Genomic DNA, 269,017 nt, shown 5'->3' with positions numbered 1-269,017 from the left:
AATAAGTAATTGGAATAATCTCTTCAGGAGCTTGTGTACATGATATACTTACTATTTAGAGGATAAGCCACAACGGTTGCCTAATTGGTGTGCCCAATGTTCCCAATGTGGTGTGATCCCAATCCGTATGACCATTGTGGAAGTATATATATTAAGTAGAGAAGTCAAATCATATTATGTTACAAGACTCCAAGTACATTTTATAATATCAGAATTTTTTCATAGCCCAACACTTATTTCAGATATTTCAATCTAAAAGGAAAAACTAAAGAATTTTAGATATTATCTTACTGTGTAAGAACAATTTGCACACAATTCAAGAAATCAACTAGGCTAACAAATCTTGTACACGGTCTAATCTTAAAGGAAAGAAAAGGCATGGAATGTGTATCATCTTGGTTTTTTCTTTGATTGCAAATTAGTTTTAGCTTCACTGTATCTCGTCACGTTTTTCTAAATATAGCATCAATTCACTATTTCTGCAGCTAGGTACCTATGTTCTGTTGGTTGGTTTATTTAGGCTTATATCTAAAGCTGTATACTCTTGTATTATGTTTTGTTTATATTTGTATATGTGGTCTGAAAGGAAGTATTTTTCAGGACTCGCGTTTCCTCCTCTGTACTTCTACAATGGAGGAGTCAAAGAGTTTCTTGCTACAATAAAGCAACATGTTTTTATTGTGAGGTTGGTTGTTGTTAATAGACGTTATATTTATCTGTTCTGATCTTGGTTTCTCCATCGCAAGTTAAAAATAGATAGAAGTCCATATATTGGAACTTGGAATTAAATTTTTATCCAAAAGGAAAGGTTTATGTGGAACTTCAATTCAGAATGAAGTAATCTTAATGCTTATGCAAGGGTGTGTTGTGTGCGCATAAGATCGAGATATCTTTGTGCTTAGTTTGTAGTACTGGTATACCATTTTGCACATAAGTGGTGTTCCAACTGTAGGTTTATTCCACCATAGTTCGAATTTTTATTCTGTTTAACATTTCCAGGTCAGCTGATGATGCAAATGTATTTCTGGTGAATGATTTTCAAAATCCTCTCCAGGTATGCATTGTTTGAGCTAATGAAACCTCTCCTTCAAGATGAATGTCAGTTTATATTACCATATACTTCGTACCAACAAATTTTTTTCTGCATGCACTTAGCACACGACAATTATTATAAGGCAGTCATTTTTCGTTAGTTGATAGATACATAATATTTTTGTGCTGCAAAATTGTCCTGCATCACAATGGAACATCTATTTCCCTCTCTGTGGAGGAATAATGATCCGACTTATATTAAAATGATGGAAGTGTAATAAAAGAATTTCTTAAATGCATATCATGCTTTCATTAAACATTAACCGGCTTGCCCACTTCCTAGTCTCTCCTATCATCTATTTCCAGTAACACTGTTTTGTTGACATAATAACATGATTTTCTTCATATGTTTTATGGCTTAACCTCATAATAATGTGAAGTCTGACCAAACTGAAAGGTAGAATTGTTCTGCTCTTTGTGTCTTGTCAACTATGGTCTTCTTGATGATGCTGCCAAGCTGGAAACTGCAATGTTTTCTTATGATTTATTGGTTTCTTCAGAGAACTCTATCATCTTTGGAGTTGCCTAGGGCTCTTTCTGTTGCAAGTGGACAATCTACATCTGTCTCAGTTGGCGAGACCTCTTCAGATGAAAACCAGGAGAGAACAAGTGGGGATGTTTATGAAGGAAGTATAAGCAGTTCTCAATACAATGAGAGGCAAAGACAAAGGGTTCATGATCCTGCACGAGATCTTTCAATTCAAGTGTTGGAGAAGTTCTCTCTTGTGACCAAATTTGCTCGGGAAACAACTTCACAACTCTTCCGTGATAATCATAGTAATGGATATGGTGCTATAGAAAGGAGAAGTAATAACCTGTCCCCCATTGATTATCCTCAGAAGGCATCTAATGATTCAAACAAAGTCCCTGATAAAAGTCCTGTTCCCCCAGATTCACTGGAGGTAATTCTTCTATTCTATCAAGTTAATTAATGCAATTTGGGAAAAATTGTCGCAATCAATGTGTTGTCAAGTCGTAAATGGACTCAAATGAATTTTTCTGGCTTGGTGTTCAATAGAAGTTCACAGTTAAAATGGGGTTTTAAGATGTTTAGTCTAGCATACAATGTCTTTCTAATTATCATGCCCAGTGTAATCACTATCTTTTTTCAACTCGGCAGTTTGATAAAGTATCACTGGTATGGGGAAAACCACGGCAGGCACCTTTGGGCTCTGATGAGGTAATGGATTTTCTGTTAGAAGATAAGTTCTGTGCTAACTTTATGATACCATATCTATTAGCCATACATCTCTGGGAGGTATGATGTGAGTTAGTTTCCTGAAATTGATTGCAAGTCTTGCAGATTTATGATGGTCCTGCATAAATTTACTAGAGTTGGTTTCACTAGTAATATATGTGATGTGTTCTACTTTTTGGAATTCCATGATGTGCTGCATATTGTATTTTTTAAAAGTCTATTGATGCCACATTGACAATTTTAACCTGGGTATCAGCTTCCCATTACTTATGAGATTTGGTTTGAATGAACCTTAAAGCCAGACCTGAACCAATTGGAGGTTCGGATCACGTTTTCGGATTAGAACCAATGCAGTATCTATCAAAATTAAATAAACCAGGCCCATGTGAAATTGGTTGTTTCCATTTTTGCAGATTTGCTCGTGCAACTTTTGTTGTGAATATCTAAAATGTCCCATTGATTCCATGCCTTTGGGCTATTTCTGCTAGAAATTTGTGCATATTTTCATATTGCTTTGTGTAAGTTTCACTTATTTTTGCAGTGGAAAACCTTCTTGGATTATGAAGGGAGGATCATGGACTCAGAAGCTTTACGAAAGAGAATATTTTATGGGGGAGTTGAGCATGAATTACGGAAAGAGGTTCGTATACTGTTGTATGTTGGGTATTATGAGCTAAGTGATTTTTTTTAATATGCATTTTCTTATTAGTATTCTTAATTATGATGTAGGTCTGGCCGTTCTTGTTGGGATACCATGCATATGATTCAACAGAGGCTGAGAGGGAATACCTTAGGGCCTTTAAGAAGTCAGAGTTTGAGACCATAAAGAAGCAATGGCAGGTATGTAATAGCGTTATTGTAATTTTATCCACTGACGCACTCTGTCTATCTCTCTCTCCCTCTCTCATGCACAAACATCACTTCTTTCATGAGTAGCTTGAGTAGGTGGCGTAACATACGTATTTGTATTTTCCTCTGCAGAGTATCTCCCCAGAGCAGGCCAAACGATTTACAAAATTCAGGGAGAGAAAAGGCCTGATTGAGAAAGATGTGGTATCATGAAACTTGCAGAATTTATTTTGATCTTTCATATTCACTTGTGAATTAACAATACAGATTTTAAGTCTAACTGTTAACTGTGTTCTAATTTTCTTAAGGTAAGGACTGACAGATCTCTCTCCTTCTATGACGGTGACGATAATCCAAATGTGAACCTGTTACGTGATATACTGTTAACATACTCATTTTACAACTTTGATCTTGGTTACTGTCAGGTGATTACTTCTTGTGCCCAGTGGATTCTTGCTGCAGTTGGCTGCATAGAATTTCTTTACATTTATGCAAATCACAATAAGCTGAAGTAAAATACCGTTGTACAATGTTATCATCAAAATGTGGTTTGGATAGTTCATGATATATTGTGTTGATCATCTTCCTGTCTCTTGTGGTCATGTTTTAAATAATGAACTCCTAATTTTAGTTGTCATAATATGTTACTTCATAGCCCAGTTCAATCAGAGCTGCTGTGTTCCTTGTATTCATTATATATATCTTTCTTTTGTCTTGCAGGGCATGAGTGATCTTCTGTCCCCAATATTGTTTGTAATGGAGGATGAGTCAGACACATTTTGGTGTTTTGTTTCACTGATGGAGCGTCTTGGGCCCAATTTTAACCGGGACCAAAATGGCATGCACTCTCAACTTTTTGCAATAACTAAGGTCTCTCTCTCTCTCTCTCTCTCTCTCTCTCTCTCTCTCTCTCTCTCTCTCTCTCTCTCTCGTGTACATGCCATCATGTTATCTGATGGAAACATTGGATAGCACAACAAGCAATCTGCATAAATTGTGTAGCAAAACTTTGATGCCAGTTATTAGACGTGAAGATTTGGTGGCGTGGTCATCTATTTACCTTACATTTGTTTTGCCAGGCAGCAATAGTAGTTCTGTGTTCCTAATTAATTCTAAATCATTGTTGTTGCAGTTGGTGGAGTTGTTAGACATTCCGCTGCACAATCACTTTACACAGCGTGACTGCTTGAATTACTTCTTTTGTTTCCGCTGGGTTCTAATACAATTTAAAAGGTCTGGTTCCTTGATCTACTAGTTGATTATTTAGTGTTCCGCATTCTGTTTAATCAATGTACATATGTGTATGTATATGCTTGGGGGGGTTACTGTATAGTTGATTATTACTACACAATGTTACTGTATTTTACTTTTGCTCCCTGTTTCCTAATAGAGTTTCATCACATATCTTTAGGGAGTTTGAATTCGACAAAACAATGCGGTTGTGGGAGGTATTGTGGGCACATTATCCGTCTGAGCACCTGCACCTGTATGTGTGTGTTGCGATATTGAAGCGACACCGTAGTAAGATAATCGGGGAGCAGATGGACTTTGACACTCTATTGAAGTTCATTAATGAGCTGAGTGGTCATATAGATCTTGATGCAGTTGTGAGGGATGCGGAGGCTCTGTGTATATGTGCTGGTGAGAATGGTGCTGCTTGCATTCCACCTGGAACTCCACCCTCATTGCCTGTTGATGATTATGGTTTATTATTGTATCCTCAACAGGAACTAGACGACGTATTGTAAATGAATGTATTCCCAATTCCCATTCCCCCATTCCCATTCCAGGGAGGAAAGGATTGGATTTATCAACTTTAAACTTGGACATAGAAATCAAACTATTGCTTTAGACAATTTGCTTATTTTTCGTATTTGTCGTTTTACCTGCATCAGTGATTTTTACAATATATCATGTCAATTCTTATGATACAATCATCAATTGGCCAAATTTTTATTATTTATTTTTAATTCAGTCCCGGATTTACTTGTGATTTGTTGTGCGTATTACTATTGAGTCAAGTCAACTGTGAAGTTTTGTATCATACGACTACAAGTCGAGTTGAAAAGTTGATTCATTAGTTGAGAGAAATCAAAGCTCGCAGACCTCGAACTCCTTTTTAATTTCATCCATGTGATGTGTGGGTAATTGAACTCTACCGAGCCTGCCTGCCTGGGGTACACCGTACATGTTAGGCGTATGATTTTGCCGAAGAAAAATAGGTGGCTGTTCTGTTTGATTCAGATTTTGTGCGAAGATCTGCCTCGTTAATATTTTGTTTGCATTTTCAAAAGAAAGAAAAGGAAAAGAAAGAGGGATCGATTATGAGTCGTCAGAGTGCATCCTGAGAAAAACAAGCACTAGATACTTAAGCTAGCTCGATATATATATATATAAAACTAACGTTTAACTAATAATTATAAATAGCAGCTTCTACTCCCAAGTATACAAGTGCTCTTATTTAATTAAATTATGATGAGGAGATGAGGAGATGAGGAGGGTCGGGCAGCTTCAATTAATATATCACCAACCTAGATGATGATCAGCACACGCTAATGGCAAAACTGATTCCATGTCAGCCGCAGTAGCAGCAGCAGACGATCCAAATGCTTCAAAGAAAAGAAAAGAATCCAAATAGGAGGAAGAGGAGGCGGCGTCGGCAGCAATGAAATCGTGATCAAACAGAAATGTTGCGTTCAAGTTTGTAGGCAGGTACTGCAGGCAGTCGTGGTGCGATGTGAATATTGGAGATTCTACCATGTCATTAATGTCATAGTAGTAACAGCTGGCACTAGAAGTAAGGTTTGATCCGTTTGGTTCCTGGCGATGATCATGATCATGATCAAAGTCAGTGGCGTCTTTCTTCTGAATTTGATCATGATCATCATCAGTACGATCAGTACAGGTGGTGGTGGTGGTGCAGCTGCTGATTCTGTTCTTTTTCTTCTTATGAGTGACGATCTTGTTCAAATGGCTACTTTTTCTTTTGGGTGCAGCTGGGCAGCTCATCTTGTTCAAATGGGTATTCCAGTAGTTCTTCACTTCATTATCCGTTCGACCAGGAAGCCTCCCAGCAATCAGTGACCATCTACAAATATATATATATAGGTAATTTAGTACGTAGGTCAATTAATTGTTGTGATGATGATTAAAGATTAAAGAGATTAAAGATTAAATATAACTGACCGATTGCCAAGAAGCTTATGCATTCGGATAATGAGGTCTTGCTCCTCTTGGGACATGTGTCCACGTTTTATGTTGGGTCTCAGGTAATTCTTCCATCTCAGCCTACAGCTCTTTCCACTCCTCATCAGACCTGCATGCATATCATATATTTTATATATGCATATGTATGTGCATGTGTTTAATTGTTTGTGTTTGTGTGACTATGAGAAATGAATTGATTGGCAAGTAAGTAAGTAAGAGCAAGTACCTGATCGCTGGGACACAGTGGCCCAATTGCCTTCACCATGAGTTTCCACGTATTTTTTGAGAATCAAGTCCTCCTCTGGCGTCCACAAGTTCTTCTTGGGCGCCTGTGCATTTCCATTTGCTGCAGCTGGTTTCCATGTCACAACTGATGATGATGATGATGATGATGATGATCTTTTCTTGTCCATGACCTCGCTACCTACCTACCTCTATATGAAATAATAAATTTCTAAGTTAAAGAATGAAGACGTGAATGGGGTCTTTATATATACGAAAGGTAGGAGGATCTACAGCATGGTGTGCATGGGGGCCCTTATTTAATTTTATTCATCGATCAATAAACTCCTAGCTACTTTAGCTTTTTTCTTGAGTCTTGAGTCTTGACAACCCCACGACTCTCCTGTTAAAGCAAATCTGCTTCCCACTATGGCTGCTTCAAATTTTGCCAAATAAAATTCAAACACGTATTCACTTAATGCGTATCACTGTTCTACGACTTGTTGTACTTGCATGCAGAAGATGATATATTGTATATACACTCACTCCCTAACAACTTATCACATTCATCACATCCTCGATCACCACTTTATCAATATCTTTAAGCTTTGCCCACGTGGGTTTGCTTTGATTAATTACCCTTACCCTTTTGCTTGTCTCATCATTAATTTTTGGACTGAATCTAATTAAGCATTGAAATGTATAATCTGCAGAGGAGAGGACTGTGTTTGTCTCCACCGTAATCATGAAAATAAAGAGTTGGAATCTTTCATTATCACTTCAATTAATTTAAGAAGAAAACAATGCTATATGTCCTCAGTGCTCAGTGCTCAGTGCTCACACATGAAAAGAAAATATAAATTCCGATCAACTCAATGCCAGGCTTGCAGCCCCTAGAGAACAAGTGGGACATACTTAGTATGAAGTTCTATGAAGTGATGAGAAAGGCCCCACTCTCTCTCTCTACGGAGGAGGAGGAGGAGGGACATCTTTAAACGAGTGCCAACTTTTGCGAGAAAAATGTGGTGTCGATCTTTGTTTTTTTCTATTCTGATTTGCTTGCAGTTATGTGCTAATAATGCAGCTAGAATTGGAAGGGGAGTGGGGGGGGCGGGCCCATGAAAGCAGAGGCAGAATGACAACATGACCATTCGTCTCTCAGAAAAGCACATGCTCTCAACTCAACTCAACTCTTCCCTTATTATTATTTGCTTTCCAGGCTAGCTAGCTATATTTGTAATTATTTCTCCTTTTTCAGTTCCTTGCATTCCGTACTATTTCATTGTATTTTTGGTAACAATCATGTTTCTCATCATCATTAAATAGGATGACTGGGAGCTAGCAGGGTTTCTGGCTTCAGATTTCCAAAAGCTGTTTAATGTTTTTACCACATTGGTGAATTTATTTTTATAAAAAAAATTGCATATTTGGATGTAATTTGTCTCGCATATGCAAGTTTCTTTTCCTTTCATTTCTTGGTTTAGAAACTAAAGGGTGTTTGGGAACACTTATTTTGCTCCCTCTCTCAGCTGCAATACCTGTAATTAAACTAGCAGGACATACATATAGGAAAATCTCAGAGTTGAAATTTGAAATTGAATCAGAGGAAAACAGATAATAAGTTGATCGTGTTCCTAGACATTGCTAATAAAGATATACATATAGATATAGTCAGGCAGTACATGTACAGCACAATTATATGAGTACTTAAAGCGCAGTTTGATGGGAGTTTGGTCCTACAACATTCTGAAAGGGCTGCATTATATTCTCTCTGACACCATTTTTTTTGGCTTTCCCATTCATTATCAGCTTGGAAAGTTCTCCACCATTTCTTGTCTTTTTGCATATAGAAAATGACAAGTTTGTGTGGACTACAATCCATAGTTTGGGTAAAATCATCAAAATTTGGTGGATTTCCTTTATGGAGGGCCAAAGCTGCTATCAAATCTCTCTCTCTCTCTCTCTCTCAAAAGAATGGAATGCATATTTTCATTTGTCGTAGAAATTAAGCTGAAAAGCTATATACATTAGGTTGAATAATCATAATAAGCAATAATTTTTCTTTATGATTTCTGCAGTGCGAATGCTAACTTCATGTTCAACGACCCCTCTAAGCCGTGCCGCACAGCACAGATTGCTAACAATTAATGTAAAGATCATGAGTAGACTTTTAGATTTATAAAACCCTGAAAAGAGTTGCACGATTTCAAGTTTTTGTTGATGCAAGCGAAGCCAGGCCAGCCATGCACAGATTTCGAAGTCACTTTTAAGCTGGCATTATATATATGCATGTTGAGGTTTTATCTAGATTACGATTCCTTTGAGTTGAGAACATCCACTCCACTCCACCCATTATTTGCACAATGATTTTCACCTTTTTCTGTTTTTCTCTTTACTTTCCTGCACAAATCAAATCACGCATAAATGTGATTTTTACCACTGCCAAGCGAAAGCAAAGCTCTCCAATATGAATATTCTGTTCTACCATCAAAATCCAAAACCCCACCTCCTCTTGGAGAGAGACTTTAATGCAAGAAAAATATAGCACTTTTTCTCTCCTGTCAATAGCGCAACGACACAAATGATTATTTTTTTCAGATGTCATTGCATTATTGGTCAAAAATAATAAAATAGTAATATTCTAGTTACAAGTTACAACAAAAATTTTCTTCTCTCCCGAGCCTGGTTGCCCTGCAAAATGAGTTTTTTTGGCCAATCCAACAGCCAAAGTTTCCTCTTACAGCTATTTACCCCATTACATGGCTTTCAAAAAAAAGTGTAACTTTTTGGTCACATATCCCCCCTATATGCAATGGAGTATCTTTCTTGGATTGAATGGATTCTTTCTTTTCAGAATGAGAATCGTGCTTGATTAATTAAAGCCCTACGTAGCAATGAAAGTAGGGCTGAAATTCTTGACTTGACTTCATGCCATTAGAGGTACCGGTTTGTCTCCTAATAATTCATGGTAATTTAGTCCCTACCCCAACCCCAACCACCTCTTTGACTAATCAATGAATTCATTTTCTTCAACGGAAAACAAGCTGTAAAAGCAGCAATTCAAGCGTCATTAGACTATAACTCAGTTAATTGAGCTTTTTCACCTTCATTTATGTAGACAGAGATCGAGACACCCAATGAATATTTGTTTAAACCCCTATAAAACCCCACCCCAAATCCTTTGTACTTTTAGAAAGGAAAAAAAAAAGGTTGGGCTGCTTTCAGTATATACGAGTGAAAGGGTTTGCCAATAAAAGCTTACTCAACGTTGGACTATGATTGTTTCGTACAATTAAGTGGACCCAAAAAAGCAATGAGGGTGGCAAAATTCTATAGTGATGGTGTCATATATGGACCATTCATGTGAACTTTCATATTAGCCACATAATAATTTTATTAAATGTAAGTGAAGTTACTCATCATGTGAATAATATAAAGGTCTACATTTATAGTACATATATGACACCATCATCATAGAACGACTAGTTATTCTAAATCAAGCAAGCATAGTTGTGGGTTGTACAGGCCCAAACAAATATTTATCTGTTCTCCTCTCGCGTGTCATGCAATTTTGGGCTTAAAGGTTGAAATTTCATTTTTTGGGCCACAAATTTAAATCCATTCAAGTAAATGGGCCTATTGGGTACTGTTAAAAACAACCCAAATTTTGGACTAGAAAATTACTGCATCCTTTTAACAGTTGTTTTTTATTTTTTTTGGGGTGTAAAAGTAAAAGCGAGTCTCCTAACATTAACACACATTGTTTTCAGATAATGGTGAAATGGCTGCAGGACAAAATCTGATCTTGGGTTCCATACCATTAACAAGCATTTAGCATGTGGAAAATTAATGTTGATGTAGAATTAATTATGTTCCATTAATTCCAATAATATTTGTAGACTCAAACTAAAGCAAGCTGAGTGAGGGAGGGTACGTACGTAGGGACTAAAAAAGTTCCATAAATAATATGTTAATGCCCCCTTGTTTTACTGTTTGCCCCGTCAGAGTCAGACAGTCACAGCTGCAATCAAGAGATTCAAGCGGAAGAGGACTCCTCCAGTTTCAAATTTCAACGGTGTTGAATGAAATTAGGGTAATGAATGATGCTGACAGACAGAAACTATATGACCAGTGGTTTGGTCGTCCACCTCCTTATTTTTGGTTTCTATCTCCCACCCGACAAACACAAGACATATTTACTTTTAAGCAAGGAAACCAAACCATTTTATTTTCAAGGAAATCGCGTAAGAAAGATTAAAGGAAGCTGCCCAGGCCTCACATTTTTTGCTTTACTTACTACTTAAAAGTGATTATTAAAAGTGAGGGAGGGAAGGGAAGCGTGTGGTTTGGGAGGCTATCAGATATCAGTATCAATCAGTCAGTAAAGTCAAGTCTAGTGTGTGTGAACTTAATATTGCTCATTTAAACCGACAATGAGGACTCAAAGTCCAATTCCCAATTCCCAATTCCCAATTCCAAACAGAGAAAATGCTTTCTGAAGCAGCTGCCTGCAGCAAAATCAAAAGCACTAAGTCAAGTGGACCCTTCCTTGTGCTGAAGTTTAATAATCAACTTAATGACTTGATAAACCAACACCTGTTTGCTATTTACTACCACCGACGTCTGCTCTTTTTCTTGACGACAAACAAATCATGTCCATTTTTCTTTCGGCTTTTGCCATCATTTCGCAGTTTTAATTCGACATGAATGAAACGTAATTAAACAGTTAAAAGTGCAAGTCCAACCAACCAAGACCATCATATCCAGGAATATATATATATATATATATGCTTGAGTTTAGTTGGATTTACTCCTAAAAAATTGCGATTTGTTTATTTTTTATTAGCAAAAGCAACTCATCATTTTCATCCTATTTTGACTTTGAGTAAATAATTTCATCAGCAATCGGTTTGTAATTCAAGTCCTGCGTGTGAATCGAACAAGCCTGTTCCGTTTCATCACCCAACTTCATACGTGTATTGCAATCAAAATCTATAAAGAATGAGATATATTGGGAGGGAGGATTTATGGCCAATAGGGTGAGAGAGAATCAAAATCTCACACTCTGTGTCACACGCTTGCTCATCTTTGATGGAAACTTTGGTCCCGCAACGGCAACACCACAATTCAAAGTCATCATGAGACAAGCAAAATCCGAATACAGCAAAATATATACTTTGTCCCTTTGTCCCACACCCACACTCACTCTCTCTATCTAGTCTCTACTTTTCCAAATTCTTTCTATAGTCATTTCCGTGCTAATTAACCAACGTTCATTACAAAACCTGGATACATGTTTGCATAATTTGATATGATTAGCAACGTGTTGCATATATTGTAGCATTAATTTGTTTTTATTTTTGGTAATTAGATGTTAATTTAAACAAATTGTAGCATGAATATTAATATTCCTGCGTAAACATATGCATTTCTTTAATCGAAACATTCAAATTTGTGAGATTATGCAAGAACATCAACGTCCACCTCATACGCGTGAAATATGTCCAAGGAGGACAGGATTTTAGATTTATTCCAGTAGAGAGAGGGGACCTCTTTGAGGGACAAAGTCTGAAATGTTCTCCTTCACTAGCTTAGCCCCTCCTAGCTAGGGGACCTCTCCTCTCCACCGAAAAAAAATAAAAATATCACCACCATGCCCGCCATTCAATCTTTTACAGCTTTAGTGGAGGACATTTCTGTTCCACTCTTCACCGTTGAAACATTAAAACGAGTTGGATGAGATTTAGTCCAATTGACTGCGAGCTTTTACAGTTTGGGGTTCAATTCAGCCGTCAATGTTGATGAGTTCATTAATCCGACGGTTATTAACAACTTTCTCATTATACAGTGCAATTGACTTGATTCAATCAGTCACAGTCTTAACCTAGTGAATTGGACCATTGGACACATGGGTTTGAACCAGCATTATGTATCTAGGGTTGGGCTGGACAGATATAATCTGGATGCATGCATGATGCATGAGACTAATTAATAAATCTGCGAGCGGGCAGCTAAATTGAAAATGAAGTAGTGCTTTGTTGGAATGTGGGGTGGCACCCTCACACCACCCCACCATGTTTCAAATCCTTGCCTGGTTGCCTCAATGCCTCGTGCGGGTGGCTTGGTCCAGGGTCTCGTGGGCTTGCCGGCAATCACGTGAAACCCCCGCGAGGACTGTGCTTTTTCTTTCAATAATGCTGTTGAAGCCGGGACCGAGAGTGAGAGTGTGACTTGACTCAAAGGAGGCAATTTTTCTATGTTGGTTTGTTGGAGCTTTGTGTGCCATATAATGTAAGCTTCAAAAACAACCATACATATACAAAAAATAAAGATTTAAAAAAAAAAAACACCCATAAAGCCTAAACATTACCAAAACAAAGCACATAGGGAACATATGTCTCGTCCATTTTTGTACCAACATTTTATATATATTTTATTGTAATTTGTTTATCTCCTTGGTTGTTGTTTGTTGTTTGTTTTGCATCTCAGGGATTCTCTCCCAACCATGTCACTCCATCGCTATCACTCACTATAATATCACAAAAGGAAACGTATGCAAATTTTTAACAAAAGAGAAACTGTCCAATCAATTTGATTGTTTAATTTTAATTTAGATGATCTTGTCTTGTGGCCCTAAACTCATCCTGTATCAGAGAAGTCAGTATATGTTTATGCGACTCAAATTGAACTGACGCATACTTAACACACACTTAACGTGTCAATGTGATCAACTTCAGTTTTGCATGAGTTCTTGTCTGTGTTGAGTGGACTGGACCCACCTGACTCCATAGGTTGACTATAGTATAATTGTATGGTATAACTTGTCAATATGTTATAATATATCATAAAAATTGAAAATTTTAATTCAATTATCAAGACGTGAACGAGTTATATTATATATTTTTTAATATTATAAAATAAAGGTGATAATTTTTTCACTCTCTTTTTATTTATTTACATTTATTTTTTATTATTAAAAAAAAAGTATAAATAAATAAAAGAGAAATGGGAACTTATAATTTTCAACAAATAACTTGTTATAAATTTGATGCGGTTGTCTAAAAGCGGTGGTCTTGATACGCGTGAGGAGCTTAGCTCCCTAAATAGTAAATGGTATAGATAAAGTGTTGGGGGTTCAGAAAGCAATGAGGGGTGAGTTGCAGGAACAGCAGGGGCAAGTGGGTCTGCTAAAAGTGGAGCATTGACACGGACAGCCTTAGCCAATGTCCCCAGCACTGTTGTCCCATGCCCGCCCATTCCGGCCTCTTCTTCACCACCCCCTTGTCCCATCCCATGTCCCCCCACCTATTTCACTCTCTCTTACTCTCTATTATTTATTTAAATAAAATAAAACCTTCTCCTGCTCTCATGTTACGTACATATACATATAAATATTACAGCAAGAAACCCAGATCCCTTAAATCCCAAACTCTGTGTCTCTCTCTCTTTCCCTTTCCCTTTCTCTTTCTCATTCACACAAAGTCATCATCATCTTGTATATTTTATTGGGTAATCTTTTGTTTGTTCTTGTTGGATTTAGTTTTAGATGGAGCTTCAACTGGGTCTCGCTCTTCCAAGCAATCCAATCAAAGGCTTCGACTTAAATAACTTTGGTTACGAAGCTAAGGAAGTAGCAGCTGTTTCCAAACCTATTCATTATGAAAACAAGAAACGCAGCTTTGACCAAGCTTTTGACGAACACAACAATAACACTAGTCGTTCCACTGCAGCCGTGCCTCGAACGCTGCCTTTGTTCCTTTGGAACAACAACCAACCAAACCACCACGATAACGACGACGACCCTGATAAGCACCAAGACAACAACTCCCGCTTTACCATTGTCATCAAGTACTTTTCTCTCTTTTACACCAAAATTTTGATTTTTATACAAAAGATAGTTTAAACTACTCTAATCTATGAGAACATAGATTCAAAACTTGAATGCGAAGGGATGAGCTCACTATCCTAGCCCACTTATTTAATTCACCCTATTTTGTGTTGATTTTTCTTCTTAACTAATCAGTTTCTTCATCATAAGTATTTACCCATGAATTAATAAGTATACTAAAATGATCTGATAAAATGTTATTTGGTTTGGCCATAGAAATGATGGAGATGGTTTGGTAGGGTGGCCTCCAATTAAGTCATGGAGAAAGGAGGCTTGCTTCCACAACCACAACCATGGTCATGGTCATCGAACGGTGGGGAATGGCTCTGGTGGCGGTGGCAGAGGATCATCAAACCACCACCACTCTACATTCGTTAAGGTGAAGATGGAAGGAGTGGGAATAGCAAGAAAGATCGACTTAAGCCTCCATCACTCTTTCCGAACACTCGCAGACACCTTGATGGACATGTTTGACAAATGTAAGTTTTAAAGTACGTGCGAGTGACAAATGTTTGATATATATATATATATATATATACTCCTTTGTTCTATTTTGGTTTTAACAATTGTGTCTGGATTGATCTGGAACAGGTCAGATGGATTCAAACAATTATAAACTCACTTACCAAGACAGAGAGGGAGACTGGCTTCTTGCTCAAGATGTTCCTTGGAGGTATATAATTAATAAATCCATCATTTTTGGACACGTTGCCTAATAATGTTCAAGAAAGTAATCAAACAATATTATTGATCAGATTAGGCCTCATGGTATCTTGTGTTCTTCCCTCTTAACTCATTTTTCAATTTTGGTTCTGCAGAACTTTCATCAGATCGGTGCAACGTCTCAAATTGGTTAAGAAGAGTGATTAATGCATGCATGGGTCATCAAAATTTGACTGTTCTGCTCCGTAGACCCCAACAGGCTTCTTTCTTTCACATGATTTTTTGAATGACCAAGACTGCGCTGTGTAAAATATAGAGATTAATCACTTGTATAACTTATGGATCACCTTAATTTTCCCCGCAGTAGAAGAAACATGTTTTATTATAGCACTTCAAATCTAATTTGGGATAAAATAAAATAAAATCTAGTTTTGGACTTGGTTGGGCTCTGACTATGTCAAGCAGTACCTGATCTGATGGGCTAACAGCTACTCCTAAACTGGGCTAATGTTCTAATGTCAAGCATTTGCTGCATTCGACCCACCTTGTAATGTTTTTGCCAAAACCACCATGTAATGTTGTGTGTGTTTGCAACAATGCCTTCACTTCACATGCATTTCATAAATAAATATTCAAATTTTTTTGGCGTTCTTTTTAATATGAATTAGCATCGTCTTATATAAGTGAGTGAGAAAAAGAGAATCCAACCAAATACCTCAAGTAATGAAGTAAATATTATTAACTACTTAGCATATTTTTATATATAGAAGTCCTAACATAAATATGAAACCGAAAGCAAAGTTATCTTTTCTTTTTTTAAATGAGGCAAGGGGGATAAACCCCAAGAGACCAACAACTACACAATACTAATCAAACGGGGCTTCACAACCCCAAAAATGCAAAGTTGTCTTTCAATTCAAATTGTTTTTATTTTTATTTTTAATATAATTCACTTTTCTTAATTTAAAAAACCGAACACTAAACTCTCTAAACTATTAAGAGTTATTTAGTTATGTTTAATTAAATAAAATTGCTCTGAGTCCCAGTCAAGTAGGATTTCTAGTTTGTGGGAGTTGTGGTTGCGGTTGTTCACCATAGTTTGAAGCATTCCGTTGTTTTAGTTTAGTTCAACAAAATCTGCATAAGTTGAGTTAGTGTTTAATGTGTAGCCTAGATTATTTATATTTAAGTTGTAATCTTGTTTCATTCAGTAATGAGTATTTTCGGTTTTCAAGCTTTCAGTTTCTCTTCTGAGTTTCAACATCTGGTATTAGAGCCCCTTTACTAGGGCCTAATCAAAATACAAAGCAGCAAGATTAAATGGCGTCTAAAGGCAATGGTTTCGTGCAACTAACAATCCCTCGCTTTGATGGTTATTATGACCATTGTAGGATTTTGATAAAACGCTTCTAATTGTGGTGAACAACCTCAACCACAACTTCTACAAACTAAGAATCCTACCTGATTTGGACTCTGAGTAGCTTTATTTAATTAAAACTTAATTAAACATAACTAAATAACTCTTAACATAAACATATCATAATCCTAACTTAATACTCACCCTCCTTTGCAATTTGTAAAACCGACATTTCGTTTGTAGCAAAGAAGGGACGGGGTCGTTTTAAATAAGGGTAAATAGGTGATTTGGCACGCAAGTCCATTCATCCAGATCCAGCGTGGATACCAATAGGATATACGAAAATAGCCACGTCGGTCGATGACTCCAAAGTCATACGTTAACTCATAACCTGCCACTATCACGATTCACGAGTGGCGACCTTATCTCATCACCGATTCACCTACACTCAAACATATTCTGCTCTGAACAACCCAATAAATATGTGCCACCCGGCTCCCGACTCCAATTCCTAACACGTGTCTGCCCACCGCGAGTTGTAATTGCAAACTGTACGATGTTGCAGCTGTAGGCGATCGCTGTTCTCATGTTTTCCGAAGGCTCTGAGGTTCCACAGTTCCACTTCCTCCGGCTTCGGGTCTTCACCACTTCGTCGCACGTGACCAGCCGTGCTCCGAGATTGCCTCCGAGCTTCTCTTCCTCTCTCTCGTTCCCTAAATCTCTCTCAATCTCTACAATATCTCTCTCTCTGCCTCCGAGATTCTCCGCTTCTCTTTCTCTCTTGGCGGCAATGTGTGCGCGGCCAAGTAACATTCCTCTCAGGCTCTGCAACTAACATTCCTCTCAGCCTCTGCAACTTCAACAAGGTCAAGCTTTTATTTTGTAAGTGTCGTATTTATCATTTTTCTGTGTTTTTTTTTAATTTAAAAAATTAACTATTAATTATCTTCCTCATAGCAAGGTGGTTTCTTTGTTGATTGATTACTTACCTCGTGAAGGTGGGTCCTTGTTTGAATGTTGTTGGTTTTCGTTTGACTCTTTAGCATTTAGCAAGAGAAAATGATTGCCTAAAATTTCACATATTCAATGTTCTTCACATAAGTCATAGTATGTACAGTATAGAATTTGAAATTAGTCACAGTTCGTTTCGTTCAATTTGTTTTTGAGTGAGTGGGTTTCATTCAATTTGTTTTTGGTGCTATATTGTGCTAACTGTCATGAATAATGGTTAAAGAGGCAACCACCAAACTTAGTGTTTCAGTAACCATATTAGGCTTCACATCCAAACCTTAGAGCAATACTGCAGGGTGTCAACTTTTTTCTTTTTTCTTTTGGTCCTACAAAGTATGTTGCTTGCATAGATATTGTCAGGCATTCCACTTAGCCTTAATTGATTTTAATTACCTTGTAATATCTTTCAAAATCTGCGGTTATAATTCCCACAGAAAGGAAAGAAGATCAAGGATTTGATTGGAATCAAGTCTGTAAAATGGGCCGAATAAAATTACACCCATGTTCTCTTTCTTCTATTCCCCATCTTTTGATAAAAACAGCTCGAAAATAAATTCCAAAACCCTTCTCAAATCTCAATTTTTGGCTCCTTTGAAAGCTGGTGTGTTGTCTTAAACATCAACGCCGTCAAGTAAGTTTGTACAACAAGTTCTAATTGATTATGTAATGGTTCTATGCGTCTGCTGCCTTCTCGATGCCTTCTCTACTTTCTACAAAATCTGTTTAGATTCTGCATAGTTATTTGAGGAATAAGACCAAAAACAAGAATTCTTCGGCAACTATTTTGTTGGGAACTTTGGATCCTCATCTAGGCTTGACCGGCCTGGTTTTGTCGTGCAATTTCTTTTGGTCCTGTTCTCTTGCATTTCTTCTGTCTTATATATCGTATATTGGAGGAAGAAGACAATGTTAAATGCTATAATATTTAACTTCATCGCTGTCTTTGTTATATATAACTTTGATATGTTGTTTTCTATGCAACTTTGTACATTTGACTAGAAATTATTATTGGTGGTGCTAGGGTGGCAAGCAACTAATTAATAATGCATCAGATAATGATTTGCGGCTTGCCTTGCATGAAATAAATAATCATAAAAGGTCCAATTCAAGAAGTCAAAGACACAATTCTTTTGTGTACATAAGATCAGACTATAAGGGCACAGTTCTTTATCCTAGAATTAATCTTTGGAATAGAAATTTATAGAAATTTGTCCATATCTGGAAAAACAGAAATGCTCGTTTACTTGTGTTTGAGTGAGTATATGATTAAATTGAAGTTTGATTGAGGATATGCTCCTTCCCGTTCTGGCATTCATCAAAATCTGGGTTGTAATAGTATTCATTGAACTTTTATGCAAAGTGAGTTATCGCCTTATATATCATGAAGGCTGTTATTGTAGTAGCTAATCTACATATTAATTTTATGCAGGTGACCAAGGTTGTTAGAGCAATGTTTATGTTGGTAGTTGAATTGGGACAAACATGTTAAGTACTGCCCATCTTGATAATTATATTTCAAGGTATGGCAATACGATCTCTCCGCCCTACTCACAGACGAACACCACCTAAGTTCTTTTGTCTCATTCTGTTGATAGTTGTGCCTACATGTATATTTGGAATCTACACAAATTACCCAAAAATTTCGTACTTCTTTAGGCCACTTTGGGACAAGCCCCCAACCCCTTTCATACGCCTGCCACACTACTATGCTGAAAATGTAACCATGGACCATCTTTGCCGCCTTCATGGCTGGTCCCTACGTGCTGAACCCCGCCGTGTTTTCGATGGCATCATCTTTAGCAATGAGTTAGACATGCTCGATATTAGGTGGCATGAGCTTTATCCATATGTCACAAAATTGGTAATACTTGAGGCAAATACCACTTTCACTGGCATCCCGAAGCCTCTTTTCTTTGCTTCAAATCGGAGCAGATTTGCCTTTGCTGAGGAAAAAGTCGTCCACGATATCTTTCCTGGCATAGTTGTACCCCGTGGATCGCGTACGGACCCCTTTGAACTTGAGAAAAAGCAACGTATAGCTATGAATGCTTTACTTCGGCATGCGGGGATTTCCTATGGTGATGTACTGATAATGTCAGATACTGATGAGATCCCAAGCCCACATACTGTGAAATTACTGCAATGGTGTGATGGGATTCCATCTACAATGCATCTTGAGCTGAAGCACTACATGTATTCATTTGAGTTCCCAGTGGACTATAGTAGCTGGCGGGCTACATCCCACATCTACGGACCACGTACCTTTTATCAGCACTCTCGACAAACAAATTATTTATTTTCTGATGCAGGATGGCATTGTAGTTTTTGCTTTCGGCATATTGAAGACTTTGTGTTTAAGATGACTGCTTATAGCCATGCGGACCGTGTGAAGCGGAGAGAGTTTCTGAATTATGCAAGAATTCAAAAGCTCATTTGTCGAGGAGATGATCTTTTTGATATGTTACCTGAAGAGTACTCATTCAAGGAGTTGATTAAGAAGATGGGACCAATACCTCGTTCGACTTCTGCAGTTCATCTTCCTGCTTACTTGATAAAGAATGTAGACAAGTTTAGGTTCCTTCTCCCCGGAGGCTGTATAAGGCCACAGGATTGAAGGTTTTGTAGGTAAGGAAAGCAATTTTTGCTGATTTTAGCTTTTGATGTGCACAGGAAACTAGCTAGCTAGTATTACAATAGTGGTGGCCTATGAAAGCTGAGAAAGATTTATGGTGATCCAAAACGAAATATGACTTAGAAAAATTGAGAATGTTTTCACTTTCCAAACGAACGAATCAAATCCACACTGAACTACTGAATTGATGGGAAATCGAATATTTCCTTTTTATCCATCCCTTACATGTTGGCTTTATTATTACTTCAGACGTCTGAAAGTGGGATTCTTGAGACAGCTTTTTCCTAGGAAAGGTGAAATGAAATATGAACTGTCTTCTACGAGGAATTTTGTATTCACCATTTTAAGGTTTCCGATTCATTTACTGGATTTTATACATAACGGTTCTTATTCGCTATGACCACTAAAGTTAATGAAGGCAGGCTCTCTAATGAGAGACAAGTAAAGTACATGAAACCTTAAATTATACTAAAAAAAATAGTAAAGGAACCCCTATTTAGCAAAAGTTGTGTGAAAGCGAAATTCTTACCCACCCACATTGTAATGAGTTTTTTTCTGTTTTGAAAATGCAAATATTCTGAACTACCATAACATACGAAAAGATGATCAAACGAGTGAGTACATTGTCGAGGATCGAACTCAAGTTAAAGTGACTGCAATTTATTTAGGAATCATTCCTCAAAATTTTGTATTTGGTTTTTGTTTTCGAGGTTAAATAGGTGTTCCCAAAACTCAAGCGCTGAAGTGCGTTTTGGACCACCATCTTTTTAATTAATATTATTTATTATCATCAAGGTGGCTAAATTAGTTTCGACTTTTGTGCAACCCTAGATAATCTACTTGGCATCAATTTTTAATGCAATTGGATTGGTATTTGGAAATTGGGAGGGCTCGCATTTGTGCACTTCTACTTTTGATGATGCCACTGTGCCACAACTCCAAACGAGTTTAGAGACATCATGGTATTCAGCGTTTTGAACTTGTCTTTTTAACTAAAACGATTATATCATGCTTTCAGAAATTAACATCGAAACAAAGAATCACATTTCCAAATGTGAGAATTTGAAGATAAATAAAAATAAGAAAAAATAAAAACAATGGCATCCAAATAAATAAATTATTTAATAGCATTAATCTAATAAAATAAAATAAATAATTTGATTTAATACTAAGGCGCATTTTGTTAATGAGAAATAAAGCTGGGAGATGACATGGAAAGTAATTTTCCCTTAAATCCGTTTCGTGAATTAAACGGAGTGTAACTGCGGAGACAAAATAAGTAACAAATACAGCAAAGCACTTTGTTTTCTTGGTTTGACATGATTTGAAGGAGTTACCCAATTCCCACCCACTCTTTATCAACCAAATGCAGCAAACAAAACGTGTAAAAGCACAAAAGCAACCTCCTCATTGTCTATTGCTGGAAGAAAACAATACAATATACGAGTGCTGTAGCCTGTACCACCCATGGATCGAAGCATCCAAGAAAATTCCATCGAAAGTGACATTTGTCAGGACAAATGCTGCGACTCAGTCTTCTGTAGGAATACTCACGAGTACTATTAATTAACGTATAAAGCTTGAGTGGTTGATAAATATGATATTTTATGGATCTAAATATGTGAGTTGATTCTAAATATACATTCATATAAGTAAAGATTCAAAATTCCTAGATATCTATCCAGTCCAATTCCTATTTAACATTAAGAAAGTTCTTTAATGCACATACACCATAAATTTTATAATCGTTCTCAAATTTATAGTTATGTAATATCACACAATAGTTAATTTGTTCATTATGTTGGAATTTAACAATTTTAGTACTTAATTTATAATTTGTTCATTGTGCTATCAATTGCTTATAATTTTCAAATTATTGCATTTATATAGTTTTGACAGTTGTAAATTTATAAGAATTGACTTCCTAATTATTCTTTAACATTAGACATAAATTTAGTCAAGTTGGCTAGAGTTGATATGCTCTCCACTTTCTATCCAATTTCGAATCCTCCTCCTCCCGTATTTTAGATTAGTTTAAAGTTGAATATCGATTATATTATTAAAAAATTTATTTCTTTAACAAATTCAGATTATAAATAGTAATAATAAGAGTGGTAATAGAATAAAGTCAAAAGTATTATAAAAATGAAAAATTAAATCAAAGCGTCCCACTTTATAAACCGTGGAGGGGTACGCATGTGATATGAACCCTCCTTTTCTCTAGATAAATACAAAGTGATCTGATTAGAACCGTTTAAAATGTCTTTCGTCAGAACGAATTGACGGGTGGTTGTTATCCCACGTGAAAATGACTTGATAATAATATATCTCGTGCTACGATATATATTATCTTCTCGATCAAAGTGAAACGATAAATTGAATCTTTAAGACTTTTCTTATTCATCACTTTATTCTTTAGCTAGCATTTCAGTCCAGCACGCATTCATATGCATACTTTTCCTTTTTAAATTAAAAAAATGGGTGCATACGTTTGTGTTTTTACAGGGGCAGACGTAGCGTAAGCTACTTGAGCCTAAATTGGAATGTCCTTTTATGTGTATTAGATTGCCTTACTGTAATTTAGATTATCGATTGTATAAGTAAAAAAGTGACATATATTCGAAGTCTTACCTCAATTTGATTAAAATGAAGCAATGTACATTATATGCAAAAATGGGTATATTGGATATTTCCATATTAATCTCTTTTGCAAGGACATAATCCACCCACAAAGATGTCTTCCTAGATTTTGAACATATTCATTCACTCATTAATATATAATTATAGTCACTAATTTGAGAAAAGAACATATAGGTACATTCACATAATTAAAATAGAAATAGCAGAAAATACGAATCTTTGGAATCCATTAAATACACTTCCTTTTGTGTGTATGTACTTTTTTCTTTCTTTCTGTGTGGTAGTTTTTATTGCTCTACTTATTCCTTCCTTCCTTTAAAAGAAGATAGTAAATGATGACAGATCATATGCATCAAATGGCAAATAGTAACCAACTACCCTAACAACTTTCACCGAAAATTAGAGGTAAAGGGAAAACTTGGTTTGATTGTGGTTGCTCATATTTCAAGAGGAGAGGCATGTCATTTCCTGTAATAAATGCAATTTTATGGAGATCCCCCTACACTTACTTGCTTGCCGACAAATTATAAAATGATACGGTACTATCACGTCAGCGTTTAGTACTCTCACTCAAACATGGCCATATTTGAATAAGAGTACTATACGCTGACGTGGTAATACCATATCATTCTATAATTTCTCGCTCGTATGTATCTTTTAACTCACCAAAATTATTTTATCCCTTAAAATATTATTATTAGTTTCTTAACATTTTGGCAAGACTTTACTACGGTTTCCCCATATATATATATACAGTCTTGATCTCTTGGACCCCTGTAGTCCAAGAGATTTATGGTCACTCACCGTTGGATGTAAATTCAACGGTAATAATCATTTATGTCATATTGCATTTATATAGATCATTTTGAACTATTGGATTAATATCCAACGGTGGGTGACCATAAATCTCTTAGACTACAGGGGTCCAAGAGATCAAGACTGTATATATATATATATATATATATATCATTCTATAATTTCTCGCTCGTATGTATCTTTTAACTCACCAAAATTATTTTATCCCTTAAAATATTATTATTAGTTTCTTAACATTTTGGCAAGACTTTACTACGGTTTCCATATATATATATATATAAAATTCATTATTATTATTATTATTTTATTCCATAATTCGATGCATGTCCACACATGCATGCACCTGCGTTCCCCCGAAAAACAAAAGACATATAACATATGTGTTTTTTTAATCTAAAGAAATATTGCACGCTACACATAATTGTCTTGCACCGGCTATTTAAAGCAGTACGAGTCCTCATGCAACTTTGACGAGCTTGACTAAAGGGTTTTTGAAACAAACGGTGTAATATTTTAATTTAATTAATCTAAATTATAAAGAGGAGATTCGAATTCATGTGCAAATCTGCTATAGCTAACTTAACTAAGTCAATGTTCGCGACTAAAATGTTTTTTGGTATATAAAAAAAAAAAAATCATGATTTAGTGGTTTGGTTGGACATGTTAATTAACTTGATAACGTAATGTTTGTTTAGCACTTTGATTTCTTATTATTTTTATTTTGCCATGAAATTAGTAATACGGATTTAAGATATGTAATAATTGACACGGATTTAAGAAATGTAACAATTTACCCGTCTTAAATCAACAAAAGGTCTGAATATAACTCTTAAATTAATGACAATTTATCATCTTCCAAAATACGTAACTCATAACACATTTATATTCTTTCTTATTCTCGTAAGTAAAGCGTAAACTATTTCTTACCAAACTTTCAAAAAGTAAAAGTATATTGAATTATATTTGTACGTTCTTTCTAATAGGCACACCTGTATTTTTACGTCCCTCCTCATTCTTTCTATTTCTTTTTCAATTAATCTGGTGAAAATTGAGTTGGGGGACATATTTGGTGGGGAATTGGTCTAGGGGAAATATCTTGTGGGGCTCGGTAGGGAAGATCTCGTGGTGTAATTTGGATGAATTTGGATGTTTGACATATGTAAATAAAAAAACTCAAAAGAAGGCAACTGACTTTTGTTATGTTTTTATGGTGGTGGAAATGATGGATATGGGTATAAAGTGGTGGTGGGAGTGGTGTCTGGTGTGAGTGATGGGGACTGAATTTTAAGTGATAATTTTACTCCTAAATTTATAGAAAATTTAACGAATCTGACGGAAGGCCAACATTGCTAATGAAAGTTGAGTTTGGGAACTACACCAGTTATTTTGCAAATTCAGAAACCAAAATGCAAATTGAGTCTAAATTCAAAGACTATGACAACTAAAAAAACCTATATATTTATATAACTTTTATGAGCAGACATATATAATTTTTTTTAAAGCTATATGCTCACTACATGGGAAGCATAAAGCAAGTATACTTTCGAAAAGTAAAAGTTTATTAATGGGAGCTGATTTTATCATTTTTTTTTTTGGGTCTACTTACACTCCCTTTATTGTTATAATAAAAAATATTAAAAAATAAAAGGGAGTGTAAATAGATAAAATGAAAGTAAAAAAATTAGCACCAAAATTATATATTATATAATTTTTATGAGCAAATAAATATGAGCCACTTTTTTAATCAATTGATTTCGAATCGATACTAAAATTTGAGAAACATCATAATATAGTAGGAGAAGTTATGAATATGTGTATATATTTTCCTGTTATATGCTAACTACATGAGAAGCATCAAGAAAGTATATTATCAAGGGATGGGCATTACAACTGTAACAATATTTTGCGGTATACGAATACCAACTTACAGATTAGCGAAGCCATTTTAACGTTAGTATTAATAAAATTGTGATTTCATAATAATTTAGAAATTTACAACAACTAAAGGCCGCGCAAATCCAGCCGAAAATAACTCCAAATCTAGCGATACACGTACCCTATAAGCACAGGTACTTATCACCCATATAAGGATGATATTGGCTGATTTATAAGCACGCGTGCTTATCATACCGCTTATCATTGTAATACATCTCATATCGTTCTCGCCCACGCTATTTAATTTGTCTGCTACCATCTACCTCTCTCTCTCCTCTAAATCCCTAATCCTCTTCTTCTTCTCCGTATAAATACTTGAGCTCCACAACTCCAAAATAAAGAAAGCTAGAGAGAGAAACTAGAGCGAGAAAGCTTTCAAACCTTCCGATCTGAGCCATCGATATCATTAAGGTACCTGCTTTTCCTTCTCATTTTTCTATCTGATTTTGTTCCGTCTTGATTTTTTTTAATAAATATTTTTTGTTATTTAATTTTTCAAACTGAAACTATATATATATTGTTTAATTTTTGCACGCAATATAGGAATTTTTGTGTCGCAGTATTGTCGAAATTGAGGCAAGAGGGTTTAGATCTTTGACTTAATTAGGCTTGGCAGGGAGTCAGGGCGGAGATGTCCTCGCTTAGCAGAGAGCTCGTGTTTCTCATACTTCAGTTTCTGGATGAAGAAAAATTTAAAGACAGTGTTCACAAGTATGCTCAATTATGTTTTAATTTTGCAGGTTGTTGTAATTCAGTTTAATTTGTTTCAATTTTTATTTAATTATGCTGTGATTGTGGATGTGGAGGTTGGAGCAAGAGTCGGGGTTTTTCTTTAACATGAGGTATTTCGACGACATGGTGACAAATGGGGAGTGGGAGGAGGTGGAGAAGTATTTGTCCGGTTTCACAAAGGTTGATGATAATAGATACTCTATGAAGATCTTCTTTGAAATTCGAAAGCAGAAGTACCTTGAAGCTTTAGACAAGTAGGTTTTCTTAACTTTTTTTAAATTTAATATATGGTATTATGTTTAATCGTTGTTGATGAGCTTACTCCGTTGAAATTTATTTGCCCCGTTTGTTTAACAAGTAAATAAATGATTATTGTAGGCGGGATCGAGCAAAAGCTGTGGACATTTTAGTTAAGGACTTGAAAGTGTTTGCAGCATTTAATGAGGAACTTTTTAAGGAAATTACACAGCTGTTGACTTTGGATAACTTCAGGTGAGGACAAATTGTCTTGTACTATTGTTGTTATAAATGGCTGGCTCGCATTTCTGTAATATTTATGACGTTACTTGTTTTTTTGGTATGCATTACTTTTCAGGGATAATGAACAGTTATCTAAATATGGTGATACAAAGTCTGCAAGGAGCATAATGCTTGCTGAACTGAAAAAGTTAATAGAGGCGAACCCGTTGTTTCGTGATAAACTTCAATTTCCTACCCTGAAGAACTCAAGATTGCGGACTCTTATTAATCAGAGGTCCTTGAGAAGCTCCTGCCTCGTGTGTCTGAAACTCTATATTTTTCCTTACTTTAATTGTAAGATATATAGTTTCCTAACTTTTGTGTCATTACAACTGCAGTTTAAACTGGCAGCATCAGCTTTGTAAGAATCCGAGGCCTAACCCTGACATAAAGACCCTATTCGTAGACCACAGTTGCGGACAACCAAATGGTGCCAGGGCTCCATCCCCTGTCACTAATCACTTAATGGGGGCGGTCCCTAAGACAGGGGGTTTCCCACCATTGGGTGCTCACGGGGTAAGTAGAGCAGAAAAAAATATAGTTTTGTTGGAAGTCAAACTGTCTATAAGTTGAAGTTTGACTGTGGGTGTGTATGTATGTAGCCCTTTCAGCCCGCACCAGCTGCTCTTCCAACATCCCTTGCGGGATGGATGGCAAATCCATCACCTGTGCCTCATCCCTCGGCTTCTGCTGGGCCTATTGGTTTGGCCGCAGCTAACAATGCAGGTATTGTGGTGTTACCTTTTAATGGGTTTCAAATTTTCAAAATGCATTATGTGAAAACTTTGATGAGAAGCCTTGTCCATTATTGTGGTTGTCCTAAATTGTACAAGATACACCGTATATGTCAAGAAAATGCATTACACATTTAACTTGCACGTTCCTTTTTCATCTTTTGTCCATAGTTTATTTTGTCCTTTTCATCCTTAGATTGTGTGTGATGTTCCCTTTGTACCTCCTATGAAAATATTTATGACGAAAAGGTGACGCACTATGGTCAACAAATTGTGAGAGCATGGAAGTTTATGGACAATTTATTAGGTTTAGCTTGTATTGTTATTTTTTCTGAAATGCTTTATGACATGCTCGCTTTATTCTATTTCCATTTAACACATGCTTTCTGCTTGTTATTTTCTTATTACTCTTTATGTATTTACTTGTCTTGATAGCAGCCATGCTAAAGCGGCCTAGAACTCCTCCTACCAATAACCCAACTATGGACTATCAAACAGCAGATTCTGAACATGTGCTGAAGAGATCAAGACCTTTCGGAATAACTGATGAAGTATAAATCTATTTGTTAATTTTCGCATATTCTGATTTACCTGCTGGAAGTATGAGTTTATTACTAAATTATAAGTTTTCCGCTCTTTTGATGTACATTCATTTGACCATGTGATATTAAAATTGTTTCAGTTGGACCCAACCAAAAAAAAAAAAAAACCAGTTATTGCAAAATAGTTTTTTTTTCTTTAACAAATTGTTTCTTAAAAGGTAGGTAACAAAAAGGGTGCTTCGTATTTTTGGTGAGGCATTGATTAAGCAATTGTGTCTTATCAGTTCCTTTTTTAACAGGGAACATTCTGTTTTTGTTGGAATTTAGAAATTTTGGTTAGCTGGACGAATTTTTGGATTTAAATAGAATGCAATTTAAGCATTAATAACATCTCGAGTCAGTACTGCTCTGTTTTATAGCCTATCATAATTAATAGTAAAGTATATGGTTGTTAATCTGATGGAATTGGTCCTGCATTACATGACTTGTGACGTGAATTGTTTGACTTGTTGCCAAAAATCCGTATCCTGGCTTTATTTTAAAGAAAGATTTCAAGTTTCAACTTCTTAGTTTATGTAATTGTTCTCTATTAACTTAATTTCTAACAGGCCAATAATCTGCCAGTAAATATGCTGCCTGTTGCGTTTCCTAACCAGAGCCATGGTCAGAGTTCCTACTCTTCTGATGACTTGCCCAGGTCTGTTGTTATGACTTTAAGTCCAGGTTCAGCTGTCAAGAGTATGGATTTCCACCCAGTGCAACAAATTATACTTCTTGGTAAGCTCCTACTTGTGGAGAGAGCTGTTCTCCAATTCAACACAATTTAAATTATTGTTTTTTTATCTCACTTTTTATTTCATTTTTTAACTGTTGGATTATAGCTGTTATGTTCCCCTGCAAGTAATAAGCTATATTATCATTTCAGTCGGAACAAACATGGGTGATGTCATGATATATGAGCTACCAAGCCATGAAAAGATTGCTATTAAGAACTTCAAAGTCTGGGATCTTGGAGCATGTTCAGTGCCTCTGAAGGTTTGGCTTTTGATTCTCTAATAATTGGAAATGGAGTATAATATGGATGCATTTCAGAAGAGTCATTATTTGTCATTATTATGAAAGAACATTCCCCTTTTCATTGTCCAATAGGCATCTTTGGCCAGTGACTATACAGCAACAATCAACCGCGTGATGTGGAGCCCTGATGGGACACTTTTTGGTAAGCATAGGTGTCCTTGTTTGTTTAGTGTCTATTTAATTTTATTCTCATATTGTGAATTAGACACCTGCTAGTTCATCACAAGAAAGTATTATCAAGAAATAGGAAATGAATCTTAAGCTGGTTATGATCAATCAGGTTTCTACTGCAGGTGTTGCATACTCTAAGCACATCGTGCACATATACTCCTATCAGGGTGGTGATGATATACGAAATCACCTAGAGGTTTGTTCCATTAACCCATCCCTTCGAAGATAGTTATCTTGTTATTTTATTTTGCTTTTTTTTTTTAATAAAAAAAATCTCCTACATATGTTCCTATTCTCGCTAGATGTCTCATGTTTCTGTATGGGGGTAAATTGACTTAAGTATTGCTGTGGTTGTCCTCTTGTTTTCAGATCGAGGCTCATGTTGGAAGTGTAAATGATCTTGCTTTCTCATATCCCAACAAACAGCTGTGTGTTGTCACGTGTGGGGAGGATAGGGTCATTAAGGTTTGATCTATGACTTAACTAATTCTAAAGTAATTGTGCAGGTTCAAGTTCAATGTCAGTTATGATTTTTCAATATTCTGCAGGTGTGGGATGCAGTCACTGGGACTAAGCACTATACTTTTGAGGGCCATGAAGCACCTGTATATTCGGTGTGTCCACATCACAAGGAGAATATCCAGGTAATATCTGTTTCATTTTATCATGTTGATAACCTGGAATGCAAAATGAAGCTTTTTGGTTATTTTGTCCCTACCCCCTCCCCTTTCTAGAAGAGGTATTGTTTCGAGCATCCACAATGGACTTCCTGAACCACCTCCTTAGACAAATTTTAGGGAGGAATTGTAAGGAATTGGAAAAATACAACTCCAACCATGCTCCCTATCCACCTCCTAAAATAGGGAGACCTCTAGGAGCTCCTAAATCTGAGGAGAGAGAAAGGGCTCCTAGTGGCTCCCTGTAATTTAATGCCGCTTTGTTTTACGCATATTTTAAACTTTTAATTAATACTAACTATTTTTTTAATATTATTTTTTTATAGAGATTGACCAATTATATTAAATCAAAAAATAATTATAGTATTTATGACTCCCTAAACTAGGGAGTATGATTGGAGTTCACGATTGTAGGGAGTATAGCTATATTTAACTAGATTGGAGTTCACGATTGTAGGGAGTATAGCTATATTTAACTAAAAAAGAGGGAGTATAGCTATATCTAACTAAAAAATAGAGAGCACGATTGTAGATGCTTTTATAAAAATAAAATGACAAGTAACAAGTTTCTATTCTTTTTTCTGTGCATAAATTAAATGGAGAATGTGGAACAGTTATTACATAAGAGCTGGTTATTTCATTCAAAGATTTGAAAATGAATGGAACTCAACTCTGCTATATTTTTGGACACCACTTTCCCATATTTATTCTTTGGGATGTCCACAACATGGTAAAAGCTACTCAAGACGTTTAGAAGTATGGATTGTTAAGTTCGAATTAAAATTTTTTCTACAGATTGGTGAATTGCTCCATATTACTCTTACTTTCACCAGATGGGGGAATAAGAAACTAATTCATAAAGTACATAGAAAAAAACAAATATTTGGGGGGCTCTCAACATAAAAAAAAAAAATCCTATGCAGTTTTAGGTATTAGTAACTTTAATTTGATGTTTAATAGATTATACAATTATATAGTACTAACAATTTCTGATTTACTACTATTTCCTTTTCAGTTTATTTTCTCAACAGCTACTGATGGAAAAATAAAGGCATGGTTGTATGATACTGTGGGCTCAAGAGTTGACTATGATGCACCAGGCCATTCTTCTACCACCATGGCATACAGTGCTGATGGAACAAGGTTGGCATATTTTCTGCACCCTTTACAAAGTCATTCTTCTTTTAGTGATGTGATATTTTTTATTTCTTTTATGTGTGATATTATCATGGACATCTTTGTATCATCTCTGAACAACATAGGTTGTTCTCATGTGGGACAAATAAAGAAGGTGATTCATACTTGGTGGAGTGGAATGAAAGTGAAGGAGCTGTAAAGCGTACCTATCATGGTCTTGCAAAGCGAACTGTTGGGGTTGTGCAGTTTGATACTACTAAGAATCGGTTCTTGGCGGCTGGTGATGAGTTCACGGTCAAATTTTGGGACATGGACAACGTCAACCTTTTGATAAGTACTGATGCAGATGGTGGATTGCCGGTAGGCACTACAACTTGTTTATTTTTCTCAATATAACTGTTCCTCCCATATAATCATCACGATCTTATAAACCCGCAGGCTTCTCCAACTATTAGATTTAACAAGGAAGGAATACTGTTAGCCGCATCAACGAATGACAATGGTATTAAAATTCTGGCAAATTCTGATGGAATTAGGTTGCTAAGAACTGTGGAAAGTCGTACATTTGATGCTTCAAGAGCTGCTTCTGCAGCTGCTGTGAAGGTAAAGTTTCAACTTTTCCATATCTTGTTAAACTTAAAACTCATTAGCTAAATGCAGCATTAATATGCAGCCCCCGCCACTAGGAACATTTGGGTCTTCCAGCATAGTTGGAACAAGCATTGGAGAGCGAGCTGCTCCAGTGGTAGCCATGGTTGGACTGGTGAGTTTCATGATCTCTCTCATATTACCATCATCAACATAACTTATGTGTTAATGATCCGATCAAAATGTATGTGATTATGCATATGAGATGTGTTTGAATCCATTATTTTTTTCCACTAGTAAAAAAGGGTGTTGTGATATTCAATGGTTTAACCTTTTCTTTTTGGAGTTTTTGTAGAACAGTGATAGTCGAAGTTTGGTTGACGTGAAACCTAGAATTGCCGATGAGTCGGGAGAAAAATCCAGGATCTGGAAACTGACTGAAATCAATGAACCATCACAATGCCGGTCACTGAGGCTCCCTGATAGTTTAACAGCAACGAGGGTATTGATTCTCTTTTGTCCTAAATTGTTAAAACTTATAATTTTTAAATACTTTTTCCCATACCTTAGCTCTTTATGAACTGTGCGAATTTCCTGCAATATTTCATGTGTGCGTAATTACCCCTTATTTTACTTTCTTGAAGCACATTCTTATCTCTATTCTTGTTGCATGATTAGCCAGTGATTGTTCATCTGAGATAAACCTGTTTGTTAGCATAGTTTTTACAACTTTGTTTGACCTTGCAAAGAAAATAAATACTTTTTCAAAAGATGGGCCATGCAAACCCTATATGGTCTTATACTTTATATGCATACTTATATAACGTGCTTGAGCATTCTAACACTGTGAGACATCCTGTAGAACTTTTTTTCTGCTTGTGGAAATGGATGTTTGACCCACTTGTGCCAGTGTTAAATTGTGATACAGGAGTCCGGATTATTTATCTGTAAATTTTTAGGTTTATATTTTATGCTTTGTTCTGTTTTCTTTTCTTTGTGCATGATGCATGCTACACCTTGTAGATAAAGAGCAATGTTGTGGAAAAACCTCATCCTATTTATTTAGAGTACATTGATTATGTTGTGCTGTAATTTTCAGTGAGTTACTTTTTTAAGCATATGACTTGTACTCAAATCAAAATTAATTTTGCGGAAAGATTTGTGATTTCCTTTAAAGACATTTCAGTACAAACACAACATGGTGAACCTATGTAATATATGCATTTGATGTTTGTTCCTTTTAAAACATTTTCATGAGAACCATGCATGTTTTAATGTCAAGCTCTGAGTATTGATAATTATTTCAGGTTTCTAGATTAATTTATACAAATTCAGGACTTGCCGTATTGGCATTATCATCTAATGCTGTACACAAGCTCTGGAAATGGCAAAGAAACGAACGAAACACGACTAAGGTATTAGAATTCCTAACAGAGATGGTTGCATTTTTGTAACTTTTTATGTATCCTTAAGCTTGCCATTTACTAAAATGTTTATTTCTTGTAGGCCACAGCTAGTACTGTACCCCAATTGTGGCAACCTGCAAGTGGAATATTGATGACCAATGATATAAGCGATACAAACCCTGAAGATGCTGTTCCATGCTTTGCACTTTCAAAGAATGACTCATATGTTATGTCAGCTTCAGGGGGGAAAATATCCCTTTTCAATATGATGACATTTAAGGTAGGTTGTTTCCTCTGAAAATTTCTCTCATTCGATACATCTAGTGTACTGGTTGATTAATTTAAGATAAGATACTGAATATGCATCGTCTATGAAACTTTTGAAGTGCCATGCATAAGACAAACATAAAAAGACAGTGGTGCTTCTGTACCGTCCTTCAAAATGCTTACTCCACCATCTACTTTGCATACACCTATCGAAAATCAGGGAAAAAAAAAAAAAAAATCATATTTTTCAATCTACCCACCAATATTTTCTAAAATACCCTTAAAACCTAATTATATTCATTTTTGCTCAGTTTGTTTCTGTTTTGTGTTATTTGTTTAAAACTATGTCATTTTAGGTAAATCTATGGAAGGTAATTATACAGAAGGATAAATGGTAATTAACAATATTTTTTAGAAAGGGGTTGGGATGAGCATATTTTGGTTTGGTAATAGAAGCACTCACGATGAAACTGTCAGTGTTCTATTTGCTTTCAATCGGATGTAGTTAACTTTCTTTGGGTGGCATGAAAATTGAAGTTATTTCTACGTTGTTATAATCATTCTTATGCTTCCTTTATTGTAAAAAATGAAAACCCCCCCAAAAAGGGCCAAAAATTTAAAAAAAAAAAAAAAGAAAAAAAAAAAAGAAAAGAAGAAGAAGAAAAGAAAAGACAAGACAATGAAAACACTCATTGTTTTATATTGTTGTGATATTGTTATGCCTTTTGAATTGCAGACAATGACAACATTCATGCCCCCACCACCAGCTGCAACATATCTGGCGTTTCATCCTCAAGACAATAATATCATTGCCATAGGAATGGAAGATTCTTCCATCCAAATTTACAATGTTCGGGTTGATGAGGTCTCTGTTCACTGAACTTAAATTTGTCAGTTTGTGATGATATCTGGAATATGGGATTGCTTACAATCTGGATGCTCCTCTCACAGGTTAAAACCAAGCTAAAGGGACATCAAAAAAGAATAACAGGCCTTGCCTTTTCTCATGTTCTTAATGTGCTCGTGTCATCGGGCGCTGATTCCCAGGTATGAATGTGCGAATCTATATCTGTGCATGTCGCTGTGCCTTTTAAGGCTTTAAGCAATGAACTCGTGACTAACAGAAGTAACTTATCACAAGTAGCCAAGCCAAAACGGATCAATGTAGTATCCAGATAGTTTATAGTTCAACTTCATAGCAAACTGATTCCCTGGTTGCATTTGATGATTTACGTTGAAATCATTTCATTTAACCGTAAGTGGAGAATGCTTTTCTGAAATGCATTTCTCTAGAATTGTGGTTTACTTATTCACTTAGGTGTTGATTCCCTCAGGCCTCTACAAAAAGCTGTTGGTTTTAGACTCTCTTGCTTGTAACCAATATAGTCTTTCTGTTTCTGTCCTTGAACTTCATGCAAGAGACGCTTCAATAGTTTGACTAGGTGTTGGTGCTGGAGTTGTTAAGTCATCAATGCTTTTATTTTTCTTCGCTGCAGTTGTGTGTTTGGAACACAGATGGATGGGAGAAGCAGGCCAGTAAATTTCTTCAGATTCCAAGTGGGCGAGCTGCTGCTCCTCTTGCAGATACCCGAGTTCAGTTTCACTTAGATCAGACACTTTTGCTGGCAGTTCATGAAACACAGATAGCCATATACGAAGCACCAAAATTAGAATGCCTCAAGCAGGTGCAATGGTTTATTTTTTGCTCAAATTTATTTTTTAAATTAAAAAAAAATCCTGTCAGTTCAGATTAACACAGCCAGCATTAAAATAGATATTATTGCATGGGCCTTGATCATTTCATGCATACAACACTGGCATAAGCTTGTATCTAGTAAGAGCGCAAGCAAGCATTAAGATAAATGTTTCGGTGATTGTAACGTTCTAATGTGTTTAATTGTTTGCTTTTACTTTGTTGTTTGGGTTTACATAGTGCTACTTACATCTGTGGAACTATGTTTCTCATGTAGTGGGTTCCTCGAGAAGCTAGTGGTCCAATCACACATGCTACGTATTCCTGTGATAGCCAGTCAATTTATGTTAGCTTTGAAGATGGAAGTGTGGGGGTTCTGACTGCTTCTACACTTAGATTGAGATGCCGAATACTACCTACTGCTTATTTACCTCCAAATCCAAGGTATGTTTTTTTGTAAGCAAAGTGAAGATAATAAATTTTTTTTCCTAGGATATTTGCGGTCTTTCTGTGTTTGTAAATAACATATCTAACAATAAACGTTTTAGCAGCTTTGTGCATCCTCTCGTTGTTGCAGCACATCCATCTGAACCCAATCAGTTTGCATTAGGACTTACAGATGGTGGAGTGCATGTACTTGAGCCTTTAGAATCAGAAGGAAGATGGGGCACTTCCCCTCCGATTGAGAATGGTGCTGGGCCGAGCACCACTTCTGGAGCAGCTGGTTCAGATCAACCCCAAAGGTGACAATTCCATGTGCACGGCTCCCAATGGGGATCTTGAGTGTATCTCTTCTGTGTGATCCCTTTTCCTGGTCTCACCATATTTTATTTATTTGTTGAGGGGGAAGTTGCAGATTTAGGTATTTATAGTTTTAGGATACTCAGTAGAATTCGATAACCCAGTAGAATTCGTTATAGTGGCATTTTAAGGTGAGGCAATTTCCCCTCATTTAGGATAATTGGAGAAGTGATGGAACTATAGTGTAAGTTTTGAAGACGACGCAGCACTACCGGGCAAAAGGTCGAGATCAGACAATGAGCGAATTCAGCAAAATATTTTAGTTGCTTTGGTTGGTTCGTGTCTAGACCATTTTATCCCTTTTTTCTTCTAAAGTTATTATCTTAGAAATTAATTTAATTGTGAATCAGACATGATTACTCATTTGTTTTCTCTACTCGAGTTAATTTTCAGGTGTTAATAAGAAATCAGCTTTTTGCTCTGTGCTTTTGTCCTTTCGTTAATGTTGTGTCTTGCCACGCAACTCAAAGAGTTAAGAAAAAAGAAAACAAGTATAAGTTTAAATGACCCAAATGATGGGCATAACCACTGGTAGATTATTCTAAAGTGGAAAAAGAAAAGAAAAACTGGGTTGATCATTTATTGGTGCATCATATGAATAAATGGATCTCTTGCATTCTCTTCCTCTTCGCACACCATTCTTTTTAGATGGAGAATCACTCATAACGAGCCACCAAAGATTATAGAAATAATGGATAACTGAATCACCAAAGATTATCAAATGAGCAAGATGTTGAAAGAATTTGAATCCTTAGTATGGGTTTTTGTCCTAGCACCTAATTTTGAAAACCTAGAGTTGTTGTTCCTTGTTGATTAGCTTCAGTAGATTCTCGACCGAGTGGGTTGACAAAAAATTAGACTCATACATACCCGTCATAATGAAAAATAATAAGAAGATATGAACAAGTTGATTTGAAAACTTCAAAGAATGACTAGTTTTCAAAATCTTAGAGTGCTGCTAAACGAATCCTAAAATTAACTGAGTACACCCTATGATCTAATTACATCCTAATATTTTAATTAAAATATAAAATTAATTAAGTACACATTATTTAATTACCAAAAATACCCTTGGTACACCTTAATACACTCAATCACACAATACCCTAATACCAATCATAAACCAAATATCTCTTTTTACATGAATTTGTACCCTATGTTTAGATTTATAAATATGTTGAATTTACATACACAAACATTGAACTTATTATTTGATTTCACAAGTTATATGAAAGAAATTTCAGGGGTCCTCAACATATTATTTGGATCTAAACCAGAAAAGCTATAAAGGCATTTCCGATGTTTGTAGCAAGTCTGCAGCATATCCACATGGTCATGGATATCTTCAAATCATCAATATTAAACAACCCCAAAACTGCTCCCTTTGAAGAACAAATTAAAACCAATTTCCAGTGGAATGTTACAAAACATTATGGCCGGTGAAGAACAAATCAAGACAGTATAACCCATTTGATAATAAAATCAAAATGAGATGTATCAATATCTAACGACCACCGCGCCAGTATAATGGTACGATGACGGCGTTGCTGTAATGGTAGAGAAGTGTATGCGACGACAGTGTTAGTGAGATGGTGGGGGAGATGATGTTATGAAGGAGGTGTTGCTATGTCCAGTGGAGGAGATGACGACGGTGTTTCATAATTCAATATATTCTTTTTCGTCATTTTATATTAGGGTAAATTAGTAATTCAATAAATAGTTTGGTAGTATGGTGTACTTAGTTAATTTTAGGGTTCGTTTAGCAGCACTCAAATCTTAAGATGGAGAAGACTAGACAGCGTATTCAACTCCTATCTTTAATGTGACTTTTTATTATTTAAAATATATGAGATGTTAGTTTTTTGTCCTATTTGTTTTTAATTAGATGGCGAAAAAAATAAACTACCCATTTTCTCTTTCTTATTATCCAATGACGTGTGTGGGAAGGGTAGGGTTCCCTAAACCCTAAACCCTAACCCTTTTGTATGGTTTAAAACTATGCTCTCTCTCTCTCTCTCTCTCTCTCTCTCTCTCTCTCTCTCTCTCTCTCTCTATATACAAAACGCTCTCCCTCTCTCTCTACAGAACGCACAATGTAATTATAAATTAAATTTGCAGCACGGCATATCTGCAATTACGTTTCTCTCTCCCTCTTTCATTTGACCAAATCCCTAAAACTAACTCTTCACGCCAAGCGCTGCTGCGACTCGTCGCAAACTCCCAGTTTTAGTGGACAAAAGAATGAGCACAACCTTTCAATCTGTCCAACTCAAGGTAAAAACCACAAACTATTTTCTACACTAACACTAGCATGCATCAAAATTGCACCCTTCTAAACTTTTTTTTTGTTTTCCATCCATATAACCTGTTCAAAAATTTTGCATATTTTTTTGGTGCGTTTTCTTAATGTTGTTATCGGTCGCTATTATTTGATTTTTAAAAAATAAATTTTCTGATATCTCTATAATTCTAAGGATGATGAGTCGGGAAAGAGAAGGAAAATAATCAAGGATGATGATCACAAGGTGGTGGAGGACCGAATCAGTGAGTTGCCATATGAGGTTATTGTTAGCATAGTGTCACTCTTGCCGCTAAAGGAAGCAGTAGCTACAAGTATCCTTTCTAGGAGATGGCGGTCTGTCTGGTCATCTACTACGACTCTCAATTTAGAGACTGTTAATTTTGAAGACCTTGAAACCGTAAACTATTTCTGTCAACTTGACTATGATAAACGAGACCAAGAAGAAGGCCAGAAATACGTCAATTGGGTGAATCACGTGCTGGAGCAGCATAGCGGCCAAAGCATTGAACGATTCAGGGTTATCTTTTTCCTAGATAACGAATTTTCAAGTTCCATTGATAAATGGGTTCAATTTGCAATGGAAAAGAGAGTTCAAACACTTGAGTTGGACTTATTGACAACTGGGGGCGGTTGGCACGACGATGACTATACATTTCCCTACAAACTGTTGGGTATGGAAAAGGAAGAATTTGCTTCCAATGGCATTCCAAGTCTAGGTTCTGGTGGATATTACAATAATATTGGTTTCAAGTCCCTCAAAGTTATTCATTTTCGACATGTTGGCGTGACCGGGGAAGTTGTTGAGTTCTTCTTGTCCAATTGTCCACTTCTTGAGCGGTTGTCTCTAGATGTTGCCAAAAATTTAGTTAATTTAAGAGTTGTCGGTCCCTCGATCGCATTGAAATATTTGGAGATAAAATATTGTCAACGACTTAGAAACATTGAGATTTGTGACTCAAACATTGTTTCATTTATTTATTGTGGATCATTGATACCTTTGCATCTCAAGAATGTACCGCTGCTTGTTGATGTAACCTATTACAAGTGGAAGGCTTATGCTGAATTCACAAGGATTGTGTTCAGCCAATTTTCGCCTTGTCTTTCTCATATAGAGATTCTGAAGCTAGATATCAGAGAAGCGGTTAGTATATATATATATGTAGTATTATATGTGATGACTCGGTTTTCTTTTCTTCCTTTTTTTGTAATTTATTCTTTTCCTTACTTGTGATTTGGTTTGGTGGATTTCAGGTCTACAATCAAAATCATGTACTTCCCATACTAGCAAATCTAAGGCATTTGCAATTATTAGTTGATGCAGACTACCATTGGTCCCTTGGTCGCTTAGCTTCTTTCATGAAGGCATCTCCTTACATGCAGAGACTTGTTTTGGGGGTATGCATACATAATTATTCATAGATAGATTGACTGATTACAAATACAACTTGATAGACAATTGTATATTGTGCATTCATATCTTGAGTGTTTTCGTTCATTATTTCTCTTCATTTTATTACCAATTGCCAATATTTCTGAAGAAAGAAAAGCATAAAACGGAGATGGATTTGAAGTAAACTAAAGTGTTGTTTCTTTGGTGCGGTGCAGTTGAATATGAAAACATCCAATAAGAAGATAGCAAAAATAGAGAAAGCTGCCGAATGCCCCCATTACTACCTCAAGGAAGTAGAAATATCAGGGTATCGTGGTTACAAATGTTGTGTTAAACATGTCATGTACTTGAAAAAGAATGTTGTTGCATTGGAGAAGATTGTTATAAATCCTGTCCGGTTTTGGTGTGCACCTTCTGGATACGAGATCAATGTCCTAAAAGTCGATGAGGAACAGAATGCAAGAGATCATGCTATCCAATACCTTAAACAAAAAATGCCTTCTACCATAGAATATGTATGCCTCTAGCTAGTATTAAGCGCAAGTGCAAGTGCTTAATAATATATCTAGGGTTTTTATTTATATCAACAATTACACTTTGATTGATCTATGTTTACTGATTGCTTGTGCAAACAAGCTCAAATTGAGTACGCATATTTTATGTTCTTTCCTTTGGATTAATTGATTATGGTTTTGTGTTTTGATTAGTTAATTTAGTAATGAAAGTTCCATCATTTAATTTTTTTCAAAGTTATGTCAAACTTTTACACAATAACCTCATGATCTAAGGATCTAAGGATCTCGGATCGGCCACTGCCAACTCAGGACTGCCTCTGACCAAAACTGATTTGGGAGTTGCATTCCTTTCATCATGCTTCATGTCATTTCAGCGATTGTGCGGTTTTTCCGCTCTGCGACTCCCTTTTGATGTGGGGAATGCCTAACCGTAAGCCGTCTTTTTATGCCTTCTTTGCTGCAGTAATTCATGTAGTGATTGCTAATAAATTGAACTCCACGATCCGTTCTTAAAGTCTTCAATTTCCTGCCACTTTCTCTTTCAACATGTGATAAGAATCTTAAGAAAACAAAACAAAAAAGCTTATGATTTGTGATCAAGGAAATACAGCCACATCATTCGAGTATAATCATGAACAAATAATAGAAAATATCTCCCGTTATTGAGTGAAGGGGTCCTTGTAGGCCCCAACGAGTGTTTCTCTTCCATGTTCCTGGTCGAAGCTGCAGATTTAGGATACTTGAATAATTAACCCGTTATAGTGGCATTTGAAGGTGATTTAGGATAATTGGACAAGTGATGGAACTATAATGTCAGTTTCGAAGGTAACGTAAGCAGCAGCACTGGCCAAAAGGTCGAGATCAGACAATGATGGAATTCAGCAATAGATTTTAGTTGCTTTGGTTGGTTTCGTTTCTGGACTGTTTTATTTTATCTTAGAAATTAATTTAACTATTGTGACTCTTTGGTTAATTTTAATGTGTTAATAAGAAATCAGCTTTTTGCATCAATGCATATGCTTTCTCCTTTCGTTCGTTAATGTAGTGTCAATGTGTCATGCCAAGCAGCTCAGAGAATTTCATTCGGAACGAAAGTGGGTTATTTCCCAATAGTGACTCTTGCAATTCAAATTATCTACAATATAATGAACGAAAAGAAAATAAGTGTTTAGTTTAATGATCCAAAACATGGTTGCAAACAATTGGTACATAATCCTCCAGCAAAAAATAATAATTTGAAATTACTCGTCGTTGCTTATGAGGTTAATGACCCTGTTGTTCTCTAGGCCGACTTCATCAATCGTCAACTCTTCATTATCGACTTTATTCAAGCCAATGACGAAGTCATATGATTCTGGCGTAGCGATTTTCAATTCAGCCAATCGTTGAGCCAACCGTTGTCTCAAAATGGAGAATTTGTCGCTAGGATAAACATTAATGATGTATTGATTTTTCCTTCCTATTGCGACCTTCACCGCTATCTTATGTTCTTCCTTTACATTGCCCACTACTTTTTCTGATGCATCATCTGTATGGTTGGCTGCTAAAGCTGATACATTCGTCTGATTGACTGCTGCTGATGATGATGCAACATTTGATTCTTGGGCTGGAACCATTTGATTTGCCGCTGAGCATTCGCCGACTATGACATTTTGGTTGATGTCCTCTGCGCCAACAATGGTTCCTTGCTGGATAATAATATCCACCCAATTTTCGCTTGTGCGAAAATCCAGGAATGGGCAACAGTTCTGCTCCAATTCCCTTCCGTTAAAAAGTACTGTTACACGGTGTGAATTTTGTACTTGCAACACTTTTCTCAACTGTTGTGTAAGTGTGAACACGTTGTCCAAAACGCCAACCACTTCAGTAAAATGAGTAGACTGACGATCCATTAACGAACAAGCCATAACTTTCACTTCAACAGTTTGAGTTTGAGAACCATCGCTGATCAAGAAAGCAATAATCAAGAACAGTAGTCAATTTCATGTCAACGATGATCAATAAAGCACATAGGTATTAAAAGAGAGGATCAACTGAATATAAATTCAAGAATTAATTACCCAGAACTAAGAATATATGCAATTTGCTCGTCTGTGACTTCAGCTGCCTCTGAATTGTCAAGAACACGACCACCCCTAAAGAAAATTTAATTGTCAATGGCATCGGGAAAAATCAAGAAAGCAAGTATGTATTAAAAGAGGAAAAGATTCTATAACATTTGAGGATTCATTACTTGGAATCAAGATGAATATCAGTCTCCTCTTTGGACACCGCGGCCGCCTCTGGATTGTCAAGATCACCGCTATTGAAGAAGATGGAACTGTTAATGTCATCCGGAAATCAAGAAAGGACATAGAGACGACGATTAAATAAATAATTAATAAAATATAAAAGAACTAGTTACCTGGAACCAAGAAGACAACCAATCTCTTCATCTGGCACCGTGGCTACCTCCGGATAAGGTAAAACTACAAAAACTCCTTTCTCCAAAGTTTCAAGACCTATATGCTCATCTTCTCCAACTACCAGAAACAACTTCTGTCGGTCAGAGGCAATGCCAGAATCTTTTTCAATCTTACACTTGACGTCCTTCACTCTCTGCATGTCACCGCAATAGTCCATATTGTAGCATTCGTAGTATTTGTAATCTTCATATATGAAAACCACAGGGAACTTCATGCCGTGGAGGTGGAGATGGACGTGTAAAGTTTCAATGGCTTAACAATTCAAGGGTGGAATTCTTGCCGAGGTGTCAATCTTCTGATATGTATGTTTCTCTTTAATATTAAGGTGTTTATATAGATGTACAAATTTAAGTTAACAATAGGAAAGAAATCCTAATTACAATATGAGTATTAAAAAAAGGTAAGTATTTACAAACAAAGAAAAGGTAAGTACTTACAAAAGAAAGGGTTAGTATTACAAATAAAAAATAAAAAAATAAAAAAGGAAATAAAATATTATGGCCGCCAGAGCTATGATATGAATGTGTGGTTTGGGGGGGGGGGGGATATTTCCTTCTCTGTTTAAACTAGCCTTTTGTCACGCATATATGCCAATTGGTTTTCTTTTTTATTTTATTTTTAAAATTAAGAAAAGAAAATATGGATAATTATGTTTCATAAAAGTAGGACCTATTATCTAATTTTGTTTTTAATTTTAATATTTTTAATATTTAAAAAATATAAATTTACCATATTATCCTCATTTAATTAATAATTTTAATTCTTAATGTTTGAATTAACTAAGAGCATTTTCTAATATTTTGAATGTTTCACTATTCTTTGTCTTTTGCTTTATATATATAGAAGAACAAACGTTGTGTTTTTAGGTTTGTAGTTAACGAAAAAGTCAGCCTTTGGGAAAAAAGATTATATCAAGTTGTTTTCGTATACAATTTGCTTATAACTTATTTTTCTTGGTTACATAATTTTTTTTTTGAATCTTATAGGTTTACAATGGTTCGTTTGCACTGTTTGTTGTTCTCATACATATTGCCTCTTTGCTCAATCCCCTTCTTCAGGAAAATCGTTGGCATGGTCATGATTTGGAAACCTTCTCACTCTCAGATGCGCATCCAAAGGAAAGTTTCTGAACCATTAAGACTGAATGAAATCGTTACATGATCCAAAATCAGCTGGACACAATTATTACTATACTCGAAATGTTGAGTGCCCTTCTTTTAGTTCCGTCTTCGACCAAATTTTGTTTGTCGTCTAGAGTTGGCAGGAGAAGATTGCTTTGAAGAAGGTACAGGCAACAGCGTTCCCCCTTTGATGCCATCTGAATCCGTCATGTCCTTGAGTGTTTTTTGGGCTTCAATGTAGACTGTAAGATCTCTAATCTGTGACCACCATCATTTAAACTTGTTAAGAAACCAGCAACTTCTAAATATAGTGGCTAACAAGCAGAAACTCGTAACAGAAATACCTGTTCTTCCAGATCAAGTATCCTCTCCTCTCTTAACCTCAGTGATGCAGCTTCCCTAAAGGGAGGATATAAAAACCAAAGAATTCAGTGCTGCTAATAATCACAGACTTGCCTCTATACCATATCCTATTGATCTAGCACTGGCTCATGGGTCCTGAAATGATCACTATCCTTGGTTGTGTAGGAGAGGAGACAGGGTGGGAAGAAAGAAAAAAAACAGAAGTTTTGGCACATACTAAATGGCTCTCCATATTCTGCCTTCAAATTTTGAACAACCCCTTATCACCCTCATGGTCCTATTCGAAGTGTTAGTATCTAAACAAGGGGAGAATTGACATCTATCAATGAAGGAGAGAAAACAATATGTACCTCTCTTCAATTTCCTTCAACTTTCCACGCTGGGTTTCTTGGCCCTTGATGAGATTACGGTTGATCTAAGAAACAAACACAAAAATAGGCACAATAAATTAAAATAAACTGTCAGAAAAAAGAAGAAGATTTCACACAAACACGGTACACCTATGCCAAACTCCAAAATACAGAGGAGCACATTACAAACTCACATCTTCAACAACATTTCTTTCCTCAAGACATTTCTCCAGTTTCGCTTGAAAATCCTGCATCTTGGAATTTACAGCTTTTTCCACTGCTTCTAACATTGAACTTTCCTTTTTAGTTTTGGCCTCCATAAGTAGAGTTTCATAATACTGAAGTTCAAGAAACAGAAAAGGATATCACTTGATCAAGAACCAATTAGGTGGAGGGAAAAATAAGAACACAAAGCAGAGGTCAAACGTGAATTTGGTGACAGCCTACTTGTCTTTGAGTTTCAAGCTGACTTGCAAGAAGTCGGTTATACTCGTCTACAATCTGTTGTAGCACAACATCTAAAGATCAGTTATGTGAATAAGAAATCGAAAATAATGGATAGCACTAGGTAGAAAAAAAGTAAAAAAAATTCTTAAAATATATACATACTGTTTCAACTTTGCTGCTATAGAGGGTTCCACTAATTCCAGAATCATCACTGCATTCACACCTGTCACAATCCCCTTCCACTGACATACATTGAGAATCCAAATCAGTTATTAGCTTGCCATCAATTTTTGATTGGTTCAGGCGGTGAACATAAGCATCACCAACGTAATCCCAAATCTGCTGCCTGTTCAACTCAAGAGAATAGCAATGCTGTGTATCCTTCCAGTGCTTAACAGCATGGCCTTCTGTATATCTTTTTGAAGAAAAAATAATATCAATAATTTTCTGTCTGGACAAAATTTTATTAAGACAACGCCATAGCTCATCAAGTAAATGATGCGTAGGCTATATTGTTTTCTTGCTTTGGAGACAGAAATAACCAAAGATATTAGAAGAAAAAAGAGTGTATCATGTTTACCTTCCACATCCCACAAAACCACATATTAAGCAAACCCAGGGATTCACAGATATTCCACAAACAGAGCAAGCTGGCTTTTCATCCTGCTGCTGACAAAATCGGCAAACCTAGTGGCACACAAATACTAAGTCAGCAACTTTCTTCTATATAGCTGGATTCTCAAACTTTGCTCGAGTCCTAATACATATCAGAGTTACAAAGGGCCCAACGCCAACTCAAGGAAAACTCAAGCTCAAATTGATAAACCCAAGACCACAATTGTTACATAGAAATATTTCATAATAATCCACATAAGAACTTTTAAATAATTAAATTACAAATATTGCAGTACATGCAAGTAACAATAGATATCAGTAGTGCAGTCAACAATGCTCTCAACCAAGATCTCTAATAAACTTAAACACATAAGACAAAATTTTGGAACAGAAAACCAACTCACCTGACAAGATAAATAAGTCCATTTTGAAATGCATGGACATTGAAATGAATGGTCACAAAGTGTACTCGCTATTCCACTAGTGTCTGCATCCAATCTCTCTGACATTGAAACAACAGTCAAACCAAAATAATATAAATACTGGGCACGAGAATATTATACCTCTGAAAAAAATAAATAGAAGAACCCCCGTCCCACCAAAGAAAATTGTGACTCACCCAGGCAAACTGGGCAAGTAGGTAATTCAATACATCCCTCTGGAGGAGTCACAGCTATTTCATCTGAATCTGTGTAGTCCACAGAAAGCAGAAACAGAATGTGGCACAACTCGGCCTGAAAAAAATAAAACAAAGAAAATCGCACACATATGCTCAAGATGTATATACATCATCCATGAATATAAATGACAATAAGAAAAGCTCATTACCTCTCGAGGCGAATAGTTCTTCCCATTTAAAGTGTGATAAAATCCGTCGGCGGTCATCTGATTCTTCAGCTCAACTAAAACACTGTACCGATCTTCCATCCCATCATTCCTAATCCAATTAAGCAAATACTAAATTAGACTTTGTTTGATCACTAAGGAAACAAAAACATAGATAAAATGGAACTTGAATTTCAAACAAAGATATTCACTGAACTGATACATAGACCATTTTTTTTCCCTTTAGTTCAAAGCATTGCTTTTTTAGATTTTCAGCTCAAGTTTATCTTTTAAATTTGATTTCTTATATTCATGAAAATTATCAATGTAAGCCCGGCAAAACTCTGTGGCTCAATTGAAGTAAAACCCTATATAAATTTTTCTTTAAAATAAAATTATAAAAAACAAATTTTGCTATTTCCTCAATTTCGTCACAAACCCAGTTCAGGGTTTTGATCAACAAACCATCCCACAACTTCCGAATTGAAAGATTCAAAATTTCTTAATTTCTCGGTAAACAAAGAAATTCTAGAATGGTACCTGATGAAGACGAGTTGGAGGACATGGTCGATTCGGGACCCACAGAAGCGGATGAAGTCGTCGAAGGAGAGGTAGTTGGGAACAGCAATGACGAAGAGGCGAGTGGATCGAGAGGTAGGGCTGTTCGGCAGCGACGAGTGTCCTATGCTTCGGAACAGGTGAGCTATGCCTCTTCGCTCGCTGAATTTGGGGATGATGTTAGGGTTTGATTCCGTAGCGCAGGTGATCTTGGAAGTTGTGATGGTGGTGAACTCGGCGTCTTCGAGGCTGAGAGGGTGGTTGGTGTCCACTGAGTGGACTCGGAGGAAGAACATTGTGGTTGTTTGAGTCGACTCGGTTGGGGAAGAGAGAATAGAAATGACAATTTGAGAGGCAAAGCTATTTATAAGCCAAATGCGACCGAAGCTGGTATTCGCGGGAACATGCGCCTTCTCCTTTCCGACGGTGTATAATATTTACAATTGTTTTTTATTTATTTATCAGGAGGTTCAATTTTATAATTACATTTCAGCCCATTTATCTCAGGAAATTTAAATTTCTTGCTAGCAAAAAGAAAAAAAATTATAATAATTGAAAAGTGAAAACTATTTTTGGTCCGTGTTTATATATTCTATTCTCACCAATTTACAATGTGACTAATGAAAATATATGACCGTCAAATTCGAACTTTTTCCTTTTCTTTAGAAGAAAAATAATTTAAAGTGCACAAGGTAATTGAGATAAAATTAACATTTAGTAATTTTTTTATACAAGAAAAATATAGTGGGAATTAAAAATTCAGGAGCCGAATATAAGGACGACTTAAATTATAAGTCCTTGCAACATTTAATAAACTTTAAATAAATAAAAAATATGTAAACCACAAATAATTGATGTGATTGTCCACCTCCCATGTAAAGTGGTATGAAAATGTGATAAGAGTATCATTGTTCTAAATTATATATAAAATAATGAATATTTATTGAATAACCATATAGATTTACATTGACAAAATTGCTATGATTGATGGCCACCGTTACTGAAATTCACATACATTGCATGGAGAAAGAGTCCACGAAGTTCAAAACGTCAAACGCCATCTATCTTTTGCAATGAATTAGCCCGTAAGCACAAGGTTTTAGATTACGCGCTTTTATCCTTTCGCAGCACAGCGAAAAGTGAAAGAAGACAAGACTGCCTTGGTCTCTGGTTTTTGCAGCACAGCTCCGTGAGCCGTGAGCCGTGACCCTTTCCAATCTACTGCAATTCCGATCGTACGGACGCGATCTGCACCGTCTACGACGTTGACCCAAGTCCGCAGATCTCTCGTTTCATCCTCTACAGTCTCGATCCACTCCTGCACAGCCCTGAACAAAGCATAGGTAATCAACAAAAACAAACCCCTTTTTCCTCTTGCCTTTTGAATCCTATCATCAATGGCACCCAGCACAATTCGCAAGGCAATTGGGGCTGTCAAGGACCAAACCAGCATCAGCCTAGCCAAAGTGGCCGGGAACATAGCCCCGGACCTCGAAGTTCTAGTCGTTAAGGCCACGACCCACGATGAAGACCCAGCTGACGACAAGTACATAAGGGAGATCATCAACTTGACCTCCTACTCGCGTGGATATGTCACTGCGGCTGTGGCAACTATATCTAAGCGTTTGAACAAAACCCATGATTGGATTGTGGCTCTCAAGGCTCTTATGCTTGTTCACAGAATTTTGGTTGATGGGCACCCTTCGTTTGAGGAGGAGATTGTGTATGCAACTCGTAGAGGCATGCGGGTTTTGAACTTGTCTGATTTTAGAGACGAAGCGCATTCGAATGCTTGGGATCATGCCGGGTTTCTAAGGTTTTATGCGATGTATCTTGATGAGAAGGTGGAGTTTGAGGTTTATGAGAGGAAATCGGGAGGCACAGAGGGCGGTAGATTGGATCAGGAGAGAGATTATCGAGAGGAAAGGAAAGAATTTGATTATGGAAATGACGTGAGTGATCAGTCATTGGAGAGAGAGCAGAAAAGAGAGACCAAGTCTAGTACGCCAATAAGGGAAATGAGGCCTGAGAGAGTACTGGGGAGGTTGAATGACTTGTTGAGGGTTCTTGATCGAATTTTGGCTTGTAGGCCTGCAGGTGCGGCTAAGAGTAGTAGGTTGGTGATTGTTGCGCTTTACCAAGTTTTGAAGGAGAGTTTTAGGCTATATGTTGCGATATGCGAGGCATTGGGGGTGTTGTTGGATAGGTTTACTGAGATGGAGTATGCGGATTGTGTTAAGGCTTTTGATGTTTATGTTAATGCGGCAAAGATGATTGATGAGCTTGTGGGGTTTTATGGTTGGTGTAAGGACACGGGGATTGCCCGGTCGTCTGAGTACCCGGAGGTTCAGAGAATAACTGATAAGCTTTTGAGCTCACTTGAAGGGTTCTTGAAGGAGAAGACAAACAGGCCAAAGAGTATGGAGGAGAAGGGTCAGGTTGATTGTGAGCCAAAGCAGGATATGAATTATGAGGTGATGAAGGCTCTTCCTCCGCCGGAGAATTACACTCCTCCTCCCCCGCCACCCGAAGCCCAGCCTAAGGCTTCACATCCTCAACCTGTGGCAGAGGACTTGGTCAATTTGAGGGATGATGGAGTTAGTGCTGATGAGCAAGGAAACAAATTGGCTTTGGCTTTGTTCTCTGGACCTCCTACTACTACTAATACAAATGGATCCTGGGAAGCATTCCCATCAGATGGAGAGCCTCAAGTGACCTCAGCTTGGCAGACACCAGCTGCTGAGAGTGGTAAAGCAGACTGGGAATTGGCATTGGTTGAGACAGCTAGTAATCTGTCAAAGCAGAAGGCTGATTTGGCTGGTGGTTTTGATCCATTGTTATTGAATGGCATGTATGATCAGGGAGCAGTGAGGCAACACGTGAGCACCTCACAACTGAGTAGTGGGAGTGCAAGTAGTGTGGCAATGCCCGGGGCAGGCAAGGGTGTTACGCCATTGCTGGCTCTGCCTGCCCCAGACGGGACAGTGCAAGCAGTGGGGCAGCAAGATCCGTTTGCCGCCTCCCTCGCAGTGCCACCTCCTTCATATGTTCAGATAGCAGAGATGGAGAGGAAGCAATATTTGCTTTCACAGGAACAACTGCTTTGGCAGCAATATGGAAGAGATGGGATGCAAGGGCAACTGGGTTTGGCCAAGATTTCTTCTGGCGGCTCTGGCTATTATGGCCCACCTCAGCCAGGAGGGTACTACTATGCGCCCTATTGAAATCGGATGCCTTCTTGTCTTGACCAGTTTGTTCCTCCCATAATGCAAATACCTTTCGACTGTTTGGATAAAGCTTTTGATGCTGCAGAATCCAGATGCTTGTTATGCTACCTCTTTCATTTTGGAAAATTTTCTGTACTTACCTTATGTAATTTGTCATTTTGCTGCACTTACTTGCAGTCATGCACTGTAATGTAGTAGATGACATACAAAGTTTGATATTATATAATTAGCAAATTTTGATCTTTAAATAAAATCAATTATCCTATTGTAATTTGTAATGGTCGGAATGTCACAATTTGTTTAGGGTTAAGGGACCAAAATTTTCAATCAAAGAACAACTTAAGTAAAACCCAAGAAGTTCAAAAGCGAATACAAGCTCTAAATTTTTGTTTGACATTGGCCTATTGGTGCATTTTCATTTCCTGTTGCAATACATCCTTTAGCAAATGCATAAACCCCAGCGAGTCACTCACGCACACACTCGCCTAAACCTCAACCTCGCGCCAAATCAGTCCCAGACCCCCACCACCCAACCCCCCCTCCACCTGGACATGCATCAAAACGTCGTCGTGTTGGACAACGGCGGCGGCCTAATCAAAGCCGGACTCGGCGGCGAGCGCGACCCCTCAGCCATAATCCCCAACTGCGTCTACCGCCCACTCTCCTCCAAGAAATGGGTGCATCCTTCACCCACCGAGCCCATGGACCTCACCTCCGCCGCGGTCCGGCGGCCCATCGACCGCGGCTACCTAATCAACCCGGATCTCCAGCGCGAGATCTGGGCCAACCTCTTCTCCTCCCTTCTCCGGGTCAACCCGGCCCAATCGTCCCTTCTCCTGACGGAACCCCTCTTCACCCTCCCCTCCATCCAACGCGCCACCGACGAGCTCGTCTTCGAGGACTTCAACTTCTCGTCGTTCTACGTGGCCCACTCTCCCTCCCTGGCCCACCTCTACGAGGCCAGCCAGCGGACCTTTAAGGCCCAATGCAGCCTCGTCGTTGACTGCGGCTTCTCTTTCACTCACGCCGTCCCTGTTTTCCAAAACTTCCCCATCAACTACGCCGCTAAGCGAATCGACTTGGGCGGCAAGGCCTTGACCAATTACCTCAAAGAGCTTGTATCTTACCGCTCTGTCAATGTCATGGACGAGACCTTCCTCATCGACGACGTTAAGGAGAAGCTCTGCTTTGTTTCCTTAGACGTTGCTCGTGACCTCCAGATCGCAAAGTTCGTGAATTTATTTTAATATTGTTTCTATTTTCTTGTTCTATTTTTCCTGGAATTTGGTTTAATGTCATTTCTGGGTTTTGTTTGTTTGTGTTTTTTTGGGCTTGAAATGGGTGTTCAGGAAACAAGGGAATGACAATGCTTTCAGGTGCACGTATGTGTTGCCTGATGGTGTTACGCATACAAAAGGGTTCGTTAAGAACCCAGAAGAGGCGCAGAGATACTTGGCTTTGGGAGACGGTGACACACTTGAAGAAGTGCAGCAAAAGATGGATGTGGATCAGATGGAAGTTACAAACAAGCTGGAGGATCGAAAGAAGATTGATTTAACCAAGAATGTAATCTTTCTCCCATATATTTGAGCTAATTTAGTAACTGGTTGTGTTTGTTCTACTTCTGAGTGGTGTTTGTTGTTTTTTGGGCAGGAATTTGACTTGACAAATGAAAGATTCCTTGTGCCGGAGATGATCTTCCATCCTGCTGATTTGGGTTTGTCTTATATTCTGGTTTCAAAGTACACTTTTGGGGTTTTAGTTTGATTCTTGAAACAAATACGATATATGATTCTTTGTTGTTGAATGAAACATTACAGTATCCTTTTGTGGTTCATGTTGGCTAGGGGTTATTACTTCTGCAAGTTGTTGCTTGATTCATGTAGAGCATAACGATGGAAATATGTCATTAGCTGTTTCTGTAGAATATGATACTGTGTGGTATAATAGGAGGTTTTTAGAAATTCTATAACTTGTGTGAACATTTATGTGATTTGGTAATGATTTTGCTCATTCCTTTGGGAACTCTATGATTTCTTACAAAGCAAAAGCACTAACTTGGACCTGTTTTGCAGGAATGAATCAGGCTGGGCTAGCGGAGTGCATAGTTCGAGCTGTCAGTTCCTGCCATCCTCATCTTCAGCCTGTACTCTATGAAAAGTGACCTTCCAAACTCTGCATTTTACTTGAAAGAAAAAAAAATTATTGTCAGTACTCACCTGCGTGTGTTTGGCCAGCATTATTTTAACCGGCGGAAGCACACTATTTCCTCGACTTTCTGATAGACTGTATGTACTGATCTCTTTTCCGTTCAGTTGTGCAGTGTCAGACTTAATACTAAATCATCCTTAAGTTTGTTTTGATATTTTGCAGAGAGAAAGAGCTGCGGCCTCTTGTTCCTGATGACTATCAAGTGAACATAACTCCTCAACAAGAGTAACTTTCCTCCTGATCTGTATTACTCTGTTTAAGCATGCCTACTTCCAGTTTTATTAAAATGGTCCATGTTTTTCCAGCCCCATACTAGGTGTTTGGCGAGGAGGATCTCTTTTAGCATCAAGTCCTGATTTTGAAGCAATGCGTGTCACCAAGGCTGAATATGAGGAGCTTGGATCTGCTCGATGTCGCAGGAGATTCTGTTAATCTTGAAGGGTATGTTATCTGAATGATCAAATCCACCTTTTACAGTAATTTACATATCATGCTGTTTGGTTGAGAAGACGAGCAATGGAGTTAGATTCCAAGTAATTGTTGGACCACGTAACATTACCTTGTAAATTTCTATAGCACCTTTGTGGAAGCGAATGGTCCGTGAGGGATAATGCAGCTGCCTATGCATGTCACTTTTGTTGTCAACACTGAAGAAAAAGTAGGTAGAAGCAGGCTTGGCAGCTTGGTTATGAGAACTGAAACCTGATTGTCCGTCCTTGTCATGCTCATGAGCGTGCTAAAATGAAATGCTACATACATTCTGCCTTCCCCGACGTCTTTTTTTATTATTTTTAATAGATGTACGGGGGAATATTGAGGTTCGATCCCTTTGCTATAGAATCCTGCCTAGACAATCCAGAAAAGCTATTATTTATGTGGAATGGGCAAACTCAAGAAAAAGACATAAAAATATTAAGATTTATAATTTTGATCCGGAAGAGTTCAGGAGATGGTGACTCCTCGGCCATTGTAAGCTACATTGCAGTGTCTTCTAAATCAAGACCTATCTGATTCAAGCTTTGCCTCCAGCATGGACACGCTGAACGCCTTGGTTTGTTCATGTTTGAGATACCTTGGTTGTTCTTGTAGAAGAAAGATACTTGTTCTAACATGTTACCTGCGACATATTTATCTTGAATCGTCTTTTAAACATAAAAATAATGCATCCCTACACTTGTATAAAATTGCTCTCTAATACGTAGGATATTTTATTAACAAGTTCATGTTGATGTTTGTTCGACTTTCTTCTGTAGCTACAATATCAACTTACAATCCAAGTTTTCGGATGAAATCCAAAATTGTTTATTGTTACTCATCAACCAAACAGCCCCAACCCTGAATAAGTAACAATCCAAGTTTTCGGATGAAATCCAAAATTGTTTATTGTTACTCATCAACCAAACAGCCCCAGCCCTGAATAAGTAACAATCCAAGTTTATTGCTTATTGAAGACGGGCCACTTCTTTTCTTGGGCCAGAGAAGCAACAAAACCAAACAAGCCCATAGCCCATCCAAATCGACAAACTGAGATCTGAGACAATCGTATTCATAAGCCCTTGGGAGTAACAAAAACCCAAAGCCCAAACAGAGCACCGAAAACCCGCCAACTGTCTCTCTCTAAGGCTCCAAGCCCTAATCTAATCCCCGACGCCAAGAAGCTTTGATTCGATTCGACGAGATCATCTACGATCGCAATCACCGATACGTTAGTGACGTTTGGGTTTGAGGCCTTTGCGAAGATCGCGTTCAAACACACTCGACGGATCTGACGCCTTTGCGATGATCGTGTTCGATCGGTTGGGCCGGTTGTTTCAGTAATTCGATCCAATTTGGATTCGAAGACGATCATCGATGGGGAGGTCGCTGGTTTTGCCCGTGGATGAACGATTTCAGGGTCGCGGTGTTTCCGATGGTGTAAATTACAACCTTGACGGTGTAACGTTAGGGTTTGTTGTTGGGCAGATCATATGTGGCTGATGTGCCTGATCTGGTGGAGCCTGAGTGCGCTTCGGAATTGATTCAAGCGACTCTCTCCTTTTTTGAGACAGATTGACTCACAGATGTTCATATCTTTACCTTCTCGATCTTCATATGCAGGTTAATTTCTTCACGCCTTATACTTTTAAGAAAAATGAAAATAAAATTACTAATAATAAATGATTATGATAATAGTTTTATTTATTTATATGGTGGTGATATATATAATGAAAATAATCATGAACATGGTTATCGCCATTGGAGGCGTTGAATGACTGTTTATTTGTGATGGAAGGCATTGAATTACTGTTTATTTGTTGAAGCATTTCCACCTCATAAGAAGAGTGTCTATTGTTGAAAATCTTTCTGCACATCATTATCAAAGAAGAGTTTTAGATTACAAGCTGTGAAACCTTTAAGGTTTATTTGGACCGTTACACATTTTGCATTGTGAAAATAGTGATTTATTTAATACGGTTTTGTAATACAAGTATATGCTGTTTCTAAGGTAAATTAAGATTCACACGAGTGGCTGATAGGGAAAATTTGCTGCCCTATAAAACGCAATGGTTAAGTTATATTTTTCTGTTTTATGCTTTGGTGCTGATCAGTGGTCCCACCGACCATTAACAAACAAATTTGATGCTATGGTTTGAACCTTAATTGGAACTTCTGTTGTCAAAAATTAAAATCGTCATCAAGGTTGGCCGCCTCCCTCGTTCAAGCAAGAAAGGATCTCCGATTAGTTAGTGGCAGGAATTATTTTCATAACTTTTACACCTGGGGAAAAAGAAAAAGTTAAAGTTAAAGGCCCATAATATTTGTATAATTTAACCAACCTAATGCCATGATATTAGATAGAGAAAATTTAGCCTTTGTTCATGTGTTTAAATTCGTTTATTTTGTTCTGTTCTTGAAGAGGAGGCAACCTCGGGAAGGCAGGACAGGGGCCTCGCAGGACCAATGTTAAGTGAGACAAAGTTGTAAAACTTGCAAGGTGAACTCATGAAAGATCTACATAAGGTACATATGGACGCTAGGACACTTTCTGGAAACATAATTCTGTGAACAAACCTATATTGTTCCTATAAATTAAGTCATGCAGCCACTCGTGTGGCTGGGGGCCAGTATGTTGCACTATAAAATACAACCATAGTTATAATTCTGTTTTATGCTTGTTAGTTGCATGCTCGATGCTGATCAGTTGTGCCACAGGCGATTAAGAAACAAATGCAACTGCTGCAATCTTATTGTTAACTTCTGTGTATGGATAGTTAATGTGGGGCAATAGTTATATCAAGGTTACATAATTTGGGTCAATGCTGGGTGTGGTTGTCTCCCATCTGTGGTTGTTTCAGTGATGATTTGCATTGTTATGAATGTAGTGTTATCTTGTATGTTTGTCTTTGTTCCAAAAAAATCAGGTGCTTGGGTTGCACCTTGGACAACTATGGGTCTTGTTGCTGTTTCCAAAATATTTAAAAGAAATCTGTGCACATTGATGTTTAGCCTTTGTGAAACTGAATTTATCAGGTCTAGAGGCACATTTTCAAATCATCATGTGTATTATATTTTCAAAGCCTAGGCACATTTTCGTAATCATCATGTATATATTATAACATATTGTGAGAGTTCACTCTGTTGTCCTCAATATTTTGTTCAGGTGGGCAGTAGTGTGACCACAATCAAAGTGTGGAGTTCTACAATACGAAGTAGCTGCTGCTCAGGATATTTTTACTGGGTCCTTGTGTTTTGGGCAAAGGCTCCAATTTCCTGATAGGTGTTGTTCCCTGATGAATGCAGCTCTTAAATTTAACGGAGCTTGAACTCGAAGTGGGTTGATATTTCAAGTTGGGTTTTCTCGTTCACTTATATATTTCTATAGATAGGACTCCTGCAGCAATCCTTAAACTTGTTTCCGGCCTTTTTTTTTTTTTTTTTCCCCTGTATGTCAATAGTAGCTAATGCAGAATCATTCTATAGCGAGGGCTTCAGCTAAGGGCCCTCATTACAGAATTCTTTTGCTAATGCAAAACGGATGTAAGGTGTCATCATAAGTTACGTCAGTAACAAAAGTCGTCTTTGTACAGAGTTGATAGCAACCGTCCTGCTGATTAAATTCGGCCCAATATCTGAAGCTCAAGAGCCAATAAGACAGCCCAGAAATGACTACGGTAGCCCAACCAAACGCTGCATGGCGAAAACATAGGCCCAATGATGAATTGAACCCCAAATAAAAGCCCGGTAACGAATAATAAAGAATGATGGCCTAACTTAATAAAACAATGAATAGTTCGGCCCATATAAAAGCCTAAGTAATGAATACTTAGTCTCAAAAAGAATGTATGGACCAACGAAAGCCCAATAATGAATATTTGGGCCCAGTGTTCAAAATGATTGCATAACTAAAGCCCAATAATGGACCCAATAACGAATAATTCTGCCTGAAGAAAAGCCCAGTAACTAAAATTGGGCCCAAAAATGTCGGCCCAACTAAAAGCCCAATAATGAATATTTTGGCCCATTGTCCAAAATGATGGCCCAACTAAAGCCCAACAATGAATAATTGGGCTCAAGAATGGAAATTCCGGCCCAAAAAAGCCCAACAACGAATAATTCCTCCCAAAGAAAAGCCCAATAACGAATACTTGGGCTAAAAATAATATTTCGGCCCGACTAAAAGCCCAACAATGAATACTTGGGCCCAGTAATGAAATGAAGGCCCAAAGAAAAGCCTAATAACAAATAATTCGGCCCAATGAAAAGCCCAATAACGAATAATTGAGCCCAGTATAGAAATGATGACCCCGCTAGAGCCCAATAACGAATAATTGGGCCCAGTATCCAAAATGATGGCCCAGCTAGATCCCAATAAAGAAAACGTCGGCCCTACTGATAGCCACAAAATGGTTGACCAGAAAAATGTACAAAGCCCTAATATGAGAGACACTTTTTAGATATTCTCCTGTCAAAATGAAGAAATAACATCATTACACATTCCTACTACACAAACATTATATACTTTGATATGGATCTCTCTTGACAATTTCTACATTTACAACATTTTCCAGTAATGTTTTCTACCCAAACTACATAGCTGCAGTTGCAATCCAGCAGATCCAATTTCAAAACCAAAAATTTCTCTCAATCGATTGCTGGCTAAGAATATGACCATTCTTGAAGTTGGCCAGGTATCACTTTCATGTCCTCGTAACGTCAAATTGCTTTTGGCCCATGAATCTAGTAAGAGCTGTGGATTGTTTTTATCGATCGAAAGTCTGCCATTTCTTACCGTAAAATACGGAGAAAATGACTAAGTTGTACCACGTGACCAGGCCTAGTCCTTCATTCGGAGAATGGTTGCGAGTCCATGCATAGATGCACCAATTTTCTTTGATATTGCCCATAATATTCACTGACTGCAACAACATCTTCATTCTCAGGGCCCAACCCAGGCAAGTGAAGCAGCTTGTCCTTGATTGAAGAACTAGATTCATCATCTGAGTTCCCTAAATCAGAGATGAAGTTGGCATGAATTTCTCGGCAAGCAAGGATGAACATAGCTGCTGTGTCCGGTTGTTGGGCTTCACGAAGTGCTGCCAATGCCTCTTGCAGCGCACCAGCTGCAACATACAAAATCAGAGCCCTGCCAATGGATCATTTAGTGCAAGTCAGATGAGAAAAAAAAAAAAAAAAAAAAATTTATAAAATACTTTTTAACAATTTCCATTTTAAAAACCTTAATGAGCAAAATAATGATACCTCCATATGTTGTGTTCAGCGCGAAGGACATGCGAAGCCCATCTTAGTAACACCCTGGAAGAACATTATACACACAATTCAGCTACCATAACCATAGTGAAAGAAAATTAGAATTGTACAAATGAAAATCAGGGGACTAGAAATGGATCTGTTTAGCCAAAAAACAAGCAGCAAACGTGGGGATGAGTTTATATGTCACCAAATGGCGATACATTATGAACTTATGATATATAAATAAATGAAGAAATAAAAACCCACGTTTAGGCTACCGGGCCAGCAATAAGCAGCAAGCTAATCAACTAAAAAGTATATAGAGAAAAAAAAAAAAAAACTGGTAGGGGACCTCAGAAATGGTGAATAGAAAGTAAACAACCTTGCATAGTCAGATCCTTTTAAATGAGAAGCAGCTAAAGTTGCAGCATCTGTCCAACACCCAGCATCTTGTAGCTGCATAAGAGATGTCATGGTAATTGGTGGTAATATAAGATAATGCAAACCAATACAAGTCGGATCAGATTCTACAGGCAGAAAAGCTAGAATAAAGAAGATTAGTGTGATTACTTGACACAAAACCTGCGAAGTTGTATGAATTTAAACTGAAAACAAAGGCCACACTTAGATAACTAGGTTTACAGAACTTTTTTAAAGTAGAACCTAACCTGAGAACAAGCTTCTTGATACCTTCCTACAGCACAAAGAAGATGAGTCCCAGATAATGACCTGTCAGTCCTGACCATGTTGGCTGCAACCACCTAAATGACATAAGAGTAAGTATACAAAATGCTGAGACACTTAAACCACTTTATTCCAGTCACAAATGCATTTTGGTGTCATGAGCTGATCTAAGTAAGCACTCACCTTAACTGCAAGTTCAAGGAGAGACTTTGACACAGCAGAAGAAAGAGCAACAGCACGTAAAGCATTTGCAGAGAAGTAATTGCTCTCAGGAGGGGTGGAAAGCAGTAAACTAACTGCGGATTCTAAGTTCCCAACCGAGACAAGCCTAAATTATCAAGAACACAAAGTAAATCATCAGAAGTAAACCAAGAACCCCAAGACGCAAAGTCTGGCATTCTTTTTAACAAGCCTACAATTTTAAATGTACAAGTAACTGGGCAACTTCGGCATTTAGCATGTTGCCAAAGAAAGACAATAGGAAGGATGGAACTCAGCAAAAATAGCTTCCCAGTTCTATGCTTTCAAACATATGGAGTTTTACCAACCAAATAAAATATTCACCCAATAGCAATTAAACCAGAAGGCATTAAGTCATGCTTAAGCTTATCCAGTAAATATGTGGGCAGTACATCTAAACCATGAGAACGATATGAAACACTCACTCGTGTACACGATTTTGAATAGCCTCTTCTCCCTCCAGCTTCTCATGCCAAGGAATACGTTCACTAGCATTTGCCCACAAGTCTTCTTGTTCAAAAGCCATTAACCTGAGCTGACCTTGGTTCTGCTTACCATAGAAGTGGATAAATTATAGAAACGTTACAAAGCTTTTATGAAGGAAAATTACCTACAACAATAGTTTAGAATTGAAGTGCACAAGGTATAGGAGAAATGTTAGGTAACATAGCAACCTAGCTTAACACATTGTTTACAAAATTTGAGAGTAATGAGATCCTCAAAAATAGCTTACCATTGCATCTTTCTTTTCTGTTCCAGACACTGACTTTCCTTTTGATGTTATCCTACTAAGCATAGATGCATCATCAAGCTCTGGAACTGATGCTGACACAGGAGCTTTTTGTGGAGACTTGTTTACTAACTTATTCATCAAATGGTTAAGAGCACGAGGCAGTTGCAGCCAGAAAAGGGCTTCTGAGGGTTCTCCAAAAATTGCAGCAGCAAAGGCAAATCTCACAGAACAACCATTGGTCACCACCTTTGCATATAATTTTGCCCTCTCATCATCCAGTATGCAGCCTTGAGCAATGTAACATTTATAAGTTAATAGTAAAAACACTAATAAAACGATACTCAAATGTGAGCTACTTAAAGAGGACCCACCTTCTTTACGATAAGGTTCTAAGACTTTAAGCAGCAATTCTGGTACCACAGGGTCACCAACAGGTGGTAAATCGATCATGTAACTGCGAAGATCCTCATTGGACTTAGGAGTTCCTGGAATTAGGTGAGGCCTCTTATCTAAAGTTGTACTGCTAGTATTAAACCAAGAGGGCTTGACACCTAATTGTAAGATCACCCGCAAAGCCTGTAATTTAAAAATAGGTTGTTACTCTAGTGTAGTCTTACTCTAATACAGACATGAACTTCCAGTTGTCAAAGGGCATTGATTGACAAATAATCAATAGAACTGGAACAGATTAAAATTGCTTCCATCAAATAAAAGGAAAATGGAAACATAGTTACCAGGGCATGTGGTATTGGAAGCAGTATAGGAGAACATAAGGGCATCGGACGGAACCTCTCTTTTATAGATCTGGGCTGGTGGGTATGCCCAAGTTTTTTGTCAATTCTGCATAAGAGTAAGACTATTAAAGCACAGAAATGGCTAACACCAACACAGGCCATCCCCTCCCCATTATGACTAAATAACTTGAGGCATAAAGAAATTACTCATAAAATCGAACAAAGTTTGACACATACATATTAATCTCGACAAGGCGAAAGCTACTATCAGCTCCAGCTATGCACAATAACAGGGGGTCGTTTTTGTCAGTTCGCAAAGGCAACCAATCAAGTTCCAACACTAGGGTTCCAGGAAATTGAGGCTGTAAAAGTGAATTGGCCAGTGGGTCTGGAGAATCCTGCAATTAAGACATGTAGATAGTTACTGAAAAATGACAAGAAAGATCAACTGAAAGTAAAGTTGCGACAAACAAAGCAAAGTATTTTACTTAACAAACATCAAATCTGGACTTGGATAAAAGAGGACTGAGTAAGCTAACGCTTAAAACTCAGTCACGTCCTATGAATATGGATACTAGAAAAGAACCCATTTAATAATACCAAATGTATATCATCCAACAGAATGTTCAGTAACATATGCTGATGAATTTCAAGAAATGTTTAGTTAGGAACTCAACAAGAGTCGGGAAGTGAGTGATACCTAAACACTCTGCTGAAGACTAAATCTTACAAGACAAAAACAAATAGTGCCATAAAAATCTCTTGGAATATTGTGTCTGCTGACTATCTTTACCTTTTTATTTATAAATAAATGAATATCGTTGCCTATAAAGTTCATCAATCATAACCTGAAGTGGCATCCCGTTTTCCTATCCAAGTGACATATATACATTTACTTGCTCCACTTGGGCAAATTATGATTCAGTAGATTACTATATGTACTAAAAATAAACTCCAATGGTGGTTGACATGCATATGACAGCGGAAAGAATAATTGCCCATATAATATTTTTTTTTTTTTTCCAAACTTACAAGGTCAAATACGGAAAATGTATTGTCATAAAATAGTACAGCAACACGCCCCCTACTGCGGTCTCCAGGCACAACAGGTGAGAACTTAATTCGCCGGATACCCTCTCTATGAGTGTTAAATGAAGAAGAATGTCCAGTGGTTATATCCCACCAGCGAATATTTCCTGACCTGTCCCCCATAACCTGAAAATGATTCACAGAACAGAAATCTGAAATGATTGAGAAGATGATATAAAATACCAATTGGCAGAAATGAATACAAAAATATGTGATACATACTACATGAGGTAACCGGTAGGCCATGGCAGTAATTAGTCCATCAGATGAGACAAATGAAGAGGAAGGCCATTTTGGTCTAGAAACAAGCAAAGAAAAGCCACTATGAGAAAAACTTATCTACATGAAATATTAGTTTGTAAGAGGTCAAACAACTGATAATGATACTAATATTTAATTGTTGATGATTAAATAGACTCTGGATGAAACAACATGTTTGAAGATTTTAAGAAGCGAGAAAAATCCAAGTTCCAGATGCTCTAGAAATGGTCTAAAGGAAATAATGACAAATGAAAATCAGTACTTATAAAGCAGCAATTCTGTCATTCTCATTCAACCTGGTTATTATAGGACCAACTTGGCTGGAACCGAAAGTCAGTGTGTGGCTACAATAGGATACAGATTTGACAATCTATCCATTATATTAAAAAAGAAACACACCTGAAGTCACGAATCCTCCGCCCATGAACCTCAAAAACACCAAGAGCACCATTTGCCAGTGCAAATGCAAAGCTTTCAGAAGTGTCATCTTGGGATCCATCTGAGCTCTCTGCATTTCAAGCAAGAAAAAACTTTACTTCTGCTTCTTGAACAATTAAACAATCCAATAGAAAGAGAAGTAATTCATATAGACTGGCAGCTGGTATACAAATTAATATTATACAAGCTTATCAAGTAAACAAGCTCACTGGAATCAGATGATAACTTTGTTGGAGAGGATGTCCCATCTGATGCCACAGATGTCTGATCGTTGGAGGATGATGATGATTGCTTAGCAGGTCCATTTTGAACAGGTCGTGGAACCGTTGGAAGGGTCCATTCCAAAACCGTAAAAGGAAGAGCTAATGATCTAAGCTACACGAGATATAGAGTGTAATAAATACCACAATGCATACATATATACAACTGGGAAGAGTTGTGAGATGCATATAAAAAAGTGCGTATTTTTCCTGGTGGTTTGAAAATTGTAAAGTTTCTGTTTAGTGTAGTTGAAATAAATTGCTGGGAAATCCTTCCAATTGGAATATGATAAAACCAAAGAAAATAACAAATTTACCATAATAGGAGTCTTTGTCATTGCCCAAACCTCTACTGGTGCATCGCGAAGCAAAATAAGAAGGTACCTGGAAAGCATAAGCAAAAAAGTTACATTCTGTGGCTAGGGTAGTTAAAAAGAATAAAAAACCGATGTGGATGCAAGAAGTGCGAAGAAAAGGAGCATTAGTGTAGATATCCGATAGCTATATTGGGCCAAATAGGCCAATTCAGCCATACTGAGTCAACAAGGCCAATTCAGCCAAACCAAAACAGATATTGTTGATTTCTACTAAACATGTTTGCAGGAAATATTTGCCAAAAAAAATTTTCCTTCACATAATTCCACCACTTGGTACTTCTTGTGCGTCCTGAGGCTCTTGATTACACCTTTTGATGTCACATATGAAGACCATAAAATGCCCCTTTTTTAAACTAAATGAAATTTGAAACTGTTTCTTTTGTCTTCGTAAAAGAGTTGTAAATTTTGCCTCAAAACTTTGAAACACCCTCAATTTTTAATCTATGATCCAGTAGAGGAGTCAATTTAAGACATTAAGTCAACTAGGGGATAAGAAAGTACCAAGGTTCACTCTTAACCATTCAATATAAACAAAGATACCTTTTCAGCTGAAGTATCGATCATAAATTCGAGTAAACCCAAAAACATGACACAGGATATAGAAGATCTAACTAATAACCATAAATAAAGACATGAACCAAGGTATGAAGTCAACCTTCCAGAGGAAGAGGCCCTCAAAGCTCTTATTGGTGCACGTTCAGGCTTTTGCAAAACCCGAAATGGTCTATTAAGGCCACTTCTAACACAGGTTACAATGAGCCTGTTGATGAAACCTCCAGATTTTTCACTCACCTATATCAACAAAAGTAATGCTAGATATAACAAATCAACATGGATTGATGATACTTTATTTTTTTTTTTTTTTAAAGGGCAAAATTGTACTAATCAAAGATAATGCTGAGCATTAAATCACAATAACTAGTAGCAATCAAACAATTGACAACATTTGAATTCATCGTAACATACCTGACTATATGAAAATGAAACTAGTCTAGAATTTCCAAGCCATCGTAATCCCCTAACCGTACCATTATGAACAGAAAAGCTTGCAGCAACAGCATTGGCAGAAACATCAACCACATCAATTGTCCCACTTTGAGTTCCCAAAGCAACTAATGGAACGGCTACAACAGGATAGTTTCCCCCGCCTTCATACATAATCAACTTACATGGTATTATAATTTCTCCCAAAATGATGCTAACTCAAAACATTCTACAAAAAATATATATATAAAATCAACATATACAGTAGATTAGTGACAGGATGAACTAACGGCCCAAAGTAGCTGTTGAAGAAGGCGAAGGTACAGCTAGCATAGTCACTGCTGAAGAAAGAAGCTGAAGCTGTCCAACTAAGCTAATCTGCATCAGTAAGTTGGCTCTTTAAGCATGCAGAAATTTTATATTTGAACTTTGCACTCAATGGGATTGGCAGCATGGGATTTTGGCTTCTTACGACTATAACAGAACAAAAATAAAGAAAAGAAAAGACTGGTAATCTGGTATTGTGGTCCTGTTTCTACTGGAGTAACATTGCAGTGAATGGGAAATAAAGAAACATTTAGATGACCAAATTTACAGCTAGATATACAGAAAGTATATGAATACAAAACCAGTTCTGCTCTGAACCATATGCAACCACTAAAATACATATTCATCGGGCCTGTGTGTGTATGGGTGGGTGCGTCTGTCCTTTTGGGAGGACCTAAACAAGGTTGTGTAACCAATTAATACCAATATCTGTTTAATTAGACGGGGATGTGAGTAGGAATTGCATCTAGCTATCTAATTCACATCCATTGTTCAGGTTGCATTAAATTCTCTAGCCAGTATTAACCATGAAAAATTGAAAGTTGGAAGAATAGCAATAATCTAGAAACCAACCTTAAGTGATATATCCGCATGGCTGACAGTAGAATTTGAAGGTCGGCTTCTGCCTGTTTGTTTACTTGCTTCCATGTCAAGTCCTCCAGTAGCAGAAACTAGAATGTTGGTATTGGTCCCAGGAACTGGGACTTCACTGATATCCAAGTTTGTATCATCCTTTGGATTATCTTCAGCCCCTTCAGCAGTCAAGAGCCAGTCCCATATTTTTCCATCATCAGAAATGGAGATCAAATGTGTTTTAGAAACAAGAAGAGGTTCATCACAAAAATCAAAAGGATTATCAAAATCCACATCAGGGAAAGGAGAATGAGGTACATCAGAGTAAAGCTTGCTGACGTTTTGGAGGGTCGAATCTGATTGGGAGATGACGAGAGCAAGCAACAAAGGAGAAGGGACAGATGTGCCAATCGAGGGAATCAACTCTTCCATTGAACACATTATGTGCACCTGTTCTCGTCTGCGTAAATATAAAATGCATATTAAGAATAGTAGAGTTGATTGATTGCGATCTAAAAATTTCTTAAACTTCGTCATAAAATGGTTCAAATGCCAATAAATTCCAGTTCGATTTCACGCACAAGTAGAACCATCGAGCAGCTTAATTCAAAACCTAACTTTCTACAATTTGATCGAGAGGTTCAATCTTTCAGATATAGCATAACGTAACAAAAATCATCAACGGAAATTGAAAAGGCTGCAATCAATCAAACTTTTGGAGAACTCACTCTTTTCGGCGCCAAGTACTGAGCTTGCCATCAAGATGAGCGCAATAGAGGTACTCGTGATTGGGATCGGGCAACACGTCCAGAAACTTGCCGCAGCCGCGAGGTAATGTAGCCGAAAATAGGGGCGCTTCGTACTGCAAATCGAACACCACCAGCTCCCTCGGGAACGTCACGAACAGAATGTGCCTCCATTGCGGTGAGAAAGCGAGCCTCGCAGCATAAAGAGGGAAAGCCGCGGACGCTGACGACGAGTTCCCGGCGACTCCACCGGCCAAGTCTCTCTCCAGCTTCAGCAACTCGGAGCAGTCGGTCCGAATCTGAAGCTCCTTAATAACGACGTCGTCTTCGGTCTCGCCCAACACGGTGACCGAGAGCAGAAAGCCTTTGAGTCCAATGACGCAGAAATGGCGCGAATCGAAGGGATCGCGACGAATGCAGGAGAGAATCTCGGGTGCGGCATCGTATCTCCAGAAGCATCGGCCGGTGGAGCTGTTGTAGAGGGAGAGAGAGGAGAGTCCGGAGATGGAGGCGAGGAGGTAGGAGTCGGGTCGGGCCTGGACCCAGGCGAGGTCCTGGATGGCGAGTTTGGACGAGGAGGAGTCGGAGTCGAACCAGAGGACTGGGGACTTGAGGCGGAGGTCGAGCAGGGCGATGCGGCCCTGGCGGTCACCGGCGGCGAGCAGGAGGTGGGAGCTCGAGGGCTCGGTGGAGAGGAGGTCGCGGCGGAGAGGGAGAGGGGTCCACCGGACGGAGGTGACGAACGGGGAGAGAGATGACGTGGAGGAGGATGCTTGGGTGGGAGGGGGCATAGGGAGGGTGACGATGAGCTGCATTGAGCGAGCGTCGAGGACGGAAATGGAGCTGCCGGAGGGAAATGCGAGGAGGCCCGATGGGCTGAGGTCGGCCGATCCGAAGTTGTTGCGGCTGGGTGGGCCCGGCAGCATGCAGTCCCAGCAGTCCTGGACTGTAGAGGCCGTCGACGCTCTCGGACTTGACATGGCGTTGCAAGTGTTTTTTTGTCCGACTTTCTCCTACTGTTGCGATTACATAGACATTTTAGACACAGAGAGCAGAACGTTCAGTTTGATGTTTTCTTTTTCTTTCTCAATTGGCTTTGGTAGCTAAAATTAAGGTCAATGTAATGGAAATTCCAAGGTCTCTCTGTCTCTATGATCCATTTATTCTTTCCTTTTTAAAACAATTTAATTAATGGTAGTTGTAGATGCAAAATTCCCAGCTCATTGGCCCAACTTATTGCCTCCCACCATCTCTGCAACCTTGCGCATCGTGATGATGACGAAGGATTGCCCTGCCCCAAGCATTGGGTCATTGGCCCCTAATCATGCTTTCAAGGGGCTAAGATTGTTGGGCCAGCCCTAACATTTTTCAGTTTTTTTTTTTTTTTTTTTCAGTACAACAGTTGGAGCAGCAGATATTTATTGGATGTTTTGGAAAATTTTGAATCTTTAGTCACATGAGTAGAGGTGATGGAGCTCAACTATACTTACTAACTCGAGTTTGCGGAACATATGTGATATAATTTGTTATTTAGTTGGTCTATTCATATTTTGGAATTAAATTTGTACAATTCTAACAAATTGAAATGAGTTTACCCTTTTTAATATTAATATTGCTGGAAATGTGGGTTAGACTAGTGAGCTTTAAGGATGGTAGAAATCCTCGTTGGTTCCGGTCGTCATCGATTCCCATACTCTAATAGGGGTGAGATAAGGGGACCCCTGAATTTTAAAAATCCTCAATCATAGACAGGCCGATGATGATATTATTATTCTCATTTTCGAACCCAGCTTGACAACAAATATATTTTGATAAAAAGTAATTTATTTATTTTAAATATAATAAATTTATAATTTACTATAACAAATTGACAATTAACTTCTTATCAATTTATCTTTTGGCCGAGGATACAGTGATAGCAAGATTGTTTTTGGTTTTTATTACTTTGGCGCTGGGACATTGCTTCAAGTTCAATTAAAAACCATATATTTTTGTACACGGGGATACGGCTGTTACAATTTGATTTTGCATGAATAGGATTACAGTATAATGGGTTCAGATTATTTCTTTCTTGCATATGGCATTCAATTTAATTTTATGCACATGTATTTGTTTGTATCGATAAATATTTGTAATTGCTGGAACATATTCAGTTTTATTTTTTATTTTTATTTTTTGGGGGGGGGGGGGGGGGGGATATTCAGTTTTCTATATATGAGTTGGTTGTTTATAAATAAAATGGGGATTCGGGGCAGGTTTGGGGGACACTTCCTCAACAAAGATGGGGAAAGGGATTTCTCGAAAAAAATTTATCAGGGACGAGGGTGAAGATGGGGAGCAGGGACGGGAATGGTATTGTTATACCCGGCCCCGAACTAGCATGTTGTCATCCTTTGTGAGCTTGTCCTTTCTACCCAAATTTGAATCCCACACTCTGTAAATTACAAAGAGAGTCATGATAAATAGTGCGTAGTCCATAATAATCCAAAGTGGTTGGTACAATTCAATATTTCTTTAGTGAGGGTCTTATTTAAGGGCCCTAGATAAGGTGATATCTCTTAACTGTTGAATCAAAATAGTTGAGTCATTCTATAGTGAAGGTCTTATATATGGCCCTTATATGAGGTCATATTTCTTAACCGTTGGATCAATTTAACCAATTTGATCAAACGATTAAGAGATAGGGTCTCACTTAAGGGCCATATATAAGGCCATGACTATAGAATTCTTGCATATCTAATAATTAAGAGATATGACCTTACTATAGAATGACTATGGTGTAATTGAATTGAATTTGAGGCAGCGATGAAGTGGGCCTGGCCTGGTGAAGAGGATGATAACGATAACCTACTAACACCTAACCAACTCAACTTCAACTTCAACTTCAACTTTCTGTATGGCAACAATCAAAGGCTGAAACTTGAAAAAGACGAAGGTTATTCATTAGTAGTTTTTTGTGTTAAGCAGTTCAAGTAATATCATCACCACCACCTATGTCAATTCATTTGAAATTGAGGTCATCTGCTGTCAAGTGTTGGTACGTATTGACTACTTGCCCTAATTTATTTGATTGTGATATGTACTTTTGTTTTGTGCAAAAGATTCGATTGGATAGAACTTAAAATGTATGCAATGCAGTGTATTGAATGTGACGTGGGCGTATATTAATAGCAGCAGCAGACAGATATTGTTTACCTTTGATCATCAGTTTTCACCAGTCACCACTTTGCAACAAAAAAATATCAGACAGATGTATCATATATACCTTTCTTTCAGTAACTTTCACCAGCCAATGCCACCACCTCACCCACCCTAAAAAAAAAACCCTAATATAAGGTCTCAAAATGAAACTAATGCTTTGCTAAACAAGTCTGGATTGATCCAATCCAATTCAAAATCCAATCAATGGAAGCAAAGTATGAGGAGCTAATGATCAGTTAATGCTTTGCTCATCTTTGATCCTGCAATATGAGGTCTAGGACAAAGGCAAAACTGGCAAACATGCATACTTGTACTTAAAAGTGACAAGCACCTACCAAGTGCGTCATCAACAACACTAGTGCTTCTGAGTTTTGCAAGCGACTGCTCAGAATTGAAGATTGCAAGTTGGATTTGCTGGATCGAATCGATCACCTAAACAGCAAAAGGGTTCAAGGCCTAGTCTCTACTGCCTGGCTCCTACCTTTGGTTTGGTCCTTTCCCTTTTGTATTGTACAGCCATTTTCAAGGGCGGACAAGACATGAGCTTTTGGTGGGGAAGAGCAATGCACTGTCAGGGTGGTGTCAAAGCCAAGGCAAATGTTATAGACCGCTCAACAACAACAACAATAACAACAATAAATAACAAATAATAAATATTGATGCTTTTAGTTTAGCTAACACAGCTCAGCTGCCGTGTATTTATCTTCTTTTGTGGGAGCTGCTGCTGCACATTGTTATATTTATGACTTTATGATCTTACTCAATAAGATGTATGTGACAAGCTTCTTATGTATAGGTAGCTTCGAATGCGTCAACCAACCTCAACATAATTGTTCATGCCAATGCTTCCATCCAACCTCAACTAAACAATCTTTGATAAAAGGCTATTAAAATCCAAAACCCTAGTATCCAAATAAAAAGTGCCAAAAAGATTATGTCTCTACATTTTATTTAATCAGGAATTGTTTAGTTGTCAAATGTCATAAATCACAGTATATCGTTAATTGTATTGATTGCACGATGATGATTAATTCAATTATCTACAAAGAGGGACACACCATGCACCTACATTGCACATCCACATTAAGAAGGGGAAATACCATGTTATATGACAAATCTTGTAACATGTCATGATGTGCACTCTCCTAGTATTAGTAAAAGATAGGGTCTCAATTTTCCCTTATGTTTCTGTCTGCCCATACTAATGGGCCAATTGCTGAATGATATGGGCAGAGACAAATTTGCAGGCACAATTTGATACCCACCCCACAAACCACAATAAGCCCTCTTTTTCCCAAAGAGGGTGACCCCCAACACACAAAGAAAAGAAAAGATTGAACATCAAACTATGGTAAGCTTTTCTAAATTATTGGGGGAAGACAAAAGCATGGGAAAGCTACCCTTCCTCTCTCCCCATGTACTACTGCCCAGCAAAAACTGTCCCATTGCACAAACTTAGAGAATGAAGGTGGGGAAACAGAAACAGTGCAAAAGCACAACTGAAAAATGAAAACCCATCACTCCATGTAGAAGAGTCCTAGCACTAATTTGTCCTTCCAGAAAACCACGGCCAACGTATTTCTCTTCGTCTTCTTTGTGCCCAGGCTTCATAAGCTGCTGCTCTTCAAGTTCAAGATGCCTAGGCCAGGGCCAAGACCTTATGAGTGTGTGAGGCGAGCTTGGCACAGCGATAGACACCAACCCATGAGAGGTTCTATCATTCAGCAGATTTTCAGGTATTGGGTCCTCTTTGTCTCAACGGGTTTCTTGGTAAAGGTTTCTGCTTTTCACATTTTGCTGATTACCCATCACCTGTTTGATTAGGGTCGTCAGTGAGGTTCATGGCTCCGTAACTAAGAAGAACAAGGAATGGCAAGAAAAGCTACCTATGGTGGTTTTTAAAGCAGAGGAAATTATGTATTCCAAAGCCAATTCAGAGGTTTTTCTTTTTCCATTTCAGGGTTAGAGTTTATTCGCATTCACTGTTGGTTGTGCCTGTGCTCATTTTGCTTACTTCTATTGAAGGCTGAGTACATGAATCTTGAAACGCTATGGGACAGAGTAAATGACGCCGTTAACACAATTATCCGGCGAGATGAGGGCACTGAAACCGGAGAGCTTTTGCCGCCTTGTGTTGAAGGTACCGTTGACTTGATTTCTTTGCATTTTGTTGGATTGAACTCTGAAATTATGCTACTGGGTTGTTCTTATTTCAATGCATATTAGTTCAAGCTTAGTTTAGTTTGCAAGCAGAAATTGTGCAAAATCAATACACTAGAAGTGTGATTTTGTATGTGTGTTTTGGTTCTTCCTCTTTATGTTGTTCAGCTGCCCTTAATCTGGGTTGCATTCCAGTAAGAGCTTCAAGAAGCCAACGCCACAGTAATCCAAGGATTTACCTCACTTCAAGAGCACAAGAACCCCCTTCTGCTCCCACTAGGATTTTGGATAGAACTACTGATGAAAGACGCCCGCAGTTTTCTCAACACCACTCTGGCAATCAATTGAACTTTGCAAAAGCCTCAACTGGGAATTCTGCACATTCGGTCCCAGAATCTTACAGCCGCATCAACCAAAATACTAACCTCAATAGCTGTCGGAATGACCCCTTTTCACTTGAGAATCTTCCTGCTGGCCATAACCAGTTAACAACAATGTCAACCAACAACTCCTTGGACTTGGGTTCAGTGTATCCATTATATTATGGAACTCACTATCAATCCGAAGAGTGCCAGGTAGGTCCTCAGGTCCCAGAAAACACACATTCTAGGACTATATACGTTGGAAAACCAATTGTTACCTCGATTGCGGAGCCTACTAAGCACAACCTTTTCTCCTCACAAACTGCTGAAAATGTGTCACGCAGAATCACACAAGTAGAAGTCCATGATAAGCCACTAGAAATGGAATGTGATTTATCATTGAGGTTGGGTCCTGTCTTGCACCCATGTATTCAAAGAAGCTTGGCCAGTGAAACGGAAGATATTGGTTCAAGCAGTTCTCAAGATGGGGGAAAATTAAATGATTTGTCACCATCGATAAGTAAGGAAATCTGTTTCTTTCCCACAAAGACTGCTTGTGATCGCTTTGAGTCCACTTCAAGTTTGTGGAATTCAGAGGGTGAAGGTCGGAGTTTGGAGGCAACTGTAAGGAAGCGCAAGGCACCTTTTAGTAGCAATGAAGAGGATGGGAAATTTTGCGGGCAACCAGATGTCCTGCCCAACAGATTGACTGATCGAACTAAAGGGCCTGGTTTGTAGACACTCTTTTCCTTGTGTAGTATATATGCTTAAAAATCCAAGATCCCAATATATTATTGAATCCTCTTTTGAGAGAACTCTCTTCTTATGTAGCTCTGGTTGTGAAATGTCACAAGTTGATGTTACTTGCTAGTTGCATTCGTGGAAAGATGTGAGTTGTAAATGAAACCCGAGTTGGATTTATATTATATGATCAATGTCCTGGTAACATCAAATTTCCTGCTCATGTGACAGAAACTAGTGAGATCAGTCAACTTTAGATTAGTTAGACCTATTGAGTTGAGTGAAAATGAGAGAATTAAGTGTTGTAGGTAGAAGACATGAGAGCTTTGTGGTACTGTGCAAAGAAGGAAGCAAAGCAAATAGAAACTTCAAATTTTAGGACTTCACTACAATGAATTGGAGTCCTCTTTGAAAATTTGGCATTCCGCTCTGGGGCCTCCGAGTGGATGGCTTCTTTCCAAGAATTTGTTTACCCCAGAACCTAGAAAATTAATATTGAAAGTTGTAGGGAAATTATTGTTCATTGTTTGATTCAGATATTAGGTTAACAGTTCCTATAAGCTTTTAGATGATGAGTGCCTCTAATTTTGGGAATGGGCCCTATTCAGATCCAGTGTGTTATAGTTTCCAAGGGAAAACCTTTGCTGTTTTGCTTGGTGTCTGAGGGAGTATAGCTTTGTCAGATCAATATATGATATTGAGACCTGGGTTGTGAGCTTTTGAAGATCATTATCAATTTTTTGAAGGTTTGTGGAGAAGATCCTTTTGTGAGGGCTCGAATGGTGTAGGGGTTTCCCTTTGACACAATGTTGAATCCTCTTATATGAGAATTTTCAAAAGTTGTTACTTGCTAGTTGCATTTGTGGAAAGACGTCAATGAACTGTAAATGAGAAGCCGGAGTTGAAACATCAAATTTCCTGCATATCTGACAGAAACTGTTGAGATCAATCAACATTGCATTACTTGAGACTTGTTGAGGGCAGAAGACATTTTCGATCTCTGTAGTTTAAACAGAAACAATCGTTCCCCAATAGTTTAGTAACATTTGCATTTGGTCCAAAATTACTTTTCTTTGTCTAGTTAATTGAGAGAAATGATGCATCTCGTGACTCGTCGCATGGAAGGGTAAAAGTGTAATCTCATCAGGGCAAAGTACTGAAACTGATGAAGCAACAATTTATTGTGATTTGTTGAAGAAAAAAAGAAGTTAAAAAAAGGTAGAGCATTGATTGATGTATATATGATCATCAAACTACAAATTTAATTCAGTAACATTTTACTAGGAAGGAGGGACCAGTGCAAAGAATGAGAATTAAAGTGAGGACAGAAATGAGAATATTTGCAACAAATTAAAGCAGGTCGTTTGCCCGCGAAAACCTTCAACTCATTTGAACAAGTAACCCGGTTCAAAGTTCAAACCAAGCATTGGAATTATGCCCAGAAAAGAAAAACGCCATGTTCAAACTTCAAAGTTGAAACCCTTGCCAAGCAAGCGTGCATTACATTTCGTTTGGTCTTACAATCTACACACGTATCACTTTTATTCAAAATAATTGTACAATACAATACTGCGTTGATGCATAACATCATGTTATTGTAATGATAAATATGAATATGATCAAACTATACTAAATAAAAGGAACATAGTTTTAAATTAAATATAGGACAACGAATTTATTAAGAATGATTAAGGAAAGAAATGGCAACTAGTGTGGAGATGATGAAAGAGCCGAGAGTAGTTGGAGTGAGAGATGAAGCATAGGAGGGTGGTGGTGGTGGTGGAGGAGGAGAGGAGTTGTTGGCTGCTGATCCAACGGTGATGGTGACCTTTTGGCCTCGCTCGCAGTGATCACCAACAGTGCAGATGAAGTAAAGTGAATCAGTAGAATTGATTGCGATCCTCACTCCAGGGCCGAACACGATCCCTGGGTCAATGCAGTTATCGTATTCTTCTTTTGATGCCACTCCGCCCACGTTGTGGTCTCCAGTCCAATTGAATACTGCAGCATTAAGATAAACATTAACATTAACCAGTAATGATGACAAAATTAATAAGAACAAATTAAAGATATTCTATTTAGGTATTGATTAATTTGTCAGATTAAGCACTTTTGGGACCGCTTAGTAACCATTTATGTTCATAAGCGCTTTTATTTGAAGAAGGTTGAAATTTTAAAAAACACTTCAAGGGCTTCATGAAAATAGAGTTTGTAGCTATTTAAGCAGCACTCTCAAACAGAGAGAAAAACATAGCATGCTTGCTTACCAAGTCCATCTCCTATCTGAAACGTCTTTGAGGCAGCCCATTCGGAATAGAAAGAGGTGTTCGGGGGAACAGCCCAGCCGAAGCTGTCACCAACAACATAATCTTCTGCAGTTGCACCTTTCAAATTCAATAATGAAGGAAAAGCTACCGCCATAACCACGAAGCAAGCCATCACCATATTCATCTTGTTCATCATCCCCCTGCTGCGGCTGCCCATTTGCCCTTCTGAACTATGCTGGAGTAGAAGTGTGTTTGCAAATTGCAATGTGAATTAGATATGCCAAGTGTGTGTTGATGGTAGGAATTAGTTGGTGTTGGATATTTATAGGCTCGGGTCGATACTCATGTAATGAATACGTACACGACAATGAAACTTTTTTTTTTTTTTTTTTGGATAAGAAATCTTCAAAGGAGAACATGCATGTGCATTAATTCATGAATATTGAATCCAATAAAATAAAGCATCTTCTGTGCCGCGATTGATTGATCCATCACAAGATGAAAGATCAAAAGGAAGCCAAGTTTTACCATTTCTCTGAGAGTCAAGAGACGTACGAGTCAATTGCGTGATGCCCTTGGTATATCACATTTGAATTCAATTCAATTTTAGACCTCGTCTTCTCTTCTTTTTCTTCTTTTTCATTTTTAAATGAGAATATATTACCTATTGGCTGTCGAAATTTGTTTACCTTGTACAAAACTCACAATTATCTGCCGTAAAAGGAAAAAACCAAAAATTAAACAAACCTTTAAAGATTTATATATAGATAGTAAATAGATGCCAAGTTATTAACGAAGGATGAGTTTTAAAACTGCTCAAAGACTGCCAAAGATATTAACAACTAGCTCCGACATTATCAATCTCACGACTTCCGATCCTAAATATTTTTTTGCACCTTATATACTACAATTGTTTTGTTCCCACCATTGTTATATATATATACACACATGCCTCTCTTGATTTACATCTAAATCATCATTGTGCCCAAATGTATAACATAACATACATGTTTTCTTTATTTTATTTTATTTTCGCCATTGTTACGGCTCTCTTGATGTCCATCAAAGACAGATTTTCCTCATATGACATTGATGCGTGTGTATTATTATTGTCGATAAGATGGTAATAACAAAATGAACCGACATGTTATCAAGAATATTGATCCAAAATTCGGGTGTCTTGTATATATATAGGTTTTTTTTATATATATATATAATGTATTGTTTATATTTAGGCCTATTTACTACAACCCCTCCCAAAATTATGGTTCAGTCTCATTTTGTCCATGGAAGTTCAAGTGACCCATTTTGCCCCTTGACCAAGGTTAGTTGTTCCACATTTCCCGTACTTTTAACTTCATCCAAAAGTTTGTTAAAATTGTTGATGTGACATAGGTATTTTAGTAAAGAAAAAACTAGGGAGACCACATTGTGTACTAACTCTTTAATTAGAGGTGGCATACGAAAAATGTGGTCTCTCTAGCATAAACCTTTTAGTAAATACGTACATGTAGGTTATTTACTCACCAATATGGGTGATGTGGCAAATTGGAGCCCACCACCATCATAATCGGAACGACATGAGGGACTAGGCGGATGGGGAAGAGTGGGGATTAGGTAGGGTTTTTTTTTGTTCCAAGAAGTAAAATGAGACTTGACCATAGTTTTGGGGGCACTGCAACAAATAAGTCTTATATTTATGGAAAAAATACATAAAATCTCCCAAATTATAGGGTCATTTTCAAGTTCATACCAAACTTTAGAGACATTTACGAGTACATAATCAAACTCCCGGAAAACCTACAAATTGACCATCCGTTACACAAACCGTTAATGAATCTATTAAATGTCGATGTGGCAAATGTGACCCCAATTTTTGATGATGTGGATTCCATGTGGCCAAAATATATAATAAACAATTCTTCTGTTTTTTAAAATCTTTATTGTCAAACTTCGAATTCATTGACTGGGTTTGGGTTTAGGGCCGGTTTGTCTAAAGTTTAAACTGAGCATCACCAGGCCGAGCTCAACTGACAGGCCTGGGCTCAATTCATTTTATAAGTGTGGGTCTTTTAACATAAGTAAACCCATTAATGTGATCTGTGCAATCAAACATCCAAAAAGATTCCCAAAAAAAGAAGAAAAAAAACTTCCAACTGTCCCTGCATTGAATCTGCTATGGAAAGAAACAATGAATGAAAATGAACAAAAAGGATGAACACTTTCGACCAAAAAAACAAAAAACAAAAAGGATGAACACAACAAAATCTGCCAATTACAAGAACATATATGAGGCAGGACAGTACATCTTATTTAATTAGTAGCTCAAGAAGAAGGCTGCTATGGCACTGCAGAACAACAAGGCAGCGATATTAAGGGTGGGAGAAGAAGCGCTGTTCCCTTCCCACCAGTGATCATCATCTCCTCCAATTTTGATAGTCACCTTCTGTCCCAAACCACTGCAGTGATTGTCTACCGTGCATATGAAGTATCGGGTCAAGTTGGACGTCAGTGTAATTGGTACAGGGCTTGAATCATACAAAGCCAAAGGATTCGACTTTGTGCAGTTCCCGTAATTAGCCTCTGATACCTCAGCTACTGTGTGTGACCCAGTCCAGTTAAATACTGCAAAAACATCAAACAAAAAGTTTTGAGTTTAAATTTCACCAAAGACAGTTATTAGTTGATTAACCAAAAAAACTTAATAATATCAAAGATATAGACAAGGCAAATCTGGGTTAGGTCAGTTTACTAGGGCAATGAGCCGCCGGCTTCACCCATGAATCCCCTCCCCATAGTTGGGTTTTTGAAGTAAATAACAATTACCTATTGTGTCACCAATCTGAAAGCTCTTTTTGTTAGCCCAGGTTTTATAGGCTATAGACCCCGCTGGAGGAATGGTCCAGCCTAAATCGTCTCCAACGGTGTAATTATCAGCTGCGGCACCCTTCAACAGGGCCACCGCAACAACAAGAAGCAAGCAACCAACATGTAAGCCCATCTGATTAGCCATCTCTGTGCTGCTGTGTTCTGCTTTAGGTCGTCCCTGGCTCTCTACTTTTCTTCCCTTTTTGGAAATGTTTTGGTGTATGAATCATCTAATGTCGACTACTTATAAGATTGCTGGGATTGCTTTATTACAATTCCTTTTTCTCTGTTTTGTTGATTCAGAACTGTGCCAACCAAGTAAGTTCCTTGCTTTCAACATAGGCGACTGGTCGATGCCAACGTTAACTCATCATCATCTAGAAGGTTGACCATTGTCTATGCATCAACACGTTCCTTTCATTTCAACATGATTAACGCGTTGTTCTGGAAGCGAAGACCAAAACATTCGGTATTGTATAATTGTAATCTAGGATTAAATGACGCTCACTCAAGCCGTGATGGCAGAAAGCCATTGTGTGATTGGGATTTGGAACTCAAAATTCAACCCCTTTTTTGTTGTTGTTGTGGTTTTTGGTAGATTTAATTCAAACTAAAGCAACTACGTCTTATTTTTCCCAATTTAGGATATAGTAAACTCTGTTTCTGGTATGTCCGCTTTACAACAATGTGAAAGGTATATATGCGAAGTGACTAAATGGTAACCATGTCAAACGCAAAGGTATGGTCGTCATGACAAAATGATAACCAGGCCAAACTAGAGGTAGCAGGCTAGAGTGTGTTACTTTAGAAAATCTAACATGATATACAATTAACACTTCACACACGTCATCTTACAATCCTCGTTCATACAAAATAAGAGATAATTTTTATTTTTATTGTTAAACAATCGATATTTTAATTTAATTTAATCTAAATTACGAAAAGAGAAATTCAAACTCGGATGTAGAATGGGAGGCACGTTCACTTTAACTAATTTGGCTAAATCTATGTATGTTAAGATGATTTTTATGAAGTGCCAATTATTAATCAATCGATTCCTTATTTTTAAAGTTAAGGGCGATCAAATTTTATTGAATGATGCAAGGAAGTAACTATTACCAAAAAAAAAGAAAAAGGATCGTCCTAAAGGATTAAGCGAACTTTACTTCACATAAAAGTTCGCTCGTTGGTCCTTATTTAAAACATGAACAGTTAATATGCCCAAAATAAAGCAGAAAACTTTAAGCACAAGTTGACTGAGGTGCTGACATAAAAAGCTATTAGCTATGGTCATTTTCGATTTTGAAAATACGAGATGGAGACCCATATTTTTGTAGGTCTCTAGTCTGTCTAGGCCTACAATATGAAAACAAGTGGCTCTCTCTGGATTTTGGCATTTGTCATATTAGCTATATGTCTCTGTCTTAATTCAATAATGTGTCCTTTTGTCGTCCAAGGACTGGAAATAGTAATCTAATAATATGTGGTTTAAGCGGATTTGTCCTCTGTTTGACAGCTGAAGGGCTTGGAGCATTTAATAACTTTTGACATATTCTAATTTAATGAATTTTTCATGTCCTCATGCGTGACGAGACGAAGCTGATATTTTGCCATATCAACAGACTTGGAAGGAAATGGTCGGTCCATGGTCCACCAGGCTATCGCCATACATGCACGTAGCAAGTAGGACAGCTGCTGCGGCTGGCGTCAAACTTTGAATTTCTTATGGTAAACCAGACGGATGAATTGGTTGGAAGAGTTGGTAGAAAACTGAATTAAAAGTTTGAAAGCAAACCATCTAATTTGAATTTTCTTTTTGTCCACAATATTATTCATTAATGAAAAACAAATGAACGGAAGAAAACCTCCATAGCTGAAATGTCAAAACTCAAAATCAGCTTTATTATTATTATGCAAAAAAAGTGATCAATAATATAGTGTATAAAAACAACAATCACGCACGCCATCCCATATAGCGCTGCGCTGTCTAATAATTAATTTAAATGAATCACATCACACAAATTAACTATATACCGACACGCATCCATCTAAAACAACAAAGCCAAAGCAATGGAAAGGAAGGTCGCAGATAGGCCAGCAACCCTAAGAGATGTTGCTGCACTTGGCGGTGGTGGTGGAGGGCTAGCAGAACCTTCTGGTGTTGGTGATGATGGAGTGGTTGGGCTGCTGGGGTTGCCAGATGGAGGACTGGCGCCGCTGCCAGGAGTAGTGCCAGTACTCGGACCAGGTGCAGGAACAGTGGGCGGTGGTGGAGGAGGAGAACTAGTACTGGGAGCGGGTGCCGGAACAGCGGCCGGTGGTGAAGGTGAAGGAGGAGGAGAGCTAGTATTTGGTGCAGGAGCTGGAGCTGGAGATGAAGTTCCGGTGACATTGATGCTCAACTTTTGACCACCAGCACAATGGCCACCAAAGGTACAAATGTAATAATGCTCCCCTGAAGTGCTCAGTGTGAGATTTGCAGGGCCTTTAGTCTCCAATGAAATGGGACTCGTGGCACTGCAAGAATCATAATTTGCCTTTGCCACTTCAGCTACGTCATGATTTCCGGTGCTAAATTTGAACACTGTGTATGTACATAAATATATAAATGAGATTAGATCATCACATAAATTAAACAATTGAGTAATTAGCTGAGTTAATTATGCTTAGTGTTAATTACCAAGAACGTCGCCAACAGTGAAGGTCTTGTTTGAAGCCCAGGTAGAGTAAGTTCCAGGGGGAGCGACGACCCAACCCAACGCATCACCCACTTCATAAGTATTTGCTGCCCCCACCGAGTTCATTACCAAAGCCAGAGCCGCCATGGCTACAAAAAACGCCATGTTTGAGTTCTTTGCCATTGCTTTCGTGTTTTTGAAGGTCAGGTCGCCCCTGTTTTCTCTTGCTCTGTTTTTCTTTCCTCTGTTCTTCAACTTTACTAAAAGTTTTGGTTGTTATGGCAAGAACGGGGTAGGAGAGAATATCTTCGTCATCCTTTATATAGAGGAAGGCCTTGCGATGATCACAATTTATGGTAGTTTGGAGCCGTCGGATGGATGCCACGTTTGTTCTTCGGTCAGCATGATCGACGCTTCAGATGTGCTGATGGGGTAGGCTCAACTGGTCCAACTCTGCCGAGATATGGGACTTGTAGTGTGGACATTCAGATTTCCGCGTGAGAGGCTGAGAGCTCTCACCAAACAAAAGTATGACAACACCTTTAGGCGTTGACTAGTCATTGCTTTATATTAATTAAATTACCAAGTCTGGAAATTAGAGTTCATAATCGAAACAAGTGAGAAAAAGTAAAGGAACGACCACATTGACCATCTAGTAGTATAATTTTTTACCAAGGAAATTGCCAAACAAAATGATAAAAAAGGGTTTCATTACAATGAGGAACGTAGAATTTGTCAAACTTAGACAGTAGGCCAAACGTGGATTCGTTAAACCCTTCATTTCCATGTGAATTTGGCGACTCTTTCTGCGTTTGGATTCACATACAAAATTGCGTCAACTGACAATGGCGGCACCTTTTCTTTTCTCTGTATACCCCAAAAAAAAGGTGATTTGATATGTATGTATGATATGTACGTGAATAATTCTAAAATAATAATATATAAAATGGAATCGAACTCTTAACTTAATTCTAACACATTCTCGTCACTTGAACTAACCACAATGGCTTAAATACTTACAATCAAAACTGAGTTCTTCTTGTTATTCCTACAATTTATATCAAGTATATGTCTTAGACTTTCCTAACATACTTCTTGATCACTTATATTCTTGCAATGTTTTGCATCCTTTTAGAGGCATGTTATTACTCTGCTAGATCGTCTGTTTTAGATGGTTGGTTGCAGCACAAGTAAAAGAAAACCTACTTGCATCAAAATTGTTTGCTAATGACGACTTAAACAAAGTAATCAACAGTTGTAAAAACGATGAATCCAAGTGTGAATGATATTGAACAAGAAAGCCTTCATAATCGAGTTTCTGGTTGCTTGTGTTTATTCATATATATATTTTTTTTATTCCAACACATAAGTTACTGATATTTTGTTAATCTTGAAGACTTTGTTGCTTCAATTACCTAAAAAAAAATTCCATCTGTCATTTACTCAAAATTTTCAAACAATCGTCAGCAAGTTGGTTCTTTCTTATTATTCATCAGGAAGCAGTGGATTGTACTTTTCTTTCATAATTAAGATCATGATGATCCTAATTCATTGGAAGTTAAATTTCAGAAGTGCTCTGAACCTAGCTAGTAGCACAGTAAAATTTTACAGTTTCAACTTCTGGCTCTGACGATATATCGAAATATTTTTCTTTCTCATTCATTAGTTTAAGCGAAGGAGACCTTGCTCCAACCAGACCAAAGTCCAATCTTTTGTTTTTTTTTAATTTTATTAAACACCTAACTCCATGACTTTTTGGCACATAATCTGTTATTTTCATATATAGCCTAGACTTTGATTATGAGCGCTTTCGAGGAACTTTCCAAATTCACCGACTATATATGTCTGGAACAATTTTCTGCAATCCAATTTTGACTTTATGATATATAGCATTATTATATGGTTCCATTTTATATTAGCATCAAAGAATTTGAAGTATGCTTTTAAATTTTTTTTATTTTTTATACAAGCGATATTTAATTTTAATTTAATTTAGATTATGACGGAGAGGGGGACTTGAACTCAGGTGCAGAGTGGGGAGCACATATGCTTTAGCCACTTGGCTAAGTACATGTCTGAATTTGAAGTAAACAGAAAGAAAAGAAGGAAACGAAGTTGAAGAGTATAACTAAAAACAGGTAAATGGCTGCAATTATTCATATATATAACCACCAATGTAAACGAAGAGCAGCCATGATTATTACAAGTGTCAAAGATCAATGGAGGACAAGGCAAACAAATAGCTTTGTCCGAAATCCATGTACAAAAACTGAATGTTTATATAAATCAAATCAAACCAATGCAGCCTCAGGGTATATATGTACTGCAAATATAAAGAACTGAGGTAGGAGGACTTAATACAAGGGAACAACAAAAACACATGAACTAGCTATAGCTAGCTAGCGACTAATAATCAATAGAAGAAGAAAGCTGTCATGGAAATGAGCACGAAGGTGAAGTGTCCGCTGCCAATCTTGGAAGGGGCAGAGCTTGATGGAGCAGGAGCAGATCCCGGGCCACCGGTAGAGGTAGTAGGTGAGGAAGGTGCTACGGAACCAGAGGGGGAGGTGGCTGTGCTACTGGCTGTCACGTTAATGGCTAGTTTTTGTCCCAAGACGCAGTGGCGATCGTAGGTGGAGGTGAAGAAATGCTCACCACTGGTGTTGAGAAGGATGCTTACTGGACTCTTTGAATAAACAGCAATCGTATTGTTGGTTGTGCAGTTTTCATAAGCTGACTTGGTCACCACAGCTACATCTTGTGTGTCATTCGCAAAGTTGAAAACTGCAAAAGCAAGAAATTGAAACATTAATTGGATTATCAATTAAAAAGTCCTTAAAGTCACGGGTTTAAATTTTAATTAACAGAAAAGTAATTAATATTTCATATGTAGCAGAGTTTAGTGTGTTTTTACCTAGAGTGTCTCCCACGATGAAAGTTTTGCCATAAGCCCAAGTGGCATAAGCATATCCGCTGCCTGGTACAATCCAACCCAACTTATCACCAACGGTGTAAGTGACTGGTCCTCTGGGGGTTGGGGCAGGAGCTGGGACAGAAGGGCTAGGGTTTGGTCCAGGATTAGCAGTCACGTTGATGGCTAGCTTTTGTCCCAATTCACAGCGCTTGTCCTTGGTGCCAATGAAATAGTACTGTCCAACAGTCTCCAACTTGAAATAGGCCGGGCCAGCTGTCTGAACTGTGGCATTGGTGATATTGCAGGATTCAAAAGCCTCCTTGGTCACCCTGGCTACATCTTGTTCTCCGGTTGTGAAGTTGAACTCTAAAGTTGAGCAAACATATCTCATCAAACATCAATGAATTGAACATAACCCAATTGAAATATACTTCGTTACTTAATTCGGTCTAAAACTAATTAATTAATTATTTACCTAGAGTGTCTCCCACATAGAAAGTCTTGCCATAAGCCCATGTAGCATAAGCAAGTTCACCGCCTGGCGGGACAATCCATCCGAAATGATCACCAACGACGTAAGTCACGGCGCCTCTGGGTGCAGGGCTGGGTTTAGGTGCAGGGCTTGGAGTAGGGGATCCATGTTCTGCAGTCACGTTGATGGCTAGCTTTTGTCCCAATTCACAGCGCTTGTCCTTGGTGCCAATGAAATAGTACTCTCCAATGGTATCCAAAGTGAAATTGGCAGGACTAGTTGTTTTAAGTGTGAGGGGGTTTGTTGAATTGCACGTCTTGAAAGCTTCCTTTGTGACCCTGGCTACATCTTGGTCACCGTTTGTGAAGTTGAACACTGAAAATTGATCAAACACATAATCAATAAGACACGTATGGGCAATCTGCCTTACATTAATATTGCTAAAACAACTACTGTTGGCTTATATTTGTACATACCAAGAATGTCACCGACGGCGAATGTTTGCGTTTCAGCCCAGGCTTCATAAGCGTAGGCACCTCCGGGAGGGACCAGCCATCCAAATTTATCTCCAACCACATGGGTTTGCTGTGCTGCTGTGGAGTGGAGCAGAGCAACCACTGTTATGGCAAGAATGGCTATTGTAAGTTGTCTGCCCATGTTTCGTAACTTGTAAGTGCTGCTTTTCTTGTCTAGCTCTCTCTTGTTTGTATGTTAACGCGTCTGTTTCTGTGAAGAATGAGATTTCGGTTCCGGTCTTTTTTATAGAGGTGTTAGCAGGAAGAAATTATAGGGAAGCTTTGGTGATAATGACATTAACAAATTAATGTTAGCAAACGTTTCCCAATTTTATACTCGATCACATTTCATTCATGGAGGTCTAGAAACCTATGACCAATCTACAATTGACGTGGACCTAGTTGATTTAATCAAATAAAGACGTGCATATCTCAGGACAGAAAAGTCCTGCTTTGGTTAGGTCTGTTAGTGAACTTTATTTGCTACTTGTCTTGAAAGAAAGATAAAAATAAAAAAAATAAAAAAAAATCTCAAATCATAGACACCTTCCATTTGTATTTGTTAATTTTGTAGAAATAAAATACAGTGGGATAGTTGGATAAAACACTGTCATTTGTTTGTAAATGAAGTCTTATTTCATAAGCCCAGTCTGCAATATCATTTTAATTTTATTATGCAGCCTCTAGAGTGAGCTTGAAATGATCCAGCATTTTCAGCGTAACGCGTTTTCGACCATCAGTACCTTCTAAAAGACGAATAACTTTTGATTTGCCCTGCATATATATGTAGTTTTAGAACCTATCTACAATCAAATAGTCAAAATTTCTAAACTTTTTAATCTATTGCTTGGAGATTGCTCTACTCTATTCTACGAGACCAAATTTTTTTTCTTCTCTCACATTACTGCAGGCTGCATCCCTAAACAGAATGGCATATGTCATTGAGTTTGTATTGCCTACCAAGAATAACATGACTTTTGCCAAGGCATTGGAGATCCTCTAAGCCTTCTTTCTCTGACTTCTAATGATAACAGAAGTTTCATACAACTAATAGACCTTTTATTTTATTTAATTAACATGACCTGTTCACTTTAATCCTTCCATAATGAAGAATTATTAGTCTTGTATTACTGCATAATCTCTCCACTTCATGTTGACTGGCCAGGGCAGATCAGCTTCTTCTGTAAGACATATAATATATATATTTACAGAAACACAGACACCCTTGCTCATGAATTTGGTTGGTTCCTCTGCTATAGCTAAGGCATAACCAGTTGAAGAGGTAGTTTATAATATTACATTTCAGATGATCAAATGTTCAGTAGGTGAAGAAGGGTCCAAGTGTGGGTTGGTAAATTTTAAAACAATAGGAAAAGGATTTAAAAAGATTATAAATTTAAGAGAGTCAAGAAACATAGAATAGAAGAAGCATTGTCTTTCAATATTGTTAAGCAGTCATTATTCAACTAAATATGGATTGTGATTGCAAATTGTAATACTAAGTCAGCTTAAGAAAATTCATATACAACATCACATCTGGACTCCAGATCATCAACTCCCCAAATCAATCTTGGTCAGGGGAGAGGATATGCCTTGTGAATTTGTCTTTCACAAAGACCTTTCTAGAAATTGAATAGAAGAAGCATTAAACACACCCTCATTGATCATGTATAATTTCCCTCAGTCAAGCCTCTCCTCAGTCAGTCCTTTTTTCTATATAAAAAAGGCTTAATTAAATTAATTTCAAGATAAATGTCCCGACAACGCCTGTTGACATCAAAACCTAGTACGTTGATAATATATATTGGGTGACGTGAAGAACGCGTGACCGTTTGGCTGCATGAAGATGAAATGGTTGTTGAAAAGATATGGAGAAGGAAGGGGGAGACGTCTTGTAGAGGAGGGAAATAGAAGTTATGTAACTTTTAAAAGACCCACTAAACGTGACAATAATGTGCAATATTTGAATCTTTCATCGTTTGGTAGATCTTCATTGTCATGTATTTCGTGATCAAGGCCTCAAATTTCTTCTACTTCCTCGATCCGAACCTTCCTACTCTGACCCTTTTAATTTATTAATTGATTTGCCAAAGTCTTCCAACAAGGCGGCTTCACGGGCCCAATAATAAATTAAATGTGCATCCGTCCACATGATATATAGTATATACTACCTTGTTTGATAATTCTGTACACTATAATACTATATATAATATATTTAATTTGATGCCGCTGGAGTTTGTTATTATTTCTTACTTAATAAATAAAGGTTTTAACTTCCCTGTCGACTGTTTTGTTCATTTTTGTTTTCTTGTATTTTTTTTTTTTGGTCAAAATGTTTGTTTTCTTGTTTTGGGGGCCATAGAAGTTTGCATCAGCTTGAATTAATCTTAAATTGATTTCTTCCAACTCTGGTTTCAAAACTAATACATGTACTGCATCACCTTTCTCCAATACAATGAATGACGGTTTTGTAGAGGAGGGAAATAGAAGTTATGTAACTTTTAAAAGACCCACTAAACGTGACAATAATGTGCAATATTTGAATCTTTCATCGTTTGGTAGATCTTCATTGTCATGTATTTCGTGATCTCCGCCGTGGGTACCAAGGCCGTCAAGACCTTTCTTCATGTTTTCCGACGGACTTCGAAGCCACCCCTCCAGCTCAAAATTCTCCTTCTTTTCTCCACCAAATCGATCGAGTAAGGTATGGAACTATTTTTCGTGTTCTAGCTACGATCGATTTTAGCTCTAAGGGGTTCCCTTGAAATCTAACTTTACTATTCACTTTTTGGGGTATTGACTTGGGGTGTTTTACCTAGGGTAGGAGTTTGGAGTCTTGGTTCCGAGATTTTTCGGCCACCCGAAATCGCTTTGGACACAAGGCGGCTGTCACGGGCCCAATAATAAATTAAATGTCGCATCGCGCCGTCGGTCTACATGATATAGGATTATTGCGAATAGTATACTCCTCGCGAACCCCTTGTTTGATAATTCCGTTTCGGTACATGGTTCCCGCTCTATGAGAAACCTTCAGGGAAGCTCAGATTGGCCATCGGACATCGTGGACCCCACGGGCCCCGGGTCGGCCGATCTGACAGTTTATCGCTTAGCTGAGCGTCGGACCTTCCAAAACGGGTCCAAGTGTCTGAAAGGCATAGTGTGGGCATAGGAGTAACTTGGGATGAAATGCACGTATTTCTAGGAGCCGGGGGCAGGGTGTTTAATTTAAATTCTTTTTATCCAGCAAATTATTAATTTATTACTCTCGGATAATCAGGCACCAGTTGTCCAGCTAACCCATAGGAGGGACCGTCGAAGGGTCCAGCTAGCTCGGACCAGCTGTGAGTGACTTTTCTTTCTTAAAAAGATTTTATAATTATAATTTCTATTTGATCTTGAATAAGTGTTATAGCATGAATTTTATTGTGAAAATATCTTTATTTTTATAAAAATTAGCCAAGCAACAGATTTGAGGTTTTTGAGACAAAAATAGTAGTTTAGCTCAGATTTACTAGAGTACAGAGGATATCAGATTTTATCAGAGATAGTTATTTTAGACCACCATGTACCCACCCTCTATTTGGTGATTACCCAGAGTTGGACCGATGTCTACGGACATCCAGTCCGATTTCAGTTAGTCAGTGCACTTGACTTGCCTCACGAGTTTCGGGGACGCTCGACCGTGAGTGCCAGGATTTGCGGCTCGGCAGACTTGGTGTCCCGAGACCTGCCAGGATTGCGGCTCGGCTGACTCTGTGTCCCCGAGACCTGCCAGGATTGCGGATCAGGCTGACTACGGTCCCCTGCATCCTGCCAGAGCGACTCGAGCTGACTTGGTGTCATCGAGGACCTGCCGGCAGATCAGGCTGATCATAGTCCCCTGATTTCGCCAGTTTGCAGCTCGGGTAGCCTGTGTGACGCCCGAAACCTGCCAGGGAATTGACGGTTATCACAGGGGTACAATTAGGTGGCAGTTCTAAAGGATTCTTTTTAAAACTTTTTAATGCAGTTATTGTTTCACTCATTTTATCAGTATATTCGATACTCAAACATGTGTTATACTGATATATCTTTGTTTAGTATGTGAACATTTATATAGTTATGTTTATCTATGTTTAATTGAATGTCTCGAGTTTGATTATGATCAAATAGTAGCTTTTATATCCCTATGTTTTTCAAACGGGGGTTATTATATTCTAAATTGTTTTCACGAACAGTATTTTTGTCCACTCACAATTTTAACCTTGTTTTTCGCCCCCAGGCCGTAGAAGAACAAATGAAACCACTCGGGCCATCATCTCAGCCTCCGCCCTACCACCAAAGTGTAGGATCTCGTTGTAATTTCCTTGTAGTTCTGTAAATTTGTATAGAAATGCTCTGATATCCTGTTGAACATGAGAAACTGGAGTTGAGATCTGTTGATTGTGTTAATCTGGCAGTTGGTGTGTTATTTAAGATTGTTTGACAGGTGGAAGATTTTGGGTATGGTCAAAATACAGGGGAGACTCTGCCGAATTTTCGGCAGAAGTTTGAGAGAAATTTTAAAAAGGAATTGAAAAAGGAAAGGGTAAAAAGGTCATTCGTGCCCGACATTCGCCAGGTGTCGGACACGCACAGGAGTCGGCCCGGATTCCAAAGCGGAAATTGGGTCGGGTCCTGTCACCACTAATTAAGGAGTGTAACATTAATGATTCATCTCGTGTATGATTTAGACAATATTTATTTACATTCTATTGTCCGGACGTATATTATTTTATTAGTATCTACCATGAATTTTGCGATGAAGGCCAACAAATTTCCGTTTGTGTCAATAATCCTTTTTTAAACTTTATTCATTGAATTTTTCATATCGAGAGTCGTTCCCCTAGTATAGAATTTGAAAGTTGATAATAATCTTGTCTTGTCTTTATGTTGATTCTCTTCAAATAAAGTTGAATATACATAAGCAGTTTTATCAACTCCATGTATCACAAATTAATTTTGATACAAGACAAGGAAGGAAACAAACTTGAATTCTTGCATGTATGTAAAAGATTAAACTGTTGAAAATTACAGAATTATATAATCACGTAATTAACTTTATTTGGGCTTCAAGATCCATGGTTACATAATTGATTAATTATGTTCTTGTGCCCTGCATGATCTTTTGAGACACTAATTTGAGGGGGAAGGAGGACGTTGGACTTGGACTTGGAGAATCGGTTGAAGAGGGAGCGAAGTAAATGGCTAACTTCTGGCCTTTGGAGCAGTGGCCGGCCAAGGTGCTCGTGAAATAAAATGTATCGCTTGCAAGAAATTGAAGTGTCGCTGGTTCTTCGAATTCATATAAGGGGTTCGTGGTGTTACACGTGTCAAAATCTTCCTTGGTTACCACAGCCAAGTCATCTTCTCCGGCAGAAAAGTTAAACACTGCAAAAACAAACAACATATATATCACTAAATAATGAAGCAGCGAAATTTCGAATTTTACTTGTTCGGTTTTTTTAGGGCAAAGTTTTAACGTAAAGATTTCCTGTTTTTGTAACCATTCTTTCTGTCTTTCGATCAAATAAAATAAAGTAGCGAAATTCCAAGAAGAAAATAAAGAAATTGAAAATTTGGGTTGACCTAGAATATCTTTGACTACAAAGCTATGCTTGGCAGCCCAGGCAGCATAAGTGGCAGCGCCGCCCGGAGGAATAGTCCAACCCAAGTCGTCTCCGACGGTATACAATGCAGCTTCTGCTGTAGGCAGCATCATCATTGATGCTGCTACCGCTGCTATAACAAGGTGAACCGCATTATTCACAATAATATTATTCATGATGTTCTTGATTGTGTAGGAAATGATGTGGTGTGGTGTATCAATTTATAGAGGAGGACTTTTTGAATTATAGCAAGGGCCTGACATCTAGCAATTGCAAGCTGTGCAACGGAATTTTGTACCCATTGGTATTCATGGCGTCGATCTTAACTATGTCGAAAATGTTAAATATAACTTTTAAAAATGACAATTCCTAGACTTCGAATAAATCACCGATTGTTTTTATTTTATTCTTTTTTGTATTTTAAATTCAAAGGGAAACAAAGCCTTGCCCAACAGAAAAAAAGTTTTAATTATAGTTGTAGTTAGCATTTGGGGGACGATGAGAAACACGACAATAGAGTCGTAGAACAATTTGAAGAAAGTAAATAATGTTGGGAGAAGATTGTGATTTGTTGTGAGATATTTATACATCAGAAAATATATATATGCCAAGAGTTATTTATTTTTTTCAGAATCTTTTGACCTTTTTTTGGGTATGTTAATTATTAGATTTTCTAAGCCTTGCATTGCTTCACCAGGAATCTTAAACCCTTTCTTTTCCTTTCCTTTCTTGATGCTTAAGAATAAACGGCAACCAAGGAAAGTGAACCAAAATCCAATTTCATTTATGCCAATTTTAGATTTTCTTACCATTAATTCAATATTCAGGATTTTGAGCTTTCTTCCCATTTAAGTATCTCTTGAAACCAAAACAAATCACTCAAAGCGGTAATTAGTGCCCACAAAGCCCTTCATATTCTCTATATATATTTCTTACCTATCCAAAACATATTCGTCTTGAAAATTCATTTTTAATTTCTACAAAACCCATTAGTCTGATACCTCTTCTTCTATTTCTATCCTACTCTACAAGGATCTAAAGCAATTCTGATGGAGCAACATCGTGCATCCGTTCCAGTATGTATTTTTCTTTTATTTCTATTGTATTCGGTGGATACGTAAATATATATATTATTCTTTAGAGTTTTTGATTTAAATGGTCCTTGAATTTGTCCAAGTTGCATTTTGGTTATCGTATTATTCCTGATTATTTCAAATTTATGTGACAATTCCCTGCAGATTTGCACTATAAAAATGAATCTCCACTGTTGTGCAAAGTGTCCAATAAAATTGAAGGAAAAGTTGCAGAAACTCAATGGTAAATATATCTGTTTTCCACTGTTCATGATTTCATCATGCATGTGGCTCATTTATTTAGTTTATAATTTTTTTTCTTTATTTTATATTTTATAGGAGTGGAGGACATAAACATAGATCCAGAACAAGGATTATTGAAAGTTTCAGGTAACATAGACCCTATGGTTCTCACAAATATAGTCAAAAACATGGATAAAAAGGCAGAACTTTGGTCCTTCCAGAAAGAACCCTACAAAAACAATGTTAATATTGGTGCGTCTACTAAGTACAACATCCAAATTGGCGAAGATTGCTCTTGTGATGGTGATGAGGCTGAAAGCAGTTCTGATGATGAAAGCAAACGCAGTATTGTACCAAAGAAGCAACATGGAGTTCTCACTTGGGCCAAAAATGACAAGAAGAAGAAGAATGGGAAGGGATTTTCTGGCATGGGAATGGGCATGGGCATGCCTATGCCTCCTCAGCGTCGGCCACCTATGCTGCCATCTATGGGCATTCCGGCCCATAGGAGCTTTCATGGGATGCCAAGGCCAGGATACCGGCCACCAAACTCATATTATCAACCAACGTATCATAGACCGTCACCGTCACCATATGGTTACTACGGACAAATTCAGCCACCACCCTATTCTTGTTTTCAGTCAAGATCGCCACCGAAAGTTAACCCTATCATCCACTACACTAATTATGCGGACAACTATCGGTACCCCATGTAGACTGATCATATTGTTGATTGCCTAGCCCATATTTTTTTTAAATTGTTGTACATGGGTTTTGCTTTCTTGTTTGGATAAGTTCTTAATTTCTTTGTTTTGGCTCAAACATGAACTTTCTGACATTATGTTTTAAACATTTATGATCTCATAATCATTTATTTATATGTTAAAGTCCTGGTGTTTATTATTTTCTCATCGTTTGTGTTTGTGTGACTGCATGCAATTAGTAATTTTATGTTGATCCAATGTTATCTTTGAAATACACCAAAGACCTATCCTTCTTTTATAAAACCCCTCTGAGACAGAATTTACTCCTACATATACACATATTCGGATGTTATATATACTTAGTTGTACTTACTGCATGCATAATAAGGAGGTTTATTTATAAATTTTTACCGTCAATTTTCTCCAACTTCCTTGTTATGCTATAAAGCAGAGAATCGTCAGTTACATTCACCTTCACGTCAGATCAGACGAGTAGAATTGATACTAATTGAAAAAAATACTTTGATCATCTTATTCAAAAAGATTTAAATACTATAGCCGCGCAGCCATACTCTGACGGGTCTTTTTAAAAAAATGTAATTTTAATTTCTATTTTTAGAGTATAGCCGCTCGGCTATACTCCGCGGCTATACTCCTTGGTATGTTTTATCTGCTTATATGAACTTTTATTGTCCTCTGCTCTCTCATTAAATCCTTCATTTCATTCATTTGCTATCATTTTTTATTTTGGGCGGTTTTCAATTACACTTTTTTGCTCTTCTAAAATGTAAATTATGTTCCTTGATTGGCTGTCTACTCAAAATTTTCAAGCAAAGGTCTCATTTTGATCTGATGTTTTATTTCCAATCACTGTATCAAAAACCTGTGCATTTTTCATCTGAGGTTCTTGCAGTCGGTGGAGCAGTCATCTGACATGGTCGAGACCTCAACAGGCAACGTACTATTTCATTACTATTTTAGAGTTGCTTATAAATGAATGAACTATATCTGCAATTTGGAGTAGTGATTTAGGGAAAGAACACCAATGTGCTGGATAATAGATTTTTGTGGAGTTTGCTAATTAAGTCAATCATCAGTTCCCCTGTTTTCTGGTAGATGTTGGCTGAACGTTGTGGTTAATTATGATTGTTTCTATCAGCAGATGCAAATTACAACTGGAAGGTATCACACATTGCTAATCAGAAATTCATCATTGTACATCCATGATGACTTAATCAAGACCCCTTTTATAGCTGGTGAAGAACTTTGATACATGACTACATACGTCACACCGAATTAGTTAAAAGAAGTTTAGCACTATTAAATATTTAATTAATTAAGATTACATATCAAACTTTCCTGAACCCAACTTTCCTAGACAGCACAAATTTGAGGGGCAGGGATGCAGCAGGAGGAGCGTCAGCACTACTTGGACTTGGACTAGGGCTTGGACTTGCAGAGGGAGCAAAAGTAACGGCTACCTTTTGGCCTTGGGCACAGTGGCCAGCAAAGCTGCAGATGATATAAAATGTGTCTGCCGAAAGAAATTGAAAACTCGCTGGTTTCTGGAGTTGAAATAAGGGATCTGTGGAGTTGCAAATGTCAAAGTTCTCCTTGGTTACCAATGTCACGTCTTGTTCTCCTTGTGCAAACTTGAAGTCTGCATGCATCAATCATCATCATCATGTAATTAAATTAGCTAAATGGAAAAACTAAATAAATAAAAATGTAAATGGAGAGAATTGATTAATATTATTACCCAGAATGTCGTTTACTAGAAAGTTATACTAAGCCCATTCAACATAAGTGGCAGCGCCAGTCGGAGGGACAGTCCAACCCAAGTCGTCTCCTACAACATACTCTGCTGCTTCCGTCGTCTGTAACACCATTGATGCTGCTGCTGCTACTGCTACAGCAAAAACCACATTCCCATTATTCATGGAACTTTTCACCATCTTTCTCGTCCTTGTTCTTCGTGTATATATATATATATTATATGAAAACTAATGCCAGTTGATTAGGTCCGGAATGAAGTACACTGCATGCATTGCTTTCTGAAATTTATGCATATGTATATATAGAGAGGCAGATATACTTTGTTATGTTATGGGCATTGAGATCAAATTAAATTAAGCTAGAGGATATTGATTGATTGTACAAATATCTAAGTTTCAATTGCAATCTGACAAGCTGGGTATGTTATGGGTTCGATACTAATTATGTCGAAGAAAACGTAACTAAAGTTTTGCAATCCGACAAGCTGGGTAATAAGATTTTAACCTTTGTTTTGTTTGTAGTTAATTTAAATTCTACAAAACACTAACCTGCAGGCCTTGGCAACCTTGGCTGATTGTCCAACACAAAAAGCTTGACTTGGTTACATACAAGGGAACCAATGTCTCCCTTATTCACACACATAATTTGCACAAGTATTTTTCATTTATTTTTGCTAGTTTTTAGAAATTGAAACCACAAAAGTGACTTCACACTAGTATGTACAATTTTCAATTCCTTTGATACGATTTTTTGTCGTACAGCTTCCACGACATAAAATGGAAGCAGCCAAACTGATGCAAAACATAAAAAGTGCCCTCTGTTGCAATTGACATCTTCCTCGATTTTGAAATTGCTATATGTATAGGGCCCGTCTGGTAACGTTTTCGGAAAATGAAAATGATGAAACAAATTTTTTAGAATTCGAGATTGTGTCTGATATATTAATTGAAAAACATATCCAGAAAATAAAAACAGTGAAATTGAGTCTGGTAGTACAATTTAAGAATAATAATATGTAAATTATTTTTAAAGTATATTTTTGCTAATGTCTAATCTAAAAGAAATAATTAAAACAATAATAAAATTTTAATGTAAAAAAACCTAGACAAAGAATGTATAGCTTAATTGGAAAACTATTTTAGAAAATAAAAAACTATGAAAAGCAAAACAAAAATACAGTTAAATCTTTTACGAACATTCTAATTAATTTATAAAGTTAATAAATCAGAAAAAAAAAAAACAAAACGAAAGATCTATTTAAAAGAAAAAAAAACACAACCCCACTGCATCATTCTCTCTCTCTCTCTCTCTCTCTCTCTCTCTCTCTCTCTCACTGACCCAAAACCCCCTTCTCTGTCTGAGCTACATCCTCTCACTGTCTCACACTCCCTCCCTTACCCACAACCCCCGAGGGGCTCTAGCCTAGAGCCCTCCCCCACCCATCGCCCAAAACCCCCCACCTTCATTTCTTGGTACCCAAAGTCCCCCAAAAGCCATCCCGATAAAAAAATTAAAATAAAGTCCCCGAAGCCAAAGTATGACCCAGACCCAAAGTTGAATTCATGTTTTTTTGTGTGGTCATCTTGCTTTATTAACCTCATCCTCCCACGCAGAGAAGGTTTCAAACACAAAGTTGGCGGTGAGGACAGAGAGGAACAGATAGATGGTGGTGAGGACAGTGAGGAGCAGAAAGATTGCGGTGAGGACAGAGAGGAGCAGAGAGATGGCGTATCGCAGTGGTGGTGAGAGACTGAGACAAAGAGGTTGACGAGATAGCAGAGATGACGAGAAGAGAGAGAGCTTTCAGTTTTGAGTCGAGAGTGAAGTGAGATGAGAATTCATGTTTTCGTTTTCACAGAAAACAACAATTTGTTGTTTTCAACTTTTGTGCATAAGGTTTGGATCATTTTCAGAAGTCTATTTCTACGTTTTGCAAAAGCATAGCACCGAACGCGTTTTCGGTGAAAAACGGAAAATGAAAATGGACTCCCAAAACGATAACAAACGGGCCTAATTAAGCCATTCTTGAAAGCATGCAGTTTTAATGGCATAAAAAAAACCAAGAGTGGACTTAAAGAAAGTTCAAATGTTATTATTAGGGTTTCTGATCAGGCACTACATACATATAATAGTAGAAAGTGCGTCTAGTAGTTATTCATAAGGTCCTGTTGGCAAATACGAGCTAGCTAGCAAGGAATTATCTAGAGAGATTTGATCGTTGCAGGTATTATTTTCTTGAAGCCATATTCTTTCTTGGCAACAAATTTGACTGCGGCAGCATATTGTTCATCAGCATCATCAGCGCTCTGACTTTGACTTGGACTTGGAGCTGGACTTGGAGATGCAGTGGGAGCGAAGTAAAGGGCAATCTTTTGGCCTTTGGTGCAATGGCCGGCGAAGGTGCAGGTCAAATAGAACGTGCCCTCTTTTAGAAATTGAAATTCTCCTGGTTCTTTGAACACAACTAAGGGTTCCGCGGTGTTGCACGCATCAAAATCCTCCTTGGTCACCAAAGCCAAGTCTTGTTCTCCTACTGCAAAGTTAAAGGCTGTACAGTGCACAAACAAAACCATATAGATTAATTAGCGATATGCATGCCATGCCATGCCATGCCAACAACACTCCTAAAAACAAAAAGAACAAGTAATAAAAGGAAAAGTATAGCTCACCTAGAATGTCGTTTACTACCAAGCTATGCGCGGCAGCCCATGCAGCATACGTGGCGGCGCCACCCGGTGGAATGGTCCAACCAAGGTTGTCTCCTACTGTGTATTCTGCAGCGTCTGTTCCTTGTAGCATGAACACTGCAACTGCTATAGCAAGGATCATATTCATGGTTTTAGCCCCCATCTTAATTTCTTCAATATTTCTCCTACGTATGTCCTTGTGTTGTGTTCTCTGTGATGGAAGGAAGGAAGGAAGGAAGTTGGTTAGTAATTATGGTTGGGATGAAGTGAAGTCTGATTTTATAGAGGGGGGGACCTCTTGGATTTTAGGAAGCGGATGAACAAAACCCGACAAATTTCACAAAGCGATAAGTCAAAATACGCATTGTGTTTGACATCCCGAAATTGCAAGCTAATTAAGGAACATCAAACCATTAATTTATTGATACGCATAGTGATGGGTCGATATTAATTATGTCCAAACCTTAAATCATGATATATAATGAACTATATATACAAATGTGTTCATTTGTTTTTTGGAGTATAGAACACAAACCTGCAGGCCTTGGCGTGCATTTCTTGATTGCCTAAAAGGAAAAGCTCGCTTCGTAATTGATTAATGAATAGTTGTTTCTAGTAATTTGCCAGCATCTAATAATCTCACCGACAGAAGCTACAATCAACCAGCACAGCACTGATAAATGAATTGTACGTATTTATCATATAATCTTGTGGCAATAAGCTGGCTTTGAGTTATCTTGCTCTTGTTTTTGTAAAAGTTGGACTCATTTGTATTCCCCGCATATGGGTCCAAACCAATATTATATCGGAGATGTAAAATGTGATTAGTAGATCGTACAGACCTCTAATGCAAATAATTTTCGTTCATGTTGACTTTATGGGTTGATGATCTATCATCTATGCCCTTGGCACCTTTCCGCCCACAAAATTTCCGGACCATTTTGAATCAAACACGATCAACTATTCATGAGTAATCCTAGACCTGCCAGGATTGCGGATCAGGCTGACTATTCCTGCCAGAGCGTCGAGTTGACTTGGTGTCATCGAGGAATCTAGGCTGATAGTCCCCTGATTTCGCCATTACTGTGTTGCCAGGGAATTGAAATGACAGGGGTAATATGAATTCTGAGTTTCTTTATTAACAAATTAGTCATAGTTATAATCCTTGTTTGCACACATTAATGGTTTTTGTATGAAACTTTCGAGCTTGAATATGACTGATATAGAATGCCTTGAATTGACTATGCGTGATGTAGAAAGTAAAGTTTTATTTAGTTAAATTTCTTTTTTACAATATATTATATGAGAATTGCTTTGGAACGACAAGGTTAATTTTTCCGCACCACCAAGTAAGGTAGCGATGTAGAAAATCCTTTAAACCCTGAGAACTTGAGAATATGCTCTGATATCCTGTTGAACATAAGAAACTGGAGTTGTGACCTATTTGCTGGCGTAGTCTGGTTGTTGGTAGGATTTTGAAATTGTTTGACAGGTGGAAGACTTTGGGTATGGTCAAATTACAGGGGAGACTCTGCCGAATTTTCGGCAGAAGTCGGAAGAGAATTTAATTAAAGAAAGGTAAAAAGGTCATTTGTGTCCGACATTCACCAGGTGTCGGACACGCACAGGAGTCGACTCGGTTTTCAAAGCGAAAATTGGGTCGGGTCCTGTCAGTATTACTGTAGTATTCTATAATCACTCTAATCACTCCACCAGGACATGTTAGCTTCGAGTCTATCTATAGGTAATATAATTAATGTAAATGAATATCTTCTTGTAGAGGTTTGGCTTTGCGTTGTTTCTTAATCTTCCATTTTAATTTTCATTCCATAGGACCATAATTTTTGTAAAATTTGATGTCATGCTTCTTGTCCTATACGTAGTGCCAAATCCTTGTATTGGGTTTCGGATCATGATTTCATTATTTGGGTTTATGGATCACACCACATCCACATGCACATACAGTACATAGTGCCTCAAGTTATTCATAAGAAAATAGTTTTCCTCCTCTTGGCATATAGCCTACAGGAGGCAATCAATCAAAGGCAAAGCTAGCAACAAAGGAATTACATCATTACAGGCAGTAATTTCTTGAGCCCGTGTTGTTTTTTGGACACAAATTTGACCGCGGTAGCATGCTGTTGATCAGCCGCAGACAGAAATTGCAAGCTAGTTAAGGAAGCTAGCTGTCCTGTGTAATTGTAATTTTTTTACATTCGACAAAGAAAATAATCACAAAAACTGGACTTAAATATAAATATAAATTTATTATTGGGGCATATATGGATCACTCCACATGCTAAGCACAAAGTGCCTCTAGTTATTCATAAGATGACAATACTAGTACTCTTCTTGGCAACCTATTTATAGCGAGCAAGATATATTTAGAGGGACTTCATCGTTACAGGCATTAATTTCTTGAAGCCATACTCTTTCTTGGACACAAATTTGACCGCGGCAGCATCATCAGCACTTTGACTTGCAGCGGGACTTGGAGATGGAGATCCGCCTGAGGGAGCGAAGTAGAGGGCAATCTTTTGGCCTTTGGTGCAATGGCCGGCGAAGGTGCAGGTCAAATAATACATGCCCTCACTTTCAAATATAAAGTCCCCTGGTTCTTGGAACACAAACAACGGTTCGGCTGTGTTGCACGCATCAAAATCCTCCTTGGTTACTAAAGCCAAATCTTGTTCTCCAACCGCAAAGTTAAATGCTGCACAAACAACATATATGCATCTAGGTTAGCGAATTAATAATGCATACAAATATTAATGAGATAGAAAGTAATTAATTTACAATTTGGAAAGTTTCACAGAAGTATTGCTCACTTAGAATATCAGAAACTACCAAACTATGCTTGGCAGCCCATGAAGCGTAAGTGGCGGCGCCACCCGGAGGAATGGTCCAACCGAGCTCGTCACCTACTGTGTATTGTGCGGCTTCTGTTCCATGTAGCGTGAATACTGCCGCTGCTATAACAAGGACCAGCACATTGCTCACATTCATGCTTTTAGCCACCATATCTTTCTTCAATATTTCTCCTACGAGTCTCTGTGTTTGTGTTCTTGTGGAGGAAGGAAACAAGGAAGGAAGTTAGTTAGTAATATGGTCGGACTTGAAGTCTGAATTTATAGAGGGAGAGAGCTCTCGGATTTTAGGAAGCGGGTAGAGCGAGAGCCGCCAAATTTCACAACGAGACAAGTTATATCAGCATTGTGTATAGCCAGCTGTGTATGTATCCATGCTTTAATTAATTAATTGTGATGGGATGTCCCCAAAGAAAAAAAGAATTAATTAATTAATACGTAATATCTCGGAGGGTTGGGTACTGTCGATGTTAATTATGTTGACAAAGTAACGTAAAACGTTATAAATCTTGATAGCTAGCCAATCAACTTAATTTTGTGCTTATTGTGAAACACAAATGTACGTATTTTTTATGTTTAATATACGTGTTTTTTTTTAATAAAAATTTTAATAAAATACAAAAAATTTTACGTATTATACACAAAATACTCACATATTAGTGAATAATAAAAAATGTATTTAAATACTAATTATTCACTTAGCAAATAATAATTAAAACATAACTACTAATTAAAGTAATTAAACAAGAGAAATTCAGGTTAATGGGTATAGCCGCGCGGCTAAACTGTGAAAACAATTCTATTTATAGAGTACAGCCGCGTGGCTTTACTGTTGAAATAGTCTATTTACAGAGTATAGCCGTTCGGCTATACACTTTTGAAAAAACATGCCTCTTTAAAAAAATTTAAATAGTATAGCCTCCCGCTTATGCCACGGAGAAAAAAAATTCTATTTATGACTTATAGCCGGGTGGCTATACTGTTGAAATATTCTATTTGCAGAGTATAGCCACACGGCAATACCCTGAAAAATATTCTATTTATAGAATATAGCCGCCCGGCTCTACTGTTGAAATATTCTATTTACGGTGTATAGCCGCGTGGCTATACCGTGAAAAATTCTATTTATAGAGTATAGCCGCACGGATATACTGTTGAAATACTCTATTTACATAGTATAGCCGAGCGGCCATACGCTTTTATACGTTTTTAAAAAAAATTTAAATAGTATAGCCAGGCGGCTATACAGGGGTCGTTTTAATTTTGTTTTTACTAAATAGTATAGCCGAACGGCTATACGGGGAAAACAATTCTATTTATATAGTATAGCCGCGCGTGGTCTGCTTACAGAGTATAGCCGCGCGTGGTCTGCTTACAGAGTATAGCCGCTCGGCTATACTTCTTGGTATGCTTTATCTGCTTATATGAACTTTTATTGTGCTCTGCTCTCTCATTAAATCCTTCATTTCATTCATTTGCGATCATTTTTTATTTTGGGCGGTTTTCAATTACACTTTTTTGCTCTTCTAAAATGTAAATTATGTTCCTTGATTGGCTGTCTACTCAAAATTTTCAAGCAAAGGTCTCATTTTGATCTGATGTTTTATTTCCAATCACCGTATCAAAAACCTGTGCATTTTTCATCTGAGGTTCTTGCAGTCGGTGGAGCAGTCATCTGACATGGTCGAGACCTCAACAGGCAACGTACTATTTCATTACTATTTTAGAGTTGCTTATAAATGAATGAACTATATCTGCAATTTGGAGTAGTGATTTAGGGAAAGAACACCAATGTGCTGGATAATAGATTTTTGTGGAGTTTGCTAATTAAGTCAATCATCAGTTCCCCTGTTTTCTGGTAGATGTTGGCTGAACGTTGTGGTTAATTATGATTGTTTCTATCAGCAGATGCAAATTACAACTGGAAGGTATCACACATTGCTAATCAGAAATTCATCATTGTATGTATAGGGTAAATAATTTCTGTATCAGTGAGATTAAAATGTACCACCATGGCTGTTTTGTTATCTATTTTTCTGATATTTATAGTGTATCATCAGCTGTCATCGTAATAGTTGGACACAAATCCTCTCATGGACTACAAATCTCTGAAATCCAGTTAAACTAATGTGTCAAACTTTCTTGATTTTCATTTTTATATATAGGGGTATTTAGTAATTTATTTCAGTAGTACAAAATAGCAGATTAATTAAGATGATCATGATTGGCAGTCTCTAGAATAAAGCATGAAAGCACTGAACTCACATTGATGAACATAAAATAACAAATGAAAGCTTAAGGGCCGATCGAAAGAAGACTTGAGTAGTTGGACTCTAGCCTAGAAGAGGTAGAAAAGAGCAATGGCAATGGACATGAAAGTAGAAATAGCAGAAGCCAGAGACGAGGCTGAGGACGGAGGAGGTGCTGTTGTGGCTGCCCTAGTTGGTGGCGACGAAGAAGGAGTTGTGGCCTCAGAAGGAGGAGTCTCGGCTTGAGAAGAAGGAGAAGCAGAAGGAGAAGGAGAAGGAGTTTTGGGGGGTTCAGAATTAGGAGCAGGAGCAGTAGGAGTTGTGGGGGCTTCAGAATGAGGAGCAGGGGCAGGGGCAGAAGGGCCAGTGGCTATGACTTTGATGCTTAACTTTTGACCCTGGCTACAGTGAGCAGGGAAAGCACAGATGAAATAGTAATCGCCAGTTTGATTGAGGCTGTATTTGGCGGGTCCTTGGTTTTCAGGTGGGCTCAACAGATCGGTGTTGTTGCACGCATCAAAAGCTTCCTTTCCAAGTCTCGCTACGTCATGTCCTCCGGTAGTGAATTCGAACACTACAACAACAACAAAACAGAAACACAAACAAACTAATTAAGATCCTAAAATGTTAATAAGTTGGTGTCTCTCTTTGATATTTATATTTGAATTCCTATTGTAAATTACCTAGAATGTCGCCAACTTTGAAGGTGTGATTGGCAGCCCAGGAAGTATAAAATTCGGGAGCAAGAGTATTGGTCCAGCCAGAAGCGCCGCCTACGGTGTGTGTTTCAGCTTCTGCTCTTTCTATGATCAATGCCGCTGCTGCTGCTATAACAATTACAAAAACAGCAGCTCTCACATTATGACTAACTAGTTTAGACGCCATCCCTAATTATATATGGGATATGAGTGTTCACAGGTTGCCCCACCGCTATTTGGTATTTTTGTGCTTTGCCTTGCTTCTCTTACAATATATTACATGTTTATATAGATATAGGTGCAGAGAATGAGCCCTTGCATTTCATGCCCCATTTGGTTTAGTCAGATGTTGCAATAGGACAGTTGTATTCTATAATGGCATCAGCAGCAGGAACAGCACCATGTGCAGCAAAAGTCAATGACTGTAAACATGTTCCAATAGTCAACCAGAATCATATGCACAATGGGGTCGAATCACTTGGCAGCTTGGCATCTCAAGGAATATTGTGAATGGTGTTGGGGTAAATTTTAAATTTCACCACTTCATGTTATTTTAATGGAGATAGAGTGCAATACTAGTATTTCAAGTGTTAATAACAATTTTCTAAATTTACTGACAACAACTTTCATCTCATATCTCAGTGTGTCACTTGACAAGTTTCAATGGAGGGAGGATGAAGAATTACAATGATTTTTATTTTTATTTTTTAATGAAAGAAGTACAATGACCTTGAATTGGTAAATTATGTTAAATTTGGTTTATAGAATATCTCTGTCAGACCGATCAATAAGATTAATAGTTGCTTATATTATTAATATATATCTATTCTCCTTTTAAGTATATTAAAATTTAGAACTTCGATAAATGTACACCTTCTGTTAATTTGACTGTCTAATCTTTTATTAAATTGATGACGTAGCATACCATAAAAAAGAAAGGAAGCTTCTTATTGTTCCCTCCCCTGCCATGCCATGACTTATTCGTTGGTTGCCAACTTTGTATCTTTATGTCTTGAGTTTTTTTATTTAAGGCAAAAAAAGTATACGTATGTATATATATATATATATATATATATATACTGTCGTGGCAAGCAATACTGTTGAACGACTCGCCGTTTGTTAGAGGTCAAGAGTGAGAACAACAGACAATGGACGGAAGTTCTCCACGTAATCCGATTGACCGACATGATTTTGCGGCCAACTTTCAGTTTTGGTATCTCTAGTTTAAACTGCTCCATGTACTGTACGTATGGCCCTCCTTCACGTGGAGGGGTATTTTTGTCTACTCAAGCCAGCAACTTATTCATCTCTCTCTTCGCTATTTTTCACGTTACATGGTTCTTTCTTGGGAGATTCGTGTTTACCTTCATCATTGATCCTAAAATCAATTGTTTCAACATCTTGGAAAAAAAAAACATTTTTGTCTGCATATCTTAAACAGCTTTTCTATTCTTATTTATTTATAAATATGACGCCCCAAGAAGCCTTAAAAAAGTGGTTGGAAATCATGAGACGAGAGAGTAAATGGAACAAAAGGAGTTGTAGAAAAAGCAAAACTGATATACATTTCCTTTGATGGATAAACTTAATACGCAATATAGCTAGCTGCTACCATACAATTTTCGAATCAATGTTACGTTTATACTTTTGAAGGAGACGTGATCAACTCCGACTGCTGCTGCTGCCTGGTTTGCTCAATCATCATCTCAAAAACAGAAGAAATGCTGCCGCCATAGAGATTGGTAATATCAAGTATTGCGAGCGAGACCAGCCTCGAGCTCCAATATCCTGTAAAAGAAACAGAACAAAAAGAAACTAATGAATTCCTTTTGTTTGCACACTGCACACCAAAGTAATGGGATTCAATTTTATTCATTTTATTTGTTCAAACAAGCTTCTTTTATTTTCAGCAAGAATTCCAATTCATGCAAATCCAATCTCCAAGACATTAATTAGCATTCAGATTACTTAGTTCAAGGGAGGTAAGGAAACTTGTACCTTCGAAGATAAGCGCAACGAATCTGCAGATGATGATACAAGTCCATGAAACCCAATGTCATATGCAATGGTCCCATCAGGCTTGTACAGTCCAAAATTTCTCTCAGAAGTTGGCCCTGGTTTCAAGTTCTCATTAAATATGGCAAAAATATATGCCTTCACTACAGACTTTGGTCGGAGAGGGGTCCCTTTTTTCTTTGCTAGCCTTTTACGTAGATTATAATTATATGTCCTGGCATTATTTACTGTAGCTGCAGCTTCACTGTCATCTCCACGTGAAGCCCACCCTGTCTCTGTAATGATAACTTCCATCTTTTTGAATCCAGTATCTTCCAATGCTGCATAGGCTGCATCAATCTGAGCATCAAGCATGTTATCATAATGAAGGTCAGTCTTTGGATCAGAAATCCCCTGAGTTTTCTGGAAAAGAGCATAATTAATATCAATGTTCTCCGGATCACTCATGTAGGCAAGGAATGGGTAAGCATTTAAACAGAAAGGAGACCCGATTTCTGAGAAGAACTCCAAAAGTGGCTTCATGTATTGCTGTTTAACATTATCTCTGAATATACAGGAAGAGGGAGGGAAGGAATTAGCAAAAACAGCCTGTGAATGGGCAGTGGTAATCTGAACTACATCAGTTAATCCTAGCTCCTTTATTGCATTATAGATATTTTTAACTGCACCCAACAGAGCTCCCCACAATTCATAATCAGTCCCACCTAATACTTCATTGCCCACAGCAATCCCACGGATTCGTGTTTCAGGAAGGAATGCCTGCACATTTTCTTTAACCCAATCCATTGCATGGTCCTCATTGGCACTCATGTCTTTCAGGTATCCATTTGGAAGTCCTACCACTAAATCAAGCCCAGTCCCGCTAAAAGCCTTGAGAACACTGTGATCAGCATCATATATCCTGACATTCTTTATCTTTGCTGCTCTGAGAAGAGTAGCAACTTTATCAGGAGAAGGGATGTTATCTGCAATTCTTCCATAATTTATTCCATAGGCTCCAGTGAATGCTTGTACTGCCACAGAGGCTGGGAAAGAACACAAACAGCACCATCAACCATTTGTTCATGTGGTAATGAAAGACAATGGCAACATATTATGTGCCATATTTTACACTCAAATTAGCATAGCAATTATTCCAGTCAACCAACCACAGAGATTGGTAGAGAACCAGTTTGGGCTTAATTCCACCATAAAATAGGCTCTCCATCTTCTTTTTTTAATGGGAAGGGAGACAGATCTCTTCTGTTTATACAATTTCAAGGAAAGCACACCACTTCAAATGGAATCATTAAACTGAACATTTTGAATTTTCATGAAACCGTGTGATAAAACCCAATAACCATAAACAGTAGATTTTGTTTTATTTTTAATCTTCAAAGATTCTTATACATTGAAAAGACTGTAGTATCATCTGTACACTTTGAAAAGTAGGAGTAATCAACTGGAAAATTATATAAACCTGTATAATAAAGAAAACAGATTATTCTATTTGAGAAGAACAAAAAAGAAAGAGAAAAGACTACAGTATCTAGCGGAGAGTCACAGAAACTTCAGTCAAATCTCTTTCACTAAGGAAAAAAAACACACACACAACTTCAGATAACCAATGAAGGAGAAAGCCAATCAATCCTCACCTAAAAACAGATACAGAGAGATACCCAAATCTCAAGATTGACCAATGTTAATATGAAACTATCACAGAGCAATCAAAATCAATAACCACTGAAATATCTAAACCCAATTTCTTCAAGAAACCAACTACCCACTGTAAATAATCACACAGAATAGATATACACTGTTCTATAACCATCCAATTCAACAAATTCAAGCAGATAGCAGTAAAAACCATAAAAACCCAACTCCACAAATCAATTGAATAATAACAATCTGATCAAAGAAAAAAGAAAGGTACCAATTAGAGTGGAGAAGACCAAGAAGACGCGAAGAAACTGAGCAAAGAACCAGAAGCTCTTCATCATGGTCTCGGAATAAAAACTGACAACAAAGGTTTCAACTTTTGGCAAAGATCCCGATATGGGTTGGTGAGGAGGACCAAACAAAGAGCAAAACTGACAAATAAAAACAGTTCAAATTCAATGCAGTGCTTCTTCTTCCTCAGGCATGCCATAAGGCATTAATGACTAACACCCCTTTCAATCTGTCTCTTTCATTGACACTGCTCTCTTTCAAGTTGCCGACTCTGTGTCAGGCAAAGTGTGATTAAGAAGGAGAAGATTAACAAAACTGGGTTTTGGCTGTCGTTTTGTGTTGTGATGGATCAAAGGGAGTTGAGGTTTTGGGCGTTTGGCCGTTTTTATAGAGTTTTTCTGTGCCTTTACTTTACTGTTTATGCAAAGTTTGTGTGTGCGCCCACGGCTCTCGCTCTTATTGGTCGAAGTTCTTTTTTTATATATTTCTTTTCCACTTTGGACTTTCACTTTGCTTGGGCGGAATTTACTTGACCACTTTCTTTTTCTCAACTGCCAATAGGAGGATGCCATGTTTCAAACAACCTGGCTCATTTTTGTGCAGAACCTCACGCGCTTGCTTTTAGCAAAGTACTTACTAAACCACTACCCTCTCCTCCTTCCCTTCCTAAAACAACAACAACAACAACAACACCGACCTTGGTCGTCAGCACCCTGATCAGGGACAAAAAACAATCATAAACAATAATAAAAGTGGAAGCTTACTGAGAAAATAATTGAATCTAAACAAAATCAATCACCAATTTGATGAATTATTGTTTTGGTCAATGGGGTAGGTCTAGGAGTTGTTTGGCGTCTGGCAAACTAGTCCTTCGCTCTTTTATCAAAGGTTAAGTTAAAGCAGGCCATAGGGTAAACAATAGGAACCACACAATGAAATCAACAATGGGTTTTATCCTTCCAAATATAATGTTTGAGATATTGAGTTTCGTTTCTTTCTTTTTTGTCATTCGCTAGGAAGAGGTAAGGGGGAGTATTATATTGAGTTTTTTTTTTTCTTTTACATATCCCAAAAATAAAACACAGAAAAAGGATGTAGAGAGATTAAGCTAATTTGAACATGCTTGATAGCACTAATTTTTGTCATATTCCTCTCTTTTAGAATGCGCGTGGACAATTTTTGTCCCATTGAAACTCCTTGACCGTTCCTCTTGTCCTTCGGTCCGACATTGCTGCCTTCCAGTTACTTTGGTACGACTATCCTCCATACACGTGGGAAGAAAATGAAGAACATTATTTAGTTTCTGTATGACTCATATGATATGAGCATTGAAAAATTGAACACCATTTCTCAGAAAGGTTGAGAATTATAGAACCATTTTTCAGAAATGATGATGCAAATACTGTGAGGCCAAGATTGTGTTTTCTTAGAAATGAAGTATACAAGAAGCAAAGCAAACACACTGATCTGTGTGTGACCTACTTTGTAATTAGTATTCACTTTAACCTAAAAAGTAACTTTTCCATTCCATTAAACAAAATCTTTTTATTTATTTGCTGACTTGTCAAAACTCCTTTCCAAATTCATGTTTTTTGTTTTCTTTCTCTCAAAATTTTCATAGTGGGCATATAGAGATGGAAAAAAGAAGGAAGTTTTATCATGGAAGTTGAAGGATCACAATCTCCATGTATACTTCATATATGTCTTTACTTATTTCACAAGTTCAGACCAGAAAAAACTTATTTCACAAGTTCAGACAAAAAAAAAAAAACTTATTTCACAAGATAAGAGAAAAAAATTATATTGGGTTGCTCAAGTAAAATAAAATAAATGTCAGCTATAATGATTGGGCACAAAAATACAAATGCAAAATCCATGTATCAAACACTCAAAGTGTCATCTCTCAGTTAACTTTTTCCCATTATTGTTAAGTTTTCCTTACTTTCTTTTTTCTTTCTTTTGTTCCTCCTTCCTTATGAATCGATCATAGAGAGAAGAGGAAGAGTTAGAACAAGGAAGGCAAACTATGCAGTGAGCCTGGAAAACTGTAATGATGCCAATTTCCAAGTTATGCCTTAACTAGGTACTCGTTTTCCTTTAAAAAGGAAAATGTAATTATGCTCTGTTTTCAAGTTTTAAGACAATTAGAACCTGATTCCATATTCTTCTTCCACACAATTATTCCGCACATGCATTTGACTTGCATACTAGAAATGCAATACCGTATACGATCCAAAAATCGTTTCTATAATACGTTTTATGGGTATTTTCTTCTTAGGCCAATAAAAATTTTAAGTATGAGTTACTGAATTTGGATTCAGTTTCTTTTAGATTGTCTGCCCGCCAGTTCATAAAGTTTTGGTAATGGAAAGAGGTTTGTAATGCCTGAGGCATTAATTAGTTATCAACATTCCGCCTGCTAATTTGATATATTAAAGCTAACTGATGTTCTGGAAAGAAGCAAAGGGTGGTTTACTTAGAGGACAAGAGACTTGGTAGCCTCCCTCAACAAGCACTTTGTCTTTTGAGTTTTGTTTTTCATATTTGTCTTTTGAGTTTTGTTTTTCATAACCTTTTTACTTTCTAATTATTTAAAAAGCCATTTTAAGCAGTAAACGCGTATGTTGCTATATGATCCCACTAAGCTCAGTCCCAGTGGAGGTGAAGAAGCCACTTTTGTTTGTTGGAATATATGCACCAAGTGTGGAAAAAGCTGAGCTCTAAACAAATTAAGAGGTGGAGACTCCTTTGTAATGTTTGATATACTTTTTAAGGAAAATAATATCTATAATGTACACACACACACACACACACAGAGAGAGAGAGAGAGAGAGAGAGAGAGAGAGAGATGTTTAATGGGTGGGTGATGAATGAGAGGGTTGTCTCTTTTGAGCTGGTTTAAAAAGAGAGATGAATTTGGCCATTCTGGTAGTAAATGTGAAATCACAAAAGTGATGGATCGATCAAAAAGATCGTTATAAATAGAGAAAGGAAAAAGAAGTTGCTTTAGCCTTTAGCCATACCAACTGATATGGGAATCTACTTTTACATCCACTGTTTGTTGTTGAAATTATAATATTAGCCATGGAGCACGGAGGCTTTTTCTGTTGTACTAGTTTAGAACTGAGAAATCCATCCAGGGAGGGGCCCATTTTAACATTCCCCTTGATTTAGGATTGGTAAACTTGGATCCTACATTTACTCAGTTGGGGTTTGATTGGGCATCACTTAGACCTGCAATTTGCTAATTTGATCCCACTAGCCCATTTGCTGACTCCTGTGTGATTGCCTTTATTGGCCATGGAATAACTTTTGAGACAAGGATTTGGTTTTAGGCAAAGAGAAATTGAGAAAAAGGGACATGACTGCAGCTGAATGAAGTAGTATTTTCTTGTGCTTGGAAGTGGTAGATGAGATGAGATGAGAAAGGGTCGACTATTGTTAGACAAGTTTTGATTTGAGTATTAAAACTTGAGAAAGAAGGAAAATGTTCCTTTCATTCATATAATGATAGGGGGCAAAATTGATGAACCATTTTCAAATGCTGAGTTGGTTTTGATAGTTAATGACGTTGGATGGCTCTGACTAGTATATGGATTGATGGGGACATTGTAGCACTACAGCTTCCCTATTTTTAATTCAGTACCTCTGGATTTCCCCAGCAAAAATAGCAGACGATAAGGTAAAAAGAATTTTTAAAATAAATTTAAATTAAAAAAAAGAAAAGAAATGAGCACTGAAATTCTCTCTACTGTTGTCTGGTTTGCTCAAGCATCATTTTAAAAGCAGAATCAATGCTGCAGCAGAGATTGGTAACATCAAGTATTGCGACTGAGACCAAACGTGAGCTCCAATATGCTGTTCTAACAGTGTACATAAAGAAACAGAACAAAAAGAAACCAATGAGATGAGGAAGCACTTCCAATAATATAGTAATTCAGGTAACAAGATCAAAGCGTTGCAATGGCAATCTAAGACAACGTAATGGGATTGAAGTTTATTCATTGTTTCTTCAACCAAATATCATTTATATTTAGGAAGAACACAAATCATGCAAACCCAAATAAGCATTCAGATGACTTAGTTTATGGGAGCTTAGGAAACTTGTACCTTTAAAGATAAAAGCAACGAATATTCAGATGATGAATTTGCAGATATTGACTCTCCAGATAATGAATCTGCAAATATTGACTCTGGAAATGACAAATCTGCAGAAGATGAATTTGCAGTTGATGATACAAGTCCATGAAACCCAATGTCATATGCAAATGGTCCCATCAACCTTGAACAGTCCATAATTTCTCCCAGAAGTTGGCCCAGGTTTCAAGTCCTCATTAAATACGGCAAAGCCGTATGTCTTCGCTGCAAGTTTTGGCCGAAGAGGGGTCCCTTTCTCCTTTGCTAGCCCTTACGTAGATTATAATTATATATCCTTGCATTATTTACGGTGGCTGCAGTTTCATTGCCATCTTCCAATGCTTAATAGGCTGCATCAATCTGAGCGTCAAGCATGTTATCATAGTAAAGTTTAGTATTTAGACTCGAAACGAGCATAATTTATATCAATGTTTGCTGGATCAGCCATGTAGACAAGGAAAGAGGAAGCATTTAAACAGAAGAGAGACCCGATTTCCGCGAAGAGCTCCAAAAATGGCTTCATGTATTTCTGCTTAACAGTCTTTTTAAATGTGCAGGAACGAAAAAAAACAGCCTGTACATGTGGAGTGGTAATCTGAACTAAATCAGCTAATTGTAGCTTCTTTACTACCTTGTAGATGTTTTTAACTGCAACCAAAAGAGCTCCCCACAATTCAAATTCAGCCACACCTAAAACTTCATTGCCCGTACAAATCCCACGGATGAGTGTGTCAGGACGGAATGCCTGCACGTTTTCTTTAATCCAATTCATTGCTTGATCCTCATTGGCACTCATGGCTTGCAGTTATCCATTTAGAAGTGCCACCACCACTAATTCAAGCCCTGTCCCTCTGAAAGCCTTGATGGCATCATGATCAGCATCATATATTTTCATATTCTTCATCTTTGCTGCCCTGCCCTGATCAGAGAAACAACTTTATCAGGTGAAGGGATGTTATCTGCAATTCTTCCATAATTTATTCCGTAGGTTCCGGTGAATGCTTGCACCGCCACACAGGCTGGGAAAGAGCACAAACATCACCCATTTGTTCATGTACTTGGTAATGAAAGACAACACGGGGCAAGATTATATAAGTGCCATATTTTACACTCAAATTAACATAACTTACTCCAGTCTCAACCAGAAAAGAAATGTACTCCATTCAAGCACATAGATTGTGTAGAAGTTATAACCCAGTTTGGGCTTACTACAATACATATAACTTTTTTTTGGGTTACATGGCGGAGTCAAAGCCCTACATAAACAATCATCATCCAAAATATGCTCTACAGACGAAGGAAAAACATCACAACTACGCAAACCCAAGGATAAATGGTGCCCCATAGCAGCAACATAGAACCCATTTTGATTGTATAGAAAGTTACACTAATCAATACAATATGAAGCTATCATCGAGCAATCTAAGTCAAGAACCGCTAAGATATCTAAACCCAATTGCCAAAAGAAAGCAACTTTCCACTACAAACAATCACATAGATATACATTGTTCTATAACCATCCAATTCATCAAATTCAAGCACACAGCAGTTGAAACTGAGAACCCAACTCCAAAAATCAATGCAATGACAACAATCTATGAAGCAAAAGCAAAAAAAGAAAGGTACCAATTAAAAGGGAGAAGACCAAGAAGAAGTGAACAAACTGAGCAAAGAACAAGAAGCTTTTCTCATGGCCTCGGAACAAAACCCAGCAATGAAAGCTTTAATCTTTGGCAAAGATCCCGTTATGGGTTGGTGAAGTGGACCAAACGAAGAGCAAAACCGACAAATACAAACACTTGAATGCAGTGCTGCAGTGCTGCTGTGCTTCTTCTTCTTCAGGCAAGCCATGAGAGAAGTTTATGAGTACTACTCTTTACGCTTTTTCTTTCATGACCGATTTACGGTTGTTTTCTGAGGATCAGAAGAGAGTAGGGGTTTGGGGGGTTTTGGTCGTTTTGGCGGTTTTATCGAGTTACCCTGTTGCTCACTTTGACTTTGGACTTTCATACGTTTGTTTGGTTTGGAATTTACTTTTACCACTTTCTACTCATAATTCGTCAATAGGAGGATGACACGTTTGACTGAACAATGTCTGTGCAATTCCCCGCGCTTGCTTTAACCGCAGTGTTACTCGCTTCAGAGGTGGGCGCAGGATGATTTGATTCTATTTATCAATTAATCAATCATCCAGCTCTTTGTAAATTCTAAATTGTAAGGTCCAAAATTTTCCACCTGACATGAACGTTAGAAAATTCATCAATATTTTTTTCCAGATTACCATAATACCCTTGATCATTAAGAAAAATGACTGGATCAGATGACAGAATCCTGCAACCTTATCTCAAAAGTTCTAACATGTCAATTCAATACCTCTGAATTTTCCCACCAAAAAAAACCAGAAAATAAGGTAAAAGAATCGAAGAAAAACAAAAAAGAAAAGAAAAGAAAGAAGGAAAGAAATGGCCACAGCCATTCTCTCTACTGCAAACACCTTCCTCCCTTCAACTCTGTCCTCTTCTCCATCCTCTGTTGTTTCTTCTTCATTGACAATACCAACATTAGTTTGTTTCCAAAATCGAAATGGCAAGAGACCATTGGCTGTTTGCAAGGCCCTGAATGAGCCACCACAATCAGTTTCTCCAATTCTGACCAAAAGAAGCCTCTCTATCTGCTTTGCCACCAGCTTTGTCTTCTCATTGGTTGGTAAAGACTGCTCCAGTTCTAATGCAGCAATTCTAGAAGCTGATGATGATGAGGAGCTCTTGGAAAAGGTTAAAAGGGATAGAAAGAAGAGGCTTGAAAGACAGGGAGTTATCAGCTCAGCCAAAAAAGAAACAGGTTTTGTCCCTTTATTTAATTGACTTGTGTTCCATTCACTTCAAGATCGATCACAAAATGCTTCATGTTTTCTGCATGTTTAATTGATTTTCAACAAAACTTATCAATTCCCAGTTATAGAATAGGTAGCAGAATTATCTTTTCCGATGAAAAATTCGTTTACAAGTTTTGTTCATAAGTGATAAAGTTTTCTAGTTTAGGTTTTGAGGCTTCAGCTTGAAAGGTCATAGAAGCCCCCTATTTATTTTTTATTTAATAAGGCTTCTGTCTGTAAGTTTAGAAGGGTATGTTTGTGGGGGTCTGATTTTAGGTACACATGTTGGATAGCAAGCTATCTTTCGGAATTGGACGAAAACAATCTATTTTAAAGTGCTGGGAAGGCTGCATTTTGCCTGATTCCCATGTGATAATGGCAAAAAAAACAGTGGTGAATTAAAGAGCTGCTCTGTGTGTGCTACATTGTTTCTAAGTTACTAGTACAATTTGGCATTCAAATTGGAGTAGTTCAGTCTTGAGACGGCTTTGCTTTCGTTTTTCGAACTATTGAAACTAAATAACACAAAACAAATCAGCGTGTGTTTAATTCGATGGTTTTATGAGAAACTGATTATTTGATCTTGTTGACATGATCTTCTCAAATTCAGCCACCCACCATGATGCTTCCGTGACGACAATAATATGATATGTTGCATTGCAGGATATCTGCAGGAACTGGTGTACAGGCTGAGCAAAGCAGGCCAAGCCATTGAAAGCAACGATTTGCCAACAGCGAGTTCAGTTCTTGGGGCCAGCACAGATACAGATTGGGTTCAGAAGGCCAATATTGCTTTGAATAAGGTTATCCTGCTGGTTTATAAAAATAAAATTAGCACACACAATGTTCTAGATAGTTTCTTATAAGCAAGCAATGTGGCTTCTCACAGAAAACCTCAACCATCAAAACTCGCGTTTAGATTCTTGATTTCAGAATGAAGAGTTTCCATGAAGAGTTATTGCTTCTGCTATTTGTTATGTTGGCATATATTGCATAGCTTTCTGACTTTGTTTTTTTCTTTTTCTTTTTCTTCTGTTCTGTGTACCTTCTCAACAGCTAAGCTCTAGTCCTGAAGAGAAGACTGAGGTGGATACTTTCAATTCATCCTTGGCTTCATTGATATCATCAGGTGGGTTGTTAATAACTCTCGTCACTGTAAATGATTCAAGGAGATTACAGTATATTACAGAAAACGGTCCAATATCTGACTGGAAGATCATCAACATTTAGTTCAAATTACATAATATCAACATTTAGTTCAAATTACATAAGAAACATACTTTTTCTTGCATATTTGAAAACCATTTTTCTTGTGGTTTTATGCAGTTACTCGGAATGATATAGATTCCTCCAAACTTGCTTTTGTGTCTTCTGCCAACGCAATTGAGAAATGGACATCATTAACCGGGCTTATTGACCAGCTTAAGGGACTTTAAACAGACAACAAGATGATCACTGCACTTTTTTTTCTTCTTTGTATGCGAGGAAAACTAATAGTTCCATGAATTCTCTGTTTATTTTATTGGTGCAATTTGAGTTCAACGGTCTCCGTTGAGTTTCGGCTACAGTCTTCACTAAACACTACAAATTTCGATTTCATTGTTTTTCACACATAGAATTGAATTAATGGAACTTTTCATTTTTGTATGCGTTGGGCAACCCACAGCTATGGATGTTTCAGCATTTTATGATTTCAAATCTTTAGTCTTCCCATAAAACACAGAATTAACCCACCCACCATCCGGCAAAATCAACATTCAATATTAATAGCAGCTAGATCAGGTCATCTCAAGCATGGGCTTCAAAAGTGAAACGAGTTCTTAACATCACTACAATAATACAGGGCTGCATAATAGTATTACATCACCAGTATTTTACACCATAATGTTACAGAGGTCACTGACAGCTACATTCTCTCTAGTACAACAAAAGGATGGTACATTATAGGCCTAATCTAATGATCCTATAGACGGATGCTTCAATGAACAATCAGATAGCTAAAATTAACAACACTGAAACTAATGATTTTCTCAGAAATGTGAAAGGGTCAGAATGCTGGACGAGAAACCGGTGCCATTCAGCAAACCATCAAGCTTCATTGCCTGGGCCGCCATTCTCAATCACTTCTCCTTCAACCTTCTTGCCCGCTTCATGAACACCTGAACTATTTTTTCCCTCAGTGTTCCCTTTTGCTGCTTCTTTCTCCTTGATTTCTACTTCAGTGTCAATAGCAACTTCGTTATGTTTCTCTTTTTCTTCTCCTTCTACTTCATGTTTGTCCTCATCAACAATAGCAATTTTGGCTTTGCCCTGATCCGCTGTCTCTTCCTCTTTCCCTACCTCAACCTGTGGTTGCTCGCCCTTCTCTTCTACTTTTTCCCCTTCCGCATTTTCTTTTTCGGTTTGTTTTCCAAAACCAGGACCTTCAACTTCCTTCCCATCAATGGATGCTTTTGAATCTTCTGGACCTGCTTTGCTAGTTTTCTTGCACTCTTCAGCATCGCCAGGTATGTTAGCTTCTTGTTCAACTTTTGTTTCTTCAGGTTGCGCTACTTCTGTCTTGGTGTCTGCATCTGGTGCTTTTTCCTCATCTTGGTTGTCCTTCACATCATCCTTTTCCATCTCAGTATCTTCAACCTTCTCAGATTTTTCAGCAGCTTGCACATCACTAATTTTTGTCTCCTCGGCTCCTTCAGGACCAGCTTGCTTTTCTTTGCTATCCTTCTTTGCCGAAGTTGATTTTCTGCTTCGCTTCTTTGGGGGCTCACCTTCTGGTGGTGGAGTTGCTTTGGCCTTCTCACTAATCCTTGCTGATCTCCTTGGTGTCTCACCAGTGCTCCAATCAAATTCTGATACGGCAGGACCCCCAGGGTGTGCTTTCAGGTACTGTTCCAACTGTCTTTTGTTGGTGATCTCCTCTCCCGTTGGAGCTGTAAATATGATCTCATTTTTCTTAGGAGTTCCACTTTGCTTGGGCAGAAACTGCAAGTTGCAAAGACCAACCTCAGCATGTTATATTGACTTCAAAAACTGGAAAAAAAAAATACATAACGAGAGGAGTATAGATTGGAAAATTGCTTTAACTATTATTAGTAACCTCAATTAAATTTTAAAAAGTACGTGGAAATCAAATAAGATATAAATTATTGCACCATGGTTGGAAGATACTGAAACTGCACTTACAAGATAAAGGACAGTGCTCATGCACCTAATGAAATCAACAAGCACAGAGACCTAATAGTTCATTGGTGTAGCTCACTAAAGTTTCTAAGTAATGCAATTGAGGAAACTTAAATATGAAAGCTGGAAATCTAATCCAACAAATATATCTGAATAAAACCGATCCATAATTGCACACAACCTATATTCCCATTGCTCAATCAGTTCTAACAACATAAAACTGATTCGTTTGATTTTCTTGTTAAGTGGAAGCAGGTCAATCAAGGTAAAAGAGTCATTTACACTTTCGATAGACCCAGTCATGTTCGCCTAACATGTTCATTTGCCAGCCATACCATAAAAGAGATCACATGCTTAAAAGTAAGAATTATAAATAAGAAAAATAATTGAAAAAAAAAATTATCAGCAATATATTGAGGAAGGGAATTATCCCCAAATGAAATCACTGAGATTGTAATTGCCCCACTTTTATTCAAAAGTCCACATTCCAAACTGCACTTAACAAAAACAAAAACCCCAAATCCACAGATATATGAAAATGCAGAAAACCATACATGAGTTGCAAGCAGAGTTCCATGAAACAAGTACAACAATGCCCAAAATATGAGAGCGTTTCCCCCCAAAACCTTACCTGACCAACCGACACAGTTTAACCTAACAAACTATATACAAAAGCCTCAGAAGCTTAAGCATAATTACTGAAATTCAACAGAAAATGAGGAACAGCCACAAACCCTAAATAAGTACCATTAACACATCATCAAATTTTACCAGCAAAACTCACCAAATCACAAAACCCGACAAACTCAAATGAAATTTCCCAAATAAACAGGAATATAAGTAATATAGCAACCAAAGAAATGAAAATTTGATGGCTCGGAAAACTTAAAAGAGCCAAGCAAACAGAGAGAGAGAGAAGAGAGAGAGAGAGAGAGAGAGAGAGAGCAAAGAATAAACCTTCTTAACCCAACCCGAAGGAGCTGGTAGTTCTAAGGACACAACCTCCTCACCCTCTTTCTCCACTGAGCTTGCCATTTCACTTTCACCTACCAAAATTCAACCAAATTCAACCCCCCAAAAAAAAAACTCCTGAATTTAATAAGCAGAGTACATAATAAAACTTTGATTAGAGAAAAAAAAAGGGAAAAATAAAATGCAACAAGCACTAAGCTAGAGAGAAGTTGCTTACTTTCTCTGCAAAATTTGAAGTCTTTGAAATCGATGAAGGGGAAAAGAGGGCTAACTGAATATGAACAGAGGCAACTATAACAGACACGTTGTTGAATCAGGGCATTTGTGCTTGTGTTTCTCTCTCTAACCCAAAGAGTTCGAGAGCTGGTCTGTGATTTTGGTGCTGGGTATTTGGATTCGTCACGGTAATATAGTGAAGCGACACGTGTCCCAGATCGGAGTTTATGAACGGCTTAGATTGTGCCTGCGTAAATTGGTTGGTTTTGACTTCGGATGACTGTGAGTCACCGCTCGGGGTTGTGACGCTCGTCTTCGCGATTACTTTGGATTTACAACCATACAATCACTACGGTGGACAAGAGAGGCTGCAAGAGCTCATATTTTGAATTTCAAAAATGGTCTGTAGAAAGAACAAAAAAAGAAGAATATCCAGCATTTGGAAAGTCAGTTAATAAATTGAAGAAATAAAAATCTTTGGGGATGATAATCTGTGTAATTTAATAAAAATAGGAATTGCCCAAAAGAAAAAGATAATATAATATAATAAAATTTATTATAAATTTGACCAACCAGTTTGTTAATGTAATTTATAGAAAGGAAAACTCAAACTTGAATGCAAAAAGTAAATTGGCCTAATTTCGTCTGTTAGTCAGCAATTAGTTAGAATCCCATTAAATTTCAAATTTCAGTTCAGTGTAAAAAAGGAAATTACCATATGGTTACTATGTGTTGTCGGATTGACTTAGGTTTAAGACATGTGGCGGGGGGCCTGGTTTCCCCTTTTAAGGTGCGAATCGAGCGATTGACTTTGGGTGCGACATCTAAATTGTAATAAACGACACAGAATTCAGGTTATCGATAAACTGCCTTATCCACATGGACCGGATCCTCTACACTTTTGCTTGTTTGTATTGAACGGTTGCAATCTTTTTCTGTTCTTTTTTTTGTGCATTATTACTTTTTTGCCTTCGCATAGTATTTATTAAATAAATAGATAAATTTACAAGAGAAGACAGCGAAAGGAATTGAATTTTTTTATTTTCTTGAAAAAAGAATCATAATTGAATACTTTGGGGACAAGTTCAATCAGTCTGGAAAAGTCGGCACACCTTATTGTTTATTCATTATTTATTTTCTGCTTGCCACCTAATCCTTAAAATATATTTATACTTCGAAGATATGATGATTCTTGGGGAGGGTGTCGGTTGGGACCAAACTCGTGGCGGAACATTGAGGCCCAAGCCCAGTCTAAGCACCTCTATGGGCCTATCGTTACCTACCAGCATTAGCATTGCAAATTGGGAGACTTTGCAATTTGCATGAGAGAGAAAGCAGATATGTATGATCGATTCGATTTATGAAATTTATATCGTGCAGCAAAGAATAGTACATAGAAATGGGGCAAATTGTGGAGGGCAAAAAGTAAGTTTGGATTTGACTAAGTGATTGGGGGGAACAGCATTCACATGAAGCTCATGGCTAGGTTTTCATTGCTTGTATCAATATTGACCCTCTACATGGATGTTGCACTTTCTTCACGACACTGCACTCAATTGTCATTTTCCAGAATTACTTATTTATGTTCAGGTTTTGGTCTATTTATGTTGAGCATCCAACATTTATAAATATCTTTTAGCTTCCAAGGGGTGTGCTACATCTATGTCTACTAGCTGCCTTCAGCCTTCAAATGCAAACCCCCTCCATCAGTCGTAACAAAACAACACTCCACGTGAGGGATTTCAAGTTATCCAGATTATTACCAGAGGGTACCTAGAAAGATGGAGAAATGCAAGCGCAGTCTAGGTCCAAGTTCTGCACCTACACCTTACTAGTTGCACTTGGTCACGAAAAGAAGAAACTAAGTCAGTAGGCTCTTTACTTTATTCAATACCAGATAGCTAGAAAGAGATAGCAAATTGAAGTGCTAATATGAAAAAGTAGATAGAGTAACGTAAAAATAAATTAAAATAAAAAGACAAGATATTTACTTAAGTTTTAATAAGCGAGCTTACTCGGGCTGGGTCGAGTCATTGGCAGGCTGGGCGGAGGACGGGCTGGAAGTTTCAAAACATGAACTCAAGTAGTCCTACTCAACCTTAGAGCAGATCAGGCTGATCGGGCCTAATCGCCGAATCAAATTTTGACCCCTCAAATCTTAGACTACCCATTTCGATTCACAAATCGCGGCCCAAATGATGACCCCTACTTTGAGCCTTCTTGTATAACCCAAAGGAAAAAAAAACTGTTGCTGCATGATCTATATCCAACAATTTCTTAAAGATGCCAGAATGAATGTAGTGTTGCTAGCTACTTGTTTATTTATTATTTATTTGCTCAAAAGAGAAGAAGCTTTTTAAGCCTATATGAGATGTAGAGGAGGGTAGGGTCTGCAACCCTAATACATAAATTCATTGTACATAAAATCTCAAGGCTTTCCTCTTCTTGATATAAGGTGCACTCAGCTTCGAACAAAAAAAGAAAACTTGTTAAAGTGAAAATTTATCTACACAGCTTTCAAGAGAGTTTGTCTGATAATTTGTACTTAAAAAGGTTCTCCAATTAATTTATGAGCACAAATGACTTTTGAAGTTCCATTTGGCTGGCAGATTATTATTCCCACTAATAATAATATATAGTCAATCGTCCGCGGATATGGGGCTCCACAGGGCACACTGTTGTCTGATTCTTATTGTTCTTTCGTTTGTGCATAATATCCATGCTGTTCATATAATATTGTACAGTAATGTTCATCATTTATTTTCCCCTCTCAAGTCTTAAATGCAGGGATATAGGATTAGGGATGGCAAAAATTCCCGTAGGGGCGGGTCTTCGTCCGGTCCCCGACCCTAATAAGGAGAGATTTTGGGTCTAAATGGGTATCGGATATGGGGATCCCCGAACTTGAAAAATTCCCGACGGGTATGAGGAGGGGACGGTATTGACGTCCCCATCCCCGAACCCGGCCTGAAAATATATATGTTTATATTTAAATAAATAAATATATAATTACAATATTTATGTTTAACCCTAAGTTAACTTCCCTCTCCTAGTTCTTCCTAATTTTCTATGAAATTTCATATTGATGTGATTTTAAATAGTTGAGTTGAACTTTATAGTTAATTTGGACGTGTTGAATGATAAGTTAATATGAAACTTAATGTTAAAATATATGATAAATATTTCTTTATGCAAAAAAATCGGGGATTCGGGGCGAGTATGGGGGATAGTCCCCCGACGGGGACGGGGACGGGGATTCCCCGAAATCTAATTAACAGGGATGAGTTCGGAGATGGGGGCGGGAATGGAGAGCGAGGATGGGGATGGCATTGTCATACCCGGCCCCTACCCGACCCGTTGCCATCCCTATATAGGATAGACAATCACTACAAAACAGAATGCCTTTAGCGAGGGCAACCTATGGTCGGAAAAGGCGTTTTGCCGTCGAAAATGCCCTTTTTCGAGAGCAAATTGTCGTCGGAAGTCGTCGGAAAAACGTTGGTTGCAAATAGTTTTTTTCCAACCAATCAGTCGGAAATAATGTATTTCCGACCCATGTTTCGTTGATATTGCTTAAATTTTTGTCGGAAATGAATTTTCAAAATGGCTATACAAATTCATTTCCAACCATAAGTTTGGTCGCAAATACTTATGCAACAATCGGAAATAGTTTTTTCTTGAGATCTTTTGTTATGCAACGCTATATATTTTCGATCAATGGCTATTTGTCAAAAATAGTATTTCCGACCCTAAATTACTATTTGTGATCAATATAATTTGTCGGAATTGTGCATTTCCAACATGGAAGTGTGTCGAAAAAAATGTTTTTCCGACTAGATTTATAGCAATTATCAAGAGTAAGAAGTCGTCGGAATGTACGAATATTTTGTAAAAGAAATATAAAAAATATTTCCAATGAGAAATTGTTGTCCGAAAAATAATATATATTATCATTAGGAAAAGACCAATGTAACAAATTCCAAAAACTCATTACAATCCTAAGATATATCCTATATCAATAGTGCTCAAAGCCCTCTTCCAACCGAATCAAGTGTTTGAATGCAGCTTTCAAGTCTTCCAGTGACTTGTATATAAATACGGCTTCCTTGAAATCCAAAACCTTATCCCATAATTCAAGCACACCTACATACAAACAGTTATGATCCTGAATTCAAAACATATAAATATTCTTTTGGATGAATAAAAATATTATGAGGAATCAAAGACATAATACATGCCTTAATTGAAATAAAGAAACAAGTGATTGAACTAAATTTTACACATTCCCTAAGAAACACTGGCCAAGCCATATTCACTTTCATTTTCATCATCAGGTTTTAAACACCTATATTCCAAGATTTCGTCTTCACTGTCCTTACCAAAATGAGAGATTACAAGTTCCCTGCAGATTTTCTCACAGTTATTTGTCCATCTATGTCAAACAAGAAAAAATATTTTCAGCATTGGATAACGAGATCACCAAACAAAGCCAAATGACTAGTGATATTATATGTTAAATAAAAAATAAAAATAAAAATTCTCACCAGTAACACTCTCCTTTGGCACATGCCCTAATCCTTTATCACTGAAGCTCTTCAACTCTGGCCAAACTCCTGCCAAACTAATAAAATAACTATAAAATAGTATACAGAAAAGGACCAGAGAAAACAAAAGATTGAAGCCATACAAGTGTCAATCACACCCACAATGTGGAAGCAGCAATTGTTTCTATATAATGTAAATTGAAAATTCTTTTCCCTCTTATTTTCTAATTACGACTTAATCCCAAGCCCTAATGGACTGGAGTTAATTACATGGTCCCTTAAGCTTCTTGGTCCTTTTATGAAAGTTTAACAGAGATCAGACATTCTTGAACTTATCAACAAAGGAAAATAACACTAATTCCATATATTTAATTCATACTAAGGAAATATGAACCCCACTCCAATTCCATTACATTTTATTCATGCTAAGAAAATAATAAAATAATCAATCCTGAGTATAGAGGTGTTGAAGTATGCCCCAACCTATGTCTCTCAGTGTGAAAACCCCCACCAGTCAATGGCCCTCCGAAAAAGTCCAAAAGCCAAAACTTGACCCAGTTAAAAGTATACATAATAGTAGTTCAAAAATCCTTTATACTAAAAAGTATTAAAAAGTTCTCTTCTTTATGACATTTATACAAGCAGCTAGAGCACGAAATAAACAAGGGGCTACTTACAAGTCCCAGCATTCAGAAATCCTTAAACTCCTATTCTCGTAAGCACTTGTCAAGCTCTGCTTCATCCCGAGAATAGGTGTGCACAGTCCAGCTAGGTCTTTCACCATGACATACGTGAATTGAAAAGAGAGCAAGACCAAAATCCATATAATCAATTTCAACAAAAAACTTAGTTTAGAAGAAACCCATAAGACCAATTGAAAAACTTTCTAAGAAAATGAATGAGAGAGAGAGAGAGAGAGAGAGAGAGAGAGAGAGAGAGAGACCCAATTCCACGAGTGCCAGAGGTGACGAGGGCAGTCTTTCCCTTGAAAGAACATTTGTAACTTTGTAAGGCTACATGATAAGAAATAGCGAGAGAGAGATGCAAACGATATAGGGAGAGGTGCTTATCCGCGAGGAAGAGAGGTTCTCCGTTGACGATGAGGAAGAGGAAGATCGAGGTTGAGTTTTCCTTGCGTCTACATAGGGAAAGAGAGAACGGGGTTACGGCGTGTTGAAAAGATAATGGGGTTAGGGCGTTAGTTCCTTAATTTTGTTTGTGCATCGAATTTTTTTAATTTTTGCTAGGAGCGGGAGTTTCTTAATTTTTAGTGAAAAAATAGGCGGCAACAAAATTTTTAGATCAAATTTTATTAGAGGGTCGAATACATTAAAAAAAAAAAGTATATATATTTATAAGTAATTAAAAAAAATTAAGAGTTAATGTCCAGCAAATATTCTCAACAAAGAAGGATGAAATAACAAATAAAAAACAAAAAGAAAGCCTAGTGACACGCATGTGAGCTCGTGACAAGAGATTAGCAGTAGTCTAGTAGAATATAATCCAGTTCTCAATTAAAGAACAAGTTTATGTTGTGGTACCAATAATAAAACAAATTTCAGAGGTACTACCTTTTGTTCAATGAGAAGTGACTACTATATAATTAAATTGTGTAATCAAATCCTCAATTGGTTATTCCAAGTTAGGTCCTTCAGAGGATGTCATATAAAAGTAAACTATAATGTTCTCTTTGACCATGTATTACTTTATTTTAGGAATGTCATAATTCATATTCACAGTTTCACAACATAAAACATGTATCTAAATTTATTTGTATGATAATAAAAAATACTATTGATATATATAGTGTACATGTATAACTAAAACATTGCATTGAACTATAAGCAAATGATGAATTTATAATTTATTGAAATTGGACATTTAAACTTCATTTAAGTTTAACTTAGTAATTAGTATATAAAAAAGAACATAAATTTAAAGTAACCACACATTACACCAATTAATCATTGGCTAGTGTGGTATTGATTTTTTTTCAAATAATGGTGAAAATTTGTCAAGTTTGAAACCATTTTTACTGTCAATACAAAGAAAGTAAACACATATAACATTAGATGATCGTAATAGTAATAATATTAAGAGAAAAAAACATTGGAATGGTGGAAAAGTATAAATTGGGTACTAGATAGTCTTTTCAGACAACCACTAGATGCCCTCTCAAATAGACATCCTTTTGCAAAAGCTACTGACTGCCCTCGGAAATAAATAATCAGTTCCGACGACCTCTAATTCCTGTTTAAGCTCCCTTGGAAATGGTTATGGTTTCCGACAACGTGAACATTCCGTCGGAAGAAAGCACAACTATTACCGATGAGGATGCCTTTGGTCGTAAATAAATGTAGCGCCAATTTTTCCCGCTCAAAAATAGTTATTTCCGACAGCAAAAGAACTCTCTTCCAAGGGCAATTTGGGTGTCGGAAATGGTGAACACCTCATTGACGTATTTCCGACGAATGGTACTTTGTTGTCGGAAATAGTGTTTGTTCCGACGATATTTGGAGTCCCTTGGAAAAAATTGGTCGCAAATGACTACTTTTTTTGTAGTGAATCTATATTCGGATAAGAAAACAAATTTGGTTGGTTTAATAATGATCATTGTGTCTACACTCTGAGACTCCTAGATTATTAAAGATGTGACATACATATGGATGGAGTGTCAATATAAGTCTTGTATGCCATTGAAAAAGAAGAAGAAGAAGAAGAATAAATTAAAAAAACTGGTAAATAAAATGAAATAACGAAGAATTAGCTAGGGAAATCACGGAATAAAATAAAATACTTATGTTTCAAAAAAATACTCCGCACCAAACAATTGACTATAGTGTATAATATTTTAGAACATTAAACAATATTATTAATAATCTTACAAGTAGGGGGCAGTGGCAAAAATCAGCAATGTCGTCTTACGCCTGTTTATTAGACCAAGAGACATGGAAAGGGACGCAACCCAAACAGCCACTACACAGTGTTTTTTGTTTTTGCTTTTGAAATTGTATTCATAATTCAATTTATAAAAAATAAAAAAACTAATCATAAAGAATCATTACAATAATTGAGCAATCTAACATCAAATTTAAGACAATTTTGTGTGCCTCCATTAACAATCACGCATGATTGAAGAAACTCTGGTATATGCGCATCCAACTAAGATTGCAAACTCATAATAATCAAAAAGAGATCAAACTTGAAAAAATCAAGCCATAACAATACAAATAAAACTCTCACAAAAAAAGATGTGAAAACTACACAGAAAACCCAAAGAGTTTCTCAGACTTATTCTAAACATAAAGAAATCGTGAAAAGGATAATGGTGGAGATCCAACACCGAGATGCAATCGTTTGTGATAGGTGGAGGAAAATCATAACAAAGCGAAGAAAAAAAAAAGGGAAATATGATATCAATTCCACACAAAGGAAGGCTTAGTGATTTACAAGCTCCGGAAAGGAACTCATCTTTCAAGGGACTGGGTTTTTATAGTTTTGTGATCAGAGTACTTTATCTAGTAGGCCAAATCCACACACACACACATAAGGATGTATATCCTAATAATGTTTCAATTTTATCATCTTCTCCCACGTCTATTATATTTCAGACGTTATTTTTGTCCACTTGGATAATGTCCAATTGCATTTAAATGAGAGAAAAGTAGATAGTAGGTTGTCAAGTAGAAATCTTTGTATTCCCTGGTTATATATCAATGTAACATTTCTTTCCCGAAATGTATATAACATGGGATTTACAAGTGAAAGTTTAAATTTTTTGGGTCAAATTTACAAGTGAATTTAATGTGTGGAAGAGTTAATTATGTATCGGCCGGCCGAGCTAAGAAAAATTGTATATATATATATACACCTCTAAAGATGGAAATTTTGATCCTTAATATATACACTTGTAAGTTGGAATGCACGAAAGAATCTTGTCGCTCTTGCATGCATATGGGTCATGGTTTCGGGTATGACCATTAAGAATTATTCTGTGTAGGGTTTGTGTTTCTTGAAGCAATATATTCTCAAATTCGCCAAAAAGATAAAGGAAAAAGAAGAAAAGGAAACGTGCTTTTACTTGTTAAATACAAAAAGTAAAAGAGAAGAACTAAAATACTATGCAATTGTTGCTTGTTTGTTTGTTTTAGATTACTTGATGAAGAAGGTTTTTGAAAAAAAAATTTATGCGAATTGAAGTGGCTAAAAGTTTCTGTGCATACCAGTACTCACCCATCATATCTATTACGTGAAACATTGATTGTATATATCTTTTTTAGGGAACCTACATATTCTAAATATATATACTTACATGTGGGAAAATGTAAAATCGGTCAGCTTGGGGGGATGCAGGCATGCTCGAAATTGGATGTGGACTGAGCTAGTTTGAGGCACTGAGCCCGTTGAATTAATTTCTAAAATATATGTGAGCATATAGATTGAAGAGGGGGGAGTTTTGTTACATGCAACTGATTTAACTTTTTTATTAGATAAATTTCAATAATATCAATTCTAAGAGGACAACAATTAATATGTTAAAAATAAAATTAAAACAGACAAAAGTCGTATTAAAATTATTAGTTTACACAATTCTGATCTCTTGGACTACAGGGGTCTAAGAGATTTGTAGTCACTCACTGTTGAATGTAAATTCAACGGTCTACTCACTCTTGCACTTCTTTTAAAAAACTTTTTTCAACCATTGGATTAATATCCAACGTTGGGTGACCACAATCTCTTGGACTCCTGTGGTCCAAGAGATCGGAACTGTTAGTCCACATCACCACAATTAAGCATAATCCCAAACAAAGCCCACTAGCCCAATATAGTCGAAACCCCTAAAGCAGCCTACGAACCTAAATGAACTATACTACCACCACCTAAAGAAGCACTATCGCGGCCATACCCACTACCACATAAAATCTTGAAGCGAGAACAAAATCCGTAATTGATTTAGGGAAAACATGGTTTCCAACAATCTACATGCACATAAGAGCAAATAAATAAACCAAACAACAACCCTGACAAATGGATGATTGGCAGCAAATTCAGTCAAATATGATGTAGAACCAAATTTAGAGAACATGAGCAATATTTGAGATTAGGTTTTGGGAGAATGATTTGATTGAGAATATACCCCCAAAGAGGTGGTGGGAAACTTCAACTTGAGCATGGTAAAAAAAAAATTACTATAAGGAGCTTCTTATTCCAAACACCCGAATAGACACTAACCAAAAGAAAGAAGAAAAAAAAAACAAGAAAATATGAAGGGGAGGAGGGACGGTGACGCTTCTTCCTTCTCCATCCTCTACGGAGTTTTTCTTTTGAACTCACAAAAAGAGAGAACTGCTAGAATTTTGCTTTGTTGGAATTTTAAAAAGGTTTTAAAATTTTAACCGTTTTATTTATTTAATTATTTTGGTTGTTTTATTTTATTTATTGTAAGGGTTATAAATATTTAATATTCAGGTTTTATTTCAATATTGAATGCCTTAATTTTCTAGTTGGTGAAGGTTACATGTTCTTGGATGCCTATAAAAAAAGTCACTTCTCCTTCACATTTGTAACAACCACAATACACCATACGAATATCACATACCACAATCACCACCACAAACTAATTCTCTCCTTTTCTACTTTTATATATATTCTCTACTTTATATTATTATTTTGGCAATGGTTCTGTGACTTAGATACCTATATCCGTCTATGAATGTGCTCATAGAGGATCTTGAGTTTGTGTACAAGGGGTTGTATCTTAGAGTCTTGTAGACCGTCAATACATGCATGTATGGAGGCTACAAAGGCTTTAAGACATCGTCTTTGACGTGCTTCACCGTACCAAATTCACCTTCTTACTTATTATTTATTTTCCTTTTACTTATCTATTATTTTGTTTTCTTCAATTTCATTATACCTTAAAATCTTTCCAATTTTTTATATGTTATTTATAATATAAATGTTTTTGTATTTAGTTTTACAAAAAAGGAAAACTATATTTTTTATAACATGCTTTGCTCCCAAAAAAATTTAACTGATTTACCATTTAAGTGTCCATTACATATAGCATACATAGAAATGAGTTGCATGTTATTAAGTTACCAAATTGTCAACCTTATTTTGAACCCAAAAAAAAATGTCAACCTTATCAATTATTTAGGTTAAACCAACTTACAAGGAGTACGTATTTTAATTTATTTTAAAAATAAATTATCACGATCCTCAAAATTTATGATAGTACATAGCATAGGCGCATATATATACATAAGCATCATGCATGCATACACATACACATACACATACATACATTCAGTTAATATTTATATTTACAATGGGTCATTCATTATTAATAGTTACCATCCATGATCGCTGAGAGATTAGGTAAAATGCAGCCAAAAAACTTGTCCCTCTCTTAAATAATCTTCTCATTAATTATAAGTATAATTAACATCTCACAAAACCAACCCAAAATAGAAATAGCTAAGCATAAGCTTTTAGATTGGGAGCTGTAGTAGTACCATTACCAAGCAGGTACCTGATTCCTGAACCGCATTTGGTGTCCAATAAAAAAAAAACCCGGTTTTCCATGAAACCCACTTTTGCTTTCGTTTCCCGGTCCCAGCATTCTCTTCCCTTCCCTGGCCACTTCCAAACACATCCCACCTTTTTTTTAATCAATATACTCTCTCCCTTACCCCCTTACCCTCTTAGCTTTCTCTCTAGCTCACTTCTTCCTTGGAATCTCTCTCTCTCTCTCCCTAAATTTCTAGCTCTATATATGTTAGCCATTGAGGTATAGTGTGATAGTACATAACCTATCTTGAAAGCAAGGAGTGGTTGAGAAAGAAGAAAGAGCTTTTGCTTTTGAGCTTGGTGTAATTTGCAAGAGCTGAGCTTACAGCGCTTCCTCTCTTTTGCTTGCTTTGCTTTCTTTGTTTGTTTCTTGGTTAAGCGGTTAACGGAAGGAGTTTCTTAATTTTGTGATAATTGCATCACAGCAAGAGCCATCATGACCAGCTGCATCGATGTTGCGACTGAGCAACTCTGCTACATCCCCTGCAACTTTTGCAATATTGTTCTCGCGGTATCTTTCTCTATAAATATATATACATCTCTGTCTCTCTCTCTCTCTCTCTCTCTCTCTCTCTCTCTCTCTCTGTGATGATGATGATTTCCTCTTTCTTCTTTCTTCTTTCTTTAATGGGAGATCTCTCTGCTTTTCAGCGATCTTAGCAAACCCCACTACCTACCTTGTATCTTCCATATATCTATCTATCTTTCTATATGTGTATAGATATATTTGTCATCTTTTCTCTGTCTTTCCCAGGCCAGGCTATGTATAAATGTATGCAACCCGATCCTGCTGAAAAAGCAGGCTTTAATTGATTCGTGATCTGGTTTTGGTGTTATTTCAGTGAAATCTATTATTGATTTTATTAGTTTACAGGGAGGGTTTTCTTTGTTTTAATTAGGTTTATGGTCAGGTCTCCATCGTTGGACTTTACTTTTTCTTCTTCTTTTGCAGTCAAAGAAAAGTCATACCATGAAGGTCCTCCTGAAGCGCTTAAGACCACACACACCATGAGAGAGAGAGAGAGAGAGAGAGAGAGAGAGAGAGATTTTATTGACTAATTTATGTTTTGTAGTTGTAAGTTAATAGAGTTTGTTTTAAACGTCAAAACAAGAGGGGTGGTTTGATGATAAACCATTGACGAAGACAAGTCCTTCACCCTTTGATTTCCTCACTCTTTTGCGGCAGGCTTACCTTTTCCTTTCTCTAAACACTGCACTACCTGAGGTCTTGTCCAAACTCACTCCTCCTTTTGCTAATAGCCTGATGGGAAAAACACAAAATGAACTTCTCATTTCTCACTCGCTATTAGCTTCTTTCCTAGAAAAAGAAAAGAAAGAAAACTCCTCTCACAGCAATCTCAATATGCTTCTCTATTTTTAGGGTTTTCTACTTAATTTTCACACTTTTTTTCCGCAACCAAAAAACCCAATATATTCTTATTAGCTAAGTTTTGTCTTTCGTCTTCTGTTCTTCTCCTCCTTCATTTTCTGTGAAGTTCATTCCATTTGATGTCTTTATTTATTAATTACACAATTAATCTTGATGTGCAGTCGGTTTAAGAAAATACTAATGAAAGAGTGAAATAAAAATGTGCAGGTGAGTGTTCCATGCAGCAGCCTACTCGACATTGTGACAGTTCGATGCGGGCACTGCACCAATTTATGGTCCGTGAACATGGCCGCTGCCTTTCAGTCACTGTCCTGGCCAGATGTCCAGGTGCGCCTATGTATTTATTTATAAATATATACATACATTCTAACTGATTAATTATTCAATTTGAGCTAGCAGAGGCTCCCTCTGAAATCTAGCGCTAGCTTCAGGGTGTTACTTCTTTTTTAGGAAATCGAAGACTTGATGAGGATCTCTATCCCTAAAACAGATCGAGTATTTCAAAGCAGTTGCAATACTGAAACCCTAGGTAGCTGGCACAGCAGCCGCCATAACCCACAACCCAATACCTAAAATTTTGCTTCTATTTTCTTTTGTTTATAGGTAGATGGGGGGCAGGAGCTGTCCTCCTCCTGACCCATCAAGGCTAAGCAACCAGCCATTGCTTTTCTCTTTTTTCTTTTGCTTGATTTGATTGACATGAATGTAAGGCTTCTTAGGTTTTAATGATTTCTTTTCCATCATCTTTGTCCTCTACTGTGCAAGCAAGCAGCCCAATTTTTTTTTAAATTTCTTTCAGCAACAACTGTCAATCTGGGTTTTATATGCTTTATTTTTATATGACAGTCCTAACTGATTCAGTCCTATCAATGCTCGCTCAGCCTCTTTTCCTGCTCCTCCCGCGGCCCGCCCCCCTAAAAAAAAAAAAAAAAAAAACCCAGGCCACCTGATAGCTACCTAGCTACCATAAAATAATCGAAAATAGTAATCACCAGGCCAACTGATATTTTGTTTTTGTTTATATACATGCATTGCAGGCACAAAACTATAACTATAACGCGCAGAATTACCGGATTGAGTCAGGTTCCTCATCCAAATGCAACAAGAAGATTGCAACCAGAGACCCTACTGCAGATCATGTCACTGAGGAAAGGGGTGTGAACCGACGTGAGTACTTTTTATACCTAATTAATCATCCCATGTTATTATCATAATTTGTAATTTCACAGCTAATTAAGCAATCTCTAATGTTTAATGATTGAGTTGGTATTTTCTTTCTCAGCTCCGGAGAAGAGGCAACGTGTACCTTCTGCATATAACCAGTTCATAAAGTAACTAAACCATTCGATGAACTTCCTTGTTTTCTTTACATTTGCATTTGCTAAACGAGTCTTAATTAATTATATTTGATTATAGGGAGGAAATTCAGAGGATCAAGGCCAATAATCCAGATATTAGCCATAGAGAGGCTTTCAGCACTGCTGCCAAAAACGTAAGTATTGAAACCAGATTGTAAAAAAAATTACTATGACTGACACATGAACTATATTCATCATTAACTAGCTTCTTTTCTCTTTCTAGTGGGCGCACTTCCCTCACATTCATTTTGGGCTGATGTTGGAGACTAACAATCAGCCTAAGCTGGACAATGTAAGTTGTTTCAATAATTTCTGTCTTTCAAAATTAGTAAGTTCAAAAGAATGATTATATCTTGCAAATCAAATGGATGGCCTGATCACATTTTTTTAATATATTCTAACCAAAACAATTATTGCAGGACTCTGAGAAACATCTTATGTCAAGGGCTGCACTGCTGAATAAATGATCGACGGTGTTCATGCAGTGATATCAAAGTTATACAAGAATTGCGTCGACTGATCTACGTACTGCGTTTGTTTTAAGGAAATTGAATTGAATTATGATATCCTTCTTCTTTGTTTGTACTGTTGTCACCTCAGGGGGTTGTTTTCTACGTCTACTTTCCTGAATTAAATATTTCTTATCTTCATCGATGCTTATGCTTGTTATATAATAAATTTCCTCTTGCTATAAGATGACCTTGATCTGATATATTTTCCTATCTTCTGTTCGTATACTTGACCGGAAATCCATGGCATGGCACATATGAGAAGGAGACCTACGTCTGTTTCTTGGATATACAGATTTTATTGTTTTGATGTTTGTTGGTTAAGTTCTGGGTTTCAATTTGAAAGCTTTTGAAGTTCTACTATTGCTTTTCTCTTTGCAAAAATGCGTTGACCTACAAATAAAATATACGCATGGTCACAATCTGAATCACCGTACTTATACAAATAAAATATACGTACTTAGATGCTCTCTTGTTAACCAGTCTACTACTTTTGTTGCCTATCAAAAGTTTTTCATCGACTGATGATAAAACTACTCTGAAGCGATTTCTTCATAAATCTATTTAAATATCTAATAAAAAGAGATTTTGATTTTAATAAGTTCATATATATTGTAAACATATACTCAATTTTATAAACACCACCCTCTTGTTCTTTCCATGTCAAACTTAAGTACGTTTTACGTTCTTAATAATGATTGGTTTAAGAGATTGTATACCCTAAACCCCATATGTTACATATAAAATGGATTTTACTAAGAATTTGAAATAATTCATCTCCCTCTCATGAAATATAATCTGCTTATGTTTCTCACTGCTAGGCCTAGTATCCACAGTCATCATCTGCAAGGGGGGTACGTGTCCCTCTTGCACCCTTACTTGAAGACACATGATTTGCGGGTAAAATTCTATGGAAGCTTAGGGAAAAGGGTAAGTCTCGTAATATATATCAGCAACGAGCTACCATGACTTTATATAATTTCCAGTTGAATTATTGGATGAAGGCATGTAATGTGATGTGTGCGTGTGTGGGGGGTAGAGAGAGAGAGAAAAAGGCATTCTTTCCTTTGAAAAAAGGAAAAAAAGAAAGCAAATATCTAAGAAAAGCCATTGCCTGTCCAAGCATGGACTGCAACCCATAAATAATATGACCTCTGTGAAAAGGAATTCATGGACCACCATTTTGGCTCTCTGCCATATATCCCATTTTCATTGATACCTCCAGAGAATCACTTCCATACAAAAGCACTAAAGCAGCTTATTAGAGCAAGCACTTTAATCTTGAATATTAGCTTCAAGGAAGGAATTGCCTTCCAACTTTATTATATATATATATATATATTCGAGCCCAAAGGAAGCAAAAAAGAAGACTAAGATGGTTTTGGGTTGCATGGTCAAAAATAAATACTGAAATGGTTTGGTTGTGGTGGTGACAGAATTTAGGAGGGGACCAATGAATGTCCTACGGATCTCTTGAAGTGGGTTATGGTAGATTTGAACAAGCTGGCAAGTTTTCTTTTTTTCCTTGTTTTTAGTAAAAGAAAGGAAAAGGAAATATAGTACAAAATGGTTATGGTGGTGTGGTGGTGTGGTGGTTTGGTGGGGTGGGGGTGTGTGGGCAGAGTGATACGGCTGAAAGGGCTGCTCTGCTCTGTTCTTCTGCTCTCTGCCCACCCATTCTGACATTTAGAATCTGAAACGTCAATTTCATGTCTGTTAAGCATTCATCTCTCTCATTTCAATGTCATTTCACCTCTGACTTCCCCCCCTTCCCTTCCGCTACACCCTCTCCACTCTCTCCTCCTCCACTCGCTCTCTCTTTCGAGTTTGGAAGTTTGTTGTGCTTGTGACTTCGCTCTCTTTATCTCTTTTGGAATGTATGTTGCCGTCCTCTCAAGGTGTTCCTACACTACTTAAATGCTGTGGGGCCCATTATACCTTACCCCATATACATATCATGAAGTTGATGATGATGATGATGATCACCAAGGCGGGGGGCCCACAGAGTGAGTGAGTGAGTGACTGGGCTAGGCTGAAAAGGATTAGAGAGAGAGCAAAGACGACCAAAGCTTCTTCCTTCCTTGAGAAAATTGGAGCAACATGTGATTCCTTCCATGGCATCATGTTCTGTGTCTGCCTGGAAATGCATTCATTTCCAATCTCCAATGTCTCCACGTGTCTGTGTGGCAAGAAACTATGCCACGTACCTGGGGGGCTTCCCTTTACTCATCCCTCAGGAAAAAATATATTTATAATTATTTATATTTTTTTTAATATAAGCAATAATCTAAACTATAAAGGGAGGAGATTTCTCACACACACTATCAAGGTGTCATTGAAGTTCAAATTTGAAACCACTATATGCAAATGAATATCCTTTTTCACTAGGCTAAACCCGTAGACAATTATTTATACCTTTTATATTCTGTGACGTGTTATGAGATAGATACACATCCATGCAGTCATCACCATGTTCTGACATGTTCATTGTTCAGTCATAGCATACCATATTGAAACAAGAAACATGGATGAGCGACAAGGCAGGGGCAGGACCATTTTTAGCACATCTCCAAGCTGACTTATAAAACATCAAACAAACGACTCTCTGCTGCTGCTGCTGATAAGCTGGTTTGCGTTCAACACATTAATGGCCCTCACGTCTTGTCACTCACGCATCCATTACAATTTACACTACTTCCTGGATTTCAAAACATCAAACAACCCCGCTGGTTGCTGGTTTCAAAACATCAGCGAGAATTGACCAAGGAGAATTCACGGATATGAATAAGCTAGGACAATTTAACCAAAACCCAACAATTCATTCACAGTTGTAACTCGTATCTTGTAACCAAGGAGAATTAATTGCAACAGATGAGCGTTCACTAAACTAGTTGCCTTCTCACTTCCAATTCCAAGGTACAATCAGGCAGATGAGTTAGAATACAAACTTTAGAAACAAAACCTTACGCCTATACTACCCAAAAGAAATGCTAATAACAGATGGCATCTTTGCCTACTGAACCGAAAGGCAAGGTTGGCTTATCTGATCCAAAACTGAACTTAATATCTGAAGCATCATCATTCTGGATTTCCGCACTTGTAGAAGGGAATGAAAATGCAAGAGGAGCAGACTTCTTGGATCCAAATTCGTAAGTAGGAACAGCGTCTACATCTTTCGGCTGATGCTGCTGACTGCTTCCCAGGAAAGATGGCATAAGGGATGGTGTCGGTGGTTCAGAAAACACTGCAGACGATGTCGAAACAGGGAAGGTAAACCCAGAGCTATTACCAGAAGACAACGCCCATTTTGAGTCCGGCTTGTCAATAGCTATAGAAGGAAAAACACGTTTAGTCGCTGAAGATTGAGATGGAGGCTTCTTTTGTTGATTTGGTATCTCAGAGCCAACAGCATTCAGGCCAGTCTTAGGAAAATCCTGCAAATTAGTAAAAATTAGTTGCATTTCAGTACGATTGCGTGATCTATCACCACAACACAATATAACTTTGAAGACAATGCGTTTAGTAGTAGGCAAATCAAAAGCAATTTAAAAAGGATAAAACACCTCATGTATACTCCTGACTAGAGATCTTCCATCCCTCCCATCACCAGAAGGACTGTTGTTTACAACATCTGTAGCTTTTACAGTATTCTTCAGAGGTGGAATCTTAAACAGAGAATTCCCCTTGTCAGCATTGTCATGAGGAGAATTTTTCGGGAAATCTTGATTTATGAGCTTACGAGAACTGGACCCTCCTACAAGTGGTAAGCTATCATGCCCATTCTGGTTCACTGAAGCAACACCAGAAGACAGGGGTTTCTTCCATGCAAAGGCTAGCTTTAACTCTTCTGACTTATCTTTAGGAGTGGGCGGATTTCTATCAATGTGCTCCAGGATTGTCCTGGCAATCAGACTAGACTGTGGATGAACTGTTGGCACACCAAAGCTGGAAGCCTTCCTGTCAAATGCTGGAATTTGGGAGTTTCCACTTAGTCCTACAGATTCAAAATTCTTCTTGCCGGCAGGCAAGAAGCCTTTGGTAACGTTGGAGTTTTCCACATGTGAAGACCCAATTGGAGAGGAATGAACATACGGAGATCCTCTAGTAGGAGTTTGTGCAACAATTTTATGTCGTGACTTGCGAATTGGTCCCACTGATCCATAGCCACCATCCAATGCATCACCCCTTGGCTTCACCAATGCATTGAAACACAAAGAAATAAACAATCAAGTCAAGAGCCAAAAGCTTGATTGATAAGAGTTCAATTATCATGCAAAATTACAAGTTGATTTAGCATCTGAGATTCAACCTGTGGAAAACTATGTACTCAAGTACTTATTATTCATTGCTATACTTATAAATGCATAAATAAATTTTTTTAACTTGGCTATGAATGTACGTTCCTAATATCCAAAAACCAAGATTTTCACATATGCACCAGCAACTGTACAGTACAAAAAGAACTACAACAAATGCATTCTGTGATGCCAAAAACTAACTTGACTTCAGCTCCCTACTCCATCTAACTACCTAAATCCAGTTCTAAAATCTAATAAAGTAATCCACGTATACCGGTAATTTAACTATTGATACTATGATAACTAATATGTAAATTTACCTGCCCATACATAGGAGTCTGTGACTGTTTCCAGGGAGTAGATAATGTTCTTGGGGCCTTATCATTACCACTTTGTAGTTGAGTTAACTGGTGACATGCAATAAAGAAAGTTACCATCTACAAAGCATGAAGCATGTCTACTAGAATCAGAAAGTTAGAACTCCAAAACCAGGATCAAGACCTTTAACATACCTTCGACTGGGATTTTGAATATATAGTTCTAGAATAAGGGGTTCGAGGAAAACTCTGGAGGCCAAATCTGCCTCTTTCAGTCTGTGGGGTTAGATAATCACGTTGATCCTTTACCATGGAACCAGGCCAGCATGTCGATGGCTTAGATGAAGGTGTTGGAACAAATGGTTTTGAAGAAAACTCATCGTCGTGCAGTGTGGCCCTTTCATCTTTTGACACTGTATTCTTAGAAGAAAAATCAATTTCTGATGTTCTGCCTCCCATATATGCTCTTGCAATTTCAATAGGTGAAGCACCTACTTCATCTCGAATCTGAAAATTTTGAAAGAAATAAGAGATTCATATAAGAATATAAAAGGATGCAAGTGAACCACATATATTAAAATTCAACGTATCATGGAAGGTGTTTACACAACTCAACTATTTAAGAAGTTAAATTCAGATTTATCTGCAAAAATATGTGGGTAACTTTTGCACGCCACTTTTCTTTGCTTTTTCAATAAGAAAAACAAATCACTGTTCAATTTTAAGAAAATGATAATCACAACCATCATGGATATGCAGAAACAGACACAATGAAAGCAGTTTAGGAAAGAAAGGTTGGATCCTTTAACAAAATAAATTAAAATTAGAAGAACACTCAAAAGGGCATGGGTTACTCCATTTGATAATCTTTTACCTCTCCTAAAATTCCATTCACCAATAACCAGAGTGATGATTTAAATGACAGAGATCAAGTGCATTGAGCAAACAATAAGCAAGATTTCTTATGGAGGATAAATGCGTGAATTAAAAAATTCACATAAGTTAAAATGCTTAACAAAATTGATTCTCCCTACTTAAATTTCAATATAAACAGAGCAAGTTGACAGCGACACTCACAGCTGACTGGGGTAGAGGGGTTGAGGTTCCCCAAATAGCTTTATTCAAGTCTTCCTGTTTTTCTTCAGATGACGTCTTTGGAAAGTCATCTGTAATTACCACCCCTTTACCTTTTTCTGCAGTACTAGTGGTTTGATTTCTATTTTCACGGTCCACAGTAGGATGTTCAACAGCCCTTGATTGTATAATTTCCATCAAGTGATTGACTTCATCCCTGGATAGAGATGGAATGAGGTTAGGGGGAGTAAGAAAAGACTGGTAAGATAACACATAATAAGACAGACTGCACGCCAGAGTGCCCACGAGTGAATGAATTTGCAACTTAAGCTTTAATTAAAGGAAATGAAAACGGCAGGTCTGAAGAAGAGAAACTTGGGTTTCTATGTCAAATGTAATAGTGGAATCTGAAACACAGTTTTGATATCAGAAACAGGCTTCTCAAAAAACCTTCATTTATACAATCTCTGTCAGAAAGCAACTACTTCATTCATATCAACAAAAAGTGCTCATCTGAACCAAAACTACGCTCCACCATTTTGACACATTAGCAATGCATCATAGTAGCAAACAATTAGTAAGTCTATGTTTTACACATAGCTACAATCAAAGATGGAATAAATGCAGCACACAACTTGGAATCTAAGAGAAATCTACACGACTACCAAATGCATAACTTGCCTAGAAAACTTTTTCCCCTTCAATAGCTGCTCAATTTCAGAAAGTCCAATCTCATCAGACCGGGCACCTTTCTTGTCTCCATCAAAATCAGAACCACTTTTTAATCCATTTGCTTTGCTAGGGCCTGCTATTTCACTTGTTCTGGATATCCCATTCTGCAAAGATGAACGTCGAACAAGTTTACGGTTTGAAATGCAAAAACACCGTCTGAAGTTGCATGCATGTGCACCCAAAGAAACAATTACAACAATACTTAATAAGCCGAATAAAAGGACAAAGTGACTTGTGAAACAGGATCTGAAGGTACTGCATATCCACAAAATACAATCCATATGGAAAAAGCCTCACATTTAGATCACAATGGTCCTCATCACCAGTAGCATTTTGTTCTGTCTCTGTGTGCCATTCATCTGTTCCAGAATAACTCAATGAGTTAAAAGCCAAAGAAAAATCCGTAATGTTAAACGGCAACATAAAGATAAAGTAATCAAATTAATTGAAACGAACAATAATGGAAACAAGGCACAATCCAATCAATTATGGAATGCACAAAAAACCAATGCCTGAATCAATCCAATTGCAAAGCAATGAATTTTATTTACCAGCATACCTATTTTAATTCACAAAACATAAATAATTTGAAAAACTAATAGGAAGAAGAAGGTCAAAACCCTAAGAGAGGGAGAGAATTGGGACTGACCTTGATTTTGGACATTGGGCGGGGGTAGGGCACTGAGGGAGTTCGATTTGGAGAAGAAAGAGGGGAAGAGCCGAGTGGCGCCTCCGGCTATCAGCCGATAAGCCGGATCAACGACGCTTGATAACCACCGCCGCCGTCCCCGTTCGGCTTCGCTCAAAGGCGGACGCGCATACGGCGTCGTCGACGGCGTACGAGACGGTGGCTTCCTCAGTTTCCCTCCCACCCTTCTGTCTCCGTATAGCCCCGCAGACGGCGTCGTTTCGCCACCCTTCTCCATTCGTCTCTCTATCTCTCTCCTCTTTTCTTCTCGTCCTTCTCTGTTTGTGCTTCCACTCTCTGCTCTCAGTCCGATGTGGAACTCGCTTTTTGACTACCGTTTTCCTTGTTCTTTGTGGACTATTGAGAAGCGGAAACTTGTTTTGTTCTGTTTTTTATTTTCCCTTCTTTTAATTTGGATTTTAGTGAGTTTTTTTTTGTTTTTTTATCCAATTTTAGTGAGTTTTTTGAATCTGTAAATTCGGGAAAAAAAACTTGTAAAAAGCGCACGTGCTTCTACTCAAATTTTGGTGATTTTTGCTTTATTTATAAAAAAATCTGTAAATTTGGAAAGAAAAAAAAAACTTATATATCTCTCATATTTCATACATCTTTCTTTCTATCTTTCTCATCACATATAAAAGCTTTATTTGTAAGTTCGGATCTTCCTCAATTTTGTCTTGAGACTCGGAAAAAGTCTTGTTTCAAAATGGGGTCTATTTCGGTTTTCAAATTTATAAATTGAAAAGACAAAATGTTTATGGTTGGCTTGTGAGCTTGATTGAATCAAGCTTATATGTGTGTTCATGTCTATTTTTGACAGGACCCGACCTAAATTTCACTTTGGAATCCGAGCCGGACCCTGTGCGTATCCGACACCTGACAGAAGTCAGGCACGAATGACCTAATTGCCCTTCTATACAAAGCACGATAAAATAACAAGGTTGACTTCTACCGAAAAATCGGCAGAGTTTTCCTTGTAACTGGCTCAATACCAAAACATTTACACATGTCAAACAAGTATATATATATAACCAATTGCCAGCATACGTATATATACATTCCAACATGTCAATAGGGCAAAACATCAGAGCAGTTACTAAGAATTTACAAAGGAGTCAATCCTTTTACAAAACAAAACAAAAGTCATACATCAAAAGGAAGGCGTGGAAGGTGGAAAATGACTCAGTGGTGGATCCCTGTGCACGCCTACTGCCCGGGGGCGCAAAACATTAAAAAGGGTGAGTGGACCCAAAAACAAAGTTTAGAAAATAGCATATGAACATACTAATCCCACTATAAAAACAGTCATACAAGCTAAATTATTCTCTTATTTTTGAAATCAATGCACTCATATAATTTTACATGTATATAAGCCAAGCATACTCATGGTCAACATTAATTTCTTAAGGCATTGAAAACAGTTTAAAATTACCACCTAGGTGTACCCCTTATTTCCGTCAATCCATAATATCCGTCAATTCCTTGCATCAGCATGGGTGACACGTACTCGCAGGTCTCAGTGACACGAAGTCAGTCTGAGTCGCAACTCGCAGGATTCAGGGGACCTTAGTCTACCTAATACGCATTACTCGCTACACACAAGTTCGAGTACCAAGGAACTCGTGGGGCAATTGTCAAGCATGCTGACTAAGCCGAAGGCTACCAATAAAATCCGAAGGCAACATTTAATCTCTGGGTACAAGGTGATTTAGGAAAATATAAAATTCCTGAAGAAAATCCGATGGATAACTGAATTCCTGTAACCTTTAAAATTCTGCTACCATTTATCTGATAATTAACTAGAATTTCTTTTCTTATATTCGTTAAAGGGTATTCCACTCGGCAGCATGCAAAATAAAATATTCAAAAGCATAAAACAGCTTATAACACTAATCTTTGAATAAAATTTATTCAAGATCAAATACTGTAACTGTAACTGAATTGCTTAAATTCATTTATAAAAACAAAGAGTCCACTCACTGGTAGTTCGTGCTCGCTGGACCTCTTGAATGTCCCTCCTGCGGGTCAACTGGTGCCTAGGTGCCTGATTCAATGACCAAAATATTCTATTAATACAATATAGTATTAATTTAAAAAATCCTGACCTCCGGCTCCTAGAAGTACGTGTGTCAGATTAAAGTTATCCCTATGCCCATAAAAGCTTGGAATAGTTTAGCAGTATCTTGGGACTCAAAAAGCGCTAAAGTCCCAAAATGTCAACCCGAGATCCCGCTGGTCCATGACCTCACAATATGATCCGGAAGCCTCTAAACGGTCCAATATATCTAGGACACAAGTCCCGAGGTTTGGTCTCGATCGGACGGTCGGATTGATCACGATCGTACAATCGCACAATTTTTAAACCCTAGCCATAGGGTTCGCGATTTCGGAGTATCCGAGACTCCGATTCACGATCCATCGAATCCTACACGATTCTGAACTTGTCTAGAGTAACATATCTAAAACTGATTACGATCCAACGGCTCCACAGTATTGAACCCAGAAATCGCACAATATGGAAAATCCGTTCGATGCTCAAACGGTATCCAAATTGAGATCCGCAAATTCTTACGCGCTCGTGACAACCTAAGGATCTCATCAAGCCACAGTGCCACTTCACTACCCTCACCCACGTCCCGCCGCAAGCGCCGACAGCGCTGGGTGTCCAAAGCGATTACGTATAGCTGGAAAATCTCAAGACCACGGCTCCAAACTCCTACCCTAAGTATAACACCATATTTGGAGCCACTTTTGTTCTTGGACCTACCCCAAATATTGACCAGAAGTGGCCGAACTCGGAGGCCGAAAACCGACCAAATTTCCAATTTCAAAATCAAGCTACCTACGGTCAAAATCGATGCAATCCTACCCAACCATCAGCTAGAGCATGGAAAATAGGTAGAAATCCATACCTTACTCTTCAAATTTGGAGAAGAAATAAGGGAGAACGAGTGGTTTGAAGTTTTGGAAAAACCGACGTTATTTTTCGCAGATTTCCGAGACTGGCGAGCTGCTCACGACGGGAGAGGGCTGAGGCGTGACGGCGGGGTCGGGCCGGTCAGGTCGGTGCCGGTGTCGTGGCATGTGGTGGCCTGAACTGGTGGCTGTACAAAAATTGAACGGAGGAGGCGATGGTGCTCACGAGAGAGAGAGAGAGAAAAAAAAAATTGAGGGAGAAGAGAGAGAAGTGAGGTTTTTGTAAAAATCTGATTTTTTCAAATTACCGTTTTGCCCCTCGTGATATTTTAACCGTATTTCTTTCGTTAAAGCTCCGATTCAAGCCCATTTCGTGTCTACGGACTCGTTTCATCGTGCTCTACGCAACGGTGTGTGTGGAATTGTCAAATTCCTTCTCAGTCAAAAAGTCAACCTTTCGTTAATAAATTATTCCAATGGCAAAATTATCTTTTCTTCTTAATAAATTACCCATTAAATATTAATTTAGGTTTGAGTTATTACAATTTTAATTGCTAATCCATCTCAGCAATATGTTGGATAAATGATTGTGGTGAGCAACAAGAATATTGGGAAAATGTTCTTTTTTGAAGAAAAATAATAATAAAAAAGTTGTATGTATGTATCATCATTGTTCCTACCTAGTACATAAATATAAACGTATGGAAGTAACCGCGGCCATCTAAAATAGGCCAAAAAGAATCCCTTTTTTCGGTAAATCTGAGGCCAAGAGCTTTCCCTTTCAAGTGTTACATTATTGGCATATAGCTCATACTCTTTAATGGGACACCACTGCACTCCTTCTCTTCACTTTCTGAAAAAGTTGAAGGGTGAGTGAGATCTTCAATTCAACATTTGATAAGTAAATTTTTAGATGCTAACTCATGTGGCAGTAGTTTATTTGTTTTCATTCCGAATCCACTTTAGACTTTATTTATTCACAATAAATAACGAACTGCAACATTAATTAGCGACTCGGCGTATCTATCATTATTGATTATTGTTACCAAGCAAAGAGAATCATACGCTGTAAGCTGTGCAATATAGACTTTTGCCAGTTGCCATGGCACACCATCATCCCATATGTTCTTTTTATGTAGTGCCACTAGTGCTACTGCTCCATCAACTACGTACGACCTGCATATATGTGTAGTGCTTGTGCCTCTAAGCTGTACAGAAGCATCAATGAAAAAATTAATTCCTGACAGTAAAGAAGAAAGGAAGAGAATCAAGTTCCCAGATGGCTAATCAAAATCTTCTCCAACCAAATAATTGTGGCCACCCCAAAAATAGGCAGGCCCATCAGTCTAGAAGACAGAAACCGGTTTTGGCTCTCCTCCAGTGAATTCCCCTTTAGCCTACTTTACAAAAGTAATGACAAGACTCACAACTTAATGACAAGACTCACAACTTTGAAAACTAAACACTAAACCTGCGCATGATTAACAGTTGGTCATGATTGCATCTCTTGATTATATTCACTGTTAGGTATGGGGAGGCTTTTTTTTCAAGTTGTGGAAGTTCAAAGGGAAAACAGAATACTGGAAATCTTTAGTGCCGCTACAAGAGTCTGCAGGGCGCAGCCAATGCATGCCAGCCAGCCAGCGAGCTTATTTGAATGTACTTGTAATATCACCCACCAACCATTCATGTCCCTACTCAGCATAATTTTCCCACATCAATGAGCCTCATTTGATGCTGATTCTGGACCCATCAATCAAATCCATGAAGCAAGCAAGTAATTAGAGCTGTCAGCTACCCAACTGGCTCCAGTCTCCAGGCTCCAGCTTAGTTTGTTCAAATGGGCTCGTCTTGTGTTGTTAAACCACTAGTTGCTAAAGACAGACAGGGGATAGTAATTAATGGAAAATACTTCCCTCAAAATGACAGTTGTGTATAAGTTTTTCTTTTTGTGTTTTAGATTAATTATTTTTTGCTCATGTGTTAAACCGTGATTTATAGAAAGCCTAATTAATAATAAGCCAGAGCTGTATATTAGGAAGCCTAGCCCTGCCCAATTATGTAGCCAGAGCTTGGGATCAATCAAGCTAGGGGTTGGAGATTCCTTTCTTGTCAAAAATCACTTCACTATGCTCACTTACCGCTTAAAATGCTTGCTTTAATAAGTTCCAACGAAAGGTTGATAGGCCATCAAGAACTCAAAAAATGGAAGGTGGAGTGAAGGGTCTTGAGTATCAAGCCGAGCCAAGAGATGCATACAAAATCGCTTACATTATTCATTTCTTGCTGGGAGCAGGCAATTTGCTTCCTTGGAATGCATTTATCACAGCAGTTGATTACTTTGGCCATCTCTATCCAACCAAGCATGTTGAGAAGGTCTTCTCTGTTGCTTACATGAGTTCGTCAGTGGTAGTACTTGTTGTGATGATGAGCTGTGGGAGCTGGTGGGAGAAGATGAGCCCTAGGCTGAGACTCAACTTGGGATTTTCTCTTTTTATTCTCTCTTTAATGGTGGCTCCTGTAACAGACTGGTTTTGGTACAGTACAACTGGGTCAAGTAGTGGGAGAGCCAATGCAGGTTATGGTGTGACAGTTGCATCAGTTGTAGTGTGTGGCTTAGCTGATGGCTTGGTCGGAGGAAGCTTGATGGGATCCGCTGGAAAGCTTCCAAAAAAGTACATGCAAGCTGTTTTTGCTGGAACTGCTTCTTCAGGTACCAATTCCATGTATAAAAAAATTGCACTTTGAGTTCCTCCTTTGCTTTTTCAATCCTGCAAACTGAATATTTAATTTGGGTACTTTTTGCCTGCCAATAGTAGAAGAAGTGTATATGCTGTAAACATAGATGCATGAAAGATAAAAGCAAAGCTACAAGTAACCCCATTTTCATTTGTTAACAAATCCTCTGCTTGTTGGCAGGTGTTATAATTTCTCTTTTGAGAATTTCAACCAAGGCAATGCTTCCACAGACCCCAAAAGGTCTTAGAACAGGCGCCCACTTGTATTTTATGGTCAGCACCGTATTCCTCCTATGCTGCATCATTGGTTGCAACTTGCTGTACAGGTTAACAGTCATGCAGGAACATTGTAAACTTGTTCAAGATGAATCATTCTGCTCAAGACCGAAATTTTGGGCTGTGGCGCGAAAAGTCCCGGGGCCAGCTTTTGGGATTTTCATAATCTATACTGTGACTTTGTCAATTTTCCCAGGATTTATAGCTGAAAATCTGGAATCCAAGCTTCTTCGAGATTGGTACCCTATTTTGCTGATTACAGTGTACAACATTGCAGATTTAGTGGGTAAGTCTTTGACTGCGGTTTATCTTCTAAAGAGTATAAAAAAGGCAACATGGGCTTGCATTACCAGACTCCTATTTTATCCAGTCTTCACTGCTTGCCTCCATGGACCAATATGGCTGAAAACTGAAATTCCAATGGTTGTTCTCACATTTTTGCTTGGACTGACCAATGGGTATCTGACAAGTGTTATCATGATGATAGTTCCGAAAACTGTACCAGTTTCAGAAGCAGAGCTATCTGCCATTGTAATGGTTGTGTTCCTCGGAGTTGGGTTGGTCAGTGGTTCGGTTCTTGGCTGGTTCTGGGTCTTATGAGCCTCACTAGGTTACTTCATTCTGTATTTCATTGTTAGAAATGCTGAAACCTTGTCAATGTTATGTAAGCTTATAAAACAATTGCTAAGTTCTTAAAAGACTTGTTTCAGAAAACTCGTCTTAATGCTTTAAGCAAAATCAATCTGGAACTCTTTTCTCTGCAAAAAGAGAGAATGACAAAGGCCTAACTTGTCAAAATCGTTTGGTTGGCTGCTGAGAAGATGCAGATAAAAGAGAGGGCTAATGTGGAACTTTATGAAAGAAAATTCCAACCACTTAGGCAATTGTTTTTTCAGGATCTAGCATACTGCACACTTTTTGACAAGTTTGGTCCCTGTTAAAGAAAGCTTTTCCATTTCCATCTTTGCCTGCCAAAAGCATTTTGAATTATTAGATGTAGTTAGGTAGGCTGAACTCAGATAACTCGAACTTTTGATAACTCAACTCAAATCAAATCAAAAGTAAAAGACACGATAATCTTGGCCATATTATGCACAATTCTATCTATGAAGGTTAAATTTGTACAATCACATACATGTGGTAAATGGGACAATAAGCGAGGCTGAATTTAGGTGGCTTCTGAGAAACATAAATCATAAGCATCTTTTCTCCCTTCACCAGTGGAAACATTTCTTCTTCTTCTTGTCAAGATGTGCCAAGAGCTCTTCTTGTCGGGAAAGTGACTCCTCCAGAGCCTTCTGTGTTGCCATGAGCTCTTGCTCCAAAACATCAACCCTGCCCAAAGTATCATTCAGCATTTTCTCCTTCTCAGGTCGCATGTTCGCTTGTTTCATGCTCAAAGCGCTAACTTTCCCTTCCACGTCAGCCATGCGCTTCATGAAAGACTTGAAATCTGCATCAAAGATATTGTCAGACTGTAAAGGCGCCTGGCGTTTGCACATTGTGTCATCATCGTCACAGTGAACGGCGCTGGAGTAGAAGGTAGAATCGGTGAGCTTCTTCGGCATGTTGCTAATACGAATAATAAATGCCATAACACCACTGAAAATCCAAAGGCCGAACCCATCAGGAGATTCGCTAGCATCAGATTTGGCGACACAATCTGCTGGTTCGGAGAAGGCAAATTTGTCAAACTCTCCGTTCCCCACCACCATTCGCCTAGTTGAACCCACAGTTTTATCAGCCATTGAGGCAGAGTCCTCGTACTTGTAAGATTCTAGGCAACTTTTGGTAACGGATATGATTGGAGAGGGTTGAGTGTGCTTAATTTGATGCACGGGAGCTTGATCACCTCCCTTCTCTTCAATGACTTGAGTTCCAAGTTTCCTTGAACACTTATGACCACCATTTTGGACCATCTTCAATATCTCCTGGTCCTTCCATGGTCCCTTATCAGAACGCATACAGCCTCCTTGATCGGCACAAGTACATGTACCTCCTAAAAACTCTGGCAACTCACTAGCGTCAATTATATCAAGCAAATCGTTCTGGTACTTATTGCCAAGGACATGAATCTTCGCCGTTGTCTTGGGATCAAGGAAGGACTTCACGGTGCTCCACAACATTCGAAAACCAGCACCAGCATTGATGATAAACATGCGGTTCAAGGTCTCAGGATAATTGTCACCATCAATCTTCTGAAGCCGTGTGACAAGCTCTCTGGCAGCTTTGTTGAAATTTTTTAAGTCCCACCCCTTGCACGTCCAGGACGGTTGTACTTCGATCAATGTGCTTCTTTGCTGCAATTGAGCAAGCAGGGAACTTGACATCAAATGTTCTTTCAAACTCCCGGACATGGTATTTCACGTACCGGTCCATGGTTGTGACTTGCATTAGCTTGGTGGGATCTACTTTGCCTAGTCTCTCAATGTACACAGGCCTTCCATCTTTGTCCACTCCATGATGCCCTTGGGGATAATATTCCAGGACTTTATTGAGTTCCTTGAATTCAAAATCCTTCATAACTGTGTCAGCACCGAATCCCTTCCTCCACTGGAGCATGTCTGACCACATTTGCTTGGTTTTCTCCATATCGAATTTCCTGGCCTTCAAGAATCGAAGCATTATGTGATAATCATCGTGCTTGGAAGGAAGAAGCTCCTCCAATATGAGTGCCTGACGGAAGGCCTCAACAGACTGCAACTCCTCCGGGTCGTGCACATCACCGATTTCCACGGCGTCGGCGATGACTATACTGCTTCTTCTACTCCTTCTTGACAAAGAATTTCTCAACTTGGCAGAGGCATTCATTGCTTTTTTCTTCAACGAACCGGACAATGGTTTTGGAGATAGAGGTCCAGACATGATGTCTCGCTCGTGAGGAAATGCTTTAGTTGTCTGAGAGATGTAGGGTTGAGAGATTACCTCTGGTTAACACAATGGGGTGTTTGGAGGGCAGGGAGACGATGGGTATAAATAAACATATTTTGAATTTTGGCATCCTTAGAAAATGACGGAAGGACAGTGGGTATGCACGTTAAGGACAAACACAAAATGAGGGAGAATTGACTGTATTTTCCATTTTTAGGCTTCGATTCAGAGCTTGAGGAGGGTTATTATCAACAATCGGTGTTTAAACAGTGTTTTCCTCAAAACTCGCTTTCTAGTCTTTCCTTCTACCGTTCATGCATGGATTATTTGATCCGAACCTAACGGAACCAACTTTTCAATCCATTTCTTCAAGCTATGGTGGTGCCAAATTAAATGGAAACATTAGATAGGTCTCTTATTTGGATTGCAGATCCTGGGTTAGAATATCATGTGGGAGAGAGACAGAGACAGAGATTATGCCTTCAAAACATTCCATTTAATCACTTATTTTGATTACATTTCTTTTACAAGACATGACTAGAAAAGAACTTGAAAACAAAACCAGATCAGTCCTAGTTACACAACCCATCTCACCCCAGCACAGCAGCAGCCAAAGGATCACTAAAAAGGTTAAGAAACAGGCAGATATATATAAGTGTATAAACAAAAGGTCAGCAGTCCGAAGATATCTTTATGCAGCAGCAGCTAATGGAGGGGGTGAAGGAGGAACTCCTTGCAACAAATTGGGTGTCGATGCTCTGTTGTTGGCGCCTTCTTTCAAATCCTCCTCCTCCTCCTCATCTTCCTCAGAATCCCAAAGAAACTTAGCATAGGATGCTAGAACAAAACTGCACCATCAAAACCACAAAACTCAGTCAAAATTTTAATTCACAGAGCCCTTTTTAACAAACAAATAACAGACCAAAAAGCTTATTATTTATACTGGCAAATATTTAGACGAGATGATCCTCACCTATCATCAGGGGCCGCTTGAACGGCTTGATCAAAGTAAGTCTGAGCTCTAGGAGCATCCTTATGATTCTGCCATACCAAATCCGCAAACATTGATAGGACATTTCCATCATTTGGGTTCGCCAAAATGGCTCTCCCACAGTACTCTTCAGCCTTTTCAAAATCCCCACGAACCTGCAAGTTGAACAACGTTTCATTAGCTTCGGTGAAAGTAATTTAACCCCAGCTAATCAAAATACGTAAGATCCACAGATTAGATAAAAATTAAACATATTTTTCTGTAAAAACTATATCTTTTCTATTAAAATTAAAGATTTTGATATAAAAATCAAAGCTTTGGTATATATAACATACCTCTTTTAAAAAACGAGCATAATTGCTGAGAATCATGGGATTTCCAGGATAAGCGTCGATCATTTTCTGATAATAGATCTCAGTGTTACCACTCCCATTATTATTCGAATCCCAAAATCCTGAGCTCCCATCATCTCCACCGTCCGATCCACCACCCCCTCCGCCATTACCACCGCATATCTTGCCACCGCCTCCACCAACCCCACCCTCAACCAAAACGTCCAACAAGCCCTTGTTCTCCCTCAACCCGATCTCACACCCTTCCACCTCTGGCAATCCCAACGACACCGTTCTCCTAAACTCAGATGAAAAAGCCATTTCCATCTCCTCATCCTCCTCTCTCTCCTCGAACCCATTCAAGGGCATTTTGAATGGCTTTCTTTTGGGCGTCAGCGAGAGATCTCTAAGATCGGCCTCAGAGACCGCCCGAGTCATCTTCCTAGCCGAGTCGTTGATCGGCGACAATGTAAGAGGAGACCGCGACGAGGCCGAGAGGGCAAGGGAACGAGTTTTGGCGATTTGGGGTACCATTTCGGGTTGTTGTTCTGGAAATGATGAGTCTTTGGAGTGGGGTAGCCATGAATTTAGTACGGGCGTTGATGAGCTCCTTAGAAGCATTTTTTATTATTCTTGAAAATATGGGTCCGAGAAACCCCAAATCTCAGACTCCTTTAGAACCCTAAAATGACAGAAATTGAAATAAAAGTTCTGGAACTTGGAGGGGAAGAGAGATGAGGGTTTGAAGGAATTGAGTGTTTTGCAGGTGAGGTGAGTCGAGGTGAGGATGGAATAGAAGGAAGTCACGGGGAACATTTTATATAGGGCGATGGAGGGAAGGGTGTAAGGATGAGATCTGAGCCGTTGATCATCTGTGCATGAAGTAGAGTGATGTGAGATGGTGTAAGGCGCGTGGTCCGTTTGACAATTGGGTGTTGTATTGTTGGGACGTGTTTGGAAGTGTGGTATTTTGGCTGCGCAAGAATAGCTCAACACTCTCCCTACACACGTGTGATATCCTCCAATGAAAGTGCTTCTAAATCAGGAAAAAGAAAAGTCCCACTTAGTATGCCCCTCAAGTGGCTACATTAATTTAGGAACCTCGCATGCATTTTTGCAATTGGAATGGAAGTCAGGTCAACCATTAACTTCTTTTTCCTTCTATTTTGTTCCTCACACTCATAAATGATAGTTTTATCTAAGGAGACGGATAACAAATTCGAGAAAACCTAACTCTGGTAACAACAAAAAACTAACAATTTGTTTCTAAACAAAAAACAACTTCATGTGTGTAGGTCTACCTAAAACAAATTTAAACTAACTCTTTTAAAAAGATGATACAATCGTATTTTAATTAAAATGATTTACTTTAGGGGTGGTGTGCGCTAAATTTTGGCCCAAAAAAGCGTTTATTCTACAAGCAATTGATTACTGTCAAACACGTCCTACGAAATGGAAGTTGGCTTCTTCCGTATATACGCGGGACGAAACCCAATTGCCCACTGCACACATGCTACAAGACTGCGCCCAACTTTAAAAGGAGCCATGGGAGCTGGGACCCATTTCAAAACTACAACCGTCGGATTTTATCTTTGGTGGAATCCGACGGTAGAGATTGACTCTCTTCGCGCCCACCATTTTCCCCCAACCCAAACAACTGGCGCTTCGATAATAAAGTATGGCAGGATTTTTCGCAGTAATAGTTTCTGTACTCTGAAAACCCCCTGAGTTTAGTCAAAATAACGAATTTGCCACTTAAACTACTAACGGCCAGCGTTGCTTGAGCTGGGCCCAATACCTGAACGCAATTACCTGGGTGGAGCCCATGGGCCCACTGGATCGATTCAACGGTGAGCTTTGCACCGCCAAGGCGTTGGCATCTCACTTGCTCCATCATGGGTAAATTTGTCATTTCAGTGTGCTGAGATATTTTTATTTAACATCCTGTTTATTATTCTTTAGTCATTTCTTTATTGTTTGGTTTTGAGTCGTTTTGACGAATGTGGTTTCGTCAATGTGTGGATGATTGAGACTCGATATGCAGGAGAGGGAGAAACATTTATATAAAAAGGAGATAGCATTATTGTGCTATTTTCGGTTAATCATGATATATCAATCGTGATATTTTTTTTATGTAGTAATATATGATTGATTGAAGATGGCAAAACACTATTATTCATGTTTCATTCAAGGCTTTTTGCATGAGATGACAAAATTGTATATGCGCAGGTATATGTGGCCTTCACCAGAAAGTTTATATTTCAATTGAGGGTCGCTAAATTTGTTGGTCCAATATGTTGAAGAGTATAAAGTATCTCTATTTTGACAAAATAAATACAATATGTAATGAATGGTTACGCTACTAATATCATTGAGGTATTTTGTGATAAAACTCTACATCTACTAGGTTATTTAAGTGGTTAAGTTTTTGACAATATATGTGTTGCTAGTAGTGGGCCGTTAATATGTGTCTGTGAAATTTAACAAAATAGAGCTATTCTTCCATACTTACCCATTGTGAATTTGTGAATGGTGTTGCGTTAAGTTTTTGTTAATCACCCACAAGCACATGAGTGATTATCAATGTTCTTACTTAAAATTAGACTCATTTAAACTTCAGTTTTTAAGCCACACAGAAAGAGAAGAAGAATTTGTAAATCTATGAAACAGGGAGAATGCTTTTGTTTGTTTGTTAGCCTTTATTTGGCATTGATGTTCTGAGAACCTATCTGCATCTCTCACATGCCACATCCATTATTTGGCAAATGGAACCAAACATGGCAGTAGTTTCGAGGGTGACTTGGTGAAGGGTCATTTTCCACATACGTACTTCCAACTATCCAAAATGAAAAAGTCTCATTTTCAAATAATGTTATCAATTAGTCACTGTAAATCACATTTTATCTCTTGTCAGCTTGTTCTTTTGCAATGTGCCTGTTGTCGAAATTTATGATATAATGAATGTGTTATCTTGTAGGAGAAAATTCTCCTTATGCTGAAATGAGAGGTGGAGATGCTTGAGTCTAAGTTGAGCCGAAATGAAAAAATAAAATTAAAATGATGATAGGTTATTGGTTCGATATAAATTTGAGAGATTGAGAACCGTGAATTATCGATTGCCACTGACAATAATCCAAGTTGCAAAAGTTAGGAAGTAGACTGATGAACACTGAAAAAGCCACAAGAGTAGAGATAGCGAGATATTAATTTATATAATACTATGTAATAGAAAATCCTCTTGTAGAATAGACCCTTTAATTATTTAATTAGCAATATATATAGAATAAAAATACAGGAGAGTGAAAGAGATATAAAGCAAATTAATGGACTGAAAGAGAAATATATGTAAATAAAGATCCAACTTGTGTGATGGAGGTTCCATGTGCATATAGTCCTCAACATTATTAAAAGGCAAACAACCAAATCAATTTCAGCCCATGTATCGATCCTCTCTCTAGCTTCCTTGCAGCCTCCACTAAGAATGAGCAAGTCGTCAAAGTGGGAACCAGTTCACTTGCTTTAATTTCTTAAGTTTTAACTTCTTTCATGCCGCTGTCTATTAATTTTCTTGTCTTTCATTATCTTTATTTTAGGTTAATTCGTACATTATCTTCGTGTTATTTTGTTGGCTTACAATCTTCATGCTCTACTTTCACTTTCATTTCACGAGAAATTATAAAATAGTACGAATATACCATGAAGAGCAAGAGAGATGGGTGACGAAGGTTGGGGACTATGGGTATTTTGAAATATAAAAATTAAATAAGTCCAGTTGTAATAAAGTAATTGATTTCTTTTTTAAAATGAATATATGGCGAAATTTGAATGGAAGTATCATAAGTTGACGTGGTATATCTGTACTATTCTATAATTTCTCTCATTTCACGTACATTTAAGATTTAGCTGAGATTGTTATTCCATTTCAAGCTCATATGCATGTGTAAGATAATCCTATTCTCAAAATTTCTATTTATTTATTTATTTCTAAGAAATCCTCATACCAATTAGCAATTTCCCATTTTATTATATTAAGGAATTTTTGTAGAAATATCACATGAACTTATAACTCAATTTCAATTTATCACCTTAAAATTTTTTTAAGAGAAATGTCATCTTAATTTTTCAAAACCCATGATTTGTCATATGAGTTTAACACCATTTAATTTCCCATCCATTTTAAGGGTATTTTAAAAATGAAAAAATCATTATAAAACAAATTGTATAGCTTTTAAACAATTAAAATTGAATACATATATATATATATATTACCTTCCTCCATCCCTTGTGCGCCACTGACGGCTCCAACCAATCTCGCCCACCATAAAATCCATTCCCTCTTCCCTCTTCATGGCCCATTTTTACATTCCCTCTTCCATCCTCCCCTTTCTCCTTCTCTTTCTACCATGAAACACCTACCCTCCACACACAAATTCCCTCAACCCACCTAAACTAAGTGCATATTTTTCTTCTTCTTTTTTCTTTTTGGCATTTTCTATTTGCATATTGAAAATTTGTGAAGAGGCAGCTACCAAACCAACAATTCAGTAGCCTATAGATGGTGACCAAGCAAACTTTACATCCATCAACAGAAACACAATGGCATAAGTTAATGAAACTATGAAGACAATAAACTGGTTGGATTTTGGGTGGGAAGCTTAATTAACTTTAAATTAGGTATCTGAAATTTTCAGACATGCTCAATGAAAAGCATAATTTTTTTTTTATACATGCTCAAAAAGGGAGGGGGAGAGAGAGAGAGAGAGAGAGAGAGAGAGAGAGAGAGAGAAGGGGGGGTAATTTTTTTTTTTATACATGCTCAAAAAGGGAGGGAGGGAGAGAGAGAGAGAGAGAGAAGGGGGGGGGGGGGTGGGAGGGGCTGTACAATGTGTTTTGGGGGCGGTTGCGGTTGTGGTTGGGGTGGGGGAGAAATGGAGAGAGAGGTCCCTTTTTTCTCTCTTTTTTTTTTCCTTGAAAATGGAATGACTAAAAATAACCTTATAAATGGATGTAAAATTGTATGATGTTAAAGTCAAATGACAAATCATGGATTTTGAAAAATTAAGATGACATTTCTCTTAAATTTTTCTTTAAGGTGACAAATTGAAACTAAGGTATTAGCTTAGGTGACATTTCTTAAAAAGATCCTTATATTAATGAATTTATGACATCATTGTCCATTTCCAAGTTTGGGTTACCATGTGGCCATCCCAGTTCAAGTCGAAGGGTGACATTAGGTTAGGTTGGGGCCCTTTAACCATAAAATCAAAATAAAAACTCCATGTTATATAAAGCCCATTATTTACTTTATGATAGAATTCCACTTTTTTGCATTTATTATATTTATGGAAAATTATAGGGACATTTTGGAAAAAACTAAAAGAGAGAGAAATATTTTTAAAAGAACCTAAAATGGACAAAAATACCCTTATTTATTTTTAGATTTTATAATGAATTCTTTATATTTGCATGTATTTAGTTTGAAAGTTAAGGGCTTTTTCTATCCTTTTTGGACAAGTTTTTACTTTTTCTAAAAGTGAAAGTTTTTTTTTGTGACGAAAACCTAAATTTACTAAAATAAAAGGGTATGTCATGACCAAAATTCTAATTTTTACTTTTATTTTTGTTTATAGCCCAAAAGGTAGAAAAGGCCGACTTTCGTGATGGTTAAAGTAAAACGCACCGTATCCTGACCGAATCAGAACAGTATGACATGCAATCACTCCAAATCTCTACCTATAGCGTCATCTTTGTTTTGTTTATATAAAATAATTAAATGATCAGCTCGAATTTAAAAGTGTTGACTTTACAAGTTGAACTGTTGATGAAGCTTTACATCTAGCACCCATAGAATCAAGAAGCTTACATCTAGGACATGTCTATCTATGGCTGGCTATGAGATAGGCTTGCAAATGACAACTCAGCTTTTTAATTAAACCGTGTTTAATTAGAACATCCCTTTGATAAGCACCTAGATATATAATTAATTCTTTAATTAATCCAGTTGGTCTTATATTTTATAATTGCTTCACCTAAGTCAAACCATAAACAGAAGAAGACATGGATGGTTTAGCTTAGATTGTAATCTTCTATTGAATTGTTAATGCAATCTAAATAGCAAAACTATGGGATAGATATCCCAACTAAGATTGCAAACTCAGAATAGTAAAAAAAATATATAAAACTTGAAAAAAAAATCAAGCCATAACAATACAAATAAAATTCCCACAAATAAGAATTTATTCGATCATGCGTGATCGTTAGTCAACGAGATGCCGGCGTTTAGGAACCTCCAAGAATTATCATATTCTCAGCTCCTAGGCCGTTCACTGGTTCTGTTGGGGCTAGGCAGAGTTTAGTTGTTCGCTCATGGCTTGCTTTGTCCCCACAAATTGCAGTTGTGTTGTTCAGCAAAGACCCTTCTATTGTTTCTTTCACTGGAGAGTTTGATTCGCGGGTTTTGGTCGAACCCAACATTGATTTCACATAAGCCAATAACTTTGTCATTCATTTCTTGCCCATCATTACTTTGTTTAAATGCAGTGCATTTTAGTTGATAGCATAGTCCTTGACTTAGCTATATGCTAAAATGGAATGTTTCTGCAAGTTGTGTCACAGTTTTTAAAGGCCTTTTGCAGAAAAGCAGATTTTTTTGTCTTTTTTGCTGTGTATTAAGAAGAAGAAGAGAGTTGATGGAGTGGAGCTAGAACTATCGTATATTAAGAAGAAGAAGAGAGTTGATGGAGTGGAGCTAGAACTATCGTATATTAAGAAGAAGAAGAGAGTTGATGGACGAAATTATCAATTTACCCCCATATTTAATGAAAATATTGACATAATATAACGGTAAGACCAATGGAGCGAATAATATAGAGTTGATGGACCATTTGAATGAATAATTTAATTGAGAGACCAAAATATAAATCGGATATAAGTTTGAAGATCATTTGAGTAATTTATCATATTTTTATTTGATTAAAAGCAGCTTCAATTTTGTACAACTAAAAAGACAAAATAAATTAATTTATTATTATTATGTGGTGAAATTTTTGAGTTGTATTTGTCAGTATTTTAAACACTTTATTTATCAACATTCTTGATACTAAAATTCGTTTAAGCAACTCTATAAATAGTAGTTTAATGCTAATCACATCATGTATATATATATATCACGTGGCAAACGGTAAATTACGAACTTATAATTTATTGTAGATAGTAATTACCTTACCGACCAAAAAAGAAACTCAAAATCAAAACATATTTATAAAAAAAAAATGGTATATATTATTATCGGTCGAACTGTATAAATACTCGTAAGAACGTCACGTCATCTGGAAATTTCATAAAAACAAGGCGAGCTCCGACGTAATTTCCACGTTCAGCGGTTAAATTTGGACTACTCTCTCTCTCTCTCTCTCTCTCTCTCCAGCCTCGGCCTCGTCGGAGCCAACCAGAGACGCAGCTTAATTCGGGCACCTGGAGATACGAAAGCACATACCTTGGATATTCTCATATTCTCATTATCCGGTAAGACCCCTGCCGGATTATTCCTCATTGTGTTCTCATTCTCTTGTCTTTCCAATTTTCGCTCTCTCACTCCGATTTACCACCTCCCGATTCATTAGTGGTCAATTGATTGCTGAAAATCACAACCACGCGAATTGAATTCCATAATTTTCGACTTGTCTCTTCGCTCCATGATCCGTCGCTGGGTGCTTCGGTTCCCTACAATCTTCAATACAAAAAGATTCGATCTTTTCTTAATTAAGAGCAGTGCTAAAACTTGGTTTTATTGAATTTACATTTTTTTTTTGGTTTGGTGTGTGGAGTTTTTGTTTGTCTTGGCAGATCCTAAATTCTGAATTTCCGTGAATCGAAGAGTTTGGTTTTGTTATTTTTGTGGGAAATGAGCTTACAGAGATAACAATGAAGAAGGTGTCGAGAAAGGTAGGGAAGTATGAGGTTGGGCGAACCATCGGCGAAGGAACATTCGCCAAGGTTAAGTTTGCCAGGAACATCGAAACCGGTGAAAGTGTGGCCATGAAGATTTTGGCCAAAAGCACCATTCTCAAGCACAGAATGGTTGATCAGGTATTCACTTGCTCTTCCTTCCTTCAATCCCAAATACAATTTGACACACACGTAAAAGTCAATATGTGTGTTTAAATTTTGGTGTTATATGATTGCTCCTACTTGGACTAAATGACTAGGCTAACTTCTTTTAGTTCTGTTTCAGATTAAAAGAGAGATATCCATAATGAAGATTGTCAGGCATCCTAATATAGTACGGTTGCATGAGGTATTCTTATACTTCCCCGGATAATCACCTCATTTCTTTGAGGACTTTTCTTGTTAACATTAAGAAATTGCTATATATTCTCTTCTTGACATCACCGCTGATATGGCTTTTTTTCTTTTCCTTGTCACTTTTGGCTCTCTGATTTCAAAATTCTAGGTTTTGGCAGGCCGGACGAAAATATTTATAATTCTCGAGTTTGTAACTGGAGGAGAATTGTTTGATAAAATTGTAAGGTTTCTTCTTGAATTGGGACCATCGTCATTATAACCAACTCACTTACATTCCTGTAGGTTTATCCCTTTATTCCAGAATATTTTAACACTTAATTTTGATTTACAGGTTCACCAAGGAAAGCTTCCTGAATATGAATCCAGGAAATACTTTCAACAGCTCATAGATGCAGTTGCCCATTGTCATAGTAAGGGTGTGTTCCACAGAGACCTGAAGGTGCAAATCAATATTTAGTTTGACACTAATTTTTCTACTTGCATTTGTGATTTCTATACAGTGCTGTGGTCCTGAGTAGTTCTGTATTTTCTTTGTGATATAATTTGCAGCCCGAGAATCTTCTCCTTGATTCTTATGGAAATTTGAAGGTTTCTGATTTTGGACTAAGTGCATTGCCTGAACAAGTAAGAATTATCTCATTCTATATGCATTCTATCAAGCTTGAGAAGTTTACTTTTTTTAATATGCTTTTCTTAAACTTTATCCTTTCTTCTTCTCTCCTCTTCTATCTCTCTGACTAATACTTCTACATTGCCTAATCTTTGAGCAGGGAGTTGGTCTTCTTCACACTACGTGTGGAACCCCAAACTATGTTGCGCCTGAGGTACATTTTTTATACACTTCACTGTTGCATTCACACCATCCAATCGATGAGATAGATACCTTGTGACTTGGTATTGTGTGCGAAAAAAAAAGAAGCAATAATTATAGAAGTCAGGTGGAGAGAACAAAATCTTATGCTAAATATGTTATGCTACCACTGCCTAACAGGTGCTGGGGGACCAAGGTTATGATGGCGCAGCTGCTGATGTTTGGTCATGTGGGGTCATCCTATATGTTCTAATGGCTGGATATCTCCCATTTGATGAGACAAACCTTCATACCCTATATAGAAAGGTACGCTGCCATTGTTCAACATATTGCAGTGTCCATGCCTAACACAATCATTTTCTTCACTATATATCTTAAAATTTTCGTTTATGTTCTTTTCTTTCCTTCTGAGATGTCTTATATATTCACACTATCCTATTGTATTCCTATTCACATACTTTGTTGTACCGCAGTATCAGACATACAACCAGTATAGTCTCCAGAACACATTTGTGCCTTTATCCCCCCCTCCTTTCACTTCTTGTCACTCCTACAATTATTCTTTATGGACGTTATAAGAGCATTTTATACTGCACAAGCGTGATAGGAGCTTCTAACCGTTCATTTGGCTTGTCTGTAGATTAATGCAGCAGAGTTTTCCTGTCCATATTGGTTTTCTCCTGAGGCAAATTCTCTGATACATAAGATACTTGATCCTAATCCTAAAACTGTGAGTATTTTATTTCAACATATGCAGATATTAGTAATTTCCAAGACAATTGATTTAAAGATCTATACGGTTAACGGTTAACTTCACATAGTATTTTCATGATCAAATAAAGTGTGTTTGTACAAGTATTTATCAAAAAAATTCTATGTTTATTGGAAGCCATATGCCCGTAGAGTATGTGCTATAATAGGGAGGAGGGTCTTGGTTTACTTATAATGTCAGTTCAGGGAAAAGAAAAATATCTGCATTACTGGGACAAAGTTAATGATTCTCCTTTGCTTTCTTTAACTGGTTCATGTGTTAATGCAGCGTATTCAGATTGGAGGAATCAGAAAGGATCCTTGGTTTAGGAGAAATTATGTGCCTTTCAAAAATGGGGAAGATGAGGAAGTGAGTTTGGATGATGTTCATGCAGTGTTTGAAGATATTGAGGTTGGTTGGTGATTTGTTTGTGCTACACTCTTTCTTTAAGTAACAAATTTTCCAATGCAAGTTCCACAATTCATATATGCTTATGAAGTATAGATTATAGATTAGTAGGGTACAGTAAATTAATGATAATGTGATGGCTTTCATTGTTTGCCCTAGTTTATGCATTTCAAAGTCTATTTGGTACCTAAAGTATAAAGCATTTGTTCACTATCGGTTTGTCACAGGACCAATATGTAGCAGAGAGATCAGAAAGTAAGGACGGCGGTCCATTATTAATGAATGCATTTGAGATGATTACCCTATCCCAAGGGCTAAATCTATCAGCATTGTTTGACAGGAGACAGGTATAGTTGTATGCTTTCAGTACTTTTGCTGCCACGTATTTCTCACAAATCTCTCGTGCCCAATTACTGCTTCACAGTTTGACAAGTATTCGTTTGGCTAGGCTTTAACTTGTTATTTTGTCAAAACATGTAACTTAGTACTTTTTTCTTATTCCTTGTATGCTATGTTTCTCTTCTTTTCTACAAATTGTTACTACTTTTTCGTTGGAAATACAGATAACTATTTCTTTATATTCCTGCAAATTGATCGAATTTTGTAGTACTATATTTCTCTGTCTTTCTGTCTCTCAAGTTTCATTTTTTTCCCCCCTTGCAGGATTACATAAACCGGCAAACTCGATTTGTTTCCCGAAAACCAGCTAAAGTTATAATTTCAAATGTAGAAGCTGTGGCAGAATCAATGAGTCTGAAGGTCCATACCCGTAATTACAAGGTATGATTTGTAGTGTTGGCCTTTACTTTATATAATCAAGTTTTTGCACCTTGTTACATACAGTCCAAACATTGACTAACGATCTTGGTTGAGGTATGAGTTTACCTTGTGCTGTGGATTGGAAGAAAATATGCACTGTGGATGATGCTACCTGAAAAATCCTTTAGTTCTTCCTTTTTTGTTTGATATAGTGTGTTCTGATCTCGTGTATAATTTTTGAACCACAGACAAGACTAGAAGGAATATCTTCAGATAAGGCCGGACAATTTGCAGTTGTCCTTGAGGTAACTTTAATATTTGTCTGCATAACCATTGTAGTTATCCTTTGAAACGAAGCCTTGATTTCAGTAAAATCACTGTTTAACATGATTGTTATCTTTTCTATAAAGGTTTATGAAGTTGCACCATCCCTTTTCATGGTGGATGTTCGAAAGGCTACAGGAGATACTCTTGAATACCATAAGGTTAGCTTCTACTGGATTTCATAAGTTCAGGTCTATCGTTAATGTTTACTAATCATACTTGGCTGCTCAAATATGATTTTGTTTTTGGTGGGTCTCGAGTTCTCAAACCTGATTCTTATTTTGTTTCTCCTCCTCGTAAACTCTCTTTGAAGATTGCATGCTTGCATCAGTTAATTTATCTTTCCTGTGATTCTTTTTGCAGTTTTACAAAAATTTATGCGCCAAATTAGAAGACATTATTTGGAAACCAAAAGAGGGTATGGCTAGTTCCAATTTGCTTCGAACAATGACTTGCTGATCCATTTCCTTGGGGTGTGATGCAAATCAGTGTGCAGCATTCTAGTGTGTTCTCCGTTGGGACATGTACTGAAAATAGACAGCATACTAGTGTGTTCTCCGTATGTGGTAGTCTTTGTATTTTTGTTGTTGTCAGTTTTGGTTTCAATATTGTTACGCCTACAATCATGAAAAGAAAATCTAGTAATTTTCCATCGAAAGATGTCACCGTGTATTTAGTGTGTCGGAAATGATCCTCCCAATGTATAATCATGAAGATTGTTTATTTAATCCACCAGCGTAGCGGTTTCTTTATGATTCTGTAAGTAATTCTCTCTTGTATCGAGTTTTTCACGGCAAGTTCATGACATGGGATTCTGATGAACATCACCAACGGCAAGCACAATTCTTGGTTCGTTTTTTTCTTTTGGCCCTTTTTTCCTGATTATCCAACTAGACATACAGCCCAAAATTCTTTGCAAACGAAATGTCTTGAACGAGATCAAAATGAGCACTAGTTTACCGCCTTCATGTCATGATATGTTTTTCTAAAGTATATACAAAACGGCAACAATCGAAGTACTGGTAATCAATTAGTCTCAATTTTAAAGAGCAATGCAACCCATGAAAGTAGTAGGTAGACTTAAAACTTATGAAAGAGTAAACGGGGTGAGATTAATCAGTCTCTGTATCAAATATATATCATAAGCTGCTACTTAGTACATAGGAAGGAAGTGGGAAGGAAAATGATTAGGTTGGCTAAGCTAAAACAAAATGTTCAAGGTTGGAACAACTTGTTCCTGCATTTGCATTTCCATGAGAGGAGATAATAGCTTTCATCTCCCTGATTTGTATTTGCAGTCTTGAGATGATTATTCCCATGGTGTGCAGAAGCAACAAGAGTGGGCGTGCAAGGTATGCAACCCATGCACCTCTTAAGACACCTAGGAGGACTTGAACCCAACACCATCTCCATTTGCTCTTTCAAGCCCTGATGATCACCATCTCTCACCAGCACTGGCTCAGCTTATAGAAAGAAGAAGAAAAACCAGAAGAAATCAGCAAAACCAAGATATTTTTTTAGTATAACAATGTCTCAACTTAAATGGGTTCTTTTCAGTTACCTGAATTGGAAGGCAAGAATGTGAGAGAAAAGATAAACACCATAATGACTGTAATCTTTAGCTCATTCGTACATCTTCTTGAAGAAGCCATCATGGGATGGGATTATTTGGGTTTTGCGGGGTCTCAATAGGATGATGGAGGGAATGACTTCGTTCTGAAGCTTTTTTTTTCCTTTAATTTTCTTTTTATTGGAGCTAACTGTCAGTTTGTCTGTCTGACTTTAGGTTTCAGCGTGAATGACTGAAGTTACAAGTTTTTTCTTTTTCATCTTTTTCTGCATGAATTGACTTTTCCTTGCCTCCTTTTCAAATTATTGGTGTACAAATTACAATATAATGCTCTCTCTACTTTGTCATCATTCAAGGTCAGGAGGCTTTAACCTGTTAGAGCATTTTCACCAGTTGCCTCTTGTCATGGCAAGATTAGCTATAGGACAGGCACTATTTACGTGAATGGTGACTGCCCTAGCCCCCTCCAATAAAATGTGTTTCCAGCAGTTGGGGCTTGCCATGGCAAATACTATTCATTTTTTTGTTTTTTTCACAACTTTGTTTACTTAAATAATTAATTTGGATAATATTTTCGGATAAGATTTTTGGGTTCCTACGTGTCAATACTATTCATATCGGATAAGATTTTCGGTTTCAAATTTCAGATAAATTTCGGATAAATTTCAAATTTCAGATACATTTTAAAATTCAAATTTCAGATAAATTCAAAATGTCAAATTTCATACATTTATTCAAATTTCGATTTGAATTTCAAATTTCAGATAAGATTTTCACCCTCTAAGATTGCGCCGCGTGTCATATCTATCTGTGTACATTTTTCTATAAAATCAGAGGTTCAGCTCATACCTCCCACACCAATTCTTCTCTACATTTCCATTTCTCAAATTTTAGATTTCATTCTCCATTCTCAATGGCAGACATGGAAGAGGTTTTGGAGAGGCAAGAGCGAGAAACTAGAGAAAGAATGCGTAGACGAGCTGCAAGCAAAAGGGCGCAGAGAGAACTAGATGAGCAACTTGGCATAGCAGTTGCTTTGCTGGAGGAAGAAAAGCAGGCTCGCCGTGGTTCACGAGAAGGCCGTCGCCCAAATGTGGACAGACATAGACATTCCCGGGGTAAGAATCTTATGGAAGATTATTTTATCCCACAATCTCTGTACTATGATGTTCATTTTCGAGGGAGATATAGAATGCAACCCCATTTGTTCAATAAAATCATGCATGATATTTGCAATTATGATGAATATTTTGTTCAAAAGAGAAATTGTGCTTGAAATTTGGGACTTCTTCCAGAGCAGAAGTTCACAGCTGTGATACGAATGTTGGCGTATGGGTCATCTGCTGATCAGGTGGATGAGATTGCTCGGATGGGGAAGTCCACTGTTTTGGAGAGCTTGGTGCGATTTTGTGATGCAGTGGAAACTCTGTACACCAGAGACTACCTCCGCAGACCTACGCCCAGGGACCTGCAAAGGCTTCTCCAAAAATGCTGAGTCTCGAGGATTCCCTGGCATGATTGGTAGCATTGACTGCATGCACTGGCAGTGGAAAAATTGTCCAACTTCTTGGCAAGGGGACTACGGAAATAGAAAAGGGCAGAAAAGTATCATCCTGGAAGCAGTTGCTGGTTTTGATACATGGGTTTGGCACGCCTTCTTCGGAGTTGCCGGATCTCAAAACGATTTGAATGTCCTAGGTCAATCCCCGGTGTTCAATGATGTTTTGAGAGGTGAAGCCCCAAATATCACATATGAAATTAACAATACCATCTACCAGACCGGGTATTATCTAGCTGATGGCATATACCCAAGGTGGACAACATTTGTGAAAACAATTCCACATCCCCGATCCCATAAGCAAAAATTTTTTGCTCGCTATCAAGAGGGGTACAGAAAAGATGTTGAGAGGTGCTTTGGTATCCTTCAAGCTAGGTGGGCTATTATCAGGGGCGCGGCACGTCTATTTGACGAGGAGGTGCTTAGGAGTATAATGATGACTTGTATCATCCTCCATAACATGATTGTGGAAGATGAATATGATTACGATGCTGATGACGTGTATGAACCAAATCCCATGGACACGGCCCTAACACGAATTTATGAAAAACCAGTGGGGCCAAATGGAGAAGCAGTGCAGCATGAACCGTTGGTTAGAGACGGTAGTTTCATGCCCCGTATGATTGATCGCTACACGGAGATGCAATCGTCCTATATTCATGAACACCGTCAAGTTGACTTGATGGAGCATTTATGGGCGGTGAAAGGCAATGAAGGAAATGAAGGTGAATAAAGTGAAGTGAAGAAGTTGTTTTTATTTTATTATGCTTTGGTTGTGGGTTGTTTATTTTTTATGCTTTGGTTGTGGTTTGTTTTATTTTTTATGCTTTGGTTGTGGTTTGTTTTATTTTTTATGCTTTGGTTGTGGTTTGTTTTTTATGTATGGAATGTTTTGAATAAAAAGGAATTTTTGTTGAATATTTTCTTTATTGACTAAAAGAAAAGCAATACAACTAATAATAAAATAAAATACATGAATTAAACAAAACAAAAAATACAATGAAATCAAAGGTACATGAATTAAACAAAAAAAAAAAATACAATGAAATCAAAGGCAAGTAAACTAAGACATGAAAGGCAAACAAACTATTTTAATGGTTTCCATCATTTAACCAATCCGTGTTGCTAGGTCCATCGTCACGAAAAAGTCTTCGTCTCATAACATCCCTTCGTTCTAGCTTCCAAAATTGTTTTGTTTCAGGAGACATATGGCTTGTATCCATGGCCATGGTTTCCCGATCTTTTTTTTCAATGTTTTGTTCGCGTACATACTCCCTTTCTTTGCGTACATACTCCCTTTCTTTTGCATATTCTACTTGAACTGCCATATCGTGCTCTTGTTGTTTCAAGTCCATTTCAATTCTCATGGCTTGGTGCTTTGAAAGTTCCTCCAAAAATTGAGATGCATTCTTGCTAGAATTACTCCCTCTCTTCGCCTTCGCCGCCTTCCTCCCAATAGGCCTTGGATTATTTTCAATGGGTGAGTCGGTACTCATCGGGGAATCCATAGGTGAATCCGATGCCGGCGTCTCATGAAGTGGAGTCTCGTTCAAGACTACCGTCGGACCGGTTGGAATAATTTGGAATCTCTTACAAGTCTTCACCACCTCCCAACAATGGGTATGGTTGAAACTTTTTTTCCCTTGGCCAGTAGCACCAAACCACATTTGTGCTTGTATAATCTATAAAAAAAAAAAATGAAATGGAAATGCAAGAGAATTTTTAAAATATTGGCAATGCAACATGTAAAAAAAAACTAATGGAAATTAAAGAAATAAAAAAAAATGCAACATGTATTAAAAAAAAACTAGAGACATATTAACAAAATATATAAATTGCAAGAAACATTTAAATAAAAATTAATATGACATAGAAATTAATAGAAGAAAAATGACAAATAATTTACCTCATTGCTAAGATTTTCTCCGCTTCGATGGTTGTCAATCGCTTTTGCTAAGGCATTTCTCCATTTCCCCAACTCTTTATTAAGAACTTTCCACCTACTGGATAATGCCATTTCTGTACGTGTAGAACCAATTGCCCTTTCACAAAATGCTTGATGAATTTTTTTCCACATATGAGAAAATTTAATCTCATTGCCCGTTACTGGACAATGACTAACTTGGACCCAAGCCTCACACAAGCTAACATCTTCCATCATGCTCCATGCCCCTCCATTTTCATTAGAAGAACCCATAATATGCTAGAAAAAAATTACAACTTCAAAGTGAAAAAATATTGAATAGAAAGTGAATAAATTTTGAGGAGAAAGTGAACAATAGTAGAAGGAGAAGAAAATATATGAGGATTTGGTGTTAAAAGTGAAGAGTATTGGTTGGTATTTATACACAAAAAATTCTGTAATTTTTGTGTATTTTTTTAAAAAAAAATTCGATTTTTTTTCAATTTTTTTGGCAGAAAAATTGGCTGCCGTTGGATTGAAGAAAAAATTCCAATCGGAGCGACCAGGGGCCACCACGTGTCAAAGAGCCGTTGGCGGCACTGTAGCGCTGAGTTGAAATTTTTTTTAACGTTGGCGCGTGCAATGTACGCGCCAACGGTAAAAAAAAATTCAAATCTCCAAGGCTGACGCCAGCATGGCGTCAGCTATTTTGTCCCAGACCTCGGGCCGAATTCGCCTTCGGGCCTGCCCGTTTTGGTGGGCCCCACTCTCGCCCGGGCTGAACCTTTGCTGCTGGACTTCGTTTTTTGCCCCAAACCCCCCCAGCCCAAGTCCACCAGCACTGCTGGACTTGCTCTTAGATTATCCCCCCTTGCTTTGTTTTCTACAAACAACACATGCCATGGTATTGACCCCATGATTTTGATGTCTCATCTATTATCCGCATGCGATTGCAACAAGGAAAAGAACTCACTCAACTATTTCCCCCAACGCTTCCAATTCTCTCTCACATCAGCTCATATGTGTGTGTGTGTGTGTGTGTGTGTGTGTGAGAGAGAGAGAGAGAGAGAGAGAGAGAGAGAGAGATGGAAAATAGTTGGATTTTTTCTACATAATTCTACGTAGAATTGCATTAAGGTGTTATCTTAAGGTGTGTTACCAACATGATCATTTTGATTGATGATGAGAGGGGGTCTGATATGTGCTCTGGGAATGCACTCTCATAGTCAAGATCAAGAGCCCATGCTTTCCAGGACTTGCAGAAAGAAGCTACTTTCTGCAGTGGTGTCATAAAATAAAACAGCCTCCTTTGTGGATTTACTCTTATTAGCCTAAAGAGAACCAACAATTTGCTCAAAAGGCCTCCTTCAGTCCATGGATTTCTTAAAAGATAGATGTATTTTCTTCTGCTTTTTTCTTTCTTTTTTTTTTGGTTGGTTTTGGGTGGCTAGGAGGGGGGGTTGTGTGAAAAACATAATATGAATGACATGATTGAAATTGGTACTTCCTTTTTTCAGAAACAGGGGAGAATCTGTACACAGTCTAACCTGCTCAACATCTCAGGCTTCAGAACAACCACATGGTTAGAGGACAGAAATAGTAGGCTAGGAGGCTAGCACGGCCAGACCCTTATCTGCTATTATTTTAGAGATTTATACATAATACATGCATAGATAGGACAAACAGTCATTCATTGATAACAAAATCAACAGTCGGGTAGCCAAAATTGCCATTCTTTTTCTTTCATCTCTCACCAGAGAGTACAGACAACATACACCCCAGAACAGAAGAGCTGGTTGCTTTCACTGCCTCGGGCAGCTCACCCCCTCACCAGTTGTTTCATCATCCTGACATTACTACCACCTCATCGCCATCTCTTCATGTCTCTAATGTACATAAACAACACACACCACTTAAACCGTTGGCCTCCAAAACCTCACCAGACTTGTCATCTCTAAATTTGTAAATTGCCATCTCATTTCTTTTCTTCTTTTGTAAATTTTTTTTGTGCATCGAAATTTGTCATCAATTATGTATTCTTATATAAAAGAAATCCATCCCACATGATGAAAAAATAACTAAAAACTTTACTCGTAGTTGCAGAGTACAATTCATAAGCAAAGAGAAACCTGCAAAACTATGACTTAGTTGGGGAAAAATACAAACCCTAAACAAGGTTGTCTACGGCAGATGAATGGAATCACCGCCACCACCAAAGCCGAAAAGCAGAAGGAACACGTACTTGGATTTGAACCGCACATAGCAACCAAACACTTGCTAAATATGCTCATGAAACGGGAAAACTAGTCCCATAAACATGTGCAAGACCAAGACCCTAAATAAACACAAAGGAAAAACTATAATCTCAGACAACAGACTTCCGTAAGACTGAAAAATAAGGAAAGCTTGATCAGACACGCCAACTAAGGAATGCAGGACAAAAGCTAAAAACACCAGGTAAACCATCCAGTGCAACAAAAAGAGGACCGAATGCAAGTGGAAACACCTTGTCTCAGTGGTTGGTGACCGCATTCTAGGGGAACCATGGCCATGAAAGAGGCAGCCTCCCGTTGATGAGGGGGCTAAACAGTTGAAACAGGCTTTCCCAAGTTAAGAAAGCCTGCAAAAAAGAAGACAACCGACGAAATTATCTGCCAAAGTCCCCCTGGAAAACAACCAAGCCACTGAGATACCAAGATACCAAGCAGGGCCACTGCTGATGAGCCAAAAATGTCGTATGCTGAACGTCGCTACCCGTGTGAACTGACTGTATGAACTTAACATCTACGATCAGACAAGTCGAACTATAGTTCTTTGGATTTCTTGATCTTACCCCCTACGTAATATCTACTTCTCTCCCTTGCCACATAGGCATGTTGTTCCATTCGTGATTAAGCCAGGATATCACATCTCCACAAGCTCTCGACAAGTAGCTCAACTGATCTGTTGCTGATTGCAGTACAGTTTTGGAGATTCAGCCCCACCAAGGTCTTGCCCAATTTCTTCAGGGAAGAGAGGCTCTTGTGTGATATTTCAGAACAGCCAGAAATGGAGAGGACTTGCAAATTGATCCGATCTGCACAAGAAAGGAAAGCAAGGCCAGAATCTGTGATTGCACACTTGGATACATCTAGCTCACGAAGAAACAAGCAGTTGTCTGCAATTGCCGCCAAGCTTGCATCCGTAATCTTCCTGCACCCATCGAGACTCACTACCTCCAGAGTCTCCCCATGTAGCCTAGCTAATGCCACAACTACTTCATCTGTCAAATTCAAGCAACCATTAAGATTCACTTTGACAAGTCCTTCCTCCAAACTCTCTAGAAGCGAGAGAATCCCAGCATCTGTCATTCCATAGAGACCACTAAGGTCTACATTCTGGAGCTGAGGGCACAACCTTCCTACCAGGGCCAGGCTAGCACTACCAAAGCCAGGGCAGTTCCGAACGGACAAGGATTGAAGCGATATGCAACAAGAGAGCATAGGTACTGCTGAACCTATATCCTTGATTCCCATGCACTTCACTAGAGTAAGAGACCTCAGCTTTGCTCCACAGTTCGAGAGGGCAGAAATTATCCCTGCTTGGGTAACCCTGTTACACTCCTCCAGTTGCAAGCTCTCAAGCGATCCTGCAGCTTTGGCAAAACCTACCAGTCCATTGTCAGACACAAAGCAACACTTGCGAAGGCACATCTGCTTCAAATTTGTGCAACCCTTGCCAATGGCTTCAAGACTGACATCTGTAGTTCCCCGACAGGAAGTAATTGTCAACGAAACCAGATTCTGCAGAGCTTGAGCATTACCCATGACCCAAAAGCCTTTCTCACTTACATTCTGGAGACCACTAAGAACTAAATTGGTAACAGCCTTGCCATAATGCCCAATCACGGCTAGAGAGAAATCTGTGATGTTCAAAGCCTGAAGCTTTACCTTCGTTAGCACAGAAGAAGCTGATGATAACAGACTAGAAACTCCATGATCTCCAACAAGAGTGCAGTCTCTGATAGATATGGACTGCAGCTTGGAGCAAAACCTTCCAATAGCTTGCAAGCCCTCATTACCGATCCTTGAACAGGCTTCAACATTCAAAGCAGTCAAATTTGGGCATCCCTCTGCAATTGCAATCAAACCTCTGTTGGAAATTGAGGGGCACTGGCAAAGATCAAGCTTCTCCAACAAAGGGCATCCTTTAGCTATCTCAATCAGACCTTCGTCACCAACAGAAGAGACGTTCCATAAAGAAAGAGACTTGAGAGAAGGGCACCCCTGAGCAACTGCTGAGAGGCCAAGGTTGGTAACCTCACGGAATGAGTTGCTACCTCGAATCAATAGCTTACCCAGTCCGCCACGGCTACTGGTTCCAACGGCAATAGCAGCAAGTCTAATATCTGTTGCTTTCTTCCCTTCCAAACACCTTGTGAGGTAACCATCATTTTCCAGTTCTTGATCTTCTTCACCAGTGGTCATTTCAGTGTCATCTGAATTGTCAAGCTTCAAGGGTTGAATCACCTTATCTGCAGCTGGGCTTTTGCAAAGATCAACCTTGCGGATACTGCTTAAGAGCATAAGCCACTTCTTAGAGACGCATGCACATGAGCTCCGTTCTTTACCACCATCCAGGCGCCTGAAGATCTCAAAGAGACATTCATCAGGAAGAACTTCAATTGAAGGCTTCCTGACTTGCTCAAAATCGCTCCCTTCGAACGCAAATTGGGAATCTTTGCGAGCCCGCTTGCTAGGGGGGTAATACACACTGCCAATTGACAACAGGCAACCCAAATCCATGGGATTTGAGTAAAAAGAACCCGCAGGATAGAAATCATCATCACCTGAAAACCCCAAAACAAAAACTAAACTCAGCTACAAGCATCCACATCTCAAGTCAGAAAGCTAAATCTGAAGTCAAAATCATTACATCCAATGAAGGAATACTGAAAGCCAAACCTTAAGTCTGGATGATGATATTGAAAGATAACTAATAATTTTAATCATGGATTAAATTCAATATGTGAGGATTTACCATATTATACAATCCTAGTGAATCTAAACACTCTGGATTGGGATTTCTAAGCGAAATCTTTTTCCCCCTAAAAACACCAACAACAAAAAGGCATAGGATTTTCGAACAAAACAAACAGCCAGAGGATGAAAAGGGCAACAAGCACGTATGACAATATATGATCTTGAACACAATAAGATATTTGAATATTCAAAGCAGGCATTGAATCTAAGCATTCTTCAACCAACAAGGGAGCAAAAGATTAAGGCTAGAGGACATATAGATCGATATGAATTGGATATAAAGATTATAACTTGAGACCAACCCGTTAAAACTAGACCAAGATGAGAAACCCCATTAAACCGAACCCACAAAAATCGGATCATAACCTCACAAAAACATAGGAACTTACCACTGTAATTAACGAGGGCAGGCATGACTGTTCCTCAGAGCACAAACCTCCAGAGATGGCAAAGAGAAAAAGGCCGAAGACGAAAAGCGCTGAAATCAGAGTGATGAGAGTGCAGAGGTTAAAGAGCATTTGAGAAAGAACCCTAACAAGTAGGGAAAAAAAAGATGGAGGAAGAAATGAGGAGCTTGGTGAAATGGGAATGGTGTTGCGGAGGAGAATGGCAATGGTATATATGTGTCATTGGGAAAAACTTATATTGGGAAAAGAGAAATACAAAGGTGTCGCTCTCATCTTCTCTCTCTCTCTCTCTCTTCTGCTCTCTCACATACATCTGATCTGCTACATGCAATGAATCCTTCCTCAAAACCAGTCTTCCCTACTCTAACCACCTCCCTCAGCAAAATACCGCCAAACCGAAAACCGCCCTTACCCTTTTTTATTTTTTATTTTCTATTGTACAACATTTTTTATTTGTGGTGTTAATTGGGTTTATAATTTGATAGGAGTTTATTATAAGATTCATGCATGTGTCACGATACATATTATTATTTTAAATTAAATTTCATTTTTGCCAAAATAATATATGCTTTTTATTTTGGGGGCTGAAGATCTTTGTATTGTATCATGCATCATGCATCATGCATCATCTTACTTATGTTATGCCAATGCTTGTTTAGTTTCACTTCAACTTAAATTAGTAAGTTTATAAACTTGGGTTTATCATTTTTCAACACATCACATCAAATACTTTACTTTCATTTGGAAAATTTATAAATTTAAATGGATTTTTTTTTCCATATATACATTGAATCAAATACTGTGGTCCAATTCAAGGTTCCCCCTCTCTCTCTTCCTCTTTTTTTTTTTTTTTTTTTAAATAAAAAATTTGGTCACAAAGGGGAGAGAATCCAACAAGTTCCAAGTTAGAAATATGCCCTCACAAATATTTTATAAAAAAATAGATAAACAATGTAACCAGATTAATTAGCAATACAATGAGTATGAAATTAAAAGGTAATCTGCAACTTCGTGCTTATAATTTTTGTATGAGGTCATTTTTACTCATAGCTATATGCGTGCGTTCATGAATTTGGATAAGAACAAACAAATAGGAATGAATTTGGATTGGATTGGATTTTAACAGCTTTATTTCCCTATGTTACTTTGACCTTTGTTGATTGTCTAGAGATTTAATTTTATTTAAACTTTATTGATTAACACGTTTAAATAAGATAAAATAAGGGCAAGTGTTGTAATATTAAGCCGAAATATTATGATCAGGCAAGAATTACATAAATGATAAATGATGATGATGGCGTCAATTGGGAGGAAAGAGTTGATGATGTATTGTCTACTAATTTGAGAACTGAGTCTCATAATTAAATCCCATTATTAGGTGGCTTTTAATTTGTCCTTTCAACAGATAATTAACCTTGTTTCTGTCTGGAACCAAACCACTCAAATTAAAGAGTGGTGGCAAATTGGCAAATTGGCCATGACTTGTCTAATCAACTATATGTGGGATAAGATTTGAAAATATGCAACTTCATCTTTCTTTTTCTTTTTTTTATGTATTACATCAAACACTCTAAACATGAATTCTTTTAACCATAATAGCACGGGTAAAACGATTATATCATTAATAAATTTTCTATATCGATCTATGCGAAGAAAGTTGCATTTGTTTGATTGACGAATTTATCCTTCTCTATTAGAATAGAAATTGATAATAATTTATTATTTTAGGGTTCGTTTGGGAGTGTTTCTAGAATAGTTAAAAGCGATTTCTGACAACCAAAAGCGTTTCTGACAGCATTTGACAGAAAAGTTTAGAAGCGTTTTTAGGTCATAGAAACGCTTTATGAAGAAGTACATGTCATATGCTTCTTCAGGAAGCACTCTCAAGTGCTTTTCTAAGAATCATTTCGGTTTCTTATGAAAATTTCAATATCTTTATAATAAAAGCACTTTTGATATACGCGTTTATAAGTAGAAGTGCTTCATAGAGAAACAGTTTCAAACGAGCCCTTAATGTGTTGTATTTAACAAGAAATCGATGCCTAATATAGAGCTTGACGAAGCTAAATTTTGGCAAGTAAATGTTGATATTGGACCGAAGAAAGAAAAGTAAAATGTTGGCATGGCATCCATTGACAAGTTCAAGTTGTGCGAAATTGTAGCACGAATACAAAGTCAACCTGCAGTGGTCAAAATTTGTTCCCCCCCAAACAGAGATAGAGGACATACATGCATTATGCATACATCAGATATGAAAACGAGGGAAGGAGAGTGGGGCCCATGCCATATGCCATCTGGTTCTCTTCCCTTGGACAAATTAAAAAGTTGATGTGAGGATGTGCAATGAATTTGTAATTAAATAACATTGTCTGTAGGTCCGATGGATGTTTCAAAATATAACATTTTCAGACTAAGTAGGCTTAGAAAATAAATAATAAATAATATTCAGAGTTGGGTTGGGTTGGGTTAGAAATTAGAATGAATCAATGGATCGCTTTCAAGTATCCTCTTAGAGAGAGAGAGAGAGAGAGAGAGAGAGAGAAGAGATGATACAAAATTTGGCTTTTTTCTTAGTTGGGTTTTTCATTTTGGTTGATTTTCTAATTAAAGTTGATAACCACTACCGCTATTCGTTTTCTTCAAGACTCCGCCAAAGCCAACGTACCGACCATTTCTTCTTTTCACTATTCACCAACTTTTTCCTTGTTTGGTTAACTTGCTTTTTGTTTTTTAACTTAAATTATAAGCGCATAATCAGGTAAAAAAGTTGTTTATACTGTGATTTGAAAATAATTAATTATAAAGTAAAACAGTTCTATGTTTAATAAATAATATTTTTAAAGTGTTATTAGTACAAAAAGTAGTGTCAAAACTGTTTGATACATTTAATATAAAATTATTGTAAAACAATGACTAAAATAGACATGATGTTGAAAGTGTTATATACTAATCATGTGGTGGTAGTGGTGGTGGTGAAAGATATAGAGGTGAAGGTGGTTGTGGTGAAAGAGATGAAGGTGAATGTGATGGTTGTGATGAAAGTCGGGTTGGTGGTTGTGATAGTGGTGGTGGTGGGATGGTGCTTGTGGGGGTGGATGTGGTGGTTGTGGTGGTGGTGGCGGAGGATGAGGAGGATGTGGTAGTGGTGGTGTCGGTGGTTGTGGAGGTGGTCAATATGGTGGTGGAGTTGAATTTGGACGTAGAGGTGGTGTCATTTTTTAAAATGAATTATGGTATTTTGAGAATTAAAACAATTCATTAACGGCTCATCGATGTTTTTTTTGAAAGCAATTTTGAAAAGCAACTTAAAGACTGCTTTTAAAAGTTGTTATCAAAAAGTCATTGCTTTTAAAATAATCAGGATATTTTATTTTTACCAAACACCTTAAACAACTTAACTTTAAAGTGAAATAGGTTTTTGGGGGGAAAAAAACCTAAACGGAGCCTAAGTAGAAGCTTCTATATTTCTACTAATAGCAGTGTGACATATGTATCCTAACCATAATATGTGTTTTTTTAAAAAAAAAAATACATTTCTTTCTTTAAACTTGGTCCATGTCTTATTATTATTTTTTAATTAAAAAAAATGGTTAAAAGAATGCATGCATTGCATTTTTGCCTTTTGCCTTTTTTTGTTGGTTGTGATTAGAAAGAATGATGTCAAAATGTGCATTGAATATAAGAAATATGAAGGTGTTTATTACCAGAAGCCAGGTATGGTGTGGGGTGGGATTGAAAATGTGACCAGAAACATTGGATCCTCTCTCTCTCCCCACTTGGTTTGGGACTGGGTCTTTCTTTGTGTAATGTAGAGTCGACTTGGTAAATAATTAAAGAAGACAAGGGTATTTATGTAATTCAAAAATAAATATCTTGGAAATTTCAGACCCTCTCCTCCCTCCATCAATGAATTTCCACAAGGTTCATGCTCATCTAGAAAAGGGAATAAGGAAGAAACAAACAAGGAAAGAAAGTACACATCTCTATTTTTTTCTTTACCAAACCCCCCAAATGAAATAAATATAAAGAAAAAACCCACTCCCCCAGTCCTTGGGGTAGTAATTAACCTTTCGGAGGGTGGAGAAGTAGTAGAAAGCGTGTTTGGTCTTTCTTGGAATGTTTGTGATTTGTATCTGGTCCACATCTATATAAAATTAATATTTACATACCACTATGAGGCCCCTAATAATAATAATAAAGTTTCATCTTACTTTTTCCAAAAGTTAATATTTATTTTACTAATGTAATTTGGGTGATCAACTTTAAGTTTGAACCAACCAAGCCAACAAGGCAGACAATCATGCCAGCTAATAACACACAAACATCCTCGTGCCCATCAAGATCATGTTTTACTACACGAATGCGATTAGCTTAATTAATTAGCTTAATTAATTAGCTTAATTAAGTTAATGAATAATGAGATAAGCTTGCCAACAAACTCTGTAATGAATGAAAAGGTGAAATGAAAGAAAGGGAAAGGTAAAAGGTCGGCACAGGGTTCATGTATGTAGCAATGGCATGCAAAAGTCTGAAATGACCAAATAAGTTTAAAATATTCTATAAGAAGAGCGAGAATTTTAAATTTGTTGAGAATGTAGACTCGGTCTAATGGTTTTGTTGAGTCTTTGATTCTTAATTTCTCTCTGTAAATAAAGTCTTTGCCCTAATATTGTCTATGCTGACTTTTTATGACATGGAAATAAGGGTATAGTTTTTTTCTCGTAGGGAGATTCTTCAATAAATATTTAATGTTACGAATTGAATACATACTTGTAATCTTTGCCGTAAAATTACATTCATTAAATGTATTTATATTTAATCTCCCCACTTGTCTTTTGTCTATATGTAAAGTTAGATGCTCAAGTTGGTTTGTAGGTTTTGTTTGTAATGTCTCGGAACATTCAGTGTACTAGACTAGTACGGGGGAGATATTTAATATAAATTGAGTACGTCAAGCTCAAGTTGTTGAATTGGGTGGGAGGCGGGCTTGCTTTTTCAAAGAAGACAAGACCTTCTCACTCACCACCACCACACCAACGTACCAAGTGGAGGAAACTAAAAGAAGAAAAGTGGCAATCGATGCAACTTGGTGGTTTTCCCGTTGGAGAGAGAGCCCCCAGATAAAGAGTGTGAGAGGTCTTACTGTAATGCAGCTTTAATTTGGCAGCATTTTGGATTGGGACTCACTATACTGTCGAGACGCAGCATGCATATATCATGCATCATGCACTGCATGGACCTTTGGATTGGCTGCGAAGATCTGTACACCGTAGGATAAGCTCAGTACCCATTTAGGTCCCAGTACGGAACGGAAGTCATGACTTCTCCACAAACACAAAACAATCTTTGTTTCCACCATATCAAATTACGACCTCCCCAAATATACATGCATTTGCATTTCCCACTTGGACCAGCAAAGTTGAGTCCTTGTTCATGCATCAAATAGCCAGCCAGCCCGCCAACCATAGTGTTTGTCAAATTCCAAAATGGTTGTTGCCCAAAAATAAAATAAAATTCCAAAATTGTCCAATTACAATTTCATTGCACCCTACATGGGCTGCGAAACATGCATGCTTAGTAGTACGGCTGACCTTCAAAGAAACACCACTGCTTTCCCACCTAGAAGAAGATGGAGAAGAAAAGAAAAAGGCACCGGAAAAATAGAAAATGCTTACACATTGGGGGGAAGAAAAACAAAGGACAGAAACAGACATTTATACATACAAAAGATCACCATGAGATGAAGCTTAGTTTAATATAGTTTTGAAACACCTTTTACTTTTGGTATTCACACAAGCAAAGGCAACTGGTTCTCTATCATCCGAGGCAGAGGGCACGTTCCACTGTTCTATGGGGGCACACAAGATGAAAATGTCACTGGGTAAAATTACAATTAAACTTGAAACATATTTTCATTCTTCCGGTTCCTTCTTTGCCCCCGGCATGTAAGCACAACTCTGAGATTTACAAAGATCAAGTATCTTTCTGACGTTAAAAGGCAGAGTCTGATACTCGCTCAATCGTACAGCCCCTCCTGCTCCCATACTTCCACGAGAAAGTCTATCATGTCCTGTCAATATGAACCCAATTAGCAGTTCAACATGACAAACTGACATAGAATCCAAAACAAATATCAAGCAAAACTGCCAAATCAGATGGAAGACTTAACGAGACCCACCCCCAAGAAGGATAAAGAGGACTTACAGACAAAGGAATGCGCTGCGTGAAAGACTGTCTCTGTTTGGTTCCAACCAATCTTTCATACGTTGAATTCCAACTGTAAGGACATAGTTAGTTAACCATGGGGTGAAAGATATATGCAAATTAAAATACAAAGCATAAAAGTTTATGTGATTCATTGGAGCCAGGATTAACCCATAGTTGAATATATTATTTGTACCACATACACCTGCTAATACAATTTCCTCCATTCATGAAGTTGCAAAAGCATTTAGTTCATCAGCTACTTTGGAAATGGTAAAAGAGTACAAGTAACATACCTTAATCTGCTTTCCCGACTTGTTGGAGTATGATTTCTAGGCTTGCCACTTCCAATCCACTCAAGCCTGGTCTGGTTCCAGAGAACAAGACCTGCAGTTACAAAGTGTAAATGCTATAAGTCAACATTCTACACACTTACAAATATTGAAGTTCACAAGAGCATGGATAAGGATTATACCAAACTTGACTAAAGGAGGATTTAAAAAAAGTCCCGGCACCAGAAGTAGATAATGCATTAGCATAACCAGATGGAACTTATAAGTATATACAGGAACAGACTTTCAATTTACCACAAAGAAATATAAGAAATTAGAAATGTCTTTGAGTGCTAACTTTTTGTATAAACAAGTACACCATATTTCTTCAGAAACTTACTTTTAATATCACAAAGTTAAATTCTTATCAGTATGCATGAGGTTCGCAACATAGTAGTGAAAACTAGGGAACTTTACAGAATACGTTTTGTTTTCTCTTTTCCATTTCCCTCTATTTATATATTTTAGGCTCCTCATTTCTTGTTAAATGTTTGGGATTGTAAAAGAGACATGGGTAAAACATGACATGACCTCTTAGCACATATTTAAACAGAGAACACAGAATTGCCAGACCAAAATAAGAACGGTATAAATAGCATACAATGAAAACTTGCCATTATTTACAAAGTCAGACTGGCTGCTTGTGCTACCAGCCACACTGCCATGGGTGAGGGTCTGGTTGGAGGTGCTGATGGATGAGATGCTTCTCTGGGATTGAAGAGCACTATTGTCCAAGTCGTATGTACTGCTGCTCCAAAAATCATCTGAGATACCAGGTTTCTTAACAGTTCGACCTTGAATTCTCAATCCCTTGGACGGCTCATCGACGGCAATAATTGGTGTGGGTTTAGTGCAGCATCCAAAACAACCACTGCTCTGTTAAAACCCAGGTTAAACCTTATTGCACAATTAAATTCCACCAACAAAAGACTGTATAGTGTTGATGCGAGAGTTACAAGTGTTCATATGTCAAGTCAATCACTCAAAGTGGCTAAATACCATCGATTCCGATACAAATTCCAATCCCAGGGGATTTCATTTAACATCTGAGGGAAAATTATTCAATACTCAAGCTGAACTTGCCATTGTTACCAAAAAGACTTCAAATTTTTGGAACCCAGATGGAAAAATTTCTTAACTTGGAAAGCATTTATAATCTGAAATTCGCTCCCAAACTTAGAAAGTCAAATTTTTACTACTAACCCAGTAAACAGCAAGTCAAACCTTTCAAAAGTAGCAGATTTGGAAGAACCCGAATAACTACCATAAATAGCAGATACAGAAACAAATACACTAAATACAAGCACAAAAAGATAAAGGATTTCGCGTTAAGTGTAATCGAAGACTTACCCCATGCAAGCGAGTAAGTGACGGATCCAAGTAGTCACGGAGGCGTTGAGAGTCGTCACCATTTAGTCTGCAAGTGGAGTGAATTTTGCCGGGAACATTCAAAAGCTAAGCGCCGGTTCCATCCTCGAAAACAAACTTTAAAAACAATGAATTTGGAGGTTTAGGGTTTCCAGTTTTCCAGGGAAGAAGGGAAAATCGAGTCCAGTGTATAAAGAATTGATGAGAAAGTGAGAGCGAGTCCGCGTGGACTTGTGTTTTCTTCGATTGTGGGGAATCGTTGTTTTCGATTGGGTGATTTTGGATTTTGTTTTCGAATTATTTATTAAACATTAATTAATTAACTAATTAATACGCTGCTGGACGCGGGCCTGTCCACTGCAGTTTCTTTCTCCCACTAGCGTGCTGCTGAGGGCGACTGAAGGAAAAGGAAAATATCTTCAGACTAAAGGCTAGTTGCACATAATTTTCTTTTGGGTGTTAAAAGATTGTGAGCGGCAATTTCCAGGAAGGCTAGTTCCACATAATTTTCTTTCGGGTGTCAAAGATTGTGAGAGGCAATTTCCAGGAAGGCCCAAGGCGACACTTAATTGGCAAAATTCTATAATGAGGGTGTCATATATGAACATTTCATGTGGAACTTTATATTAACCATAAGATCATTTCATTAAACTGAAGTGAAGTTTTTATCTAAATGAATCCGGCAACTAATATGAAGGTCAATATATGACACTCTCACCATAAAACAACTCCTATGGCAATGTTGATACAAGAATAATATTATTAGGTTTTTATGTAGGCACGTGAGCATGAAAGAAAAGAAACATACATGATTGGGTACTCTTGTTTTTTTCTCTATTTTTTGGTCAATTAAGATATATAAAGGTTCGCCTTTCGGGTATGACTTACGAGAGATGGGTAGACCTTCCCGCATAATTCATAATTTTATATGGATTCACTAATTTGGTTCCATATGATCTGTAAAATGAATATGAAAAGAAAACTCTTGCAACATCCATTCCAAATTACGTTTCACTTTCATACCATCTAATTCTTTTCCAGGAAATCAGATAAAGTGTCCTTTACAATTCGAGCCATCTTATTTCCTGAGTTATATATGTGGAGCAGGTAAGGTCGCTACGATCAGAATCTCTAGCACAGCTAAGTCTAAACACACACACACCAGAAAGCGAGGGAGAGATGGAAGTATTATATATAGTAGCAGATTAAAAGCTAAAATCCAAGAGAAAAAGAGAGGAGCTTATAACATTTTGAACATATCTGGCAGCACAACCAAAGAAAGGAACCTAAAAACTGAGATAAGGTTTGCATTCTTCCCATTTCAAATTTCAAAGCTACTTGGCCTCGTTGAACAGCAGGGAGGCCAGGCCCACCCTCCATCCAAGTATCGTAGAGGGTATAGAAGGCATCGAGGGTTCGTGCTTTTTGGGTATCAGAGAGGCCAGACCTGCTTGCACACTGTGACCAGAGCTGTTCTCCAGCTTGGCACTAGTCTCTGCGTACCTGAAAAGGATTCAAACATTCAACTAGAAAATTGCCAATTTCACTCCATTGGCACATCACATTTCTATAGGAAGTTCATGTGTAAGAGAGAGATTCGCATGTGAGATATCTACATATAGATATGCAGCAGTTTGTGAACATACAGATTCACATGTTAGGTTACTACTAACATGTTCTGAAGTTTTTAAAATCTTTACACACGACTAAATTCATGCTACATGCCAGACAGAACTAATGAAAAACTGAAAAGCTACTTTCATATCAGCAAAAAGTATGATTATAGACACACATGCATGAAAAACACCACATGGAGCAGGTAAGCTAGATACAATTGTGTAAAAAAATGGCAACCACCATCTCAGAAGTTAGAATTAGAAGACGCAGTAACCTAAATCCTTGACTCCATAAATTGTTGTTTCTCTTCTGCCAAATTGATGACTAAAAGCATTGTAGCCGCTATGAGTTTTGTTCTATGGAGATATTGCCAAGTCCTAATCTCCTAGATAACATTTATTATACAAAAGGAGGCTCCAGGCCACCTTATGCAGGCCTGCCAAATGAAGGTCCACATATAGTAGGAAAAGTGCCTTTTGTGTGCTTAACCTACGTGCCTATGATAAGAAGTATCCAAGAATCACTTAGTAAAACCACCCAACGAACTATGTACAACAAATTTACAAGAGGCAAGGGATCTCCAGGTGTTAGGGAAGATTTGGAGTGAATTCGTCTAACATGTTTTGTTCTTAGATTACGGGGTGCTTAACATGGGAGATTCTGAATGGGATGTTTCCTTTTAAGATTAACGCAATCAGAAGAATTTGCCAAAGTAAACATATAAAAGCATAAAAAAAGCAAAATGAAAGCATGAAAGGAAACGTACATGGAAGACACCGTGCCTTCGTATGCAAATGTTGACATGCCCTGTCTTTGCTTATGCTTGGGATTGGCTGTGCAAAGCACATAAACACGCCCGCGACGTTTAACTGTCTTACAAAACTCACACATTTTCTTCACAGAGGAACGCACCTTCATGGCTACTGAATTCATATATTTTATAAAACAAAAACAAAAATTTAAGAAACCATCAAATTCAGCACCAACCCAAGTCATGCTTGAGATGACTAATGAGAAACAAAAAACAGTTGCAAATTGAACAAGAAGCTGGCAAAGTAATCAGTTAAATTTTCAATTTTTGTGAATGAAGGGACCTAATTATAATATGGCATCACCATCGGTAGGTTCAGCTTATCAAATCCATGATAGATTCACAATCCACAGTATATTCATAAAATTCATATTAAACCAAAAACAAATGCCGACTGTTGGATCAAAATCCGCCTTTTATTCATCTAAAAAAAGAGGTAAAACATGCATAAGTAAAACCAATTACAGAAACCCTAGAAGCCTGTAGAAATTACTAGCACGCAATATCAAATGTTCAGCAGAGGACAATTCTATACATATTTTCGTACATCGATGGAGTACAACAAGTACCTAATGGCTGACGACGACGGCGTTTGGTTTTGGTTGATAAAGAAATGACCCCGCCTCTCTCTGTAGTGTGGGTGTGTGTGCTGCTTCGTCGTTCTTCTTCTTCAGCGTCTGCGTCTGAGAGTGTAAACCTCTGTTTCCGTGAACCAAGTATGTTGGGCCCAACCCGTATCCACATTCGTAGTGGGCCTTTATTGGGCTTCAAGGCCAGCGAACTATGTTGGGCCCAACCTCTGTCTCAGTCAATAATTCTCACATGAAAAAAATAAAAATAAACCGACCCGACCTGCCAGGCGCCCAGACCCGCCTAGCCGCCTAGGCCGATTTTTCGAAAAATGTTTCCGAAATTTGACGAAAGCATCTGATAAGTTGAGGATGCTTTTACAAAAAGCATCTGATAAGTTTAAGCGATGCTCTGTCATAATTCTTGAGGAGGTTCATGAGCTGAGGTTGAACACGGACTTACTTATCGGAATGCTATCTGGTGTAATTAGTGCTCGTCATGTAAAGCTTGATGTGGTGCTTATAATTAACTGCTAAAACTTGTATTAATCAAGGTTTACAACCCCTTTTTATTATTATTTTCATTTGCATGTGATGGCAGAAAGAATATGCAGAGCAGCAAAAGGCGGTGCTTTCAGGAAGAACAACAAGTCCTGGACAGCAAGTTTTTCCGTTAAAGCTTGTGCTGATGAGTGCTACCTTGCGAATTGAAGACTTTATTAATAATAGAAAGCTGTTTCGTGATCCCCCACCGGTTATAGATGTCAGTGCCAGACAATTTCCAGTAAGGATTAAGTTTGAAATGACAACTGATGAAGAAAAACCTTATGATATGATTATTCAAATGAAGAGAAAATTCAGTGTCTCGTGAAAGCTTTTATAATGTTGACAGTGATGCTCTATCCAGGGCTTATGCTTTGCAATGCTATGAACTTTCCAACAGCCCATTGAGATTCCGCAATGAGAATGCTCTACACCCGACCATCATGCAGGAAATGTCCAAGCTGAGAAAGCAGCTACTCAAAATTTTCTTTAAATATCAAAATGGTGTTTCTGACGGTGAGAAAGAATTTTTATGAACCCATGGTGGTAGTCTGGGAGATGTAAAAGTAGATTGGAGGGTTTCCCATGACAAGAAGCCTCTCTCAGTTGAAGATGAAAAGCTCTTGCGCCGAGCTATTTGTGCTGGTTGGGCGGATAGGGTTGCCACACGCATTGGCTCATCCAAATCAGGAGATAGAAAAGTTTGTGCAGTTGGGTATGAAGCCTGCATGGTTGAAGAAACCGTGTATCTCGACCACAGGTCATCTGTTTCTAATCCAGCCCCTGAGTTTTTGGTGTACACCGAGTTAATACAGACAAGCTCAGGACCACCATGAATGCACGGCGTTACTTGTGTCGAACCAGAATGGCTTGTTGAGTATGCTCCATCTTTCTGCACTTCCTCTGCGCAGAAACCAAACTACATGCAATACAAATAACAACAGTGAAAGCAAACTTAAATTTTAAAAAACCTGATGGGAAGAAAAAATATGGTAAAAAGTTTTCATTCTGTATAGTGAACATAAATATACAAAATTATGAAATAAGCAAAATTAAAATCCATCGAATATATTTAAAAAGTATAGCCCTGAGGTAGCAGATAATGGGTTTTGGCCTTTTGAAGAGAATAACGCTTGTAGCAGCAGTTGCAGGAGCCCAAAAAAATGAAAAGGCCACCGCTCTGTTTAGAAGCCCACCAATGATCGTTGACTATCGCCATTTATCTTAAGTTTGAAAATGATTTTTTATTAAATTAAAAAAAAATTTGATGACGGAGAGAAACAGAACGTGGGAGGCTAAATCAGCAATCTTTTGTGTTGAAAGATATTTGATAATAAACAAAGAATTATTGGTACTTGGTGAAATGGCACGTAACACTAAAGTGACAAGCAAATGCTTCCACTGATGGATGAAATTTGTTGGCAAATTATAAACAAATGCGTTTGATTTCCGGAATCTAAGGATGCCGATTCATGATTCTTTGCTGTAATTAGTTCATAGTTATATATGTTAGGGAAGTTCCAACATTTGTGATTAATATTTAACTCTCAACAACCCCATGCCCACTGATGAAGTACGATTAGGATTAGTGTTAATTAATTAATTATTAACACTAAGGTGATGATTTTCTCATTTTCCTTTTGTTTATTTACACTTCCTTTTGTTTTTTTAAATACTTTTTACTATAACAAAAAAAATGAAGTGTAAATGAACAAAAAATGAGTTGGAAAATCCTTAACACTAAGCTTGCTCTGTCAATGAGGTCTAGTCTAATGAAAAAAGTCTTGATTTACATACCAGATGTTTCAGGTTCGAACTACCATAACATCATTTGTGTGTGTGAGAAACCCCATCGCCTCTAATTACTGGGTTTGCTCATCCTTATCTTCAATTAAGCCATTTCATTTTGGCTACTTTAATGGTGAGCAAATTAATTTCAACGCTTCTATTCCATGTTTAGGCAAGCTTTCACCTTCCCCACCTAATATGCCAAATCGGATGAAGTCACTTGTACTAATAAATTAAACATGTTGGAATTTGATTGGCTAGTTTTTTCTTTTTTGAATTTCATGTTTCTTCTTCTAATGTCCATCGATCATTTTTAAAGTACATTATGGCAAGCCACGATGAGGTAAGATGAGCACACTTTGTTGTAATTTGCAAAGTTTAATATTAGGTTTTATGTTATATTCTGTATAATTAAAGGCTTAATTAAGTACAGCAAAAAAGCAGTGGCTCTTTTTATTGACTGAGCGGAGGGCCATTGGACCACTTAAAAGAGGAAAGTCTCCTCTTTCTGTCTCTTTTTCACCTAGAAAAATGTTACAAAGTTGATGAGGTCACAAAGAAAGTGGATTCAGGAAGCATCTACCTGTAGATTTTGCAGATGTCATGCTCCTTTTTACTGCGCTGTTGATTTGTGATGTGTTGGTCACCTTCCACTGCTATTATGTGTTTTTTTGCCATTCAATTGGCATCTATAATTATTGGAGGCTTTACTCATCCAAAGCAAAGTAATCATTAACTTTCTTTTTCAGGAAATCATCATGGTGGTGGCCTTTAAACCATCATTATATCAGTAGTTAGTGAGATTTTTTTTAGTTAAAAATAATTACTCATGCTTCCGAGATTATGTGTTATAATCTCTATTAACTAAATATCGCTTGTATTTTCTTTTTTACGAGAAGCGAGACAATATGTTGCCGGTTTGCTGTAGTGCAATGGAAGACTTTGAGTTTGACTTGGACCCAATTGGATTTGGTGCATGATGCACTATGAATTGCCAAAGCTAGAACCGACATGTTGGCCAAAGTCACAAAGCTTGCAAGAACACTGCCCAACAGGGCTAATCCGTTACACATCAAATCTCCAAGCATGATGAAGATAATAATTGTGGGATTTCAATTTGTTAAAGGGCAGTCTTTAAATTGCCTGCAAAGTAACCAATCACAACCCAAATTGACATCTAGTGGTGGAGAGTGAGGGGGCTAAAAACCGAAGAAATACAAGACACAAAGTTCTCAAATTTGGTTGGTTGGGTGTGATATGGTGACCAAACCAAAACTACGGAACTTGGAACATGCTGCTGTTGCAGCTTGTACGAAAGACATAAGAAAATAATCAAATTAGAATTTAATAACAGAACAAAACAAATTTGGATTAAACAACACACAGAAGACATAAGGGATGGGACGCACCGTGAGGCATGAGCCCCCACAAACAACATACTGAACCCTCCTTTTCAACAAAATGCAACAACAGCAGCAAGACAAAGAAGCTCATCATGATACATATATTATATGTATATAAACCAATAACAATTTCAGTTGCCCATTCTGCTTCTGCATGTTTTGGTTGGTTTACTTTTCTCCAATCTCTTGCTTGCCATGTCTCATCCACAACCACAAAGCCTAAAGCTTCAGAAATGAGCCTACACTCACATGGTGATGGAAGAAAAGAAGAAACAGACTCCTCTGTCCTTATTTGCCATATTTCTATAAAAACAAAATTGACCACCAAATTTTCATTTTTCATATGTTCTGTAAGAGTTGTCAGACCCCCAATGACCTCAATCAAAATGGTGCATGCATGTTTGGCCATTTTCGTAAGTGTTGTTTTTTCCATTCTTTCTGGAATGTGCTTGCTTTGCACTATGTCAAGAATCAATTTTATTTTATTTTGACGATGAGTTAGTCAAGAATCAATTCATATGCTAAGATGGAGATGGGCCAATAATTTTATGTTTTCTCTGTGTATGTTGTTGATAGTTAGCTTTGCTTCTTATCCAAGGTTTTATCAGGTCAAGGATTAAAAGTCTTTGTTATTTGATTGTGAAATTAGGTAAAGGTAAAGGTAGTTGGCTAGTGGGTAGATAGAGGAGGAAGCATCCTGGCAGTGGTAGGCACATGGCTGTGTTCACACTCTGCATGGATGCTGCCATACATACACATGTGAAGGAATTTATTTGTCAAAAGAAGCACACACATGACATAAAAACACCCACACATTATTCAATTACAATCATCAGTCAAACCCCAGCAAGTTGTGAACAACTTCAGCCTAAGAAGAAGAAGACCAACTCAAATTCTCACATTGACATTGTCTCTGTTCTCTTCCTTCAACAGGGTCATAGCATAGGGCTCTCAATTTCAAAGTGGTTTTTTTTTTTTTTGGGTGTGTGGATTTGGAAGTCTACCAAGTCACAGGAAACAGAGCAAAATGGTGACTTGGATGCTTAGGCAAATTCTGTAAATGCAAACCCCATATTTATTAATTGGCTTGTTGTGACCCTGAAAGAGGAGAGATATTGGAGAGGCACTATTACAATCCAACCGATTCTTTGATATTTTTTTGGTAGCTAGCAACATTTTAAAGTAGGAATCAGGCAGCTAGGGCTACACAGAGCCACAGAACAGAGGAAAGATGTAAGGCTGAATCTTGTTGAAAATTTTCAGTTGCTTAAAGAAACCCAAGAAGATTAAGGATTGAAATATCAACAAAAAAAATGTTCCATTAATTAAAGAGGATCCACCCTGTGCCCAAGCAATCATGTTACTAGAAGAAACATAAAACGGCAACAACTACCAAAACCTGTGGGCCCATCATTCCTTACAATTCCGAATATTCCTTATAACCTCAGAAGAAAATTTGTACAAATTAAAGAAAAAGAAAAAGAAAGCACTAATCTTTATACACAATATAGAGAGAACGTGTGAATCAGTATGAGTAGGCCAATCGGTGAACCACACGATCCCTGAGAATTCCATTGTAGAGAGCCGCGCGGTTAGCAGGCATTGGTCCTTTGAATTTTTGGGCCCTTGTCTTTTTAAAATTCAGTACTGTAGATGAAGTTGAAGATGCCGACAAGCAAGAAGAAGAAGAATTGGAAGAAGTGGAGGTAATTATCTGATGCTGCCTTCTAAACTCCTGACCATCTCCACTTGGATCCACCACATCCTCTGCAAAGTGCACCCTTTTGTTCTTCTTCCTCCTCTTCTTTCCTTCTGCAGACCCAGCAAGAAAAATTAAAGCAACCATGTATATAATTAGCCATTTAACCATGAGCCACAGAAAACAGAGAATTAACCATGAAACAGAGTATTAAACACGAAACAGAGGAAACAGGGAATGTCAAGCATACCAGAAGATATACAAGATCGTAGAATTTGAGGCGAGGACTGGTTGATTTGGTCAGCAGGGAAGTGAGAATTGGGCAAGGATTTCTGTAGGCGAAGAGCTAGGAGGATGACAGTGCCAGAGACCGCCATGGCTGTGGCCAAGACCACCCCTTGTGAGCCTAACACTGAAGACATGATCTTTTTCTCTTTCTTTAATTTCTCTCCCTCTCCAAGAAGAAGAAACAGAACCCAAAGGGAAAACAGATAAGAAAGAAACAGAAACCAGAAACAAAAAAAGAAGCGGACTTACATGAATGAGGGAGAGGGTAGTGTGGTTTAATAGTAGTATACTTGGGTTGTGGGGGCTGGGCTAGAAGGTCGATATATAGTTATGGTGGTGCAGTGGGAACTACATGTGAATATGATATTGAATTCAGCCAAATGGGATTATTTTATTGTAAACATTTTGATCAACCATTGGTCATTATTTTTTTTCTTTTATAATAATTTTTTTATTTCTTTTTTGGGTCCTTTTTTTTCTCTCTTTGAATTGGTAAAAATGTATGTTTTATTAGGGGGAGGGGGAAATGGGGACTCTGTTTCTGTCTCTCTTTGTGTTGTGTTGTGTCGGTTTATTAACTTTTGCTCGTGCACCGCACGGCAGTGGCAAATGAAGAGAAAGTTATATTATTAGTGACGTCAGTTGCTTGTTTGGAAATTGAGGATGAAGCGAGACTTAACGACCTCAGCAGCATTACTTTTTGACACTTTCACAAACTTATGGAATGTGGAGGATTAATTAGAACCCTAGCTACGTGCAATGCACCCCTCTTGCATAACCCGAATCTTGTAAGTTCCGATCCGCACGAAAGCAGTAACAATTTGAGCACTGTTTCGGAGAGAGGATCAGTGAGATAGACATGTATGTAAAGTGCATCTCAACTATTTTGTGAATTGTGAGTATGTGAATATGCTTCCAATTCATGAGTTTGATTTTGGTGTAATAATTGGGATCAATTGGCAGCAGCAGCACATGGGTAATGTTTGTTTTACCCAGATGAAACAGAGAGTAGTGAACTGCACTGCAATATAAGGAGCGTGAGAATGGCATGGAATGGGTTCAATTATTAGGGTTTTTCTTTGAAAATACGCAGCCTTAAATTTGTCATCCATGACATGTCAAGCCGTTCCATGCCAAAAGGCTGGAGTTCTTGATGGTCAGATCTAGTTGAAGATAGGAAAATGACTTTGGACCAATGGAGTCAGAGGCTTAGAGTTAGAGGTTTGATGACAGAAGAAAAGAAATAAAATAATGTAGCAAGCTGCGCATGCATCATCCTCGCCAGTTAATATTGCTCAGAACTCAGTCACAATGTTACATGTGGCCCTGTTAGGTTCCCAAAAGCCAATAGGCAATGGCCTTAGATTGTGGTTGGATGTTTCCCCAAATTCTAGAATGGATAGACCGTATGAAAAACATTATGAACTGTTTCAAATATTTTATTATATAGAGTTTGAGTAAGATAAGGAACAAACAAGTTAAGAAAGGCAACATATTAAAAGATAACATGCATGAATGAATTTATCTCAGTATTTAACCTAATTAAGTAGTTGACAAGATAAAGGTTCTAGTCCCTTTTCAAGATAATCAAGATCAACAAGTCATCTATTCTATGTCATCACTTCTTCTGCAAGGAAATGGTTCTTCTTAGAGATGTAAACATATGAGTTTGAATAGTTGAATAGGAATTATGACCATAATTAGTTATTGCCTTAAAGTGTTATGTTAATGGTTCCAAAAGCAGATATCAAATCCCAATAATTGAAACAAACAGATTTGAAAGGTTGTTTGTGAATATGGTCTCATCAAAATAAAGAGGAGGTAAGTGGAGAGAAGGGTGTTGAAAGTTTTTACATCTACGGCTGGAGAGAAACTCTTATGCAATGGGGACAACAAAACAGTGTTATACCCGTTACAAGAAAGTTTTTTTTTCTTACAACTGGCTGTTTGTTCAAAACATTTAAGGTAGAGATGTCCTGAGATTGATGGGTTTCCCTCGTTAGTGGAGGAGAGAAAAAGAAGGAAAATAAATATTAAAATAAAATAAAAGAAAGGACAGGAAAATTTGAAGAAAACGAACGGAAGAGAAAATGAGAAAAACTCTCTTGCATGCAAGGCCACCAATTTGTCAGGAACGTTGGCTATAAAAGCAGCTGCCTTCCTTCAGTTCAAATCATCATTTAGAAAACCAAAACATAGAGAGTTTTGAGAGATAAGAAAATCTCACTTGTGTGAGAGAGAAAATCATCTTGAGAAAAAAACCAAGAGAGAGTTTAGCCACCGGTGTTTGGTGAGATTATTTTTGTATTCCCATTATTTTTCTTAGTGGAAGATAGAGTGTTAATTTTGTCCATTTTATTTACACAAGGCTGGGAGAAGTCAGATTCTGGGAGTGCCATATTTATTTATTGGCTCTTTGATTTTTCGCAATCTTTCCCAACAAGTGGTATCAGAGCTTCGGCTCAAAAATTATATTCTTGTGTAATTTAAGATGGAGGAGTCATCGTCATCATCATCAGCAACAATGTTAAAATTGACTGCATCCAATTACTCCATTTGGAATCCAAGAATGGAGGACATCCTTTATTGCAAGGATTTGTATGAGCCCCTTCAATTGCTGGGACAAAAACCAGCAGGGAAGTCAAACAATGCGTGGAGCATTCTGAATAGAAAAGTTGTCGGACAAATCCGACAATGGGTGGATCAAAGTGTGTTCCACCATGTGTCACAAGAGACGGATGCATACAAATTATGGACAAAATTGTCGTCCATGTACGAGCGGAAGACCGCTCAAAATAAAGCATCGGTTATCCGACGGTTGGTAAACCTTAAGTACAGAGATGGTCGAAGTGTTACCGAGCATCTCAGTGACTTCCAAGGTTTGATCAATCTGTTGACGAATATGAAGATGGTGCTTGATGATGAGTTACAAGCACTAGTGTTACTCAGCTCTTTGCCTGATAGCTGGGATACACTAGTAGTATCCTTAAGCAATTCAGCTCCTCAAGGTGTTCTTACATTGGACATAGTTAAAGATAGCATGTTCAATGAAGAAGCAAGGAGGAAAGAACAAGGTGTAGTAGCCGAGTCAGAAGCCCTCGTCTCAGAGTATCGTGGAAGAACTAACAATAGAAAATTCCACAGGCGAGACAAGTCAAAGGGCAGGTCAAGAGATGGCTCGAGAGGAAGGTCCAAGACAAGAAAGGACCTAGAATGTTACCATTGTGGCGGGATAGGCCACATGAAAAGAGAGTGCAGGTTGTTTAAACGAGAGCAAGATAGAGGTAACGAAAAGAGTGATGCCAGGCACACGACCGCAACTACCTCTGATGGAAATGAGGTAATTATTCTATGTGGTGATGGCTTCGTTAATTTGTCCTCTCAAGATACATGCTGGATAGTGGACTCTGGTGCATCATTTCATGTCACCTCACGGAGGGACTTCTTTACATCTTACACCAATGGAGATTTTGGTAATGTGAGGATGGGAAATGACAAATTGTCCAAGATCGTGGGAAGATGAGATATTTCCCTTGAAACCAACACAAGTTGTCACTTGGTCCTCAAGGATGTGAGACATGTTCCAGACATGCGTCTCAATCTAATCTCCACTGGATTACTTGACGATGAAGGATACATCAATGTCTTTGCTGAAGGGAAATGGAAACTCAGCAAGAACTCTCTTGTCCTAGCACGAGGGAAGAAGGAGAACACCTTATACATGACACATGCAAAAGTCAGTAATGGGTACGTAAATGCTCTCGCAGAAGACTCAATCGAGCTATGGCATAAACGGCTCGGTCACATGAGCGAGAAAGGGCTGCAAATTCTAGCCAAAAGAGAGGCACTGACTGGGATGAAGAAAGGCATGCCTCTAAAATCATGCACGCATTGCTTGGCTGGAAAGCAGCATAGAGCTTCGTTTCAACATGGTCATGCACAAAGAAAACCCAATGTATTGGATGTTGTGTACTCTGATGTTTGTGGTCCTATGACCACTAGTACTCTTGGTGGTGCAAGATATTTTGTTACCTTCATTGACGATCATTCCAGGAAGGTATGGGCTTACGCACTTAGAACAAAAGATCAAGTGTATGAAGTTTTCAAGCAGTTTCATGCTAGCGTTGAACGAGAGACTGGTAGAAGCTTCAAATGTATTCGCACCGATAACGGAGGAGAATATATGGGGGCGTTTAGAAACTACTGTAGAAGTAACGGAATCAGGCATGAAAGATCTGTTCCGAAGACTCCTCAGCATAATGGCATAGCTGAGAGAATGAACAGAACAATTGTTGAAAGAATAAGAACAATGTTATCTCATGCCAAGCTGCCCAAAAGTTTTTGGGGTGAAGCCCTGATGACTGCGGTTGATCTAATCAACCTTTCTCCTTCAGCACCTTTGAATGGTGATGTCCCGAACAAGTTCTGGTCGGAAAAGACGTTTCCTACAATCATCTGAAAGTTTTTGGTTGTAGAGCTTTTGTTCATATTCCTAAAGACGAGAGATCCAAGCTCGACGCAAAGTCGAAAGAATGTATCTTCGTGGGATATGGGAATGAAGAATTCGGTTACAGGTTATGGGATCCTGTAGCTAGAAAGATTATTAGAAGTAGAGATGTTGTCTTCTTTGAAGATCAGAACATTGAAGACATTCGAAGAGGTGATAAACCTAATAATCCTAGAGAATATCCAGCTAACTTGGATCCAGTTCCTTCTCCATTGGAGCACAATGACGGGCGAGATGAATTCAATGATACTGATGATCTAGCTAGTGATCCTATTATAAATGAACCAGTTGATGATGACATGAGTGATGATTATACAACTGATGGTATAGTAGATGACGAAGCTGATGAGGGGCTAGAAGTACAAGCCGATGAAGAGCCAGCGGCCGAATTACAACCAAGAAGATCGACCAGGGTACGGAGACCTCCGAGTAGATATTCTCCAGATGATTACGTTCTCCTAACAGACGGGGGAGAACCAGAATGCTATAAAGAAGCATTGACTCATGATCAACAAGATGAGTGGTTGAAAGCCATGCATGAAGAGATGCAATCTCTGCATGAGAACCACACATATGATCTAGTGAACCTACCAAAAGGTAGAAGAGCACTCAAGAACAAATGGGTGTATCGACTGAAGACGGAAGAAAACAACTCTAAGCCCAGGTTTAAGGCAAGGCTAGTTGTGAAAGGTTTCAGTCAGAAGAAAGGAATTGACTTTGAAGAGATTTTTTCACCCGTAGTGAAGATGTCATCCATACGGGTTGTACTCGGTTTGGCTGCAAGCTTGAATCTCGAGATCGAACAGCTAGATGTGAAGACAGCTTTTCTTCACGAAGATCTTGAAGAAGAAATCTACATTGAGTAGCCAGAAGGATTCAAAGTCAAAGGAAAAGAAGATTTGGTATGTCGGCTGAAGAAGAGCTTATATGGACTCAAGCAGGCGCCTCGACAATGGTACAAGAAGTTTGATTCCTTCATGATTGAACACAGATATCGAAGGACTACTTCAGACCATTGTGTATTTGTGAAAAGATTTGATGATGGTGAATTCATCATACTTCTTCTCTATGTCGATGACATGTTGATCGTAGGACAAAACAGTGACAAGATTAGCAAGCTGAAGAAAGAGTTGAGCAAGTCTTTTGCTATGAAAGACTTAGGACCCGCAAAACAAATCCTCGGTATGAGTATATCCCGTGATAGAAAAAATCGGAAGTTGAGGTTATCACAAGAAAGTTATATCGAGAAGGTACTAAAGCGGTTTAACATGGATAAAGCAAAACCAGTTTCTACTCCATTTCCTAGTCACTTCAAGCTTAGTTCAAAGCAGAGTCCCACATGTGAGAAAGAAAAAGAAAACATGGCTATGGTGCCATATTCCTCAGCTGTTGGTAGTTTGATGTATGCAATGATTTGCACGAGGCCAGACATAACGCACGCAGTTGGTGTTGTAAGCAGATTCCTGTCTAAACCAGGCAGAGAGCATTGGAATGCTGTGAAGTGGATTCTCAGATATCTCAGGGGTACTTCCAAAATGAGTTTGTGCTTTGGAGGTGGAAAACCTGAATTGATTGGCTACACAGATGCAGACATGGCAGGAGATCTTGATTCCAGAAAATCTACTTCAGGATACCTAATTACATTTTCAAGGGGAGCAGTTTCATGGCAATCAAAGTTACAGAAATGTGTTGCTCTATCAACTACAGAGGCAGAGTTTATTGCAGCTACTGAAGCATGCAAAGAAATGCTTTGGATGAAGCGATTCCTACAAGAATTAGGGCAAGAGCAGCACAAATACATTTTGCATTGCGATAGTCAGAGTGCGATCCACTTGAGCAAGAATCCGAGTTTTCACTCGAGGTCGAAGCACATTGATGTGCGATATCACTGGATACGTGATGTGTTGGAGTCAAAGCAATTACAGCTTGAGAAAATCCATACTGATGACAATAGTTCAAATATGATGACCAAGTCCTTACCTAAGGACAAGTACGAATTTTGCAGAATAGCAGCTGGACTGCTGGAGCCCCCCACCTAAGTCGGGAGGGGGAGATTGATGGGTTTCCTCGTTAGTGGAGGAGAGAAAAAGAAGGAAAATAAATATTAAAATAAAATAAAAGAAAGGATAGGAAAATTTGAAGAAAACGAACGGAAGAGAAAATGAGAAAAACTCTCTCGCATGCAAGGCCACCAATTTGTTAGGAACGTTGGCTATAAAAACAGCTGCCTTCCTTCAGTTCAAATCATCCTTTAGAAAACCAAAACATAGAGAGTTTTGAGAGATAAGAAAATCTCACTTGTGTGAGAAAAACCAAGAGAGAGTTTAGCCACCGGTACTTGGTGAGATCATTTTTGTATTCCCATTATTTTTCTTAGTGGAAGATAGAGTGTTAATTTTGTCCATTTTATTTACACAAGGCTGGGAGAAGTCAGATCCTGGGAGTGCCATATTTATTTATTGGCTCTTTGAGTAGAGTAGTCAAAGAAGTACAACAATTTGCTGCTGGCAAGCTTAGAAGTATAACCCTTCTGGAAAGAAAAAAAATATATAAAAAATGTGAAATTTGAGACAGGAATAGTTAATTAACAAGTGCACGCAGCCAATACACAGCATAAACTCAGATGTTGAAGCCGTTGAATCACAAGATTTAAATTAAATACAATAGGTGTCTGGTAATCCAATGACTTCATTATTTATGCTTATGCTATGCGCTCATTATATCAAGAAATGATTACAATGCACCTAGCGGCTAGCATTTAAGAGAGAGAAACAAAGGAGATCATCACTCTAAGTAGTGAGGATTGATGGAAGCAACTCAGATTTGGAGCCAAGAACTCGAGCCTTGGTGTCTGGGAAAAATTCTGTTCCAGGCAACTCTGTGATCTCTCCATTTGCAGCAGCAACCCTAATGGGGTAGCTAAGCAAATGCCCTGGCAAGTCACCATCCAATGTCTCACATGAAAAAAGGTCCCAATGCTTTTCAGCAATTTGGTTCACCTTTCTGATGCATTTTACACTCTCTGGTTCAAGGAAGGTGTCATCAAGCAGGCCCAAGTGTTCATACCACAATGCCAATCTGAGACCATGGATTTGGCCCCTGGCTGCCTCTCTGGTTGATAGGTGATACGGTTGGTAGGCTCCCATGGCAATCTCTGTGTCCCTGGCACCATCCATTGACCTCTGATTGATGTTGGCTGATCCGATGATTATGTACTCATCATCAACTGCAAAGGCCAGACATTTCAAACATTTTAATTAGTACAATCTAGTTAATTAAGAATTCAAATAATTAAGAAGAATGTGATAGATTGGCTTACCTATCATCACCTTGGCATGAACATAGATCATGAACCGCCTGGCTTGCTGAGCTCTACTATAATCTGTATCATGTTCTGGTTTTTCTGGAGGTTCATATTCTCCACTTCGCTTCTTCTCACGATTGCCAAGGCAAAAGAATGTCAAATAGTCCCTGGCGTTTGCCTCAAGCCCCTTGGCTTGGAGAGCTTGAACAATGTCCTTATACATCATCTCCATTGTCATCTTCTGCCAATGCAATATTGCCTGAACAGATTGACTTTCTGGGATACCCTCTGGCCACATGGGCATGACAATGTAGACAGTAAATCTTTCTCCAGCTTCAATCTTGCTAACAATCTTTAGAGACAGTTCCTTTGGAATCAAATGCAAAGCGCCAACCTCCTCAACTTTAATGGTATGATCTGAATGCCAAGAGAAAGAGCTTCCAAGAAAATACTGGTTTTCAATGTAGATAGAACTCTTTGCTCGCCGGATGGCATTGATATATGCATCCTGAATGCTTCGATCAATCACATGATCTTTCCCACTAACAAGACCCGCCCTGGCAGCATCTTCAGGAGAGTCAGGAAATCCAAATGCAGCTCCTCCATCGATGGACCGGAACAATTGAACATTCCATGTTTCATGGTCTTGAGGGAAGATAACTGGAGATGGAGGTATAAATGCGTCATCAAGTTCTCTCAGCTCAACAAGCAAGTCCTTCCCACCTTGCTTCCTCCATCTTTGCTCAAAGTTGAACAGGACATCCCAGGCAATAGGCCCTTCTAACCTACAATGAATGTCATGCCAAGGCTCCCTTGGTCCACCCTTTGTGATTGAGGCACCAGCAAAATTGGGCTGATGGAGATCATTCTGGTGGGTTGTGCCTAAAGTCCTGAAAATGGGATGGGAGGGAGTGTCATATCTCCCATCACAAAGATCAATGCCACCAATGAAGCTCACAATCCTCCTCTTTTCTAATCCTCCATTGGGCAATTCACTGTCCACCACCACAATCTTCTGGTGATGAGTGAACATGGTAGAAACCTCTAAATCCTGGATAATGCTCTGCCCGTTGTCAGGATTTCGAGGACATAACACGCAGTGAACTTTCGTGTGATGGAAGTAACTTTCGGTATCTTCATCGTGGGTAGCCATCACTCCATCTCTCTTTAGCAACCTCACTGAAGTTCTGTCATCCCAAACAAGCATTAGGACCTGAACTCCTTCATTTGCCTTCTTCTTTAGAAGCTCTCCCAGAGTCAAATCTCCTCCAGGCTTTTGCCTCTTTGGGTCCCTTTTCAATGTGATTGAAGTACATACAGACCAACCTGCTATGTATATTAAGTGCTTTGCATTAGAAATGGCATCAAAAACGTCTTCCCAGCACCGGTGTGGTTCATAGCACTTGGCCCCAGCAAGAGGGATTTTTGGGATGAAATTGTCTGGGACATGAGCATCTTGGTAAAGGGTAACTCTGCAACCATTCCTCTGTGTGAAAAATGTGTATGGAACACCTGGGAATTCAGGACTTCTGATTCCACGAGACCAATTAGGGTCTTCGTTTACGCTTGAGAAGCATAATTTCACATGGATTTTGGAACCTCCATGTAAAGGTTTATTGTTATTATCCAAGATCTTAAGCCATCTGTCTACTTCTTCTCCATTAAGGAGTTCTGCAGCAGGCATGTAAGCTCTTCCAATCACTTTGGCCCCAATAGCATTGTCTTCTTTGATAGAGAAAACAACATTAGAAGCCTTGTGGGCGCAGTAAATATGAAAAGATTCACGCCACCGGGGATTTTTAGTTGCATTTTCAAGCAGTCTGGTTCGGCCAACCCGCGCATTTTCCAAATCAATCGTAGCATAGAGTTTGGAACCTTTCCCAAACTCAACTGACTTTTTAAGAAGCTACAGTTGAAATCATAAGTTAGATCTTTTACATTTTGCAAGTCAGCAGAAAATAGAACCATATTAAACCATACTTAGAAAGTTAAAAGGCTTCTTTGCAAGTCATTTATGGATATGGACCAACATGCCATTATTGACTCAAGGAAGAAACATAAATGTTGCCATCATTGACTCAAGGTCGAAAATTCACAAATGTCTTTGCGCTAGCCACTTTGCAGGACGACAGCACAGAGCCAAATATAAACATGGAAATTTGATGATCACTTGAGTATCTATCACCACCACTCACTCTAGCACAATTTTTGTTTTAAGGGAATACTTTTCGTCAGTGAGAATTTTGGATGATATGTCAGAGAAAGATATATGCTAAAATTAAACTTGAGAGGTGAAAGAAAGATTAGATGACTTGATCATCAAGTCTTGAATGGAGACTGAGGCATAATTTTTCTCAGATATGCTTCAAGAGAAGAAAACTGAATAACAAAAAACAACTACAGAATGATTTAATCTGCAGATATTCAATGCAATTCAGAAAGAAGAAAAAAGAAAGTGATATATATGTATATACCTCGCAGAAGAAGATGCAGCAACCACCAGCCATGAGCCTATCAACCTCGTAGATGGTTGTATGAAGTACGCCATGCAGAAGTACTGTTTGCGCCATATCGATCTCTCAAATTGTATCCCGGAATTGAACACAGGCTTGCAGCTGATCGGTCAATCAAAGCAAGCACTTTCACAAAAGTGCTTGCTGCTCATGAAATGAATTGAAGTTAAGCATTCACAAGTCTTAGCATGGAAGAAATAATAACAAGTTGTAAAGTTGAACAAAAGGTATGACCAAGAACAAACAAGTCAAACCAAAACACAAAGAATAACAGATGAGATGGAGTTGTCAATTCATGAAAACAATATATATATATATATATATATATATTATATCCAACAAAACAAATATGAATTGAAGCAACGTGAGAAATTTCAATGCGTATATCGGAGTGGTTGCGTTTCAAAGGGAGTTGAAGAATATAAAAACACGAAGATATATATAGGCAGTGGTGGTGCAGGTAAAACCAACCATGTCTCGGCTAAGCCATGTGATGTGTATGTAATATTTATAGCCGAGATTAGGTTAGATATGTTTTTGAAACTTAGAAATTTGTTAACGTTTTAAGTATATATTATTGGGTAACATTCGTTCCTAACTGTCTCATTCTACACACGTCATTTGTGTATATTATCAGCTAGCAACCATTTTCCAAGTCTTTAATTTTCTTGTCTCTTTTTCTGAGGTTCTTAACGACCAATTGGTGGCTGAAAACAAGGGTCATTGATGCTGCCCAATGAGAAAAGGTAATTGATTGGTTTTATGGAAAAGTATTAGTTACAATGGTCGTATCATATTATGTGATACAAATCATATTACTGGCAAGACTTTTTTTGTGTCTTAGACTTTCCCTTTTGACTTGAAGAACAGTTCATGCAGTTGAGGAAAAGGAATAAACAAACCTTCCCAGTTGATCACCAATGAGGTTTTATTTCTTTAACGTGCCAAATTGCGAAATAATAAATCTTCTGCAGCTGATTTTGAGGGTCAACCTGTGAGCTGTCCTGACAGGGATGTGAGGTAACGTTTTCAGGCTGGTTGGACAAGGTTAGGTTGCTAATCACATTTTCTATGTCCTTAAGTTAGATGCTGGTTTCTGCAGATGAATTACACCCCTCTGAATATGTATCATTGAAAATTGTTTGGGTACAAATTAATCTAAAGCAACAGCTCTCGTCTTGTTCATCGTTACAACCATGGTAAGGGAATAAATGTACAGAAAATAGTATATGTAATGGATTTACAGGGTCAAAGACAAACGATAGGTAGACGGGTCAGAACTAAGATCCCGAGCTACCTGGAGGAGGTGTTCTATGTTAATGTCTGGGTAGTTCTGCAGAAGCTTCAAGTTTGCCACAAAATCGCCACTTAATAGTCTGCTTTTCAAGCACAGCAACATTGCGCAACAAATTTTTAGAAGCATATCCTGTAGAGTTTCTACCAAGAAATCAGTATTTGTTCATAATGGTGCAACATCATAACTAAAATAAAAAAGAAAGGAGGAAAAACAAAGCACAATAGCAATAATTGGGAGTAGCATTGGAGTAATTTACTGAGTTACTAACATGTAGAGAGAGAGAGAGAGAGAGAGACCTGTACACCATAAGGACTACTCAATAGTGAATCCCAGATTCTCATGATGCATTGGAAATTGAACTCCTGTGTAAGCAGCAATGTGATCCACCTGAATGCATAGTATTGCGGTTTCACCTGCTTACAGAAGCATATGTTATAAGATGTGAAGTTAGGCTCAAGATAAGCTGTTGAAGACGGTAAAACTTCGATAATCTAGAAATAATATACAACTTGGAAGAGGCATCTCAGTTCAACTTCACCAAGATTTCAAGAAAAAGCAACTCTTGTAATTCCCTTTGATATAATTTACCTTTGTAGTGAACTCAAGATGCCTCCACAATTCCTCATCGTTGGCTTTCAATAACTCTGACAAGCGGGAAAGAGTGGAGAGTATGCCCACTGCACTGTTATCCAGTTGTTCGCAAAAGTGATCCACTGAGTCACTCAAGAGTCGAACAAAACAAGAAAAGCTATCTGCTTCTGCATTTGCCTGCAGAATGAAACCATCATGTGGCTTTATTTCTGTTTATACTTGGACAAGAAAGTATAACCGTTAAGACATAAAAAGAAGATGGAGGAAAACGAAGTAAATACAGAAAACATTCCACAACTCAATTTTAAACTTCCAAAGTACTTGCAGGATAAGGTCCTCAATAGATACATTTTATATCAAGCATAATAAGCCAAAGACATCTAATATAAAGACATGAAGATTTCCAGGGAACTCTCTTACAGCATTTTGCTCATTGGTGTCAGTGCTAAAGACATAGTATATTGGTGCCAAGACCTCATTCATGCCTTGCACATAACGGATCACTGGATTTAGTTTTGCAAACAAGAGAAGAATGCTTCTCATTGATTCCTGAAAATAGAAATGCAGCAAAGATCTGGTGAGTGACACTGATAATTAGTCTATTTGCTGGACATGTGAGCCAAACACAACAAGGTTACCAGAGTAATCAGTGAATTTGATATATATCCTGCTTAGAAAGTATCAGTGACAAGGAGATCAAATTATGAAAAATAGTTTATTCTGTGGGAACCATATACCCTGTGTTTCCTACTGAATGATGAGTCCCCGGAGAAGAATTTCAAATCTGGGTGTGTGCGTTGCAAATCACGGTCTATCTGTTCTGCAATCTCTGTATGCTATAAATAAATGTGCAGAATGATTAGCGTCACCTAATTATACAGAAAAAGCCAAGATACAACCTTATAGTGAGAAGACATCTTACCTGAAAGTATTGGTGCCAAACACTAGCCTTACCAAGGCTTAAAGGGTGATCTTCCTCAGAAATTTCATGTCGCTTCAGCGGTCCAGCTACAACACCGTCAGCAGGATGGTCGCAGTAACTCAAAGCACCAACCTTTTTCCTTGTGAGTTGTGACTGTCTAGATTCAAGATTTTGATTAGTGCATAATAAAAACTAACCAGAGTAATGCACCTGATGTATATGTTTTGTTTTGTAAGAAAATTTCTGCAAATAAATTGCTACTGTGTAGTTTGTTCACTATGCAACTTGGGGAGCATCTTACGGGACTCACGAGGAGCTCCTCTTTAAGCTTGGCATATTTTAGTCGATTTTCTATCAGCTCTTTTTCCCACAAATCACGAGAAGGAGGTAGATAACCTAAGAGCAGCTGTGTGCATAAATAGTTAGGACAATCTTTAAGTACTTCAAAACAGTAACATAATTTACACTGCAGAAACTGCTAGTGACGAAACAAAGTAACCTGTAGTCCTGTACCTTCCAGGCAGTTGCCCGCAAACCTCCCCCATCTGGAAGCCCTGAACTAGCAATTCTTTGCAACTTTTCCAAATTTATCTCCGGCTGAGAAAGCTAATTGCAAAAGAAGAAATGAAAAGCTTAAAGCTGAAAATTAGCAGGACATATAAAAAGAAGAATAAAATCAACAAATTGCAAAGCCTAATATGATCTATATGATTTCTGAGCAAATGTAGGATCGACAAACTATCAAAATTGTCTTGTTTGTTGCTTTTAACTCAAACAAATTCCACATTGATAGAGATTCTTCTAGGGTTACACCTTCGACCACATTGCAAAAAATTTTCTTTTCTTTGTGACAAATTCCCAGTAATTACACACAAACACAGAACTAAACCTACTAAACTCCAGAACAAACCCTAACTAAAACAACAAATCAAAAAATAAACAAAGAAAACCAATAATATACATCAAGAATCAAAATGCAGCATCACATTCACACTAAAATTAAATTGCCCTCTTCCATAAATAAATAAACTGACAATTTTTGCTCTCTTCTTTCGCTCATCAGATTCTCACCTCATACTCAAGATCGGATCTTTTATCATCAGCCGCAATGGCTGCCAACACCGAGACCGAACCCGACCCTTCTCTTTCAGGTTTGGGCCTGACCCTTAAATCGGATTCTCTATCCACCTTCTCATCATAATCCTCGTCATCTTCGTCATTCTCACACTCTCCGCCCGACCCATACCCGTTGGGCTGAATCGTCTCGAGCTCTTCACCGGATTCGAACACTAAATCGGACCCTCGATTTTCCTCCTCTTTGTCTTCGAATCCAGCGACCAAGCTGCCCAGCCGGTCCGGGAAGGCGCGCTTGGCCCTGTCCGGGAGCTTGAGCTTGCCTTTGAGCATGGTGGCCGAGTTGGGACTGAGTTAAGAAGGATGATAGGGCCGAGTTGGGTCTGTGGATTTGTGTGTGATTGCATTGGAACCGGAGAGAGTGAAGAGAGAAAGGGTTTTTGGGGAGCCATGAGTCGGATTGAACTCGACAACAGTGACTCAGTTTCGCGCTTTCTGAAAGAATGGTAGTTTACCGTTGAAGGGTAGGTCGGCCCACGTAGGACCCGCAAAGTCTTTTTTGCTCTTTTTCCTTCCAATCATTGTCTGCCACATCAAATAAGTAGCTTGGACCCCAAATCTGGGCTACACTAGAGAGGGTACCTCCTCCTATTAAGCCCAATTAGGCCCAAATTGTAGGTCATTTATTATTGGTTGGGTCCAATCTATCTGGCTCTCTTTATTTCAGCCCAAAACTTTTCATTTTTTCAACATTATATTTAATTTGGCAAAAAACTTCCCTTCCCCGTTCCTAACTTTGGCCCACAAAAATAAAATATTATTTTTAATTTGCCAACGGGTAGCACAGTGAAAAACGGCTTTGATTTTCAGACTAATAGTCTTAGGTTCAAAACTCTATAACACCTTGATAGTGTGTGTGTGTGCGAGAAACCTCATCCCCTTCCTAACTATGGCCCCAAAAAAACATCATCTTTAATTTGTTTTTAATCTTTCTTGTATTGTTATCGATTTTCATTATTTAAGACAAGCTTTGCTCTCACTTTCTCATCTCATCTGTCGAGGCAAGTGGAATACATAGCTGTTCTTGTTCTTGTTCCCAGCAATTCCCTTTGCCAGACATGCAAGAGATGACAAAATATCTAACAAACAACAGTGACCCTTATTGATTATTGGCACCACCACATTTCAGCTTCAAAATAAATGTAATATGCTTAGCATTTTCCTATTGGTGTTTAGAAAAAACCTTAATGGGGGACAACAGTAATTTCTAAATTGATTTGAGTTCATTTTCAAACTTCGGTAGAGGCCAGCTGGGGACCCTAAATGGCAAAACAAGACAGCTTCTTCAAAGATGTAAAGGAAATTGGATGAGTACATTTATTTATGATATCAACCAACTACGTACTATGTCAAGTCTAATTAATTAGTCTTTGTTTAACTCTTTTATTTTTACTAGTTTACCTTTATAATATCAAAAAATTTACGAGATACTCCTAATAATATTGTATAGATTTTTTTGTTGTTGCTAAAGTTAAGAAGGGGAGGGAGGAAACTCACCCACACGTACATGTATCATGGGGCTTGAATCCGAATCACTTGGGAGTACACCAAAAGCCTAATCAATCTAATTAACACCCCATTGAATAATCGTATTGTATAAATACCTACATATAATATGTGGGGCTTTTCCTTTTCGTATCCAAAAATATATGTGTGTGTGGGGCAAAAAAAAAAAAACCAGACTATATCTGAGAGTTTGAATTCATGATTTGGTTGGAGACATGTCTTAGATGATCATAATACAATAATATTGATATAGTGTTCTATCTTAATCAATGTTCTATCTTAATCAATTGCGACATGTAGATTGACCAATAACGAATGATGTTTATAGAGAGAAGCTGAGGAAGGCTTTTGGAACATATGCTTAAGAGTTACCACGACCCCATCACTTTTATCACTCTCAGATCAGAGACAGACAGAGAGGAGGTTTTTATTTTAGTAACCTCCTCGACGTTAACCAAAAAGAAGTAGAAAGTGACGTCCATGCAAAATAGTTTTTTTGTTTGTTTTATTTTAAGAATAGCAACAGAGTTAATTACCACGAATTAGGGGATGGCACAATACAATTTAGGAAGATCAATACCCCCAAAAGAAACCCTTATATACATATATACCAAATTACGTACAACAATTTCACAAGATGATTCGTCATGGTACGTAGAAGAAGAAATACAAATCAACAAATTTGACTAGCTCAATCGTGTGGGAATGATACATTTGCACCCTTTCAATAAAATAATTATATAAAAAAACCAAAAGAAATCTGATGATCTCTCTTTTTCCCTGTTAGGAACAGAATTATTTCCCCGACCAAAAACAAAGGAATACAATTATTTCCAAACACAAGACGAATTAATATTAGTATATATATAGTGAGTTTCTACTTAGGGATCCGTCAAATAAGCTTATTTGAGGAACACTCTTGTAGGGTTCACTCTGTATTGTATTTCACTAATTCAAACTGTCTATTTTGTAAATATTCATTCAAAAATCATTTCTGCAAAAAATCACTTGAATTCGATATCATTTGACTACTCAATTGAATTATTGAAATTTTAGTATTTTCTTGAAGTACCGTGTTCATTGATTTTGTATTAAACAATTGGATGTCGAAGTGGTTTCCGATTTGTATATATTTTTTAATAATAATATATGATTATAGACTTAAAAAATAGATGGTTTGTATACACAAAATACTTTCTTAATTATAACTAAGGATAGTCGTCACTCCTCTTTTATCTGCACTTTAAACTGATTATTTTGCTAATTTCTTTGCACTGAAATTGAAGAAGAAGTGTTAAAATCACTAGCCTTAACCAAACAAGCATATGTATATATAAATACTATATGACAATATATATATATAGCTAGTAATTAAAAAAATTAAGACTAGTAGAACTACAGATAAAAGCTTTCCTCCCCTGGTTGAATGCCAAATGAAGAATTACTAGGACTTGGACAATTTCTGTTAAGCAGCTCCTCTATCATCTGCAGTGCAATTTTCTCTTCTTCATCCATCTCGGCTATGAGTTCCGGCGCCCTCGCTGATGACGTTGACGCTGATGACTCAGAAGTCGACATTATCAACGGTGATGATGATGAAATACTTTGGCCATGATCATCAGCAGCGTTAGTGTTATTACTGTTCTTCTTCTTGCCAAGCTGAACAGTCATGACCCAGTTGGAATTATCAGAGCGTTGACCTGCTCGCTTTTGCCAGACTCCAATGTGAGAGCTCTCATTGTCGAGCCTCAAGCAGGTCATGGATGGAGATGGAAGGTTGGTGCATTTCCTGAGCTTGGCATGTAAGATTTCTGATAAACCCTTCGGCTCGGATAGCGAATGGTCCAAGTCGCTCGAACTACCTCTGGGGTCTGATCCGACGGCCATGGCGGCGGCAGCAGTAGTAGTAGTATTAGTATTAGTTTGAGTGGTAGAAATTGGGAAATTGGTTTTGGCATTTCGGCCACTCATCAAAACAGCTGCTTCATCGTAGGCTCGGGCTGCCTCCTCAGCTGTCTCAAATGTGCCTAACCACACCCTTCTCTTCCTGCCCTCATCATCACACGTACACATATATATAAAGTGACGAAGTTATATAAGAATGAAAGAAAATAAATATAATGTGAGCATATGTAGCTTACAGTAAGGGGTGGCGAATTTCTGAGACCCAAGATCCCCAGTGACGCTGCCTGACACCTCTGAACTTCTTTGATTGCACCATTTTGTTTGTTTATTTGAGAGAGAGAAAGAGGGAGTGAGAGAGAGAAAGACTGATCTATTGATAGAGAGACGATAGGGTACAGGATGGACAGGGATATATAGAGAAAGTAAAGAATGGAAGAAGGGGATGGAGAGGTCGCAGAAAAGTTCACAGAAGGAAAGGCTTACATAGATATGTAGAAAAGGTACACTGTCGGCCAACTAAAACCTTACTATACGTACTGCGTTTGCTCCTTGTAATTAATTTTCGTCAACTACAATATATACAGTAACAGAACAGTACCCTGTCATCAATACATATAATTTGTAACTTGCCTCTCTTCAGTTTTGAGCTTGACTTGTCCACCAGCTGCTCTCTCTCTCTCTCTCTCTCTCTCTCTCTCTCAAATATTAAAGATGTTACAGACTTATTAGTAATAAGTTATTACTAGGGAATTTGGACCAATAATTGCATATATATATATATATCATTGAATGTGAATGGTAATTATGATTTTTACAAATATAAGCTATAGGCTATAGCAAACTAGTTGTACAAATTATACAATACGGCCGGTGTATATATATATATATTCACACTTACGTTGACTGGAAAATTATTTGGAAGGACTTCACATGGGACTATAAAGACATCGATAGACAAGTGTACTGTGATGAACTTGCAACAAGTTAAACAACGGATGCCTTGAAATGATGGGAAAGTGATTTTAGAGGCCGACTTATTAACTCCTCTCTCTCTCTCTCTTCTCTAGGCTCTATATATATGGTCAATCTCATGTATCAGCATCATATATATTGTAATTTGTACCCTCTCTCTCTCTCTCTCTCTCTAGGCTCCACATATGTGGTCAGTCTCATGTATCAGCATCATATATATTGTTATTTGTACCCTCTCTCTAGGCTCCCTATATATGGTCAATCTCATGTATCAGCGTCATTTAAATTGTAATTTGTACCCTCTCTCTCTGTGTGCGACACACATATATAATATATATATATATACGCATTCAGGGTCAGTTTTGAAATTTTGAGGACTTTGTGGGAGATTTTAATTGGAGTCCTCAAATAGTCTAATATGAAATACTAAAAATATAAAAAAATTCATGACTTAATGTCATAAAACAATTTTTTATATAACTAAAATTCATCATCAATTAGCATGTAATAACAATCATAAATTTTTTAATGTTTTCATTTAATAAATTTAAATGTTAGTATGTTCGGTAAAATAAAAATAAAAAGAATTCAAGAGAAAGAAAAAAACATGAATTTTTGTTGTTATTGTTTTGTTTTAAGTGGAAGAAAGGTTTTTCTTTTTTAAATATAAAAAATTTAAGGAGAAAGCGTATATGTGTGATATATACTATTGTTAGTTTAATTGGATCTTTCCCCTTGTATTTTTCACTAAATATATTCACATCACTAATACTCAAATCTAGGCCTTGTACCGAAAGATATGCGCTAGAAATCAAGAAATACACTTTTGTGTTAATGTTTTGCTTGTTGGAGTATATATATACAGTTATATTAATATATATTATATAAAGTAAAAAAAATCTGAGGCCCTAAAAAATCAAAGCCCTGTATAATGGCATGGTGCACCGCCCTTGTATGCATAATATTTTAATATTTTTGTGGGTTGTTCTTCCTCGAAATTGACATTTTACCTAATTGAGAACAGACCACTACTCTGCAGGTTCTAAGTGTAGTGTAGGTACTTGTGTGTCAGTTTTCTTTCATTAATTAATTGTTGGTGTTTGGTTAATCCTATGAATTATCAAGGTAGTCGAATGTGTAATCAGAGTCAATCTCTTAAAGAAGTAGATGCCCGGATGATCAATTCTGTGGTCGAGTCACAATGTGAGTTTTAAAATAATTTCAGGGACCAGATCACTTCATTGGATTTGGCCTGCAAGCAAGCAAGCAAGCAGTGCCAAGCATGCCCTAGTTAAGTTACTAGGGTAAGGTACGTAGAAGTGGGCATGAGCGCACAGTTTAAAGAGCTATAAATAGAATGGTCCACATGAGCCGTGCGATTACGAAAGTGAGGTGATGTATGATTAAAATATGCATATGGGTTGGAGATTCCAATTCCAAATATGTCGCTTTACCCTTATTCAATAGCCGATTGAAATTCCTCAACCATTGGGTTAGGTTTCATATTTAAGATTTTCAAGGGATACGTGGCACAAACACAGAGCATACCTCATCAGTGGGACTCAAAACAAAGCTTATTAGACAATAACAGATCGATCCAATTTTATGTATTATATACATACATGTACATATATTATCTTATCCGTACATATATATATATATTTATCTGAATATTCGCATGTTATTATCGTATGAAATTGTAATAAATAGAGAATAAGTGATGCTTAATAACCCTTGAAAAAACAATCATATTACTTCATATATATATATCTTCACACTTTACTCCTTGGTTTTAGTTACTTTTTTATTGGCTTAACAGATATCATCGGATTCATGAATGGCATATTGGTGACTAGAAATTAGCATTCTAGTACACTCGTGGTGCGCGCTCCTCCATGTAATATATAATATACTTTTTAATCAGAGAAATTAAATAAGATGTATTAGGTATATAGGTTAGATATATAATTAAATATGTGCTTCCTGAACCCATGCATTGAAGGGGACATAATCATGAGATGAGACTTACGAAGAGGAGGATCGATGGTGAAATAGTTGCGAAATAGAGGGACTTGTATTTTGAATTGAGAGAGAGAGAGAGAGAGAGAGAGAGAGAGAGAGAGATAGCATATCCCATGTGCTGTGTGTTCTCTCTCTCCATGGATACTTTCATATGATTTGACCTTTTTTCTGTCTTTGATCTCCATGTAAATTGTAATTTAACTGTTGTAATAATATTAATTACAGCGGATGTGTCACATACAATTTCACCTAAGTGTTGTATGTTGGACATGATCTAGTGGGTTGGTTGACTAGGGCGACTAAGTATGTCTCTATTCATTTTCTGAAATGTATGATTTTCTCTTTTTGTTGTTAAATTTCTGAAAGGTTTGATTAGACCCATGTGAAATTGGGTGCATCTAAATTAATTTGGTTGTTATATTTTCTAATCGAGTATGTAATCAATAATTGTTAGCTTAACAATTGATCCACAAACAGCTCTTAATTTCTTTTTTTAAATAGACAGTAGACAAATATATAATTTGAGAAACGCCCTTTAAAATAATCTACAATTTTTATCCTAAGATATATGCACTTGCTGACTAGATGCCGACGCCGGAGGACCACCACCACCGCCTTATCTCAAAAACTTGGTGTATTCTCAAGTCTTCCCCCCCGCCTCCTCTGCGTTATTTAGTGCGTATAGCTGAATTCTTGCAAAATCAAGGGTATTGTTTTCAGAAAGAAAAGAAAAGCACCACGTAATGGCAAACAATGCTATACATAAACATTTCATTTGGTCGTTATTTGGTCTCTTCAAAAACTATTAACCTCTAGATATTTGCTAGCTAATCATATACACATGCATGAGGGAAATGAATTTGCAGGAAAAGTTAGGTCATCTACTTATTTGAAAATATGTAACATTGTGTTTTTGAATGTTATGTAGGTCCGATTTAAAGAATATCCAAGGCTCCAAATCTCATACTAATCATATTCTATTTTCTCATCAACCCGGCCTTTGGTAGGTGGCCTGAGTAGTTATTGTCAAGTTAACAGTTTATACTGGGTCTTCATTTAAGTGTTTCATGGGGGAAATTTTTCCGCGTGATCAATTGCATGCGGTTATATTCCATTCCTATCATAATATGTGTATTTATTTATTAATATAGTCCATGATATATTACCCATTAATTAATAGTACCATATGACTCTGCAACCATTGCATTTGCATGAAAAAGTTTCCGTTTAGTGGGGTTTATATTTGTAGGAGAAAATTTTAATTGTAACGGGAATAACACTATTTTGTTATTCTCGACTAATAATACTATGTCACATAAAAATGTTATTATATGTGTCATAACGTTATTGATCGGGAATATTAAAATGGTGCTGCATTTCATGACAGTTCTTTGTCCAAGAACCAAAAACCCCAACAATATTGTCCATGTGATTGAGTCGGTAAAGGCCTACAGAATCATACCCTGAGAGCCCAACTGGGTAATAGCTTAGATCGGTTGGTCAATCATTAATGTACGGGCTTTGACCCTAAACAGGTAGTAGCAGGCCCATATTTGAACCCAGGACTGACCTTTGTTTTGTCAAATGAAGCGACAAAGCAGCACATGTTACCCACCATATGTTGGAGTTGGACGGGAAGCTAGCAACTATCGTAACATTATTCCACGTGGCCGGCGTTGATAAGCTAGTTTATAGCGTAACATAGAGCTCCTCTTGGAGTCCTTTTAATTAGTTAATAATTTAGTACGATGTTGTTAATATCTTCAATTACGAATATCCTGAAAAATATTCTCGATAGATGCCGCAGTTGACTGTGAGATTTCTGTGCATGATATCATAAAATATAATTAGGAGTTTGGAGTTGGGCAACACCAAATAACCAAACCAAGATCCAATCCAAGCATGTGTTTGGTGTGGACTTTGAGCTCAATCAAATATACGATTCATACATTATAGTTTGGGGTGGATTGGAAAGACCGCTGGCTTTCAAGTGCGGGTGATATCTGATATGGGAGAGAGCATAAAGGAACCCAAATAAGAATATGCCCAAAGCTTATATCTTTCTTCCTTCGGGCTTTTAACGCCCTACGGTTTTTTATTTTTTTAAATCTATAGTTATATGAAAATATTATTATCCGCCTTAACGCATCACATCAGAACTGTTCTCTCTTTTTCTTTCTCAAAATCTTTTCCACACAAGATTGTTTAGCATGTTATGTTGTGAAGTTGCTGTCTGACTGTTATTTTGTCACATAAAGTGCTAAATTATTTAATAATTGAACTTTCCGCTATACATGTGTTGTTTTCATAATCACTAGTGTGATAATCTATGATACTATAAACAATTAGTACTTTTGTAGTAGTGGTATTAGATATTTGTGTAAATTTAACTATAGTTTTGTCTTTTGCTGTTGGACGCGATTGTTGTGATGATAATTATCTTAATATGATTGAGTGCGTGTTTTATAGATTGTATAGATTTTATTAGTAAGATTTCAGGTGAGTTTTTAAGCTATGAATGTAACCCTTGAATTGTCCAAAAACTTCGATGCTAGATCGAAGAAGAGGAAATGAAGAAATGATACAAGAAGCAAGAAGAGGAGAGGAGGATGAAACATTACATTCCACACCAAAAAGAGAGGGAAAGCTCATAAAAAGAAACAAACAAGACATGTCCGTGAATCCGAAATTTCCAACCTCCAAGACTTGGACTTGAAGCCCAAAATTCAAGAGTGGAAGGAAGCGAAGAATATCCCAGAGATAGATCCGAATATTGTCCGTGAAGCCGAAAATTCCAAGATAAAATAGTTTCACAATTTAATGAACGAACTTGGACATCTTCTTTGTGTTGTCGTGTATGACACGCTGGCATAGTACGAGAGAGCCACGTGTATTTTCTATTAATCTTTGGGTCCGTTCCCCTCCTCGGAGAGATAAGGGATGCTTCCGAATCAGAATTATACCATGCGTTGCCGTTGCGTCATAAATTAGCAAACAACAACAACAACCCTCCTCACTTTGGCTCGGCTTACCGGGCTTGCCCTTTCTCTTTCGCTTCTTTTTCTTTTCCTTCTTTAAGGAACAAATTTAAAAATGTATATCTTCTTATAAATAAATAATATAATTACCCCATCTCTTTGACGACGTGGCAAATTATCCTTCAAACTAAGCTATGTCATCTCTCCAACTTGGGCTTTTTCATCAATGATTGAAGGTCACTTGAGATAATCAGCTTTTGTTAGAATATGATCCTTCATCATAATTTATTTTCAGTAATTAGACTTGATAAACACAATTAATGATTCATGACAAATAAGGTACCATGATTCTTAGTCTATTTGGGAGAGTTATGGTTATGACTTGTGATTATTTAGTGAATAATTTTATCTTAATATCCAATCCATTTGTTAAATTTTATTCATGTGACATATTGATCTATAATTAAATATAAAATTAATTTTCTTTATTAAAAAAAAAGTAAAGTATTACCACGTATGCTTAATGAAAGATTTAATTAGTAAATTTATTAGTTAAAAATTTAATGAATCTAACATTAATAATTATGAAATGATAGTAGTGATGTCCCTACATTATGCGTCACTTCACCAGTATTCGAATCCAATAATTCCGTATTTAGTTGGTAATTATAATGTAAATATTTATGAAAAAGTATAGAATTTGCCCTGGCCGTGGGTGTGGGGTATCCTATATCCCTTCCCTTCACTTTTTGTTATCTCAAGAAAAAAAGCAACTAAAAGGGAAAAGCAAAACCAAATTGTATCCATTTTTCCCCCCCAAAACGACTCAGCTCACTCGCTCCGTCTCTCCAACCCGGCTACACTCCTCGAGCCACTCCAGATTAATATTGCTCCAAGTGTCGCTTAATTAAAAGCCAAACAAATTTTAAAAAATCCTCTATCTGTCGCTCACACAGTCACACACATAATAATTACATGCGGGCGCGCGCACACAAAACGTGCACTTGAACTGAGAAAGGGAATAAAACCCGTAATATACTCTTCGAAAACAAAAGGATATTCCAACATTAACCCTTCGAATATTCTCTCCCTACCGTTATATCCCCCTTCCCCCCCTCCCCTCTGCCTTTACCCCTCCCTCACCGCCCAACCCCCACCCACTCCCACTCCCTCGTATTTTCTCCCATTTCCCCTCATTTTCCCGAGAAAATCTCTAAACTTTACCTTTCTATCCGAACAAACAAGATTTCGAATTCGAGATGAAGTTCGGTAAGAGCCTGAGCAGCCAGATCGAGGAAACCTTGCCGGAATGGCGGGACAAGTTCTTGTCCTACAAGGAGCTCAAGAAGTGCCTGAAGCTCATCGAGCCCAAAGGCGGTGACAGGCCCACCAAGCGTCCCAGGATTGATGCCTCCGCTGATTGTGCGGGCATGTCCACGGCGGAGATCAATTTCATTCAGTTGTTGGAGGACGAGCTCGAGAAATTTAACTCCTTCTTTGTCGAAAAGGAGGAAGAATATATTATTACCTTGAAGGTATTCTTTTTCTAATCTCATGTTCTAGTTTTTCTTTTTTCTTTCTTCTATAGTTGTTTGGTTCCTCAAATTTTTTTTAATTTAGATTATACAAGTTTCATAAAGCATCTAACTTTTATGGTCTAGTCTAGAATTCAAAATAACATAGAAGAAGCCTCTGCTTCACAAGCTTTTCTTTCGCATTCATCTGTTTCCTTTCTCTGGAACCAAACAGAGTCTCTAGGCCATCTAATTAATTTTCCTTTATTTTCTAGTTTTATCTCTAAATTTGGATATTTAATTGCTAGATTTATCTCTGAATCCCGAGTTTATCTTGCGACTCGTATTTTCTAAATTTGACGCAAACCTAAACGGGGAATCTTCTATTCCACGTTTCTCTTTTCGACAGACCGTTAGTCATTTTGGCTTTGCCGTTGCTTTTTTTTTTTTTGTGAACCACACTTATAGTCATGCGTGCGGGAGGCTGGCTGCCACCTGTCACTTTGAACTGGTTCGCACCTCGCTTTGTATGGCTGTTGTTGCTTTTGCTGCGGTATTTTCCGTTAGTTAACAAACACACCGTTTGGTACAGTAAATAAACTCAGTGCCAACTTGCGCCCTTGTGTTACTAATAATAATGCATTGCTGCAATTGCAAATATTTTTTTCTTTAATATATATTATACAATGGCAGGAAATGAATAGTATTATATGTGTATGGAATGCAGGAGATACAAGACAGGGTGGCAAAAGCAAAGCATTCCAATGAAGAGATTACTAAGATTCGCAAGGAGATAGTGGACTTCCATGGAGAGATGGTTTTGCTGGAGAATTATAGTGCCCTCAACTATACAGGTATTCATCTTTTTCTTTTACTTCTTTCTTTGGAATATAGCAAACTTGGAGACTGAAAAGTATGCTAGCTTGTCATTATGGGTTTCCATATGTTTATATTTATTTTGACATTCCGTGTGCATGAAGGCATTTAGGATAAACCCTCATAAGCCATTTCCAATGCGAAAGGGTTCAATCAAGACCCGTTAAAACTATTTGTTGTTAAAGGTTACGATACGTTTTGCATTAAGGCTTTGAGATTTCAATGCACATGTTTAGACGTAAAGATTTGTGCGCGCTTGGGTATTCATACCTTCACATTAGCTCCTTTATCTGTGGTGGTATCAATATGTAGTTAGAGTATGGTGACAATCTTGTTCAGCCTTTATGAAGAGCTTTGCATGAACCTGGTCTCCCACCTGCACATCATCAAGGACTTATCCTGTTTTTTTTTTTTCATTATGGTCATAGGAACTTTACATTCTTTGGTCTTTTAAACTACAAATTGTGTGAGTATGACAAATTTAAGTGAACGATCTAAACTGTGTTGTGCAGAAATATTTCATGGTTTAAAGAGCTCAATTTAATTTCTTTTAACAGGACTGGTAAAGATACTCAAGAAGTACGATAAAAGAACTGGTGCTCTTATGCGCTTGCCCTTCATTCAGAAGGTCTTGCAACAGCCTTTCTTCACCACCGACTTGCTCTACAAGCTCGTGAAGGAGTGTGAGATTACGCTTGACCAGCTCTTTGCCATGACTGAACAGCCCATTCCAAATGAAGGATCTGATGGGGATGAAGGGTGTGATCCTTCAACTTCTGCCACTACCACTACCGAGAGTGATGGCATTCCCAGAGTAAACAAGGGACTAGCAGAGATCGAGTACATTGAAAGCTTGTACATGAAAAGTACTATATCGGCATTGCGGGCTTTGAAGGAAATTAGGAGTGGAAGCTCTACTGTTAGTGTCTTTTCGTTGCCGCCACTGCAAATAAGTGAATTAGAGGATGAATGGAAAAAAGTCCCTGTTCTGGAACAAGTTGCCAAGTAGCTAGATAGGTTGTTGGTACTGAAATGGTGACTAGTATGTGGCCCCTTTTGTTTTGTTTTTGCTGTTTATTCAAAAACTTTACATGCATCTGCTATGCATGCTTTTATATACTAACACAGGTAAAATGCAAAATTGTAGCTGGAATGAGTTCATTAGAATTAAGTTCTGTATAATAAAATCTTTGGCCTAATAGAAGTAATAATGTTCTCCATATTTTGCAAATGTAGTTTTTCGGACAATATCTTGTTTTTACTCTTAACAAGAAATTTGGAAAGATACCGCTAAATCGCTGCCCAAAAAAGCAACTTAGGCGTTTGTTCGTTCTCACACAGCTAGAACAGAGGCATTTGGTACTTTTCAGTATCTCCCTGTTGCGGGTTTATGGATGCCATTACAGAGCATTTCCATAAAAGATGAACTTTGAACTCTTCAAAGCTCAAGAGATTCATTCTCATGTGATCAGGGGTTTGCGCAAACTATAAAATATATATCTACTGTTAGGAATGGAAGCCTGTTGCATTGCAGGTTTTTGTACTTGAATTATGAACACTATCAACTTACTTAAGCACTAAGTTGGGCAGTTAAAGTGCATGCACACGATCAAGCTTTTGGATGCAAAAATAGGAAATAAAAGCAAATGGGAACCCCCAATCCGAGAACAATTTACAGGAAAAAAGAAGAAATGGACTTAAACAAACAACATCATCAACAGAGGGATAAAACGCGTGGAAGAATAAAGCTGCAGAATCAAAGATGAGAGAATGAGAGAGAGAGAGAGAGGGCGCCTACCACATTTTATTACAGTTCACATTCAAAGACAATATCCATGTACAGTGAAATCCACCATCTTTTCTAAAGCTCATATATGGCCCACACGTTCCACTAATAAAAGGGTTACAAGCCAAAAATGCAATGGAAAGAAAGTGGCTCAAGCAAATCCATTTATAAACAAAGTAGTGGTGCATGTTTTGGTGAAGAGTGAAGAAGCAATTACAACAGATATGAAAGCCACAGGGTCGTTTTTTCTTGTCATTCTGGTAATGATTTTGCCTGTACAAGGTCAACTGAAAACTGGGTTTTACTCTTCTTCATGCCCAAAAGCAGAGGCCACAATCAGGTCCACGGTTGAATCATACTTCAACAAAGATCCTACCATTGCAGCTGGCCTGCTTAGGCTCCATTTCCATGACTGCTTTGTTCAGGTTTTTGTTTTCTTCTTTTGCTGAGTGACCGAATCTTTGTTCATATTTTGTTAGTTTGGGCCATTTGGCATGTTACATGTTCATGCTTCTTGCTTGTGTTCATGTTCCACAGGGTTGTGATGGGTCGGTTTTGGTTAAGGGCTCGTCGGCGGAGAGAAATGCATTGCCAAATCTTGGGTTGAGAGGATTTGAAGTAATTGATGATGCAAAAGCACAACTAGAGGCCTTGTGTCCTGGAGTTGTCTCATGTGCTGACATACTTGCACTGGCTGCTCGTGATGCTGTTGACTTGGTAAAAACATACCTCTTTGTTTAGCATACACACTAAATAATATATTCAATTAAATTTAATTGGTTTCTAATGATGTATTTCTTGCTGTATTAATTTCAGAGTGACGGTCCAAGTTGGTCAGTGCCCACTGGAAGAAGAGATGGCAGGGTCTCTTTGTCATCTCAAGCCTCAAACTTACCATCTCCTCTTGATTCTGTTGCTGCCCAAAGGCAAAAGTTTGCTGCTAAAGGCCTTGACGATCATGATCTTGTAACTCTAGTTGGTAAGCTCTCTTTTTCAGCACAAGGGCCATAATCATTTATATGTATAATTACAAAAAGCTCCAAACTAAGCTACAAATTTATGGAAATTGGATGCAGGGGCACATACTATTGGCCAAACAGACTGCACATTTATCAGATACCGTCTTTACAATTTCACAGCAACTGGGAATTCTGACCCGACCATAAACCAAGCCTTCCTAGCACAACTCCAAGCTCTTTGCCCCAAAGATGGAGATGGCTCTAAGCGGGTGGCGTTAGATATAGGCAGCCAGACTAATTTTGATGTGAGCTTCTTCAAGAATGTGAGGGATGGCAATGCCGTTCTGGAGTCAGACCAGAGGCTTTGGGGTGATGCTTCAACTCGCAACATAATGCAAAACTATGCTGGCAGCATAAGGGGGTTGCTTGGATTTAGATTTGACTTTGAATTCCCAAAAGCTATGATCAAAATGAGTGGCATTGAGGTGAAAACTGGTGCACAAGGAGAGATTAGAAAAGTGTGCTCAAAATTTAACTAGTCACCTAAAAAAAGCAACAATGGCTTTATAACTCAATAGTTAAGAGCAGTTATTTATGCACTCGAAGTCATGTGTTTGAATTCCTCTCTTAGTATTGCTCGTATTAAAAAAAGGCTATAAAAAAAAAAAGATGTGTAATAAAATAAGAAAAGTGTATGTGTGATATGTGTGACACCTTTGGATTGCCAAAAAAGGTGAAGATATAGTGGAACATAAAATTGAAAAATTGTATGTGTGAAATATGTGACACCTGTGGATTGTATCTTAATCAAGAGAATTTGGTCAGGGCCCTGTTCTTTCGCGATGGGTCTTTATTGGTCCATTTATCCATTAAACGAGGCGACTGAGCCCACCCAGACTTCAAAAAGAAGAAAAAAGCTAATTAAACCAAAAAGTGTCGTCGCCTGAGAGATTCGAACTCTCGCGGGGAAACCCCATGTACTTAGCAGGCACACGCCTTAACCACTCGGCCAAAGCGACTTTGATGTCCACTTGGCTTCTACTTTGATTTATATTCGGTTTTCCTAGCCTCTTTTAACAATACAAGAAATTTCCATAAAATAATTATTGCTGTAAATCATATGTAAAATAAGGGAGCTTGGGTTTTGTTTGGTTTTCATCTTTCTTGTAAATTACAGTTTGACACATGCACAAAAATAAATCATAAAATATCAAAAAGAAAAATTGATGGACACGCCACTAAACTGTCACTAACAGTAATATAGAATTTCTTACCTGCAGAAAAATAAGGGAAATATTTTCCATAAAGTAATGCTGTTGTCTTTGGCGCTGAAAAGAACAGAGAAGAGAGTCAAAAGCCACAAACTACTTCAAGTCGTATTACCAGCTTGCCCCGTGAAGCAAAAGGTAAAACGACGTCGGATGACCTCCACCGACCCAGCTCAGCATTGGAATTGTCCTGACGAAACTCTCTCTTTTCTCTATCCACTAATCCAGAACTGAGAACCAGAAGAAGTAAATTAACATTAAAACAGAGAAACCAAGAAACAGAGCAACCCTTCTTCTATCCAAGATTCAATTTCGATAGCAACAAAACACAGAGAGACCCATACGCACTCACGCACCAGCCCACACTGCACCAAATTCAATATTTTCAATTTGTTTTTTGCTTAACTTATTGTTTGATTAAAAAATTGTTTTTGTAATATTATCCATCGCTTTGGCTTGAAGAGGACGTGAACCGCCGTTTCAAGCTAAACACATAAACTATTTCTTGTTTCGTAAATCTAAAAGTTCCGTTCACGCTTCGCTATCATACACTTAACTCACTCACTCACTCTTCCTCGCTTTGTTTCAATCTTTGAACTTTCGGAAATGGCTTCTTTAACCCCAATTTCGCAATCCCAGTCCCTTTTCAACAAGACCCGTTGCCCACCCAAGTCTCTCACAAGCCCCAATTTAGGCTCTGATTTCTTGCTTAAAAAATCCTCTGTTTCGATCCCAAGGATGAGTACCAGAGTGCCCATGAAGGCTGCTGGGGTTGTTTCTGCCACCACAGCGGAGAAGGCCAAGAAGAGATACCCGGGTGAGTCAAAGGGGTTTGTGGAGGAGATGAGGTTTGTGGCCATGAAATTACACACCAAGGACCAAGCTAAGGAGGGTGAGAAGGAGGTCAAAGAGCCTCAGGAGAGACCAGTGGCTAAGTGGGAACCAACCGTTGATGGGTATTTGAAGTTCCTTGTGGATAGCAAGTTGGTGTATGATACCCTTGAAGGGATTGTTGAAAAGGCCCCTTTCCCTTCTTGTGAGTGATTTTTTGATCATTTAAATTTTGGTTCTTTGAATGGTTTTTGTCATGTAACTTTGTGCCTATTCTTGTATTTGTTTGAAGGTTTTTTTGGGTGTGTATCCTTTGAGATTTTATTGTTTGGTGTGGATTGACCAACTGTCAATATTGCCTTTCGCTATTGTTCTTAAAGTTCTGATTTTGAATATCTGTACTTGGTGTTATATGATCTTGCTATACTTTAGCTGTATGTGGTATGATTTTTGGCCTTGTGGGCGTGTGTGATTTTGCATTTTATAGCACCAAGGAATTGCTTTTCTATGTGTGGGTTAGGTGTTATTGGTCATTTATGTTTCTTTGATTGTAGAGTTGTACGATCTCCACTCCACTTCTGCTATCATAATGATGCTGCACTAACAAAGAGATCCAGTTCTACCCATGCATATGTATATCTCTCACAAAACTTTTATGTTAGGATGCTGCATCAGATTTTCCATGTTTAGCAACATGTTTTATTCTTGTTTAGTCTTGATTATCATGACATTGTGGGACTTGTCTTGGGAGTTTTCAAATATGAAAATTGAAATTAGGTAACTAAGGTTTCATATCAATGGAAGTTTTGCTGATGTCCTGTCTGTTTATCTGAGTGCTTGTAATGCTACATGTATTTATTTACCGTAAATATGACTAAACTAAAATGTACCGTTGCTGTATGGGTTTTGGCTATAGATTCTGAGTTCAGAAATACTGGATTGGAAAGGTCTGCAAAATTGGCAAAGGATTTGGAGTGGTTCAAGGAGCAAGGCCATATCATACCAGAACCTTCTGCTCCTGGTGTTACCTATGCAGAATATCTTAAGGAACTGTCGGAGAAGGATCCTCAAGCATTTCTGTGCCACTTCTATAATATATACTTTGCTCATTCAGCTGGTGGTCGAATGATTGGGAAAAAGGTATAGAAATAATGCTCGGAGTCCATTCTCATACAAATTTGTCATGGTCTATGTTGCATTGGCTCCAATGCCTGAGCTGGTTGAGAGTCTAAACTTGCGTAGCAGGAACCAAGTTAATCTAATTGGTAATTCTGACTTAGGGGCATGAGTGATATTCCCTATACGGGATTTGTGAATCTTTCCCCTTACCTGCCTAGTTCAAGCAGGGATCTCAAACAACATTTGATTTTCTTTCTAATGCAGCTGAGGTCCAGTTCTTAACTCAAATGTTTTATTTTTCCCCAATTTCAGGTGGCTGAAATGATACTCGACAAGAAGGAATTGGAATTCTATAAATGGGATGGTGAACTTTCCCAGTTGTTGCAGAATGTAAGGGAGAAGTTGAATAAAGTTGCCCAGGTGAGTTAGCTAGCTGCTGTTCTTTTGCAAAAACTTTCTTTTACGCATCTCTTTGCTTGATTGAACGTGTACGTATTTCTTTGCTTGATGTGTTATTTACATCTATGCATCACCAGAGCTGGACTAGGGAGGAGAAGAACCATTGCTTGGAAGAAACCGAGAAATCATTCAAACATTCAGGAGAGATTCTTCGTCTAATATTGTCGTGATGCCACATGATATGATAGTGTGCAGCCACTGCTGTTGTGATCTTGTGCTTCCATTGCCACACGCCTCATCTTAAAACTGTCCGCGGAGGCGTGAGATTTACAGTTATTGCCCTTGAAAAGGAAAGAAACAATTGTGAAATATGTAAATAAGATTTGGCTTACCCCTTTTCATTTATGGAGTGCTTATTTCCAACCGATCTATTTCTAAGCTTTTATTTTAACAAATGCCTAGTGCTTTCTTTATTTTGTGCTATGGTTCTCTTCTGGTTTGTTTACTTTTTTAGGCCCTTGGGAGGATTGGGGCCCAAACCCTAAATGTTGAGAAGACAATGACCCAGGCCTAGCCCAGCCAAACTCTCTATGCTAAATTCACCGCCGAAAAACTTGCGTGAATAACACTATTCCCCACCATTTACGATATGCCAGGTGAAAAAATGTGGCATTGTTCACGATCATTTACGATATGACAAGTGAAAAAACCGAGATAGTAAAACTGTGCTATTCCTTCCTTTTAAGTCCCTCTGAACTGACCTATAACATCAAAAGAATATATTGAGCGTCAGTGATTCAGAATGGGCAGTAAGTCAGCATACTAGCTTTTGGAAGTGTTGAATGAGTGGGAAAATTACTATTTCATCCCTCAGATTTTTACTTGTAAAGAACAGTTATTAAGGCAAACACTTCCCGGGGCATGAATGGAACAAGAATGTGAGCAAACCAAAGACTGTCATAGAGTCATCATTTTGCATAGACTGCAGGGGACAATATATTGTATAAATATATGCAACCCATTTGGTTAATATCTCATTTCTGGAACCAAAAGAAATTGCAGGAAAATATGGTTAAACTAGTTGTGTTTTCAGTCTTCTTGATGGGTTTTTTGCGTTTGCATGCTGCTTCTTCTACCAGCTTCAAGCCCGAAACTAGTCTGCAGGCCAAGAGGAGCTGCCCTTATACAGTGATCATAAAAACCAGCTGCTCTTCAACCACTTTCACCAGAGACCAAATCAGCCTCGCCTATGGTGATGCTTTTGGCAATGAGGTAATCAGAAGTTGATCATGTAATTCACTAAATCTTAATTGATCATTTTATCGGTTTAATTTGGTTAATGGTGCGCAGGTGTATGCAAAGAGGCTTGACAATCCAGCTTCAAGGACGTTTGAGAGGTGCTCCTCCGACAAGTTGGAGATAAACGGGCCATGTACGCGTACCATCTGTTATCTGAACCTTCTGAGGAATGGATCCGACGGTTGGAAACCCGAGTTCGTCAAGATCTACGGTCCACATGCAAACACTGTTTCGTTTAACTTTAACACTTTCCTGCCCAACCGAGTGTGGTTTGGACACAATCTATGCCATGGTGTCTCTGCCCCTTGAAATATTTTGTCATCAAATCAAACATCTATGCATGTCTCTGCCCCTTGATCTGCTTTATAATTTATGAAATTAAAGTTTGATGTTTGTTGATAACAAGTAAATATAGTACATCAGTAAGTTTGATGTTTCTATTGAAAGATTGAATTTTGAGAGAAACAAAACACAGCAGGACCCGCCGTCTCCAAAATGCATCAAGTCAATGTTCCCATTGTTTTAATTAAATAAAAAAGAAAAAAGAACTTTATGAACATTCAAACAATCGGGACAAGTTGAATGCAGTTGCCCAGGTGACTTAATTGATGTTTCTTTTTAGGCTTTAAAAGCTCCGTTTGTAACCAAAAATCATACTTACCAATTGGTAATTGGTTAATACTGGGTTACTGGCTGTGGGTGTGGCTGACAATTTTCCAAAATAACGTGACCAATCAGACATACAGGTCTATTTTTGAATATTTTTGTGATGATGAAGGACACAAGAGCGCCTGTAGCTCAGTGGATAGAGCGTCTGTTTCCTAAGCAGAAAGTCGTAGGTTCGACCCCTACCTGGCGCGTTTTCTTTTTAATCTTTTTAACCTGTTTTTTGGTTGGAATCAGCCAGCCAACTTTGCTCCATTTATTATTATTTCTTCCTCCCTCCCAAATTCCAATGACTGGCTTAGAAATTAGAATCCATGAATGATGAGCTTTACTTGTAATTTTATCCAAGGATGACCACAATATGGTTTTATCACCACTATTTAACACTCGGGAATTTTTCCACACAAAAAAACTTGGTTCTTCTTCATTGTAATTAGAACAAAATGCAGTAACCAACAGATTGGAACCAGATGTGCAGGCAAAATATCTGACCCAATAAAATTTTGGCTTGTTTTTCCAACAGTGCTAAAACCAATATTACAAAAATGTCTAAACAAAGCAATGAGTTCTCCACTTGTTTAACAAGTACAACATTTCACTATAGCAAGAAACTGAGCAGCATATCTTTGCAAGTTGCAACGTTCTAGGAGTCCTGTGTGCTCATGAAGCCACCCACAAACCCAGCACCATTGCAATCTCCACACAAAATGTCCCTTTTACCCCTGGTAAGCATATTGAAGAAAACATACAATTATTAGTATCAGATGGTAAGCATATATAAGAAGAACTAGCACAAAATCCTCAAAAAGGTGAAAGAGACATAGTTGAAGGATGGGTGTAATGCAAGCGGGACTAATTATAAGCAGGGATTTTCGATGAAGGGAAGGGAGAACATGCAGCATTTGAAGTTTGACATCTCTTTATTAGGAAAATTAGCTCTAATTTCCCTTCATGGAAATTTTGAAAATAAAATAGATGTTGATACGAATCAACATGGCTACCTGCAAAGCCAACATAGTCCACCAGCTTTAAACTGTCCATTGAAGTGGTCTACAGAATTAACTCCAGTACCTTTGCATTGAGAACACGATATAGCACCTGGTTGGTGAATTATAATAAAAAAATTGTGAGATGAAACTTTCTGATGCTGATGATACTAACAAATGAGGAGATCTTCTAATAAAAAACTTGAAAATGATGATTTGCAGGGAAAGGCTGGCTATGCACATGCAACATATTAAATTGTCCAGGAGAACATTGACAAATCACAATAACTTGAGTAAAAGTGTGTCCTCAAAATCAATTTCTAAGCAATGACTATGGACAATGCAATCCCTGAATCTCAAGCCCATAAGTTAACCATGGAGGAAAGGAATAAGTTTTTTTTTTGTTTTTTTATTTTTAATCTCTTATTTTTGCCGATAACAGGAAAGCAGCGTGCAAAGATGGGTATTTGAAAATTCGAAAACAGCCAGCCAAACTCAACCTAAGTATAAAATATAAATCATTGACTGAAAGACCCCGGTAATAAAGACGGTATCCAGCAGGGACGCTTCATCATTTAAAGGTTCTTTCCTCTGAAGAGAATAATTTAGGAAAAGGGTGAAAAGACCTATTATTTGTCTTTTGCTGCCATCTTGATGAACCACATTGCAATCAGATATGTCTACTTTCTGAGTTAATAATCTGATTAACACATAGTTGGCTAGATGTGAAAGAAATAGATGATTAAGTCCTATAACTCCTCTAAGATATATAATGCCAGAGAGTCAACAAATATAGGAGGAAATAATATGCCTGAATGCTTTCAGAGATTTCATTCTAAAGCCCCAAGTCAATATTCAGCATAAGTTATAGTATCTACCAGTTATCCACTTACCATTTCCCTCACATGTAGAACAGACTAGGCTATTTGTTTTGGTAGTTTGATTACCATCTGTCGCCTGCAAGACAAAACCAAAGTGAAGTCCAAGAAAAAGAATAACCTTCAATATACTATCAAGTGTTTCCAAGTAAGATTTTCCTAATATTACTTGTCTGCGATTTGCATATGCAAGCTTTTCTACTCATATGCTTACATGTATCAAACTTCAAAAGCCAACAGATTTTTCTGAAATGATCAAACAGGACCATTTATAGCGTTGCAGTCATCAAAGCCATTAGACTTCAAAATGGGCATCTTTTGGCAATCAAACTTCATTATGAACGCGTTTCTCACTCTTATTTCAGAAACAAAGTTTACAATTCATTTAAGTTTAACCCATTTCAGTTCTAATATATTTCTTCATAAAGCTACGTTACCCATCTATCTGCCGCCCCCTGAAATGCACTAGGAAAACAACTTAATAAAACGGTCCAAGTAACGTGCTTGAGCGAAGGAAATGAATGCAAGGCAACCCTTTTCAAAATTTCGATAAATGGTTCACCTAAAATGTCTCACCTTGACCTCCCAAGACTGAAAGTTTGCAGCTTTTGAGTTCTGAAATACTTCATTCGCTCGAAGAACCTTCCCACCAATTGAATTATCTATAAATACCCCTGTAGATAAATCAAATTGAATTAACAAAAACAAATAGAGAACAATCAACTAAAGTCGTTGAGAGAGAGAGAGAGAGGGAGAGACAGTACTTGGTTTGTTTGTGGATTTGAAGGAACAAACAGGTGTGAAAGAAAGAGAGCTTGCCATTCAAAGAGGTTTTCAAAATTGTCTCTCTCTTGCTATAAGAAAGTTATCAACTTTATTGAAAAGCAAAGCTTAGACTGAAGGGTGCGAAGAAGGTATGCAATCGGTGGTGGTAACCAATACAGGTAAAACAGGATAAGGTCCCCCTTATACAAACACACATTTCAATGACCTCAATGCCCTTGGTCAAATGACACAGCTGCTTTGAAAGAAAAGAGGTCCTTACAGTAAATTCACTTTTCAAACAGTTTCGAAGCATTTCCTGCCCTTTAGAAATAGAAAGCAGTCGTTTATAGAAAATAAAAAACGAACCCAAAAAAATGGCGAGCACTCTCTTGACAGCTCCTTGCTTTCTGTCTCTGCAAAGTAAGTTCGGTACTTTCATTTTTTTAAAGTGTTGGTTTCTATCTTCAATTTTGCACAGATAATTCAGTGAAGTACAAGTGTGTAGTTCTGTATATTAATTTGGCAAGTGAGAGATGCATATATTGAACTGATTATGAGAGTATTTCACACAGATAGAGAAGTGGATGGATTTTTGAGGAGCTTCAGGAGCCCAAATTATGACAAAGTGAAGTATAACCAAGGTTTACTGAGAACAAGAAATAGTGGCACCAATGGTGGTGGCTCCCTTGTTTTGGCCTCGGTGGTTATTCACTTAATCCTTCTATAATTATTTTACCCACATCCACATTTGTTGCATATGTTTTTGCAATATGAGAGATGTTACACTCTTAAGGTTATGAAAATAAGGATTTGTACCCAATATTGCCTCAGGAGGCAAGAATTTTGATTCTTGGTTTGATAGGTTTTGTTAATGACCAGATACTGGACGCCACTCTTGATGTTAGTTTCATCTGTGACAGTTTGGAAGGAAAGTCAAGAGCACACAGACTGTGATCCCCGAGCCAGATTACCGAATTCCAATTGTTCTACTAGGTAGATGCTGAAGTTTATGTATTGATTATTCTAATTTATGTAAACCACAGTTGAAGTTATGTGTGCAGAACTTTCTTATCCCAGTTCACGGGGATTAATTGTTGTTTTTTCAGCCCTGCTTGAAATTTATAGCATGTTTGAGCAGCATTGAAGGCTGAGCAACTGCCTTCCTTTTTTATTCGGTCATCTTAAGCTTTGGAGTTTTTAGTATCAGAAGCCAAATCCTAAAATTTCCAAGTTATAACACGCACATGATGCATCGTACTCATTTTTTTCATATTGACATTTTGTAATGATTATAGCTGGTTAGACTCTTTCTTTGAGGACCTTGTATCAAATAGCCGCCTGTCAACTATCCGTTGTTTAAACAAAGATTGCATTATACATGATCTCAAAAATGTTGGTTGAAACAGGTCTATCTGGTGGGTTAGCTTATACAAATAATCTTTTACCAGCTGCGCCCATCGGTCTCCTTGGATTACTCCTATTGTTTCAGGTAACAGTGCTGGAAATGGTTGCAGTACAAGCTCGATAATAGAACTTAGACATGACATGTTGCCTTTTTTTTTCTTTATTATATAAATTTGGAGAAGTAGCTGAACTTTTTTCTTTGGGTGTTCTTCTTCCAGACTACTAGAGTTAGATTTGTCTTTGATGACGAGGCTCTGGTTTGTTCATTCAACCCTCTTAAGAAGTGTGGTATTTCTAGTAATATACTTCAATTCCTTTTAATGTATGTTCACTCAGCCTGTAGATTTAGTTTACCTTTTTCTCTGTGATTTTTGCTTATGTAGGAAGTAAAAGTAGGAGAGCAGCTTCAGAATTCAGGTGAAAATGTCTTCGTGGGTGGAAAAAATCGTTGGAAGTAAGTATGCTCTATGAACTCATTGGATTTCATTAAAAGGTAAGTCAGTTAACTTATTTTCGAATATAGATACTCAACGTTTGTGAATTGGGAGCTTTGGTGGCCAAATTTCCCTATTCTGGTGTATTTTAAGGAGAGGCAAACAAAGCCTGAAGGACAAGTTCACTTCTTTCCAGTGATATTTGTAAGTATCCAAGTTTCAAGCTTTTATTTGTTTGTGGGGTTCGAGTCTATGGAATTCTGCTAGCAACTGATGAAGGCTTGGGAGAGAACACAAGTACTTTGGGCATGAGATTTAGGAAGAGGGCTTTATTTTGATCTTTTACATTTACCTGGTGAAGCTCTTAGGATTTTTTCTCAGATTGCATGGGACTTAAGGGGGCAGGGAAGGTTAGTTAGGGTATAGTTTTGATCAAAATCTTGCCAGAACACACTGAACCTAACACACACACACACACATACAGATTGAAAAGTGGTAAAATTATCTGATATCTGCTGTCATGTGGCGATCAGAATGGGAAGCAACTTTATGATGTGATGTTGGAGAGAGCTGGCCCTTCCCAAACCAGTGGGCCAAAAGATTCTTGAAGGCAGGAGCATTGTGGTTACAACTATTCAATTCTGCTATCTGATAGCAAAGATGTTATCTTCTGAGGTATGAAAAAAAAAAACATCAATAACTAGAATGCTACTTTATATATGTTTTTCACATGAGGCAGCCCTTGCTTTGGCATTGTTCCACCGGAGGGGTTCTAAATTTTGGAATTTTCTATATTTTTTCAGGTGACATCTTTTTTTAGTTAACTTATAGTATACATTACTTTGGTGCCATAGTCACCAGCTCAAACTATGCTGTATTCTTTTGAACATTCTATTCTATGTGATGTATAATACTACCAATTTTATGCATGGAAGTCCAGTCAGAGATCAAAAGTATACAAAATGAAACTTGCATATCATATTTTTTCTTTAAAAGTACGTGTACAATGTTAATTTCATCTCTTTTGGTAGTTCACTGTTTTGATTCCCAAGGCAAAGATGAAACAAAATACCACTGAATACCCAACTAGCACAATTGCAACAACATCTAGAAAGTCATGTCTATACCCAAAATAAGTCCTCATAAAATCATCCACAGTTTCACCAGAATCAAGTGTGTCCGTTATGCCCCCAAACTGTGAAGAAAACAATCCGTACAAGCTCCAAGAGGTAGGGCTTATCCAATAGAACCATCTCCACCATATTGGAATTCTCTGTAATCAGCAAACGAAAATGTGAGCACACTTAAAAAAAAAAAAATAAATAAATAAACACACAAACACACAAACACAAACAGAAAAACAGAAAACGGGTTTCTAGTCACAACACTTTTTGCAACATGGGGGCACTTACTGTTTTGGGAATGATAAATCCTGAAATAACGTTCCATAATGGAAAGAAGGCGGATGAAACTACAGCAGAGATGGTGTTATTGGGAGTAATGGCCACGATCATCATCCCATGGAAGGTGAAGTATAAGAAGGTGAAATACATGAAGAAGAGATACCAAAAGAACTTGCTGACCGTCCAATGAAATCCAACCATGCTATATACTATAACCCCGTATATGATAGTCTGGATCAAAGTGTATGGGATTTCAATGACAGCCTGCAATACAACAATGGAATTTGGTCATGAGATTCCTTTTGGAAAAACAACCTTGCTGCAAGTTAGTGAACAAACCTGTCCAAAGGCAAATGGAAAAGCAGAGTACATTCCAGCAGCCCTTTCTCTGTAAAAGACCATCCTCTCAGTACCTACAACTGGCTGCACTGATAAGGAATTTTGTATCCCAATGAAGAGAACAGCAGCATACATAGAACCCATTGCTTGTAAAAGATCTCTTTGCCGTTGCCTGCATTTCAGGAAAATTTTTAGTTAGCCAAATTAAGAACCAGGAGATTGACAGGTATGTTACATTATTACCTTTTGGAGCCAAGATCCCAGAAAATTGTTCCAAATAGCAAAGCCATCATAGCTGTGTAAAAAAGTCTCACTGCACTGTATTGTGGGTTTCGCCAGTATGATACATGTTGCTTCCATAGGCAAGCTAGACACTGTGTAAAGAAAGACTGAGAATATTGTGTTGGAAAGTGCAAGTCTTTTGAATCTGGTGTAGGGGTACTTAGTTCCTTGATCAAGGCCTTGTTTCTCCTAAACATTAACACATATATCATTAGTAGCTGAAACAGATGTCTACTTAGCAATATTATTATCTGAGTTTTTATGGATCTCTTACCTGTACATTTCTGAATGCTTGTATATGTCTGCGAAATTAACCCCTAGAGCTGCTTCTTGTGCTGCAGAAGTAACCTCCAACATCCAAGTTGCAGGATTGTAACCATCCTTTATTTTAGGAACTCCTCTAATCCCCTAATTAATTGATTAAATATAACTCATCTATGTTAGTAATAGAAGTTGAGCAGAAAATATGGCTCAAGTATATTTCATGTATGCATAAGCCTAACCTCAAAGTATTCGATCAACTTGGAAGAATGGCGGCCTAAAGGGCCAACATATATTTCTTCCCCTCCCTGTTTCAAAAGCAGCATCTGCAACAGGAAATCAAAAAAAATTTAAGTTCTTGTAACACTAAAATAGCATAGTATCCAAATACTCCTAAAGCATAAAAAGGGATCTTATGATCACCTCATCAAAAGCATCGAATATGTCAATGCTTGGCTGGTGGATGGTGCAGACTACAGTTCTTCCGGTGTCCACTGTATTCCTCACTGTTCTCATTACAATTGCTGCTGCCCTGGCATCAAGGCCAGAGGTCGGCTCATCCATAAATATGATGGATGGGTTGGCAACAAGCTCTACCGCAATCGTTAGCCGTTTGCGCTGCTCAGTTGAGAGACCATTCACTCCAGGCAATCCAACAAGTGCGTCACTTATCGTTGTCAACTCCACAAGCTCCATTACTTCCTCAATGAACATCCTTCTGTTCTGGAGATCGATCTCTGGAGGTAATCGGAGCCATGTAGAGTAAACCAAAGACTCATAAACTGTAACATGAGGAGAGTGTATGTCTGTTTGCTCACAATATCCTGTTACACGAGCAAATGTGTCTTGCTTTTTTGGATATCCAGATAAGGTGATGCTTCCCTCAATGTATCCACCTGTTTTTCTTCCTGCCAAAACATCCAGCAGAGTAGTTTTTCCAGCACCGCTAACACCCATTAGAGCCGTTAGGAACCCAGGCCTAAAAGTACCACTCACACCCTTCAGAATTTCATGCCGGTCATCGGTTATGCCTTGATCCTTCATTTCCTGTGGCATGTCAACAGCATATCTAATTTCATCAAACGTAACTGGAAGGGATTCAAAAGGAAGAACCATTCCGCGCTGCTTGGTCCGATTTGCTGCATTTTTGCTACCTTCTGTTGCAGCCAAAGCCTCATTGGAAACTGCTGCCTGGGCCTCCTCAATTGCTGTGCATGCAGGAACGGAAATTGATTCCCATTATCAGAACATGACATTCAATTCTGTTTGAAAACAGTTTTACCAACAATATATATATATATATATATATATTGTGTTCGAAAACAGAAAAGGGTCTAGGTTGGTTCTTACGATCAAGATATTGAAGTGCCAAATTGAAAAGGATATTGAACAGAAGAATAAATCCAATCAAAGCTGCCACTCCAATCCAGTACCAACGTGCTTCTGGGAATATCCCTCGAGACTTCAAGACTAAAACTCCTAATGCTTCTGTTGAGTTGGCAGGAACCTGTAATACAAATTTTCTCATGCAAATTAATTAGCTAACATTTTCCGAAACAAAAAAAATTTCACAAAAGAGATCCTTACGTACCTGGCTCCAACTTTCTCCTAGAAATTCATTGACAGCCATTGCATTCAGTCCGTACGTGAATGGTGAGAGATAATATCCCCACAACGTCCATTTGTTCATATCCTCTGAATCAAACAAAGACATATTCTTTAACATCAAACCTTAAATTATATGATATGAGATTGTACCAAAGAAAGATTTACCTTGTGATAAGATAAAGCCACCCAGGCCAAGAATGACGAGGAAAGCAACAAACCCAAATGTGTTTGCAACAGTTATGTTCCTTCCTAATGCTGCTATCAATCGAAACAGTCCATTTGCCATCTGACTAATACACAGTAGTACAAGGAACTGTTTGAAAAACCTGTTACAAGTTAGTGAATTTTGTTAATTAGATTTCATAACCAAAACATAATCTGATCTGGGACTAAATTCTCGAAAGTAATTAGAATATCTTTCACTTTTCGATCACCTTCCGATGCTCGGATCATAACCTATAGTGTAGTAAGTGATGATCATCCAAATGAAGACTTCCACAAAGGTCATAGGGATCCTTATCACCCATTGCGGTAAAGAGTATGCCCATGCAGGATAGAACAGATGGTCCCTTTGCTTGAAGAACACGGGAAGTCTCTCGACAGTCATATGAAGCTCTGCAAACCCGTTGAACATAATTGAGAGCAGTGTAAAGAATAAAGCTCCCATATAAATCCCACCATCTTCTACTGTGCTCCGGTGCATCTCAGTACGTAGAAACAACGTCGTTGTTACAAAAGCAGCTACAATAAGCTGAAACCATAGACAACAAAAGCACTTCATTTGCTGAAAATAAAATCAAAGATGATCTATAACTGTTATATACTACTTGTACCTGCGCCAATTTGAAAATGTAGACAAACTTATTCCTCTTCATAAGCAAAATTTGCCTGTCCATACAAGCTTTGAATAGTTCCTTCTTGTTAACACCATTCTTCTTAGTTGCTAATGCTGCAGGGTGGCCTTCAGACTTGTTAAATGGAATAGCAAGCTCATCACCAAGTTTTCGACCAATGTGAAATGACTTCATTGCTTCAGAAAATTCTTTGGTTGTTACAAAGCCATAAGGCTTATCTCTATGAATCCAGTATTGCTCTTGATCTTTCCTTGATGTCACCTATCATTGAATTCAAAACAAAAATGAAAGTTGAATTAGTGGGAGGATATATATGTCATTAACGGTATGAGTAAGTTAAGTTACTTCTTGTAGGAAATCAGCGATTCCTTTCCTCTCTGGACATTTGAAGCCCATGTACTCAAAGAACTCAAGCACATTCTCACAGGGGCCTTGATACACAATGTAGCCATCCGAGAGAAGAAGTATATCATCAAAGAGAGCATAAGTCTCTGGTGCTGGCTGCAGGAGGGAGATTAATGCAGTTCCGTTGAGGATGTGGACGTATTGTCGCAGTGAATTCACTATTTGAAATGTTGTTGAACTGTCCAGGCCAGTTGATATCTCATCCATAAAAAGTACTCTTTCTGGTCCAACCAGCATCTCCCCTGTAATTGTTGGCCATTTTTCATTTATAAGAATCAGCCTAATTATCCTGTGAGACATTCAGGGTTTGGAATTACAATTTCTATGATAGCTCTACCTGTCGTGACTCGCTTTTTCTGTCCACCAGATATACCTCTGGTCATTTCGTCCCCTACAACGGTGTCAGCACAAGCTTCCAGTCCCAGAACCTGCAAAGTTTTATTAGCAAAATATTCCAAATTCTTTTTAGCTCAAACGGAAAGTATACAGACCAAGAGAGTTCGTATCTTTATATTATGTAATGTAAGGCATTAACTTGGACGAATTGCGGGTACATACCTTGAGTATCAAATCTGTAACAACATTGGTTTCCCGTCCTTTTAGTGCTGCTGCCTGCAACCAAAAAAAAAAAGGTTGAACTACGAAGAAATTCTGGAAGATGGAAATGCTACTTCAAGGAACAAGTACAAACTAAATTGCCTATCAGCTGATACCGCAGCATCTTGTTCATTAGTGAATAATACAAATGAAACAGTTCCACATTAACTAGGTTCATACCTTCATGATGAGATCAAGATCAAGATCTGGCATAATATTTGCAGCCTTCTCTCTCCTTGATAATTCTACCAACATTTCTGAAAATTTTCCAAATGCAAAAAATTAATAACTCAATTCAGATTGTCCAGAGTTGTTCAAAATTAGAGCAAGGGTGTTTTGAGTTAGAGAGTACCATCACGTGGTCCAACCCCTTGACACCTAGCTGAAAAAGCCAACGTTTCTCTCACTGTCAATTCTGGTATGTGGAGATCATGTTGACTAACATAAGCTGCCGTCCTCTGTGGTACAAACTCCCCCATCCCTTGTCCGTTGTATGTAACTCTCCCCGAAAGCTAATAGTCAAGTCGTAATGAAGCAATTCGATCAATTACATTTACATCCAATCGGTGAATTTAAATATGAGATATTAGTAGTATGATGACAATGATATCCTTGTGCTTACTTTTAGATCATGTTTATCAAGTTTTCCAGCCAATGCCAATAGTAATGTGGTCTTTCCAGAGCCTGGGGGGCCTAAAAGTAGAGTCATCCTGCAGAAATCAGACCAGAAGATGATCAATATGATGCATGAAAAGCGCCAAGGTGTGGAGGCGCAGCTTGAAAATCGAATCTAATTACCTTCTTGGCTTGATAATTCCACTTGCATCATGGAGGATTGGCAATGGTTTTTTTTTACTTGGAAGAATGTGAAAACAATTCAGGAACCCCTTAAAATCCAAAAAGAAAAAGGTTGGTTGGTTTGATATGTACCAGCTAGGTGAAACTAAGCTACAACCATGATTTGAATTAAAAGCTAGTTCCATTTGCATACATACATGTCATGGATATATAAATACATATATAAAATTTGATTCAAAAGAAAGATGAACTATTTATTTCTTACCTCTAACATATTGATGGAGAAGTTGAGCATGGTAGGTGATGCCCTGCTTCCTACGTAAGCTTGTGCTTCAACATTCAAATTCTCGAACCGCACTTCAGTTGTTGGAAATTCAAGTCCAACTCTGCGTTTAGAATTTAAGAAACAGAGAAATTAAAAACCCGCCAAACCAATGCAGAGAGTACATAATTCAAAGCTAAGCCGCAAGCATTCAGAAGAATTACCTATGGATGCGGTCCTTGAGCTTGAGCAAGAAGGAAGACGTGGCGCCATTATTATTATTATTATTATTATCATCATCTTGGTCGTCTCCAGCATTATTAATCTTGAGCAGCCTCTCCAGCAACTTGTTCCTTTCTATTGACTCAAGTTTCTTTACATCAATCTCTCTGTTTTGGCCACCCTGCTCTTGTTGATCGTGGGAGACTAAGATACCTCTCCTTATTCTCGAGCGAGTAGGCAGTCGCTCTAGAGCAGCCCATGACGTCATTTTCAGATTGGACACTTGATCGTCGGCTCCTTCTCCTTCTCCTTCAGGGGAAGACTTGGAGTTTGGCGGGTGCTGCTGCTCTAGTTCGAGGTTCATGGCTTGACTGGCAATGGCGGATACTATTCTCTTCCTCCTCTGTTTTTGTATTCGTAGACCAAGTAAAGTAAACGAAATCTCTGCCGAAAGCCTTCGTCTATGATTATGATGTCACACAGCCAACAAAGTTAATTTTGCCTCTCTCTCGGATCTCATTCTCGTCTATGGAAAAGAAAACGAGAGGATAACCCTAAATAATTATTTTTGTATATACGTCAACCTGTGCTTTGTATGAAGTAGGAATGCCTCCCGGAGTGGAAATGAGAAGGAAGCAGTGTCCTTTTGGGACAATGAATACAAATACAGGTCAAATACATTTGGGCTTCCTATTAATTTTGTCCTTTATTGAAAAATACTCTCTCCAATTAATTGATATAATTGATTATGTGATCCTCAACTTCCCTTTTATTCTGGGGAAATACTTGGTTATGACGTTACCAAATGATATATCTGTATTTTTCCTTAATCATTAAAAAAAAGAAAAAAGAAAATCTGTAATAATAAACATAAAAAGCCAAATGATATTCATATTTGATTCATTAACTTATCGAGTTAAGGAATTTGGATTATAATAGTCAGATTGTCATAATAAACTGAAAGTTCATCTCTTATTAATAAGATCGGATTCAAAAATCTCCAGTTAAGTTAAGCTTCATGACAACAATGTCAGCAGCATAAGGCAGAGATTTCGTTTTCTTGTTTTAATATTCATCGAAAAGCAGGGTTTCATTTCATATATCCATCCATCTCCTTATATATTATTATATGAAACCAGCAAAAAGCCTCCTCCAGACTCCAGTTATGTATTTCTCTCAACCAACGTAGGATAAGATTACCACCCAATTGCACGCAGGTCCTTCTTCAGTTTTAAAGGAGACAAATACAATGCAAATTTAATTTAACAAGGCAAAAGCAGGGAGAGAGAGAGAGAGAGAGAGTAAGAGAACAGCAAACAAGGCAAACAAACAAAGGTGAGATTTTGCACTACGTACGTTTGTTTGTCACCATTGTCGTCCTATGAAATCTTGGGCGTAGGTAGGATGGAGATATCTCGGATTAAGAAATTAGAAGAATTGTGTATGATATGAGTATAGTGGACCAATTCAAATGGAAATAAAAGTCTTTGTCAAACCAACTAGTGCGCAGCGCACTAGGGTTTTAGTGCTAGAATTTTGCCATTAACCCAAGACTATTTACAGTACAAAGAGGCCAAGATAAGGATAATCTGGCTAGGAATATATCTATTTATATGTACATTCCTAGATTAGTCCAAGACTTATAATAATGGGTCAAGTGCTATAGGCTGGGAAGTTTCACGGACGGTGCACAGGGATTGCAACAACTATGTAAATCATGCACAGGGATTGCCAATTTATTGTACCTACCTAGCCACCTAGCATTTGTAAATAAAAGACTAGCCAAATTAATATTGTTCATAAAAAAACAATCAGATTATTCATATACAAAAAAGATAATAAAACCAAATCCAATCAAAGAAGATGATAATAATAATACCAAATCCCAAGACCCAATTGACCCCACTCCCTATATATACAAGGCCCCTCGTCACAATTATTAAGTATGGGAATGAATTTTCCTATGGGTATCAACTTTAAAATTTCAGATGAAGTGTTGGGAATTTTTGTCCCAATCTTCATATATTGGATTTATGCAGGCATAGTTGCAGTTATGGAAACTGCATTTCCCAAGTACAAAATGCAAACAACTGAAGAACAAGATGAGAAAAATTTGGTGTCCAGATCGACAGTCATCAAAGGCGTCTTAGTGCAGCAATCCTTGCAGGCCATCAGTGCGGCTCTGTTGTTCTTGCTAACTGGAGGAGCAAATCCTCATGATGTCCATGCGGCTGCTCATGCTGCAGCAGGAGGAGGGACTGGAGCCGCTGCATCTGCATGCAGGTATATTATTCAGTTCGCCACTGCCATGGTGGTAATGGACACGTGGCAATACTTCATGCATAGATACATGCATCAGAATAAGTTTTTGTACAAGCATATCCACTCGCATCATCACAGACTAGTGGCTCCTTACGCGTTTGGAGCTTTTTACAATCACCCTTTGGAGGGACTTATGGTGGATACTATGAGCGGGGCCATAAGTTTTCTGGTGTCTGGAATGTCTACACGAGCCTCCATCTTCTTCTTCTCCTTTGCAACGATCAAAGCCGTGGACGATCATTCTGGGTTATGGATCCCTTGGAACCCATTACATGTATTTTTCAGAAACAATAGTGGTTACCATGCTCTTCACCATCAGCTTCATGGAACCAAGTATAACTTCTCTCAGCCCTTCTTTGTGTTTTGGGATATAATACTTGCCACCTACTATATGCCACAAGTTGATCATAAAAACGAGGACAAGCAAAAATAACAAGCTCGATCACCGCCAGGCGAAGAAGCAGCCAACTATAGTCTATAATATATATATAGTTTTAGATTGTAATGAATTTCATTTCCAATCCATAGGCAGTGACAAAAGAGCTGCATCTTATTATTAAAGGAACATCAATACAAACAGATGGTGACCAAAGAAAATAATATATAGCTGCATTGCACCCTCTCTATTCTCTTGTATAAAACTAATTAATTTAAATTGGCCTGACCCGTCCGAAGCATTTTCTGGTCGAGAGCAGAGCAGGGAGGGTTAGCTTAATTTAAATTAGTCAGCTTGTCCTCTTGCGTAAACGGAGCAATATCCCTCTTTCCTTCAATGACGCGGTGGTTGGTTGGTTGTAGGAAATTTTCCAGACATAGCTAATGGGATGGTTGGCCATCTCATGATCATCTGGGTGTGATTCTGTTTCTGTGAGTGTGAGGTTGACTGATAACAGTTTCTTCTTGCCATAATTATATAACTTACAAGAGAAAGTTTACCTTCACAGCATTTTATACTATTTTATTATCTATCACGCTTAGAATGTGAAAGGGAGAGGATAGATTCCGGGAATCTTTTTAGATTGTAAGTTAGTGGGCTGGGCTGGGCTGGGCTGGGTTGAATTTGTAGGATGCCTTGTATAATAAACGGAAAAAGCCCAGCCGTTGATAAATAAAGTTAACAATCTATCCGTTCATAATGGAAACCAATTAACACCTCCACAAATTCATAAATAGCACATCATTAACAAAACAAGAAACCATTTATACTAGAATACAAAAGGGAAGAAACGCCAATAATACACAAATAAATTACCAAGGAAAGAAAAAAGAGGAGTCACGGGAGTTTAGTATGTCATCGCTTCTCTCAATAGGAAAAAAATCACCATATATTAGAATTATTTTGTCAAATATATAAATAAACATCAAAAGGTATATTAACCGGAAAAAAAATATTGGTATATCAACATATGTATTTGTTAAAAGAAATGTAATAGGTATATTAAGAGCTAGTTGATATGCAGTGCAGGTAAGCGTCTGCGTATACTTTCAGTTTTCTTTTCCCCTGCACACGTTTCCAATAGAGTGCCTTCATCGCACAGCAATGAAAGGGGTAAAAGTATATGGTGTCTACTAGAACTAACAAATATTGAAGTCAACATCCTCAATGAATCCAATAGAAATTGAAGGTCTCTCAAATGCATCAGTAACATCAGGCAACAATAAATAACTTTACAATTAAAAGCCTCCAACGGCACACTGCACCAACAAAATGTAAACCAAAGCCAATTGGTAAGAAAAGAATGCCGGCCAACATATAAAGATAAATCTAGTTGAGCTCAACGAGCAGCTTCTTCCGAACCAGATCTCCTTTCAACGTATTTCAATGTCTTGAGGGAACGTTGTTCCTCTCAAAAAGCTTGCCTTCAACCACTGTGCCTTGGCGCTGCATCTACAGACTCCAGTCTCTCACCGTGTTGTAGTGATACCCGTGTAAAACCAAACGTCTAACTTATCTGACAGAAACATGTTTGATTAATCCCTCTCAGAAGATTATACGCAAACGAACCATGACACAGTAGTGTGGTTCTGGTTCTTGTGGCAAAGCTGAAGGTACAAAATACATGCTAACCCAATTTGGTGCAGTGTGCGTCTGTACCAAGCTGCGTGCAATGATTGTAACCCACACCACGTAGGAACTTTCGTATCTCTTTTGCGCTGCTATTACTGGCTTGCAAGAGCCGTTCATCTTCCTCATAAATGATATAGGGTGCTTTGCTTGCCTTCCTTGATAGTAACCTGGACGCTCCTTTCAGCACATGATATTCCCAGCCTTGAACATCAATCTTGAGCAGAAGAACAGGCTCTGAATCTGGGATTACATCATCTAGCGGGATGGTTCTTACTTGAACTGCCACCTCTTCATTATTCTTGAAGGCCAACTTTGCACCAGCGGCTGAAATAGCACTATTGTCCATCCGACTGACCAACTGGTCACATAAGCAAGATTCACATTAGAAACGCAGCAGACAGGAGATTATCACAAAATTACAAATTGACATTTTGGAGAGCTTATTAATAGTAATCTGTTGTTATAAAAATGAAGAACGAATCAGACAAGAAAGGGAAAAAAACATGACCCATTGCTTCCCTATACAAATCAAACAACATGCCATAAATAGAATTGGTTGTGCTAATTGGAATGCCGTTTAATATCACAGCCTCTCTCAAGTATTTAATCCTAAGCATCATATATTGCATGTTTCATATTCTCGGTGAAACAAAGGCTAAAAAAGGGCATCAGAACTAAAGGCAATGCATGATTTTCAATCAATCAAAAGCACAACCTAGGTTCCCATGGATTCAGTATGACCGCCAATTCAACCCATCATGTAACTACAGCACATAATTAAATTTTCATATCCATATGCCTAGGAGAAACAAAGTTGGAATCACCCTAATTACTTTCCTATGTATTCTCAAATTGCAAATGTCATATTATTTACTCATCTTCAACAATTTGAAATTCATTTCAAGTTTCAACTTCCACACTGTTGGAAGAAAAGAAACAAAAAAGGATATTCATTTCATAAACCCAGTCATAGGTACCGGCTTATGTAATCACAAAAATAGTGAAACAACCAAAAACAGCATAAAAGCTTCAAAATAAAGCTCAAAATGCAAAAGAAAGAAAACAGAAGCAGAAAGGCAAAACAAGAATGACTAAAATTCAACCCAAAGAAAAGAAAAAAGACGGTACCTTGTGGAAGGTGATATTGCCAAGGCGATCGGAGGCTGCGGCCTCGAACACAGTGACCAAATCTCCAACACGATTCAAGTAAATGCCATCACAAATCCTCTGCAAATTTTCGAAAACGGGCTCGAAAGCTAGCACCTGAAAGCCCATAACCGCGGCGGCGAAGCTGGCCATGCCCACATTGGCACCCACGTCCACCACAAGCCCATTGTCCCTCCCTTCACGTTTGAATTTATCCAAAAGCCCCTGAATCGTCGCCGATATATCGGGTCTCCGAAAAGGCTTGCCCTTGAGAAATCTGACGATGTCCTTGTGCGGCTTCTCGGGCAACCTACCCAAATCGGCGAGCGAGTAGATGAAAGGGTAGCTAAGGCCTTCGACAACGTTAGCGATTACAGGGTGGGACTGCGGGCACTCTTCGCAATTGAAAGGTGGGATTGGGTAAATCGGGAGATCGGTTCTGATGGTGGGGTTAAGGCCTGGAGGGGAGGGGTTTGAGGAAGGGCGAGAGGCGAGGAAGAAGAAGATGAAGACGAGGACGAGAGTGGCAGAGAAGAGAAGCAATAGGGGTCTCATGGGTTTCTCTTTCTTCCAGGCATTAGCCATGGAAAATTGGGAAACTAGTGGGAAGAGTTTGGGTTTGTTTTCCAGGAGAAGTGACTTTCTCGGAAAATTAAGATTGGATCTGATACAGATACTTGCAGTTGCTTGTTGCTCTAGAAGATTTTCTGGGAGAGAGAGTTGAAATTTCAGCTCAGTAGTCCACAGAGGGTGAAGATAGAGAGACTTGTGTCGTACGAGGGTGCGCTTTCCTTAAGCTACGGATTTTGGTCACAGGGCTCTCTTTCTGAGCCGTTTGATCAGTTGTGTGGCTAAGATTTTAACTCACAGACCCACCGACCGGTGACAAAAATAAAATAAAATTGGGCACCAGTAAAAACAGAGCAAAGATTGAACAAAAGTCGGATGAACAAAACAAAGATGGCGGCCGATTTGGGATGAATTAGTAAGAACTGAAGATTTGTATGGGAAAAGAGAAGTTGTAATCTGGATGGGATTGAAGGAAAGGAAATTCTTACTTTTGTATCAATTTTGATAACTGTCTCTAAAACAGTTTGTGGCAGCTGAACCAAAATGTTCTAAACTTCGTTGGGCAATCGATCTTGCTCTGTCATGTTGTTTCTCCCAAAATCCTATTTTGGGCTATAAAATAGTTTTGGACAATTCGGCCAAAGGTGTTCTAAACTTGTGTGATGCTCAATCAATGTTTGCTCACTTCTGTGGATCCTTGTCATCATGTATACAGAATAAAACTTGAAAACGTCAATCTTGCTCTGTTTTATACTTGTTTGCATTTTCCTTTCTGGGTAATGCTAGGCTTACTATATTTTTATACCACATTGTGTACCATCTCTCTAATAGAGGTGGAGTCCACTAATATAATGGGACTCACCTCTATTAAAGAGGTGATATACAATGTGGTATGAAAAATGTGATAAATCTAACATTTTCCTTTCCAAAATCCATTTTTTTTTCCGGCTACAAAATAGTTGTGGCAACTCACTCAAATATATTATGAATTGGTTTGATTTATTAAACCAGTCCAGAATAAAAAAGCTAGACCCAAGGCCGAGACAGACAAACACGGGCTAGCCTACACATAGCTTTAAAAGGGCCCAACAAAAAACAGCCCAAGGTTGAGGCCTAACAAAAAAGAATAGGTAATTAATACGTAATTACGATCCCGCGTAAAAGAATTACCGGAAGTTTTAAAATACCAGAAAATAAATTAATTTTTTTCACCAAATTCTATATATACTAAAACCCAATGCAACTAAACACTGTAGCTAAGCACAGTGTAATGACGGAAATGCCCCTCATTTTTCTGCTGTTTTCAATTTTTTTTTTCTGCAGCACAGTAAATTGACGAAACTGCCCTTGACTAAACAGCTTCTTTTGTTCCCGTTTTTGCCCCTCCTCCTTCGTTGAGAGGGTTTCGTCCGCAGAGACAAAGCCCTGGCTTCAGTTTGTTTCCAACCAGCTGGTTGGGGGGCAGCCATGGAAGAACAGTGTTCGTTGCTGGACATGCGTTGGAGGCCGTCGCTTTTTGTTTGGGAGGTGAGCTGCAAATCCAGCCGCTCTTTCAATCTTCGTGTCACAGATTTGGGATCGGGAGGTTTCTTCTTTTCTACACCCTTCGACTCAGGCTTCCATCTTTCTTGCTTGCGAATATTTGCATCGTTTGTCTTCAGGTATGCATCTCATCAACTTTTTAACAGATCTTTTGGTCTTTATTTCATGAATTTGATTGTTGGCTGGGAGATTTTTCGTGCTTTGTAGAGTTGTGTTGATTTTTTTGGTTATTTTGATTTCAGGTTCTTGGGTAATCTCTAATGGTTTATTTAGTTATTTTTTAGGAATTTGGGTTCATTTATTTGATTCCTTTGATTTTAGGTTTTTGGATAAAGCATTGGAAAGCAAAGACTGAGCATGTTTTTTTATTTTTTTATTTATTTTTTTATATTGAATTGATGGCAGCTTTCCAAATTGATAGATTTCAGGTTTGCCAAATTCTGTAACGAAGCAATAAAGGATCAAAAGCTACAGAATTTTTGTCCTTTTACAGAGGAAAAACTATTTTGACAATATATATAATGGATAGGAATAATAAAGAAACAGTTATAAGGCATCAATATTTTTGTCCTTGGTATTGACCATCAAATTAGTCTTTGTACCCTAATAATGGTTGATCTAAGGCATAGGTCTGCAAAATGGAAAACTCTTTCTAACCATTCATGTGATACTGCATTAGACAATTGTCTGAGTACTCAGGCCTCTGCATTAGACATTGTATTTTAGGAAAATTTGACAACTTTGAGGCAGACTGCATGTTTTGACCCAGTACCTCAACTCTTTTTTTGGTACTGAACTCTAGCCTTTTGAAGGATTTTGGATGGTGGGGTAATGCTGATTTAGAAAACTTAGCCCATTGTGAACTATGAAAGCAATAGAAGAGCTCTTAGCCTATTGTTCACGTTTTCCCCAACTCATGCCACGGCTTGGCACCAGAATCTATCCAGGGACCTAACAGAGAGTATAATCGTTACATTGTAACATGGCATTCCCATGTCCTTTATGCTTTCATGCCCAATGTATGAAATTATATTCAACCAAAAGCACCAAACAGAACAAAAGCTGTACCAACCTACAAAAAACACAGATACAAATGAAATAAAAAATTGCACAGGAAGTTGCCGCTTAAGCGTTAAACATGCTCTGTTGTATTTTTCTTTGAAATTGAATCTTCATGTGAGTAGTTGATTCTGATTATGCTCAGACTTGAAAATTTTGGTGAATTATCTAGCGCTTCTCCATAGCCAGATATAGTATACATAAGCTGATCAAGCTATCAAACTACAGTAGAGATTTTTCTTTCTTTTAGTTTGTTGTCAAGGAATTTTTTGTCAAGAGACTTTTTTTTTTTTTTTTGGTCAAAATAGAAATTGGCAATTATTTTATCTTAGATGGAAGAATCAAATAGAACTGACTTGCTTCTATCAGTACGTATGCACATTCATCTTTCTAACTATGTACTCCACAACTATGATTGTCTTGCCTTCGCCAATCGGTATTCGGTACTAATGAGTTTTTGTGCGGATATGTTCTTTAATTTCTGCAGAATTCAGAAATTTCAAGGATTAATATATAGAAGCTGATACAATGAGGCCAACCATTTTCTTGCATTTTTTGGTGGGAATATTCGTTAGCTTGAGTGCTTTCTGCATCATTAATGCAGAAGACCCATATTTGTATTATACATGGATAGTTACATATGGACTTGAGTTGTAGTTTCATTTAAGTTGCCAAAACAATATAAAGTAGGTATAAATTAGGTATAAATTAGGTCAAAATGCTTCTGTAGAGGACTGTTCTGTATGTATGGAATTTTCATCTTTGTGGAAATATGAATGGTATGTTAGAAAGTGAATTCATATAGACTGCATAGTTGGAATTTTGAGTCCTTAGGTTTATTTTTGTGCAAAGTCTTCTGTTAGAAGATTGATTTTTTCAGTCTCTCTTCTATCACTTGAAAGGCTAAAGCACCTGCAAAGGCATAAATTATAGCTCATGAGAGCAATACTTTTTTTGTATAAATATTTTTAAAGGATGAGACATAGGAGGATCTTTGAAAATGATGGTCTAGAATGGATATTTTGCAGACCGAAGTTTGAGAGGTCTGTTATTGGGAATGCATAATTGTATCCGAAAGCTTCCCGTGATGAACTTAAGATCTTTGAAAATTATGCATAATTGCATAATTGGTTGTTGGTTAGGAGATTTTTCGTCCTTTGTAGAGTTGGGTTCATTTATTTGGTTATTTTGATTTTAGGTTCTTGGGTAATCTATAATGCTTTATTTAGTTATTTTTTACGAATTTGGGTTCATTTATTTTGTTACTTTGATTTCAGGTTTTTGGATAAAACATTGGAAAGCAAAGATTAAACATGCTTTTTTTTTTATTCAAAATTTTTTCTGTTTTTTATCTGCTGTTGGCTGTTGCATTCTAAATTTTTTTTGTTTTTTATATGCTATTGGCTGTTGCATTCTGCTGTTTCTGTTTTTTATCTGCTGTTAGAATTGCTGTTTGCTGTTGCATTTTAAACAAGCAAAAAAGAAGTGGACATTAATCAGGTTTTGCTAAAATAGAAACTAAGAATGATTAACTAGCAACCATGCTGATAAAGTGCTATCTATGTTGTAGAGTTCTTGCCTGAATGTGTATGGTTTGTCCTTTAAAATTATAATTGACCATAATATTCTAGATATTAGAATTGCTGCAGACTTATGTAGATCACAGTCTGTCCAACAATTCAATCCTGAGTGAGAGAGTGGTTTTGTGATTTTGATTGTTTAGGGTGGCTTGGTGGGTTTGGTTGATTATGAGTTTTGAATCAAATGTACTCATTGTGTATATCTGTTTAACTAAGCTTGATATTAATATACGCATATTGTTTTGAGCCATGTTCTATCTTTAGCGTATTTTTTATTTATTTTTTACAAATTTGGATTCATTTATTTGGTTACTTTGATTTCAAGTTTTGGAGGAATCCCTAATGTTTTATTTATTTATTTTTTACGAATTTGGGTTCATTCCTTTGATTACTTTGATTTCAGGTTCTTGAGTAATCCCTATTGCTATATAAGAGGAGTTGAGGTATTTAAATTTCACAACATATTGGGTTCTATCAGGAAGGGGATTGAATCTCACAGATTAGCTCAGGTATTTCCATCATTGTTATTATTAATTTTTTAAATCAATTGTCAATTCAATGACTTTGCTCTCTTCAAGAAATCTTAGAAATGGAAATCATTCTCAATTTCTGTTTTTATTGCTGATAAAACATTAGAAAGCAAAAACTAAGCATGCTTTTTTTTTTTTTATTGAAAAAATTTTCTTTTTTGTTCTGCTGTTGGTTGTTGTATTCTAAATATGGAGAAAAAAATTAGTGATAAAACACAAGGAAAAAAGAAGTGAAGACAAAATAGAAATTAGGAATGATTAACCAATAACCAGCAACCATGCTGATAAAGTGCCATCTTCCCTTCTTAGATTGACTCTCCAGCATATGATGTCTGGGAAAACATATGGTTTACTTTCTTTGTTCGATATGCTTGATACATAAATTCTGAAAATTGTATGGCCTGATTGAGTAGGCATGCTGCAGATTTCTTGCTTGAATATGTATGGTTTATTCTTTAAAATTACAATTAAACATAATATTCTAGATATTAAGATTGAATATTATTCCTGTTTATACATAATTAAATGTTTATGATTATTGTCCTAACTCAATTTCCCCCATTCATCAATATTAACATTTACTATTTTCTCACTTTTTTTTTATAACAGGATCAAGACCTCCATCAAAGAGAAGAAAAATTATGAAGAAAGTGCAAAACAAAGCTCGCCCAATTAAATAGCATGCTGTACAAAACTATCCAACTTTTGCTATTTTGATGCCTACTTCCTACTATAAACATCTCAATGTATATACAAACAAGTGTAGTATTTTAACATAACAAGTAGCCTGTAAAATATGTTATTACATGCTTTTTTGCAACTTACACTCCTTTAGTTAAACATAATGTTATAAATTAAATCTCATTGTATATATAAACAATCTAACTTTGTCTACACAATTTCAAAACCCGTAGCATCGCGCGGGCTCTCCTGCTAGTTTTTTTACTAGTGTGTTAGGGCTAGTTTGACATTACTGTCAAGCTAAGGCTTTGTGTAGCCAATAATGATCACCATGAAATAGAATTTAAGATTTCTTCTTTCAAACGACTTCAGTTAAATTAAAAGTTAAAAGTTGCGCTCCCATCATCAATCATAGCTCATTTGGTAAGTATGAGATAGGTAGAGTGATAGAAATCTAAAGTACGAAATCTTCATAAAAGGGAAATGAAAATATTCATAAATCCAATGATAATAAGAAAATCCTCTTATTAATTACATGCATTACCACCTTCTGGTCAAATAAACTACCATTTTTGAAGACGTTTGTTGTGGGGCGGAGATGCCATGCCTTTCCCTCTCTTTTGGTTGATTTGATACACCTGCAGTCGTCAAAACAGAAATGCTTGCCAGCAGCAGATGATCATACCATGTTATTGAAGAAGCAAGACTTGCCAAATCAAATTAAGCTTCCTTTGCTTGATGTTTGAATGAAATAAAATGAAATCCATTTCATGAAAAACAAAGGAAAACAAAAAACTAACCAAATGCTCAAACACCACTTTCTCAATATTTGACAAACTAAATACTCATTTTCTTGCTAACCATTCAACCTCCTCAACAACACCAGTAATGTTGGAGCTTCTAACAGACACCAACCTTAAAATTGCTTCTTTGGTCATAAAAGAAAGCAGCACAGAAGCTTCTCTATTCAACAAGGATTGCTAACCATTCAACCGAAACGTTCGGTTGAATGGTTATGATAAAACTTGGCCTTCCCCTCTTCAGCTCATATATTAAAAACGAAGATAAAATAGATGAGACTAATTTCGTTTCTAGATGCATATATAAACGTTTTTCATAACTTAACTTAATGCGTGTGTTATAACTAGCAGTTTTGAATCTTGATACAGAAACATAAATTTTATAACACTACTTGGTTTTGCAGCATATATGCAGAATTAGAAGCTTTTTTTGCATCAATGTGATCAGGTTACTTGCTTGTCTCCCATATATATATATATATGAAAGAATTTATTATAAATATAAAAAAAAGGACTTCAAGATGTAACTCTGATTTCCTCCAAACTCATACTACTTATCTCCACACACGACTGAGTTCAATACTATTCTCATCCTCATTTAGACGAAAGAATGCATCGAATCGAAGGGTTGACAAAACATATGGCCATGGAGCATAGCACAAAATATTCTCATCCTCATTTGAAGCCCTAGCTAACATCCCTTTACTGTCAAGCAGCTACTGGGAAAATGAAGTGGTATGGGATTTTATCTGAGTTAAAGTTCAGTTGAATGGTATTAAGTTACTTGACGTTTTTATTTTCCTATCATTTATAACTGCCCATAAGAGTTCTTAGACTGCTCTATTTGCTGATAAATAATCAATAAATCTAAAACTCATAATTTGCCATTTGGGTTTTTGTTTTTGTTTTTTTGGTTTCTCTATGTTCTTGCAGATACCATAAAGTTTGCGGCTTCCTTTTGGTGGTATCTTAATTCCACGAATGCCATGGTAAGAAGCTAAGTGTTAGCCTCTACAGCATTTATTTATGACTCGGTATATATGTTTAATTTTAATTAATTTGTTGTCATTTTCTTGACTTTTGTGTGATTTTGGGTCTTTCAGATCTCAGGGTTAATGAGTTTCATGACTTAGATTTGTTTTACATGGTCAAATCTATGTGTTAATAAAAGTTATTGCTATAGATTAGGACTTTTTTGGAAACTTATTGCTAAGAAATGAAGATTTTTAAGCATATATTATAAATTGGTTTTCATATGTAAAAACAAAAACCCGTTTCTTTTTATATTGTCTTGTCTCCCTCCCATTGTTAATATATATTTTGAAAACCTTTCTGCTTTCGTTTGAATCGATGCAGTGTGGTCATTATTTTTTGCTGCTTTTTGTTGGGTCATTAGTTTCTGTCAGTATTGCTTGTTCAACTGAACATGCAAATCAAACGACTTTTGATGTCAGAGACTATGGAGCTGTCAGTGGAGGCCGCATAGATGATTCCGAAGTAGGCAAACTCTGTTTTCCTTTCAACTTACAGTTGATTTTCTTTCTCAGTGATGATATGAGTTTTTATCCACTAATTAATGTCATATCATTGAGATTGCAGGCATTCTTGAAGGCATGGAATGCAGCATGCACCTCAGAAACTGAAAATCCTACCTTAATCGTTCCACGGAAGAGATTTCTGCTCAATCCAATCGTTTTCAGCGGTCCATGCAGGGCTGAAAACATCAATTTTTTGGTGGGTCAAAGATCTTTCTGATATAGTTTTTGTTATGTATATGTAGATTTTTGTTTTCTGGGTTGGTGCAATAATTTATCAAATAAATATATTGGGTTTCTTTTCTGACAAATGATTGATATTTCATCGGTATTGCCCAAATGATTGGTGATTTTCCATAAACAGATATTTGGGAGACTTTTGGCACCAGACTCCCCTGGAGCATGGAAGGAGCTTGACCCAAGTCAATGGCTAGCTTTCAATGGTGTAAGCGGTCTCAACATTGCTGGCCCTGGTAGAATCAATGGAAGGGGCAAGGCCTGGTGGGATCAGTCATGCAGAGACCACCCTCGCCTGGTTCGTACATTTTCCAAATTTTACATTAAATAAAATAAAATTCACCTATTAATATTAATATTATTGTGTAAATTAATCTGCTCTGCCGTCTCTCTTTCTGATATAGTTTGTTGTTGCCAAATGCCAACCTTTCAGGTGGGATGCAGTACATTGGCCCCAACTGTAAGTAATAACAATATTATCATGGCCTAAATAATTATCATATCATCTTGAGATTGAAGCAACATTTGACCTTAGTTTCAGGGGCACTAGAACAATTAAGCCTTATTTATATGATGGTGAAGCGCAGGCAGTGAAGTTGGTGTCGTGTAAAAACAGCAGCATCAGTGAGATTCATTTCCTAAATAGCTCTCAAACCCATGTCCTAATCAGAGACAGTGATGGGATCAACATAGAAAATGTACTGATTGAAGCTCCAGAGAGGAGCCCCAACACTGATGGCATTCACATCTCAGCCTCTCACAATGTGGTTATCACCAACGCCATTATAGGCACCGGTAATTAACAATTTCTCAGTCTTTTTTCTTAACATTCCAACTTTTCCTATATATTTTTTTATTTTGTCTATCTGCAATGACTTATTTTGATCCACAGGTGATGATTGTGTGTCCATTGGAGACCATACATCCAACATAGTCATCTCCTATGTTAAATGCGGTCCGGGTCATGGAATTAGGTAATATGTTGTTAATTACATTGTCTTTACAAGATTAAACAACCTTATTAATCACTAAATTAGATGCCCTTCCTTTCAACTGTGTTTGAATACAACAGCATTGGAAGCTTAGGGAGGAGTGGGAATTTTGTTCAGGTAGAGAACATTCATGTAAGTAAGGTATACCTCCAAGGAACTACCAACGGAGCTCGGATCAAGACATGGCAGGTACTAAATCAAAGTGGTATAAATGCTCACATTTTAAGTTTTACTGTCTTGTGACATTTTCTTCCTAAATTTACATGTTCATAAAGGTCGGCAGAGGCTATGTCCGGCAGGTCACATTTGAGCACATCTTTTTTGGGTCCGTCAAGAACCCCATAATTATCGATCAAAACTACTGCAACAAAAGTGGTGCCTGCAAGGAAATGGTAAACCAGTCACACCCTTCTTTTTCCTGATTTCTAACTTAGTTTTAAATCTTGTTCATTTGCGCTACTTTTTGGTTGTAGGAAACTGGGGTTCACATAACTGATGTCTCCTTCAATCAATTGTATGGGACATCTAGTTCCCGTGTAGCTATGAATCTGAATTGCAGTCGCTCAGTTGCTTGCACCAGTATATATTTGAAGTCAATATACATTAGATCTGCTCTAGCAGGGCAGAACGTGACTTCTAACTGCACCAATGCCCACGGCGTTGCCTCTGGAGTAATTCAACCAGACCCCTGCCTCCAAATTTGATCTCATGATGATTTACCATGTTGTATAAGAATTTGAGTCATTTAACTAATTGATTCACTTATCAAACCAATGGATTATCGTGTACAAAAAAAGACGAAGAATGCTAACATATTACTTCCGCCCTCTAACTTCAAGAAAATCAACTTTTCTAATCTTAAATTGATGTAACAAATCACTGGGTTTTTTTTCCTTGATGGATGTTTTGATATTGAATTTTACATCTAAACTTCAGCAACAGTTGATGTTTTGCACAAACTCCAGCTTGAAAACAGAGTAATGCTGTGTTTGACTGACAAAAAAAGTTGTATTACTTTGCACAATTGTAACAAAGTTATCATTTTACAGATTGCATCATGATGGCATACCCTTAATGACAATCAATCCTAATATAATACAACACTACAACATCAGAACACATAACTCAATACATTATGTGAAATTTATCGAGTCAAACTATTATAGCCAATTAGGGCATCCTCACGAACCCAACCTTTGAATCGTCATTTCCTTGAGTGAAGTCAATAATCTGCGAAACACCTTAAGATTGTGGCCTACTTTATCCTGAGAAGAGAAGAAAGAAACATTAAAGAAAATTTCACACTTGGTAACTGAGAATGACCGGGCCACATAGTAAGAAGCAGACCTCGCTTAGTAACTCAAGTCGTTCTAAAGTTGGAATCAGATTTCCACACAACGAAGATATGTCCTGACCCGGGTCAGATTTGGCACCACAAGTAATTGCCTTCAAAGATCCATTGGCATCGGATACCAAAGATCTGTCAAGGAAAAACAACATTGACCAAAAAAAGTCGCCATTCATCAACATTGAGCCTCAACATATTTCCACAATCAACCCTTCTCCGAGGAAACAAAAGACAGAAAAGAAAGAAAGAAACGAAGAGGTGCATACCTGTCCTGAAAATGGATTAGGAAAACATTCAGCACATGTTCCATGAGTGGAAGTAATAAAGTTACTAACTGATCTCGGATACCAACAACCTGGCACATTTCTACCATCGCAATATATCTCCTGGAAGAAAAAAAAGAGAATCCAATAGAAAATTATATGCTTCATGTACCCAGAAAAAAAAGAAAAAAGAAAAATGTGTTAATCAAACAAACTAATTCTGATGAAGTTGAACTACTTGGGCAAATCAATTGAGCAAAGACAACGATTTTACTTCTTAATGGGGAATATGTAATTGCAGCTGCTTTTGAGCAAAGGACAATAGCAGACATGATAAACCGATTAATTAATAACTGTCACTAATTCCAAGTAAATTGAAAAACAAATCCATCATTTTTAATTCATGTTCTCTTGCTTGTCACTATCATCGGTATATATTTCAACATACATTCAAATATATGTTGATACCCATAACTTGTATTTTCTGCTCACTAGTGAATGACAATCTCAAGGATATGCTGATATCTATAACTTGCATTGGGCAGATATACAATTTATCATTAGGTTATAACTTATAATTAAGGGAGTTTTATCAAAACTCACTTAACACAACAAATTGACAGACATTATTGAAATGATTAAACATATCAATGAAAAATCTGGAGGAAAAATAAAAAGAAAAGACAACTCAAGGAGTACCTTTTCTGAATATTGTCAGATGATGACATACAAACTTGCTGAGCAAACATATTGATAATTTCATCCACCTCCTGTCTTGATACTTCATTTATGTCTCGAATCTGCAGAATATATACAAAAAGGTAATAGTAATTTAATGTTCAAATTTTTGTGTGAAGTGATAAAACAGGAAATGTTGTTTGAATCCAATTTTACCTTATTTAGTAGTAAAGATTTTTCCTCAGTGGCTCTTTCAAGAGCAGTTGTGACAGAAGTGAGAAAAGAACCAAGCAAACTCAATGTGGGATGTTGAAGACGAACAGCAGCATTGTAATCAGGGGGAACGTCTGAGATCTGTAGTAAAGCAAGTTCGTTAGTGAAGTATCAACAGATCTATCAAGCCAATACAACTTGAGCAGGTCAATCATTAATAACATGCAGATCAGCCCAATGATTATCTACCTACCTGCAGTCTAAGTGATTTCTTTGTGACCAGAAAATATAGATAAGAGCTCAGGCTGAAGCATAATCGAAACGAGTTAAGCTCTGACTTCCTCTTATTCTGCTCATTCGCCATCAAACAAGGGGAAACAGAAAATAGAAATATCAAAAACTAAATTACAAGGACTGTACAATCAATAGGTCAATTTACGTTCCCTAAAAGAACATGTACAAACCTCAACGGATTGAACTGATCGAGCAGAACTGACAGACTCCCAGTCACGAGAGAAAAGAGCATGCATCAAACCAAAAAGCCCTTGAACAAAGCCACATTCATTACTCTCTTCATAAGGCCAAACCTACAAAGGAGGAAACGTTTAACTGCATTGCATTATTAAACTCAAGCCAACTAAGCCTTTACTAACCAAATGGAATGAAAAAAGTAGACAGGAAACTCTTGCAGAAAAATAAACAGCATTGCAGTTTATAGAACAATACATGAGGAAACTGGGAAAATGGATTTTAGGGATCCAGTTAACTGCCCCAAAAAAACGCAAATGATCATATCCTACTCAACCATGTTACAGGCCTAAACTGTTCAAAAACCATTTTTGGAGGCACATTAACGAAGCTAGCTTTAAGCAGGAGAAGTTGACCACAGCTTCTTTAACACAATTCATGCAATCCAAAATAGATTATAAGGAACAGTTACCTTGCTAAGTATACCAACAACCAGATTTATCTGCTCCATCACCAATTCATCAGCTTCGGAAATGTCTTCCTGAAGAACATGATCAAAAAGTGATCTATGCCCTTTGACAAAATCTATGACTTCTCGAACAACTTTATTCTTCACCTATTATATGAATCCAAATTATAACGGAAACAGCATTTTCTGAAATACAAAGGGACATTGAATATAGAAAACCAAGACTGACAGAAACCTTAGGCAAATATTTAGAAACAGAAAAGAAAAGAAAAAACAAGTTAGTGATTTTTACAAGACGTGGCCTTTACAAGTTAGTGGTTTTTACTGAATTTACATAATGAAATTACAAAATTGTATAAGCTTCCCGCCCATTTAATGATAATAAAATCCTAAGTGTTATATTCATGTAGGATTCTATACTTCATCAATTGGATATTTTATGCTTCATACAGGTATGCAAGCTATTTAAGTAAAGTTTAATAACATATAGCTGATACAACACATTTTTGACAAGTATTTGACAGAACCTGCAACTTAAAATACAGCATTAGAAATAGTTATTATTTATTTCAAGCCTTCTCAAGAAATAAAAACAATTTCGCTACTAGGTTGTTATTTCTTCAATTCCAACATCCCAATTGCAAGGTATATTGAATGGATTTCAGCAGGTAAAATTGTGTCTAGTAGATGAAGCATGCCATGATAAAACCAATATTCTAGGACAACAGAACCAGAAATTTCAAAAGCTTTCTAAAAAGAAAATAAAGGAAGGCTAACCTCAAAAAATTCAGAAGTATCGACCAACGACAACAGAGAAAACACTAATCTAAGAATAGGAGTTATAACCATCCTTTGCTTCTTGATATCCACTGGAACATCTCTTTGATGCTTAGTGCCAACCCATCTCAAGCTTCCCTGCATTCGCATGAAATTCAGCAATGAGATAAAAGAAATTTTCTGAATAAGCACAGAACGCAGTTTGTGTTTCTTTGAAATAAATAAAACACATAAGCAGCACTTACGAGAAAGTTGACTGCCCTGCATGAAGCGATATGCTCCAAAGCACCCATCGAAAAGATAACCTGAGCTCCAGATTTCCCATATTTGTGACTTGTTCTTAGTAGTAAAGCAAGTTCAGCCTCGAGAGTGTATGCTCGCTGTCCACCATCCTAGAACAATTTTTTAGCAAAATTATGTGAGATGTGAAGTTAAAAAGTAAAAGAAGCAACGTGAAAGAGCACCTGAAAAAAAAATCAACAGAAGATAGTATGACAAACCAAGACATCGATATCATAGAAGAAAATACAATAGCTTCACCAAACTTCAAATCAAATCAAACTCACATATACACTAAAAATTGGGTTGTGAAAGAATTTGCAAAAGGTCGGTTAGGGAGGGCACATATGTTACTTCCTCAAAGGATTTTACACAGTAAAAAATGGCAAAGTTTCTTTCATGTTACCTTTTAAGTGAGTTTTTTTTTTTTTTTTTTCAATTGTCAATATGGGTCAGACTTGTAATAGTGCTGCTGGTGTAAAATTCTCTAAAACAGAACTGCCTAAAAATTTGTTTAAAATTTAAAAATAAGGTCAGACCAGTAAAGTCCTATAATTAGTTCATGAAAAGCCTGTTCCATGCGTTACAAAATTAACAAAGCACTATATGTAAATATAGCAGTTAAATACAAAGCAAAAGTTCCTATACAGTAGAACCGCTGCAGTGCTGACCACCAGTTCCCAACCCAAACTAGGGTATGTGTTCTAGTAAACAACTTATCAGGAATTATTGGATAATTTGGATTTCAGGTAACAAGGAAAAGCATTTTACCAAAGTCGAAAGAGATCTTACAGTTGGCTAAACTTGAACGTGTCAAATAAAGGTTAATGATGTTAATAATGCCTAGTATCATACAATCAAAACCACCCTGCTATTGGACTTGATAGTTTATTAAACAAGCACCTGATGAGAGAAATTGCTGATACTCATTAAGCAAGATCTTAAGAAACCCCTGCTTTGAAGTTGGCTTAAGAAATATCTTTCATGATCTACACAAATCAATGCATCCAAAACATAGAGTGCCATTTGCTTCCCAAGTTCACTGCCTTGAGTAGCATCCCTTATTACCTGAAGATACATGGTTGAAGGAAAATATGTCAAAGATTAAAAAATAAAGGGAAAATAGTATTTGCATTGTAATAATGATTAAAGATATTGGAAGCAGTAACAATTTTATATTGTGTATGCATGACTGTGTGATGCGTATGCACTCAAAACTACATAATCCTAATACTGCAGAACCTTCCTAGCAGCAAAAACATGTTCGACAGAAGAACTCTTCCATTTAAATTATAATTCAGATCCAACTCCTTCCATATTAGCAATATATTTGGTCTTGAGTAACCTAAAATATCAAGCTATATTTTCTATTAGATAAAAAAAGTCAGGGCAAGAATGAGACACTTACCAAATCCAAAATAGGCTGAGCTGCTTTCCTTAATATAGAGAAATTGGCACGAGCAAGTTCAGCCTGCTCTCGATTGATCTGAGGAAATAACATAAGTAGCATCACCATTGTTAATGCTATTCTTTCCACCGGATGATATTTAGTGCAAATTAAAAGCAATACATTGAAATGATAGAAACTACACACCTTCTGGAGTTCCATATCATCACCATCTTGTTCATCAAGCAGCAAGAACTGCAGAACGGTTGACGGGACATCTGGATCAAGCATATGTTGACAGTACTGAAAATAGCTAAGAAGCAAAGTATATAGCCTGAAAACAATTTCCAGAAGGTCAGATGCAGAATGAAAGAGTTTAAACAAGCATGGAAGCAGCAGAACAGATATTCTGAACAGGACCATACCGTCTCCTTAAGGCTTCTGATGATTCATGTCTAAGGATTGCCAACGTAAGCTTAAACAGGATTGCATGACAAGCTCCATTGGGTAATTGTTTTGCCATGATAATATCAAGACATGCCAAACTATCAGAATTAAAACCACCAGGGAATGAAAACCTTTCATCTCTTAACTTTGCCATGCATGTCAGTGCAACCTGAGAAATTTTTGTTTTTAAATTAGAGATTAGCAATAACTTTCAAATTGAAGCAGCATGGTAAGACCAGAAAATAAATCAGTCATACCTGGCACAACATAATTGCCATCTTCAATGAACAGTCTGGAGAAGCAGAAGCAGTAAGAGCAGCATCAAGAACCCTGTTAATGGCAAGACAATGTGTTACGAGAGGAATAGGAAATGAAGAAGAAGACAGATTACAATAATAGACATACTGATATAGAACTTCAGATCGATTTCCAAGTGATGATATCCTTCTGGATGCAGATATCTACCAACAAAAAAAAAGAAGAAAAATGACAAATATTGGTGAACGTAATGCTGACAAATTAATAGTAGTTCAAGGCTAAAACCAAATTGAAGACTTCTCAATCATGCAAACTATGAAAGAAAAGAACAGACCTCAACAATATGCGACCAGCCAGTTAACATATGTAGTTGGGCAGCTTGCTCCTCAAGGTTCTTATTGTGCTTCCATCCCCATCTCAACAACTGTTGAATTGTTTCTTTTACATCATTCAGCTCTACGTCACTTCCAATGTTACTCAACTGGGGATAAACAGATCTGAATTTCTGACCAAGAAAAAAAAAACAATATAAATCAGTAACAGGACTATCTGTTTTCAATTCAGGGATGAAAACAATTAACATCTAGTACTTAAGGAATAAATTCACTTTCTGGAACTTAATCAAGCAACCTGCCAAAGTTTGTCACGGAATGAAGCAAGGTCTATTAATCGATCACCCCGCTCTGAGTAATAATAAACACCACCCTTCCCAGAAGTTGTAGGATAATTAAGTATGTCGTCCACCTAAGAAACATATTTGACCAAATGCAGCACAAGTGAAACAAAATAAGATATAAAGATCAGACTGTTACCAGCAAGTCAACTGTCAAGGAATTTAAAATATAGTATCAATTACAAAACAGAATATTACCAACAATTCATATTTTGTATTAGAAACAACCGGAGACAGATTCATTGTGGTATCTGGGGATTTAAATTGCACTACTTCAAGCAACTCCAACACCTGAAATGGACAAGAATCTAAGTTGTATCTGACAGCAAGAACAGATATTGTACAGAAACTCCAGAAAGTTCTAAAACGAAAACAATATTAAAAAACCACAATATTTACTACTATGATAATGACCACCCTCAACCCTGATTGTTTATAGCATGAAGCTAAGTCAAAGATTAACTCTTCCATAACTAGTAAAATAAAAATTAGAAATGATATTTAACTAAATATTAATATTATTAGATACTTATTATACTAGAGAATCCAACCTGAAACCAATTGGTAATGATGAGAGACCCCCATATTTTACATATTGAGAATCGTTTACGGCTTAGAATTCCTAATAAAGACTATTATATTTTCAAAAATACTTAATTGAAATTATCTCTAATATAAAGGCATGGTTGATTGAAGATAATTAGCACTGTCAAATACACCTAAAATCAATAAAATAAATAAATAAAAACTTGAAATGGGAATAGCTTTCAGAAAATAATAAAACAAGAAATTACTAATGATAAAAAGATTTGTTAGCCCACAGTGGCATGAGATTAAGGTACAGATGTACATTTAAGCAATCAACAATACCTTACTCTTACTAACAGTGCGGGTTCCAGCATGTTCCATGCCATCTTGAAGAGAAAAGGAATGAGACGCGAGGAAATCAATTCCAGTTTCAACGTTTTCCTGCCCAAAAAGGTGCGCAAGGATGCTAAGGCATGCCTCTCGGTGAGTAGAGCTATTGACATCACCAACATGCAGTTCAATGGCTAACAGTCTCAGAAGCCAAGCTCTCTGTGAATAAGAGAGAAGTGAAAAAAGAAAGAAACAATATTTAAATTATGGACTGGAAAGCAAGCATCACAAATATAAAGAACTACAAAAGTACACCACCCATGTGCCAAAATATTTGCTTATAAGGATTTATGAGTCATGGCTAAGGCTTGAAGACTGAAAAAGAGTGATCTTGAAACATAGGCTGTTGATGCAGTAGGATGCAGAATGAATGTCAACAAAACAAAATGAAAGACACCTAACGTAGAACAGCCTCATCCTTCACATACCCATGTTTGCCTCTACCAATAAATTTTTTTTTTTTTTCTACAACAAATAAATAAGGCAATCTATACGAAGTAATCACTATATGTCGTCCACTATACTATCAGTTCTGCATTTTGGAAAGTTCACTAAGAGATGCAAAAGGTGTGATATCACAACAACCAAATAATTACAGAAGAAACCTGATGAAGGGAACTGATGCGAAGCGCCTGGTTGTTATTCCGTTTAGGAAGTGGGGCAACCCCAATTGTATCTAGGTGCTGTTGTGATAAAAGGCATATGAGAAAAGAAGAATGAAAACAGCAATTAGGATAAGACAATCAGCACTTCAAAGTTTTATTCAAGAGCATCACATATTAAAAGATGAGTGCATCTTTACCTTTACAAAAAACTGATACTTTTTACTACTCAACAGATCCATAGTAGGACCACCTGTCAGTGGATCTAGGCACAACTCATAAAGGAGCTGCAAATAGTCAAGAAATTCTCTAAGACAAACCGTGGGAAAAATTCAAACAAACAATGAAATGCGTGCTCCAAAAGAGAACAGAAAGAAGGAAGAGATGTCCCAAAAGAGGTAGAGACTGTTTGATCTAACCTTAAAACCGAATTCATGAAGTAACACATTTACATCAGGCTTTGAAAGCTTCTCCAAGATTTCAAGAATAACCTTCAAGCAACTGCAAACAACATTATGGAGCACAATTCACTAGACAGAAATTGGATTACATAGACATGAAACCATTAGGGTATCTTTAAAGCAGCTAAACCTGTAATGAAACTTTGGCTGTAATACAGTCCGTTCAATGGGGCTGTCAAGATCAAACTTGAGTAGTAAATGGGTGATATTGGGAGCTGGCCGACTGATATTGTCTACTAGAAGCTGTAAAAATAGAAATGAAACTATGTCAGCATATTCAAGAAGACAATAGCTATTGGATAGGAAGAAATCATGGAAATGACAGGACAAACCTGCAATATCAGTACACCTGGATCCTCACTTGTGTTCTCTGTGATCTGGCATGCTTCTGATCGTAATTCTAGGCAGGCTGCATAATCCTCAATCAAACAGCTTCCAGCATTGGATTTTAGCAGTAACTGTACAAGCCCAACCATGCGAGAACTGTGTCCCAAAATAATAATAATACAACATCATTTAAGCTTCCATCAGATGTTGTGTATTAGAAATTTATCATGAAAATATGATATTTGTGCGATTTTTGAAAAAGGTTACATGCATAAAGCTTTGGGCCATATCAGATCCCATCAGAGCAGATCAAGATGACAAAGCAAAACACAGAATGGAAGAAGGGACTTACCTTAATATACTCATGATTTTGATAGAGCACTGCTGAATTTGAGGTCGAAAATCATATCTGACATATTCCAGTAAGGCTACAATTTGATTATGATCTTGAGAGAGTATAACATCCAGAGGCTGCAGAGAAAAGGATTAGTAATTAGAACAAATCCTTGAAAAAGAATTTGGCATGTACTGCACCCATGAACAATGCTCAAAACAAGCTTTTTAGGTCATGCAACCATCTATTAGTAAAATTACATTGTATTATAATTGGGCATGGAAATGAATGTTGTGTATTGGCACAGACAGGGCATCGATATCCCAGCTGCAAAAAGACATGATGACAGGATAACATATATAAGTGAATCTTTTATTTATATATTTATCTACATTTGGGCGCATGTGTGCACTGCAAAGAACCATATATATATCAAAACAATGACGAAACACCTGCTTGTAAGTTTCTTGATAAAAAATAGTAAATCTGTATAATGTTGTATTCTCGTAAGTTTATTTAAGCACACAAAGTTGTGTCCAACGTTGAGGAAACAAGTGTCCTAAAAATTATAGTTTCTACTGAAACATAGTTTCTGAGAAAGTATTAACTCATGCACTGTAAAACAGAAATAATTTTCAGAATAATGCACAGATATCTTATACATCCATTCCAAAAAACAAGTCTGCCAAAGTGCATGTAAAAATAAGCTACGCATTCAGTACAATAAAATAATACCTGGTAAAGAGGACGCCAGAAATCAGAAAGAAGCAAATCCTTCTCCAAGACAAGGATTATAATTTCCAAAGAGAGTTGCACAGCCTTTTCTAAAAGTGGGCCATACACTTCATTTGTCCGTTCAGTTATGATGGTATTGACTCCAGGCAAAAGAATACCCATAATGTTCCGGAAAACAGTTTTGCCGCTCATGAAATCCTGTAACAAAATTTTTGTTATGAGAGAATGGGCACAATATTGTCTTTCTATGTTGGATCAAGCAATCACAACATCAACAGAAAATCCCTTCAAAACCAAGATGACAATAATAACAACAATTGTACTAATCAAAGTACATAAAACACAACGCAATCATTAGATTTTAACATGCATATGCTTGATATGACATTAATTGAATAGAACAAATGAACAGAAGGAAGAATAAGCACAAACTTTTAGCAACTCTAATATGGGTAGCTGCATCTGGAGTGGAGATGGTTGTGTTACTGTTGAAAGCTGAGAACGGTCAGCAACAACGTCGATGTCCTCCTCATTGATGTCATACATACTCAATATCCTGCATCGTAAATCACACGAAGATCCAAATTTTTCGACATTCAAAATCCGATATTAAACCAGAAAAAGTATAAAATTACACTATTATACCAAACAGATAGACCTGGTTCAGGTAATAAAAACTGAGAAAAGACAGTAAACAGGGGATCTGGTGGAAAGAAACCTTGCAGATAAGATGCAATAAAACCATTAAAAAAAAATACAAGCTTCTGACATGGACCGTAGGATTAACATACATATGAAAATGCTGAAGACAAGCAACAACCAACTGCCATTTCTCACAAGGATTTGCATAGGCTCTTTGGGGGAACGGCCTGAAAACATGATCATAGATGAACCTAAAGATGCCAATGAATCTGCCAAACAGGAAAAACCTCTCGTCAATAGGGTGAGCATTCCCGAAAAAGAAGTAAAAAATCCAAAGAAATATTAGACAAACCAGCAACCAACCTACGCCCTCTATCACTTAGGTCTCTTTCTTCAGAAATAAGAGTATTTAACAGGTTAAGGAAAGATATTGTTGAAGGATATTGTTCTCTCCTTGCTTCGATTTCATTCAACTCAAATTGCATGTCATATACCTGTAAAAGACATGATAGTTTTCACATATAAAATACATATAGGACTGGTAAATTACCTTGTAACTAGTTACTATACCCAAAGAACTTCTGGAAGTATGTCGCCAAACCAACCTACACCCTCTAGTCTTACTGACAGCAATAATAATACACACAAGGGAAATGACAACATATATATATCACATTTATTAACTGTCACACAATTAAGGCATACATATGCCAATTACTCTTCACACCCCTTTAACATAAGATCAACATGCATGACCCATAAAAACATTAGTTGCAACATCCGCATCATAGCTACACTTCAAAATTTATGATAATAAATTGCTAAGAAACATATATGGAGATTTTTTTCCTTATTATCCCACAAGAGTTTGCACGAATTTCCTATTGGAGGACATAAATAACTTTGCTTATTCAGACAATAAAGGAATAGACGAGGTAAAATATAAATAACAAATCCTAATGCCTTTTAGACGCCCAATACTTGAAGTCCACTAGACATTACCTATTTTGATACTTATATTCTACCAGGTACCAAAGTTGAGTTAAATATGTATAAGCTTACTTTATGCATCTGACAAGTGTCTATATTGGGCCCTTTAAACTCAGATGTAAGACAAATAAATCCCAACTAACCTTAGACTACCCTAAAACTAAGGAAAGGTTTCATAAAGGAACGTGACAGGGTCAGGAAAACAATTAAAAAGACGGCTTTGTTTTATTTATTTGACACCTAACTACCACATATGACCACCCAAAACCAACCTGTGTTGCCATGGGCTGTGCACTCTTCCCAGCATGAGATCCAACAACCACAGGTAGATCGTACTGCTCAAGATAACTCCAAACTGTATCTTTTAGGACAGGGGAGACATGAACAAAAGTTGTGATTGCATTACGCAAAGCACCCTGCAACAGTTAGCAACGTACTTTATCAACAACAAAGAATTCAATTGAAGCTTCCAACAATCAATAAAGAAGTCACAAATGGTATACTAGGATACTCCTCAGCAAAGCAGCATTAAAATACAGCCATCAACCTTCACATAAGGAGGGACATTTTCATAACCAAGGAGCTTGAATAGAGGCTCAATATCAGAAAACCAGTTCTTTCTTTCAAGGTGATTTCCATTTTCCACAACCTGCAGCACAGTACAAAGAACCATAAAAAGAAGTTATTCCTTTCCACATAAAACCAGTAAGAAGAATGCAATGTACAATTGCGTCTGCTTAGAGAGATAAAAGGCATCTAACCTAACAAAATATAGCAGGTTCGTGCCATGTGGGCTACAGGTAGTAATTAACTAAACAAACGAAACAACCAAGATTCATACAAGTCATAGAATTTTTCTGCTGCTGATACATTCTGACAAGGATTTTCTCCAGATCAGATATTTTAACCCATAAGCACAGAAAGCACTGCAGCTTTTGCACACAAAGATGAAATCCTAGACATCTTTTGAGCATCTTTTGAGAATCAAGAACAAACTAAGAAGTCTAACATACCAAGAACAGAAATGTAGAATGTCAAATATTAGTGAACAAGTTGAAAAGAAGTTGGAACTAAATTCCAACTAATCCACACACAGATATACTGTCTCATTCAATAAGCTATACAGAATATTAGCACAGATATACCATCTCCTTTCCTAAGCTCTAGAGCAATGCAGGGTCTGAATTTTCCAGGAATCTACAAAATCATTTGAGTTCCCAGAAAAAAGTAAAGTTCACTCCAATACAAAGTGAATATATGAGAAACAGCAATGGAATATAAAATGAACAATCAACTTCACTTGGTATTTTCATTCTCTTTTTTCGTTGTAATAAGCAGTCTACTTTAATATTATCAAAATTGTTGAAAGATTAAGTTGAGTAGGTAATTATATTATGAATGTCAAATACAAGTCAATGAGGTTATGGTAAACAAAAACTTGTCAGCAATTGAGAAACAAAACTATGATATACCATCTGGTAAATAAGAACAAAAGAAATCAATTGAAAGGTGAATAAATTGAAAAATGAAGCACACTAAAACCTTTTGAAGAACATTCAAATAAGCAACAAGTGCTTTTGCATCCCCTTCTGGGAATTCCGGTAGCATAGCACCCGCAATTTGAAGGGATTGTTTAAATTTCTCATCATAAATTGATAAGCAGTCAAACAAAGTGCTCCACCCAACAGAGCGGAACACTTTACCCTGAAGTAACTCAAAAACCTTTGAAGCACCTTCTTCACTAGATGCCTGAAAGGAACATAAGAACATGAAAATTAGGAAATTGCACACTTGCAAAGCATGCCTCATATATCAAGATTCTAAACCAGCTGAAACATGTTCTTCATACCAAGGTACTCAGCATATTCAAGAAGGCCACAAGAGTCTGAAAATTTGTATGATCCTCTCCAGCAAAGTTCACAAATGTCCACAAGACATCATTGCCAGACAACAGCTCTGGTTCCTTCTGGGGAAAAAAATGCATAAAGAAAGCAAATATGAGGTCCAACTCATATAGACGAAAGAAGACACATTACACTGGAAAGATGCAAGATAAACAAGAGAACAAGAAGCATCGCTTCAAATTTATTTGAATAAAACCTGTAGAACATCTTAAGGAAATTAAGCAATTGTACTTGTATTACAGAATAAGACAAGCACATCAAATCACTGTCATTTGGATTAAAAAAAGAATTGGTGTAAAATTGGAAAGGTCCTCAAAATGGAAAAAGAGTGTCACATGCCAACATGGAGTCCACATGTTTGTCTAACAATTAATTTAATGGCTTAAGCTGAGTAATAATTTTTTCCTTCATTAATGAAATTGCTGTTTCTTATTAAATAATTTATTTCAAAAATAGATTTATCCAAGGACAAATAAAATCTCAATCACACTAACATGAAAAGTTAAAAAGTGTTTTTGTTGAAATTAACCTGATAAATTTCGCTCACAAACTCCAAGAGAGAGACAAATGGTAACGGGCCGGTTTCAGAGACTTGTGGAGAAGTTAAGTTACTATCATGTGATCCAGCCATGCGGTATGGACTAAGAATGCTCATAGCCCGCTCCTTCGATTCTTTTACCTGCAAGGAAACTTCACCAAGCTGTAAGAAAAAACTTGCAAATGAGGGATGAAACCTATATTATATAAATACATTACAAATATACATGGGGGTGGGGGGAGGGAGAGACAGACTTGTAATACATTCTGATGAGAGAGAGGGAGGGAATAAATTTAAATTTCCAATGTGCAAAATGTTTCGATCAGCAATAGCAAATAGCAGTTAGATAGGGAAGTAGTGAATTGGAATTCCTGTTCTGCACCAAAAATCCTTGCTGCACCAGGTGCATGAACAAAGAATCCATTATCCACATCTCATGCAGAAATATATGTCTCAATTATACAATCAAGAACCCTGAATCCCAATTTACTTAGAAGCAAAATCATACTAGTTCATTCTCATCTATCCTCCAATTCCCAATGCATGTACAAATTTTGATAATCCAAATCTCATCCACAAGCTTGGTCAGTTAGTAGAAATTTGATAACACTGAAGTTGCAGTCTAATTAAATTTAAGAATAAATGAGAGGCATACATATAGGCCAAGTTAGTCTTTCAACCACATTTTCTGCCAAGTCTATCACATTTTATACATCAAAATTAATTTTTTCTAATATATCGTTATACTCCAAGAACTATAAAAAAATCAACTGACCTTGTCTCTGGCAAGTGGGTGAGACAAGAAACAAGTGATCAGCTTATGAAGGTAAGCATTGTACATATAAATCATATCCTCATCATCATTCTGCACAAATTACAGAAAGGATGCCAATAAGAAACAATATAGGAAAGTTTAATGACATTACTTTTGACAGCATCCAATAGAAGAAAACACAAACCAACCTGATATGCGGCAGTTCGAAGAACTTTATCTAGTATAAATTGGAAAACATTGTTTGAAAAAATGGCTTCTAAGCATGACTGTAGGTAACCCAAATCCCTCGATGAAGCACTTGATATAGTATCCCTTGCAGTAATAGCATCTTGTATTAACATCAAGTGTACGGCCCAAGCAAGCCTTGTGCTATCAACAAAACCCTGAACGTTTGGATCATTTCCAGCAGCCATTACCTGAAGCACAGAAGGAGCATCAATTTTCGAATCCTCATCAGAAATTTCATTAACACTGAGAAGAAAAATCAACCAAGCATTTTGTCTTACAATTTCATGAAATTCATGTCTAAAAGAAGCATCATGGGACAGGACAGATGCTTTATCAGGCACTGCACTCAGAGCATCTGATATGAAAGCGATCACAAGAGAAAAAAGAAGACTAAATGTAATCTGCATAAACATAAATATATAAATAGCGTGACAAGGCAGCAACACAAAAGAAACAAGAAGCAAAACTAAATCACTCAACATGAAGAGAAAGACATGCCTGACGTTTCATGGTGTTGTTAGTCTCGCTAAGTTCAGCAGCACAATCTTTTAAAACGAAAAGTATATCCTTTACATCCTTTGAACCTGCAATCAACATATCATATAAAGATGTTAATATAGATTATCTTAAGGGATTCCAACAGAACAGTAAAACGATGTTAATACAAATTATCTTAAGAGCACATGGAAGTCACTGCAAAGTGTAATTCATTACCATTGGTTTTGTTCAAACAACAGAAAAAAAGTATCATCCATATGATTCCAACACAAGCTATACATAAACAATGAGCTTTAAAACTATCAAATAAATAACATATGTTGTGTCAATATAAATGCATCAATATTGCCATTGTTTTTTAACCAAGACACTGCCAACCTTGGCAAATGCAATGCTAGTGGGGCGTGTACTGAGTACTTCCAAATCGTAAGATCTTAAATCACAAGCACTTTGGTACCAGACGTTTTGTCTATACTCTATTCACAATAGTCACAACACCCAAATTTGTAAAATGCTAGGCTTCAAGATTTCTTTCCGGAAGAATCTACTTTTTACCCACCAAAAAGACGCAAATTGACCATTTTGTCAGTAAATGTTTATTTATTGAAGCAATGCACATCAAAAGTGACAACAATAATTCCCCTCCCAAAAGCTAAAATCATGAATGACAAACCAGAATGAATCTCATAGAAAACTAAGAACAAATCAACTAGCTCAACTATAATGTTTATAAACGCAGTGGAAATCAAATTTACAAAATGTCCAAAGAAATTCAAAATAAATAAAGTGATTAAATCTTTAATAATGATCAACTATAAGTTCTTCGCATGCAAAATCTAACAGTACACTGTAAATATTCAGTATGCACAAAAACAACACCATAGAAACAAACCCATAAAATGTGTTGCTTACTCGTTCGCACAACCAGAATAGAAAGGACAAGGCAATGTCCAAGTATGAGCCTCTCCCTAGAAACCACAGCACGCCGCCCCACAAGAGCACCTCTAGAATCTAGAACATAGTGCTCAGAGTGAGGCCCACCCAGGCCAGCCGGTTCTTCTCGATTGAGTTCCTAAAATCAAACCCACCACAATTATGTTCAAAACTATATTGAGAAATGACAACACTGTGAAATTGCCCACACTAAAAAAAGGTGATCATTGTGGCATTCAAGGAAAATAGTTCTTTAATAAATAAAAAATGAATATATTTCTAACACATGCTATAATAAGTTGTCTTCAAACAATAAACCCAGCAATACTTAAACATGTGAACCAATCTGTAGATTAAAAATCCTCTTGATTGGAAAATTCCATAGTGAAACAATGAACAACTCATAACAAGAGAGATCAGTGTCAGCAGATGTAGTAAACTTTTTTTTCATGCAAAATCCTAACGTAAATACTACACTTGAAATAAGTACAATAGGAAAGAAACTTTGGTCAATGTTCCAAACCTTTATAAGAGATATTAACCTATGCCTTAGCCCATTATTGATAAGATTTTCCAAGTATTTCTGAATGTCAGACACAAGATCAGCTTCAAGTCCCTGGTCAAGCACAATGGCCTGCAATCGTATGAAAATCCACTAAAAATTAAAGGGCCAAAGTAATAATTAAAAGGTTTTAGGATGATGACTAGGGGTAGGAGAGTGAATACCCTTAATAGTGTATAGAGGGCTGTTAATAGATCCCTTCTCTCTGTGTACCAGAGACCTGCAGCAAGGCGCAAAACTTCTACTGGCTCTCTTCCCATTAAGCCCCACTAGAAATGAAACATAAAATTAAAACAGAAAATCACGTAATATTGCCAACTTGTAAATTATAGGCCAATGGGATATTATTAGAAACAAAAGATATTATAAATCTACCTCTTGATTAGCACCGATAAGCAAATGGACACAATCTATCTCATTGAGGTGGAGGTCGTCGCTCAACTTCAAAGCCTATAATCCAACATAACATCAAACCACCAAAATAAAAATAAAAATGGAGATAACATACAGAATATAGCTCAAACGCTATATACTATCCAGCAAATTTAAATGAAATTGCAAATTACTTAAAGAAGAAGTCCAGACTTCAATTAATTGAAAAGGTATTATGAGAAAATGCAATATCATATGTCTTACTGAGGCAGAAAACCGAAAAATGCTGCACCAGCTTGACATTTTGTCTGAAGACAAATGGTTTCTCTGAATCATGTGTTATAACATGAAGATTGTACTAGGAATAAAATCCGTCAAATAGTCAGGATATGACCCAAACATGAAAATTTGGTTGTATGCATGATTAAATCATGTATGAAGCATGGCATAATTCCCTTACAAGAATTCTATGGCCAAGCATGTACTTTATGCATTTGGGAAAGAGAAAATTTGGTTCATATATCCCACAAAATAATAACAAGTAGTAACTAAATTCTTGAAAAAAAGACAATTAAAAAATTACCATTATAATTAAATTTGAACCCCTTAACATTTTTTTAAATTCAACTTTATGGGATCAAGTGGTTATTCTACTTCGCCCTTAGCAGAAGGCACAAGAATGAACACTTGCAAACAACAAGGAACGAGCGGTATACATACAATCTGGACGTCCTGGTCATCAAGCGAAATTGGCGGCCCATCCGGAAGCCTAACTTCTCTCGACTGAACTTGCGCCCGATCTGAGGGTTTCGGAGGCTACAAAACGCAATGAACAAAATTCAGCAATAAGAGTAAAATCCCTAAAACCATTAAGATAACGGTACCGAGAAACGAAGTAAACTCCAAGCATAATTTCCAATTCAAAACTCTCCTATTACGAAATTTTAAAAATCTCTACGCTTCCATGTTCCTTTCTTGTCCTCCATTGTGCTCGGAGACCAAACGATATAGAACTAATGGGACCATACCGGATAGGAAAGGAGGGACTGGAAGGAGGAGAGAGAGTTGCGAATGGCGTGCATGAGCTCCACTCTTTGAGACGGGCTCGGAGGCGACGGGCCCAGTAGGGCCGATTCGACAGTAGAGAGCAGCTGCTTCGGTAATACCATTGTGGATTGTGGATTGTAGATTGGTACTGCGACTGGTGCAAATGTTGAAACCCTAGGATAGAGAAATTAAAAGGCGGGAAATGGAATGCGAGGGTTTGCAATTTTGCTATGGGGGCAGAGAAAGGAAAGAAGAGGGTTTTGGGGTTTTGGTAAACCCCGTATAAGCCCTAATGGCGGTGACACAGTGACCCTGACTATTTGAATATGTATCTTTTTGTCAAAGTTACAATAACATTATTAGGGCAATGGATTTGTCAAAAAAAAAATTATTACTTATTCAGTAAGCTACACTATTTCTTTTTCAAAAGACAACCCGAGTACAGCCGAACGGCTATACTATTCCTCTTATAGCCGGGCGGCTATACTATTTCTTTTTTAACAAATTGGAAAACCCTGGTATAGCCGAACGGCTATACTATTTCTTTTTCTTTTTTTAAAAAAAATGGAAAAACCGAGTCTAGCCTTGCGGCTATACTATTTCTTTTAAACAAAATTAAAAAACAGAGTATTGCCACGTGGCTGTACTATTTCTTTTTAAACAAAATTGGAAAAACCGAGTATAGCCGCCCGGCTATAATATTTCTTTTATAACAATTGGAAAAATCAAGTAAAGCCGACCGGCTATACTATTTATTTTTAAAGCAATTGGAAAAATCAAGTCAGGCCGCGCGGCTCTACGATTTCATCAAAAAAATTTGTGAAAACACAGTATAGCCGGGCGGCTAGACTATTTCTTTTTCCAAAAAAAAAAATTCTAAAAACCGCTTATAGCCACGCGAAAATACTATTTCTTTTTTTAAAAAATGGGAAAACCAGGTATAGCCGCACGGCTATACTATTTCCTTTTTTAAAGAAATTGGAAAAACTGGGTATAGCCAGTCGGCTATATTGTTTTTTTTAAACCGAGTATAGTCGTTCGGCTATAAAAAATTTAAAAAGTGTATCGCCGTTCGGCTATACTATTTATTAAAAAAATTTAAAAATCGAGTATATCCGCGCGACCATACGATTTCTCTTTAAAAAAATTGAAAAAATACCCAATACAGTCGAGCGGCTGTACTATTTCCCGATTAGATCTATCCCAACAACATTTCATCGGTAGAGATTAATTTCATAGGGAGAGGTTTAACCAGCACATGTTGCCGGTATAGATCATTTCGTCGGGACAAGTTCTCTTTTTTTTAATCATTATTTTAGAAATATAAAATTAGTTTCTTTACTCTCTTTTTTCCACCAACTTCTCAAATTTAATATATGTAATTAAGTAATATTTTATCCTTTTTTAATTACTTTAATTATTATTTCTTTTGTGAATATTTAAATATTTTACTAATTATAAATTAATTATTTTAAATTATTTTGTGGATTTTGTTTTTATTTTTTTATATCAAAATTAGTTTGGGTAAATCCAAGCCGCAAACCAAAACCTTAGTTTCCGAACTTGTTCCAAAATTAGTTTGGATAAATCCACACGGTTATATCCTTTAAATAGTATAATTTTGAGTTGCGGCGATGGAATATGGTACAGAGGACTCATAGTATCTCTCTAGATCTGGCAAAAGCGAAAGAGTTCCTAACATAATTCGAATGGGTTCACATTTTTAATTACTTGAATTTGTAGTTATGTTGTAATTATTATTTACTTAGTTAATGATTAGTATCTAAATATTTTATTAAAGAACAAATTAATTAATATTTATTAAGTAATATAATTTATGAAGTTAATTAAAATAACTATTCACTAAATAAATAATAATTAAAACATAATTACTAATGAAGTAATTAAATAAGGCTAAGATATTATTTAATTACTAAAAATAAAAATTTTGAAAATAATTTATTGACCTAAAGATACTAAGTTTATATTTATTTTTAAAAATAATCTCTCCCTTCTGTCTGAGTAATTTTTTGGTGTTCTAGGTACATCACGTGGCTAGTGTACCATTCAAT

General features: G+C 37.4%; 45 protein-coding genes, 2 long non-coding RNA genes, 2 other non-coding genes and 3 pseudogenes across 69 annotated transcripts in view; 22 read left to right on the top strand and 30 right to left on the bottom strand.

The window, feature by feature from the left end:
• The window catches only part of LOC117634304 (TBC1 domain family member 15), a 6,023-nt gene extending 914 nt beyond the window's left edge, over positions 1-5,109 (top strand). The window contains exons 5-15 of the mRNA XM_034368350.1: positions 601-685; positions 1,000-1,054; positions 1,593-1,994; positions 2,213-2,272; positions 2,832-2,930; positions 3,020-3,130; positions 3,272-3,343; positions 3,448-3,564; positions 3,860-4,009; positions 4,272-4,372; positions 4,551-5,109. Coding sequence (XP_034224241.1) covers positions 601-685; positions 1,000-1,054; positions 1,593-1,994; positions 2,213-2,272; positions 2,832-2,930; positions 3,020-3,130; positions 3,272-3,343; positions 3,448-3,564; positions 3,860-4,009; positions 4,272-4,372; positions 4,551-4,887 — 1,589 coding nt within the window. The 3' untranslated portion in view covers positions 4,888-5,109. The remainder of the gene's footprint in view (positions 1-600; positions 686-999; positions 1,055-1,592; positions 1,995-2,212; positions 2,273-2,831; positions 2,931-3,019; positions 3,131-3,271; positions 3,344-3,447; positions 3,565-3,859; positions 4,010-4,271; positions 4,373-4,550) is intronic.
• A 553-nt stretch (positions 5,110-5,662) lies between these two features.
• LOC117635541 (trichome differentiation protein GL1-like) lies at positions 5,663-6,759 on the bottom strand. The gene is made up of 3 exons (XM_034369845.1): positions 6,573-6,759; positions 6,326-6,455; positions 5,663-6,227 (listed from the first exon to the last, which is right to left on the bottom strand). Exons 1-3 carry the CDS (start codon positions 6,757-6,759, stop codon positions 5,663-5,665), a joined length of 882 nt encoding a protein of 293 aa, XP_034225736.1.
• A 7,102-nt stretch (positions 6,760-13,861) lies between these two features.
• LOC117635779 (auxin-responsive protein IAA20-like) lies at positions 13,862-15,506 on the top strand. The gene is made up of 4 exons (XM_034370140.1): positions 13,862-14,416; positions 14,673-14,935; positions 15,048-15,129; positions 15,275-15,506. Exons 1-4 carry the CDS (start codon positions 14,115-14,117, stop codon positions 15,324-15,326), a joined length of 699 nt encoding a protein of 232 aa, XP_034226031.1. The 5' UTR covers positions 13,862-14,114; the 3' UTR covers positions 15,327-15,506.
• Positions 15,507-16,962: 1,456 nt separating this feature from the next.
• Positions 16,963-20,336, top strand: LOC117635778 (beta-1,4-mannosyl-glycoprotein 4-beta-N-acetylglucosaminyltransferase). 2 transcript variants are annotated; one of them, XM_034370139.1, is made up of 2 exons: positions 16,963-17,342; positions 18,917-20,336. In XM_034370139.1, the coding sequence occupies exon 2, from the start codon at positions 19,010-19,012 to the stop codon at positions 20,099-20,101; it is 1,092 nt and encodes a 363-aa protein (XP_034226030.1). In that variant the 5' UTR covers positions 16,963-17,342; positions 18,917-19,009; the 3' UTR covers positions 20,102-20,336. The 2 variants fall into 2 exon arrangements, with proteins under 2 accessions (XP_034226030.1, XP_034226028.1); XM_034370137.1 differs by having other exon boundaries at positions 16,963-17,358.
• Positions 20,337-25,752: 5,416 nt separating this feature from the next.
• LOC117633702 (topless-related protein 4-like) lies at positions 25,753-36,275 on the top strand. Of its 6 annotated transcripts, none has more exons than XM_034367418.1 (26): positions 25,753-25,921; positions 26,127-26,221; positions 26,317-26,496; positions 26,621-26,734; positions 26,838-26,996; positions 27,100-27,277; positions 27,364-27,487; positions 27,934-28,046; positions 28,646-28,814; positions 28,963-29,072; positions 29,187-29,256; positions 29,408-29,481; positions 29,655-29,750; positions 29,834-29,929; positions 30,978-31,105; positions 31,225-31,459; positions 31,538-31,702; positions 31,773-31,862; positions 32,043-32,189; positions 32,995-33,102; positions 33,194-33,373; positions 34,097-34,225; positions 34,312-34,407; positions 34,857-35,045; positions 35,331-35,497; positions 35,605-36,275. In XM_034367418.1, exons 2-26 carry the CDS (start codon positions 26,142-26,144, stop codon positions 35,798-35,800), a joined length of 3,393 nt encoding a protein of 1,130 aa, XP_034223309.1. In that variant the 5' UTR covers positions 25,753-25,921; positions 26,127-26,141; the 3' UTR covers positions 35,801-36,275. The 6 variants fall into 6 exon arrangements, with proteins under 6 accessions (XP_034223309.1, XP_034223305.1, XP_034223306.1 ...); XM_034367414.1 differs by having other exon boundaries at positions 25,789-25,921; positions 27,931-28,046; XM_034367415.1 differs by having other exon boundaries at positions 25,803-25,921; positions 26,054-26,221; positions 27,931-28,046.
• Positions 36,276-38,095: 1,820 nt separating this feature from the next.
• On the top strand, positions 38,096-40,073 carry LOC117635540 (F-box/FBD/LRR-repeat protein At5g22700-like). Its single transcript, XM_034369844.1, has 4 exons — positions 38,096-38,128; positions 38,329-39,297; positions 39,408-39,551; positions 39,762-40,073. The coding sequence occupies exons 1-4, from the start codon at positions 38,096-38,098 to the stop codon at positions 40,071-40,073; spliced, it is 1,458 nt and encodes a 485-aa protein (XP_034225735.1).
• A 3,385-nt stretch (positions 40,074-43,458) lies between these two features.
• LOC117634320 (BRAP2 RING ZnF UBP domain-containing protein 1-like) lies at positions 43,459-47,217 on the bottom strand. 3 transcript variants are annotated; one of them, XM_034368378.1, is made up of 11 exons: positions 46,788-47,217; positions 46,251-46,359; positions 46,042-46,156; positions 45,827-45,924; positions 45,388-45,494; positions 44,970-45,222; positions 44,787-44,861; positions 44,555-44,698; positions 44,361-44,425; positions 43,992-44,046; positions 43,459-43,905 (listed from the first exon to the last, which is right to left on the bottom strand). In XM_034368378.1, the coding sequence occupies exons 1-11, from the start codon at positions 47,099-47,101 to the stop codon at positions 43,744-43,746; spliced, it is 1,497 nt and encodes a 498-aa protein (XP_034224269.1). In that variant the 5' UTR covers positions 47,102-47,217; the 3' UTR covers positions 43,459-43,743. The 3 variants fall into 3 exon arrangements, with proteins under 3 accessions (XP_034224269.1, XP_034224266.1, XP_034224267.1); XM_034368375.1 differs by having other exon boundaries at positions 44,808-44,861; XM_034368376.1 differs by lacking the exon at positions 43,992-44,046 and having other exon boundaries at positions 43,741-43,905.
• A 628-nt stretch (positions 47,218-47,845) lies between these two features.
• LOC117633551 (putative clathrin assembly protein At2g25430) lies at positions 47,846-50,304 on the top strand. Its single transcript, XM_034367190.1, has one exon. The coding sequence runs from the start codon at positions 48,203-48,205 to the stop codon at positions 50,027-50,029; it is 1,827 nt and encodes a 608-aa protein (XP_034223081.1). The 5' UTR covers positions 47,846-48,202; the 3' UTR covers positions 50,030-50,304.
• Positions 50,305-50,419: 115 nt separating this feature from the next.
• Positions 50,420-56,309, top strand: LOC117633552 (actin-related protein 6). 5 transcript variants are annotated; one of them, XR_004586679.1, is made up of 11 exons: positions 50,420-51,260; positions 51,382-51,598; positions 51,686-51,749; positions 52,108-52,192; positions 52,270-52,320; positions 52,406-52,468; positions 52,549-52,684; positions 53,497-53,512; positions 53,650-54,340; positions 55,140-55,243; positions 55,884-56,309. XR_004586679.1 is itself a non-coding variant. In XM_034367194.1 (8 exons), the coding sequence occupies exons 1-7, from the start codon at positions 50,479-50,481 to the stop codon at positions 52,673-52,675; spliced, it is 1,389 nt and encodes a 462-aa protein (XP_034223085.1). In that variant the 5' UTR covers positions 50,420-50,478; the 3' UTR covers positions 52,676-52,684; positions 52,820-53,377. The 5 variants fall into 5 exon arrangements, 2 of the variants coding, with proteins under 2 accessions (XP_034223085.1, XP_034223084.1); XR_004586678.1 differs by having other exon boundaries at positions 53,497-54,340; XR_004586680.1 differs by lacking the exons at positions 53,497-53,512; positions 53,650-54,340.
• Positions 56,310-57,092: 783 nt separating this feature from the next.
• LOC117634253 (WD repeat-containing protein 11) lies at positions 57,093-66,732 on the bottom strand. The gene is made up of 20 exons (XM_034368255.1): positions 65,402-66,732; positions 64,674-65,133; positions 64,064-64,151; positions 63,756-63,937; positions 63,445-63,581; positions 62,730-62,796; positions 62,362-62,527; positions 62,114-62,222; positions 61,676-61,751; positions 61,397-61,579; positions 60,602-60,762; positions 60,365-60,470; positions 60,002-60,206; positions 59,631-59,917; positions 59,323-59,444; positions 58,841-58,985; positions 58,642-58,734; positions 58,356-58,429; positions 57,983-58,036; positions 57,093-57,866 (listed from the first exon to the last, which is right to left on the bottom strand). The coding sequence occupies exons 1-20, from the start codon at positions 66,397-66,399 to the stop codon at positions 57,566-57,568; spliced, it is 4,014 nt and encodes a 1,337-aa protein (XP_034224146.1). The 5' UTR covers positions 66,400-66,732; the 3' UTR covers positions 57,093-57,565.
• A 3,213-nt stretch (positions 66,733-69,945) lies between these two features.
• Positions 69,946-72,404, top strand: LOC117633515. Of its 2 annotated transcripts, none has more exons than XM_034367152.1 (4): positions 69,946-70,356; positions 70,445-70,559; positions 70,646-70,760; positions 70,949-72,404. In XM_034367152.1, the coding sequence occupies exons 1-4, from the start codon at positions 70,256-70,258 to the stop codon at positions 71,878-71,880; spliced, it is 1,263 nt and encodes a 420-aa protein (XP_034223043.1). In that variant the 5' UTR covers positions 69,946-70,255; the 3' UTR covers positions 71,881-72,404. The 2 variants fall into 2 exon arrangements, with proteins under 2 accessions (XP_034223043.1, XP_034223044.1); XM_034367153.1 differs by having other exon boundaries at positions 69,964-70,356; positions 70,976-72,404.
• Positions 72,405-73,300: 896 nt separating this feature from the next.
• On the bottom strand, positions 73,301-74,433 carry LOC117634982 (umecyanin-like). The gene is made up of 2 exons (XM_034369289.1): positions 74,151-74,433; positions 73,301-73,884 (listed from the first exon to the last, which is right to left on the bottom strand). The coding sequence occupies exons 1-2, from the start codon at positions 74,365-74,367 to the stop codon at positions 73,562-73,564; spliced, it is 540 nt and encodes a 179-aa protein (XP_034225180.1). The 5' UTR covers positions 74,368-74,433; the 3' UTR covers positions 73,301-73,561.
• A 1,854-nt stretch (positions 74,434-76,287) lies between these two features.
• On the bottom strand, positions 76,288-77,300 carry LOC117633531 (stellacyanin-like). The gene is made up of 2 exons (XM_034367171.1): positions 76,977-77,300; positions 76,288-76,775 (listed from the first exon to the last, which is right to left on the bottom strand). The coding sequence occupies exons 1-2, from the start codon at positions 77,161-77,163 to the stop codon at positions 76,468-76,470; spliced, it is 495 nt and encodes a 164-aa protein (XP_034223062.1). The 5' UTR covers positions 77,164-77,300; the 3' UTR covers positions 76,288-76,467.
• A 1,574-nt stretch (positions 77,301-78,874) lies between these two features.
• On the bottom strand, positions 78,875-80,022 carry LOC117635612 (cucumber peeling cupredoxin-like). The gene is made up of 2 exons (XM_034369940.1): positions 79,699-80,022; positions 78,875-79,602 (listed from the first exon to the last, which is right to left on the bottom strand). The coding sequence occupies exons 1-2, from the start codon at positions 79,877-79,879 to the stop codon at positions 79,067-79,069; spliced, it is 717 nt and encodes a 238-aa protein (XP_034225831.1). The 5' UTR covers positions 79,880-80,022; the 3' UTR covers positions 78,875-79,066.
• A 1,799-nt stretch (positions 80,023-81,821) lies between these two features.
• LOC117635611 (early nodulin-like protein 2) lies at positions 81,822-83,822 on the bottom strand. The gene is made up of 4 exons (XM_034369939.1): positions 83,559-83,822; positions 83,086-83,457; positions 82,611-82,976; positions 81,822-82,480 (listed from the first exon to the last, which is right to left on the bottom strand). The coding sequence occupies exons 1-4, from the start codon at positions 83,737-83,739 to the stop codon at positions 82,110-82,112; spliced, it is 1,290 nt and encodes a 429-aa protein (XP_034225830.1). The 5' UTR covers positions 83,740-83,822; the 3' UTR covers positions 81,822-82,109.
• A 4,894-nt stretch (positions 83,823-88,716) lies between these two features.
• LOC117635539 (early nodulin-like protein 1) lies at positions 88,717-89,400 on the bottom strand. Its single transcript, XM_034369843.1, has 2 exons — positions 89,205-89,400; positions 88,717-89,006 (listed from the first exon to the last, which is right to left on the bottom strand). Exons 1-2 carry the CDS (start codon positions 89,398-89,400, stop codon positions 88,717-88,719), a joined length of 486 nt encoding a protein of 161 aa, XP_034225734.1.
• A 1,077-nt stretch (positions 89,401-90,477) lies between these two features.
• LOC117635538 (heavy metal-associated isoprenylated plant protein 42-like) lies at positions 90,478-91,256 on the top strand. The gene is made up of 2 exons (XM_034369842.1): positions 90,478-90,541; positions 90,637-91,256. The coding sequence occupies exons 1-2, from the start codon at positions 90,478-90,480 to the stop codon at positions 91,254-91,256; spliced, it is 684 nt and encodes a 227-aa protein (XP_034225733.1).
• Positions 91,257-92,593: 1,337 nt separating this feature from the next.
• LOC117635878 lies at positions 92,594-93,199 on the bottom strand (annotated as a pseudogene).
• Positions 93,200-95,221: 2,022 nt separating this feature from the next.
• On the bottom strand, positions 95,222-95,870 carry LOC117635537 (mavicyanin-like). Its single transcript, XM_034369840.1, has 2 exons — positions 95,690-95,870; positions 95,222-95,568 (listed from the first exon to the last, which is right to left on the bottom strand). The coding sequence occupies exons 1-2, from the start codon at positions 95,868-95,870 to the stop codon at positions 95,222-95,224; spliced, it is 528 nt and encodes a 175-aa protein (XP_034225731.1).
• A 1,903-nt stretch (positions 95,871-97,773) lies between these two features.
• On the bottom strand, positions 97,774-98,728 carry LOC117635536 (umecyanin-like). Its single transcript, XM_034369839.1, has 3 exons — positions 98,536-98,728; positions 98,161-98,420; positions 97,774-97,845 (listed from the first exon to the last, which is right to left on the bottom strand). Exons 1-3 carry the CDS (start codon positions 98,726-98,728, stop codon positions 97,774-97,776), a joined length of 525 nt encoding a protein of 174 aa, XP_034225730.1.
• Positions 98,729-100,912: 2,184 nt separating this feature from the next.
• LOC117635535 (cucumber peeling cupredoxin-like) lies at positions 100,913-101,708 on the bottom strand. Its single transcript, XM_034369838.1, has 2 exons — positions 101,507-101,708; positions 100,913-101,397 (listed from the first exon to the last, which is right to left on the bottom strand). The coding sequence occupies exons 1-2, from the start codon at positions 101,706-101,708 to the stop codon at positions 100,913-100,915; spliced, it is 687 nt and encodes a 228-aa protein (XP_034225729.1).
• A 1,295-nt stretch (positions 101,709-103,003) lies between these two features.
• LOC117635811 (glucan endo-1,3-beta-glucosidase 14-like) lies at positions 103,004-105,888 on the bottom strand. The gene is made up of 3 exons (XM_034370179.1): positions 105,450-105,888; positions 103,520-104,562; positions 103,004-103,309 (listed from the first exon to the last, which is right to left on the bottom strand). The coding sequence occupies exons 1-3, from the start codon at positions 105,514-105,516 to the stop codon at positions 103,223-103,225; spliced, it is 1,197 nt and encodes a 398-aa protein (XP_034226070.1). The 5' UTR covers positions 105,517-105,888; the 3' UTR covers positions 103,004-103,222.
• A 3,244-nt stretch (positions 105,889-109,132) lies between these two features.
• Positions 109,133-111,577, bottom strand: LOC117634765 (annotated as a pseudogene).
• Positions 111,578-111,958: 381 nt separating this feature from the next.
• Positions 111,959-114,125, top strand: LOC117634366 (thylakoid lumenal 16.5 kDa protein, chloroplastic). Its single transcript, XM_034368448.1, has 4 exons — positions 111,959-112,444; positions 113,142-113,281; positions 113,535-113,607; positions 113,805-114,125. The coding sequence occupies exons 1-4, from the start codon at positions 112,066-112,068 to the stop codon at positions 113,912-113,914; spliced, it is 702 nt and encodes a 233-aa protein (XP_034224339.1). The 5' UTR covers positions 111,959-112,065; the 3' UTR covers positions 113,915-114,125.
• Positions 114,126-114,261: 136 nt separating this feature from the next.
• Positions 114,262-117,184, bottom strand: LOC117635378 (methyl-CpG-binding domain-containing protein 11-like). The gene is made up of 3 exons (XM_034369709.1): positions 116,848-117,184; positions 116,616-116,704; positions 114,262-115,460 (listed from the first exon to the last, which is right to left on the bottom strand). The coding sequence occupies exons 2-3, from the start codon at positions 116,691-116,693 to the stop codon at positions 114,567-114,569; spliced, it is 972 nt and encodes a 323-aa protein (XP_034225600.1). The 5' UTR covers positions 116,694-116,704; positions 116,848-117,184; the 3' UTR covers positions 114,262-114,566.
• A 10,871-nt stretch (positions 117,185-128,055) lies between these two features.
• LOC117636045 (axial regulator YABBY 5) lies at positions 128,056-131,433 on the top strand. The gene is made up of 7 exons (XM_034370474.1): positions 128,056-128,474; positions 129,561-129,680; positions 130,391-130,520; positions 130,636-130,684; positions 130,770-130,845; positions 130,935-131,003; positions 131,131-131,433. Exons 1-7 carry the CDS (start codon positions 128,400-128,402, stop codon positions 131,176-131,178), a joined length of 567 nt encoding a protein of 188 aa, XP_034226365.1. The 5' UTR covers positions 128,056-128,399; the 3' UTR covers positions 131,179-131,433.
• A 2,568-nt stretch (positions 131,434-134,001) lies between these two features.
• Positions 134,002-138,723, bottom strand: LOC117635142 (nuclear pore complex protein NUP1). Its single transcript, XM_034369486.1, has 8 exons — positions 138,291-138,723; positions 137,939-138,000; positions 137,591-137,745; positions 136,913-137,126; positions 136,031-136,342; positions 135,839-135,925; positions 134,784-135,410; positions 134,002-134,654 (listed from the first exon to the last, which is right to left on the bottom strand). Exons 1-8 carry the CDS (start codon positions 138,565-138,567, stop codon positions 134,211-134,213), a joined length of 2,178 nt encoding a protein of 725 aa, XP_034225377.1. The 5' UTR covers positions 138,568-138,723; the 3' UTR covers positions 134,002-134,210.
• Positions 138,724-143,159: 4,436 nt separating this feature from the next.
• LOC117634919 (equilibrative nucleotide transporter 8) lies at positions 143,160-145,147 on the top strand. The gene is made up of 2 exons (XM_034369202.1): positions 143,160-143,958; positions 144,165-145,147. Exons 1-2 carry the CDS (start codon positions 143,451-143,453, stop codon positions 144,857-144,859), a joined length of 1,203 nt encoding a protein of 400 aa, XP_034225093.1. The 5' UTR covers positions 143,160-143,450; the 3' UTR covers positions 144,860-145,147.
• A 59-nt stretch (positions 145,148-145,206) lies between these two features.
• LOC117634504 lies at positions 145,207-147,276 on the bottom strand (annotated as a pseudogene).
• Positions 147,277-147,604: 328 nt separating this feature from the next.
• LOC117636112 lies at positions 147,605-149,254 on the bottom strand. The gene is made up of 3 exons (XM_034370575.1): positions 148,457-149,254; positions 148,104-148,276; positions 147,605-147,978 (listed from the first exon to the last, which is right to left on the bottom strand). The coding sequence occupies exons 1-3, from the start codon at positions 149,072-149,074 to the stop codon at positions 147,822-147,824; spliced, it is 948 nt and encodes a 315-aa protein (XP_034226466.1). The 5' UTR covers positions 149,075-149,254; the 3' UTR covers positions 147,605-147,821.
• Positions 149,255-155,773: 6,519 nt separating this feature from the next.
• Positions 155,774-160,569, top strand: LOC117633772 (CBL-interacting serine/threonine-protein kinase 24). Of its 4 annotated transcripts, none has more exons than XM_034367532.1 (15): positions 155,774-155,977; positions 156,369-156,541; positions 156,687-156,749; positions 156,906-156,977; positions 157,089-157,196; positions 157,307-157,381; positions 157,528-157,581; positions 157,749-157,874; positions 158,209-158,298; positions 158,608-158,730; positions 158,955-159,074; positions 159,391-159,507; positions 159,735-159,791; positions 159,897-159,971; positions 160,174-160,569. In XM_034367532.1, exons 2-15 carry the CDS (start codon positions 156,377-156,379, stop codon positions 160,267-160,269), a joined length of 1,341 nt encoding a protein of 446 aa, XP_034223423.1. In that variant the 5' UTR covers positions 155,774-155,977; positions 156,369-156,376; the 3' UTR covers positions 160,270-160,569. The 4 variants fall into 4 exon arrangements, with proteins under 4 accessions (XP_034223423.1, XP_034223422.1, XP_034223421.1 ...); XM_034367531.1 differs by having other exon boundaries at positions 156,299-156,541; XM_034367530.1 differs by having other exon boundaries at positions 156,280-156,541.
• A 6,336-nt stretch (positions 160,570-166,905) lies between these two features.
• Positions 166,906-170,625, bottom strand: LOC117634321 (EIN3-binding F-box protein 1-like). Its single transcript, XM_034368379.1, has 2 exons — positions 170,252-170,625; positions 166,906-169,669 (listed from the first exon to the last, which is right to left on the bottom strand). Exons 1-2 carry the CDS (start codon positions 170,274-170,276, stop codon positions 167,733-167,735), a joined length of 1,962 nt encoding a protein of 653 aa, XP_034224270.1. The 5' UTR covers positions 170,277-170,625; the 3' UTR covers positions 166,906-167,732.
• A 5,305-nt stretch (positions 170,626-175,930) lies between these two features.
• Positions 175,931-178,614, bottom strand: LOC117636047. Its single transcript, XM_034370477.1, has 5 exons — positions 178,156-178,614; positions 177,420-177,676; positions 176,770-176,860; positions 176,474-176,546; positions 175,931-176,339 (listed from the first exon to the last, which is right to left on the bottom strand). The coding sequence occupies exons 1-5, from the start codon at positions 178,215-178,217 to the stop codon at positions 176,286-176,288; spliced, it is 537 nt and encodes a 178-aa protein (XP_034226368.1). The 5' UTR covers positions 178,218-178,614; the 3' UTR covers positions 175,931-176,285.
• A 731-nt stretch (positions 178,615-179,345) lies between these two features.
• Positions 179,346-181,302, bottom strand: LOC117633483. Its single transcript, XR_004586664.1, has 3 exons — positions 181,171-181,302; positions 180,557-180,713; positions 179,346-179,676 (listed from the first exon to the last, which is right to left on the bottom strand). It is a non-coding gene; the product is annotated as an uncharacterized LOC117633483 (long non-coding RNA).
• A 4,903-nt stretch (positions 181,303-186,205) lies between these two features.
• LOC117634934 lies at positions 186,206-187,297 on the bottom strand. The gene is made up of 2 exons (XM_034369217.1): positions 186,854-187,297; positions 186,206-186,716 (listed from the first exon to the last, which is right to left on the bottom strand). The coding sequence occupies exons 1-2, from the start codon at positions 187,023-187,025 to the stop codon at positions 186,430-186,432; spliced, it is 459 nt and encodes a 152-aa protein (XP_034225108.1). The 5' UTR covers positions 187,026-187,297; the 3' UTR covers positions 186,206-186,429.
• Positions 187,298-194,070: 6,773 nt separating this feature from the next.
• Positions 194,071-197,408, bottom strand: LOC117634662 (phospholipase D alpha 1-like). The gene is made up of 3 exons (XM_034368845.1): positions 197,177-197,408; positions 194,718-196,608; positions 194,071-194,624 (listed from the first exon to the last, which is right to left on the bottom strand). Exons 1-3 carry the CDS (start codon positions 197,270-197,272, stop codon positions 194,188-194,190), a joined length of 2,424 nt encoding a protein of 807 aa, XP_034224736.1. The 5' UTR covers positions 197,273-197,408; the 3' UTR covers positions 194,071-194,187.
• Positions 197,409-198,318: 910 nt separating this feature from the next.
• LOC117634578 (TBC1 domain family member 13-like) lies at positions 198,319-201,557 on the bottom strand. Of its 2 annotated transcripts, none has more exons than XM_034368737.1 (9): positions 201,097-201,557; positions 200,539-200,631; positions 200,327-200,431; positions 200,026-200,178; positions 199,841-199,939; positions 199,524-199,652; positions 199,101-199,280; positions 198,809-198,925; positions 198,319-198,641 (listed from the first exon to the last, which is right to left on the bottom strand). In XM_034368737.1, the coding sequence occupies exons 1-9, from the start codon at positions 201,430-201,432 to the stop codon at positions 198,456-198,458; spliced, it is 1,398 nt and encodes a 465-aa protein (XP_034224628.1). In that variant the 5' UTR covers positions 201,433-201,557; the 3' UTR covers positions 198,319-198,455. The 2 variants fall into 2 exon arrangements, with proteins under 2 accessions (XP_034224628.1, XP_034224629.1); XM_034368738.1 differs by having other exon boundaries at positions 200,336-200,431.
• A 2,460-nt stretch (positions 201,558-204,017) lies between these two features.
• On the bottom strand, positions 204,018-205,023 carry LOC117634587 (ethylene-responsive transcription factor WIN1-like). Its single transcript, XM_034368749.1, has 2 exons — positions 204,807-205,023; positions 204,018-204,712 (listed from the first exon to the last, which is right to left on the bottom strand). Exons 1-2 carry the CDS (start codon positions 204,884-204,886, stop codon positions 204,061-204,063), a joined length of 732 nt encoding a protein of 243 aa, XP_034224640.1. The 5' UTR covers positions 204,887-205,023; the 3' UTR covers positions 204,018-204,060.
• A 6,489-nt stretch (positions 205,024-211,512) lies between these two features.
• Positions 211,513-214,154, top strand: LOC117634584 (SPX domain-containing protein 1-like). Its single transcript, XM_034368747.1, has 3 exons — positions 211,513-212,077; positions 212,784-212,910; positions 213,490-214,154. Exons 1-3 carry the CDS (start codon positions 211,802-211,804, stop codon positions 213,939-213,941), a joined length of 855 nt encoding a protein of 284 aa, XP_034224638.1. The 5' UTR covers positions 211,513-211,801; the 3' UTR covers positions 213,942-214,154.
• Positions 214,155-214,723: 569 nt separating this feature from the next.
• Positions 214,724-216,275, top strand: LOC117634582 (peroxidase 25). The gene is made up of 4 exons (XM_034368745.1): positions 214,724-215,143; positions 215,256-215,435; positions 215,535-215,697; positions 215,795-216,275. The coding sequence occupies exons 1-4, from the start codon at positions 214,943-214,945 to the stop codon at positions 216,214-216,216; spliced, it is 966 nt and encodes a 321-aa protein (XP_034224636.1). The 5' UTR covers positions 214,724-214,942; the 3' UTR covers positions 216,217-216,275.
• A 339-nt stretch (positions 216,276-216,614) lies between these two features.
• On the bottom strand, positions 216,615-216,696 carry TRNAS-GCU. Its single transcript has one exon. It is a non-coding gene; the product is annotated as a tRNA-Ser (tRNA).
• A 455-nt stretch (positions 216,697-217,151) lies between these two features.
• LOC117634583 (heme oxygenase 1, chloroplastic) lies at positions 217,152-219,767 on the top strand. The gene is made up of 4 exons (XM_034368746.1): positions 217,152-217,981; positions 218,693-218,916; positions 219,208-219,315; positions 219,432-219,767. Exons 1-4 carry the CDS (start codon positions 217,552-217,554, stop codon positions 219,522-219,524), a joined length of 855 nt encoding a protein of 284 aa, XP_034224637.1. The 5' UTR covers positions 217,152-217,551; the 3' UTR covers positions 219,525-219,767.
• Positions 219,768-219,890: 123 nt separating this feature from the next.
• LOC117634589 (embryo-specific protein ATS3A-like) lies at positions 219,891-220,986 on the top strand. The gene is made up of 2 exons (XM_034368753.1): positions 219,891-220,566; positions 220,645-220,986. The coding sequence occupies exons 1-2, from the start codon at positions 220,306-220,308 to the stop codon at positions 220,900-220,902; spliced, it is 519 nt and encodes a 172-aa protein (XP_034224644.1). The 5' UTR covers positions 219,891-220,305; the 3' UTR covers positions 220,903-220,986.
• Positions 220,987-221,380: 394 nt separating this feature from the next.
• TRNAR-CCU lies at positions 221,381-221,453 on the top strand. Its single transcript has one exon. It is a non-coding gene; the product is annotated as a tRNA-Arg (tRNA).
• A 255-nt stretch (positions 221,454-221,708) lies between these two features.
• On the bottom strand, positions 221,709-224,067 carry LOC117634590 (protein BUNDLE SHEATH DEFECTIVE 2, chloroplastic-like). Its single transcript, XM_034368754.1, has 5 exons — positions 223,888-224,067; positions 223,700-223,797; positions 223,139-223,202; positions 222,261-222,357; positions 221,709-221,981 (listed from the first exon to the last, which is right to left on the bottom strand). Exons 1-5 carry the CDS (start codon positions 223,943-223,945, stop codon positions 221,903-221,905), a joined length of 396 nt encoding a protein of 131 aa, XP_034224645.1. The 5' UTR covers positions 223,946-224,067; the 3' UTR covers positions 221,709-221,902.
• A 129-nt stretch (positions 224,068-224,196) lies between these two features.
• On the top strand, positions 224,197-226,705 carry LOC117634588. Of its 2 annotated transcripts, none has more exons than XM_034368750.1 (9): positions 224,197-224,308; positions 224,461-224,591; positions 224,809-224,881; positions 225,295-225,377; positions 225,511-225,549; positions 225,676-225,746; positions 225,816-225,930; positions 226,260-226,401; positions 226,530-226,705. In XM_034368750.1, exons 1-8 carry the CDS (start codon positions 224,263-224,265, stop codon positions 226,332-226,334), a joined length of 633 nt encoding a protein of 210 aa, XP_034224641.1. In that variant the 5' UTR covers positions 224,197-224,262; the 3' UTR covers positions 226,335-226,401; positions 226,530-226,705. The 2 variants fall into 2 exon arrangements, with proteins under 2 accessions (XP_034224641.1, XP_034224642.1); XM_034368751.1 differs by having other exon boundaries at positions 224,461-224,588; positions 226,530-226,652.
• Positions 226,681-232,351, bottom strand: LOC117634577 (pleiotropic drug resistance protein 1-like). The gene is made up of 19 exons (XM_034368736.1): positions 232,274-232,351; positions 232,098-232,185; positions 231,828-231,987; positions 231,656-231,732; positions 231,437-231,490; positions 231,216-231,306; positions 230,819-231,120; positions 230,453-230,734; positions 230,054-230,370; positions 229,785-229,945; positions 229,584-229,706; positions 229,362-229,496; positions 228,435-229,219; positions 228,254-228,337; positions 228,025-228,158; positions 227,712-227,939; positions 227,469-227,640; positions 227,139-227,393; positions 226,681-226,999 (listed from the first exon to the last, which is right to left on the bottom strand). Exons 2-19 carry the CDS (start codon positions 232,182-232,184, stop codon positions 226,742-226,744), a joined length of 3,705 nt encoding a protein of 1,234 aa, XP_034224627.1. The 5' UTR covers position 232,185; positions 232,274-232,351; the 3' UTR covers positions 226,681-226,741.
• Positions 232,352-234,720: 2,369 nt separating this feature from the next.
• LOC117634585 (sphinganine C4-monooxygenase 1-like) lies at positions 234,721-235,540 on the top strand. Its single transcript, XM_034368748.1, has one exon. It carries the CDS (start codon positions 234,721-234,723, stop codon positions 235,510-235,512), a length of 792 nt encoding a protein of 263 aa, XP_034224639.1. The 3' UTR covers positions 235,513-235,540.
• Positions 235,541-236,664: 1,124 nt separating this feature from the next.
• LOC117634581 lies at positions 236,665-239,380 on the bottom strand. Its single transcript, XM_034368744.1, has 2 exons — positions 238,276-239,380; positions 236,665-237,505 (listed from the first exon to the last, which is right to left on the bottom strand). The coding sequence occupies exons 1-2, from the start codon at positions 238,876-238,878 to the stop codon at positions 237,143-237,145; spliced, it is 966 nt and encodes a 321-aa protein (XP_034224635.1). The 5' UTR covers positions 238,879-239,380; the 3' UTR covers positions 236,665-237,142.
• Positions 239,381-242,000: 2,620 nt separating this feature from the next.
• On the top strand, positions 242,001-244,454 carry LOC117634591. The gene is made up of 3 exons (XR_004586795.1): positions 242,001-242,022; positions 243,448-243,553; positions 244,184-244,454. It is a non-coding gene; the product is annotated as an uncharacterized LOC117634591 (long non-coding RNA).
• A 1,950-nt stretch (positions 244,455-246,404) lies between these two features.
• LOC117634580 (polygalacturonase-like) lies at positions 246,405-248,681 on the top strand. Its single transcript, XM_034368743.1, has 9 exons — positions 246,405-246,552; positions 246,655-246,789; positions 246,955-247,125; positions 247,261-247,287; positions 247,415-247,622; positions 247,720-247,801; positions 247,900-248,008; positions 248,095-248,211; positions 248,293-248,681. Exons 1-9 carry the CDS (start codon positions 246,406-246,408, stop codon positions 248,521-248,523), a joined length of 1,227 nt encoding a protein of 408 aa, XP_034224634.1. The 5' UTR covers position 246,405; the 3' UTR covers positions 248,524-248,681.
• Positions 248,682-248,686: 5 nt separating this feature from the next.
• Positions 248,687-267,271, bottom strand: LOC117634576 (nuclear pore complex protein NUP205). Of its 3 annotated transcripts, none has more exons than XM_034368733.1 (45): positions 266,927-267,271; positions 266,619-266,714; positions 265,902-265,976; positions 265,691-265,795; positions 265,488-265,598; positions 264,944-265,103; positions 264,032-264,117; positions 263,812-263,934; positions 263,494-263,721; positions 263,306-263,395; positions 262,522-262,671; positions 261,938-262,054; positions 261,631-261,837; positions 260,636-260,737; positions 260,361-260,504; positions 259,462-259,592; positions 259,248-259,367; positions 258,889-259,012; positions 258,457-258,654; positions 257,740-257,858; positions 257,393-257,543; positions 257,191-257,303; positions 257,019-257,100; positions 256,800-256,886; positions 256,603-256,680; positions 255,950-256,156; positions 255,278-255,370; positions 255,037-255,150; positions 254,741-254,911; positions 254,554-254,609; positions 254,406-254,478; positions 254,127-254,317; positions 253,909-254,035; positions 253,723-253,800; positions 253,218-253,382; positions 252,281-252,427; positions 252,036-252,173; positions 251,262-251,405; positions 250,786-250,908; positions 250,575-250,670; positions 250,325-250,462; positions 250,130-250,230; positions 249,434-249,553; positions 249,167-249,299; positions 248,687-249,084 (listed from the first exon to the last, which is right to left on the bottom strand). In XM_034368733.1, exons 1-45 carry the CDS (start codon positions 267,065-267,067, stop codon positions 249,001-249,003), a joined length of 5,637 nt encoding a protein of 1,878 aa, XP_034224624.1. In that variant the 5' UTR covers positions 267,068-267,271; the 3' UTR covers positions 248,687-249,000. The 3 variants fall into 3 exon arrangements, with proteins under 3 accessions (XP_034224624.1, XP_034224626.1, XP_034224625.1); XM_034368734.1 differs by having other exon boundaries at positions 248,817-249,084; positions 261,938-262,051; XM_034368735.1 differs by lacking the exon at positions 261,631-261,837.
• Positions 267,272-269,017: the final 1,746 nt, after the last annotated feature.

This window comes from Prunus dulcis, chromosome 7, assembly GCF_902201215.1.
Source record: "Prunus dulcis chromosome 7, ALMONDv2, whole genome shotgun sequence".
NCBI lineage: Eukaryota > Viridiplantae > Streptophyta > Magnoliopsida > Rosales > Rosaceae > Prunus > Prunus dulcis.
Note: the sequence above shows the minus strand (reverse complement) of the source record. Positions and strands in the feature narration are given on the sequence as shown.

What these genes read in the sequence shown, in the direction of transcription:
- LOC117635541 (XM_034369845.1), bottom strand. Translation starts at nt 6,759, where the DNA reads ATGGACAAGAAAAGATCATCATCATCATCATCATCATCATCAGTTGTG. An exon ending in CACTGTGTCCCAGCGATCAG is followed by an intron (nt 6,456 to 6,572) that starts GTACTTGCTCTT and finishes ATATGCATGCAG; the next exon opens with GTCTGATGAGGAGTGGAAAG. An exon ending in CATAAGCTTCTTGGCAATCG is followed by an intron (nt 6,228 to 6,325) that starts GTCAGTTATATT and finishes ATATATTTGTAG; the next exon opens with ATGGTCACTGATTGCTGGGA.
- LOC117635779 (XM_034370140.1), top strand. Translation starts at nt 14,115, where the DNA reads ATGGAGCTTCAACTGGGTCTCGCTCTTCCAAGCAATCCAATCAAAGGC. An exon ending in CGCTTTACCATTGTCATCAA is followed by an intron (nt 14,417 to 14,672) that starts GTACTTTTCTCT and finishes GTTTGGCCATAG; the next exon opens with AAATGATGGAGATGGTTTGG. An exon ending in GATGGACATGTTTGACAAAT is followed by an intron (nt 14,936 to 15,047) that starts GTAAGTTTTAAA and finishes GATCTGGAACAG; the next exon opens with GTCAGATGGATTCAAACAAT.
- LOC117635778 (XM_034370139.1), top strand. Translation starts at nt 19,010, where the DNA reads ATGGCAATACGATCTCTCCGCCCTACTCACAGACGAACACCACCTAAG.
- LOC117633702 (XM_034367414.1), top strand. Translation starts at nt 26,142, where the DNA reads ATGTCCTCGCTTAGCAGAGAGCTCGTGTTTCTCATACTTCAGTTTCTG. An exon ending in CGGACTCTTATTAATCAGAG is followed by an intron (nt 26,997 to 27,099) that starts GTCCTTGAGAAG and finishes TTACAACTGCAG; the next exon opens with TTTAAACTGGCAGCATCAGC. An exon ending in AATTAGAATGCCTCAAGCAG is followed by an intron (nt 35,046 to 35,330) that starts GTGCAATGGTTT and finishes TTTCTCATGTAG; the next exon opens with TGGGTTCCTCGAGAAGCTAG.
- LOC117635540 (XM_034369844.1), top strand. Translation starts at nt 38,096, where the DNA reads ATGAGCACAACCTTTCAATCTGTCCAACTCAAG. An exon ending in TTCAATCTGTCCAACTCAAG is followed by an intron (nt 38,129 to 38,328) that starts GTAAAAACCACA and finishes TATAATTCTAAG; the next exon opens with GATGATGAGTCGGGAAAGAG. An exon ending in AGCTAGATATCAGAGAAGCG is followed by an intron (nt 39,298 to 39,407) that starts GTTAGTATATAT and finishes GGTGGATTTCAG; the next exon opens with GTCTACAATCAAAATCATGT.
- LOC117634320 (XM_034368378.1), bottom strand. Translation starts at nt 47,101, where the DNA reads ATGTTCTTCCTCCGAGTCCACTCAGTGGACACCAACCACCCTCTCAGC. An exon ending in GGACTTATTTATCTTGTCAG is followed by an intron (nt 45,495 to 45,826) that starts GTGAGTTGGTTT and finishes GTGTGCCACTAG; the next exon opens with GTTTGCCGATTTTGTCAGCA. An exon ending in GGTTTTGTGGGATGTGGAAG is followed by an intron (nt 45,223 to 45,387) that starts GTAAACATGATA and finishes TTCTTCAAAAAG; the next exon opens with ATATACAGAAGGCCATGCTG.
- LOC117633551 (XM_034367190.1), top strand. Translation starts at nt 48,203, where the DNA reads ATGGCACCCAGCACAATTCGCAAGGCAATTGGGGCTGTCAAGGACCAA.
- LOC117633552 (XM_034367194.1), top strand. Translation starts at nt 50,479, where the DNA reads ATGCATAAACCCCAGCGAGTCACTCACGCACACACTCGCCTAAACCTC. An exon ending in CGTGACCTCCAGATCGCAAA is followed by an intron (nt 51,261 to 51,381) that starts GTTCGTGAATTT and finishes ATGGGTGTTCAG; the next exon opens with GAAACAAGGGAATGACAATG. An exon ending in AGATTGATTTAACCAAGAAT is followed by an intron (nt 51,599 to 51,685) that starts GTAATCTTTCTC and finishes TTTTTTGGGCAG; the next exon opens with GAATTTGACTTGACAAATGA.
- LOC117634253 (XM_034368255.1), bottom strand. Translation starts at nt 66,399, where the DNA reads ATGTCAAGTCCGAGAGCGTCGACGGCCTCTACAGTCCAGGACTGCTGG. An exon ending in ATGCGGATATATCACTTAAG is followed by an intron (nt 64,152 to 64,673) that starts GTTGGTTTCTAG and finishes TTACTGATGCAG; the next exon opens with ATTAGCTTAGTTGGACAGCT. An exon ending in CCTACCGGTTACCTCATGTA is followed by an intron (nt 61,580 to 61,675) that starts GTATGTATCACA and finishes AATCATTTTCAG; the next exon opens with GTTATGGGGGACAGGTCAGG.
- LOC117633515 (XM_034367152.1), top strand. Translation starts at nt 70,256, where the DNA reads ATGCCTAGGCCAGGGCCAAGACCTTATGAGTGTGTGAGGCGAGCTTGG. An exon ending in ATCATTCAGCAGATTTTCAG is followed by an intron (nt 70,357 to 70,444) that starts GTATTGGGTCCT and finishes CTGTTTGATTAG; the next exon opens with GGTCGTCAGTGAGGTTCATG. An exon ending in ATTCCAAAGCCAATTCAGAG is followed by an intron (nt 70,560 to 70,645) that starts GTTTTTCTTTTT and finishes CTTCTATTGAAG; the next exon opens with GCTGAGTACATGAATCTTGA.
- LOC117634982 (XM_034369289.1), bottom strand. Translation starts at nt 74,367, where the DNA reads ATGGGCAGCCGCAGCAGGGGGATGATGAACAAGATGAATATGGTGATG. An exon ending in TCAGATAGGAGATGGACTTG is followed by an intron (nt 73,885 to 74,150) that starts GTAAGCAAGCAT and finishes TTAATGCTGCAG; the next exon opens with TATTCAATTGGACTGGAGAC.
- LOC117633531 (XM_034367171.1), bottom strand. Translation starts at nt 77,163, where the DNA reads ATGGCTAATCAGATGGGCTTACATGTTGGTTGCTTGCTTCTTGTTGTT. An exon ending in TCAGATTGGTGACACAATAG is followed by an intron (nt 76,776 to 76,976) that starts GTAATTGTTATT and finishes ATGTTTTTGCAG; the next exon opens with TATTTAACTGGACTGGGTCA.
- LOC117635612 (XM_034369940.1), bottom strand. Translation starts at nt 79,879, where the DNA reads ATGGCAAAGAACTCAAACATGGCGTTTTTTGTAGCCATGGCGGCTCTG. An exon ending in CACTGTTGGCGACGTTCTTG is followed by an intron (nt 79,603 to 79,698) that starts GTAATTAACACT and finishes GTACATACACAG; the next exon opens with TGTTCAAATTTAGCACCGGA.
- LOC117635611 (XM_034369939.1), bottom strand. Translation starts at nt 83,739, where the DNA reads ATGGGCAGACAACTTACAATAGCCATTCTTGCCATAACAGTGGTTGCT. An exon ending in CTATGTGGGAGACACTCTAG is followed by an intron (nt 82,977 to 83,085) that starts GTAAATAATTAA and finishes GCTCAACTTTAG; the next exon opens with AGTTCAACTTCACAACCGGA. An exon ending in CATCGTGGGAGACACTCTAG is followed by an intron (nt 82,481 to 82,610) that starts GTAAAAACACAC and finishes TTGCTTTTGCAG; the next exon opens with TTTTCAACTTTGCGAATGAC.
- LOC117635539 (XM_034369843.1), bottom strand. Translation starts at nt 89,400, where the DNA reads ATGAATAATATTATTGTGAATAATGCGGTTCACCTTGTTATAGCAGCG. An exon ending in TGTAGTCAAAGATATTCTAG is followed by an intron (nt 89,007 to 89,204) that starts GTCAACCCAAAT and finishes TTGTTTTTGCAG; the next exon opens with TGTTTAACTTTTCTGCCGGA.
- LOC117635538 (XM_034369842.1), top strand. Translation starts at nt 90,478, where the DNA reads ATGAATCTCCACTGTTGTGCAAAGTGTCCAATAAAATTGAAGGAAAAG. An exon ending in AAAGTTGCAGAAACTCAATG is followed by an intron (nt 90,542 to 90,636) that starts GTAAATATATCT and finishes TATATTTTATAG; the next exon opens with GAGTGGAGGACATAAACATA.
- LOC117635537 (XM_034369840.1), bottom strand. Translation starts at nt 95,870, where the DNA reads ATGGGGGCTAAAACCATGAATATGATCCTTGCTATAGCAGTTGCAGTG. An exon ending in GGTAGTAAACGACATTCTAG is followed by an intron (nt 95,569 to 95,689) that starts GTGAGCTATACT and finishes TGCACTGTACAG; the next exon opens with CCTTTAACTTTGCAGTAGGA.
- LOC117635536 (XM_034369839.1), bottom strand. Translation starts at nt 98,728, where the DNA reads ATGGTGGCTAAAAGCATGAATGTGAGCAATGTGCTGGTCCTTGTTATA. An exon ending in GGTAGTTTCTGATATTCTAA is followed by an intron (nt 98,421 to 98,535) that starts GTGAGCAATACT and finishes TTGTTTGTGCAG; the next exon opens with CATTTAACTTTGCGGTTGGA. An exon ending in GTGCTGATGATGCTGCCGCG is followed by an intron (nt 97,846 to 98,160) that starts GTCAAATTTGTG and finishes GCTGATCAACAG; the next exon opens with CATGCTACCGCGGTCAAATT.
- LOC117635535 (XM_034369838.1), bottom strand. Translation starts at nt 101,708, where the DNA reads ATGGCGTCTAAACTAGTTAGTCATAATGTGAGAGCTGCTGTTTTTGTA. An exon ending in CAAAGTTGGCGACATTCTAG is followed by an intron (nt 101,398 to 101,506) that starts GTAATTTACAAT and finishes TTGTTGTTGTAG; the next exon opens with TGTTCGAATTCACTACCGGA.
- LOC117635811 (XM_034370179.1), bottom strand. Translation starts at nt 105,516, where the DNA reads ATGATGAAGAGCTTCTGGTTCTTTGCTCAGTTTCTTCGCGTCTTCTTG. An exon ending in GGTCTTCTCCACTCTAATTG is followed by an intron (nt 104,563 to 105,449) that starts GTACCTTTCTTT and finishes GTTCTTTCCCAG; the next exon opens with CCTCTGTGGCAGTACAAGCA. An exon ending in CGTTGCGCTTATCTTCGAAG is followed by an intron (nt 103,310 to 103,519) that starts GTACAAGTTTCC and finishes TTTCTTTTACAG; the next exon opens with GATATTGGAGCTCGAGGCTG.
- LOC117634366 (XM_034368448.1), top strand. Translation starts at nt 112,066, where the DNA reads ATGGCCACAGCCATTCTCTCTACTGCAAACACCTTCCTCCCTTCAACT. An exon ending in CTCAGCCAAAAAAGAAACAG is followed by an intron (nt 112,445 to 113,141) that starts GTTTTGTCCCTT and finishes GTTGCATTGCAG; the next exon opens with GATATCTGCAGGAACTGGTG. An exon ending in CCAATATTGCTTTGAATAAG is followed by an intron (nt 113,282 to 113,534) that starts GTTATCCTGCTG and finishes CCTTCTCAACAG; the next exon opens with CTAAGCTCTAGTCCTGAAGA.
- LOC117635378 (XM_034369709.1), bottom strand. Translation starts at nt 116,693, where the DNA reads ATGGCAAGCTCAGTGGAGAAAGAGGGTGAGGAGGTTGTGTCCTTAGAA. An exon ending in CTTCGGGTTGGGTTAAGAAG is followed by an intron (nt 115,461 to 116,615) that starts GTTTATTCTTTG and finishes TGCAACTTGCAG; the next exon opens with TTTCTGCCCAAGCAAAGTGG.
- LOC117636045 (XM_034370474.1), top strand. Translation starts at nt 128,400, where the DNA reads ATGACCAGCTGCATCGATGTTGCGACTGAGCAACTCTGCTACATCCCC. An exon ending in TGTCCTGGCCAGATGTCCAG is followed by an intron (nt 129,681 to 130,390) that starts GTGCGCCTATGT and finishes CATGCATTGCAG; the next exon opens with GCACAAAACTATAACTATAA. An exon ending in GCATATAACCAGTTCATAAA is followed by an intron (nt 130,685 to 130,769) that starts GTAACTAAACCA and finishes ATTTGATTATAG; the next exon opens with GGAGGAAATTCAGAGGATCA.
- LOC117635142 (XM_034369486.1), bottom strand. Translation starts at nt 138,567, where the DNA reads ATGGAGAAGGGTGGCGAAACGACGCCGTCTGCGGGGCTATACGGAGAC. An exon ending in GCCCAATGTCCAAAATCAAG is followed by an intron (nt 138,001 to 138,290) that starts GTCAGTCCCAAT and finishes ATTCTGGAACAG; the next exon opens with ATGAATGGCACACAGAGACA. An exon ending in AGACTCCTATGTATGGGCAG is followed by an intron (nt 135,411 to 135,838) that starts GTAAATTTACAT and finishes GCATTGGTGAAG; the next exon opens with CCAAGGGGTGATGCATTGGA.
- LOC117634919 (XM_034369202.1), top strand. Translation starts at nt 143,451, where the DNA reads ATGGAAGGTGGAGTGAAGGGTCTTGAGTATCAAGCCGAGCCAAGAGAT. An exon ending in TGCTGGAACTGCTTCTTCAG is followed by an intron (nt 143,959 to 144,164) that starts GTACCAATTCCA and finishes GCTTGTTGGCAG; the next exon opens with GTGTTATAATTTCTCTTTTG.
- LOC117636112 (XM_034370575.1), bottom strand. Translation starts at nt 149,074, where the DNA reads ATGCTTCTAAGGAGCTCATCAACGCCCGTACTAAATTCATGGCTACCC. An exon ending in ATGCTCGTTTTTTAAAAGAG is followed by an intron (nt 148,277 to 148,456) that starts GTATGTTATATA and finishes TTCAACTTGCAG; the next exon opens with GTTCGTGGGGATTTTGAAAA. An exon ending in CAAGCGGCCCCTGATGATAG is followed by an intron (nt 147,979 to 148,103) that starts GTGAGGATCATC and finishes TTGATGGTGCAG; the next exon opens with TTTTGTTCTAGCATCCTATG.
- LOC117633772 (XM_034367532.1), top strand. Translation starts at nt 156,377, where the DNA reads ATGAAGAAGGTGTCGAGAAAGGTAGGGAAGTATGAGGTTGGGCGAACC. An exon ending in TCCATACCCGTAATTACAAG is followed by an intron (nt 159,508 to 159,734) that starts GTATGATTTGTA and finishes TTTGAACCACAG; the next exon opens with ACAAGACTAGAAGGAATATC. An exon ending in ATACTCTTGAATACCATAAG is followed by an intron (nt 159,972 to 160,173) that starts GTTAGCTTCTAC and finishes TTCTTTTTGCAG; the next exon opens with TTTTACAAAAATTTATGCGC.
- LOC117634321 (XM_034368379.1), bottom strand. Translation starts at nt 170,276, where the DNA reads ATGCCTGCCCTCGTTAATTACAGTG. An exon ending in TGCCCTCGTTAATTACAGTG is followed by an intron (nt 169,670 to 170,251) that starts GTAAGTTCCTAT and finishes TGGGGTTTTCAG; the next exon opens with GTGATGATGATTTCTATCCT.
- LOC117636047 (XM_034370477.1), bottom strand. Translation starts at nt 178,217, where the DNA reads ATGGTGACGACTCTCAACGCCTCCGTGACTACTTGGATCCGTCACTTA. An exon ending in CACTTACTCGCTTGCATGGG is followed by an intron (nt 177,677 to 178,155) that starts GTAAGTCTTCGA and finishes TTAACAGAGCAG; the next exon opens with TGGTTGTTTTGGATGCTGCA. An exon ending in CGCAGCGCATTCCTTTGTCT is followed by an intron (nt 176,340 to 176,473) that starts GTAAGTCCTCTT and finishes TCATATTGACAG; the next exon opens with GACATGATAGACTTTCTCGT.
- LOC117634934 (XM_034369217.1), bottom strand. Translation starts at nt 187,025, where the DNA reads ATGTCTTCAGTGTTAGGCTCACAAGGGGTGGTCTTGGCCACAGCCATG. An exon ending in ACGATCTTGTATATCTTCTG is followed by an intron (nt 186,717 to 186,853) that starts GTATGCTTGACA and finishes CTGGGTCTGCAG; the next exon opens with AAGGAAAGAAGAGGAGGAAG.
- LOC117634662 (XM_034368845.1), bottom strand. Translation starts at nt 197,272, where the DNA reads ATGGCGCAAACAGTACTTCTGCATGGCGTACTTCATACAACCATCTAC. An exon ending in GCTGCATCTTCTTCTGCGAG is followed by an intron (nt 196,609 to 197,176) that starts GTATATACATAT and finishes TTTCAACTGTAG; the next exon opens with CTTCTTAAAAAGTCAGTTGA. An exon ending in TCATGCCAAGGTGATGATAG is followed by an intron (nt 194,625 to 194,717) that starts GTAAGCCAATCT and finishes TGGCCTTTGCAG; the next exon opens with TTGATGATGAGTACATAATC.
- LOC117634578 (XM_034368737.1), bottom strand. Translation starts at nt 201,432, where the DNA reads ATGCTCAAAGGCAAGCTCAAGCTCCCGGACAGGGCCAAGCGCGCCTTC. An exon ending in CATTCAGTAGGAAACACAGG is followed by an intron (nt 199,653 to 199,840) that starts GTATATGGTTCC and finishes TTCTATTTTCAG; the next exon opens with GAATCAATGAGAAGCATTCT. An exon ending in ATCTTGAGTTCACTACAAAG is followed by an intron (nt 198,926 to 199,100) that starts GTAAATTATATC and finishes TTCTGTAAGCAG; the next exon opens with GTGAAACCGCAATACTATGC.
- LOC117634587 (XM_034368749.1), bottom strand. Translation starts at nt 204,886, where the DNA reads ATGGTGCAATCAAAGAAGTTCAGAGGTGTCAGGCAGCGTCACTGGGGA. An exon ending in GAAATTCGCCACCCCTTACT is followed by an intron (nt 204,713 to 204,806) that starts GTAAGCTACATA and finishes TGATGAGGGCAG; the next exon opens with GAAGAGAAGGGTGTGGTTAG.
- LOC117634584 (XM_034368747.1), top strand. Translation starts at nt 211,802, where the DNA reads ATGAAGTTCGGTAAGAGCCTGAGCAGCCAGATCGAGGAAACCTTGCCG. An exon ending in AATATATTATTACCTTGAAG is followed by an intron (nt 212,078 to 212,783) that starts GTATTCTTTTTC and finishes TATGGAATGCAG; the next exon opens with GAGATACAAGACAGGGTGGC. An exon ending in TAGTGCCCTCAACTATACAG is followed by an intron (nt 212,911 to 213,489) that starts GTATTCATCTTT and finishes TTCTTTTAACAG; the next exon opens with GACTGGTAAAGATACTCAAG.
- LOC117634582 (XM_034368745.1), top strand. Translation starts at nt 214,943, where the DNA reads ATGAAAGCCACAGGGTCGTTTTTTCTTGTCATTCTGGTAATGATTTTG. An exon ending in CTCGTGATGCTGTTGACTTG is followed by an intron (nt 215,436 to 215,534) that starts GTAAAAACATAC and finishes TATTAATTTCAG; the next exon opens with AGTGACGGTCCAAGTTGGTC. An exon ending in TGATCTTGTAACTCTAGTTG is followed by an intron (nt 215,698 to 215,794) that starts GTAAGCTCTCTT and finishes AATTGGATGCAG; the next exon opens with GGGCACATACTATTGGCCAA.
- LOC117634583 (XM_034368746.1), top strand. Translation starts at nt 217,552, where the DNA reads ATGGCTTCTTTAACCCCAATTTCGCAATCCCAGTCCCTTTTCAACAAG. An exon ending in GTCGAATGATTGGGAAAAAG is followed by an intron (nt 218,917 to 219,207) that starts GTATAGAAATAA and finishes CCCCAATTTCAG; the next exon opens with GTGGCTGAAATGATACTCGA. An exon ending in AGTTGAATAAAGTTGCCCAG is followed by an intron (nt 219,316 to 219,431) that starts GTGAGTTAGCTA and finishes ATGCATCACCAG; the next exon opens with AGCTGGACTAGGGAGGAGAA.
- LOC117634589 (XM_034368753.1), top strand. Translation starts at nt 220,306, where the DNA reads ATGCAACCCATTTGGTTAATATCTCATTTCTGGAACCAAAAGAAATTG. An exon ending in GTGATGCTTTTGGCAATGAG is followed by an intron (nt 220,567 to 220,644) that starts GTAATCAGAAGT and finishes AATGGTGCGCAG; the next exon opens with GTGTATGCAAAGAGGCTTGA.
- LOC117634590 (XM_034368754.1), bottom strand. Translation starts at nt 223,945, where the DNA reads ATGGCAAGCTCTCTTTCTTTCACACCTGTTTGTTCCTTCAAATCCACA. An exon ending in TTCAGTCTTGGGAGGTCAAG is followed by an intron (nt 223,203 to 223,699) that starts GTGAGACATTTT and finishes TTTGTCTTGCAG; the next exon opens with GCGACAGATGGTAATCAAAC. An exon ending in TTCTACATGTGAGGGAAATG is followed by an intron (nt 222,358 to 223,138) that starts GTAAGTGGATAA and finishes TTCACCAACCAG; the next exon opens with GTGCTATATCGTGTTCTCAA.
- LOC117634588 (XM_034368750.1), top strand. Translation starts at nt 224,263, where the DNA reads ATGGCGAGCACTCTCTTGACAGCTCCTTGCTTTCTGTCTCTGCAAA. An exon ending in TTGCTTTCTGTCTCTGCAAA is followed by an intron (nt 224,309 to 224,460) that starts GTAAGTTCGGTA and finishes TATTTCACACAG; the next exon opens with ATAGAGAAGTGGATGGATTT. An exon ending in CCCTTGTTTTGGCCTCGGTG is followed by an intron (nt 224,592 to 224,808) that starts GTTATTCACTTA and finishes CATCTGTGACAG; the next exon opens with TTTGGAAGGAAAGTCAAGAG.
- LOC117634577 (XM_034368736.1), bottom strand. Translation starts at nt 232,184, where the DNA reads ATGACTCTACTTTTAGGCCCCCCAGGCTCTGGAAAGACCACATTACTA. An exon ending in TGGCTTTATCTTATCACAAG is followed by an intron (nt 229,707 to 229,784) that starts GTAAATCTTTCT and finishes TGTTTGATTCAG; the next exon opens with AGGATATGAACAAATGGACG. An exon ending in AAGCATTCAGAAATGTACAG is followed by an intron (nt 227,940 to 228,024) that starts GTAAGAGATCCA and finishes GTTAATGTTTAG; the next exon opens with GAGAAACAAGGCCTTGATCA.
- LOC117634585 (XM_034368748.1), top strand. Translation starts at nt 234,721, where the DNA reads ATGGGTATCAACTTTAAAATTTCAGATGAAGTGTTGGGAATTTTTGTC.
- LOC117634581 (XM_034368744.1), bottom strand. Translation starts at nt 238,878, where the DNA reads ATGGCTAATGCCTGGAAGAAAGAGAAACCCATGAGACCCCTATTGCTT. An exon ending in GCAATATCACCTTCCACAAG is followed by an intron (nt 237,506 to 238,275) that starts GTACCGTCTTTT and finishes TTATGTGACCAG; the next exon opens with TTGGTCAGTCGGATGGACAA.
- LOC117634580 (XM_034368743.1), top strand. Translation starts at nt 246,406, where the DNA reads ATGCAGTGTGGTCATTATTTTTTGCTGCTTTTTGTTGGGTCATTAGTT. An exon ending in GCAGTACATTGGCCCCAACT is followed by an intron (nt 247,288 to 247,414) that starts GTAAGTAATAAC and finishes GGTGAAGCGCAG; the next exon opens with GCAGTGAAGTTGGTGTCGTG. An exon ending in CTCGGATCAAGACATGGCAG is followed by an intron (nt 248,009 to 248,094) that starts GTACTAAATCAA and finishes ATGTTCATAAAG; the next exon opens with GTCGGCAGAGGCTATGTCCG.
- LOC117634576 (XM_034368733.1), bottom strand. Translation starts at nt 267,067, where the DNA reads ATGGTATTACCGAAGCAGCTGCTCTCTACTGTCGAATCGGCCCTACTG. An exon ending in TTATCGGTGCTAATCAAGAG is followed by an intron (nt 265,796 to 265,901) that starts GTAGATTTATAA and finishes TTTCATTTCTAG; the next exon opens with TGGGGCTTAATGGGAAGAGA. An exon ending in GCATCAGTTCCCTTCATCAG is followed by an intron (nt 256,157 to 256,602) that starts GTTTCTTCTGTA and finishes TCTTATTCACAG; the next exon opens with AGAGCTTGGCTTCTGAGACT.